Source organism: Hemicordylus capensis, chromosome 2, assembly GCF_027244095.1.
Source record: "Hemicordylus capensis ecotype Gifberg chromosome 2, rHemCap1.1.pri, whole genome shotgun sequence".
Classification (NCBI taxonomy): Eukaryota; Metazoa; Chordata; class Lepidosauria; order Squamata; family Cordylidae; genus Hemicordylus; species Hemicordylus capensis.
In genome coordinates this window covers 171154534-171409235 of record NC_069658.1, presented here as the reverse complement: position 1 = coordinate 171409235, position 254702 = coordinate 171154534, and the positions used below count along the sequence as shown (strand labels likewise).

Below are 254702 nucleotides of genomic sequence, written 5' to 3'. Positions count from 1 at the left end.
AGCATACATCCCAGTGATACTATATGCTGATACTGGAAGTGCCACCATCAAGTCTTCCTAATGGCACACATTGCACTACTATTTCCTGTTGTCTGTAGGAAGAGTTCTGCAAAGTCTCATGTTTCCATAAATGAGAATTTGTCAGGTTTTTAGGGTTTGCATTTAGAGCCTAGGAGTGTGGTTTTGCTTAATATAATAGGGATGTGCACAAACATAGGTTGTGCGCAAGTTTGGCTCTGAACCAGTTCAGCGGTAGCGGTTCCACTACCCTCCACATTCAAACCAGTTTGGCACCGAACCTGTGCACAAATCTCTGTTTATGCACATCCCTATAATAGAACTCTATATGCACTTGTCCTGATTCTTTAAGAGTTCTCAAGCTCTGTCATAACTTCTCAAGTCAAGAAAGCAATGGTTTGTACCCAGCTGTAATATATTCTATATATTATCTCCTATCTGCCTACCTTTTTGTGATCCCCCCCATTGTGAAATGTAGCACTGGTAACCACATGACTCCTTGTTGCATGGAGAGATATTCCAAGGCTCTCAGGAGAACTCTACAGGCAATAGAAAAGAGTCATGACAACTGATACTAAATTTAAGTATTCAGGGAATAGATAACATTGCCTTTGCTAACTGGGCAAAGAGGCACTTTTTGAAGTTATGGCTCTCTCGTATTCACCAGGTTGGGTGGGGGCATGGGAGAACAACTGTCCCTATCCAACCCCAACACAATGCTCCTCCAGTGGCTGTTGCTGGTAGAGGGTGTGTGTGTGTGAGAGAGAGAGAGAGAGAGTGTGAACCCTTTTGGGACAGGGAACCATCTTATTCCCTTCCCTTTGTAAGCCACTTTGAGAACTCTTTTGTTGAAAGGTAGTATATAAATATTCTCATCACTTGTTGAATGTTTCTAAGACATAACAGATGTGAAGAAGATGAGAAGGCACAGTCTTATCCTAAAATATCAAGCAGTTTGATGGAAGGATCCTTGGCATTTTAAGCTTCCCAAAGGGTCTTAAAACTTAGGTCTTAAAACTTAAGAGAATTAGTACCAATGTAAACTATAGTGATTTGAAAATGGGAAGTGCTTTGCATTTCTTCCCCTTTGCTGCACAAATCTTTAAAAGTATTTTGCCATGGATTCTTGTAATGTGGAGAAAGCATTGTGCCCATGGGAACCCTTTCCAGTGGATTTCAGTGCTTGTGACCACCATTAAGATTACCCCATTTCCAAGAGGCTATTTGATATTATAAAGTTCAATTTTCTAGAGAACTTCTTTTGTCCATCACGTTTTAGTTGTATGCCAACTATATTTTGTGTCTATTTACAAACATATGTGAATTCAAGAAACTTGTATCTATTATCATAGAAGGGCATGTGTCCAGAACCTAAGATAAACTGGCTTGGTGTGGATGCATGTTTGCCTGCACAGTGTGTTAATTGACCTCTACAGTGAGGCAAAAGCTGATCCATAATTTTTTATTCTGTACAGAGATGCTGATAAAGCCTGAATAGGATCTGTTTTTTAGCAGCTCTGTAGCACAGTGTAAGCTTACCCCCCACCCCACCCCTTAGTATTGTGTCTTGCTTTGCAGGGAAGGGATGGAATCCTCATTGTTTAGTACCATGGCAGGCATTTGCTTTGGTGAAACTGGTCCTTGCAAAAGTCTGCCATCTCTTCCTAATAGAAACTCAAGCAAACGTGTTGCAGCATGGCCAGCGTCGGTGGAATTCTGCCTTCTGGGTATGTTTGCCTTTAATTCCCTTCGTTGTACATGATCATGCCCATATTTTTCTGAACTGCTAGTGGGAGGTAGAAATGCGATTAAAGTTATCATTTGTATGCAATATATTCCCACCTAATTCTGAAACGACAGCTCTTTGTAGAAGTATGCTTTCCAACACAAAGAGCTGAAGTGTGGCATTAAAACTATTGGCTTTACCTGGAAGTTGTTTCGACACATACGATACCCAGATTGTGGGAGGCTGACATGAAGGAGTGGGGCAAGTACAGACTGCAGCTTCAAAGTACATTAACTAAGGAAGACAACAAGAGCTTTGTGGCTTGTCCTTCCTAAGTTATGGTGCTTTGTTTTACGGGCTGGCTCAGTGGTGAAACATCTCAAATACCATCCTGTGATAGAAGATGGCTTTGTGACTTGTTTCCAGCCTCTTGTCTTTTTTACAGCTCTGCCTTTAGCGGAATAGTAAAAACCCTAATCCTCCCATCTCTTCTTGGTCACACTGGCGATGACATTTTTTACTTGTAACTGCTTTGAGTATGTTGCTTCCTGTATCCTCACATGGTTGGAGGTCCTGGGGCAGCTGTTACAGGAACAGATCTCTGTAGGGAGCCATGGTCCCTCACAACTGGGTCTTCTGTTCCTGCGCAGTAGGCCTGGGGAAAAACCTTTTGCTCCATTTAGGCACTCTGGCCCTTTAAGGCATAATGATATTGGAGCCTTCAAAGGGTTCCTATAGAACCGGCAGTTGAGCGCCTCCCTCTTCATTTCCTTCTCCTCTGCTGTTTGTTGTACTGCCTTGGGAAGGATCTGCTCCTGTTTTCCCTCGTTCCTGTAAAAGATTTTCAGGAATCTGAAAAGAGAGTTTCTCAACTCAGATATTCTGACCTCAGACTGTTTCTGGACTTGGCTTGTTACTCCCTTTGGCTTAGGCATTCTATCTCTGATGTTTTTGGCTGATTTGGATTGTACTTGGACTTAGCTATGTCTGCCTCAAAGAGCTTTAAACGATGTACAACCTGTAAAGGTACTGTGCCTTACTCAGATGGGCATGTTTACTGCCTAATTTGTTTGGGAGACTCCCACAACACTAGTGCCTGTAATGTCGGGCTTTTAGAAAGAAGACACGACTAAGCCAAGAATTTGGTTTAAAGGCATCTGTGTAAGAAAATATCCTTTGCCCAGGGACATGGAGCCCAAGCCCACCATCACTGCCCCAAACCGTGGCATCTAACAGGTCAGCGCCATCAACCTTGGCACCCGCACCGTCGGTGTCCATGCCCTCGGGTTTGACTGGCACTTTTAAGAAGCCCATGGAAAGAGGACGCAAATGGCATAAGCAAAAGAAGGAAAAGCATGCTTTGGGGGCATAGACCACGGCAAATTCAGTGCCAACTAAGTCGGGCTCGGCACTGAGAGTACGAACCACACCATCAACAAGAACACATTCTCCCACTTTGGCTCAACCTACGACTTTATCCCCTCAACCCTCATCTTCGATGACCACTTCATCAGCTCCAGGACACCCAAGCTCCTCTCCTTCAACATTGATGGGATACTGACCCATGGTGTCGTTGCACTTGACACCTACTCCACCGATGTAGATTCATCTATCATCGATGCTGAGACATTCGACGTCATCAACACCGATGTCACACACTGCATCGGCATCAGCTTGTGGTTTGCCTTTGGCATCATCGGCACCCTTGACCTCCGTAGAGGTGTCGATGCCAGTAACAACTTCGGATCCACATCTTCTATTTCCTGTTTGTTCGGCACAGTCTTTGCCCATAGTTATTTCTCAAACACCAGTTCAGTCACCTTCTCGTTGATCACCTGAGCATCCAGTGACACCTTCCTTGGATTCTCTAGCACTCCAAAACCGGCTGTGTCAGGAGCTGGAACGCCTCTTGGGATCTGTGAATTCAACTCCATCGGGCTCTATCTTTTTAAAGGGCTCACCCTGTCACTAGGACTTGATACTGAGGAACGTGAATCACCCATGCCAATACCTAAGACTGGTGGTGTGTCCACATCTACACCAAAATGTCCTTCGGCTTTACCCTGGAGGGAGGGTTTTCATTTCTCAGCTTTTCATGCTCCTCACGACCCTCTGGACTATTACAGCTTCCCAGGGGCCTTTGATTCACCACACCTCAGAATTAGAGAGCGCTTTTGTGCCTGTTCTCTATATAGCTCACCAGCTTTGCCTTATGATTTTGAGGAGTACAAACTCTGGAAGACCATGCGTCTCGGGAGCTTTGCCGGATCCACTGAGTGTCCCTCCCTTGGATCCCTTTAAAACGTGAAGGCCGGTGCTGCCTGCTCCAGAGTTACCTCCCATTCCTGCTTGTCCCTTAACACCTGCTCCTCCAGTGAATCCTGGGCCAGTGTGCCCTCCATCTGTGCCAGCGTCACCATCTTTCCCCTTGCAGCCTGCTCCTAGGGATCCTTCCCCGAGGACCCTGACTCTGATGGGGAGTCCTTGTATGCCTCCGATCCCAACTCTGATGTGTCAGAGGTGCACCTGGGGACCTTGCCCAGTGACAGTGTGGGCAATTGACCATCGAACTCCCTATCTGAGGAAAGAAAATCCTATTGGGCGCAAGTTCAAGAAATGGCTAGGGCCTTGATATTCCCCCACCAGAGGTTACGGTCACAGACCCTGTGTATAGTTACCTATCTGCCACATCTGTGGCACATCCCACCACTCTTCCAATGCTACCATCCCTGGTGGTGGCTTCTAAGGCCACTTGGTCGGCCCCAATAACATCTTAACATCTATTCTTCCATGTAAGAAACTGGAGAACCTATATCAGATCCAGGAGGCCTCCTGCTCTTTTATTTTTATTTTATTTTTTATTGTTAAATTTATATACTGCCTTTCATTAAAAACAATCCCAAGGCAGTTTACAAAAGACACATATAATAAAAATGACAGTTAAAAGTACTAAGTACCAAAAGTACCAAGCACTTTTCAAACACCAAGCATCAAACTCCCTAGTAGTGGACTGTGTGTTGCAATCCAAATCCACACGGAAACACTCTGCCCCAGTAGATAAAGAAGGCCATAAGCTTCACTCTGTGGCACGGAGGTTTTACACTTCAGGATGCCTTTCACTCAAGGTAGTGAACTACCTGGCCTGTAGGCCAAATACCAACAATCGCTGTGGGACAACATGAAAGATGAAGCGAATGCTCTGCCTGAGCCCTTGAATGGCAGGTTCTTTTCTACCTTTTTGATATCAGCAGATCTCACAAGACAACAACTAAGCACAGCCAAACACCTGACTGAGACAGAGTCAAAAGTACTGACAGGATCTATTGTACTTCATCATCATGCCTGGCTCTGATCTACACCTTTGGAGCCAGGAATGAAGAAAAAGATTGAGAATCTCCTGTTTGATGGTGAAGGATTATTCTCGACACTGAAGACACAATGGAAAAACTAAAGAAATCGTGCTATACTGCTAAGACCTTTGTGCAGCCCCAGTCATCTTCCTCTAACCATCAGAGTTATCATCCTACTTTCAGAGGTACCAGCCTTGGCCTTCCCAAAATAGGAGGTTACCATGGTGGATCTAAGCAATATTCCAGGTGCCCCTTCTATCAGCGTTAGAAGAGCCAACAAAAACTCAAATCTCAGGAACAACAAAGCAGTCGTTTTGATGCTTCAGACGTGGAAGTATATCTCCCTGTTTCTTCAGCTGCCATCTCACCCCTTTCCCACCTTCTTGGCGTCAAGCAACAAGACACCTGAGTGTTAAGCATAGTGACCAACAGCTATGCTGTTGAATTTTACTCTCTACCCACCCATGTGGGCATAAAATACACCCACACAACTCCTATCCTTGAAGAGGAGGTGTCTTCGCTGGCCCAAAAGAATGCCATAGAACCAGTTCCACCTTCCTCCATGTGCACTGGGTTCTATTCTAGATACTTCCAGATCCCTATACATGATGGTGGGCTCCACCCTATCCTGGACTTGAGAGAGCTGAACAAATTTGTCCGTATCTCCAGATTTCACATGGTTTCTCTACAGTCAATATTGCCACTGCTGTGGAACAAGTGATTTGCATCTTTAGACTTAAAAGATACTTACGTTCACATATCTATACATCCTTGGCACCGCCAGTTCTTGCTCTTTTGTCTGGGCACTCAGATCTACCAGTACAAAGTGCTCCCATTTGACCTCTGTTCCGCCCCAAGAGTTCACTAAGTGCATGGCGGCTATCATTGCCTGTCGCCGGGTTCAAGGTGTATCTGTCTTTCCATATCTAGATGACTGGCTTTTTATGGCAAGGAAGAAATCAACTCTACTATTCAACCTACAGCTTACTCTCTCTCTCTTCTGGCAGATCTGGGGCTCAGTGTCAATCTAAAAAAATCTGTCCTGACCCCCGCCCCCAGTGTGCCCTCCAGTACATTGGTTTGATCCTGGATGCAGTTGTGAAATGTGCATACTTACCTGCAGAACTCATCCAGCCCATCTCCTCCATGGTGGTTACCTTCCAGTCTGCCCCCAGGCAACGGGCTCCTTCCATCCAGTGCTTGTTGGGCCTGGTGGCTTCTTGTACGACAGTGGTGAATACATCCATCCCATCCCATCCCATCCCCCCCCCACAGCTCTCTCTCGCTCACTCCCCCCTCACATACAACTCTCTCTCGCTCACTCCCCCCTCACATACAACTCTCTCACTCCCCCCTCACACACAACTCTCTCACTCCCCCCTCACACACAACTCTCTCACTCCCCCCTCACACACAACTCTCTCACTCCCCCCTCACACACAACTCTCTCACTCCCCCCGCACACACAACTCTCTCACTCCCCCCGCACACACAACTCTCCTGGCATCCTCCACTCCATTGCATCGCCCTGCTGAGTCTCCTCGCCAGAACAGCCAAGCTGGGGCTTCCCTGTTGGCCTGCATGGGCAGCCCTCGGTTGACTCTTCCGCCCTGGCTGTCGTCCTCATGAGGCAACTTTCAGAGCGATGAAGGCTGCTGCTCAATGTCTCTTCTTCTTTCCTCCTTGTTGCCGCAGTGCCTTCTCCTCAGCAGCTGGTCTGCCGCTCAGCCCTACTCCGTGCCTTCTCTCTCCTCTGGACAACTCTCATGAGATGCGCCATGTACCATGGGGTGTGCAACATATATCCTAAGGCTTTTAAATATAAAGATACTAAAACTAATCTTAATGAAAGCAGTTTTTAACTATTTGTCGATCCTTTCTCCCTCTTGTGACCCAAAATTTTAACCAAGTGGCCAGAAAATAGGCCCTGTACCCGATCAGTCAGGCACCTGGAATGCATGCCAGCCCCTAACAAACGCCAAGTCTTATTCTCTCCCTAAATAACTGTTGCTTTCAGGCTACAATACTAGTCATGTTTACTTGGGACAGGAGTAAGCCTTATTGGGTACACTGTGGGGCAATAGTGACCAGTTTCCACTGCTCTGGGGAGGCGGGCAGTGAGGGCAGGGAAATATCACTTTAACCAGTGATAAACGTACCTGTCGCCCAGAACGCTATGTGGGGCGGAATTGCCCGACCCGGCATTTTATGGAGAGAACACCCTTGCTGCTCCCTTGGCCTCTGTACATGTGCCCCCCACAGCATTTCAGATTCCATAAACAGGTACATTTGCTGCTGGTTATGTATTTTCTGCACTCATCCCCCACACCCCCAGGAGTGGCACTCACTCACTACTTCCATGGGATATATTTCTAAGTAAATATGCATAGGATGGTGTGGCTAGGCAGCTTCTGGAAAGAACAGAGGTTGGGCCCCATCAGAGAAGCAGGAACCAACCAAAAGAGGGACTGCCTGCCTTTCTGAGGTGTGCTATTCCTGTTCCCACCTGATGATGCTGTCCCATCTATTGCACTCCATCTATTGCACGGCTGCTGCTCAAGCAGCAACAGCTGGCTCACTTCCTCATTGGTCCAGTACTGCCACATGCACCTCATCTGGTCTCTCAAGCGCCCAGCTGCATTGAGTCGTTGCTGCTTATCTGTGGGACAAGGCAATAGCTCTCCATGACTCTTGCTTATGCTCCAGGATATTCCTACCTGGGGGACAGCAAAAAAGTCCCTGCAGGCTGGATCCTGGCCCCTGGGCCTTATGATGTGCAAGCCTGAAATATAAATAAACATACTGTGCCACTTGCATACTTCAGGAGGGGGGATACCACTTTTTAATGTTCTACTACCCTGAAAACCAAAAAATTCTCACAAGAAATAAACCACCATGACAGGAAGAAAGCTCGGCAAGTTCTGCCTGTCAACCCGCCCCCCTTCATTTTAACTTCCATTGTGGGTGTGTGCCCTAACAACCACTGTATACAGGAAAGAAAGAAATGTATCTGTGCACACTCACTCACTGAACTGTCCACCTTATTCTAGTCTGGCCATGGAAGGCCCATAGCGGACTATCATTCAACTAAACTATCCTAGAAAAGATGGTCTTTCTGAAATGGCTTCCTTGCTTGTTAGAGCTCCGCAGCAGCACTGGGCATAAGATCCAGCTGTCAGTTCCCTTGAGAATGTGAGCGGTGTGCAGAGTCATGGCTTCCTTGTTATTCCTGTAGAAGATGCAGACTTAACATTTCAGGTTCAGCAGCTGGGAGCTGCTTTCTTATGCACATCCTTACTGAAGAATTGACCTCAATTATCTCCTGCTAATTAACATGGGTCCCTGAGGGCACTTATCAAACTGTCCTGGGTTGTCCCCTCCCTTGGAGGTAGGGTTCAGGGTTGTCAACTTTTTTAATATAAAAAAATTATGGGCCAGACCAGGGCATGGAGCCAAATCCAAAAGTGATGGGTCAAGGGTGGAGTAATTGTGCATGACAATTGCACCTGTCTCAGTGTTGGCACCTGAATCAAAGCCTGCTCAGATAATCTTGTCAAACAGGCAGAAACCTTTGGGAGCATATGGTCCTTCAAGTAACCAGGGCCCAAACCATTAAGGACTTTAAAGGTAAGAACCAGTACCTTGAATTGGATCCAGAAACAAATTGGCAGCCCGTGCAGTTCTTCCTAAATGGATGTAATATGCTCCCAATGGGCAGCTCCAGATAAAGTCCTTATTATCACATTTTACACTAGCTGCAGTTTCTGAGTATTCTTCAAGGGCAGCTACATGTAGAGGACATTGCATAAATCCAACTGTAAGGTGAGTGATTAAGGCAGGCCTGCTCAATTCCCCCACTGTTTTTGGACTAAAACTGCCATAATCCTCAGCCACAGTGGCCAATACCAGGGATTGTGAGAGTTGTAGGCCAATATCTGTAGGAGGGCTGGATTTGAGCAGCCCTGGACTAAGGTGTGGGTTACTGTGGTCACATCTGTCTTCTCAAAAAAGGGTCACAGCTGGTTCACTGGCCAAAGCTGTGCAAAGGTATCCCTGGGCACTGCCTCCAACTATGCATCCAAAAGTAGAGTCAAGCCCAGCACTACCCCCAAGCTGTGTTCCTGCTCTTTTAAGGGGAGTGCAACCGCACCCAGACGCAGTTGGATTCCTTCATCTACTGTCTGCTTCGTAGGATCCTTTCTGCTGTGCATCCACCTTGTGCTTGTCATCTGAAAGCAAAAAGGTGCATCAGCCAAGGTGGGGTATATAAAAGAGAGAGCACATTTAAATTTGTTTTAACTAGACATGTAGGGCTGGTCCAAGGGGCCTTAGGATAGTGCCCGATCCCAGGCTTGTAGCAGAAGCTGAGTTTATTGATGGGGTTTGACGATCTTGCTCAGTTTGCAGTGTGCGCAGACAATATCTTGAGACATTTCTCACTCAGTGCTTGGACACCACACTGCATGAGAAGGTAATGTCTGATACTTCTCATCTAGCTTGGCCAACACGAGGTAGGAAGCAAGTGGGTGGATCTAGGATGGGGCTTAAAAGCTGAAAGTGTTCAGAAATGGTCCAGTGGGGATAATTGTCCAGTATCCCCAATTGTGTGTGGAGATACTCACACTACCTGGTGCTGGACCTGCAGAGCTATTTCCCTATTTGAGGATCCCTCTCATGGAGCATTCCAACCATGCATAAGTGGGGAAAATAGCATATTCAGATTGTGCTCCTAAATATCAAAACCACACTCTTGGCAAATAAGAGAGGACTCCTACATCAGTGTTATTAGGAAGAACCGCCAATTCCATAGCTTTAGCGACAGCTTCCTGCTTTCCTCTGAGGAACTTTTCCCCAGTCCAGATATGATGTTCAGCTTAGACCCAGTATAACTCAAAATTACTACTACAAAAAGATTAATAATTAATTGGGAACCTCTCATATTATTTCTTTATTTATATGCTGCTTATATACACATACCTTTTATAGACCAAATATTCAGCACATTATAGCATGAAGAATTCCACAGTAGGATAAGAGCCATATAAAAAATACTTTCACCCTTGTGAATTAAACTGCTTGTGTTCAACGCGGGCAGTTGTAAGAGGCAACAGAGGGCTCCCAGGCAGCACCCTAGAGATGTTCTCTGTACACTCAGCCCTGTACTTCTTTCTCTGTACAAAGAATTATTACAGTAGAGTAGAAGAGGAGGAAGTTGGCAGCATTTTGTACTTCCATTCTAGTACTCGGAGCCTCTTGCTAACTTACATATGTGCAGTGTGAACTGTTTGAGTGCCAACTACTGCAGATCAAATGTGTTAACTCTGAGTGGTTGAAAATGGTACTGGTTGTAGAAAATTTACAAGTCACTGATCTGGAGTTTTTAAAGACCCCTTTCACACACTCACCAAGCTGCTTGGGAGCCACATCTCCATTGTTCTATCCTACGTTTCTGTGATGTATGTGTATGAATATCATAGGTATGTAACCAGGCAAATACCACCCGATTGGTACCCTCCTGCCTACATGGTGCCAACTGAGTGAGAAAGAGATGTGATTGGCCCAGAGCCCCACCTGCAGGGTTGCAGTCACACACACTGTGGTTGTGTGGTATAGAAGGAGCTCCTGTGCAGACGAGCGTGTGAGCTTTTCAAATCTGGTATATAATTTAACCATTCCCTGGATTCTTGAGTCCTGATTCCAGCAATCAATTTGGTAGGAAATTTTCAAGAAATCTAAGCGCCCAACATGCATCATGTAAATGTAACTCAAAAGCGAGCCATAAATCTGGCTTTTGGGAACACAAAACCCACTGTTTGGTTGAAAATAAAACCTTTTTAAAAAGCAAATGCATTTTTAAAATTTGGCATAATCCGCACAAAAATCAATTAGGAAGAATGGCAGAAAACATATGTAGCGATCTGGTGAGTTTAGATATTTTATTCATTTGCATTGCACTGGTTTTGAAATTTGTGGAACATACTTCGCATACCACATAAGTGGCTCCTCTCAAGGGACTGGATGTGGGAGTCACTGGGGTACACATCATGGGGGAACCCTTGCAAGTTAGCCAGTTATCCTGCCAAATTGTAAGGAGAAATTAACCACACCTCAGAAAATCTGAAACAGCAGCTGCAGAGCCAAGGGTATGGAACCTTCATCACTTGGCAGAATGATTCTGCTGACTATATCAAGGGGTTACTCACATAACATGGCAGGTTCATTGTAGTAGTCCAATAATCATTCACACCAAGGATGTCTGTGCATGTGTAGATCACATCTTGGAACCTTCCAGAGATTAGATGTGATTTTTGGCAGTAGCTCCGCCCCCTTATAGCCATACTACTGCCTAACCTACTTCACAGGGTTGTTGTGAGGAGAAACTTAAGTATGTAGTACACTGCTCTGGGCTCCTTGGAGGAAGAGCGGGATATAAAATGTAAAAAATAATAAATAATAATGATAATACTTGAAGCACTTACCCACCTAATTCCCTCAGTCTTTTTCCGACTGCTGCAACAGTGACATTGGAGAACCTTCTGTGGCACCAGTGCACGTGAAAGAGCTTTTAAAAATGTTTTTATAACTGCTACCTTGTCCTTTTATTATTTAAGATTTATTCATCTCTTTATCATTTTGTTCTACTCTTTGTTAGAATTTTGAATTTGTTTGCCCCCCTCCCAACCCTCTTTGTCATCAGATACAGCCTATGACTCCTAGAGTAACACCAAACTCTGCCAATCTTGTTCAGCAAAACTCCCCTACTTGGACATCCATGCAGCAGAGTGCCTTGCTTGCTTAGGAGAGGCACATAAGGTGGATCAGTGTAAATTCTGCCTGGCCTTTACTAGACAGGCCTGTAGAAACTGAGCCTCAAAACTCCATGCTCTCTGGGAAAGGGCGCAACATGCTAACTACATTTTGCAAGTCTAGCCCACCCATCCTGGCGTTACTAGCTTTTAAAACATGCAATGTATGGAGGAGTCTGGCTCTAATGCCTGACATATCTAAAATGGCCCCACCAGCAACTAAACTGGGCCTGATACTTCCTCCATCAAAACGGCAACCAGCTCCATTGATTCAAAGAGCCATTTCAGTGACATCAGGTCCGAGGGTAAAGCCCCCAAAGACAACAAAATCTTCAGACCTGGGGCAGGAAAAGAAGAAGAAAGGGAAGAAACCGTGTGCACCACAAAATAGCAAGGTGGCAGCAGTACCACTCTATCTGTTATTGTCGTTTATGTACGACTACACTCGCATCCTACAATTGTTTCAAAACAAATGGTTTGCATCAGTAGATCTCAAAGATGTGTACTTCTATATTTCCATTTGCCTGACACACAGGAAGTACCTATGATTCTGCTTGGGGAACAAGATCTATTAATACAAGCTCTTAACTGTTCAGCCTCTCCATGGCCCTGTAGGTATTCACCATATGTGTGGCCATGCATCTGTTTCAACAACTCTTCCTATAATTGGATTATTGGCTCATAGTGGCACAATCAGAACAAAAGCTCTGTGAATACATTGAAAAAGCCCTGCTCTTACTAAACAAACTGGTGTTGTGGGAGAAATCAAAACTTACCCCCACATAATTTATTGGGACACTGTTTGACTCTCCAGCCATGCTAGTGACATTGCCACAAGGCAGGGTTACTGACAGGGCAATGGCACACCACATTTAATCTTCAGGAACTCACACAGTTCACTCCATACAGAAGTTATTAGGGTTCATGGCTTCCATTGTGGCCATCTTACCCTGGCATGACTGTGGATGCACCCACTGCAGGAATGGTTCCTCTCCATGTTCCGTCCATAGAAGAACCACCATCGAAACATGTTTCACATACATGTTTCGCAGACACAATGCTCGGTCCGCTGGTGGACAAAATGTTCCAACCTGCAGGAGGGTTGCCCCTTCGTGTACAACCCACCAGAGCTGACATTGACAACAGATGTGTCCAAAGTCAGTATTCAATGTAATGTAATGGCTAAGGCCTACTTAAACCACCAATGGGGCACCTATTTCCAAACCCTATCCCAGCTCTCCAACAACATGCGGGAATGGTGCCTCCACCACCGAATCTTGCCTTTGGCAACTCACATAGCAGGGAAGTGGAATGTCTGGCAGATTCACTAAGCCGATAAGTGCAGCCAGATTCACGAGTGGACATTAAATCACACAATAGTGCAACACCTATTTAGTTGGTGCACCAACCATGCATAGACATATCTGCTACACTAGAGAACAAGCTGTACATGGAATTTTGCAGCAGAGTTGGCCATGGACCAGGATCCTTGGGAGATAACTTTCTGTTCCCTTGGAACACAGAATACCTATACATGTTCCCTCCATTGTCCAAATTATTGAGAGTGCTTTGAAAGATTAAAACAGAACTCAAATGGTATTCTAATTGTGCTATGGTGGCCATGCCAAGCATGGTTCTCCACATTCCTAACCTTGTCAGATGGACAGTACATGCCCCTGCCCAATCACTACAACCTGCTCACCAAAGAACAGCGATCCACCCAGATGTGGAAAACCTCAATTTCACAGTGTGGTGGATGCTTTCAAAAGAATATAGGACCAAGAAGTCCTAGATGTCATCAAAGCATCCAGGAAGCTGTCCACACCATCTTCCTACAAAGCAAAGTGGAAGAACCTTATGATTTCTGCCTGCTCAAAAGCGGTTAGCCCCAAAACGGCTTCAGCGAAGTTCATACTTTCTTACCTGTTACACTTAAAGAAGTTGGGTTTATCTGTTGCTTCACTGAAAGTTAATTTAGCCACCATTGCAGAGTTCACCACACAAGTTCACATCTTCTCAGGGAACTAGTTACAAGCTTTTTCAAAGTATTGATCTGCTTATTCTTGCTGACTCCTAGACTAGCTCCCCACCCCGCTTCCCCAAGATTTGAACCTAGTCCTCACTTCACTGATTTGTAAGTCATTTGAACCCATGGCCACATGCCCTCTCAAATACCTTACCTTCAAAACTGCATTTTTGCTGGCCATCTCATTGGCCTGTCTAGTAGCAGAACTCTGACCTTCAAGCAGACCCTCCAACCGGACAAGATACTCCTCCACCTAGATGCCACATGATTATAAGTACCTAAAATGGTCTCTCAGTACCATGTCTCCCAGGACATCTGTCTACCAGTTTTCATCCCCAGGCCATCCTCTGAGACAGAACGGGCCTGGATGGCCTTGATGTTAAGCATGCATTATCCTTTAATCTTCACTGGACACGCTCCTTCTACAGCTACAGCCCTTTTTGTGTGCTTTGCAGGGCCTAATAAAGGAAAACAAATCTCCTGTCAATGCCTCACAGTCTGGGTCATGTCTGCTATCAAGTTGGTGTGCACACTTTCAAATAAAACCACCTCACACCTTCTGGGCTCACTCAACAAGGGTCATGGAGACTTCCATGGCCTTCCTCCAAGGGGTTCCACTGGATGATATATGCTGAGCCGAGATGTGGAGAGAACCACTATCCTTTGTTCACCGCTACACTCTGGATACCACTACACTCTGGATACCTCAGAGTCATTCTCAATTTGGAGCAGTGATTCTACTATAGATGCCCACTTAACTGGTCATCCAGGTGAATAGCTCACTAATCTCCTTAGTGTGAATAACAATCGGACCACTACAAAGAAAGTTAGGTTACTTACCTGTAATTCTAGCTCTTGAGGTGGACCATTGCCCATTCACACGACACACACACCCCCACACACACACTGCAGCAGTCACCTCTAGTAGGTACTATTATAGTGGTCAGAGACTGAGGGAATTAGGCAGGTAAGTGCTTCAAGTACGCCTATAAGGGGGCGGGGTTACTGGCAGTGTTCCCTCTAATGGGGATTCCCAGATGTTGTTCAATACAACTCCCAGCATTCCCAGCTGCAATGGCCTTTGGCTGGAGATTATGGGAGTTGTAGTCAACAGCATCTGGGAATCTCTGTTAGAGAGAACACTGATTACTGCCAAAAATCATATCTAAGCTCTGGTAGTTCTGAGATGTAGTCTGCCCATGGGCAGACGTCCTCAGTGTTAATGGACAATGGACCACTACAAGAACTACAGTTACAGGTAAGTAACCTAACTTTGCTGCTTGATCAATGACTGTCTGGGTTTTCTCCCATTTGCTTGTACAGTTTTGTAAAATAGCAAATACACATGCACATACACATTGTGAACAGCCAGTTGCAAGAAGTGATGGCTTCAAAGCAGAAGCTTCTACTAGACACATGATTTCAGACTGACAACAAAGAAAGCCTGAAGCACAAGAAGCAGAGGCCACATGGAAGGGGAAACAAGAAAGGAAGTGACTGCATTTCCCCCCCTGCTGTTGGGCTTTGGAATTTAATGTATGGGTGTGTATGCTCATGACAGGAATAACCCTCCCCCGCCCAGCCATAAATTAATCTGATTGTTAAAAGGGGGTGATCCACATTGCTGTTTGTATGGGAGATGTTCTAAAGAGGGGAACGTTAAATACTTTTATACATGGATCTTTGTACACAGGGTGTGTTTCCTGAGTTGGAATTAGGGTTGCTCTCAGATTTATCAATAGCAGCATTCAGAGCAAAAGATGTGTTCTAGTGAAATGGGAATCTTGTTTTGAAGCAGCAGGGAGTCTAACTGAAATCCACAACACTTTTGTCTGATGCATGTGATGTTTATGCAGAAAGCTTTTCAGTGTTTTCAATACCACAGTAAGGCATATTCTGCATTCTTGTGATATTTTAAAGCAGTAGATTCTTGACAAGTTGCTGGACTCTGCTTTGGAGGCTCAAAGTTCTCCAGCCGGTCCCACTAAATCTTTGGGCTAAATTTGGCCTCTGTGCACACACACACACACAGAGTCTTATGCTTCATTGCTGTGTGATCATCGCACATATGCACAGAGCTATCTTTCAAACTATGCAAAGACTCACCACATATGTATGGAGCTTTCTAGCGTGGTACATAGCTTGAGGGCTGGAAGCCTTGCAGCATGTACAATACAAGGTGGCTCGGATGTGGCCTGGTGTTTGTGATGGCACTGACTACATGCAGCATAACAGAACTTTATTCCTTCATTTGGTGGAGCCTAGTGCAGCCTACAGAACAGCCAACATCTTACTAGGCTTCACAGCGTATGTACAGTTGCTGTACACATCAGGCCTTTACGTGGGCATCATGTAGTAGTGATGAGGCACAATGATTGCACACTTATTTATATCCCACTTCTAAATGATATCAAAGCAGCGGCTCACAAATGTACAAATATATAATAAAATAAAATAAATAATAAATAGCCATCTATAAAAACAGTACGAATTTTCCAATGTAAAAGACAAAAGACGAGAGGGAAAAGAGTTGTTACACAATAGAAGAAAATGAAAATGAAACTTGGTTACCACCCACCTAAAGATGGGGAGGAGAAGAGTCTACCTGATCTGTCTGGGCGCAGAGTTGTAGGACTGTGATGTCACCACCAACAAGGTTCTGTCCTGGGACCTGCCAATCAAATCTCTTTTAACAGTGGGCCAGAGAGTAGAACCTCTATAGTTGAACTATAGTGCATCCCTGCTCTGGATGTCAGCCACTGAATTCTGATAGATGTCAATTCAGTGTTGGACCCATTCTTCCTCATGTAGAACCATGCATTTCAACACAATTTCTGGCTGGGATGGAACACCATCTAGTGAATAGAGATGTGTGCAGGTCCAAACCATGATTTCACCCCAGTTCTGCCTACTCATGCATAAGAGTCCCCCTGAATCCATCTAGCCTAGCATTCGGGTTTCAACAATGGCCAGTTAAAAGCTTCAGGAAGCCTCCAGGTATGGCAACAGCCCTCCCGCTGTTGCTCCCAGCAATTGGAATTGGCATACTGCCTCTGAACATAGAGGTTCTACAGATACATTGGGGCTTGTCACATTAATAAACCTCTCCTCCTCCCTTCAGAAGACCGGAAGAGTTCAAAAGTATGACCTGCCTGAGTGATGGACCATGACTAATCACCTCACCCTTCAGAGTACCACATCACACACCTTTCTCTGTGGTGGCTCATTGTTTAAATTTTAAACTGTCCTGATACACTGATACCCTGTAAGGCAAGACAACAAGCACACTTCGCATATGGTGGCTAAATGAAATCAAACATCAGTGAGAGCCATGAACAATGGAAGTGCCCATGGAAGATTTGGATTTGGCTGGTGGATTTTCTATGGAAATTCAATGTTTGGTGCCAAGTAAATAAAACTGAATGGACTTTCTTCTGTAGGGTATATGTGTACATGGAGGAGATGCACCTCCAGAAAACTCAAGAGATATTTGAAACTTTAAGCCCCCTGTGCCTGACTCATGTACTAGCTGCTCCCTCATGTTCCTTCAATGTTTTTGCACGTATGGATCCTGAAACCCATTCTAATTGCCAGCTCCCCAGGTAGCCCTTATTCCTAAAGACCTGGGCCGTCTGGCTGAAGAACACTGCTTAGCTTCAAAGGGCCCAATCTGCTGGCAGCAGCTTTGCCAATATGCAAGTGAGAGCTAACACAGTTGAGCAGAAGCCCCATATTCATATTTACTTACTTACTACATTTATATCCTGCTCTTTGTCCAAAGAGCCCAGAGTGGAGTATGTGTTTATCCTCACAACCACCTTGTGAGGTAGGTTAGGCTGAGAGATAAGCACTAGCCTAGAGTCACCCAATGAGTTTCATGATTGAACAGGGAATTGAACTTGAACTCAGGTCTCCCTGCACATAGCCCATTACCACACTACACTGTTGTGGGACTGTATCATTGAATGGTTGAAATGTCTTCCCTTGTAAAATGCTCTTTGCACACCCAGAAAAAAATATGTTGGGGGGCTGTGGAACACTATTGTTTATGTCTGATTTTTATTCAATATATATATTTTCTTTATATTTTATAACACTGGATATAGACATCTCTATATACTGCCTTTCCACTAAGTTCTTGTAGGGGCTTTTAAAACCATCTAATCAACATACAAAATAATCACCACACTCAAAAATTAAACCACTAACTAACACAAACAAACCTTTAAAAGCCCAGGAATATAACATCTTTTTCTGGTGCCAAAAAGATAGCAGTGTCTGTGCCAGAAGAGCCTTCCTGGGGAAGGAATCCTACAGACACACTGCCGCCCCTGAGAAGCCCTTCCCTCTGGTTGCCACCCACCTCACTTCAAAGGGCAAGGGCCTCTGATCTTAATATATAAGTGAGGTAGAAGTGGGAACAGGCATTCCTTATGCCTTTGAATTGTGCTCAAAAACAGACAAGGAGCCGGTGAAGTTCTTGCCATCCAGTTCTAGTCACGGGTGGCCTTTCCATGAGGTGAGGTGTGGCAGTCACCTCAGATGGCATTTCTGGGATGCCAAGAGTGGAAAGATATCCCCCCCCCCTCCATTGGAACAGCTTTGCAGGGCCATTCTGACTCTTGCAAACTCTGCAAGGAGTGCCTCTCCGCTAGAAGAAGAGGAGACTGCTGGCAGCCTTACTTCCTTCCCTATTGGCAAGGGCCCAATCTGAAAGGGTGGTAGCCCTCACCACGACCATGGGGCAGGCAGCATTTGATGCATCTCCTCAAACACCACAATATCTTGCACTGCCCCTGCCCAATTAGCAGCCAAAGTTTGAATCAACAGCGATTTCTGGACAGTCTTCAAAGGCAGCCCTATGTACAACACACTTGAGTCAATCTGGAAGCAGAGATCACTATGGCCAAGCTGTCTTACACTAGCCTAGGCTTCCCTGGCATATGTATGGGGTAGTTTATATGAGGAAGCATTTCAATCTGAGATCTGAAACCATATAGGGAGCTCATGCTGGTGCTTCTGCTGTCTGGGGTCATGAGGAGTGTTTGGCTGTTGTGTCTAGTCTCATTGGGGTCCATTTTTACATTCCCCACATTTCCTTTTTCCTCTGTGACCAAAGTCTCCTATCTCTGTAGCTGAACCAACCCTATAGCATTCATGTCAGTTCTGGGCTTCCTTTGCTATGGACAGATAAAACAGTGAGAGAGAGAGCATGAACAGGCTGGGTGGCAGGCGGGGAGAATGGATTGCACTCGGCTGAGGCAATAGTCTGTTGATTCCGCAACCACAGTCCTTGTGGCTCAGCAGACCACCGGCTCTTAGGGCTAGAGCCTTGGAAATGTTGCAAGAGAGAGATGGAGGGAGAAAGAAAGCTGGGGATGGTGGGGGGAAAGCTGCAAATAGACCAAATTGCATCAGCCCAACCATCTCCTTTTAATTATGTTTCCATCCCTTCCCTTTTGGCAAAGCTCTGTCTATAATCTCCATGCTTACTAGGTTCCTTCAGGCAATGAATGTCGTCATGGCCTTGTTGCTCCATTCCTATAGAACTGGCAAAAGGCCCTTGTTTTGCTTTTCTCAAGTCCATGGATGTGTTTTGCAATTGCTGCCTGGATTCCAGTTTTGGTTCAATGCAAAAGACTGTGTAAATTCCCCTGGAATAGGGAACAAAATTTGGGAGCTAAAGTTTCCAAAGCGGCAGCAGCTCTGAGAAAACAGGCTAAATGTATGAACCAGAGAGGTTGGTCAGGAAGGGGGCAAGGAGGAGAGAACCCCTTTCCCAGCAAATCCTGCTACTATCCCCTCTGCCTCTCCTTCCTGTTTGTCGGATTCTTTTCAGATGGTTCCCTGAACGTGTGCGTTGCAGCCAGCCAGTCTGTGTTGCTGAACATCCTGGTACTGGAAACCTCTCAAAGCATTGCACTTTCTTTCCTTTTGCAATCTTATGAAGTGTCCTTTGCTCCCTTTCCTCTCACTAGAAACTGGTTAGAGGTAGTGTACACAGTATGCATGTGTGTGATAGGTGGGAGAATAGAAGTTGACCTTTTCCCTTCCATTTCCACAAGCATCCAGATGCACATCTTTCCAAACCCTATGCATATTTTGCTTTCTAGCATAGCCAGTGTTGGGGGTGATTTCACAATCTTTGAAGGTCACTTGAATTTGCATTGCTTTAGTAAAGAGCTGAACTTGTTCAGGCAGCCTTACTATGCATCAGGATGAAGTGCCAGCATGAATCATTAATTGACTGGCTTTACTCAGTTAGTGGACCAGAAATTTACCTTTTTTTAGTTTAAAAAACATCCATATAGGGAATCCAATCTGGCTCGGGAGTGTAGTGAAGAGGAAGGAATTTAACACTTTATCCCTGTGCCAGTTTACCACCAAACATCTTCCTCCAAAGTGGCTGTTTGCAGGAAATATCTAATTTAAGAACAAAATTCCCACTGATATGGCAGAGGGGGGAAGGGTTAGCTCCCCTCCCTGTGTATTGTACTTCCTGGTCAGAAGGGGGCCCTGCAGCTATTTTTTAATTTACTTACAAAAAAAGGGAACACTTCAGGTCCGTATCCTGGATTAAACCCACTTAACATGTAGTTTGACCATCATGCAGCAGATTTGGGGCACCATTAGAAGTGGAAGATGGGCAGATCTGGCCCAGGGAACACAACCCCTGTGCAAGTCCCATTAACATTAAGAGTAATGTTTGGCAAGAGCACAGTGATGTACCCTTATGCAACTCTCACCCATGTCAAAGAGCTTATGCAGAAAAAATAATTTTCAGTTAATTAATTGGTAGGCGGAGGAATGCCAAATGGATTCTCCCTCTCAGGCACCAAAATATCTTGTTCCAATCCTGCTGACCTGTGGGTTATTTTATAGTCAAGACTATGGTTGACTATATGGCTTTTCCAGATATTGGTTTATTGTGGATTTTTTAAAGCTCCTGGAGTACTTAAAAGAAGTAATGAAAAGAGATGGGAGTGTAAGTGCTGATCAGCAGGTGGCACTGTACTCAGCATCTGGTAGGAGCACTGAAGCTCATAAGGAGAGAGAATGAGATTCTGTGAAAGCCAAGTCTGGACCTTGTGCAATAGCTCATCAGGATCCTGTGAAATAGCTTGTCAAGAAGTACACAGTGGGAGCTTAAAAAGAAACACAATGCCTAGAAACTCCCACAGTCCCATCTGGAGTCCCCAGAGGAGCCTTCCAGGTTTTTAATCCAATGGCATAATTCTCATAGCTCCTTTTCTCTTCACGTCTGTAGAAGTACTGAGAAATAGAGCATTGTGGGATATAAGCAAAACACAGGCTCAACTGCCACATCTGCACTTATGCTAAATATAGCCTTGGCATGGTGCCACCAGTTTCCATGCACTCTCACCAGAGATGATTTGGAGCAAAGATTTTCAGCAAAAATCTCATCCTGGTTGTTTTCTGAGGCTCTCTCGTCCCCTGGTGGTGCATTGCTAAAACTGTTCTCCCTTTCTCATAATACTTTCCAGACATTTCTTCCCATGTTGTGGTGTAGGAGGAGCCGCTGGTTCTTTTGAATGTAAAAGGCACTTTGATCAGAAAATTAATATTTAACCAAGTCACACCATGTATACAGATATTTTTAGGAACTCAAAACAAAGTCACTACACTAACTAGAGCAAGCAGCCATTGCAGCACCAAGATGCTGCAAGTTGGGCTCTTTATTGGCAAAGACACGAGTGAAGTCATTGATTTCACTGCTCAGGAAATAAAAGTTCCATTCAGTTCAAGGATGAAAATTTGGTTCACTGCAGTGGAAGCTATTTGCACTCTTACAGTACAATGGAACCTAGAAAAACTTTTAAAAAAGCAGAACCTGAGATCCAACCAAAATGCATAATAAGGACCTGAAAAGGCTCCACATTTGGTATGGAAAACAAATGCTATGCCAAAAAAGGTAAATAAAATCAGTTTATCAGTGACGGCTGTCAGTTTTCTCAGTGCTATTCTGGAAATGTAGAACTCAAAAGATACAGCCACAACTACTAGGAGGAGAGCAGGGGGTAACTCATTGGTCATAAGGCTGAATAAAAAAGGCAGTCTTCAGTCTCTTCCAAAAGAATGGGAGAGAGGAAGCCAGGTAAATCTCAACCAAGAATGAGTTCAATAGTCTGGGGGCAATCACCAAAAAGGCCCTGTCCCACATGCTCAGAAGCTGTTGGCACATGAAGCATAATCCTTCCAGCTGACAGAGTCAGGTGTGTAGATTCAGCTGGAAGCAGGCTAAGGTACCCAGGCCCCAAGTCATTTAGAGCTTTAAAACTAATAACCGCCATCTTAAATTGTACCTGAATACAGATTGGAAGCCAGAGTAGTGTCTTCAAGTGTAATATGTGCACTGTGGGTGGCTCCAGAAATCAAGCTGGCAGCTGCATTCTGCTAGCACATATTCCAAATACTTTTTATAGGTAGCACCACATAGAGTGCATTGCAGTAATACAAATGCAATGTGACTAAGGCATGGGTGACAGAGGCCAGGTCAGTCTTCTCAAGGAAGGGCACACCTGGCACATTAGCTAAAGTAAATCACTTCAGAAATCACTCAGAATAAAATCACTTCCTTACTGCACATAAGGGCCTTCAAATGGGCTCCATGCTGTGTCTTATCAAATTCAAGATGAGTCCTCCTCCATTTGCATTCCAGTTATCTACTTTGCTGGTTCAGCACCCCTAAATACTAGGGGTATGCAAACAGATTCACCCTCAAATTGACTTGGGTCAAATTAGGGGTGATTTGCAGATTCAACCCTAAATTGAATTGCCCTCAAAATAAAGGGCCCAATTTCAGGTCAAGGAGAATAACCCCTGATTCAATCCAAATGATTTTGGGGTTTTGCCATTTTGAGGCCCATTTTGCTGGGAAAATAAGCTTCAAAATGGCGTTTTCTGGGGAGAGCTAGTCTACCAATTGGGACCAGGAGGTAGACCCGCCCTCTGCTCTGGACTTGGTGCATCAGCCCGCCTCGGACCAGTCCTCTGAGGCGGGCAGAAGTACTAAGTCTGGAGCAGAGGACTGGTCCCCAATTGGTAGACCAGCTCTCCCTGGAAAAACAGGTTGAATATTTTCAGGTGTCGTTTTTGGATTGGAGGGGTGTGCACAACCTGTTTGATTCAAACTGGCTTGGTTCGATCTAACCCCCTTTAGAGATAGGAATCCCCTTTGCTTGTAAAGCGGAATCCTTACAGTACCAGATTTCCCTTTACAAGCAGAACCCCTTGAACTAGACCAAACCGGCTCAGCCCGGTTCTTTAACGTGGTCTCTGTGGTATACAGGATTGGGCTTTGTACCTGCTCAGCAACCTCAGGTTTTTTCCAAGCTAAATTCCTTCTATAGCTTTTAGGCGGTAGCCCTGTCTCCTCTGGTGATATGTGGCTGCGCGACTTCCTCCTTAGTCTTTCTTCGTCCACGGACAGTTTGACTTCTCTTTGAGTGGCTCTGAGCTAAATTGCATTATTCAAGTAATTCTCCTTCTAATTTCGTTCTTAATATTTTCCTCCTTTCTCTTTTGATTTTGTCATCTCGTCTCTCTGTTTGTTAGCATTTTTCTTTCCATCACGTTCCCCTCCCCCGCCCCTTCAGGGCTCAGCGTTTTTTCTTTTCTTTGCATTTTATGGCCAGCAAGGTCGTATTTAAATTGTGTCCGGTGCAGGGCAAAGATCCCCTCCACTGATGGACACAATCGCTACCTCTTTTGCCTTGGCGAGGCACATAAAGTAGACGCCTGCACATGTGCGAAGTTCACCAAACAGGCCAAAAAGAACCGAGCCTCCGGTTTAAGATCTTGGTTCTGGGAGCAGCACTGAAATCTGAGGCAGCCTCTCAGCCTTCTACTATGCAGGCAGTGGCCAGCGCTTCCCCGCCAGGCTCGAGCTTACAGCCCCCCTTGCCTACTACCTTGTCTGATGCTTTGGCGCTTGGACCCAAACTGCCTTCAGAACCTACAGCTCCTACCTTGTCCTCAGGATCGACCGTTCCCTCTGTACAATCCACTTCGGTCCTGACAACATCGCACCTGAAGGACTCCACAGCATCTCTAGCCCTAAAAAAGAAAAAGAAGAAGAAGCCATGACAGGCTTCAGACACTGAACAAGCTCTTAAGCAGAAGCTTCCCCCACTGCCCGAACCTCCCACCAAAAAGAAAAAGCACAAGTTAGCCTCTAACAAGCCACTCAAACCCGAGGAACAGCACCTCGAACCCATGCCAGTGGATGCCCAGACATCCTCAAATCCTAGGACTGCCTCGATACCAAAGACCCTCTTGCTGCTCCATCCAAAATCAAAGATCCAGTCTACGAACCCAAATGCCTTTTGAAACCGGACACTGAAGAAAAGGAACCAGCCTATGAACCCGAAGCCAACCTCATGGAAGAGGACTTCGATTCTGAATTCGAGAGGCTACACCCTGAACACACATATAGAGACCGTAGCCAACCTCGACATGCATATTACCAGGACCGTTACTATTCCACTTATGATAACCACCGATGCTATCACTTCTTTCTACCATCAGAGCCGCTCTACCATTCCAGACAATGGGATTCCTATGAGCCCCTACGGCGTCCTACTTACCTATCTTCTTGACAATTCACATCCCAACTGGACCAGTGGGATTACAGGGGAGCCCCTAGGGACCGCTCTCGATCTCCACAACACACTATTGTTAGACTACCAACCACAACTCTGCCTCCTAGGACTACCACACCTCATCCACAGTCCACTGCCACACAAAAACCTCCACCTCCTCCACCTAGATCAACCTCCTTGTTGACACCTAAGATTCCACCTTGAAATAATCAGGCCCACCCTCCAACCTCTACCCAATTTGACACTAGACATCAGAACCTCCCTGAGAACCCAGAGGACCCTGACCATCCCACCCCCATTGAGGGTGATTCATCTGATCAACAATCTGACTATGAAGATCCTGACATCGGATGATCTCACTTGGATATGGCTTCTCTTGGATCACCTCCACAGGAACTCTTGTCTGACCTAAAACCCAGTTCTCCCTCGGAGGACTATAATATTTATGCAGTCTACATCTCTTGCATGGCTAACTCCTTAGGGGTACAACTCTTGCAACAGACCAAGGTGGATCTTGACCCTCTTTTCAGTCTCTTTTCAGACTTATTGAGGCAGACACACGTGCTCCTGTCTCTCTCCCTATGAATTCCGCCCTCATGGACTACACAAAATCTTGCTGGCAAAACTAATCATCACTGCCCCATCCTACTAAGAAATTTGAAAGTTTTTACAGAGTCCATACCCAGGACGAACAAGCAGGTAACTTCCTCCTTAAACACCCGGCTCCTAACTCTCTCGTTGTTGAGTCCTCCTTCTCGAAGAATAGAAGCCACCCATCCTCCGCCTCACCAAATAAAGAGGGAAGGAAGCTGGGTACCTTTGACAGATGACCACCCTGCATCTTAGAATCACCAACTACCAGGCTTACAATGCTCATTATAACCACGTTCTCTGGGAACATCTAGCCCCTTTCCTAGACCATCTCCCTCCTGACAAGAAAGACTCAGCTAAGGTCTTCCTCCGGGAAGCAGCCCAGTTAGCAAAGCAAGAACTTCACGCAGTCAGACACTCCACTGAATGTGCCTCTAAAGTGGTAGCCACCTCCATAGCTATTCATAGACATGCCTGGCTACACAAATCTGGTTTAACCCATGAAGCGCGAGCATTGAAGATTTACCCTTTGAGGGTGAAGCCCTTACAGAAAGTCCTTACATGAAACCTTACAGAAAGTCCAATGCCTTTGTAATACCGTGTGCTCTATGAGCATCCAGTCTCCTGCCTTTCATCCTTACAGGCCTTCATGATGGCAGTAGCACCAATCCCAATGCCCACTGTATCAGACACAACAACCTGATCGCTCCTTTCGTACGCCTAGATACCAACCCTATAGAATGTGTGCCTCCTTTCCTTCTCACCGCCAACTGGCACCCAGATCCAGACCCTCACCTGCCCTCCCAAAGAGACAATGTCTCACCTCAGGTGGGGGACCCATCTATCCCCCTTTCTCTCAACCTGGGAACACATTACAACAAATTTGTAGGTCCTCACTATCATAAGGATTGTATACGCAATAGAATTCTTAACTCCCCCTCCATTCAATTCCCTGATTGTCACTATACCCATGACTGCCCTCCTCTCAGAAATCAAGTCCTTACTTGACAAGGTTGCAAAAGAACCAGTGCTAACCCCATCTTTTCAAGGTTTCCACTCCACTTACTTTACCATCCCGAAGCCAGACGGTACCCTTCAACCTATTCTAGACCTCCATGAACTCAACAGATGAGTTACTTACAAATGTTTCAGAATGGTCACCATCCTAGCCCACAGAGAGGCTTGGTTCACCTCCTTTAGACCTGAAGGACGCCTACTACCATGTAACCATCCAATCCCAACACCAGCGATACCTTCACTTCACAGTAGCAGGAAACACCTATCAATTCCAGGCTCTATCCTTTGGTCTAGCCTCTCTCACAAAATGCATGGCTCCGATAGTTGCCTACTTGCAGCAACAAGGGATACAGGTCTTCCTATACTTAGACGACTGGCTCCTCATAGCAAACAATCCCCAAAATCTGCGCCAGGCCTTAACTAGGTTTGTGCATTTTGTATTTTTTCTTTTTCGATTTGTACCAAATCCGAATCGAACCCATTTTGTATTTTGTCCAAAGTTTTGTTTTGTATCCGAATTAATCCGAATCTGAATCCAAATGAATTCAGATTTAAAAATGAGTCATGTGGTCAAAAGAGTGGGTGGAGGTTATAGTGCCCAATGAGTGGAAGCTACCACAAAAATTTCAAAGGAATTGGGCAAACTGCTGATTTTTTGTTTGGTTTTTTTTTTTTGTTTATTTTTTTATTTGATTTTTGGTTAATTTTTGAAGTTTGTGCGTCTTTCAGATTTTCTCCATAGGGTATGATGGAGGTTTCAGGAAAAGTATAGCTTCATGTGGGGTGGGGGGAAAGGCTGGCCCAGAGTGGAGTGTGGTTGGTGGTAGTGCCCAGTTGGTGCAAGGAAGCTACCACAATTTTTTCAGAGGAATTTGGCAAAGGGCTGAGAGTATCCTACTGTTCAGAATTGTTGAGATTTATCATCACTGCATTTAAGAAAGTGCAAAACCATGGGTCATGGTTACAAGAAAGAGAGAAGCAACTAAGATTCCTGGGGATGTCAACAGATTGACAGGTGTGTTCCCCACCCACCTCTCCTTTTGTCTCCTGTAGTCCCATGTGGGTGACCTGTCCCTGCAATGGCAAAAGTTGTGAACCCCTGGCTTAGACATCATGTCCCACCAAATTACATTGTGGCCTAAATTACATTAGACTGCTCAACTTGGGCATCAAAACTTAGACACCACTATAACTCATAAAAATCAGAAGAAAAACCAAATAGCTCTTCAGAAGAGCCCTGAACAAGTCAAGAGATTCTTTCTAAACCTTTGGAAAGAAAAACCTGTTTAATTCCAGAACTTTCCTAACCAGCTTCTTGAAAAGCTTCTCCACACAATTTATACCATGGCTTTTTGCAAGAGATTTGGAATTGCATTGAGCTCCCAAAGATATTTGGGTATTTCTGTCTCAAAGTGCTGTCTTCCAAATCCCTTTGCAAGGTCAGTTTGCATTTCAATCACACTGAATACAACACTTAACTAAACTATTCATGCTCAACAGTTTTTGCATATTTTATCTTCTGCTAATCACTCAGTGCCTCAGCTGGAGTGGAGAGAGTCAGAGAAGTCAATTTGATTTGCAATGCTTTTTCCAAAGAACAAAGCATTCTGTCCGAAATACAGTCATTTCGATTTGGAAACAAAAATCTCTGTTTTTTAATTCTTGATTTTGTTTTGGTTACAAAACCTCCGAAATTACCATTTTCGGGCACAAAACGTTTTGTACCCAAATTGAAATGCACAAGCCTAGCCTTAACAATTACAGTCACTCTCCTGAATGTGTTGGTCCTCCAAATAAACTATGCCAAATTCAAACTCACTCCAGCCAGGTCCATAGAGTTTTTGGGCCTCCTTTTTGACTCCGTCCAGGCGAAACTCTACCTCCCAGACCAGAGGATTCAAGCAATCCTCTCCCTATCAACAGAGGTGCTCTCTCACCCCTGCCACACAGCACGAGTTATCCAGCAGCTGCTAGGTTACATGGTTTCTACAACTCACGTTCTTCCTCATGCATGCCTCAGATCCAGGGTCCTGCAACAATGGTTCCTCCACAGCTTTAGTCCTCAGCCAGACTCCCCAGCTCGCCATCTACGTATCCCCTTGCAGATACGTCACTCCCTTCTTTGGCGGAACGACCCCAACAACCTCATTGTCGGCTCCCCATCCCACCCTCAACAACCCCAATTCATCCTCATCACAGATGCATCGGAAAGGGGCTGGGGCGCCCATATCCTCAACCTCCATCTCCACGGCCTATGGACCAGAACCATCACAGCAACCTTTTAGAACTCTTAGCAATCTTCAAAGCCCTGAAAGGGTTTCTTCCTCTCATTGCTTGCTCTACAATAACGATTCAAACTGACAATACCACAGCAAAGGCCTATTTGAACAGACAGGGAGGTACGTCCACTCCTATGCTGCTGTGCCTCTCCATCAGACTTTGGCTCTGGTGCATCCGACACGCCATCATTCCCATAGCTGTCCACATACAGGGCAAGACCAACTTACAGGCAGATGCCCTCAGCAGGATCGGCACTACCTCCCACGAGTGGCAACTAGACCAACCGATGTTAAACTCTCTCTTTGACCTCTGGTTCCGACCAACAATAGACCTCTTTGCATCACCACTCAATGCGCAATGCCATTTCTACTACTCACAGAATGGCCTAGGCCACAACTTGCTGGGCGATGCCTTCACCATCCCTTGGACAGGTCTCTCACCTACTTCTTCCCGCCCGTACCCTTGATCCCCAGAATCCTACAAAATATCATACAAGACCAACCAGAATGCATCCTCATTGCCCCTTGATGGCCCAGGAGGCCTTGGTTCCCTCGCCTCCTCCAGCTTTCCAACAATCTCTACAAGCACCTCCCAGAGATTCCCCATCTTCTCACCCAGCAGTCTGGATGTGTTCTCCATCCCAACTTGCTACAACTTTGTCTCACTGCAAGCCTCCATCCCATTAGAACTCCGAGTCCTTTCAGCGGCTCACAAACCTGCAACATTTAAATCATACGGTCACAAATGGAAGTGTCTTCTTAAATTTCTAGAATCCAAAGATGACTCCCCTAGAAAGGAGTATGCTCAACACATCTGTGTCTATCTCCTAGCCCTTAAGGAATCTGGCTTGAAATTATCTTCACTGAGAGTCCATTTGGCCGCCATTGTTGCCCATTCCCTTTTACATTCTCGCTCCTGGTTCCGCAACCCTATTATAAAAAGATTCCTGAAGGGACTATCTCACTTATATCCAGATTCTCCCATTATGGCTCCAACCTGGGACCTCACCTTAGTACTTACATGCCTCATGGGACCTCCCTTTGAACCTCTGGCCTCTGCCTCAGTTGACTTACTCTCATGTAGGGTCACCTTTCTCGTTGCTATCACCTCTGCTAGATGTGTTAGTGAACTTTGGACTCTCAGAGTAGATTTGCCTTATCTGACTTTCCACAAAGATAAAGTCGTTCTCCATACAGACATTTCCTTCTTACCCAAGGTTGTCTCTGCCTTCCACTGCTCCCAACCACTTACCTTGCCAGTGTTCCCCCCCCAATCCAAAGGACAATGCTCAACGCCACCTTCACACTCTGGATGAATACGAGCATACTATGTTCATTGGACTGCTGACTGGCGTACCTCCCAGTTCCTTTTCCTCACACACTCTGGACCTAATAGAGGTACACAAGCCTCTCTTCAGACTATATCTCGTTGGGTCGTACGTACAATTACCTTGTGCTATCAGATCGCGAAACAACCCCTTCCGCCCTCGATCAGAGCACATTCTACAGAACCTCAGGGGGAATACTCGTGAGTCAAATGGGCCGTAACCCAAAATTTGGCTTTTAAAAAGCCAAATCTGGCAACAGAGCTTTTGACAGATCCGTTCCTCTTGACGTCATCTGCCAGGCTGCCACTTGGGCATCACATCACAACTTTATGCAACACTATGCTCCAGATGTACGTGCCTGCAAAGATGCCTCCTTTGGCATGGCAGTCTTGCAGTCACTCTTTGCCTGATTCCCACCTCCAAGTAAGATTGGCACAAGGTGCAGCTTGTGTAGAGCACAGAGACCACGTCGAAGAATGACAGGTTGCTTACCTGTAACTTGGGTTCTTCTAGTGGTCATCTGTGCTTTTACATGTCCATCCAGCCTCCCCTCTTTAGTCTTTTTCAGATAGCGGACTCAGAGACTGAGGAGGGAGTCATGCATAGCTGCATAACACCAGAGGGGCTGGGGCTACCACCTAAACGCTATAGAAGGAATTTAGCTTGGAAAAACTCTGATGAGGTCTCTGCACAGGTGCAAAGCCCAATCGTGCAAGAGCACAGATGACCTCTAGAAGAACCCAAGTTACAGGTAAGCAACCTGTCATTCTATCACACAAACCAAAGTGGTTCATGGACTGACGGTTTGGTTAAAACTTGGTTCGAATTTGAACTGAACCATCAAGAACGGTTCTGTGAACACCCCTTGTGGATTGCATCTTTCTGGTGTCAGGCATTCCATCCTCCACATCTAAATCTGGGCCTCAAAGACCAAGGAAAAGTGTGTGTATGTGGACAGCAAGATTTATTTCCCCAAAGGGTGTGTGTGCAAAGGAAGCTGTATGAATCAGACTATCAGTCCATGTAGCTCGATACTGTATGCACTGATTGGCAGTGGTTCTCCAAGATTTCAAGCAGGAGAAAGATCTCAGCCCTACCTGGAGATGCCAGGGACACGGACCTTTCTCTTTGCAAAGCCCTGCTAAATCATATGTTGTGGGTCAATTAACTCTGTTAATTTGAAAGGCAGAACTCCTCACTCTGGATGTATGTGGTTTAGAAGAAGAGCTGCCTGTGGTGTTTCTGGTTAATCCATTCCTTGATGAAGGCCAGCTTTTGAATGGCGCTTTACTGTTTTACTGAAGGTAGAGCAGACAAACAACAAGCAGGAAGAACACAGAAAGCAGTCTGCACTTGCCTTTCTGCAAAGAACTTCATTACATTATTAATATAATAATTTATATTATATTGTATTAATTAATATAATCTTATATTAATTAATATAATCTTATATTAATTAATATAAGAAGCCCAGCAGAGGAGTGAGAAGATCATCATCTGCTTCCCCTTCAGTGCTGCTCGAGGTGAGAGACCGAGTGTGTGCTGTTGGCCCCTTCTGCTACCACCTGCCTGCTTCTGCTCCCCGCTGTGAGACTGCAGCCTGCTGCCTCTGGGTAACATCCGGGGAGTGTGTGCAGGACTGGGGTGGGTGACTCGCAAGTTCCTGGGGTCAGCTGCCTAGCTCTGGTCTTTATAGGAAGGCTGCCTGTCACCCCTTTCGGGGAGCCACTTTGGGGGGATAATGAGGGTGAGGGCCAGGCTGTTTGGCTCAGGAGCCCTCGTGGTGTGTGAAGGTGGCTGGGCATTTTAATTCGGCTTCTGTCTAAAATCCTGGGTGAGTTGAATTTTAATGTGTCTGGGTCTGTCTGGAGATGTGGAGACAGGATGTATCCGCTGACTATGGGGCAGCTATTTCAGTGGTGGTGGGGAATAGAAGAAGTAACTTTGACAGTTGTAGGGGAAGGGAAATCAGAAACTTAATTGTTGTTTCCCCTTCTGACTGTTCTGCCAGCTCTTTGACCTTGGAGAGCAACGCCAACCACCCACAGAGCCTCGTCTTGCTCCTTTGTAATGCCAAGTCAACCCAGAATAAATCTGAAACAATCCATGATCTGATTCTGGATGAAGTGGCCGATCTGGTATGTATTACAGAGACTTGTTTGGGGGAGGCTGGTGGCCTGGTCTGGTCCCAGCTTCTCCCTCCAGGGTACTCTGCTGAGGAGCAGGGGAGGGAACGTGGGTGGGGTAGCTTTCGTCTATAAGAACAATATCACCCTTGCCAGGATCCCTGTCAAAGTGTCTGCCCACGTTGAATGTGTGTACCTAAGTTTGTGGTGACCCTGGATCAGTTTTAGTTCATGACCCCTGAGGATGTGGACAAGTTGCTTGAAATGGTGCGGCCTACCACCTGCCCTCTTGATCCTTACCTGACATGACTTATGAAATCTAGCAAGGGTGCTGTTGTAGAGGGCCTGGTGGAGGTCATAAATGCTTCTCTAAGGGAGGGGCAGGATGCCTCCTTGTCTTAAGGAGGTGATCATTAGACTGCTTCTAAAGAAGCCTGCCCTGGATCCCTCAGAGTTAAGCAATTACAGGCCTGTCTCCAATCTTCCATGGTTGGGCAAGATGAATGAGAAGGTGGTGGCCTCCCAGCTCCAGGCGGTCTTGGAGGAAGCTGATCATCGAGACCCATTTCAAACTGGCTTTTGGGTGGGCTATCGGGTGGAGACTGCCTTGGTCAGCCTGATGGATGATTTTCAATTGGGAATTGACAGAGGAAGTGTGACTCTGTTGGTCCTTTTGGATCTCTAGGTGGCTTTCAATACTATTGACCATAGTATCCTTCTGGAACGTCTGAGGGGATTGGGGGTGGGAGGCACTGCTTTGCAGTGGTTCCGCTCCTACCTCTTGGGCAGATTCCAGATGGTGTCTCTTGGAGACTGTTGTTCTTCAAAATCTGAACTTCCGTATGGTATCCCTCAGGGCTCCATATTGTCTCCCATGTTGTTTAACATCTAAATGAAACTGCTGGGAGAGATCCTCAGGAGATTTGGTGCAGGGTGTTATCAGTATGCTGATGACACCCAAATCTATTTCTCCATGTCAACATCATCAGGAGAAGGCATAACCTCCCTAAATGCCTGCCTGGAGGCAGTAATGGGCTGGATGAGGGATAACAAACTGAGGCTGAATCCAGATAAGATGGAGGTACTTATTGTGCGGGGTTGAAACACAGGAGACAATTTTGATCTGCCAGTTCTGGATGGGGTCACGCTCCCCCGGAAGGAACAGATGCGCAGTCTGGGGGTGCTTCTGGATCCGAACCTCTCCCTGGTTGAGGCGGTGGCCAGAGGTGCTTTTTATCAGCTTCGGCTGATACGCCGGCTGCGTCCATTTCTTGAGACGAATGACCTCAAAATGGTAGTACATATGCTGGTAACCTCTAGGCTGGATTACTGTAATGCACTCTATGTGAGGCTGCCTTTGTATGTAGTCCAGAAACTGCAGTTGGCTTAGCATGCGGCAGCCAGGTTGGTCTCTGGGTCATCTAGGAGAGACCATATTACTCCTGTGTTGAAAGAACTACACTGGCTGCTGCTATGTTTCCAGGCAAAATACAAGGTACTGGTTATTAACTATAAAGCCCTAAACATCTTAGGCCCTGGGTATTTAAGAGAACGTCTTCTTCACCATGAGCCCCACCACCTGCTAAGATCATCGGGAAAGGTTTGTCTTCAGGTGCTGCCAACTTGTCTGGTGGCTACTCGGGAATGGGCATTCTCCATTGCAGCCCCTGGACTTTGGAATGCACTCCCTGTTGAGATAAGGGCCTCCCCATCTCTGGCAACTTTTAAAAAGGCACCCTGGCTTTTAGTTAGATCTAAGGTTCTAAAAAAAGATTTAAAAAAAATACTGGATTTTAAATGTTTTAATCTTTTAAAATGTTTTTAATGTTTTTAATTGTTAAGTGATTTGATGTTTTAAATTATTTTAATTGTAAATCGCCCAGAGACACAAGTTTTGGGTAGTATGGAAATATAATAAAATGAATGAATAAATAAATAATATTCTACTCCACTGTCTGGTCCTTGCATGCCACAACTCTTTCTTCTGGATTCTACACTGCCCTTAAGCCCCTCTAAGGAGCACACCCACCTTAGGGCCATGTGATGTTCAACCTGTCATGAACAGCTGGGCTTAAACCAGGAATTTGACTGGATATTGTCTTCTTCTGTCCAAATAGATGCATGAAAGCCCTGATTCAACTCCACATAGTAAGACCCACAGCAAGAAGGGGCTAACATTTTTGCCCCAGCACTATTTTTACATTGAAAAGTCACTCCCCCACCCCACCCCTGAATTGGCTTTTGGCCTCCCGAAGTGGCCATTTCCTGCAAACAGAAATGCAAAAACCTTCCAATGTGGCCAGAGAGTATATGGGAAGATCACTTACTCTCAGAGACGTATTGAAACCACTGATAGCTCTTTTCTCCAAGAGTTTATCTGTTTTTTTTTTTTTTAAATCAAACAGTCACAGTATTGGCTAACTTCTCTTCATTTCTTCCATTTCTGTCGATACAAATTCTGGAATCTTCAAAGCAGAGGCAGCCCCAGAAAGTGGACTCAGTTAAATAAGTAAAATAGCCAACAGAGAGGCTCCTATGAAAACAGTGCTTAAAGAGTTCGGTATTTAAAGGTAAGTTGGTCTGTTGCAGCAGGTGGTCTGTTAAATCCCTCAGAGTTGCCAATTCTGACCCATTTCTTCCCTCGTATTATTCTGCTGTATTTAAGTTTCTAAACTAGAAACCATAGCTTCTAGTTTATGGAGAGCAAAAGCCTGTGGGATCTACGCAAGGTTCTCAACTAGCCTCTGTGGTCCTTTCCGTGGCTATCTGTGGCTTTCATTGGCTGCAACAGATTTCCTTGTTGCAACCGTCCTTTGGGATGCCTTATGCCAAAGTGAAAGGGCTACTTTGTGAGGATGACAAAAATACTGTTGTGGCATGTCAGACAAGAAGGTCCATAGTTCCTCCTAGTAGACCTAAAGCAGGGATTCCCAACCTTGGGTCCCCAAGTGTTAGTGGGCTTCAGCTCCCATAATCCCCAGCCTCAATGATGTTTGGTTGGGTATTATGGGAGTTGAAGTCCAACAACATCTGGTGACCCAAGGTTGAGAACCCATGACCTAGAGGTGCTGAATGCCTCTTGGGAACATTTGTTTTTTCCATTGGGTTTTAATTGCCTACAGTAGGAGCTTATCTCTCTTTTATCTGAAGGAAATGTCCTTGGATCAAATTGAGATCCAGCCTGAGGACTGTTAACTGCAGATGCACAGAAGTTAGAATTAATACAGCTCTAGATATTTGAGCATGTGGCATTGGACTGAAAGCCCAGGACCACTCTACCTCTAACCTTCCTTGTAGGGTTTGTCTCCACAATTTCCACTCAGGGTTAGTTCCACTCATATGCTCTATTTAGTGCCTTCTTCCCAATAAAGGATCCTTTGTTATCTCTTATTATCCAGTTAGGAAGGAGTAGTATGGAACGTTCCTTAGATTTAGGCCACGGGAATTACTTGTGGGAGTGGGTAAAGACAATTGACTCATCTGCTCCTTACAGTTTAGGTGCATGAGTGGGTTAAATTTTTTATAAGCTAATGCAGCACATCCTGAGTCTAAATCCTTAGGATATTTATCAGGGAGGTTATTGAGATCCACTTCAGAACTATCCAAGTATTAATCAGTCATTATTAATGAGATAGCATTATAGTCATAGGAACATAGGAAGCTGCCATATACTGAGTCAGACCATTGGTCTATCCAGGTCAGTATTGTCTTCACAGACTGGCAGTGGCTTCTCCAATGTTGCAGGCAGGAATCTCTCTCAGCCCTATCTTGGCCAGGGAGGGAACTTGGAACCTTCTGCTCTTCCCAGAGCGGCTCCATCCCCAGAGGGGAATATCTTACAGTGTTCACATGTGGTCTCCCATTCAAATGCAACCAGCTTGGCTAGGGGGACAAGTCACGCTTGCTACCACAAGACCAGCTCTCCTCTCTAAAAGTCAAAGCAATAACTAACCTCAGCTCAAGAAGGTTCCTCCTGTAGGAATCCAGATCTTGCCTCAGCAAATATACTATGGATTTGTGAAATATAGCAGGTTCTGTCCCTACTAATTTCTAGTAATAGTGTTTCCAGCACTTCATCCTGCAGTGGGCTGTTTCCTAGGTCATTTGAACATACAACTCCTGAAGTCAAGTCTCTTTCACATTAGCAGCACAGGCCAAGGGGGCAGTTCTCAGGATTTTATAAGTGGGGAGATTACTGATAAAACCTTCTTTAACTGAGAGACACTAACAAAATCCTTACAATTAGTTGGCCTGACCAAATGCAGTGTTCCACATAATATAAAGCTGAGTGGGAGCTACCCCCTTATTATCCTGGGGAAAATTCTGCTCAGAAGGAATCCAGCAATTCATTCATTCATTCGATTTCTATACCACCCTTCCAAAAATGGCTCAAGGCAGTATACACAGAGAAATAATAAACAAATAGGATGGATTCCTGTCCCCAAAGGGCTCACAGTCTAAAAGGAAACATAAGATAGACACCAGCAACAGTCACTGGAGGTCTTTAAAAAGATGAAGTGTCCTGGTGGGCAATAATCACTGCAGCAAGCACCACAAAAATCACATTGGAGAAATATATGAGCAGTTACAGAAAGAAGCTAATTTCACCTACTGATTGGTTATGCCAGAAGCCAGATGATTTGTTTGAGGCTAGTTTAACAATAAAAAATAATTTGAACAGCCATCTACATATATGACCTCTGGCTGGGTGCAAGAAATGAAGCAATAAACTGCCAGCAAATGAACAGTCTCACAGCCTAGAAACACAAGTGGCTTCCTGCCTTCTACAGGTGAAAGCCTCCATCTTCATAGTTCCTTGTGAGCCTAGCTGGGCTTATCTCTTATCTGGGTGCTCAGTTGTTCCTGAGCCTTTTATCCCCCCTCCCCACCCCTAAGATTAGCTCATATAATATTTGTGTGTTACACCTTCCACATATTCATCACCAACTTCCCAGCCTTAACACACACACACACCCCAATCGTTATCCCTATAATGCAGTCCTTGTTTAAATCTTTTGGTTTAAATCTGGTTATTTTTTCCCTCCGTGCTTTCTTTGGTTTCCTCTTTTAGGAAAAGAAATAACCAGATTTGAACTGTATTACAAGACAATATTATCCTATACATACTTATGTGAGAGTAAATCCCATTAGACACAATTCTGAGTATTCACGCAAGGCAGATACTGCTTGTGTGAAGGGGCAAATAAATCAAAGACTGGATGATTGGGGGGGTGGAATTGTTGGAAAGTTAAAGGACTTTGCGCTGTCTCTTGCCTCAGACAGTGGAGGACAGACTAATAAGTCAGAGGGCTAGAGGGTCAAGATATTTGTCATCACTTCTCCACTGCTCTGATGCTATCCCTTTGAAATGTAGATTGCTAATCTCAGGGGATTCAACTTCCTTCTTCTTCTCTCTTGCTACCTGGCTGCCTACCTTGCAACATGGAAAGTTTCTCTCCCTGCACCATATGTGCAGAGAGGATGCAGAATCCATCTGCATCCAGATAGATAGATAGATTAGAGATCCTAAATCCTCACTTTCCTATCTAGAATGGAGTTCCTTAATAAATGCCTTTTATATTGATTTGAAACTAGCAATTGGCTCCAAGTTACTTTACTCTCAGCACACACGCATGCCTAACTAATCTACCGCTGTGTTGTGCCTCTGTGCACTCTGCTATATTGAGAAAGGGATTCTCTCACCACAGAGAATTTCCAACAGGAATAAGGCTGGGAAGGTGGTGATGAGGATTTGGGCTGGTGTGTGTTTTTCAGTTCAAACTTCCTCCCCCTCCTCCCTCTCCCCTGCCACTTTCCCTCTTGCCTCTGGAGCAGCAAAGCAGAAGCAAACCAAAGAGTAGAGCACTGACAGAAGATATTCTCCTCTCCCATCCCCACCCCCCCACCCGAAGAATTGAACTGAAAAAGAAGAGCAGTTGCAGAACACTTAGTCTGTTGTTGAACACAGCACAAAAGCAGAGTGGAAGTGGCAGCTGGCAGGCAGGCAGACGAATCCAGGCACTGCGTTCTCTGCCTCACTCAGACTGGCAACTGGGAGGGAGGGTGGGAGAGCTTGATTGGGGCTGGGCCATGAGCACCTTGCTGTTGTCGGAGGGAGGAGGGAGAGAGCATTTGGCCACCAGGGATCACAAATGGCCCAGAGCACTGGGCAAATGTTTCATTTGCACTGCCAATCAATTGATAGCGGTGCCAAAGCACCCTAGCACCCCCTACTGGATACACCCCTGCTCAGGACTACCCAGGTCCCCCACTAGGGTTGCCAACATTTCATTGCCAGAATGAGGGACACAGGTTTGTGGGGGCTGGCTGGGGGGAGGGGGGAGGGGCAGGGAGGTGTATGCAGTGGTAATCAAGAGCCTGAGTATCCTTGATGTATATGTAATTGAATTATATGCTATTGAACAAATGAGGGACAAATGCTGTCCCTATAGGGACCAACATTTCATCACTGAAATGAGGGACATCCTGCACAGTGAGGAACAGTTGACAACCCTATCCCCCACCCACACCACATCTGGCTCTATCATGCTGTTTTGAGTAGCAGAAACAAAATATGCATCTATTGTTTTTTACATTGTAGTAGCAGATGATAAAAGGACAGAGTCCCGCAATTGCCTATATTGTTTCCTAGTCATCACCTACTAAATGAACTAACGCTCCCCAGAAAGTGTCCCACCAGCCATGCAAGAGATTCTCACCGCCTTACTTTTGCCTGCCACCTCCGTGCAGCTGGCATGGACCTCCAAACAATGCCAGAAAGAAATAGCAAAGTTTTTCTATGTCTTGTACACTAATGATCTACACACTGTTGAAGAGTGTCCCACTGTCTTGATGAGGAAGTAGCTTATAGTGACCTTATAGTGGGCTAAACAGCTTTTCCGCCTCTTGGGCTGTTAGCTGGATCCTCCTCGGGCAGAGAGCAAGAGGCAGAGAGCCCTTTTGCACTCTTGCCTCCAGGCAGAGGGTGCCTAATATAGGGTTGGACCTGAGAGGCAGAGAAGCAGCAAAAGCCATCTGGCAGCTGTAGCACATTCCCAATTTCCTTCCCTTCCCACACCACTTTCAAAATGTGTGCATCAAGATGGGCTGAGGGTGCTGTTCTGCTAATAGACCTAAAATAAGATGACCAGGCATTCAGAAAAAGCACAGCACTACATGCCTGTGGGGAGTGTTCCATACAGGCAGGGCCCACAGGAGTGTGGGTGAACTAGTTGCAAAGCAATTGCAATTGCAGTGAATAGCTTAACCTTGAATGTTCTGTTTTTAGTCATCTGTGCCTCCCTGGGCCCTCTTTCCCCTGCCCACTATATATCTGTAAACATCCCACAACTGTGCAAGTCTTTCTGTTTTTTCTGCATATACTACTTTGATCGTATCTCTGGAGAAATATGATCAGAAAGATAAGAAGGAAGGGAAAATCATGGACTGGGTATGGACATGTGGAGCTTTTCAACTAGGAAAGAGACACCCTAACCTCTCCTCTTCCCCCAATGAGTTGCACCACTGCTTTAGGAGGCCATTGGTGCCTTCATATGGTATAAACTGCAATTAACAGCAATCTCTGCCATAATCTCAGACCTATTTGCATGTCTGAAGGAATGGAGGATACACGGGCCAGAGAACAAAAACATATACAGGATAGGATATATACCATGTATTAGAGTCTATTTACACACACCACTTACATAAATGAAACACACAAATTGCTAACGAAATATATGTGTTCTAAACCCCAAATAAATATAACTGAAGGTCAATATTGTCCATAGTCCTTTTACAAATAGACATATAGTCCTTCCAGATCTTTTCTTTTTTCTCTTGTTGGTTCTATGTAGAAGTTGTTGCTCCAAATATTGCTCACAATTCTTCCAGATCTTTTATCTTTGCAAGTTCTTATTTTAAAGGTAGCTCCATCTACAAATGTTGCTCCTTCTAATAGATGTTCCTTGTCCAAAAAAATATACCCAACAGGTATCCTAGGTAATTTTAACCTGTTTCTTCCTGCTTGAACAGGACTGCATCAGGAGAAGTGAGCTGAATACATAATAACACATGTATCATATTAAAATACATGGATTATTATTATTATTATTCTTTGGGGTTTAGAACACATATATTTCATTAGCAATTTGTGTGTTTCATTTATGTAAGTGGTGTGTGTAAATAGACTCTAATACACGGTATATATACTATCCTGTATATGTTTTTGTTCTCTATTTGCATGTCTGGCAATAAAGGGACAAAGAATGCTATACTTCTGGAAGCAAAGTGGCAAGAGAACTTTGACCAACATCTAGCACTTCCCCAGAACAACAACTACTACTGCTGCAGCTGCTGCAGCAAAGTATATAGAGACCCTGAATATATGAGCTACCCATACAGGGTTGAATTTGTTGCTAATCTGACCAGCTAGCTCCCCCCCCCCTTTTTTGGCCTTCTTCTTGTCCCATCCTTCCTGAGAGCCAAGAGGAAGCATTTCACCTCTTGACGGCCCTAACAGAGATTAATTCATAGACAAAATTTAGGTGACCCCTGGACTGGATTGCACTCTTTAGAAAGACAGCAAGGAGACACTTTCACCCCCTAGCAATTCCTGGGAAAGATGTATGAAGCTCAAAGCAGTTTTGCTTGCATCACTTTGTAAATCCTCACAAGATGGAAAAACCAGTTCAGCAATTAAGATGTTCTTGTAACCCTTTCCTTGTAATTCTTTCTAAAACCAGTATAAACCGTTTAGGATGCCAGCTCTTCAAGTCTGATGAAACTCCACAAGGTTAATTATCTCCTGAGGACATTCATTGCAAAATCTACAGGGGAAGGCAGAGGTGCAGCTAGGTAATTTTGGAGCCTGGACCGAATGACGTTTACCACCCCCCCCCCGCAAGATAAAGATAAGCATCGTCTATCTACACACACACATGCACCACTTGGAAACAGACATTATGAAAACACCTGCAGAATAAACAAAATGTAGCAAGCAGGTCTCAGAGGAGGAATAGGATTCTCATAGATTTACAGAGAAGACAGAGGCACTCACTTTGTTTAAACAGCAGTGACAAACAGATGCAATTCCCCTGTGATGAAAACTAAGCAATGGGCACCTTCTCCTTGATTAAGCAGAATTAGTTCAAGCAAATACAAACTGTTCCAAGTCATTTTTTAAAACTACTGATCCCAAGTACATAACTCTAACTCCACTTTACAGATACCAAATTTTGTATGCACAATCCTGCCACTGGCATCACTGCCGTTTTCACAAAACAAATTTCTTTTGGCTCAGTAATGGGAAATGGAGTGCATTAGAAAACCTCAGAGATATAGAATTGAACAAGAGATACCAAGAGAGACACCATTCTGAACCAAGTGTAGAAAATCCCTTCCTCCGCAACCTTACTTATTTGCCATGTAAGACACTTGCTTTTGTGGCAGGTCTTCTCTGCCTTTAGCAACTGCTAAAGAAATTCAATTAGTGAAGCATTTCCCATAATTTCACCTCTGCAGCAGGGAAAGGTTAATCAATTTCTAGTTATGAAAGGCACAGGAACCCTGCAAGTAACAATACTGCCAAACCAGGAGGTGGCACATGTGTTAAAAACTGTTAAGAACTCATTGCATTGATATCACAAATGCTGCAGCATCATGCTCTATATAGAGCTTTTGCAGCACACCTGAGAGACTATGGTGATACAGTACTGAGAAACCTAATTTTCAAAATACACCCAGCAGCACAATCCAACACAGGGCATACCCAGCAGCGTTTATTCTAAGTGTTTCAACTGCACAAGAAGCCAGTGCAGGGAGCTATCTTCTTTATTTATTGTGTTGTATGGTGTAAACCACTTTGAAAGCTTAGTATATAAGTATTAGTAGTACTAGAACCAGGGCTCATCCTATGAAAATGATTGCCAGGAAATTTAGGACTGACAAAAGGAAGTGCTTTTCCACAGAGCACATAATTAATCTATGGAATAATCTGCCACGGGATGTGGTGATGGCCATCAGCTTCAATGACTTTAAGTGGGGGACGAATTCATGGAGGACAAGTCTGTCAGTGGCTAGGGATGTGCACGGAACTTGCAGTGGCCGGTTCAGTAGCGAGGGGGTTACCTTTAAGGATCAGGGAGGGTGCTCTTACTCCACCCGACCCCATTTCCCCCACCAGTGCTGTGCTTAAAAACATGTCGGACCGGAAGTGCCTGGTGTGCGAGTGCATGTGATGTGTGCCACGTACTTCCAGTCCGACGCACACCAGGGTGGCAAGGGGGAAATGCGGTGGGGGTATTAAGAGCACCCTCCCTGATCCTTAAAGGTAACCTACCCCCCGCTGCCAGTTTTCAGAGGGCTGGCAGTTAGAAAGGTTTTTTCTAACTGCCAGCCCTCTGAACCGGTCAGCGGTCCATAAGCAGGGATCCTCAACATTGGGCCCCCAGATGTTCTTGGACTTCAACTCCCATAATCCCCAGGCCCAGTGGCCTTTGGCTGGGGATTATGGGAGATGAAGTCCAAGAACATCTGGGGGCCCAACGTTGAGGGTCCCTGCATAAAAGGACCATCAAACCAGTTTGTACACATCTCTATCAGTGGCTACTAATCCTGATGACTACAGGCTACCTCTGTATTCAGAGACAAGATGTCTCTGAACTTCTTGCAGGGGGGCAACAGCAGAAGAGGAGGCATCTCTTTCATAAGGGCTAAAACATGACTACATGAAAGACAAGGTACTTGGAATTCTGCTCCCAATACCATATTCAGTGTTTGGTTTTTTCCCCTTTGCTCATGTGGCATTGCAGTGCAACATGTTGCATTGGCTGTATCCCTAATGTTGAGAGGTCTAACATCTCTTCCACTAAATAATTAGATCAGTACAATGGCAAGGCAGACTGTCTCTCTTTTTGGTTAAATACAGGGTCTATTCACATGACTACATTCGGGTGGGTGGGCAGGGGGGAAGGCAGAGTTAGCAAAAGAGCTGTTCTGGGGCCCAGCAGCCACTCCAGGGGAGTATGGGAGCTACCTGCTTTCCCTCACCTCTCCAGACTTCAGCCTGGAGGATCCTACTCTGGGCATGCCAGATTTGCAGGTGGGTGGCATGCAGAAAGCTCAAAAACTGCTATGAGACATGGCAGATCCTCAGTTCTGGAAGGGGGAGAGTAAACAAGGCCTGCTGTTTCATGGTCTGACCCGACTGGTGGCTGCAAAGAGGGCAAGATGAAGGTTTGGACTGTTTCATGTGCTGGGCTTGAAATCTCCCACTAATGCCTCATGCAGGGTGTGGGTGGGTGTCAAAGGGCTACCAGTTGTGGCAATACTTCTACTGCTGGGCATACTGGTCCACTAGGATTTGCATCTGTTCCAGAGCCCTGCTGCTCACAGAGGACCCTGAAAAGGCATCTGACATGGAGCTGCTCTCTTGGGGCTCCACAAAACTGGAAAGGTCTGGGAAGTGATGGCAGAGGGCTGGGGGTGATCTCTCTTCATTGGGGAGAAGGGGTATGGAGGTGGAGACCAGGGTGGCAGGCGGGGGAGAGTAGGGGTGCCAGCAGTCCCACATTACATGGAATGTCCTGCATTTTGGGGGGGAACTGCTTGTCCCGTCCCAGATGCAATTTCTCCCGCTTTTTCACCTTAATTCTTTTTAAAAAAAACTTTGCAAGCTGCCCAACGGTAGACCGTGACTGGCGGCGGCCCGTGTGCGGCCATGGTGGTGACCCCGCTCACCCCCCTGCGTTTAACATCAGACACGGGGCTAGCCATGCCTCCGCACCTGACATCAGACGCGGGGGCCTGGTCTGGCTCCCGAATGGAGCCGGAAGTCTCCATTCAGCAGCAGATGGAGTCTAGCTCTTGAAGGGGCCGTGTGACCCCTTCGGGAGCTAAATGAAGGCTGGTGCTAAGTTTGCAGCGCAGCCAGGAGTGGCTCTTCACTGGGAAGAGCTGCTTCTGGCCACCTTTGTTTAGCTCTCCAAGGGGCCGCGCAGCCACCTAGACTGGCGCTGCATTCTCAGGGAAGGCAGAGAAGAGCCGCTCCTGGCCGCGCCGTGAATGCAGCAGCCATTTAACTCTTGGATGGGGGCTGCGCAGCCCCCGCTTGGGAGCTAAACCAGCACCCCTGCATCTGACATCAGACACGGGGGGGGCATGTCGGGGCCACGAGGCGCAGCCACTGATTGGGCATGGCCCGGGTTCTTTGAACCCGTTGGCCCAATGGTGGCTCTGCCCCTGAAGCTGCCGCTAAGCAGCATCCACCATTCCTTTAATAGTTTGGCTGTCCTGCTCCGCCACCGCTCAGCGGCGGCTTGAAAAGTTTTCTTTTTAAGCCCCACCCGTAGGTGGCCATTCCCCCTTCCCCTTAGACCCTGTCCTGATTTGTGCCAATGCAGTGTTGGCAACCCTAGGGGAGAGTAAGGGGGAATTGGGGTGGGGAGGTAGGGACTGGGGTTGGGAGAACAAGGGGAAACAGGGCTGGAATTTCAGGAACACCTACAAGAGAGGAAAGGAAGCAAGGATCAGCAGACGGAGGATGCCTCAGGGCCCTTGTGGCCATGGCTTTTGCTTTCTCCTTAGCTTGCTAGGCTGGGATGCAGCTATGAGTTCTTTGGGTGGGCCAATTACAGAAACAAACAGAGAATGAGGAGGAAAAGATCTCGCAAAGCACATCATCAGAGATAGGGATGTGCACAAAGTGATTTTTAAAAATTTGATTTGTGCCCAAAACAAATCACCCCAATTTGTTTTGTGTCCAAAACTACCCACCTCCACCCCCATTCACCCCAGATTTGATTTGTATTTGCTTTGATTCAATTCAGATTTGGACCGATTTGGACCACTTAACAAGTTCCTAGGGGCACCAAATTTGGGTGGTGGGTAGGTCCCCATGGGTGCCACCTACCAACCAAATGTCAAGGCAGTTGGACACTTGGTTGATTTTAATGTTTTTTACTGATTTTGAACATTTCTGCCATAGGAAACAATGGGGATTCGAATATCCTAACCCTAACACAGACCCCCAGCTTTCATTTTTTTTAAAAAAGCTCTAGCCCTTGTAGAAGTGGAGTTATGGAGCAAAATGTGCAGTCATTTTTCAAGTGTTTGGATTCTTTGGTGTCTAATAACCTTTCCTCATAATGAATCCCTATGAGGATTAATTGCACACCTTCATTTCTTCTGTTCATTTTGACTGACACTGGGCAGTGCCAACTGTCAACTGCCATGTGCCAACTACACCCACCCCACCTGCAAGACAGTGGGGTACTGATTTACATTTTTAGGAATATTGAAATGTTTAGATTCTTTGGTGTCTAATAACTTTCCCTCATACACCTTCATTTCTTCTGTTCATTTTGACTGTCATTGGACAGTGCCAACTGTCAACTGCCATGTGTCAACTACTTCCCCCACTCCACCCACACACACACTGGGGTACTCAGTTTATTGTAGTAGTGAGTGACACACAGGGACACCTGAATAGTGTAGTTCAGGCCTGCTCAACTTAGGCCTCTTCCCAGCTGTTTTTGGACTACAACTCCCATAATCCCCAGGGACAGTGGTCAATAGCCAGGGATGATGGGTGTTGCTGGCCAACATCTGCAGGTGGGCCAAAGTTGAGCAGCCCTGGTGTAGTTTGTAATTATGTAATCCACCCCGATCCAAGATGGTAGACGCATGAACATTTGAGGTGCAAGAGATCTAACTTGTGGACCTCTATCTGAACCAAATTTAGTCCAGTTGTAGAGACAGCGAAAGGAAAGTAGGCTAATTAGTTCTTACTAGAACAACTTGCTCTGTAAAGTGTTTATCATCATTGAAAGCAGGATAGGCCCACTGTGCATGCTCTGGCAAGGGACTTCTTATTTTATCATGGGTTTGTCCCTAGTTTGCTACTCAAAATCCATTAGCCCCTCACATCTGGATCCCCAGATGTTGTTGGACTATAACTTTCATCACCCACAGCTGTGATCTCTGAAATATCTTGTGGCTGGGGATGATGGGAGTCATCATGGTAGTCCAACAACATCTGGGGACCCAGGTGTGAGAACCCTGGAGGTAAACCTTTAAATAGGATTTTCCTTTTCTTGAGTTGGAAGGATGAAGTAGAGATGCTAAGGAGGAGGACCGAGTCAAGGAAGCTGCCTTATACCGAGTCAGACCATTGGTTGATCTAATTCATTACTGTCTGCCCAGACTGGCAGCGGCTTCTCCAAGATTGCAGGTGGGAGTCTCTCCCAGCCCTATCTGGACATGCCAGTGAAGGAACTTGGAACCTTCTCATGCAAACATGTAGATGCTTTTCCTAGAGTGGCCCCATTCCCTAAGGGGAACATCTTACATCACTCACATCTGGTCTCCCATTCAAATGCAAACTAGGGTGGACCCTGCTTAGCAAAGAGGATGATACATACTTGCTGCCAGAAGACCTGCTCTCCTCCGATTGGTATGCTTAATGCTAAGTTTCAGAACAATAGTTTCTGTCACTTGTCGCTGCTAACACCACACTCTGTAGCAACCTACTCAGAGTACCAAAGTGACCATCTGGAACGGCTTCTCTGCCCCTATGCCAGCACCCAGCACCATGCCCAGCGCCTACTGACTATGGACCTGGCCAGTCCAAGTTAGCTAGTGGATGAGTGAGTCTACGAATGTGAGAAAGACTGAGTTTATGCACTATTATTTCTAACATTGTATTTTTATTATTAATCTTTGTATCTGAGCTGCTTGCATTGTTGTTATCCTTGACACTTAACTGAAAGTTACACGAAGAGTGTTTTAACAGAAATCCAGGTCTCCAATTTCTTGCTGCATAAGATCCTTAAGAATGGACTAGCTCCCTGGAGCACTAGGGTTGCCTTCAGGTTACCTGTGGCCCAGATTCCAAACTGGAATCTCCTCATGTTGGAGGGGGTGACGGGAGTCATTGCCATGCTGCCATTTGCCTGCCCTCCTTCTGCTGGCCGTGACAACTTGAATCTTCTCCATGCGGTGGCACTGGCAATTTAGAGGGCTGCACGCCACACAGGGAGCCTTCCTCCCACCACCAGGCCATGAGCTGTTCGGTGAGTGGGAGGGGTGTGTGTGCACATTGTTGCTGTCTCTGCCAGTCTTCCTGGCAGAGGTGCTCCTGCATGTGGGCAGGCAGGGAAGCTGCAACTTTCCATTGTCTTCTTCTGATGCCCAGAGCTGGGTGGAGTGCCTTCTCATTCCCATGCACTGATTCCTGTGGGAAATAGGGAGCATCTTGAGTAGCACTAGTTGCCTCATGATTTCCTGAGTTGGAGATAACGTGGATTCTTCCTGCTTGGAATTGGGGTGGGGGTGGGCTGGGGTGGGCTGAGCATTAGTTTCCTTGAGGGGCTGTAGCCCACATTGAGGTTTTGCCACCCTCAACATGTTAAATCATGAACTTGCTTTCTGGAGGTACAAAAGTGGTTGGTGCAACCTTTTGGGGCTCTCCAGAGCTTTTCTGGGGTTCAGTCATTTTCTGTGGCTTTATAATCTGCTTGGCAGGAATGGTTGGAATACATGCAGATCTTCCCATCACGCTTCTGCAATAACAAGAGAAACCTCACATGCCAAGACTCTCCCCCACTAGCAACCCCCAAAGACACTGGAATTTCTCTCACAGCCTGCAGGCTTGTCAGCCAGTGAGGCAAATCTGAAAACTATTCCCTTTAATCCTGATCCCAGCCTTGACCCAGATAGGCTAACTGCTCACTGACCCAGAATGCACTCCTTCTGTATTTACTTGTCCTTCTCAGCAAGTATAAAGTTCACCTTAGATCCAGCATGTATCATTCTGAGACACGTACACACCGTATCACAATAAATCTGGCAGCATGTCTGGTGAGGGTGCTCACTGTGGTGAGAGGGACTCCTGAAATAATTATTCAGTGTTCCCAATCCTTGCAATTCACACATGCCATACTATGAGCTTTACCAGTTCTCTGCCTGGGTGGATGGGAAGATAGTGGGGCTTATGACCAAGTCAGACATACCATGTAGAGTAGGTGGAGCAGTCTGTGTGTATGTTATATGTGTGCTGGATATACTAGCAACCCTAGCCCTAGTATTCAAATATTATGTTCAACACATGCACAATCTACATGCATGCATGCACAGATCTGTATGCATGTACATTGACACATCTGTACTCTGCATTTGTGGGGTCTGTACCCAGGTTCACTTTTAAAGTGAACACAGTGACAATCATTCACACACAAAGATGCACATGGGTGCAGGCATCTGTATACACATACAACATAATGTCTGAATATAGTTCCTGTGAACCTTTTCCCCAATATCTTTAATACTAAAACCAGTTAAGTATGTTTTCCATAAAATTTATTGTCTTTCACTGTATCTCACTGTCAGCTATCCCAAGCGGCAGTGTGCTGGAGGGGCAGGATAGAAACATTTCAAATAATTAAAAACAGTTATGAACTGGACATTTTTCTGATGCCCAAAATAGAACGGCTAACATAATGTGCATCACAGATACAGTGTGCACTGTGGCAAGGCTACTGTGGCCTTGAAGGCAGAAAGGTCACTTCTGCTTGCACAAGCCATGTCCCTACAGTTTCTCCCATTCAGTACAAGTAACCTGGCTACCGCCTGCCCAAACAGGAACTACTGACAAAACCCTGAAAACTGAGCTTTCACTCATGCAGGGTGCTTTCCCAGGCACATATTCCCAAACAAAATTTAAAAGAAATGGCATCGTTCATATCTCAGGGTGATCCCTGGGTACCATGCATATGCACAATGAGGGTGAGTGGGAATGAAGGGGTGATATGTAGGGAATAATGGCTGGGGGGTTTCAGAGAGAATGGGTAGCAGTGGACGTAGGAGATGAAACTTGCACTTTTTCAATACAAAAGCTTCCTGTGTGAACAAAGGCCGGAGGCAGGGGTGTATCTAGGGTGGGGCAGGCAGGTCACGTGCCCTGGGCACCACTTGAAGGGGGGGTGCCATTTTTAAAAATAAAAACATTTTAAAAATGGCCACCAAAAACAAATGGCCACCATGCATGCTCAAATGGCCTCTGTGAGGCCCTAGGCCATGCCAGGCCTCATAGAGGCCATTTGAGCATGCATGGCGGCCTCTAAAATGGCCACAACACTGAACTTTGCAGGCCCGAACAGGCCCAAATATCAGCCCGGAAAGGGCTGTGGTGGTGAATTAAGAGGCCAGCGGGGGGGTGGGGGGGCCTTTGCAGACCCCCCACCACCACAGCCTTTAGGAAGCCTCCTGAAGGGGCTACAGGTATTTTTTTTTTAAATTAATATAAGTCACTGTACACATATTCAGTTTGGCACTATGTACAGAGAATCAGGGCTTGTGAATACTGAGCTGAAGCTTATGAGCTAGGATTGTATTCATTTGCTCTTACTTTGCTTCTTGTGATGTGAGTTAAATGTGATGTCTTAATAACATGGCTATTAATGATGAGTTTGTCTTTGAATCAGTGTGAAATCCTTAGTATTAAGGCCCACTGGGAGTTTCTTGCTCTCTTTCTCTCATTTTAACTGTCTTTCTGAAATACTAGAATATATTCCAAGCAATGACACAGTTTACTCTGCATATCCTTTAATTATTTTCAGAGTATCTGGGAAAAGTCAAATTCTCCATTTATTTTTAAAACGTATGTAATAGTGATGCTGCAATGCATAGTAGAGAATTAGACAGGCATTTCTGTTTAGTTTTCCAAGTACACCTCCACATAGTATTTGGGTATTTCATGAGCCCCAGCATGCTGAAATGTGTAGTTTTCCAGCATTTTTTGGTCTGGCTACATCCACTGCTAAATAGTTTTTGAAATATTAAAAGATTAACGAGTTTGACTTGTATTTTTGAGCTGATATTATGGTAAAGTTATCTAAAAGATGGGTGTCAGATGTTTGGACAGGGGGCGCAATTTCAGTGCTTGCCCTAGGTGCTATTTTCCCTAGATACGCCTCTGGGGGGGGTGGGGCAGTCCATGTGGACAGCCTATAGTGACTCCTGTTTGTATTTATATAAGAGGAAAAATGCATACTTCATAATGTAGCAAAATTCCCTGCCTGGAAAACCTTGGAGACATTTAGCTGTTCTTGACAGTCATGCATCACACAATTCCTGTGTTTGTTTCAAAGGCAGGAAACTGATTCTGATGTGGAAAGTCACAGCTATCTTCCTGGATGGGGTTGGGGTGAGGACAGTCAGGGACAGTGGTGTTTGCTCAGCACAGGAGAAAATGATAGTAAATACGAGAGTCATTGACCCAAATGAGATTTACCTATGAGCTTATGTACCTCATAGATATAATCTGTCTTTTGCAACAGGAGGGCTCTCTGGGAGGGTATTTAGGTCTCTGCACTCAGTCTCCCATGCTGGCTCCTTGGATCTAACCTCTGCTGCTCAGCTATGGGGGCAACCATGCTGCTCCGGGCCCTGGGTCTGCTATCAGTCACAACTTCTGCCGTTTCGGACCCGTAAGATTTTTACTTTCCATTTCTCTTTGCTAGGCAGGTTGCGAGAGGGGCATTAGTGTGGTCGAAAATGAACTCATGGAGCTTCTGAAGTCCATAGGTAGTTTTGGCTTATGCTTGTCCTCAACAAGGAATGGGGGAAGTGTAGAAAGATACTGCAAGTCATCGAAGGCAATCACAGGAATTAAATAAGGCCACAACAGGCACTCTAAGATGGCAGTGCTCTGTTTTGGCATGCCTTTAGAACCATTTTTTGAACACAAAATCTGCCCCAAAGTATGGATTCTGTACAAAACAAAACATGCAATGAATGCGGACACCCAGCTTGAGTAATATTCTGGTCCTGAATAAGGACAGCTGCCTGCTCTTAGGACAGGAGTATAATCCTTACTTGTTTGGGGGCCATAAGATCTCTTTGGTTCGTAGTGGAGACCAGAAAGGAATGCCTGCCCCAGCTCCCAGCATTTGACAGCATCCCCTCAAATTTGGTGATGCTGTAAATTACTCACTTGGTTGTACCAAAGGGTAGGTTGCATGCCACAGAAGTTAGTGGCACTCATTGTGAGTGGTACTTCTTTAACCATTTCAGGTCTGCCCTGATTTGGTTACAGCTATTCAAAATGTTATGTACCAATTTCCTGGCCAGTGCCAACATGATTCAAGAACTATCTACCCTCCAGGCTCCTGGCTTACAGGCTAGCAGAAGGGTCTACCATGGCAACTGCATGACATAGAGCAGCTCTTAACCAGCTATCTTCCTCAGAGTTTCATGGTGCTCCTTCACAGCAACTGACTTGCAACACATAAGGAGGATGTCTTGGAGTTCCAAAGGTTCCTGCCTTTGAATGGCTCAGTTATAATGGCTTTGAATGGCTCAGTCACAAATCAGTTATGACCAACTGCAGTCTGCTGTGTTAGGACAAGAACAGAAAATGTCTTGCTTTTCTATTCAGGGGCAGCTCTCCCATGAGGTGAAGTGAGGCAATGGTTTCAGGCAGCGAGTGGGCCACAGGTGTGCCACAAGTGCAGGCTCCCTGCTCTGCTATCCCAGGCACCACCTACCAGTCTCTTGTTGCTCCCACCCCCTGTCCCTTCCTGTTCTTATAGCTGTTGTTGTCCTCCCTCCCATTCTAGCCCCAGGAGAGGGAACCTGGTGCCTGGAAGATAGCGGGGGAGATGGGTGGTGTCAGCACTGGTCTCTGAAGCGGGGAGACAGTACTGTCAGAAGTTGGCTCTGAGGCCACCCAGCTTCCCCCTCACCGAACAGGCACCCCACACAGTCTCCTCTGGGGCTGGTGCGGAAAGCTGCTGCTTGCTGTATTAAGCAGTCAGTGTGAGTTTATCCTTTTCACTCACCATGCACTGGAAGCAGGAAGGTTTCAGCGCTGGAAGCCAGAACGGAGAGATGAGCTGGCAAATCTGGATGCTGCGCGCTGCCTATCTTATAAAGGAAACAGCAATATCCTAGAGTAGGGATGGGAAGAAGATAGATGGAAGATTTTCTATTAGAAGATCTCTGGGTGATTTGCAGTTGATAGGCATGGATTTCTGACTCGCAACAGTTGACAATAGCAACAGCAAAGAGATTTCCCTGCCTCCTAAATGAAGAAAGCTTGGGGGGGAAATCCAAGTGGCTTTTCATGTGAAAAGACAATTTACTCAATTCAGGTACTAAAAACTAGGGGTGTGCAAACAGGTATAACCCTGAACCTGTTTGAGGTCGAACTGACACCCCCCCCCGATTTGGTCCGACCCTGGACCGAACACACCCTTTAGTTCGGGGGGGGTTGCGAGCTTTTTATATATATATATATATATATATATATAAACACTCCCCTCAGGGGAGCTCCTGTAGGTGGTGGGGGCTCTGCGGAGGCTCCCCCTCCCCTGCTGGCCTTCGAAATGATCCCCTCACCCGGTTTGGGCACTATTTGGCCGGTTTTCGGTCTTCACCCAGCGGCCATTATGCAGGCCACGTGCCTGTGCACATGGCCTCTGCGTGGCCTGGGCCACACAGAGGCCATGTGTGCAGGCGCACAGCCTGCATAATGGCCGCTGGGCCGCTGGGTGAAGGCCGAAAACTGGCCGAAGAGCACCCAAACCGGGTGAGGGGGTCATTTCGAAGGCTGGTGGGGGAGGGGGGACCTTGCAGAGCCCCCACTACGTCCAGGAACTCCCCCGAGGGGGAGTAAAAGGTTAAACAAATCTGGTTTTAATTTTTATTATTTATTTACCTATTTAGCATATTTTTATACCGCCCAAAACTTACGTCTCTAGGCTTTATATTAAGAATTTAAAGCTCGCAAAGCCCCCCCCCCAACTGAACCGGGGGGGGGGGTTCCGAGGGGGTGCCAGACCAAACTGGCCCGGTTGGGTTCGAGGCCAGCCCTAGGTTGTCAACTACTCTAGCTGAGAGGAAGAGAGTGCCCTCCCACAGGCCAAACTGTTCAGAGATCAGTGACGTCCAGGGAAGTAGAAGGTTGTGTATTACCTGTCAGGTGGCCTTCCCTTCAGATTAAGGGAGTTTCCCCCAGAACCCCATAGTGGAGGCCTCCATCTCATTTCCCATTGGGTGGGGTACCTGCAATGTAATAAGTATTGCTGTGTCCTTCCATTGTAGAAACTGGAGGTGAGCCAGATTTAAAAACGAAAACAAACCAACAAACAAAACCCTTAATGGTGTGTGGATGTGGTATGTGGGTTGCCAGTTGCCTATTCTTGTCCTAGAAAGCAACTGGTGTGTTACTGTTTCACTTCTCCAGAGACCATGTGTTAAATCTTCATTTTGTCTTCTTTCTCTTCCAGTCATTATCTGGTAGCCTTCCCAGCAGTCATTAAGCATCCCAGTACAGAAACGTTCTGTGTGCTTCTACACTCCCTCCCCAATACTGTCCACCTGGCAGTAACGTTGGAAATGACAGCCCAGAATCACACCCTATTGGAAAAGGATGTGTTGAATCCAGGGTACTTCAAGTGCACCAGCTTCCAGGTCAGTCTGCCAACTGCATGCAACTCAGTGGGAGGTGCTTTGTCACCAGAGCCCCTGGTGGTGCAGTGGTAAAACTGCCGCCCTGTAACCAGAAGGTTATAAGTTCGATCCTGACCAGGGGCTCAAGGTTGACTCAGCCTTCCATCCTTCCGAGGTCGGTAAAATGAGTACCCAGAATGTTGGGGGCAATATGCTAAAATCATTGAAAACCGCTTAGAGAGCTCCGGCTATAGAGCGGTATATAAATGTAAGTGCTATTGCTATTGCTATTGATATGAGCTTGCCTACACATTATATTTACCATGTGATGCTCAGATTTGCTGAACAGAAGCATTATTCTTTTACTCACTGATGCCAATCTACTGTCCTGACTTATGAAACAACAGTGCGATGGGAGAAGCAGTGTTGACTCTGAAAGGTTTGACTAATTTGATTCCTCTGCTGGGTGGTGGGAGCAAATTTCAATGACCCAGGAAGGGCTTCATACCACCTGAAATCTGTCTCTTTTTTGTATGTTCAGGGGACATAATTTGGGTGACAGAGGGCTTCTGTGAAAAGGTTGTTGAAAGTCCAGGTGCAGGTCCCCCATGAGGCAAGTTGATGCAACTGCCTCAAGCACACTTTTTTGGCCAGGGGGGTGGCGGCGGCAGAAATCATCCCAATGAACAACAGAAGGTGATTTTGCTTCTGTGTTGGTGGCAAGATGTTGCTCAAGGGTGGAAAGCACTCACCCCTCCAAGGAATTGGGTTGTTTCCCCAAAGTCCAGCCTGACCTGAGGGGCAGAACCGGGCAGGGCCAAAGGCAGCATGGAAGTAGGTGCCTGGTGGAGGCAGGGGTGCTGGACTCCTCTAATCTAGCTAGAGGAGGTGATCATTATTGGAAAGAGGTCCCCACATTGTAAGGTGTTGCTTTTGTCTAAGATGAAGAAGCAGAATGAAGCTTGGTGTCTTGCAGACTGCGATGCAGCAGAAAACAAACATGCCCCAAAATATTTTTGGATATTTTATAAAATATTCAGGGAGAGAACACGAGCCAGGAAATTCTGAGAAAATTCTGCTGTAAAATATGCTTCCAACATTCACCAAATAGTTCTCATGCTATTGTTTCCACAAATGGTGTTTTCTGGAATTAGAAATAAGGCCCAAGCAGTCTTATTTTCAAGTTCCTTAGAAAAAAGGAAAATAGATAACAGACTTAGCCCTGGACTAAACCGAACTTTATATTTGAACCAATTAAGGATTAGCCTCTATAATTTATAAGTCTTTCTCTGTAGACTACTATGAGAGTTTGGCCTAATCTGGCCCTCAGTCTAAATACCTGCTGCCACTAATTTAGGATTTCTAGCTTTTTTGACTAGTTGTCCTCCCAGTCACTTATACCTTTGTCTCTCAAAAATAACAAAAACTTAGCAGTGTGGTGAATCAATAGGACAAGCATGAATGAGGCATGGGAACAAAAAACCCCAGATCCACTAGTAAATAGTGAAAAACAAGAATAGGTTTACTAGAATAAAATATTCAAAAATCAAAAAACAAAACAAAACAACAAGAACAGTACTAGAACAAACAGGGGGAAATTCAGTTAGGCAAGAGTACAATCTAAAACTATAGAGCAAACAAACACTCAAGCCTTCTAATCGAAGGCCTAGCAGGTTCCAGTAGGCCCAGCTCCCTTCCTGCCAATTCCATAGCACCTCCATTCCTACTTAGCTAGTCTTCCAGCCTCTCGGCTCACACAGTAATCCACTACTATCCTATCTTCACCCTTCCTTTTTATTAATCCCCACCTCCCCAAAAAGGGTGAGTCAATCAGGGTGAGTCTTCTCTCTGGCAACCAGAACCTTCTGTCTCTGCCTGGAGACAACCAAGCAGAGCACATCTTAGATACATTCCCTCCAAAACCCAGCAGCAACACATTTTTTTAGTTGTCAATTTTTAGCTGTAACCTTTTAACTCCTACAGAGATTTACAGAACAACCCAATGTAAAGGAAATAATTTTACCAAACAAATGGAAGGAGTCATTCCTTCACAACTACCAAAGCATATCCCTCAAATAAATTCAGAGATCTGGTTGCTCTAATAATATCTCTGTCTCCACAGCACCAAAACACAAACTCCTACGGAGCCTATATGTGCTTATAACTTGAAATGCCAAATTAACAAAATCCAGACCTAGCTTTATAGTGCGATCCATTCTATGCATGCCATCTTAGAAGTACGTACCATGGGTTTCAATCAGATTTTCTCCCAAGTAAGTGTGTATAAGATTGCAGCCTTAACTAAAAAGCTCAGTGTATTTTTTTGTTTTATTGCTGCTATTAATATTTCCAACTAATAATAATAATAATAATAATAATAATAATAATAATAATAATAAGAAATAGAATATTATAATAATAAGAAATAGAAAAAATCACCAAATACAAAGATCTACAAATTGAAATTGAAAGGCTGTGGCAGAAAAAGACCCAAATAATCCCAGTGGTCATTGGCGCCCTGGGTGCAGTTCTAAAAGACCTTGAAGAGCACCTCAACACCATAGGGGCCACAGAAATCACCATCAGTCAATTACAAAAAGCAGTTTTACTGGGAACAGCCTATATTCTGTGACAATATCTATAACCATTGACAATAAAATTCAGCCATCCCAGGTCCTTGGGAAGGACTCGATGTCTGGATAAAACAAACCAGTCAATAACACCTGTCTGACTGTGTAAACAAGAAATAATAATAATAATAATAATAATAATAATAATAATAATAATAATTATTATTATTATTCAATTTCTATACCACCCTTCCAAAAATGGCTTACAAAGAGAAATAACAAACAAATAAGATGGCTCCCTGTCCCCAAAGGGCTCACATTCTAAAAAGAAACTTAAGACACACACCAGCAACAGTCACTGGAAGTACTGTTGATGTGTTTTAGAAAACCAAAGTAACTACATTTTACTTAGAATACCAAAGCATCTCCAAGTTTGCTTAGAAAACCTAATTCTAACTTAGGGCCGGTTACTCTCCCCCTGCTAAATAAAGAGAATCACCACGGTAAAAGGTGCCTCTTTGCCCAGTTAGCAGGGGTAGTGTAGTCTTCATTTATTTTCTATAGATAATATTTTGTTTTTGTGTTTTTAAATTTTGCTTTAAGCAAATGAATGGATTCTCCCTGCCCCCTGCTCTTTTCCAGCCTATACTAGTATTACTTCTCCTCCAAAAGGAGTCATTTTGGAGTTACATTTTATGTTATCTTGGGATGAAAATGGTGACCGTGACAAGGCTCAAGCATGAAAGCTTTAATCCCTAGCACCAGTTTTGTAGGGTCAGTTGTAGCATTTAGTGGTGATGAAAATGCACTCCTCAGCATGAGCTTTGATTTGGTATCTTCACCAATCTTACTTGGGTGCTTTCCAGATTACCTGCTGTTCAGCGGTAGTTTACTCTGGCTTGGCAAAATTGTTTGAAAATTGTTATGAAAATGTAAAGAGAGGTCATTGCACAAAGCCACAAGCAGGGGGAGCAGTCTTTTCTAGCTGGCTGAACCTCCCTGCCACTGGAAAATACAGCTTTTTTTTTTTTTAACAATGTTGTAGCGCTCTATCGCAAAGATAAAACCTGAAAGAAGTCATCAGAAAGTGAACAGCACCTTGCTGACAGCGCAGGGACTACGATGTAGAAACACAGGCGGTATGGAAGGACACTTAATGGACATATAGTGACACTGTTGTAGTGTCCAATCTAGAAAGCACCCAGGTATCTTTACCTTCACCAATACATAGCATATTTAAATTAGAATGTTTAAACCAATAAATAACATATTTATTCACCAATAAATAGCATTCAGGTGTTGGAAAATGGAGTGGGGTGGTAGTCTGCAGTTGGTGAGGAATCCATGAAAGCGCTACACACAACTTATTAGACAAGGATAAAAACTGAACTTGTATATTAGAAAGTGTTGGGATATAAGGTCTGGGTGTTTAATGTTCAGGTAAATGGTCAGGTAAAGAGATCCTCCCCAACTATTGGAGGGCAATACTGTCTACAGAACAAATACAAGTTGTCTGGACAGTGCACCAGCTAATTCTGCATAATATGCAAATTGACATGCAAATTTACAGACTAATTTGCATACCATGCTAATTGGGGTGCCCAGATTTGGGGAGCTTGAATACGGCAACCCTAGGCCAGGCTCAAAGGTCCCATCCTTATTGCCAGAATTTTATGGAGGACATAAAGCAGCACACATACAGCCTCCAAAGTAGAGAGAGACTTGTGGTCCTTACATTGATGAAGCATTGCATCAATGCAAGTCCACCACTTGGTGGGACAATTGCCCCATCAAGAATCTAAGGAGTAGTGGGCTCCATGTGTGCAAAATGCACTGACTGACCTTCTTTCTTGCACATAGTTGTACAGAATGGTTATGAGAGACAGAAAGCTGGCAAAACGACAAAAAATTGCTGATGCTGGATACCTACTGCCTGCTAGAGTGTGCTTTCACTGTGCTCGCAGGCTGGCTTACTGGCTCTCTCTCACATGCACAACTGAGAGCCAGCCAGCCAGCCAGCCAGTGCAGTGCAAGAAACTGCTGATGCTGGATGTCTCCTATCTGCTAGAGGAGGAAGTGGGTGTTTGGCATTGGTGCTTTCTCTTGCACCCAGTTTGGTGAGTCGGAAGGCTGAGGGTGGAGCCAATTACATGGGGGTATTGGCAGAGGTGAGAAAGTTTGCATCACAGAGCAGCAGCCAGGCTCAAGCTGCCACTGCCACACATATACACTGTCAGTTTTAGTCTGAAACCCTTCAGAAGCACTGATACTTCTTCCACTGCAGGAGAGGATGTCAGCCCACTGCAATAGTCAGGATATCAGACACTATCTATCTACATGTTTTGGGGTCCTGCCTCTTTCAGAGTTACTAATTGTATGTACCAGATCTATATCAAGGTCCCATTGCTCCTGGCATAGATGATCTTCCACCTTAGTGGACTAGATTTTGATTGCTACTTGACATAATCCACATTGTGGAGAGGGAAGGGGGCATGGGTAAGAAGAGAAACAAACTGTAGTAAGCAGCCCTCCAACTCTAATAGAGTTCAGGAAGTGAACCCCTGTCCTTGATTGACAGGCTGGTGACTCTAGTTCTTGACCATTCAGTCAACCAGTTGGGTGGGACATGTCCTGGGGCTGCTGGGAGGAAGGAGAAGGAGAAGTTGGCAAGGGGAGAGGATATGAAGGATGACCATGCTCTCTCTCTAGGTGAATCTACAGATTCTTGAGAGATAGGATTGCAGGAGCTTGATCTCGCCAGGGCTTTGGGGAAATTAAGGGGCAGGAAGCCAGGCTGTGGCTTTCGGAAGTTAGCTCGAGAAAGTATGTTTAGTCAGATGTTGCATTAGTAGTTATTTTATTTTCTGTGTGGTGCTTTGCAATTCCTAAATATCTGTTTCTTGTAACTGATTAACTAAGATTAATTATGTTCTGCCTAAAAGAGGATCTGGGTATTTTGAATCTTCTTGTATCCAGCCAGGGGCGTAACTATAATAGGGCAAGGGGAGACAGTTGTCTGGGGGCGCACTGCCTTGGGGGGGCCCCAGAGGCAAGTCACATGACAGACTCCCCCAGTTGCACACCCGCCCCGGCTTCTTTCAGTTGTATTTATCCTCCGAAATGGATGTGAGTGTTAAGACCTGGAGCTACCAGAACAGCATATCTTTCTCTAGTACCATTAAATGACTTGCATCGTCCACAATTTACAAAACCTTTAAAAAAATAATTTAGGATGATGTTCTATAATTTAGGATGATGTTAGGATGATGGCACATTGTGTGTGTGTGTGTGTGTGTGTGTATGTGTGTATATATATATATATATATATATATATATATATATATATATATATATATATATATATATAATTTTACTATGCTTTTTGTTACCACTATTCAGCCTCATTTAAGATTTCTTTACTTCATGAGCTGAGCTTCAGGGGGGGCATTTTAAAATCTTGTCTCTGGGCCCACTCCAACCTTGCTACACCCCTGAACAGCATGTCTTTTTCTAGTACCATTAAATAACTTGCATTGTCCACAATTATGCTTTTTGTTACCACTATTCAGCCTCATTTAAGATTTCTTTACTTCATGAGCTGAGCTTCGGGGGGGGGAGGATTTTAAAATCTTGTCTCTGGGCCCACTCCAACCTTGCTACACCCCTGAACAGCATGTCTTTTTCTAGTACCATTAAATAACTTGCATTGTCCACAATTATGCTTTTTGTTACCACTATTCGGCCTCATTTAAGATTTCTTTACTTCATGAGCTGAGCTTCGGGGGGGGGGGAGCATTTTAAAAGCTTGTCTCTGGGCCCACTCCAACCTTGCTACGCCCCTGATCCAAGCTAAGCATTTCTAATAGAAACCAATAAGCGCAAATCTAATCCCCACTAATTTATAGCAATTTAATAAAAGGGGTTTCCTCTATTTTTACAAACCTCCCAGAGCTGTTTATTAACTCTCCGTAAAGGGGGAGAGAGTGGGGACTGGAAGCCTCTAGTGCAAAACGTTGTCAACAGGGCTCCTCAGCCCAGCTATCGTTCCCTCTCTCCACATGCAGGCATACACGGGGAAGCAGTTTTTATATTTTTGCCTGTTAGAAAGGGGAAGCAAAATTTTGGAATGGGGATTTTTACTCACTCCAATTCCTGTTAAGAAAAGCATTTTAAGAATGAGTTGGTTTAAACAGCAGTTTAAACTACCAGAGTTTTCCTTTTCCTTTCTTTAACTGCATGCCTTAAAAGTTAAAGATTAAAACCCCAGTCAGCTTCGTAGCTCAGTGAGAGGGGTGACTCAGCAAAAACTTCCCTCGTGAGTTAACTGGTTGGCACAGGTTCTTACACAAACTTTTATTCTTGACAGGGTTAAATTCTTGGGCATGTTTTTTTTAAAAATAATAATAATAATGAAACAAGTTATGCATTACAAAATACATGCATATGTACAAAATACATACAAAATTGTTCCGACAAGAAATAACTCTTTAAAACTGAGAGTCAGATTCCATAAATGCATGACTGAAACATAGAGTGTAGTTAAACAGTTATAATTCTTCTTCCAATACTGAACAAATGGTTAAACTGGGGTCTAGTGTAAAGCTGGTTAGTAATAGTGTAACTGGTACATAATAGCACAGTGATTTGCCTTGCTAACTGTTGTCTTTCCAACTCATAACCAGCAGCAGCAGGGGCGTAGCTAGCCCGCCGGCGGCCTGTGTGTGGCCGCGGCGGGCGCCCCGATAGCCCTGCCCCCTGCGTCTGACATCAGACGCAGGGGATAGCCACGCCCCCACGTCTGACGTCAGACGTGGGGGGCGTGGTCTGGCTCTCGAACGGAGCCTTGAGGCTCCGTTCGGGAGAAGCAGCATAACTGCCGAAGGGGCCATGCAGCTTAAACAAAGGCTGGTTAAACAAAGGCTGGTGCTGCGTTCGCAGTGCAGCCCAGGAGCGGCTCTTCCCTGCTGCTTCTGGGCTGCATTGCGAATGCAGCACCAGTCTTAGCTCCTGAAGGGGCCGGGCAGTCCCTTCAGGAGCTAGTTAGGCTGGCGCTGTGTTCGCAGCACCAGCCAGGAGCGACTCTTCCCTGTCTTTGGAGGGAAGAGCCGCTCTTGGCTGGCGCTGCAAACGCAGCACCAGCCTTTGTTTAGCTCTCGAAGGGGCTGTGCAGCCCCCGCTCGGGAGCTAAACTCCCGCCCCCGCGTCTGATGTCAGACCCGGGGTGTGTGTCAGGGCCGCTAATGGCGGCTCCTGATTGGGCACGGCTCAGGTTCTTTGAACCCATTCGCCCAATTATAGCTACGCCCCTGAGCAGCAGAGTTAGGTGTTATTTCCTTCTCCCTATAGGAGTGGGAAAGTCTGGAATTTCAAAGAATATACTAAATGAAACTAATTAATACTTTGTGTGTAGTAATTAGGTCAAATACTTAAAGAGTTACTGTGGGAACAAGTATAGTATTTTTCTCTCTTTCTCTAGATTTTACACACACACACACACACACACACACACACACACACACACACGATTGTCTTAATGATTAGAAGTCTCTGTATTTAATATTTCAGCTAGATCCACAAGGGGGGAAAGGCAGTTGTGAGTTGGATTTATCAGTAATGGAAGAATGTGCACAACTTGTTAAATCACAGTTTAATACTCTCAGGCAAATATTCTCCAAGGTTGCAGGCGGAAGTCTCTCTCAGCCCTATCTTGGAGATGCCAAGGTGGGAACTTGGAACCTTTGCTCTTCGCAAAGTGGCTGCATCCTCTAAGGGGGATATCTTATAGTGCTTGCACATGTAGTCTCCCATTCAAACATAAACCAGGGCAGACCCTGCATAGCAAAGGGGCACTACATGCTTGCTACCACAAGACCAACTCTCCTCTTCTCTATAACCAACAGCTTATGATACACCATTACCAAATAGTTTCTTTTTAAGGTGTATTTTTAAAAATAATTCCAATTAGAGGATATTTGGCATTACTTTAACTAACAAAAAGGAAAGATTATACCTTTTCTCTAATCTGCATCAAAGTTACTCCCATACAGATTTAATTTTGGTATATTTTTGCAATCTAAGTTAAGGAGATTGTAGAAACTGATATAGGTCCAAAAATTGTATCAGATCATGTTCTTGGGGAAACCTTTGTTCTTGGGGAAACTTCAATACCTAAAATACAATAACTTCAATCTGAAAGATCAGGAGATGAGACAAATAATAAAAACAAGCACAAGAGATTAATTTTTCATTTATATTACAAAATAAATTAAATGGGGTATAATTTGGGATTCCTTTAAAGCATATATTTGAGGCATCTGTTTCCAAATTTCAGCTAGGAAGATGAACTAAGTAAAAAGATGCAATTATTAAAAAGATTAAGAATTAGAGTTAAAGCTTCAATATGTCATCATATCCAATCCAATTTTTATTATGGCCAAAGGCCAGCAAGTTCAATATGTTATCACTGTGAAAATGAACTTATGGTTCTTAGGAAACAATTAGACCTGATAGATGTGGCAGATGTTAGTAAAGCTTTGAATTGTAGTAAACGAAAGGGTTTTTAAAAAAGAAATAACAGCAAAGCAGATAAATTATTAGCTCATTATATTGCTAAAGAACAAAAGATGAGATCTATTTTTCCAGCAAAAGATACAAAAACCAGAAAATTAACCACATCTAATGCAGAAATGGTAAGAGAATATAAAGAATATTATGACCATCTTTGTAAAGACCAAGAAATAAACACTACTTGGGCATGTTTATACAACCCAGCATCTTGGAATCTGATGCATATTGCTTGCATTTATGTTTTATGTTTTGTTGTTTAGAAATTTGTCCCAATGGGGATCTTGTAAGGGGGGTGGAGTCAGAAGGGAAAAGGGAGGGAAAGGAGGAGAAAATTGATTTTTTTCCTGAATAAACTCTTAGTTAAATCTATTTAAGATTGCTTTGTGTTTGCGAGAGAAGCAGCTATAAAACAATCTCCAATACACAGAAGTCTGGTGCTAACCCAGTTTGCTCACCAGGGTGCTTTCCAGATTACCCGCTCAGCAGCGGCAAAATGCTTCAGTTCAGGCAAATTGCATTGAAAACATAAAAGCAGGCTATTTCACAAAGCTACCAGCATGGGGAGTAGTCTCATGAAAACTCACAACCAGAAAATACAGCAACCTCTTAATGCCGGACATACGACGTTATAGCAATAAATTGCAGTGATTAAATCCAAAACAAGGCATCAGAAATGTGAACAGCACCCTGCTGACAGCATATGGACTGCGGTGTCACAACACAGGAAGTGCAGAAGCACACTTCGCAGATACGTCGTGACCCCGTTACAGGGTCTAATCTGGAAAGCACCCTGGAAGACCAACTGAGCCCTCATATGATCTGTGTTTGTACAAAAATAACTCTTACTGATACCTGCCCCAAAATGTGCAATAGAATCTAATTCTGGGTAATGTGATTTGAGTGTAAGTCTATGACATAGTTTATGACCTTTGTACTACTGTAGTTTTCTCAGACTTTTCCTCTCATCCATCCCTCATTGTCTCTTCAGGTTCCAGCCTTTGTTTCCAAGAGCTTCCACATGGTAAGTTTTGCATCTCCCTACATGTTTCCTTTGTTCTAACCTATTCTGGGCACTGGAAGAATAAACATGATAGGGGAGGGCGGAAGGGAGAGATCACAGAGGAGAAAATTGGATAGGGAAGGCAAGGATGAAGTTTGGGGGTGGAAGAAGGTTGACAGGCCTGGAAAGAGAAAAATATTTGTCTTGGGTGGTGATAAATGGAGGGGGTTTGGAGGGATGGGGTGGTCTTGATTCAGTTCACCCCGTTTTTAAGGAAGTTCCAGATATCTTCCACATCTACCAAATGCCATTATGTTCTTGGCCTTACTGTTGTTGAAATGGCTTCTCATCTATGTGTAGGAAGAAGAAGAAGAAGTGGCCCGTGTACATGTCCTAATCCGAGAGGACGAAAATGTTTGCTTTGAGGGCCGGAAGAAAGTATTGGTCAAGAACCCTTACATAAGGCATCTCATAGAGCCAGATAAGCCCTTTTACAAGCCTGGAGAGACAGGTAGGCATGAGCAGTCAAAGGAACTGGCAGATGTCTGTGACTGTTTTAAGGTGTGGTGATATACAGTAACACAATGTTGGCAATTAGGAGAAGCAAAGGAGAAGCCTTGCAAGCACTGTTCCCTCTAAGGTGCGCACATGCACGCACCTTCCCCCAGGTCCCCACACAGCAGTTTCGCCCTGCTGCCCAACTCCTCTCACTGCCGGGAAGCACTGCCCCATTGCCTCCTCTCCCCAGCTGCTTTGCCGCTGCAGTGCGCCACTTCCTCCTTCTCCCTCCCTCAGCGGCCGGGCCTTCTTCTTATCCAGTTCCGACTGGGGGACTGGGAAGGAGGGAGGGAGGTGGTGCACAGCGGCCAGAGGAACTTGAAGTGTTTGCTGCTCCCTGAATAGGGGAGGGATAGCAAAATTTGGGGATGAACCCAAAGCAGTCAGAGGAGGACGGGAGGTAGTGGCAGCAGGAAGAGGCGGGCAGGGCCGGGGGAGGGACTTCTGCCGGGAGCATCAGAGGGAGTGTGTGTGTATGCCCCATCCCAATGTTCTCCAGGCAGGGACCTGATCCCCTGAGGTCAGCTCCACACCTTTAACAAACCCTTGGGTTCCTTCTGCTCTCTGTAAGCTGCTTCCCATGCAGTGGTAGGTGGTCATGTACTGAAGCCCCTTCTACTAAATCTAGCTGCCCACGATGAGATAGCAGGTTTATTTGTTCTGCACGGAGCAGCCTCCCATGGATGATGAACCTCTCGCCCCTCCTGCCGCCTCTGGATTTCTCCAACTGCCTTGTAATTGTTTGGGAAACTGTACCATCTTCAGAGCAAGCGAATTACCAGTTTGAATCCAACACAGCCCTGATTGGTGACGTGTGTAAAAGCCCCCACGAGGGGGTGAATCACCAGTTGGCAGATGGTGGAAATGGCTTTCCTTCTAGCAAGAGTCATTGGCTTCCATTTCTTGGTGATGATGGGGAACAAGTTGAAGATAGGCATGCATCAGAGAGTGAGTGTGTAGAGGGATGTGTGGGGTGGGAAGGAAAGGAGTGCATCAGAGGGAGAGAGACTGTGTTTGTATAGAGGGAGGTGTGGGGTTGTGTGGGAAGGAAAAGAGTGTGGTGGGAAGAGAAGGAGTGTATCAGAGGAAGTTTGGTAAATTTACCTAGGTGCATCTCTGCTGTGTTATACTGTAAATGTTTATGTCTTGGTTTTACATAAAATCATAAATACAAGCGAAACCCGCACAGAGCATCTGTGCGACAGTTCACTCCTGCCCCAGTCCCCGCTGCCCTACATCCGGGCCCCGCTGCTGCGCCTCCTCTTTACTGGATGATGGGTCATTTTCTCTCCCTCTGTGTGGCAATGGGCCATTTTCAGCCTCTGCGCCTCTTCCTCACCGGGTGGCAGGCCGCTATTTTCGGCTGGGCCCTGCTGCCAGCGTGCCCACCGGTGGCCTCCTGAGCCCACCAGCGGCCTCCTCCAGGCAGCCTGCCTCCCTGCCAGCCATTTTTGGGCTGTCGCATTGCCTCCTAAGCCTGTTGTCTGTCCCGGCGCTGAGCAGCAGCTCCACCCCTGCCTTTTCATTGGTTGTGGCTGCAGAGGGGGCGGGGCTTGCCAAACATCCACATGCACCCCCCCCCCGCAATGCTGATTCGCCTCCAGCCCGGCACCCCTCCAGGGACAGCCCTGATGGAGGGGGAGGAGGATGGGAGATGACAGCGGCTCCCCCCGGCGCAGAATGTTGAGGGGGGCATAAAAAACTTTTCGCAGCGTGCCATGCGCACTGCATTCTTTAAATGTATATATCTGTGTGAGTTGGTGTGATGTGCGCACAATGAACTGATAATGCCACCCAGAGCAGAAGTCTTTCCACGCACTGATAGTGTAAATTAGAGGGAACACTGCTTGCAAGATCTAAACCAGAACAGGGATTTTTTAAAAGAGCCCAGACACTTTGAAGATTAGCATAAAATAATAATGCAAGCTAAACTAGTTGTAGAGCTGTTTTGCAAAATGGGGGTGGGGGGAGGTATCAATCAACTTCTTAGTGTTTAGTTATAGCAATATGAAATATTGGAAAGAGGAAAATGCTGAGCAAGTTGAAAAATCTGAAAGAGCTACAAATAATATATCTTCTTTTCCAGCAAAGTTTCGAATTCTGAGGCTTGATGAAGAATTTAAGGCCATTGAAGATGAGGTGAGTATTGCTGTCATATTCTAAAGTATCAATTAACCAAAAACTTCCGGTCCTCACAGAAATGTCAACAATCAGGAAGGTCTATTGCGACTTTTTAAAAGTACAGAACTAGGCCAGGGATACACATTTTGCCATTTCAATGGGTGGGGGGAGACTTCCTGTGAGTTTCTCATGCTGTCATTCCCTTATGAACTGGATATAGGGGTTCTGGAGGACATTAAGAGGTCATCCACACAATCAGCTGCAGCAGGGTAGGAGTGGGGAAACCTGGTGTCCCAAGGCTCATATGGAACCGCTCCCTCCCTACTGCTGAAGAGCAGGTCTACTCTATTAAGTAAGTAACCCATCCCTTAACACAAAGGGGCAAAGCCCCATCTTACTTTTGCATTGTGTGTGCAGTTGGGGCTCTTTGGTGCAGCTCCCGGCAGTCCAGCTTCCCTATAACTGCGGAGTGCCACTTAAAGAGCGACCAGGAAATCAAAAGCTGCAGCATTGCCATGGGCAGCCTCTCGGATTCCTGCACAATACATGTGGGATACTGAAGGACTTCCTCCTCTAGATCCCAATCCCGTAAGCTCCGCCATGCTGATCATGTGGGTGTGTGGCACGCCAGAGAACTGCAGGCCATGTGCTCGTGTGGGAGATGGCAGGGTTAGGGTTGCCTTTCCCCCAGCCTTCCCACCAACCCTCCTGCATTCCCCCCAGGCCGCCCTAGCCACCAGAGAGTTTGGCTGTGTACATGGCCTCTAAGATTGATATTATAATGCACAAATAAGTGTTGTGACAATCATGGTGGCAACGATGCCAGGAAATGTTGTGGCATCAATTTGTTGTTCATTGAGTTAGGCTGATGCTTGCTGGGGGAAACTATGCTGAGGGAAACTGTAAGTCTTTGAATCTTTGGGATTTATTTCCTCTGAACCACAAAACAAACAAACAAATGAATAACAGCATTATGTCCTCCCCAAACCTCTACCTGGCAGCAAACCTCCCAAAGTACCCCTCCCCTTAGCCGAGATTCGTTCTGTTAACCTTGTCTTTTTGACCGTGTGTCACCGCGTGGTGTGGCGACACACGAGTAGACCCCTGACTGGGAGGCTGCAAGCCTCCCAGGCTTGGGGGTCTCTGCAGGATGCCCCGTGCACTTTTGCGAGGCATCCTGGAACTTCCAGGGGCTGCGCAGCCCCTGATCCCCACAGCCCCCACTGGTTCCATGATGGAGCCAGCAGTCGAGTGGGTGGATGATCCGGCCACCCAAGGCTCCATTGGTGATCGTCTGCGGGGAGAGCAGGCTAAGCCCGCTCTCCCCGCAGACCTCATTTTGGCGAGTCTCACTGCCTCAATATGTTGATCTTCCCACTTAACCACATAGAGATTTTTGTGCCACAAACCTCTAGTTTTGGGTTTCCTCATTTGGTGGTGTAATGGACACTTCAAGTGGTCTCAGGAAATGCTGAAAAAATGAATAATCACATCCTTATAATATACCACTCAAACCATTACCAGAGTCTTGTTCCACAAATCCTAAGATTTTGGCTGTCTGCTGAGGTAATTTTAATGCAAAGAGACACAAGTTACCAAACTAATTCAGTACTAATCCCAAGACTTTGCTGCTACCACCAGCCTATGCCTGTAGGGAACTGTGTTTCCATGTTATGATTTCATAGGCCTATTCAATATCTCAGACTGGACAAGGTTTTGTTTTTTATTTTTAGTGGTTCAGCAGAAATAGGGCTCAAAAATTCCATGACTGTCAGTTTCCCTCAGCAGATGGAATGCTTTTAAACATTCCAGTAAGCATTAGATCAACTCAACCAAAAAGAGCCATGACTGATAATTTTTTTTGCACTTCAATGGAAATAGAGCTGAAACTTTGCATTATTCCAGCTTGGGAAGTTAAAGGTGAAGCTGCCGCCTCAGAGAACTTTGGGGACCAGCCAAGGAGACTAGGGCAGGTTCACATACAACAGTGAGATTCGTGCAAGCTCCCCCATCACTATGTGAGCCTCTGCTTCCTTTCCAGGTTCTGATATGTCGAGATTGGTTGTGATGCCCAAATACAGCAATCTCAGTATATACTTCAGTCAGGGCACCTGACATCTATAACTTAATTCAAATCTCATATAGGCTTCAGGTTTCTTCCTTGACAAAAGATATGCAAACTATTTGGAGTTTGGAGGGTTTGGACATCATGATTAATCTTGGCATATCCAAACCTGGAAACGAAGTAGAAGCTTGAAGAGGAATTGCAGGGAGCATGCACTCCTTGGCTGCGAGTGCTCATGTGAAACTTACGGGCTGCTGTTATGTGTGATTCACCCCTAAGAAATTCAGTTGGCATTTCAGTTGGAATTTGGAGATCCCAGGAGCTAGGAAAGCTGAGCCCAATAGCAATGTAGCTAAAAGAAGAGGACATAGCATGCAATGGGCTGAAAAACTATGAATAGTAGTAGTTATTACTACTACTAAAACAGGGATCTGGGGGAGGGGAGAGGGGAGAGACAGAAGAAAATGAAGAGCTAGGCAAGTTAGAAAAGAGAAGGTTTAAAAGGGTGGCTGTGTGTATGTAGCTGACAGGCGGACAGTGGAGTGGTGAGGTAAGAGTGCCATATAAGCAGGGATACTGGTTGAGAATAGGGTTGCCAAACACACACTGAGCTGGGTCTCACGATCAGTGAGACCAGGTTTGGAAAGCTAAGTCTGCAGACGAGCAGGGTGGGAGCCCTGGGCAGCCAGATTGGCTGCCCACACAACTGCCAGCTCCATGACGGAGCTGGCGGGGGCTGGGGAGTTCGGGGGCCGCGTGGCCCCCGGAAGCTCGGGGCCCCCGGAAGCTCTAGTATGCCCTATGCGAGCGCGCAGGGCATACTGGGGAGACCCCCCGAGCTGGGAGGCTGCTTTTCAGCCTCCCGCCGGGGGTCTACATGTAAGTAGCCGCACTGCGGAGCCACACCGCAGCTACTCACGATCCCAAAACACGGGTTTGTGGAGCGCTCGCTCCGCAAACCCAGTTTAAGGGGAGGGCTACTTGAGCGGGTTAATCGCTCAAGAAGCACAGGGCTCGCAGCCGAGCCCGGTGGTTCTCACAATTGTAGAAAATCGGGCTAGCGGAGGCTAGCCCAATTTTCTACAATCGTGTGAATAGCCTCACTATCTTGTTAAGGCCTTTTAAAAAAGTATGATATGCAGAAATCAGCAGGTGAAACTTTTCATGATTTGGAGCTAAAGATGATTGCCTACTAATTGCTGCATGTTGGAGATGGAACTCCCAGAGCATAGACCCTTAGTACCTTTTATCCAAGTGACCACTAGGGGCATTAGGAATAGTGGCAGTGATGAAATGTGCCATCTTGTTGTCTCTTTGAGTGATCTGGCTTTCTGTGATCGGTAGACTGATATTCCCACGGCCTTCTTGAGACCAGTCTGCTTTTTGCTCCCCTCTCTGCTGCAGACTCTGCAGTTTCTCTCCTTCTCTCCCTCTCCCTGTCTCTCCCTCCCTCCCTCCCTCTCCCTCTTCTCTATACTATGAAGACAGAAAGCTCAAGCATACAGACTTTCTATCCAAGAATGTAACTTCCACAATAAAGTTTATTTTCTTTGGATCTTAAACAACTGTCTCAAGCTACTCTTTAATGGGTTCAACTTTTACTGCTCATGCTGGCTCTGTTATAACTGGGTTTAGTCAAACCCTTCCCCTCCAACACTGCAGACCACACAGCTGTCCTGCATGGGGGGAACAGGAGGTTGTTCAAATCTTGCAAGTCTAGTTGAGAGTCAGGGTGGCAAAAGAAAGTACTCCACATTAGGCAGAGGTGACACACACTGAGAAACTTGGAAAGGCAGTGGGTAGTGAAGGCTTGGAGTCCAAGTAAGGAGAGACCACAGAAGAACTGGGCAGAAAGAAAGAAGATTGCTGAGGTAAGCTGGATTATTGTTGACTAATAAAATAGTTTTGCCCGATTCACCAGCTTAGAGATTCCTGTAGCTTGCATAGAAAGAGTTGCTTAAAAAGGAAAATTCTCTCAGGTGTAGATTTTCATATTATTGCAGCGTTATGGACTGTTTTGGTGATACCATTTAATTGGCCTCCCATCATGTGAGGACGAACATGTGTATACATGTCCCTACCTCCACACCAGCATGCTGTCCCTATCCATGCATAGTCACATGGGGGTTGGAATGTATGACCTGCCCCAACTGGGTGATTAAAACAAGACTCTGAAGTATTATTTTAACTGCACAATTATGGTCAGTTTAGACATTCTGCCCCCATGTGACTGTGTGGGGACAGAACAGCATGCTGGTGAGGAATTCATACTCCTCCTCAAGCAGTTGGATGACTGGTTGAACTGGATCTTTTGGACAGACCTATTATGGGGAAACCAATGCATGTTGCATTTTGTGCAGCAGTTGTACAGAGGCCAGCTCAGGGTTGGGCCTGGAAATTCTAAGGGAGCACAGAACTCAAGAGGTGTGTGTGGCTGGGAAACACATTGATTTAAAATAACCAGTCATTGTAGGGAGACAGCCTTGGTCCAGATTGCTCCAGGGAAGCAGTACTCCATGAAATAGGTATAGCGGGCAGCAGTAGTGGCATCACTGGCATTGTTTCTTCTTGCCATCACCATGGCAGAGGTGGCTGCTTTTGGAAAGACACACTTGAAGTTGGTGACTGAGGCAAATAGCCAGTCAAGCCTGACCCAGACCTTCTGTTCTTCTGAGGGATGGGCTGCAATTGCCTCCATAAGCCACTAAAGCCAATTTAAAGGTACAGGCAAGGCACAGCCTACCCGTTCATGACTGGTTCCGTAGAGTGTTCTGGGAACTGATGTCTGTTCTGTTTATTATATTAATTTGCCTCTCTCTCTCTTTCCTTTGCAGATCCCTTTGGTAGAGCTGATAGTAAGTAACTAGGAATCACCATATTGACATTGTCTTCTGTGCCACATCTTGCCATTTGACATTAGAGTATAACTGCATTACTAGTTTAAAGCACTATAAATTCCCTTGAAACTAGGGATGGCCAAATCGATCCAACTCAAATCTGGTTGATTCAAGTGATTCAACCTTGAATCAAATCACCCTTCTTGAGGATATTGACTAGATTCGAAGTAGAAATGAATCACCCTGGATTCAGCTTGAATCGTTTTGATGATTCAAGCCTCCATCCCCCCACTCCGCAATGCCAGCCCTTCTAGCTTCTCTGCCATGATGGGTTTTTAAAAAATGTATATTTCTGCCATAAGGAATAATGGGGATTTGAACTGGGCCATAATTCCCCATAGATAGTGCCTAGGAACACCAAAACAGGTTGGGTGGTATGGCCCCATGGGTGTCAGCTACCACCCAGCCCTAAAAGCAATTGGGCAATGGGGTGAATTTTAAGGAGGTTTTATGTATTTTTACATAATCTATATATTTGTTTCTTGTAGGCGTACCCATTGCTTATCCCATGCGTGGCAGCTCTTGCGAGAGCAGCTGCCTGGGAGATAGCAATGGGGACAGGGAGACAATGGCAGCAGCGGCAGGTCGGGCCAGCCGCCGGGAACAGGAGGAGGCCCGGCCGCCGGGAGCAGGAGACGGCGGCAGGCCAGCCTGGCCTGGTTGCTGGGAGGAGGTAGCAGGCTGGCTTTCCGACCAGCTTGCAATCCAGAAAGCAAGGGGTGTGTGTGTGGCAGAAGCGTGCGGGGGGAGAAGTGGCCAGGCGGCCAGAAAGCCGGGCATGCGGTGAGGTGGGGGACAGTGGCGGTGGGTAGGCTGGCTGGAGGCACAGATGCTCTTTGCCTGGCCCAGATAGTAATTTTTATGTGTTGTGGATTCTCAGTTTGTAATGAGAATATAAATACATAAAAATTCCTTAAGATTCACCCCTTTGACTGATTGCTTTGGGGGTTGGGTGGTAGTTGACATCCATGGGGCCATACCACCAACCATTCTGGTACCCCTAGGGGAATTATGCGCTGGTTTGATTCCCCATTATCACCGATTGCAATAATAATACTTTTTAATTGTAAAAACCAGGAAATTAGGTTGACTTAATTCAATTCTCAAATCGAATCAGGCTGATTTGAACTCAAATCGAATCGCAACATTAGATTCATGTACATCCTGACTTGAAACTATAGTTTTGTGATTTTTTTTAAAATCATGAGCCCCTGCACAGTATTACAATTCCAAAGGTCCCTTCTGTGAATCATTACTGTTAAACAGGTTTGAAAACAGTTTGAATTTATAGTGTAAACATATCATCCTAGAACTCTGGGTGTGAAAGAATTTGAGTTGTGCTGAAATTGTGCTATTTTCACAAATGCTTTCAACAGATATGAAAACCCTTTGATAGTGCCCTCCATTTCAGAGATTTTTTTGGAGTGCACTGCCAAAAGGAAAGAAATATTTACTTGGAGGGAGGGAAGGCAAATCTACAGTGCAAATATCATGCTGCAAGTAGTGCTTTGGAAGCAACACCCTGCTCACTGGCTTTCTCAATGCCCTTCTCTGTGTGGAGAATCAGGCTGAAAGGTGGTAAGCAGGGAGAGGACTGTTTGCACAGAGAGAAAAGTTGAGGGAGGGAAGAAAGAGTGCCAGCAGAGCACCCCTAGAAAACAATGACTGCAAACAGCACTAAAAAGCAAACAAGGGAATTTGAGGGTGTTTGGAGTACATTTCAGTTCCCTAGAAAGCACAGTATTTGCTTCTCTCTTTGAGGCAGAAATTCGTACAGCCTGAAAAATAATATAGTGGCAGAGCTGTTGACTGTTGCAATCTTACAGTAAATATTTTAATTTAATTTTTCTATATAGATTTTTTTTTCTATATAGATTTTAAAAATAGAATTCCAATGCATTATCCAAACAGTGGAAGATTACATCCTTTCTCAGTACAAAATACCATACCAATATTCATTTCAACAGTGTACAGTCTCAAGATGCTGGCTAGTAAAACATGTGGAGCAAAGAGCATATTACTATTCAGATTGCAATGTTTCCTTGGTCCAAGGGCTCCTTCCGTACTCTTGGCAATGCACCAAGGAACCCCTCTGTGAACCAGCAGGTGGAACACTGAGGCAGAACCACTGGCTCCCTTAGTCCTGCCAGGGACACCACGCTGCAGGACTGGGAGGCGGTGATGCTGCTGCTGCTAGGGTTGGACTGTGCACTAGCAGTAGGCGCTCCGGCACCCTCCTCCTGGTTGCACTCCAGCCTCCTCTCCTTGGCTCACCTAACCTCTTCAACCAGGAGGTCCCTCCACCTGGGCAGCTGGGCAGGGGTGACAGCTTTGCCTTTGGTGCTTGGGATTGTACTGCCAATGTACAAAAAGGTGTGTACTGCCAATGTACAAAAGGGTGTGTTGAGCTGATCCACCACTCCAGTCCTCAGCTGACCTTCCAAGACAATTGCTTCCTCAATGTTCAGCATGGACTGGAGCTCATCCATTGTCTTCTCAAGGAGAAGAGCCCTGCAGCAGGCAAAGCATTGCACAGCATTGCTGTCTCGGCACACAAGCTGTCTGTGGCAGCTAAGAATGGCTCAAGTGCCAAGATAACCTCAGAAATGAGTGTCCAGTCCTGAGTGGATAGGCCACACACTTCTAAACCATGCCTCCTTGCCAGGCCATGGAATGCCACCTCTTGCTCCTGCAGGCACTGGAGCAAGAGAAAGGTGGAGTTCCACCAGGTCGGAACATCCTGAAGGATCAGGTGTTCAGGTAGGCTGAGCTCAAGCTGCCTCTCCGTGAGCATCCGCCTATCCTTTTCGCTCCAGTGGAAGAAAGTTGCTATCTTGCAGCACCTCTTCACAAGAGCAACTGTGGCAACAGCAGACTGGCACCTAGTGCCAGCAGCAGGGATGTCTTGCCTGGCCACAGCCTTAGAAGGGCCAACCACATCCCGCACAACCAGGTTCAGAGTGCGCTCCACACAATGGATGGTCACAAATTGAATCTGCTCAGCTGCCCTCACTATGTTTGCAGCATTCTCGGTCACCATGAACCATCGGTGAAGGGTTGGCTTCCCAGAGAGCCATTTATACTGTGCTACAGTACTATTTATGCTGTGTGCCACACACAGTACTATCTATAGGACTGTAGAGCACACACAAAAGCTAGAAAATTAAATCCCACACAAATAAAGAAGCAGGCTTTATTGGGGGGGGGGTTCGCGGGAGCAAGCAACAATGGAATAAGTCAAAGGGAAGGGAAGGGGATTTCTGTGGCATCAGAAGGCTTCTGCTACAGTCCTAGCACCTACCTAATCCCTTCCCCAAACTAGCCCCTATTTAAAGAACTCTTAAGTTCTCTAAACCTCACCAAGGAATGGAATTGGTGGGGCTTATTTACCTTCCAGTTTCTTCTGCTGGAGTCTGGCCAGATGCTACTTTCAGAGCAACTTGGACCGAGCAGACACTGGGACTCAACAGCTGAGGGGAGGGCAGGTGGATGCCAGCAGGTGGGCCCCCACCCACCCAAAAAATCAAAAAAGAAAAACACCATGGGGGAAAAACAGGGAGAGCCTGGCAGGCTGGGCACCAGACATAAGTCACTCAACACACACCAGGCTACAAAAACAATTAAATGAAGTGCAGTCCAGGCACACAGCAGCAGTGCAAAGGTGCAACTTGGGGCTGCAAGAGAAAAGAATAACAGTCAGCTCAGCATCCCAGTTATTAAAGCTACTAGGGGCTGGCTACAAGCAAGAAGAAGAAGAAATCCACAGAAGAAGAAAAAATTCAAAGCAGCACCCAGTTCAAGCCACTGGGGCTGCTGGTACAATTAAATAATAATAATTGGAAAAATAGAAAAGGAAAGGAAAATAGTTGTTGGCAGTGCAAAAGAAATCAAAAAGAGAGACAGAAAAGCCAACAGGCACTCTCTGTCTGTCTCTATACTGGGCCAGGCAGATGGACAGACCACCACCACCAGTCTGCTCTCAGTGCTGCTGCAGTCTCTAAATCCAATCCTCTGATGTACTATCCTCAAGAGACAGTCACACTAAGATCTCTCTGCTTCCCAGAGTCCCCTTAAATACATTTTGAAACTCCCTCCTTTTTTTGTTTGTTTGGCCTCCCCCTTCCCTCCTGCTCCCCCACCCCCAGTCAATTGGGGCATAGTTGCCCATGACAACACTTGATTTGTATGATAACAAGCCAACCAAGAAGCAAGGAGTTTACAAGCTTGTTGTAAGTTGTTGTGGATGTAAGTTGTTGTGAACCAACTTATTGTTCACCCTGCCTGGCTCCAACTGAGAACAAAGAAACCCTTCTCTTCCTACTGCAAGGCCCTCAAGGTCCCGCCCACTGTGTGCTGAGTGGCTGATCTCTAGAGGTCAGGACAGGACCGTCAGGACAGGGTTCACTTCTGGTTCACTCTTTAGGGGAAGGAGGGGCCGTTCACTACAGAAGCCAGTGCCAGAAAACCAATCAGCAAGGGAAAAACAGGCCTCCAATATGGCACTTGAAACACTCGAAACGTTTCAACTCAAAATGGGGCCTTTTACTAACAAGCAAGCAGCCCACCATCTTCTCTCTTGTTCTGAGACTTTAAGAAAAGCCTGTTAAAAGCTCCCTTATCTTTCTCTTAGTCTTTCACTTCTCTTGAGGGTGAAGGAGAGGGAGCGGGTTATAACTTCCAAATAAAACCAGGCATTTTGACTGAAATTACTAACTGAATAGTTTCAGACTTATCCTGTTTGAAATGTGTGTGTCTTTAATGCAGACATTTTTGCTTATTTTTTAAGAATTCTGAGATTATTGCCTTCTCTTCATGGGCAACCTAAGGATTCTCTCAAGCTACTTGCAGTTTATTCCAAGTAAAGCCTTAATGAACTCCTTGGAGCTTACTTCCAAGTAACTGCTGTGTGCATAGGATTAGAGCCCAAGGACATATCTCAGAAATGTTTATATTGTGAGAAAGGGAGAAATAAGGCTTGCTTTTTAAAAATTGAAGTATGCACTGTGTGTGCATATTTGTGAGAACAAAGGAAATTAATGGGCTCTGTGTGTGGCCAAACACACTGTGGAATTTTCAAGCAGTGTAAAATGTGTGTATGCAGATGCTACCTGAAAATAGGTGATGAAGACTCCCAATTCCACCCCCTTCAGTTGATCTTAACCTAGTCCTGCATGGGGTGAGGAGGAGAGGGCTGAGATTGCAAGAAGGAAGAGAATTGGAGGCCATGCTGATAGAAGACGAGATAGATCTGCTGAAGAGAAGAAGAAGAAGAAGCATGGGGACTTGAGAGAGAGAGGGCATTGCTACTTTCCATACGGACACCTACAATTAACCATTCTAAGGGCAGGATTTATTTACTCACAGCCAACCAAGGGGCACATTTAGCACCAAATTAGCACTAAATAGCCAACTGCCAAGTGCTGGTGTGAATGATGGAGATTTTGTTTGAGACAAATAAATAACTTTACAGTTGGAGAAAACCACGGGCTGATCCTTTCTAACTTACTATTTGGACCTGTCTACTATTAGCTCCATCTATGGTTACCCCTGGCTCCCTCCCCTCCCCTCCACCCACACCCCCAGCCTCTAGAGGCAGCAGTTGCCACTGATGTAATCTGAATTAGCATTATACTAACCTAATGTACTAATTTATTTAATTATACAACCACATAACTAATATATTTTAAAAGGACAACCTTGTTCACAGATAAGTATTCATAGGAAGGCAACCAAGATTGTCAGGATTCTGGTAAAAAAAAGTCAAGTAAAGATTGAAGGAACTGGGCATGTTTAGCCTCTAGAAGAAACGACAGAAAGGACATGACAGCACTCTTCCAATACTTGAAGGGCTATCACATTTCTTGTTTGCTATCCAAGAAGGCAGGACTAGAACTATTGGGCTTAGTTACAGGACAGTAGATTTTGACTAAACATTAGAAAAAACCTCTTTATTTGAGAAGACTGACAGTGGAGCCAATTACTGAGAGGGGTAGTGACTTCTCCTTCATCAGAGGTCTAAGTAGCTGGACAACTCTCTTGTTGGAATCCTCTAGCTCTGGATATCCTGCATCAAACAAGTGGCTGGACTAGATTGCTTACAAGGCTCGCTCCAACTTTATTATTCAGTTTATAAGTGTGTGTGTGTGTGTGTATGAATATGAATTGTTACGACAATATAATCTGGTATATCTGGCATGCATACTCTAGTATATCTTTGGCAAACTGAGCAAACCTGCTTGAATTGGATACATACAGGGATTACACTTCCCTTCAACCTGACTTAAAGGAACATACACAAACTAATTCAATATACACATTCACATATCTTACACTGCCAAGTTGTGAGGAGAATTATGCTATAAATCTGCACTTGAGCAGAAATCCTTAGAAACAGAGGAGGGGCAGAATTGTCTTCTGTCCTTGCCAGAATCCTACAGATCATAGGTGATTACATACACATTAGAACCTAAGGTCAGCAATGAAACTTGGGTCAGCACAAAGGAAGTGTTTCTTCACACAGTGCACAATTAGTCAATGGAATTTGTTGCCACATGATGTGGTGATGGACTCCGGCTTGGATGGCATTAAAAGAGAGTTGAACAAATTCAAGAAGGGCAAGTTTCTCAATGGCAACTAGTCTTGATGTGCTACCTTGGTTCAGAGGCTGTACACCTCTGAATACCAGTTCCGGGGACCAACATGCTTCACCACTTGCTTGTGGGGCTTCCCAGAAGCACTGTGGAGGGCCACTACGAGAAACAGAGCACAGGACTTGGCCTGATCCTTTTTTATGTTTCTTTTTTTATGTTTCCATTGTGGTAAATGCCCACAATGTTTACATTGTGTTATATTATGTTTTTGTGTTTATAACACAATATAAAAACACAATGTAACACAATGGACCGGGTCTCACAATCAGTGAGACCCGGTTTGGGGCGGGGAGGGAGCCCTGGGAGGCCAGATCGGCCTCCCACATGATTGCCGGCTCCGTGACGGAGCCAGCGGGGGCTGGGGGAAGCGGGGGCCAATTGGCCCCTGAAAGCTCCAGCATGCCCTGTGCAAGCATGCTGGCGAGACCCTCGGAGCCGGGCGGCTTTTCACCTCCCCTCTGGGGGTCTTCTCGTGAGTAGACGCGGTGTGAAGCCGCGCCGCGGCTACTCATGATCTTCAAAACCTCATGATCTTCTTGTGCTCGCTCCACAAACCTGGTTTTAGGGCAGGGGTTCTTGAGCGGGTTATCCGCTCTAGAACCACCGGGCTCGTAGCTGAGCCCAGTGGTTCTCACGATCGCAGAAAATTGGGCTAGTGGAGGCTAGCCCGATTTTCTTTGATTGTGAGAATAGCCCCAATACCTAATAGCTAAAGCACATTTAACATATTTAATTCTCCATCACACCCATACATATATGCTCCTTTCATCAGTATTTTGTACATCCTGTTCTGTGCATCTCAATGTTGCTGACAACTGCAGCTGACTCTGCATCACAGTTCTTTTGGTCTTATTCTCATGCACAGGATCCCAATGAGAACCGGATTGGCCAGTGGGTGAATGTGAAGTCCCAACAAGGCATTGTGGATTTGTCCTTCCCTTTAGCCTCTGAAGCAGCCCTGGGAAGTTATACCATCAAAGTGGGAGACAGTTATCTAAAACAACGAGAATTCAAAGTGGAGGAATATGGTAAGATTCAAGGGAAGACCATATTTCTTGCAAGATTAAAGATTAAGGTTAAATGGATTTGCTTACCTACTTACATCTCAGTCAAGAGTGTGCATTCATTTTAGGATGAACAGTAAAACATAATGATTAGGACCCATTTCATTCTGTTTGCCATCTGTCTCAATCAAGTACAATGGACTACAAAACCGGTCTTGAGGGAGCAATGATCCATTCAGGTTTAATAGGTCTGCTTTTTTCATTCAACCTTGCTTTCAGTTCTTACACATGCCACAGCTACAGAATGAGGAAGGAAGAGAGGGAGCACATAGGGGTAAAGTAACGGCATTATATCTCCAGTCTTGAACTCAGACGTATTAATCACCAAATGTCACAAGAAATTGAAAGGGAAACTATGTGTAATAGGAAGGCACAGTGGAATGTTTTTTGTATATTTCCTTTCCTGTGGGGGAGGGAGTTCAAACCTGAACATGCATACTGGCTGAGAGTTCAAGAGATTTGGTGTCTTAATGACAAATGAAAAGCCCAAATAGTTGGGGCAAACGGAAACCATCACTTTGCTTACAACCAGTCATGAATGTTGACAAGAAAGTGCTTTTGGGTTCTTTCCATTTTCCAAGCACATTTGAAGTAGAACTGGCTCCAGTGGAGAGCACCGATGATATCAGATGATATTATGTCAGGTGATATAAAAGCGCTTCAGTATTCGTGGCCATAGAGCTTCAATGGTTGTCTCACACATGCAGATCATCAGTAGATGGTGTGATCAACATAGTCTTGTATTATGCTGTGACAATATGCTATAGGGACCCAAAACAGCTTTGGGAAGGATTTTTGGTGGGAAACAGCATGGGAGTAAAGGGTCAAGGTAAGGGGTACATGCCCCCTAATTTAGGCCTTGCATGGCTGTCACAAGGCCAAACACATTTAATATTACATCTAGTTTGGCCCTTAACTACTGGGCTACACCAGCTCTCATGATTACTCAGTTCATGTTGATCTAGTGAAAGAGGTTGATAAGATATACTGTACTACTACTATTACTGTGAACATTTAAATGCCACTTATCAACAACAAATATCAGTTTTTATATAGAAAAATGATAATAAATAAGATGGCACTGCTGGCTTTCCACCCAGATTAAGACCAGAACCATCAGCTGCTACGGCCTAATAGCCATATGGTGAAGTAAACTGTGCATTATTCTATATTAATGAAATACAAAAACCTGTTTGAGAATGCCCAAGAGTCAGCACTGAGAGCATTCTCCTGCATTGCATCTTTGTCTGAAGTGTGAAAATGTGATGATGGAATTATAATATAATTATATGCATAATTAACCTATCTCAGAATTGAGGCAAATTCAGAGCATTGTAAAGGAAAGGACTTTGCACGAAGCTTGTATGGTTCCTTTCTGTGACTGGTGAGTATAAAGTAGTCCTGAATGTGCCTTTAGAGGCGGCCATGGCTTTTGAGACTGAACGCAAGGTTTTCAAAACTTACATGAGCATCAGCCTTCTTCAGCTGGTCATTTCAGATATTGCAGAATGAAACATGATGCGCTTCACCCTGTGTGAATAATTCTGTCAACCTGCCCTCCTTTACTTTCTCCATGATAGTGTTGCCTAAATATGAAGTGTTACTTCAGCTCCCGCCATTAGTCACCACCTTAGATGAAGAAATTCAGTTCAGTGTGTGTGGCAAGTAAGTAAAATCTTAAGCTATTCTTAGAGATAGTGGTGCCACTTGATGGTGAAGTACAGTATTTGATTCTCATAATGACCACAGCATGTGGACTTTCAATTAACTATGGTATTTAAAGCAAACCTATTCGCGCTAACTCTGATTCTTTCATCCACAAAATCCATTTATCCTTTCCTAACATTGTAGTATATTCTCCCCTCCCCTCCTCTCCCCATCTATCATTGGTCTAGCATTGTTGGTTGGCTCACCACCAGTCACCACAAAGTTGTTGTTTCCCTTTGCTGGACTGTTTTATAAAGGGTCTGTTTTGCATTGTGTTGTGTATGTGTACATTTGTACACTGTATGTGTGTTGTGTTTATTGTGTCTGAGTTGTTTGTATTGAACATTTCTCCTTTGTGTTTGTGTTGTGTTTGTCTGTTGCATCTGTGTTGTATTTAATAATAATAATAATAATAATAATAATAATAATAATAATAATATTGCACAGATTGCACAGACTGACTACAAACAAAGGCATGACAAAGTAGCCCAGTTTGCCACTGCTAACTGGGCAAAGAGGCAACTTTTACCATGGTGATTCTCTTTATTTAGCAGGGGGAGAGTAACTGGCCCTATCCACCCCCAGCACAGTACTTCCAGTGACTGTTGCTGGTGTGTGTCTTATGTTTCTTTTTAGAATGTGAGCCCTTTGGGGACAGGGAGCCATCTTATTTGTTATTTCTCTTTGTAAACCGCCCTGAGCCATTTTTGGAAGGGCGGTATAGAAATTGAATTATTATTATTATTATTATTATTATTATTATTATTATACACTGGGACATCTGCAAAAAATACAAGCTACCTGTAGCCAAACATTGGTGGGACCATAAAATTGAAAAAGTTGAAGAAAATGAAGATGTAAAAATATTATGGGACTTCCAACTACAAACACACAAACATCTGCCACACAATACACCAGATATAACTGTAGTCGAGAAGAAAGAAAAACAAGTCAAAATAATCGACATAGCAATACCAGAATAGAAGAAAAAGAAATAGAAAAAATCACCAAATACAAAGATCTACAAATTGAAATTGAAAGACTGTGGCATAAAAAGACCAAAATAATCCCAGTGGTAATTGGCGCCCTGGGTGCAGTTCCAAAAGACCTTGAAGAGCACCTCAACACCATAGGGGCCACAGAAATCACCATCAGCCAATTACAAAAAGCAGCTTTACTGGGAACAGCCTATATTCTGTGACGATATCTATAACCATTGACAATAAAATTCTGGCATCCCAGGTCCTTGGGAAGGACTTGATGTCTGGATAAAGCAAACCAGTCAATAACACCTGTCTGACTGTGTAAAATGATAATAATTCGATTTCTATACCGCCCTTCCAAAAACGGCTCAGGGCAGTTTACAAAGAGAAATAACAAACAAATAAGATGGCTCCCTGTCCCCAAAGGGCTCACATTCTAAAAAGAAACTTAAGACACACACCAGCAACAGTCACTGGAAGTACTGTGCTGGGGGTGGATAGGGCCAGTTACTTTCCCCCTGCTAAATAAAGAGAATCACCACAGTAAAAGGTGCCTCTTTGCCCAGTTTTGAATTTCAATTCCCAGTTGAATTCCCAGTAATTCCCAGTAATTTTGATATTACCTTGGTTTTGTACATTTCAAAGTTGAGGGGATATGCAGCTTGTGCTGACACACAATCCCGGAGCCAAGGTTAAGGCCCTTGGCAATGAGCTGGCCTGTGATGCTGGGTTTAGTGCTGTAGCACTGCTGGGATCTGCATGGATCCCAGCAGTTCTGAAGGGGAAGCCAAGCCTAAGCTTAGCTGCTTAAGCTTGGGCTTGGCTGCTTATGAGAATAGCCTCGCTATTTTGCTTTCTATTTCCACCTGGTGGTATATATACATTTATTATCAACAATTTTATATGACATGTCTCAAACAGGAAGGATCGCTATTGCTCATGACCCCCGAGGTGGAAAATGTATAATTTTAGCATTCAGAGAGATGCTATCAGACATACCAATCCTGCCCTTGTCCTTGCTTTCCTAACAATATAAAGAGTTGTAAAGTCTCCACAGAATGGCTCTGAAAGCCTGGTAGTTCCACTTTCTTCTATACCCATATTTCCTGAAGCAGCAGAATATCATCTTGCCTAATAAAGTCCCTAAATTTGCCATCTAGAGTTTATTCTCCCAACCAGCAATATTCCAGCTGAGTTGTCCCAAGGGTTGGTTGTTCAAGACTGTGGTTTTATTACTCTGTCATAGTTTGTCAATCCATCTCCCTAATCATATTTAGTTCTTCTCCCTCATCAATATATACAGCTCCATTACTCTTTGGAGGTACCCTTATCATTACCTCCGTTTGTCTTTCTAGGTAGATGTAACATCACACAACTCCGTTTGTTTCTAAGAATGTTCTTTGTAACCACTCCTCACTCAATGTTGGGTTGGCTGCAAGTGAAGTAAAATCAATCTAGCTGGCCTGGCGCAGAGCTGGCCTGGGTCAGTTCTCGCTGTCTCTCCCCCTGTCTCCCTTCAGCCCCTATCCATTCTCCCCCCCTTTCTTCAGCCCCAGTTCGTTCTCCCCCCTCCTTCCTTCAGCCCCAGTTGGTTCCCACCTGCGGCCAGGCCAGACGGTGCTTCCTCTTCCCTCCCGGCGACCAGAGTGGCTGCTGCTTCCACTTGTCGCCTGGCGGTCAGGCCAGCCACCGCTTCCTCTTGCTGCCACTTCCTCTCGCTGCCACTTCATCTCGCTGCCCGGCAGCCAGGCTGGCTGCTGCTTCCTCTCACTGCCCAGCGGCCAGGCTGGTTGCCGCTTTCTCTTGTTGCCCGGCGGCCAGGCGGGCCACTGCTTCCTCTCGCTGCCCAGCGGTTAGGCTGGCCGCCGCTTCCTCCTGCTGCCCGGTGGCCAGGCTAGACACCGCTTCCTCTCACTGGCCGCTCACCTTCCTCTCCCCCTCCCCTCACTCGTGAACTCTCACGAGAGCTGCCACACATGGGATTAGTCACAGGTAGGTCTTAATGAATTAAATATATAGATTCTCGGGGGGAGAGGATTTTATCTCCAGAAGACAACTTACTCTGGGAAACAGTGAGGCTCTGTGGGAAGAGTGGGCTTAGCCCACTTCTCCTGCAGATGAGCAGGGAGCCGTGACTGAGAGGCCGGATTGGCTGCCCACACGACTACTGGCTCTGCCACGGAGCCAGTAGGGGTGGCGGAGATTGGGGGCTGCCTGGCCCCCGGAAGTCCCAGGATGCCCCGTGCGAGTGTGCGGGGCATCCTGGGGAGACCCCCGAGACCGGGAGGCTTGTGTTAGCTGCCCAGTTGTGGGTTTCACCGTGAGTTGCCACAGTGCAGAGCTGCACTGCGGCGTCTCAGGATCAGACGAATGGGGTTAGCGGAGCACTTGCGAAACCTCATTTTGCAATCACAAGCACTTGCTCCGCTAACCTTGTTTAAGGGGAGGGGTACTTATTGGGGCTGCACAGCTCCTATTGCAGCACACAAACACAGGAAAGCAGGCTAGGCTCCCTTAGCCCTCAGTATGTCAGTTATTGGTGCCCCCCATTGTCTTACATCATAAAGCAGAAAAGCAACCTATATCCTTATATATAATTCATATATAATTTAACAATATAAAATGAAACAAGTCTGCTGTAGTCTTATTTTGTTACTTAAGGGGTCTGGATATTCAGTTTCAGCATATCAACTTACCAAGTAATCTTTGCATCTACATTTGAGGGTAACCACAGAAGGGCGTTCACCTTGGCTCGCTGCAATGGCCTCCCCTCAGTAGTGCTAGAAGGCCGCTATAGAAGGATCCCATTTGCAGACTGTCTATGCCCTGTGGCTCAGGGCAGATTGAAACTACTCGGCATGTCCTCCTATTCTGCTCGTTCTATAGAAGCATTCGTGCCTCTCTCATTCTTCCGCTGTTAAGCAAGTTTCTGGGACATCCAAGACAGTTCTACAGTTCCCTGCTACTTTCTGACTTTAAGCCTAACATATCTTATAGCGTTGCCAGATACTGTGTGGCAGTGATTGGCATCCGCCGGCAGATGACGGGCTCTGAGCCTTTTTAGCCCTGATTTGATTCTGTAATTGTTCACACACCCCTTTTTACTCCTTTTATTGCTCTTAACGTTCAATATAATTTTTACTCTGATCTTTTTAGCTCTATTATATTATTTTTTAACTCTACTATTTTATGTCCCCTATTAATGTCTTTTATGCATTTTTATTACTTTTAAACATATTATTATTTTATTATTATTATTATTATATGCATTTACATTTTTAGTATTTTAGCACTTTTAGCTCTTTTACCATTCACATTTTTAACACCCTCATATATTCTAAGTATTATTAGTTCTTTTAATGTTAATATGCATCATCACATATGTAACTACCTTCCATTTCCATTTTTATTTACTCGTATTCTCTAATTTGTATTTTTATGCTGGTCTATGACTGTAATAAAGGATGATGATGATGATGATGATGATGATGATGATGATGATCATTTGGAGTGGGGAACCTGAAGACAAAAGGCTAGCCTTAAGGTCTAACGAGGCTGAATAAATTCAGAGGTTGGATAAACTCAAACCCCATTTTCTGATGTAAAGTGGCTGCTTTGGCATGAATCTTTTCCAACTTATTTGTGCAAAATGAAAATCATATAAAGCCCAAAATATCTTTCCTTGCAGGACATAGAATATGATACTCTATTTCTTCAAAGAGAATTATTTGGAGAACCTCTCTCTAAAAGATTCTCTTATATTAGGCTTTTATTATCTTCCTTCTGCAAGAATAAATTTCGTACATCATTTTTCTTGTCGTTTCCATTGTTCTAGTGGACTCCCCCTCCCTTTTTGCACTCCCACCCCCTATAGGATTATCATGAATGTTGACTGCTTTGGCTAATGCTTTTTTCTGTTCCTTCCCACCTTCTGCTTTCTGATCCAGGTACACATATGGAAAGCCTGTTCTTGGGAATGTACATGTGACATTGAATCGGGAAATATCATATTATTTTTTAATAGAGAGAACTAATGAATCACTTCCTATCATTGAAAAGGAGTTTATAGGGCAGGTGAGTGAACTGGGAAAGAAACTGAACAATTAGAATTAGAACAATTCTAACTGAACAATTAGAATTAGCTGCCTATTCCAGCCTACCCTTTGATTCACAGTCAAAGAGGCTATTCACACAATTGCCTCCGCGAGCCCGATTTTCTGCAATCATGAGAACCACTGGGCTCAGCTGTGAACCTGGTGGTTCTTGAGCGGGTAACACGCTCAATTAGCCTGCCCCTAAAACTGGGTTTGCGGAGCGAGCGCTCTGCAAGCCCTTTTTTAAAAATCGTGAGTAGCCACACCGTGGGTCCGCACCATGGCTACTCACAAGGACACCCCCGAAGGGGAGGCGAAAAGCCACCTCCCGGCTCTGGGGGTCTCGCCAGCATGCCCTGCGTGCTCGCACAGGGCATGCTGGAGCTTCCGGGGGCCTATCGGCCCCCACTCCCCCCAGCCCCTGCCGGCTCCATCACGGAGCCAGCAATCGTGTGGGCTGCCGATCCGGCCGCCCAGGGCTCCTGCCCTGCTCGTGTGTGGGGAGAGCGGGCTTAGCCCGCTCTCCCCGCTCACTCTCACAAACCAGGTCTCACTGATCACGAGACCCAGCTCAGAGATTCCTTGAGCAGCTGCCCTTGCTCTCTGCTTTTCACAAAAATTGAGCAAGGTGAGTGGGGAGGAGGCAAAAAGTATTCTATTATGCCAGATTGGTCTATAGAGAAGATTTTCCAGTAGCCTAATTTATTATTCCAGAAGCCTAATTTGTTAAGATGCACAACCATGACTTTTCCAAGAAAAATGGCAAGTAGTCACCTAGTTTAGCAGTCTGTTTTCTTAAAATGTGCCATGGTAGATGGAGGTATTGCTTATGATTTTAAGGGGTAGTATGCATTGGGTAGAGTTCAAAATTGGCTTTCTATTCAGATAATAGATTTTTAGAGCTTGAAGAGACCTTGGAGATCTAATTTAAACACCATATCCTCAGTGCATAAATCTGTTAATACAACATCCCTGAAAGGGGAGGAGAATTGGTCTTGTGGTTGCAGGCATGAATTGTCCCCTTTGCTAAGCAGGGTCCACCCTGGTTTGCATTTGACTCAGATACTACTTATGAGCACAATAAGATATTCCCCTTAGGCCTAGGGGGTGTGGCCACTCTGCGAAGAACACCCGCATGCTTGCATGCAGAAGGTTCCCGGTTCCCGCCCTGACATCTTCAGATAGGGTTGAGGGAGACTCCTGCCTGCAACCTTGGAAAAGCCTCTGCCAGTCTTTCTAGGCTTTACTGAGCTGGATGGACCAATAATAATAACAACTCAGTATAAGTCAGTTTCCTGTGTCTTTCCTATGTCCCTAGATGGCCAACCAGACTCTGAAAACCTCTAAAAAAAGGAGAGTCCATCAATGTGTGAAGTAAACCATTCCTTGTCAAGCAACCTTTACAGTTAGGAAATGTCTTCTGATGGCAACCTTTGGCATATCAGCTGTTGCTGAACTACCACTCCCAATTTATTGTGGCTGGGGATGATGGGAGTTGTAGTTCAACAAGAGCTGGAGAGCCAAGTTTCCCTACCCCGTCTAAATCAGCTTCCTGTCTGAATCTGCTTCACAATGATTCTAGTCCTGCCCTCAGGAACAGCAAATAACAAATGTGCACCTTCTTCCATGTGACAGTCCAGATATTTGAGGGCGGCTATCATAGTACCCCTGAATCTTCTCTTGATACCCAGCTCCCATCAGCAGCATCTCAATACAGTTGGCCACCTGATGTGAGGTGCAACATGTCACCTTGTCCTCTGCCTCTCTGTTCCCATCTCTGGGCTGGAGCCTGCTGCCACTACCCCACCTCCGATCTGTCATCGTCCTTGCTTCAACAGCAGTGGTCAGATAACTTGTTCACTCATCCAGTCTTGATAGCTCACTGCCTCTGTTTCCCAAGCACTGCACTTGTCTGGCTTGGTCTCCTCCATTCAAGCATCCCACAGAAGAGTCCACAGAAGGAAAAACGGAGCTCCAAGAAAAGGAGTCTTCCGTGGGATGCTTGAACGGAGGAGACTAAGAAAGTCCTGTGCTGGGAAATCAACAACAGCAAGCAATGGTGAAACTGTGTAATGATTTAAGTGTTACTGTATCTTTAAATAAAACGGGATCTTACTGTGGGCTACAGTTTAGTTATTTTAGTTCAGTTGATAGTTGTCAGTTGTAGTTGATCTCTTAAGGTATGACTGCATAGCTTTTGTTTTACCTTTAATTAAATGTTATTAGCTTATATACTTGTGATATTACAATGACAATCACAACAGACTGGACAGGCAAGTGAGTAAGTTGGTTGCTGCTGCTGGAGCAGTGATGATGACCAGATGGACCCTGAGTGGGGAAAGAGAGGGGAAAGGAGAGAAGGTGGGTGGCATCAGCAGGCTCCATCCCAGAGGTTGAGGGGGAGGCAGGAATGGCAAGACAAAAGAGCAGTTACGGAGAAGAGAAGTGGCAGGGACTAATTGGGCTGAGAAACCTTTCAGCATGCTGAGTCTTTTTATATTTGATAGGGGGAGAATTCATTCACAGCACAGCATCCCTCCAGTGTCTGTTGCTGGTGTTTACTTTGTATTTTTTTTAAAAACTGTGAGTCTTTTTGAGACAGGGCTTCCTCTTCTTACTTATTTATTACATTTCTATTCCGCCCTATCCATCCAAAGGCTCTGGGTGGTGTACAACCCTCTTCTTAATCTACATCTATGACTATGAGAACTTTTCTCTTGAAATGTGGTAAATAAATAAACAAATAATCTTCTTAATCTATATAAATAATTTTCTTAATCTATATAAATAATCTTCTTAATCTATATAAATGTCTATGAGAACTTTTCTCTTGAAATGTGGTAAGTAAATAAATAAATAATGCATGGTTGAAGGAAGACCTTGACTGGAGGTAGTGGAGCAGTTTTCTGTCTCTGTCTGTATGGATTCTGGCAAGAATGGAAGGGCGGTATAAATTTTTTAATAATAAATAAATAATAAATAAATAAGAAACCATAAGTATCCATCAATGAGCTAGCTAGGCATTCACTACTGTTACACCATTTTGCCAGTGAGCAATATCCTCCATTTGAAGGTAACCATGAAAATTCTTGTAAAGAGAGGAAGTGAGTTTCCAATAAAGGAGCATGATGTGTGCATTCAGAGTCAGAATATACACATCTACTCCCTCTGTTTTTAATGTGCCCATTCTATAGGAGGTGTGAGCTGTTGCTAGGTGGAGACACAATATCTTCCTTTGCAATGCAGTCCAGTACGCTATTTCTGCGCCTCATGATTGGTCAAGGACTAAGGAGGCAGAATGCTGCTGCCCTGCTAATCACTGCAATAACCTTTTCACTCCTTCCCCAAGTGTTGTTTGGATAGATAGTACTAAAAGTCAACAAAATCACTTTATGCTTTTTTCCAGTCTCTATGGGACATTAAAATGTATGACTCTCCTTTGTCCTTTCATCTGCCTGCTTCTGAAGCCAAGATGAGAATAGCAGCCTCATTCTGTGCTGCTATGGCATAAGGCTATTCACATGACTCACAGGGGTGGGGGGCGGGGAGGCAGGGCTGCACCTACTTCCCTCCAGAAGATGGGTGATTCTCCTTTGGGCACGCTATCGTGCACCCACATGATCTGCATTGCTCCCAGAAGTGCAGATCTCTGGAGACTGAGACAACGAGTCCCGGACAATGAGCCTCCAGGAATCCCAAGATGAACCTTGCAGTGAGTGCAGTGCATTGGGGAATTCCCCCCGGAGCTGAGCGCTCTAGGCATCTGACTCTGTGTTTGCTTGGGCAGTGTGCAGGCTGAACATACACGCAACCCTGGCACTGGGGTTAAGGGCACACGCAACCCTTAACCCTTGGTAAAGGCCAGGGTTAAAGGTCAGGCTCCCCACAAGGGCAGCGCTGGGACTGGGATCCCCAACAGTCCAGCCTAACAAGCTTTTGAGGCTGGGCTGCCCTAGCCTGGTTTTGGTTGCTCGTGTGCATAGCCTCCAAGTCGCATTATGTAACAATTGCAAAATCAATTTCACATTTTATTATAGTGGAAATAATTGCTTTTAAAAGGCTCACACTAACTTCAAACAGCCAAGATGTGGTAAAACAGAAGAGGGTCTTGCAGTGGGCAGCTTTGCTAATGCAGTTTTTCTTTTTGTATTCTCAGACTGACAAGACAGGTTGTGCTCATTTTACTGTTAGTGCAAAAGATCTGAACCTCTCTCAAGAAAGCTATTCCAATTATATTCAGGTTGATGCAGAATTGGAAGAGAAAGGAACAGGTATCAGGGGCGGTGGGGGAATGGGGAAATACAGATTGGAATGTTGGATCGCTTTCATTTTGCCTGGATCTTGGATTGCTTCTCCCTTTCTAATTTTACAGCATCAGAAGTTTTTAAACTTGAGATTTTGGTATAGAGGTATTTTCAGGCTTTAGGTGCATTCTATCAAGCTTTCTAGTCCAACAGTGAGCCTCTTCTCATGACCAGCGAGAAGGGCACCAGAGCGGGCTGCGGGGAAAGCGGATTAGACTCCCTTTCCCTGCAGGCGAGTGCTCCTCCTGTGCTGGGTGTGCTCCCCGTGTGCCCACATGATTCCCCGTGTGCCCAGGCAGCAGGGAAGGTCAGAGGCTGGGATGTGTCATCCTGGCCCCCAGAAATACCGTAATGCAGCACTTGAGTGTGCAGTGCATCATGGAGATCCCCCCTCCCCAGACTCCCTGCAGTCTGGCAGCCGCACCAGACGACTTTAAAAAACGGAGTTAAGAGAGCACTCACTCTCCTAACCCTGTTTTGAGGGGAGGCTACTTAGGTGGGTTTGCCACCGTGTGCTGCCGTGATCAGCCTGTTCCCGGCGTTTCACATGTGCATGCAAAGCCGGGCTGGGCTCCCTTAGCCTGGTTCTGCACACATGTGTGAATAGCCTCTTTATTTACACAGTCTGAGAGTATTCCCTGTACCACACAATGGAAATGTGCAAAAACCATGTTGCAGCCTCTTATATAAGCAGTACTTCCTCCAACTTTCTGTTCAGCACTAAAGTTACCTGATGGCTAGATAGCTCTCAAATACTACGACTGCAGCTTCAAAGGCAATGTGCCTCTAAAAACCATGGCTGGGGACCAAACGTGGGAGGGGCATGCCTTTGTTTCCTGCTTATGGGCTTTGACTTTGCTATGATATGTAAAAAGGGCTGATGTGTCATTTGAAAGTTCATAGTGTAAATACAGTATGCACATGGTACAATTTGGTAAGAACATGAGAACAGCCCTGCTGGATCAGGCCCAAGGCCCATCAAGTCCAGCATCCTGTTTTGCACAGTGGCTCACCAGATTCCTCTGAGAAGCCCACAAGCAAGAAGTGCATGCCCTCTCTCTTTTTATTGCTCCCCTGCAACTGATATTGAGAGGCATCTTGCCTCTGAAGCTTGAAGTGGCCTGTAGCCTCCAGACTAGTAGCCAGTGATAGGCCTGTCCACGAATTTGTCTAAGCCCCCTTTAAAGATATCCAAGCTAGTTGCCATCACTACATCCCTGCATAGAAGTCCATAGATTAATGTGCTGTGTGAAAAAGTACTTCATCTTGTAGATCCTAAATTTCCTGATCTTCAGTATCATGAGATGACCCCTGGTTCTAGTATTGTGAAAGAGGGAGAAAAAATTCTCCCTGTCTATTCTCTGCACTCCATGCATGATTTTATACACCTCAATTATGTCTCCCCTTAGTCTCCTCTTTTCCAAAGTAAAGCGACACAAATGCTGTAGCCTAGCCACATAAGGAAGGTGCTCCAGGCCCCAGTTGCCCTCTTCTGCACCTTTTCCAGTTCTACGATATCCTTCTTAAGATACGGTGACCAAAACTGTATGTAGATGTGGCCGTGCCATAGATTTATACAAGGGCATTATAATATAAGAATTTTTATTTTCAATCCCTTTCCTAATGATCACTAGCATGGAATTGGCCTTTTCCACTGCTGAGTTGACATTCTCAACAGGCTGTCCTCCACAACCCCAAGATCTCTCTCCTGGTCAGTCACTGACAGCTCAGACCCCATCAGTGTATATATGAAGTTGGGGTTCTTTTTTGCCCCGATATGCTTCCCTTTAGACGTGCTTACACTGAACTGCATTTGCCATTTTGTTGCCCACTCACCCAGTTTGAGAGAACCTTTTGGAGCTCCTCACAATCTGTTTTGTTTTTGGAGCTTCTCACAATCTGTTCACTACCCTAAATAGTTTAGTACCATGTGCAAGTCTGTCCACTTCACCACTTACCCCAGCGTCTTACTTCCTTCCATTGTAAAAGTTGCTCATGTACCACTGATTTCAGATTCCCTCTAAAGAGACTCCCTTGGTTGGAATGCCCCTCTGTGACATCACAGTACCTGAGTCAATGGCTGTCAGGCAGTCTATTGATACCTTGAACCAATGATATATCTTGCTGTCTTTAATTCATTTATTTATTGCATTTATATCCCACTCTTCCTCTGAGGAGCTCAGAGTGGTGTACATGCTTATTTTTATCCTCACAACAAACCTGTGAGGTAGGTTAGGCTGAGAGGTACACGACTGGCCCAGAGTCACCCAGTGAGTTTCATGGTTGAATGGGGATTCGAACTTGGGTCTTCCCAGTCCTAGTCCAATACTCTAACCACTACGCTATGCCTCTAGCCTTAATGTACTTTATCCTTTACTCTGTATAATGCAGTTCTCCCACCTACCCCAGAACACATTTGCTGCATTTATAAAGGTAATCTTGTTTTCTCAGTAAAGTTCCTGAAATAATTTACTTTCTATGTCATATTCTTATAGAATTCTTTTTGCACACCCAAGCCCCAATAAAGACAGGACACGTGTCATTGAAGAAAACTAGGGCCACTTTATTAGCAATAGCAATAGCAATAGCACTTACATTTATATACCGCTTTATAGCCGGAGCTCTCTAAGCGGTTTACAATGATTTAGCATATTGCCCCCAACATTCTGGGTACTCATTTTACCGACCTCGGAAGGATGGAAGGCTGAGTCAACCTTGAGCCCCTGGTCAGGATCAAACTTGTAACCTTCTGGTTACAGGGCGGCAGTTTTACCACTGCGCCACCAGGGGCTCTTAATTACAATTATTAATTACAATTTTCCTGCAACGGGGACAAACTAACAGAGTGTGGGCACCACCCATGAGGGTCAGCCTCCTAAGGAGGACTGCCCACCGCAGGGTGAAGGACTGCCCACCGCAGTGATTCAGCCAGTCACTGAGTCCTGACATGGTCACACCACAAGGTTTTATCCCTGCTAAGGGGAGGCTAGCCTGACCCACCCCAACTCAGGCCACAGAACTCTGAGTGGTGCGTCAAGCCACCCTCTGAGTAGGGGCAGATCTCGGCCCAAGGGCTGCAAAACCCGAAAGAGCTGTTCCTCGACTCCCTCTTGCCTTAAATGATCCTCCAGCCCAACACCAAACAGCCTACCCCAGCCCACACTCACCTGCAAAGTGACCAAAATATCCCAAATGGTGAAACCTTATCAGAAAAAGTCAGTGAGAAGTAGGTGAAAATAGGCCACACATAGAGCCAATCAGGTATGACCCTCACCCCAAATCCTACTTTGCCCCAAAAGACGACCGGATAACCCTCACTGGCCATGGGATGGGTGGGTGCCTTGCCCGAGAGCAACTGAGCAGAGGAGAATGGAACCCACTGCTTATGCATTGCTCCCATTGGCTGGCCCCCATCACGTGCCGGGGGAGCCAAGATGGCGGGGTGCCTGTCTATGGGGCCAGGCGCACAACTCCACCCCCCACCAAACCATAAAATGCAGCTGTGCTGAGCCAAGATTTCACTTCTCTCTGCAGGCATGACACACTCAGGAAGTGACACCATCTTTATCACCACCAAATCAGTTGATGTTGAATTCATCAATCTCAATCCATACTACAAGCATGGGTTTCCATATACTGGAAAGGTGAGTTCCTAAATACACACCCACCTACCCTCTTCATCGCCCAGGGAGCTGATGTGGCACTGCTTTCTTTGCACTCTTGCTTAATGTGCAGGGACAGAAAGATGTTTTTGAAGATGTCACTTGGAGGTGCCATTTCAAGCTTTGGTTGGAGCAAGCAGATGTCTTCCCATTAACTCCTGATTTGTTCTGCAGATGAAATTTACTGTTAATGAAGTACCTATCAAGAACCAGACTGTCTATCTTACAGTTGATTTCAATGAGGTGGAGACACACTTTCAATTCATCACAGATGAGAATGGTGAAGCTCACTTCTCTTTAGACACAACAGCATGGCAAGATGCTCTGGTTTCTATACGGGTGAGTCATCAACATATTGCCAAAAGAGATTTGGAGGAAAAGGATGAGATGCAAAGACTAAAGCCCTGATCATATTAGGGATGTGCAAAAAATTTCAGGCACAGATCGATCTGTGCCCAAAACGAGCAATTTTGGGTGATTCGGGTCCGAACCGAATCACCCCCGATGTCACCCAATATTTTTCGGGCCCGAGCCGAATCACCCCTGATTCGGGCCCGAAAAATCCGGGTGATTCGGGCTGACGTCTCTTTGAATTTCCCGCCTTTTTGCCTCCATTGATTTGAATGCAAAAAGGTCTAATGTGACGTCAGCTTGAATTTTGGGTCCCAGGGGCAAAATAGTGGGGTGGGGTGGTAGTGCCTAATGGATGGAGGCTACCACCCAAATTTCAGGGGAATTGGGCAAAGGGCTGATTTTTGGGGAATTTTTGAAGTTTTAGTGTCTTTGGGGCATATCAGGGGCATAGCTTGGGATCTGGGCAAAAAGAGTCGGGTGGGGTCGTAGTGCCTAATGGGTGGAGGCTACCACCCCAATCTCAGAGTGATTGGGCAGAGGGCTGATTTTTGGGGAATTGTTGAAGTTTATGCATCTTTAAGGTTTTTCCCCATAGAGAAGCATTGAGGTGTCAGCAAATGTATAGCTTCACGTGGTGGGCAAAGGGGTGGCCTAGAGCAGTGTGGGGTTGGTGGTAGTGCCAGGTAGGGTCAAGGAAGCTACCTGAATTTTTTCAAAGGATTTGGGCAAAGGGCTGATTTTTGGGGAATTGTTAAAATCTACGCATCTTTAAGGTTTTTCCCCATAGAGAAGCATTGAGGTGTCAGCAAATGTATAGCTTCACGCGGGGGGCAAAGGGGTGGCCTAGAGCAGTGTGGGGTTGGTGGTAGTGCCAGGTAGGGTCAAGGAAGCTACCTGAATTTTTTCAAAGGATTTGGGCAGAGGGCTGATTTGGGGGGAATTGTTAAAGTTTATGCGTCTTTAAGGTTTTTCCTCATAGGGTATGCATGGAGCTTTCAGCAGCCCCATAAGTGCACTTGCGGGGTGCTGGGGTGGCCCAGAGCGAGTGGTAGTGTAGTGCACATAGGGTGCCAACCACCCCCATGGGTTTCTAACATGGTGCTGTTGTTTCAGAGGTGCTGTTGTTTCAGAGGTATTCTGAGTGTGGATTCTATGATAGCAAATTAGAGTGGATTCATAGTGTTTCACTGAAAATCTCATTAGCTATCATAGAATCCACACTCAGAATACCTCTGAAACAACAGCACCCTGTACCCCATGGGTTAGAAACCCTTGGGGGTGGTTGGAACCCTATGTGCCACTACCACTCGCTCTGGGCCACCCCAGCACCCCCCAAGTGCACTTATGGGGCTGCTGAAAGCTCCATGCATACCCTATGAGGAAAAACCTTAAAGACGCGTAAACTTTAACAATTCCCCCCAAATCAGCCCTCTGCCCAAATCCTTTGAAAAAATTCAGGTAGCTTCCTTGACCCTACCTGGCACTACCACCAACCCCACACTGCTCTAGGCCACCCCTTTGCCCACCACGTGAAGCTATACATTTGCTGACACCTCAATGCTTCTCTATGGGGAAAAACCTTAAATTGTAAACTTCAACAATTCCCCAAAAATCAGCCCTCTGCCCAATCACTCTGAAATTGGGGTGGTAGCCTCCACCCATTAGGCACTACGACCCCACCCCACTCTTTTTGCCCAGATCCCAAGCTATGCCCCTGATATGCCCCAAAGACACTAAAACTTCAAAAATTCCCCAAAAATCAGCCCTTTGCCCAATCCCCCTGAAATTTGGGTAGTAGCCTCCAACCATTGGGCACTACCACCCCACCCCACTATTTCCCCCCTGGGATCCATTTTTCATACCCGAATCCGAACCGAATCAGGTGTGATTTGGGTAGCCCAGATTCGGGCACAGAACAGAACGGGGGTGATTTGGTTTGGGTCCCGAACCGAATCACCGAAAACCCGAATTGCACACCCCTAGATCATATGCATTTAAATTGGCAGGTCACATAGCAATGCTAGTGTACTGGGATAGCAGTTATTTTGTACAATATTGATGTGCAGGTGGAGGAAAGTTCAGGCACAAGCAGCATAAAACAGAGAGGCTGACATGAATATTTATGAAGTATATGTATGAATCTGAGTTTATTATATCCTACCCATGAACTCCCTTATTCCAGAGATGTTTCAATTCAAGCATCACTTTTTACAGTGAATCCATTGTTGTTGCCAACCTGTTGCATTCCAGTGTTTTCTGTTTTTGCAGACCTGCTATGTGATGATTTAAAAAATTTAAAGTACAATTGCAATACCAGCCTCTCTTATGCAAAGCACTATTCAGGCTTTTCAGAGCTTCTATAAATACTACTTTAAAGCAGTGTTTGGAGCTCATGCAGAGGGGTAGTCTGGATGACCCATACCCCATGAAAGTCAGAAATGGCTTTCTGGAGAGAGTCATACTCACTCACGGTATGCTCACATTTTTATCATGTGGGATGTGCAGACTGGTTAAGTTGATGCTCCCCTCTCTCTCTTTCTCTCATTCCCCTCTTGCTTCTCATTCCCTGCCTCTAGCTCCCAGACTTAATTTGCTCTTTGTAGTTGTTGCGTATTTCTGTTTATTTCTAGTATATTGGCCATACTAACCCAATATGTATTTTAAAATATGCTTTAACAAGTATAACTGTCCTTTTACTTTCCTTAAGGTGAAAATCTGTGTGTGTATGTGCGCGCACATGCGTATATACGCTCGTGCACCTATTAACTTTGGATTAATAGGCGCACACCTAAATGCCTGGACCAATTTGTACCAAATCTAGTACAGTTGTAGTTCCAGGTACATTTTAATCGGTGGGGTGTAGGGGGAGGCCAAGGCTTCATAAATTAGTTTTTAGGAGTTATTTTGCTTCTATTCCATGCAATTTTATTGCTACTGTATTAATCATTGCTTCAAAGCTTTATTTAAAGGAAAACTTAGAATTGCACCTGCACATGTGGCTGAAACCTTCATTTCCACTATAACACAAACATGGAAACCAGATCTACCAGTGAGTAGCTGGAACCTTAATTACCTTATTTAGTATGTATGCACAGACTAAGAACATGCACAGGTGTACATCTGTGAGTTTTCCTGGTCTGTGCACATATACTTTGTTGCCTAGAGTCCTACAAATTTCCCAGAACTGGAAATTTCACGGCTCCCTTGCAGAAGTGTGTTATATTCAAGCTTCATATAGGAAGCATCATGAACTTTAGCAAAACATTTTTGGGGGGGGGGCGGGGTGGAAAAGCAAAGAACAAAATAAACAGATGCACCTGCAATACAGGTCTTATATGAAAGTACCCAAAGGACTGCATCAGATTGTGGGACAACCAAGAAATCAACCCTTAAAGAAAGAGTTTTGCTCACTGCTGATTTGACTTATTTTTTCCTGCTTAAAATCTGGTTTGCAGGAAATGTCTTTGGCAGGGGAAGGAGAAATGGGTATGGTTTTAGAGGAGCATGGACTACCCATTTTATTTTTCTCAGTCACTTTTACATAATCTATAACATAACACAACTTTTCCATTACTTGAATTTTTAAGCTGCACAATTAAAAAAAAACATTTTAATTGTTTGTTTGTTTTTTGTTTGTTTTTTGTGGAACCACAGATTTTGTGTCAGGTTGCACATTTTAAAAAGCCCTGCATAGCCTTTACATTATATCTTGGTTATCTTCTGAGCCTTGCTTTGGGACATCACCAGGTTTCATCCTGTCGGGCAGGGCCGGCTCTAGGGGATCTAGCCCCCAGATGCAACACTCTGTTGAGCGCCCTTCGTTATCGTGAAAAATAAAAATTTGGAATACAATTAGTGTGTATTCAAAATTTAACACACAAAGATTTTATGTAATTATGTACATAATATTGTATATAATATAATTATGTATTATTATTTTTATTTTATTATTATTTTGCATTTATATCCCGCTCTTCGTCCAAGGAGCCCAGAGTGGTGTACTACATACTTAGGTTTCTCCTCACAGCAACCCTGTGAAGTAGGTTAGGCTGAGAGAGAAGTGACTGGCCCTGAGTCACCCAGCAAGTCTCATGGCTGAATGGGGATTTGAACTCGGGTCTCCCCGGTCCTAGTGGGTTTCAGGCAGATTGGGTGGAAGATACTGTATGGGACGGAAGTCTTATCAAGAGCCCCTGGTGGCGCAGTGGTAAAACTGCCGCCCTGTAACCAGAAGGTTACAAGTTCGATCCTGACCAGGGGCTCAAGGTTGACTCAGCCTTCCATCCTTCCGAGGTCGGTAAAATGAGTACCCAGAATGTTGGGGGCAATATGCTAAATCATTGTAAACCGCTTAGAGAGCTCCGGCTATAGAGCGGTATATAAATGTAAGTGCTATTGCTAAGTGCTATTAGGAAGAAGGCTGAAGATGGAGTCAGAGCTGAAGGAGGAAGGGCAGGCAAAGAGTAGGGGTGTGTCCGAACCGGTCTGGAGGCCATTCTAAAGGCCTCTGAACTTCCAGACCGGTTCGGACTTGGCCGGTCCGGGTCCGGGTGGGGGGGTCTTCCTTTAAGGGCGGGAGGGCTTGCTTACCCCTCCCGCCTCTTTGCCCCCTCCAGCGCCCGTATTTTACAGAGTAATTGGGGTGCTGGAAACCAACCGCCCCCCCGCCCCCCCGCGAGCGGATTAGGGGCAAAAAAACCCTACTGCTGCCCTCCCGCCTCCCTCCCTCCCACCCGCCCCCCCGAGTGCTCACCACATCGTTTGCAAAAAATAGAGAGGAGCTCGCGAACAGAGCTCCTCTCTCGCCAGAGTCTCAGGCCCAACTGGGGCCTTGGGCGCGCGCACACACGTGATAGGACTCCTCAGCTAATGGAACTTCGGCCGGAGGCCTGGTCTACCCGCCGGGAAGAAGCCGGGTAGACCGGGCCTCCAGCGATCGGAGGTCCGGTCTACCCGGCCTCTTCCCGGTGGGTAGACCGGGCCTCCGATCTCCAGAGGCCCGGTCTACCCAGCTTCTTCCCGGCGGGTAGACCGGGCCTCCGGCCGAAGTTCCATTAGCTGAGGAGTCCTATCGCGCGTGCGCACGCGCCCAAGGCCCCAGTTGGGCCTGAGACTTTGGCAAGAGAGGAGCTCTGTTCGCGAGCTCCTCTCTATTTTTTGCAAACGATGTGGTGAGCACTCGTGGGGGGGCGGCGGGTGGGAGGGCAGGAGGGCGGCAGTAGGTTTTTTTTGCCCCTAATCCGCTCGCGGGGGGTCGGCGGGGGCGGCTGGTTTCCAGCGCCCCAATTACTCTGTAAAATACGGGCGCTGGAGGGGGCAAAGAGGTGGGAGGGGTAAGCAAGCCCTCTCCACCCTAAAAGGAAGGCCCCCCTTCGGTGCCGGTCCAGACTGCTCCGGACCATGCACATCCCTAGCAAAGAGCTAAGGTGCCTGTTTCTTTTCAGGAAGTCAGTTTACCAGGGAAGAGAGTCATTGCTGGCTAGATACTGATGACCTGGGGAATGGCTACCCAGTTTTAATAGTTAATTTGTTTAATTGTTTATCATGTTGTGAACCGCCCTGAGCCATTTTGGAAGGGCGGTATATAAATCTAATAAATAAATAAAATAAAATAAAATAAAGAGAGACCAGATTGAGGACTGCAAGAATTCAAGCAAGCCATCAGGGAACAGCAGCCAAGCCTGTTTGAAAAATTCAAGGCTGAAGAATCCATCCCAACTGTCAGAAGGCAGGCCTGGCTCAGAACTGTCCAAGGCCTGTGGCATTTAAAGGGATAGCACACCTTTGTCATCAGCTTCGGTGATTGCCACTTGAAAGGACAATTAGGGGGAACTGGTGGAAATGTCAGTTACAGATTCAAACTGATATTATAGGAGGAGAGATGGTCTTGTGCGGGCAAGCATGACTTGTCCCCTTAGCTAGCTCCGCTCTGGTTGCATATGAATGGGACACTTGATGTGTGAGCACTGGAAGAGATTCCCCTCAGGGCATGAAGCTGCTCTGGGAAAAGCAGAAGGTTTCAAGTTTCCTCCCTGGCTTCTCCAAAGATAGGGCTGAGAGAGATTCCTGCCTGCAACCTTGGAGAAGCTGCTGCCAGTCTGTGAAGACAATTCTGAGCTAGATAGACCAATGGTCTGACTCAATATATGGCAGCTTCCTATCTTCCTATGTTCCTACACACAAATAATGTGCCATGCACAGTGTGGCACACAAAAACATTATATCTCACCTCCAGCCCCTCACCTCTGGCTCTGACTTTACAAGAAGTAAGGTCTCCAGGATAGCTGAGAAGAGATAAGTATCTGCCTCTCAAGCTATATTATTTATGGCATATAGAAGAACAGGTTCATTTCTCATGGGGTTATGAAATCTCATGGCTCCTCTGTCCCTTACAGATTATTATGACATTTATATCCTGCTCTTCCTCCAAGGAGCCCAGAGCGCTGTACTACATACTTAAGTTTTTCTTTCACAACAACCCTGTGAAGTAGGTTAGGCTGAGAGAGAAGTGACTGGCCCAGAGTCACCCAGCTAGTTTTATGACAGAATGGGGATTTGAACTCGGGTCTCCCCAGTCCTAGTCCAGCACTCTAACCACTACACCACGCTGGCTCAAATAGTCCCTACCTATGCCTGTAAATTCTACTCAATTAACTCAAAATAATCATACTGAAAATTAAATTGAACATTATACTGCATTAAGCAACTAAAACATACTGCATTTTTTGCATTATTGCCCTGGATTTTACAGGCACTGCATGTTTTGCATTCAATACTCTGCCATCCCCAGAATCACAGACACAGAGTGATTCCATTCCTGGTATCTCCTCATTTCATAAAACATACATCCCCCATAAGCACCCCCTCCATTTCTGCTTACTGTTTTTGAAATAGGAATGATAAAGGATGCTTCTTCTTTGAAATGAGACTGTGCCTGTGGTCTTGCTCGCTCCCCGTGTCTCCTTTCTCCTAGCGCAGAGCAAGCAAGGGGAGGAGGAGAGCCTCTGGTCAAGTTTGAGAGTCCCTTTGCAAAACAAAGAGAGTCCCTTTGTTTTGACTTGATGACTTGTTGACTCAGACTGAGCCAGAGCCCAGAGGGGGCAGCTGGGAGAACAAAGGGAAGCCACCCCACCCACCCCCACCTCTGTGAGTCTGCCTGTCTTTGCATTGCAATCCACTTCGGAATCCATTTAGCTGCCTGCAGAGGATTCCCTGTCCTGAAAGAGACAGAAAAGCCTGTTGCTTTTCTTCAAGTTCCATTGGCACCTTCCCAGACTCCAGTGGGTGGCTCTCTGATGCTACACATCTCTTGCTTCATAGAAAAAGCCGGCCCTGCTTTCGGGCTTTGGGATGCTGCCAATTTGGCAACATTAAGTCCACAACATAAATCCAGTTTTTGAAACGCAGCCAGTATAAACCTGCTCCTAGATCAGGCCTGCACAACTTGTGACCCACCAACACTTGCAGTAAACCCCATCAGCACAATAAAGATCTTGAAGGTTGTTCTCACAACCAGCTCTACCCAGGCTAGGACAGCCCTACCTGGGTAGAGCCGGTCATGAAAAGCACTGGGATCAGTTTCAATCCCAGTGTTCTGCAAATGGGTAGCCTGGGCTTTTTAGAAGGGTAGTCTCTGAAGAAGCAAGATAGAAAAAGTAGTGACATTTTTGAACTTTGGTGCTGGAGAAGACTTTTGAGGATACATGGACAGCCAGGAAAACAAACAAATGGATCATAGAACAAATCAATCCAGAATTTTCACTCAAGGCGCAAATGACCAGGCTCAAACTATCATACTTCAGACACATTATGTGCAAACCCAGCTCCCTTGAGAAGTCCATAATGCTGGGAAAAGTTGAAGGAAAGAGAAGAAGAGGATCCTGGAGAGAATAGATCTATGTGGTCGATAAGAGTCGGCACCGACTTGATGACACTTAGTGACTCAATCCATCAGAAGGGTGTGGGGTATTAATGGAACTGACCCAGGGATGTTTGGTCAGCACCCCAATTTTCGGGTTTTGTAGGGAAATTAAGGGGGTCAGTTCCACCAGCTTTAATTTATGCAAATGTTTGGACTCAAGAAATGACTGGATTGAGGCAGGATATAATTTTAAAATTAAAAAGAAGAATTTATTTGAGGGAGGAGGGGATACAGGAAGAGAATTGTGTGGTTAAAGCAATAAAAATACGTTACTAAGCAGATTAACTTCAGTGGGGCGTTTCTAACTTCTTAAAGAGCAATACAATGAGGCATTTCTCACGATTGCCAAAAAGCGGGCTAAGGGAAAATCTAGCCCACTTTCTGCTGACCGTGAGAACCACCGGGCTTGCAGGCAAGCCCAGTTACTCTCAAGCGGGTCACCCACTTAAAGAACCCTCCCCTAAGGCCATGTTAGCGTAACAAGCGCTCCGCTAACCTGGGCTCTACAATCTTGTGTTGCTGTGGCGCAGCTCCGCGCTGCGGCAACTCACGATTATACCCCCGACCAGGAGGCTAAAAAGCAGCCTCCCGGCTAGGGGTCTCTACAGCTCGCCCTGCGTGCTCGCACAGGGCATGCTGACACTTCCAGGGGCCTTGCGGCCCTCAATCCCCCCCTGCCCCCACTGGCTCCATAACAGAGCTGGCAGTCATGTGGGCGGCTGGTTCGGCTGCCTGGAGCAGACTGACTGCTCATCTATGGGGAGACTGGGCTAAGCCCGCTCTCCCCGCAAACCCCATTTCAGTGGTTCCCACTGATTGTGGGAACCGCCTCAATATGTTTCTAAATAAATAAACTCCAATGAGGCATTTTAGCTTTAAGTCTAATTGTGTAAGTTCCCAGGTGGGCAAGAGAAAGAGGTTTGATGGGGAGAGGTGGGGTTGGATTTAAGGAAGAGATAGATGGGGGCCCAAGAGCAAGGCAAGCATTCACCTCCACCTGATCTGGATGTCAGGATTCTGGACTGCAGAATCTCGCTCGTCAGCATGGCGAGGAAGCAAGAGAGTTGTGGAGATTAGTAGGGGGAGAGATTCCCTCAAGGAGGGCATCTTTGTGGGGCCAGCTTCCTAGGACTGGTAGGCAAACTGGATGGATCAGTAGAAGGACCAGTGGGAGGTGGCATGATGAACTGAACACAGCCTGCTGTGGCCTGTGGACAGTAGATATCCCAAGCGGCTTTTCAGGGTGCAAGATTGCACAGGATGGAGTCCCAAGAATAGCATATGAGAGGGCATGAAGATCGCTTGTTGTAGTCCCAGGTGGCAAGACCAATGGAGCACACTGGGTCAGGGAAGTGGGGAAATTTATATCCCAAAATATGCCTTGGGGGGGAATTCCTCTTGTTCTTTCCTCCTGATTAGGAGGGTCAGATTAGGGACAGGCTTTCCAGTAATCCTATCAATAATTTCAGTAAGATACACCTTTAGGTCTACATCACTGACTCATATCCTTTGTGATGGGGAGAACATTACTTCACTGCCTTATCTACTTTTTCTTCCTGCTTGGCATAATCGGCTCGTTAGCATGTTGTTATCTCCTGTGAAAGGAGAGGGGAGTGAGGTGGTTCACTCTTAAGTACAGAGTAGTCTTGGCTGAGAATTAACCCAAATTAGTTAAGTCCTGGGGTCTACTTAGCTGGGGGGCTCCCACATAGGGATAGCGCATGCATCTGATCCCTGTTCCAATTTGCTTTGTTTACAGCCAAATCTAGGGGCAACTAGCCCCTTGCCAACTAAGTGACCTGTTCTCATGTGTGCCATAAACTGAGAACTCATGTTACTGTGAAGCTCCTGAGCATTTCCAAAGTGCAGTCTCCAAGCCTGAAAATGCAACTGCAAACAGGGAGGCACCTGGGAGCCTGGTAGCATAAGCATAGCTGGTAACAGAGGGCACCTTCTACCACACTTCCCAGTCTTGTGAACACTCAGGCTGCCTACAGTTCACAAAGCCAGACAGCAAGCGCGCTTGGCAGCAGGGAAAAGCCTACTCCGGCTTTTGGCTCTGTTGCTCGCCCAAGTGCTCTTCATGTGCTGTATGAGCAGCAGAACTTTAGCACCAGCGGTAATCATATGTGCAGAGGCAGAAACGAGCCTGCCTCTCTGCCCTCCTTCTCCACTGCCAGGTACAGCGGTCATGTGAACAACTTTTTGGTGTTTCCCCCCTGCCAGCCTAGGCCTATAGAAACAGGGCAGAGTTATCAAGCACCTCGTAGGCAATTATGTAGGCTCGTAGGCTTGAATAATCAAGCTGAATTTGGCTTGATGATTCACACATTTGGAAAATCTAGTTTTTGTAGGCCTGAGATAGCAGGCCTGTGCGCATTCAGAAAATTTGGATTTGGATATGACCCAATATGACTTTGGCAATATTGGATTCAGATTTTCTGGGCTCTGGTGATGTCTGATATCAGATCAGAATCAGAATCAGAATTCTGACCTAAATTTGGATTTCCTCCCATAGTGGTCAATGGGGAAATGGCGGGTGGGGGGGGGGGTCACCAAAACTCATGTGTGCCAAAATGTGTGCCATATTTCATAACTGTATGCTCATCTATTCTGGGATTATAAAAGGGGAGGCAAAAGGGGCATGCTGATACCCCTTTTCATGAAGGCAAAGGGCAGATTCCTCCACATGCTGGTATAATGACAGCCCAAGGAGGGTCTTCAGTTTCAGACATTTTTGTAAAGTTCTGGCCTGAAACAAGCCAGATTACACAATTTTTACTCATTTTTACCCAAAATTCAAAAAATCACCACAAATTGAGAAATTGACCAATTCTCCCCAGATTCACTACAGGGGTCCCTGACCACCTTCCACATATGTGTGGCAAACCTCAGGGCTCTAGGACCAACTGGTAATTTTTACTGATTTTTTTCAATTTCCCTCTATGGGGGGAAACCTATTTTTGGCAGATTTTAAAATGGCACCATTTTCCAAATTTGAAAAATTCTGACAAATTTCGGATATTAGTTTTAACATTTCAGAATTAATTCTGACTTTATTGATCCAATTTTCAGGGGGAAATCATATTCAGATTACCTATTTTTACCAATTTTTCTCAATTTTGGATAAAATCCAAATTTTCAAATCCAAATTTTCACAGGCCTATGAGATAGCAAACTGCTTTTATTTATTTATTTGTATTTATTTAGCAAATTTATTGACTGCCTGACTTCCTTAGACTCAAGGTGGTTTACATAAATGAAAACAACAAGGAAGACTAGAGAATTTCACTAGTCCTTGATCAACAGCATCTGCAGGTTCATCATAATGCTCTGCAACTAACAGGTTCAGATAGAGAAAAAAAGCCATTGCATCCCCCCCCCCCAGCGACTAATGGCGCAGTGGGGAACTGACTTGATTAGCAAGCCAGAGGTTGCTGGTTCGAATCCCCGCTGGTATGTTTCCCAGACTATGGGAAACACCTATATCAGGCAGCTGTGATATAGGAAAGCTGCTGAAAGGCATCATCTCAGACTGCACATGAGATGGCAATGGTAAACCCCTCCTGTATTCTACCAAAGGAAATCATAGGGCTCTGTGGTCGCCAGGAGTCGACACCAACTTGACAGCACACTTTACCTTTACTTGATTACAATGACTGAAGCTTTTTATTTGTCACACCATGTTTATTATAGCAGAAAACATGCTGTAGGAACCCATTTAAGTGTTGCCAACCAGCCACTGAAAATGGTGTGGTTTGCCTGTTTTTGAAGAGCATCTAAAAACCTTTGAGGAGCATATTTGTCTCCCCCTGCCATTTCCCAATGATCTGTGAGACAGGAGTGCAGTGCACCTTCCAATTGCTTCAATGTTGGACCTTGTGGAAAGCATCTGGTCCTCCCTATCATGAATCGGTTTTACATGTCCCTCCCAAACACCTTTGATATTTTTAATTGTATTTTTATTTTATTCATGTACTCTCTTTGCTAATCTATTGACCATAATAAAGTTTGATTTATTTAATGATTTTTGACCCACTGGTTGTTTCTGACCTCTGCTGTACCGTTTTGCTTCACAGGGCAGATACTCTATTTTTAATGTGACCCAAGGTGATGCCACTGCCCTTGGTATAATGCTTAATGAAGCTTTCAGATGGCTGAAGCCCTTCTACTCAGAGAGCAATAGCTTCATTGAGATCCAGAATTTGGAGAATGAGCTGCCATGTGAAAAGGATCAGGAAGTACTGGTGGATTATATCCTTGACAGGAAAGAACTGGACCCTGCAGCTGACCATGTGGATTTCTATTACTTGGTTAGTATTTAACAGTTTGTAGAAACCTCTGAAGTAGCATGAGAAAAAGAATGAATGACTCCAAAAGACAGATAGGATAAAAAGGAAAGAAAGAACATAACATAACAGCCCAGGGCCCTCTCCCAGATGAAGCCTATTCTCTCTTCCATCCCCAGCTACAGCATGTCACCTCTACCCATTGTATGTCACTGTCACTGTCTTATTTCTTCACGGAATATTTCACATTCATTTCATGAACCTTGAAGGAAACACATTTTGTTTTTCAGCTGTATCACTAAGGGCACAATTAGACATGTGGGAGCTCTGAGCTCTTCCTTTCCCACATTTTCCTCTTTTCACCTGTCTAGTTTTCTGCAGTGTCAGGGACTGGGCTGTTACTTCATGCCTAATGTATAATGTCCTTGCAGGTTGTATCAAGAGGGAAAATTGTTACCAGTGGACAGAAGCAGGTACCAATTGGCAAGGATGAGAGTAAGTATCAAACAAATCACCTTTTTTACGGTCATAGACCAGCATAAAGAGACGAATTGCAAGCTGTAAAAGGCTTAAAAGACATAAAAGGCATAAGGGATAAAACTGCAAGACTATACTATTCTGTAAGTTATGAAGTTATGGGACCATAAGATTGTAAAAGTGCAAGGCTTCCATGTGGCACACTGTGGAAGAGAGTGATGAGCGTGCTGGAACTATGCTATAAGGTTGGGTGCTGTGCTCAATCTAGCAGGACCTGCTACCTGTCAACATCTGACAGATTTTAGATGCTGCCATGCAGAACCTGGCAACGTTATATGTGATAGCTGGCAGCTATTGGATATGTGTCAGAGAGCAGCAGAGAGGTGTAAAATTGGCTTTTACGTCCTGGATACTTGTGTAGTAGCGGTAGGATGGGGGTGGAGCGAATGTCTCTGTAGTATGAACAATGAAGGAGGACAATGGAGAAGGTTGCCCGAGTCGCAGGGGCACTGTTGCTCCAAGAGTGGGATCTTTCTGTAATGGCCTTCAAGCTCAGCTGAGGAAAAGGCATGGCATCGTGCCAGGGTGAAGGCCCTTCTGTGATTTCAAACTCCTAATTGTGTTAGGTATGCTACAGGGGTGGCAGAATATCTGAGTCCTTCACTGATGAGGACGTTTGGAGCTCTGCTGTGATCATTTTGGTGCTCTATGTCTGTTATTTTGTTTGATCTAAGATCGTAAACAAACAACTAACTAACTATGGGGCTATTCTCATGATTAACAAAAATCAGGCTCGCCGCAAGCGAGCCCAGTGGTTCTTGAGCGGCTAACTCGCTCAAATAGCATGCCCCTTAGCTCAGCTTTGCGGAGTGAGTGCTCCGCAAACCCGGGCTATCTGCTCGTGAGTAGCCACGGTGTGGCTCCGCACCACAGCTACTCGTGAGTAGTCCCCCGACCGGGAGGTGAAAAGCTGCCTCCCGGCTCCAGGGGTCTCCCCAGTATGCCCTGCACGCTCGCACAGGGCATACTGGGGCTTCTGGGGGCCACACAACCTTCGCTCCCCACAGCCCCCGCCAGCTCTGTCATGGACCCGGCAACCATGTGGGTGGCCAATCCAGCCAGCCAGGGCTCCCTGCTCGGTCGTCTGCGCAGAGAGTGGGCTTAGCCTGCTCTCCCCGCAGTTTTGCAGAAAGCGGGTCTCATGGATCATGAGACCTGCCTCTATGTCTGTTATGTTCTGTTTGATGAGTGCTTTGGCCTGATCATAGCCCATGTCAAGTAGGGAATGGGGGGAGAGGCTCAGGGAATATTTTTTTTGTCTTGATTGTCCATTTCCAATTGGATTGAGAGTTATCCCATAAGGTTAGCGGGGGACAAGACCTAGGAGGCAGATGGCTAGTCTGAGCCAAAAGTTGAGTATGGCCATCCACACTTTGGCCTCCGCTTTCATCAGGCCTGTCTCCAGGCACGAGGTGGTGTTGTAGACACATCTTGGGACTTGAAGAGCTGCTCTTAGAAATTTGTACTTTATGAGCTCCAATGGGGCAAAGTTGGAAAAGGGGCCCAACTGGGCGCTATAGAGGAGTTGTGCCAGCTGCTTGATTTTGAACAGTTTGAGGGCTGCAGGTATGTAATGGCCTCCTCTTGTCTGAAGGAATTGTGGGTGGCGGATGACTTCCTGAAAGGTGACCTGGTGGGTTGCACTTTACTTTGAGTGACATGTCTGCAAGTAGGATGTGTATTAAGTATAACAGGCACCAGTCAATCAAGTAGGCTTCCAGCTTCTCCCAGTTTGACTCAGGAGGTGGAGTTGAATGCTGCTTTGAGTTCTATAATGGAACGGGAGTGTGATGGAACAGGAGTGTGATGGTCTATCTCCCCGGAATTCCCCCCCACCCGGAATTCCTTTGACTTTGCTGGCGTTTGGGGGCAAGGCTTTACAGCTTCTGCAAATGGTTTTGATTATTGTGGAGAATGATTTTAACCAGGGGTCTTGGTCTGATAAGAACTCAATTATCACCTCTTTGTCCCATCTTTTGTGCTGGACACTGTTTGACATTGAACTTATTGGGTTTACCTTTTTGCCTAGTGCCTCTGGGTTTAAGAAACTGCTGTTCGTGTTTCACTCCTCTTATGTACCATTATGTTGCTTCAAACTTCGTTATTTTCTTAAACTTTGGGATAGCTGTTATATCAGGGTTTTCTCGGACTCTATGGCCCAATCTCAGCCACCACAACTTAATGTTTCTGTATCTCATGACTCTTTTTTCTTCAACTTCTCTGATAAGCCTTCTGTGACTCCCTGTGATAATCCTTGTGGTCTTTCAGCCAGTAGTTCTGGGCTGTCAGCCAATGCAGCTTCTGCTTTGCAACCTGCCACTGCTGAGTCACAAAATTCCTCTGGTGCTGATTCTCTACCTCCCTTCTGTTTTGCCCCGTTATGTATTGAAGTTTTCCGTCACCTGGTCCTGGTCTGCAATAGGTCAGGTGACTTCCATCCTTTCCCCCCTGTCTCTTCTGCACCTTCTTATCTCTCTCTTGTGGCTTCTGGCCTGCCTCCTCCCACTCTCTCTTAATATCTCTTCTGCTAGTTGAGTCGAGACTGCACTTTACTTTATTCTTTACTATGTTTGCTTACTGTTTTAATTTCTTTTAATTTTTCTTATGTTCTTTTTCGTTTTCAGTTTTTTAATTTCTTTTTTGCCTTTTAGGGCTCCCCAGCATGTGACTATTTCTGGAGCTGGCTCTTCCGATGATGGGGGGACTGGGTGGCCTATTCTCACAGTGACGGGCCTTGGGAGGTATGGCGGGAGGAGAGGGGCTTGTCATCAGAGGGGAAGGAGTCCCTGGTATCTTAGGCAGGTCCTCTCTTCCCCCTCCCTCCTTCCTGGGTCCAGGTGTTCAGATTGCTGGTGATCATGGCCTTAGGATGCTGATGTTTAATGCCAGGTCAGTCTGCAATAAGACCTCCTCCATCTTTGATCTTTTATTGGAGGAACAGGCCTACCTGGCTTGCATTACTGAGACCTGGTTGGACCCAGATGGGGATGTTGCCCTATCCGAGATGTGCCCACCAGGTTTCTGTGTGCTTCATCAGCCCTGAGGCCATGGCCGGGGTGGCGGGATGGTGGTGCTTTTCAAAGAAGATCTTGCATTGGTCAGGGGCCCTGCCCTGCAGATGACTGACTGTGAATGACTTCTTGTGATGTTGGACCTACGTGACAAGATTGGGCTTCTGCTGATGTACTGGCCGCCTCGCTGCTCAGCCGCTGTCCACTCTGAGCTCCTTGACCTCGGGGTGGGGCTGGTGGTTGAGATCCCTAGACTTATGGTCTTGGGGGACTTCAACCTTCTGGTCCTTGGCGGGGCCTCAGTGTGTGCTCAGGAGTTCATGGCCTCCATGGCAACCATGGGCTTGTCACAGGTAGTCTCAGGCCTAACTCGTGGGTGGACACACTTTAGAGCTGGTCTTTCTCTTGAAGCAGTGGCAACGTGATTTGAATATGGAGGATATAGCCATCTCTCCCTTGTCATGGTCCGATCACTCTCTGATCTGTATGCAGATTACTGCTGCTCCTTGCCTCCGCAGGGGCAGTGGACCTACTTTGATGGTCCGCCCCAGGCGCCTTATGGATCCTGATGGTTTTCAGAGGGCTCTTGGGGATATTGCCAGCAATCTGGTGGGCACCTCGCCAACACAGCTCGTTGAGGCCTGGAACTGAGGCCATGAGGGCTCTGGATGAGATTGCCCCTAAGTGGCCTCTCAAGATTCGTGGATCCCGGCTTCCTTGGTTTACTCAGGAGCTTAGGGAGATGAAGCACCTTAAGAGACGCCTGGAGTGCTGCTGGAGGAAAACTAATGCTGAAGCCAACCAAGCACAGTTACTCTCTTATCTTTAGGAATATTCTGTGGTGATAAGGGCAGCAAAGTCTGCTCACTTCTCTGCTCTTATTGCATCAGCTGACTCTCGTCCAGCGGCCTTATTCCAGATTGCCCGTTCCATGCTTGGGAATGCGGATCCAATGGAGGTTCCATCTGGCTGCTGTGACATGTTTGCTAGATTCTTTGCTGATGAAGTCGCTCATCTTCAGTGGGAGTTGATCCGATGAGATGATGGAGACGTCATCTTGTGATGTCACTGGGGATACTTTTGAGCCTGCTGAGGCTGTGGACAGTATTCTTTCTGGTATGGGTGCTGCGACCTGTAGCCTGGATCCTTGCCCTTCCTGGCTTATTAGAGTAGCTGGCTGTAATGTAAGATCCTGGCTTCAGGAGTTGGTGAATTCTTCTCTTTGTGAGGGGTCTTTGCTGACAGCATTAAAAGAAGCTGTGGTGAGCCCTCTTTTGAAGAAGACTTCTCTCGATCAGGGGTCCTTGATAATTATAAACCAATCTCCAATCTTCCTTTCCTTGTGAAGGTTTTGGAGAAGGTTGTAGGTGCCCAGTTTGAGAGAGCTCTGGATGAAGCTGATTTTCTAGATCCTTGTCAGTCCGATTTCAGGCCACAACATAGCACAGAAACAGCATTGGTCGCTCTAGTTGATGATTTGTATTGTGACCTTGATGAGGATAGTGCCCCTCTCTTGGTCCTTTTAGATCTCTCAATGGCTTTCGATACCATCGACCATGGTATCCTTCTGGAGCGCCTGTGCAGATTAGGTATTGGGAGCACTGTTTTGCAGTGGTTCCATTCCTTCCTTAGTGGGCGCTTTCAGTCAGTGTGTATTGGTGAGAATGCTCTGCCCTGTGCCCACCCCTTTGTGCGGTGCCTCAAGGCTTGGTTCTCACACCCATTCTCTTTAACATCTGCGTGAAACTGCTGGGGCAGGTCAACTGTTGGTTTGGGGTGAGATTCCATCAATACGCCAATGATACTCAATTGTATATTGCCACCGCAGACCACTCCAGATATGCCATTTCTGTGCTTGCCCAGTGTCTGGAGGCTGTCAGGGCCAAAACAGGAGGGACTTAATCCCTCCAAGACTGAGTTGATTTTGTTTACTCCTCTATCTGGCTAATTGCCGAGTCTGAGTCTCTTCCTGGATGGCTTTGTGCTGCCCCTGAAGGAGGTGGTCCATGACTTGGAGGTCATCTTGGACTCATGGCTCCTGCTCAAGCAGCAGGTGGAGGCCGTGGCCAGAGGTACCTTTGCCCAGTTTCGGCTGGTCCACCAGTTGCGGCGCTATCTCAACTGGCAGGCCCTGGCAACGGTAACTCATGCCCTCATCATCTCTTGTCTGGATTACTGTAATGCGCTCTACCTGGGGTTGCCTTTGAAGATGACCCAGAAGCTGCAGTTGGTCCAGAATGTGGAGGCCCACCTACTTATGGGCGCTAGGAGATATGATAGTGTGACACCTCTCTTGCAGTCACTGCATTGGTTACCTATTTGCTTCTGGGTCCAATTCAAAGTGCTGGTTCTCACCTTTAAAACCTTTCAGGGCTTAGCACCTGCAGGACTGCCTCTCCCAGCCAGTTCTGTCCCGTCTTGTGAGATCTTCTCGGGATGCCCTTTTTTTGATCCCTGGTCTGGTCTCAGAGAGGTCCATAGTACTAGGGCCTGTGGAAGGGCTTTGTATGTTTGCTGCCTCTTCACTTTGGAATTCTCTTCCTCCCCAGATTCAGTCTGCCTCCTCCCTTTCAGTCTTTAAGATCTTATTGAAGACATTTCTTTTCCGCCTGGCGTTTGTCCTTTAAATCTCTCTCTCTCTCTCTCTCTCTCTCTCAAATCTTGGATGCTGTTCTTGTCTTGTATACCACACTGAGTCTGAGGATTGGGTGGTATATTAAATCTTTTATTAAATAAATAAATATAAATGCTGCGTAGAGGAAGGTTGTGTTGCAGGGAGAATATTTTTCAATGAGATGCTGAAGAATTAAGCACTGGTTGATTGTAGATTGACCTTCCCTGAAGCCAGTCTGGAGATTTTCCTGGTCCAGCCAGTCCTTGAGTTTCCACTGTAGATGTCTTACTGGAATCATCTTACAGATAGTGTTGAGCAAGCTAATGGGTCTCTATGTAGTTGGTGGTGGGGTTGTCCTTTCTGCCCTTTTTGAATATGGGAATGATGATCACTAGCCCCCAGTCCATGGCAATTCGACCGTGTGTGTCAATGAAGGTGAAGAGTGAAGCCAGAATAGGGGCCCATTATTCTAAATTGTGTTTTATGATCTCTAGCAGAATTAGCGCCCCCAAGTCCTGCTATGCTGCCTCATCATGGCGGTGGGGTATTCCTGGGAGGGATGAGCGAAGTACGCCAGGAGGTATACTCTCAGTAGGGTCACCCAAAGCACGAAGGTCATCCCAGCTGCCCAGCTAAAGCAAGCAGGCACCTATATTGGGCAGCAGCGATATAGGAAGGTGCTAGAGGCAGACGATCACTTCAGTGACAACGACAAAGGCGTCATTTCATACTGCTCAGGAGAAGGCAATGGTAAACTACTCCTGTATCTTACCAAGAAAACCACATGGATAGACAAAACAGAATGATAGTTGATGTAGTGCTGGATGATGGGCCCCTCAGTTTGAATGGTACTCGACATGCTACTGAGGAAGAGCTGAGGATGGTGTTTATGATGTGGTTAGACTAAAGCCTTTTGGTCATCTAGCAGCTGACATTGCCATGCGGGAAAAGAAAATCCAAAGCTGCAAAGACAGAATTACAATGGGAACGTGTAACACAGTTGACCTATATGGTCTAGGAAACAGAAATGAAGCAGGAGAACGACTTATTAGTTTCTGGCAAGCCATTGATCTCTTTATTGCTAACACATTCTTCAGACAAGGCACCTATACACATGGACATCACCAGATGGAGTTCACAGAAACCAAATTGATTACATCATTGGTGCAATGAGGTGGAAGAGCTCAGTTATAACAGCAAAGACATGGCCAGGGGCCGATTGTGGAACAGATCACGAACTGCTCATGTGCAAGTTCCAAGTCAAACTAAAGCAGAAAAACAAAGCCATCCAGCTTCAACAATATGATCTTGAGAATGTATCCACCCTTTTCATGGAAAACATCAGGAACCGCTTTGAAGTTCTGAACCTCATTGATAGGGAACCTGAGGAACTGTGGAATGAAATCAAAGAATTTGTTAAGGACGAATGTGAAAAGAGACTGCCAAAGACCAGGAAACAGAAGAAGGCAAGATAGATGACAGAACAGATGGTGGGAATTTCCAAGAAGAGGAGGGAAGCCAAAGTCAAGAAAGTCAAGGGAATTTCAGAAAGCTGTTAGAAGAGACAAGGAGCAGTACTACAATGACATCTGTGAAGACTTTGAGGATGGAAATAGACACGGAAAAACAAGGGAAATTTTTCAAAGGATCTCTGAACTAGAGGGAGGTTCCAACCTTGAATTAGTGTATTAAAGGGGACAGATAGTATGCCAAAGGACAGATAGTAACTGATTCAGAGAAGATCAAACAGAGGTGGAAAGAGTATACTGAAAATCTGTACAGCAGGGACGTCAACATCCAAGATACTCTAGAATATATTCCCTACTTGCAAGAACCTCTAGTATGGGAAGATGAAGTTAGATAGCACTCTGGTCATTACCAAGTCGGAAGGCTACAGGAATTGATGGAATAGGTACAGAAATATGGCAGGCAACAGAAGAAGAATCAGTCAAGGCTCTAACCAAACTATACCAACAAATTTGGAGAATGACACAGTGGCCAACAGATTGGAAGAGGTCAGTCTACATACCCATACCAAAGAAAGGAGACTTAACAGATTGCGCAAACCATCACACAATATCCTTAATTTCCCATGCTAGCAAAATAATGCTCAGGATCATCCAGCGCACCTTAGAGCCTGCGTAGAAATGGAAATGCCGGATATTCAAGCTGGTTTCAGAAAAGGCCAAGGAACAAGAGACATAATTGCTGATGCACGCTGGATAACTGAGAAAGCCAAAGAATGCCAGAAAGAAATCAATATGTGCTTTATTGACTACAGAAAAGCCTTCGATTGCATTGACTATGTCAAGTTGCCAAATATCCTTAGGAAAATGGGCATCCCAGAATACCTCATTTTTCTCATGAGAAACCTATGCTCAGGACAGGAAGCCACAGTCCAGATGGAACATGGTGGAACACACTGGTTCCAGATCGGCAAAGGAGTAAGAGAAGGATGTATACTTTCTCCTTTATTCAGTTTATATGCTGAACACATACTGAGAGAAGCTGTCTAGCACCAGACCCAGTCTAGTTAAATGGCTGGTGCTGTGAACGCAGCGCCGGCTGGACTCCAACTCCCGAATGTAGTCGTGTGGCTCCATTAGGGAGCCAGACCACACACCCTGCATCTGGCGTCAGACGCTGGGAGTGGGGTGAGCGGGGCCTCTGCTGCGGCCAAACATGGGCCGCTGGTGGACAGGCTCCACACCTGTGTGCATATGTGGTGAATAGGACTGAGCGCTTCTCTCAGAACCTTTGTTGTTGCACTAGCTATTCCCTTCTTCAAGAAGGCAGATCTCTTCTCCACCACCTATGCCAATCACATCCCAACTTGAGTATTGCAACATGCTCTGTGTCGGACTGCCCTTGAAAAGCATTTGAAGTTGCAACTGGTTCATGTGGTCAGGGTTAGGGTTAGGGTGTCAGAGGCCAATGCAGATAATATATTTCTCTCATTTTGTTCACTTTATACTGGCTTCCTATTTGCTTCCAGGTGTAAGTCAGTGCTGTTTGTTGTCTTTAAAGTCCTAAACTGGTTGAGCCCTGGTACTTGAGGAGCCATCTGCTACTATTTGAAACTACCTGTAAAAAGATCTAATGGAGAGGCTTTGCTTCATGTGCAGATGCTAAATTCTTATTTAGAATTCTTGTTAGATTTATTGCATTTGCCCGTTAGGGTTAGCAAGTGTGTGGGCAGGATCTTCTCTGTAGAAGTTCCAGACTTTGGAACTCCCTCCCCCAGCAGAGGATGGGAAAAGGGCAGAGGGTTAGCCTGCAGTTCTTAGACTGTAGCTGATATTCAGAGCAATGCACTGTGGATGCACATGGAAGACATGCCCACGCTGTGGAAAGCTTTCCCATTACGTCTGTGCCTGCATGCATGTTTCCTCTGAAAGTGCTTGTATCACCTGAAAATATCTCCCCAAGAGGTGTAAGACCCTCAAGGATATATTTTTGGTTGAACCAGGACACAAAAGGAGGCAGTGCCATCTGTCAAAATGTGCTCCCCCATACTGCATGCCCAATAGGGATGTGCACGAACCAGTTCAGCGCTCCTATCATGGAGCGCTGAACTGGTTCGGAGGTCCAGCGTCTGGGCTGGTTCAGAGGTGGGGGGGGCTCCTTTAAGGGGCAGGGAGTGTGCCCTTACCTGTCCCCATGCTTTTCACCTGCCAACGCTCTCCCCAAAAGCACTTGTGCGGGGCTACAGTGTACCTCCTTGCAGTCCTGGTCAGCGTCGTACTAGAAGTGGCTGGCGTGCGCATGTGTGCCATGTGCATGTGCATCAGCCACTTCTGGTACGACACTGACTGGGGCTGCAAGGAGATGTGCTGCAGCCCTGCACCAGCGCTTTTGGGGAGAGCGCTGGTGGGGAGAAGCGGCAGGCCAGGTAAGGGCATCCTCCATGTCCTTTAAAGGAGCCCCCCCCAGCCTCCCAGGAGTGCATGAACAAGTTTGTGCACATTCGTAATGCCCAATGCTGCACCACCAGGAAATTTCCCTGCAACTTGGATGAGTCTTCCTGTTGCTTTCTTGGTGCATTGCTTTGGATGTCATCCAGTGGTTCTGTGGACGTCATCCAGCATTTAACTATGCTTTTATTGCATATTTATTTTCCTTTTGTTATTTTATTGTTTGCTTTTGTTTTACATTAAAATATAATACATTATAAGCCAATTTGAGACTGAAGCAGCAAGTGAGATATACGTTCAAAACCCCCCACATATCTATGGGGTCTACTTTACTCCCATCTAGCAGAAGTTTATTTTTTCCGTGGTATAGACTTAAATCTGCTCTCTCCCTCCTTACCGTCTTTCCTTTTCACTACCCAGACCTGAAAGGCACCTTCTCTCTCACTCTGTCCGTGAGTGCTGACCTGGCACCCATTGCCAGGCTTCTGCTGTATGCTGTGTTTGTTGATGGCGAGGTGGCAGCTGATGTGGAGCAGTTCACAATAAACAAGTGCTTCAAACATAAGGTTGGTATATTATTCCAAGGACAAGTGGCTTATGGGGCAGGGAGAGACCGTGCACTATGGCTGGAGACAGCTCTGCTGAAAATGGTATGAAAGAACCATTGCTATTCGTTGTTCACTTATAGTTCTGCTCCACTGTCAGCTCTGATCAAACAGTTTTTGCAGGTTTCTACAGTGTTTACAAAACCTTCAGGGCCTCTTTAACCAGAGATTAACCAAGAGATTAACCAACATTATTTAACCAAGCCTCAAAAAGGGTTGTAATTTAGTGACAAGTATAAAAAAGCATATTGTACCAGGTATGCAGAATTTTATTTTTAGATTCAGAGTGACTTTTAATTTTGATGAATGGTCAGCCGTTTTCAGGTTCTAGATAGGTTTTGATTCAGTATTGGGTTTATAAATTGGTTGAGGTCTATATATGACCAGCCTTCTGCTAGAATATTGATAAATTGAATTATTTATCAAACACTTCTATTACATGAAAATAGACAAGGTTGTCTCTTCTTTCATTTTTGTTGGCAGACAGCCTGACTAATGAAGTGAACTTTTGAGACTCTGTGGGCACACAGCAGGAGCCCTCATGCAGCTCCCTCAGCCCTCTAACATGCACAGAGGACTCCAGAAGTGCTCTGTAAGATCAGAGGCGCACTAACTCCTGGACCTTGGGGACTCAGTCTGGTCCTCCAAGGTCTGGGGGGGCCCTCCAAACGGCTGGGGCCGGGGGCCTCTGGAAGCCAACCCCATGCCCACTCTTCTACCCTCCCCATCGCCCACTTGCAATGATTGCAACTGCACAGGCATGTCTCCCAGTTTGTTAAAGACACTGGCCTGAACGGACGGGACCAGCATCACTCTGGTCTCTCTGCCACCAGGGGAATAAACAAAATAGTGGAAATTGGGCAGAGTGGGCCCCACAAAGGTGGTTTTGTGGGGGCCTCTCACACGGTGGGGCGGGGGGCTTGTGGCAGAGCAGTCCAGGTGCCCAAATTACCTTGGTGTGCCCCTGTGTAAGATTGGAAAATTGTCACTGTGTGTCAGTCAATCTTACAGAGCACATGGGCATACTCTGTCTTTCAGGAACAAAAGTGTCTGTCAACACTAGGAACAATCAAGTCTGGGTTGCCAAGCCTAGAGTCAGTAGTCTGTGGTCAGTCCATAGGAGCAAATGAGGTCAAAGTCACACAAGCAAGGGTCCTGCACCAGAAAACAATCCACAGGAATAGGCATGATCAACAAGCAGAGGGACAGAGGCCAAGGACAATACATGGGAGCAGACAAAAGCAAAGTCAGGCAGTGCAAGGATCATAACCAGGAATCCCGAGAACAGGGCATAGGGATCAGGCTGAGAGCTTCCATAATGATGTTGCTTCAGCAACTGTTAGCCCAAATGGAGATCTTATGTAGTTCTGCCTCAGGATCCTCCCCCTGCTTCCTAAGAGTGTAACCATTTAAAAGGGCTGTGACATTTCTAGACAGAAACCCTTGCAGCAAGGGGGTCATTCCTTTATCACAGGTTGAGGGGCCAGAGAGTCCTCTGAGTCAGAGGGTGAGGTCAGAGATATGGCCTCAGGGTGTAGTGGCCTCAGGGACTGGTGTCTCTTCAGGTGCCCCCTCCTTTGAGCCTCCTTCATTCTGGCTTGGCACAGATGGCTCCAAGTGTGAGTCCATGAGCAGCCCCTCAGGACAAGGGTGTGATGGACCTTCAAGGGGGTCTGGAGTCCTCAGAGCACTCATTGTCCAATCTGGATAGTTGTGATGGAAGAGTCGGGACCATGACAAGTATTTGAGCTCTTGCACAATAGTGAATTTAATAATCTGTAAATGTTTTCATAACTCCACCTTATGTAACAACTTGTATTGTTATTAACCAGGGATGTATAGCTCCTCACAAATCTTTGTTCACTAATTTGTCATTATAATAAATTGTCATTATTTGTTCTGTCATGACCGTGGTCTCTCCACAGCCATTCTCTTGTTTTACTTCTCCCTCTCACCTCCCCCAGGCAGGGCCTCAGAGTTTTTTAAAGGGAGGGGGTTTGATTCGCCCAATTCATCTTCCTCCAGGCTCCTTGGGATCACTGTGGCAGTCTCTTTCCAGAGGCCTCCACCACTCATCCTCCAACTGCCCCTCATCACTGGCTGCGCCTGCCTTAAATCCCTCTTGAAAACTGATGCATCCCATGTCCCCACTGATTGGACCTCCACCCTGTTCTTACCCTTATCCCCCTCAGCTGCGCCTCTGTCTGCTGCTGCTTCCTCCCTCACTTGCCCTCACCCTTCCCCTGGCCTCTCTAGCCTGGCTCCTTGGTCTTGCAGAGTCTTGGCTGGCCACTCGTCGGGCTGCGCTACCTGGCCGCCTGCCCCTTGGCTGACGAAGGAACGTCGGAGCCGGTAAGGCCGGCAGGGGCCCCCACTAGACAAATGTTGGTAAAATATATTCTGTAATTTGAGCCACTTTTTTCCCCTTCAGATTTTGGTACATGGATTAGATTTCATGGCCTAGTAGTAGTAACTAGGTAGGGATGTGCGAAACATTTTGGATACAAAACATTTTGTACCCAAAACAGCCTGTTTCGGGTATTTTGTAGACAAAACAAAACACCCATTTTCCAGATCCAAAAGTTTTGTATACAAAACAAAAAGTCCCTGTTTCGGCTACAAAACGTTTTGTTGTTTCGGACCTCCATTTTGTAGTGATCTCTGAGTCAGTCTCCATTTTGTGTTTGACATCTCTTTGAATTTCCCACCCTTCCAGCCTTCTGATCGGTGACCTAAATCATGGGCTGACCTGCTGACAATTCCCTCCTTGTTCCCCATTGGCTCTTTTGCTTCTTGCCACTCTTTACTGACCCCACATTGGCCAGGGGAAGGGTTGCTAACCCATGGGGTGCTGGGTTCTGTTGTTTCTGTGGTGTTCTGAGTGTAGATTCTCTGGTAGCATATGAGAGTGGATTCTTGTTTTTCACTGAAAATCTCATATGCTACCAGAGAATCTACAATGAACACCTCAGAAACACAAAACCCAGTACCCCAAGGGCTTGTGGGTATGGAGGTGGTTGGCACCCTATGTGCACTACACAATCCCTCGCTCTGGGAAACCCCAGTGCCCCCCAATTGGAATTATGGGGCTGCTGAAACTTCCATTATTCCCTATGGGGGAAATCTTAAAAGACACATAAACTTCAACAATTCACAAAAGATCAGCCCTTTGCCCAATGGAGAGGAGAACTGGTCTTGTGGCTGAGCATGACTTGTCTCCATAGCTAAACAGGATCTGCCCTGGTTGCATATGAATGGGAGACTTGATGTGTGAACACTGCAAGATATTCCCCTCAGGGGATGAAGCCACTCTGGGAAGAGCAGAAGGTTTCAAGTTCCCTCCCTGGCTTCTTCAAGATAGGGCTGAGAGAGATTCCTGCCTGCAACCTTGGAGAAGCTGCCAGTCTGTGAAGACAATACTGAGCTAGATAGACCAATGGTCTGAATCAGTATATGGCAGTTTCCTATGTTTCTAATTCTTTTGAGATAATTCTGGAAGTTTCCTTGCCCCCATTGGACACTACCACCCAACACACTCCACTCTGGGTCATCCCTTTCCCCTTGATTTGAAGCGATACATTTGCTGGAATCCCCATTATTCCCTATGGGAAAATTCTCAAAGATGTGTAAACTTAAAAAATTCACAAAAAATCAGCCCTTTGCCTAATTCCTTTGAAATTTGGGTGGTAGCTTCCACCCATTGGACACTACTACCACCACTCACTCTTTTTGCCCTGGGACCCTTTTTAAAAATCCAAATCGATTTGGAAAATTTGGCTACAAAACAAAACAGGGCTGATTCGGATTCAGAAAATGTGGGTACAAAACAAAACGGGGGTGTTTCGATTCGGATACAAATCGAAACAAGAAAATTCCAAAATGCACACCCCTAGTAGTAACTTTGATTTGGTACATAACCAGGAAGAAGATGAAGGGGAAAAACAACCAACAACATACATGTCTAATATAACTTATTTATTCGGTATAAAAATTGAACAACCAACAACATAAAATTAACATTAAAATTAAAAAAGAAAATGTCCACTAGCCAATGGTCCACTAAGTCATAGTATCCAACTATAACTTTGGCCCTATCCACCCCCAGCACAATACCTCCAGTGACTGTTGCTGGTGTCTATCTATCCTATGTTTCTTTTTAGATTGTGAGCCCTTTGGAGACAGGGAGCCATCTTAGTTATTTATTATTTCTCTGTGTAAACCCTGAGCCATTTTTGGAAGGACAGCATAGAAATCGAACAAACAACTATTCAGTAATATCCATCTAAAGCCTATGCTGTATGATCTTACAAACTGCAGCACAGAATTTTGCAATCTTAGAATAAATTTCCAAATTTAGACCAGAAAGTAACAAGATCATATGAGAAGCTTCTGTACATCCAAGATATAAAGCTATAGATGGCGTGACATGCAAGCCTCATAATCCTCTGTAAAAGGGACAATTCAAAAGAATACGCTTGATAGTTTCAATAGCACTAGAACCACCAGAGCAGATTCTCTCATGAAAAGGAATTTCCCCATATCTCCCAAGCAATACCACCGTGGGCAAAGCAAACACCTCACAAAGGCTAAATTAAAATATCTGGGAACCAAATCAATGATTCTGATGGTCAACATCACTTGTGCTTAATTGGATGGATCCCTTGGCTCTCTTAAAGCCAATTGTCAAAAGTGATCCCATTGAAAGGCCATAAAATACAAGTTTCAACCGGAGATGACAGCACCATGAAGAATGGAAAGAATAAAATGATTTCCATATGGAAATTGTTAAGTTTTAGCCAGTAGTTGACTGCAGTAAAAAGTTAGAATCCCCGCTGGTATGTTTCCCAGACTTTGGGAAACTCCTATATTAGGCAGCAGCAGTAAAGAAAAATTCTGAAAGGCTCATACTGTGCACGAGGAGGCAATGGTAAACCCCTCCTGTATTCTACCACGAAAACCACATGGCTCTGTGGTCACCAGGAGTCGACACTGACTCGATGGCACAATCTTTCCTTTTCCTTTTGAATGTAGTAATCCAGATTCTACCTTGAATATGCCTACCTCCAGCCTAAGAACTGCATTTGGGGCACACTTTGGGACCTGAAGAATTTCCTCTAAAACTTGGATTGAACTACTTCCAGTAAGGAGGGATAGAATATAATCCAAGTTGAGCTCTGTGTAATAACTGAGAAAGAGCTTTTACTTCAAAGAGTTTCAGAGCTGCAGGACTATAATAAGCTCCTTTAGCTTCAAAAAGCCCCCTCTTAATTAATTAATTAATTAATTCCACATATTTCTATACCACCTCAAACCTATGTCTCTGTTGTGCTTTGCTGTGCATTCTGAATAACATATTTAACATGTGCCGTCCAACTCTCAGATGAGTGGAAAACAACTCTTGGATATCGGCTGCAAAAGTATTAACCTGTTTGTGCACTATGCATGATTTCATCTGGTTTCTCTGGACTGCTGCAGAAAGAGGGAACATCTTTGTCAGTTTCAACGATGATGATGATGATGATGATGATGATGATGATGATGATGATGATAAATAATAAATAATAGGGACTGCTGTGGACAAGGTGGATTTCACTGGAGACAGAGACCAGTCCTCCATATCAAGTAAAACAATAGTGTTACAGTCCATTCACACTTTAATGAATAATTGTGGTAAAAGTAAAAGCAATTATAATAAACCCAGACTTTGAGAAATATAGGAAAACAACCAGGAACAACCAGGAATGCAATACCTGGATTATCTGTTAAAAAGAGCCGAATGGTTTTGGCAATGGAGAAAATGGCTAGCGTGAATGGCACCCCTTACCCCCCACAACTCTCTTAGGTATTATATACTATTCACTGTCTATGCAGGTTTCTTTCTTTCTTTTTTGGTAAATGTTCATCTTATCACACTCCATAGGTGACACTGGGCTTCTCAGAAGAAGAGCAGGTTCCAGGATCAAATGTCAATCTGCAAGTAGAAGCTGCTCCTGGTGCATTGTGTGCTCTCAAAACTGTGGACAAGAGTGTCATCCTGAAGGAGAATGAAACTTTGACACCAGAAAAAGTGAGGAAGACCATTCTTCCTAGCTAAGTTCAATTAATTTCTTCTGCTGTTGCTCCCCTATACCTCCCTGACCTATATTCAAGTGAGGGAGAATAGTTGTTGAATATAAGCCCCTCAAGTAGGCAAAAGGGGTACCAAAATTAATGTAAGAATAGCACATATCATACCTTCACTACAGGTATGAATTAAGTGATCTTATAAACTTAATTTATGTAAATGTAAAAGAAATTGAATTAAATTCAGTGTTTCAAGATCACGGATTTTGAGACAAATAATTAGTTTTATCAACTATGGAACGCCTTGACTGGAAAAGAGCAAAGAGGAAAAGAGATTGAAAGAAGATACTACTTTGAGCACAAAATGATTGAGCACTGCCTGGTAACACAATGTATATAAACAGAGATCCGTGAAACAACCTTAAGCAAGATCAAAATATATTAAACACACATAAAGAATGTGGCTGGGGGCAGGGTAAATGTATTTTGATAATGATGATGATGATGATTCCTGTGTTTATAGCTGAAAGAGGCAAGTTGTCTACAAAACACTGCTAAAGCCACATCCAGGTTTCAGAAAGACAACATAATGCAAAATGCAACATAAAAACTAACACAAAGAATTCATTTCATGTATAAGATGTAAGAGAGTGTTGCCTATTTAGGATTAAAAGAAACAAAACGAAAGGTGACAGGAGATATGATTGCATCCTACAACTATATCTGAGGAGGGGAAAGTGAGTTAAGGAAAGCTGTGAATACATCTATGGCTATGCACTGGTCACTAACACAAACCTAGGCTTAAAATCAGCAGGCTTTTAACTATTACTGAAATAAATATCTTCAGTATAAATCTGGGAACATAAAACTGAAATAATTGGTCAAGAAATATTGGCCAACATCCTCATGAAATGCCAGCGCTCCATGCAATGTGCCAGTGCTGTGGATGATGCTAACTCAGCATGAGTGGTGTGCAGGGTGTGTGTGCAAATTTCAATGACCTCTCCTTCCCCAGGAAGTGACCCAACCATATTTCCCTGAGACTCTCAGAGCCATGAAGGACATATGTTTGGGTGTGGCAGAGGGCTTCTGGGAGAAGGGGATGTAGTTGAAATCCCCCTTCTCTACCATGAGTGCCAGTGCTACATTAGTCTGGGAGGTTATCCACAGCACCTGCGCATCTCATGGAGCACTGGCACTTTGTTAGTTACTATGCCAGCCGGTGTGATTTTCATTTTCTATTGGCTTCTAAAATTTATTTTTGGCTATTTAAGTTAAAGGTCTGGATGGGTTTTGCAGAGGCTTTTATGCAGGATTGCCACCCTTTTTACTGCTTACTGCGTAAGAACTTCTTGTTTCCATGAAATAAGTTTACAAGGAAACATGTTTACAAGGAGTTTGTTGTTTACATGAAACAGGTTTACAATGAGCTAAATAACCCTTGAGGTTTGGCTGAGAGGTTGGCCATGTACCAATCACTGAACATTGTAGCGGCATGACACAAAAGTGTCATAGTCAGACTTTTAATTTCTACGCTACCCCAACTCTCATTCCAATCCATATTATGCTGAATTATGCAACATTTATAAATTATGGAAATTGATGGGATTTTCATGATTGATAAATTATTAAATTACATCACATAATGTACACTGTAGGGATGTGCCTGAACCAACTCAGGCAGCCACAAGCAAGGCAGGGACTGATTCCTTTAAAAACCAGGTAAGCAAGTCCCTGCCTGCTCCTTTGCCACCCCACTGCTTTTCCGGGCATGCCACTCACTTTGCAAAAGGCCATGTGTGGCTGCAATGCTGCTCCCAGCAGCCTGCATGCAGTGTCAGCATGCACGTGGCTGTATGCAAAGCAAGCACCACTCCCGCAAAAGCTTTTGGCCGATTATATATTATATAGGTTTCATGAAAACTCAACTCTCTGTGTTCGCCTCAGCCCTGCGGGTCATCTCTCAGATAAGATTCCAACAAATAAGGGAGTCAGACAGGGCTGCATTTTAGCGCCGTTTTTATTTAACTTTTGTGTGAACAAATCCAGCGTCTACAACAAACAGATATTCATGCGCACAAATTATCAGATAGACGCATACCAATCCTAATGTACGCAGACAACGCAGTGATTCTGTCTCAGAGTAGAATAGACTTGAAGAAAGCCTTGGGTGTGTTGGCTGGTTTTTGTAAAGAAGAACAGGTAGTAATAAATTGTACTAAAACGAAAATAGTTCATTTTGGTAAGGGTAATCAAAGTTATAATTGGTCAATCGATGGCCACAAAATAGACCAGGTCAAACAATTTAAATATTTAGGGATGACCTTCCAGTCTAATGGCTTCAAGAATGCACACATCAGCTCAATGGCTGAAGTGGCTAAGCGCAATATTGCAGCAATAATGAGATTTTTCTGGTCTAAGGGGGGGAATTATATCCCGGCAGCAATCAAACTTTACAAAATCAAGGTGGTTCCCCAAATACTTTATGGAGCCTAATTGGGGATGCATGCAAAATTTGGTGAACTAGAAAAAATCCCAACAGGTTTCTTGAGGAAGCTATTTGGTGCCCCCAACTGTGTGTCCAATGCGGTGATCTGCCCAGAGGCGGGCATTCTCAAATTGGAGTCCAAGGCCTGGATGTTATCGATCAACTATTGGATAAAACTGCATCTTTCCCCAACAGGATTAATCCCCAAATTATTGGCAGCAAGCCACAAGCATCCTGGTGCAAGGAAATAATGCACAAGCTTTCCTGCTGCAGATTATCTCCCGCTTTATTGCTGGAGGCTAGTGTGACTACAGCTCGCAGATTGGTGCAGCAAAGACTGGTCGATATAGAAACACAAAATGAGAGGGCTATTTTACCACAATTTTACAAATCTGTACAGCTAAAGATAGACTTAAGCCCAGCTACCTACTTGTTTACGATTACTCAATGCAGTCATAGATGGGCTTTCTCTAGGGCGAGGTTTAACGCCTTCCCTTCAGCGTTTTTATATGGGAAGTATAACAAATTGCCCTATGAAAAGTGCATATGTCCTTGAGGCCAGGAGATCGAGTCAATGGTCCATATTTTATTAAAGTGCCCACTCTACCAGGATGTAAGGCAGCAATTAATCCATCCCTTGCTAAATAATTTGAAGGGGAAAACCGGGGATCTTCTTTTAAAGTACTTATTAACCGATGAAGATTCAATAATCTCCAGAACAGTTGCTAAGTACTGTTATGTGGTTTTTAAAATAAGACTCTCAAACTCATGAGGGTATTCTTTTAAAAAATTGCCAATTTTAGGTACATACACATACTTTTATTTTAAGGATTTTATGTACCTTTATGTCATTTATGACTGTACATCTCTCTTTTGGTCACTGACCATAAATAAAGTGAAGTGAAGTATCATATTATGTGTTATTGGACAAGTTGGTAGCTCAGAGGTGTAACCTTTTTCTTACCTTTCTATATAATAAAAAGCATTAAAAATGTGTGGAACACTTTAAACCTCTCAAAAAGTATAGAATCGGTATTAGAGGGTCCTTCTAGGGCACCCCTTACTCAGTGCTAGAGTATCTCCAGCCGATGACTGTCCAACCTGCTTGAAAACCTCAAGCAAAGGAGGTCTCGCCTGCTCCAAATTGCTTCCATTGTCTTACTACTTAGTAGTTTCTCCTAATGTTCAACTGGTAATGTTAGTTTATCCTTATTCATGTTTATATTAAGAGAATTACATTTATAACTGGTATTACATGCATATTACATTGGATTAATTCTCTTTGCTTGAGGTTGGAGGCATCAGGGATTTTCAAATTACAAGCAGGATGTTGAGTGGCTTGGGATGGCCCAACCAACCAACCAACTTCATGGAAGTCTGAGGATGCACGTATGTGTGTATATAGATATAGATACAGATATACATATACGTGCTCAGAGTCTAATAACCATATTTGAGATCAGAAGTCATTTTCCTTCAAAATCAAACTGGCTGCTGATCCTGTCTCAAATGTGTATGGTGGTGGTTGTTCTTAGATTATTAGAAGGTGACTTTATAAAAATTCTTTTGCAGGGTGTAACTTTGTTTCCTTGTATGTGTTTGTTCTGCAGGCATCTTTCTGCAGCACCCCTGCCTCATCTACCCCCAGGTCTGTAGGCAGATGATGCATGGGCTTGGGTTTGACTGGGATGTTTTATTCCCTTCTATCTTATGACTCCCCTAAGAGTCATACCTCTCTGTGTCACTTATGGAGTACTGTATATCATTGTTGCAGTACCTCTGCAGTCCTGCATTATCAGCTTTGATAACGTACGTGTGTGTGTGTGTGGTCATCATACCAGTGATCTCTGATTTCAGATATATAATGAACGATTCTATTATTATGATACAATTGGAGCGAGAGGATTTGACTATCATTTGGAAGATTTTGAGCCATATCCTTGTCTGCCTCCTGTGGATCCTCTGACCAGTAATAGGCAAAAACGGTCTTTCATTCCAGGCCCCTGGTATCAAAGCCAGGGTGACGTCTATAGTCTGTTTAAGGTGAGTAGTGGCATCTGTTCCTGGGCCAGCGTTCTTCCAACCCTTGACTGAGTTTCTATTAGTTTCATGGAAGTGACACTGAGACCACCAACAGTCCCTACTATGCTTTTAGTGATTCCCAAGGTCAGGGAGGGGGTATCTTTGAAGAAAAAGCATTCTCATTTTCAATTTAAAATTTAAACTGAAAAGTTGTATGGCTGTTCAGTAGTGTCAACCCTGCAATAAAAACTTCCAAAAAATCCCTCATTGTACATAAAGTTTTTCACCATATGCATGTATAGTTTAGTTGGATTACAACCACACAGAACAAATGCAGTGGTGACTTGGAAGTCTTTCAGACATCCTCTCATGTGGTGACCTTAAGATGAGAATATGTGTCTGACAAAGAACAAACAACAGTTGCATGGGTATCTACAAATGCAGCCACATAAGATCTCATGTAGGAATCATGAGCATATGAAGCTGCTTCACACTGAGCTGGACCATTGGTCTGTCTATCCCAATGTTGTCTATTCTACTCTGACTGGCTGCAGCTTTCCAGATGCTCAGGTACGGAGAGGCATTTCCCAGCCCTGTGAGCCTATTAACTGGAGATGCCAGAGATTGAACCTGGGACCTTCTGTATGCTGTTCCACTGAGCCATGACCCCTCCAGTCTTGTTTTAATTTTGTGGTTTACATGCAGTCTTGGCATTTGTGAACATAATGGAGACTTGAAAGCTGACTAACACAGGCCTCCTTGAGATGAAGATTTTGTGCTTTTCTAAAGAACCGAAAGTGAAAAGGGCTACACCCTATTCAAACAGAGATGGCATTCAAGACTTGCTGAAAAATATGGGAACCCAAAGGAAGCTTTGCTTCAGACAGGGTATATCTCCTCCATTCTCCTTGATTGACATATGAACAAGAATGAGCATCTCTCACTCTATTTGCTATGGGGTCCTATTTCTTTCCAGAGAAAGCATTCCAGTTCAGAATCTGGCCTAAATGTTGGGAGGGCCTCTTTTTCTGCCTGCTTGTAGATGTGGATGTGTCACTTGTCATGGCTGGATGTGCCAGGGTAGGCCATTGTGTTGCTCGATTGCCATGCAAGCCTTTAGCAGAAGAGTGAGTGACAAGTTTAACTTATCTTAAGCCGTGGCTCCCTCTATAATAGTAAACATTTGGCAAGTGACAACAATTTTCCTTCCTCAATAAGAAAAAAAGAGACTTGTCCCCAGTGAAACCTGTCCTCAGTGAAATAGGTAACAGCACCTATTATGGGATAGTTTCTTTGGATTTATTTGTCAAACCATGTAACACAAAACAGGGCTGCATGGAAAACATTGGCTTTCCCTACATTAACTTCAAATCTCTGTAGAGATTTTCTTCCATTGTATTTTTTTCTCTTGCCATCCCTTGCTTACTTTTGCTTTCCTTGGTATCTACAGCAACTGAGGATGAAACTTTTAACCAACACCAAAGTTAAAAAGCCAGTGCTTTGCGATTTACCACATCCTGAGAGAAGGCTTTACAAAACACATGGTAAGAATCACTCTCATCATGTGAATGTTCCTTTGCTAGAAAGTTCCTTAACAGTTATGAGTTGTGGGAGATACATCCAGTCTCAGCCAGGAGAGCAAGAACTAGCTAGTGCAGCAGCTTTGCACTAATTAAAAACCCTTCGACAAGCACACTAGACATTGGCCATCTTTACTGACAGATGTATTTTATTGCTTCTTAGCATATTCGTTTGGTGCTGGAATACCTATTGCGCTTGGAATGGCTGGTCCTCAGTCTGAAGCAGGGCCTGGGATTCAAGATTCTGCAAACACCAAAGTGCAAGAGAAACCAAGGACACACTTTCCAGAGACCTGGATCTGGGATCTGGTCCCTATAAAGTATGTGAAAATGCTGCTGGGGTGGGAACCAAATACCACTTTTGAGCGTACAAGCTTCTGCCTTGGCCATCACCTGTTGCAATGTAAGAATTCAAACACTCCATAAAGTGGACAGAGTTATTTTAGGTAAATCTGTGCCTAGACAGGGATGTATATGTGAATTTTTATTTTTACTGAATGGACCCTTTGTTATATACAGTACACCATAGTCTGGCATTTGACATTTTATTAGAAATCTTAGGATAGCTGCGCTGCTTTTTATTGCTCCTTACTTTAAAAAAATAGTTTATACCATATTTTATATATATTAAATTATTTATTTCATATTTAATAGAGTAAAAATATTAGTTCCAAAGCAGTGTACTCCAAAGGCTGCATTCTCACTATGATAGTTAAGTGCAGTTAAACATGATTGCCAAGTCCTGTACACTCCCACAGAGCATCACATGAGAATGTGGGAGTTCCATTCAAGTCATCAAAGATAGCCCTACATACAACATGTTGCAATAATAAAAAAAGACATTACCTCAGCTGATGGAACCTCTTCTCAGGAAGTGCACTAACCTCAGCTGATGGAAAGTACTGCATGCCATGGATGCCACTTTAGCCTCCAGCAACAGTGCTGGATCTGTCAGCAATCCATATTGGCGAATCTGCTCCTGTGCCCCCATCCATAACAATGAGGTATTACTCCATCCTCCATAAAGTATGCCCCTATCCAGAACAGATTGAATTCCACCTCTCTTTTCAGACTAACCATCTACCAACAGAATCTCTGTTTTGCGACCGAGCCCTCATTCAAGTCAATTACTGATTCTAGATGCTGATTCAGCACCTGGAAGAAATAGAGAAATAGAACTTGATGTCATGTCATGATGGCATATCACTCCGGGTCTCCAAATGACTCACTCAACATGTTTATGTTAAAGAGCATGAGAGACATGATGGAACTCTGTGAGATACCATGGTGTAAATGCCATGTTAAGCTGTAGTTTCCTAGCACCGTCTTCTAGAATTGGCCCTCAAACTATCAGTGCCTTCAGTTCCCAACCCACATAGCATTTTGGTAAAGCTTCCAAGAGGTCCAAGAGAATGTTCAGTTGCACTTTTCATGTCCTTCTCTCCACACAGCAAGTCCTTCTTGGATAAGGATATCCCATGTTACCATAGGACATCCCATAGCCTTCCTCTGATATCAGGGTGAACAAGGCAGGTTTTTGTGCCAAACTAAATGGATCCAGATTAGGGATGTGTGAGCTGGTCCAGTTCATATCTTGGTTCAAATGGGGGTGTGTGTTGGTGTTGAGTGGTCTGGGTTTGAACCGGAATGGCCCCCCAAAAGCAGCAGCTGGTCTGAGTTCAGACATGTTCGTGGGTCTACTGGTAAAGGGGAATCCAGTGAGGATTCCCCCTTACCAGGCAAGGGTCAGGGGGACTTCCCTTGATCTAGAGGGGACGGGAGTAGAGTCAGGGGTATTTATTAGAAGTATCAGCAACAAACTGTGGTCACGCAAATGCACAGAGGCCCAAACTGGGCCATCACTTCCAGGCTGCTCTGGGGGAGGCCAGTCTAGGTGGCGGGGAGCTGCTAGTGCCCCAGCAGCCACCCACCTGTGTGGCCACCACTGATACTTCATGAAAGTATCCCTGACTCCCCTCCTGCCCCCTCTAGACTTAGGGAAGCCCCCCTTTTGAAACGAATTTTCAAAATTGGTTGAAAAAAGCCCCCCCTGCCCTTTTACTGGTAAAGAGGAATTCTCACTAGGTTCCCCTTTACCAGTAGACCCACATATTGTCCCCGGACCAGGTTCAGTTCGACCAGAACCAGATTGGGCCAGTTGGTTCGAATCCAGTTCGGATTTGAACCAAACCGGCAAATCCGGTTCCGTGTGCACCCCTAATATAGATCACAATTTCATCCAAGAATGGAATTGGAATTGCATGGCACTCATCCACTCAAGCATTTTTCTCAAGAAGGAAATATTAGTTAGAATTAGAACCTGAAGGTCCACCTATCCTTAAAAGAAGATAAAATAAAATCCAAGAAAAGACTAGCTTAAGCAATAAATGAGAAACATAAAAACTGAGCGTAAGGTTGGTTTGGGATTTATGTGTCATTGTTCCATTTCAGCCACAATGCATGTTCAACCGAATGTGGTCCAAATCCATTCATCTTAGTCCTAGTGTATTCATAAACCTGTAGTGTAGAGAAGCCATTTAAAAAGGGGGGGGGACTCCTCCTCCTTGACTAATAGTCTTTTGATTGCTTGTTATCTTACGCCTCCTTATACTACAGTTTCCCAATCTGCCCATTTTGTCCCAGGCATACACCACTGAAGAGCAGGCCAGCTTTAGAGCAGGAAGATCCACCATGGATCAAGCGTTGGTTTTGCAACATCTAGTTGAAAAATATGCCTGCAAGTCAAGTACATTTTTACATGCTGCATTTGTAGATTTTAAAATTAATAATAATAATAATAATTCAATTTCTATACCGCCCTTCCAAAAATGGCTCAGGGCAGTTTACAAAGAGAAATAACAAATAAGATGGCTTCCTGTCCCCAAAGGGCTCACATTCTAAAAAGAAACATAAGACACACACCAGCAACAGTCACTGGAAGTACTGTGTTGGGGGTGGATTGGGCCGGTTACTCTCCCCCTGCTAAATAAAGAGAATCACCACGGTAAAAGGTGCCTCTTTGCCCAGTGAGCAGGGGTTTGCATTCGTCTCTTTCTCTAGAGAGAAACTTGCAGCTTCCTCAGTTGATCATCATCTTTTGCTTCTTATCTATAAATTGTATGAAAATACTAGCTTTAGGATTAGGTGTAACCTAGATGGTCTGCTGACTAATGAAATTCCATCTCAGAAAGGGAATAAGCAGGGCTATATTTTGGCCCCTCTTCTTTTAAGAACATAAGAACAGCCCTGCTGGATCAGGCCCAAGGCCTATCTAGTCCAGCATTCACAGTGGCCCACCAGATGCCGCTGGAAGCCTACAGCAGGAGTTGAGGGCATGCCCTCTCTCCTGCTGTTACTCCTCTGCAACTGGTACTCAGAGGCATCTATACACATCTATATTAAATATCTATATTAATTATCTTGTTGAACAGCCTGCTGTGAGAGACATATCTTCCAAGCTAGCGGGTAAGCATATAATGGTGCTCCTATATGCAGACAATGTGGTCATACTTTCACAGACCCCAGCTGGAATTAGGAGAGCCCTGGGATCCCTTGCAAGCTACTGCGAAGAAAATTGCCTGAAAATAAACTACCAGAAAACAAAGTTGATGACTTTCGCACACAAAACCAGTACTGAGAAATTAGTTGGTTGAAGGGAACAAGATTGAACAAGTAAAGTCCTTCAAGTACTTAGGGATTTCAGGCCACAGATAAGCAGACAGCCCAGACAATGTATCTCAATCTGCTTACTGCAGCTATTCTGAGATTTCCCTCCCTCCCTGCTCAAGAAGGGGTTTCTTTAAACTAGCAGCTATCAAACTTTATGAATCTAAATCATTGTCCTAGTTCTTATACAGAATGGAAAGTAAGGATGACACACGGGTCATGCAGAAAGAAACCATATACATACAATTATGTATATAAACCGTGTATAGTAATTCATTGAAAAATTACACACCATAAAGCAATATCGTATTACCAAAAACCCAAAAGGTGCCATACAAACAAATTCTTTACACATCTGTGATAATTCACAAGATGGACAATTGTATGAATGTATTAACAATAAAGAAACACACAATGGCAATGAAAGAATCCCAAGGTTGTAGCTGAAGGGTCAAAAGATGATCAAAAGTTCCTTTTCAGGTTACAATAAATCAAGAGCGTCCTGTAGCAATAGCAATAGCACTTACATTTATATACCGCTCTATAGCCGGAGCTCTCTAAGCGGTTTACAATGATTTAGCATATTGCCCCCCAACATTCTGGGTACTCATTTTACAGACCTCGGAAGGATGGAAGGCTGAGTCAACCTTGAGCCCCTGGTCAGGATCGAACTTGTAGCCTTCTGGTTACAGGGTGGCAGTTTTACCACTGCGCCACCAGGGGCTCTTAGTAGTGTGTCACAGGATCAGTTCTTACATTTGCTCAATCTTGCTACTGCTCCAAAAGATCAGTTCTTGCTGTAATAGTAATAATTTTAGTAATAATTTTATTTACAGTCATTGACCAAACAGAAAATGGAAACTAGCAAGCATTAAAATGTGTGTGTATATATCAACTCAGAGACTGGATCAACTCAGAGACTGGTGAAGTGGCTAGGAGGAATCTACTTGATCAGGATAGAGACCATTGTGTCATTGAGAACTATGAGATCTTCATTTGCTCAATTAAAGCTTTAATAACCAAATCGGATTATGCCAGTTCAGACCTAAAATCTTACCGCCCTAAAAAATGGTTCGATTATGAGTGTATTAGGGCTAAAAAACATCTCGTTACTCTTTCAAAGTACGCTAGTTCTAATCCCTCTGCAGACCTGGTTATAGAAATATCGAAAAAGAAAAAGGAATATAAAGCCCTTCTTAGATAAAAAAAAAGGGCTAATACACAAAAGAAGTGGTCACTTCTAATAAGTGCAGTGAAGAACAACGATTCGTTGAGCTTTTGGAAACTAATTTCAATATCAAATAATAAGACACATTCCTTTCAGGTCTGCCCAATAATCCCAGAATTATGGGAAACTCATTTTCGGGCACTTTACAATGATATCTCTCCCCAAGGCACCCTTCAAATAGGTTCATTACCACATTGGTCTCCGGTCTCCACATATGAGATAGAGCAGTTAATTATGCAATTGAAATGCGGGAAAGCACCTGGAAACGATCATATCCCGCCAGAACTCCTGAAGCTCTACAAAGATTGGTGGGCTCCTGTGCTGGCTGCTCTCTTCACATATATTGATCAAACCGCACAATTCCCACAGGATTGGGGAATGGCGATCGTGGTCCCCATCCATAAGAAAGGCAGAAGGGATGATCCCTTTAATTATAGACCAATAAGCCTCTCAAACATTATAAGTAAACTTTATGCCAAGCACTTATGTGTCAAACTATGTGCTTGGATGGAGCAGGAGTGCATTATTGAGGATGAGCAGGCAGGATTTAGAGCTAACAGATCTGGATTAGACCACTGTCTAATATTACAACATCTTGTGGACAAACAGGTCAAAAGGAATAAGCGACCTCTGTTCGCCGCTTTTATAGACCTTAAGATGGCTTTTGACACAGTTCCTAGAGGCCGTCTTTGGTCTAAATTGGCGGCTACTTCTATGGACCGAAGGCTTCTACTCTTGCTCATCAAAATGCATAGGAATTCTTTTTTAAGAGTGCGTTTGGACCATGCTGGTAATCTTACAAATCCAGTACCCATTAGGAAGGGGGTGCGACAAGGGTGTGTGTTGGCCCCTTACTTGTTCAATCTTTATATTAACGACTTGATAAAGTGTTTGCAGACATCTGACACTCATCCACCAAAACTAGCTAACAAGAAAGTCCCAATCCTGATGTATGCCGATGATGCGGTGATTCTATCTCAAACCAGGGTTGGGCTCAAAAGAGCGTTAGATGCCTTAGCACTTTACTGCAGAGACGAGCATCTACAGATTAATTACGATAAATCTAAAATTATGTGTTTCACCAACAAAGTAAAAAAAATTGTATGGATGCTAGATGGACACCAATTAGAACAGGTAAATCAAATAAAATATTTGGGGGTAATTTTTCAACATAATGCTGGGAAATCAGCACATATAAGCATGGTCACAGAATCGGCAAAATGCAGCACAGCAGCAATTTTAAGATTTTTTAGAACTCAGGGTGCAGGCTTCATACCAGCTGCCTTAAAGCTCTTTACTGCAAATGTCATTCCGCAATTATTGTATGGCATACAACTAGGTCCATACTCAAGGTTTGACACTTTGGAAAGAACCCAATCAGGGTTCTTGAGGAATTTATTTGGCACGCCAAAATGTACAGCAAATGTGACTTTAAGGACAGAGGCTGGCTTTATAAAAATTGAATCTCGGGCCTGGCTTCTGATTATTTATTTCTGGTTGAAAATACATCTGCGACCAGTTGGTTTAATTCCTGAGTTTCTCTCAGTTAGCCCCCAGTCACTATGGTGTGTCACAGTAAGTACGAAACTCACCTCTCTAGGCTTAGACCCAACTCAACTGCTGGAACTGGGTCTAGTGAATGAGAAAAGAGTGGTGAGACAACGCTTTGTTGATATTGAGATCCAAGAAAACTGGGCTGCGCTTCCAGAGTTTTATAAAACTATAAGAACTAATATGGATCTTTTCCCCGCAAGATATCTGTCGACAATTACTTTTTCTAAGTTTCGATGGATATTCACGAGAGTAAGGGTTAATTCCTTTCCATCTGCACTTCTAGCTGGGAGGTTTCATGGTGTGCCTTTACAAGAATGACATTGCAGTTGTGGGTTAGGAGATGCAGAAACTGTCGCGCATATTCTTCTCCACTGTAATCTCCATTTATATCCCAGGGAACGCCTTATTGCTCCTTTAATATGTAAACTGGCAGATCAATCCTATGCCAACCTTGTAAAACATCTGCTTTCAGATAAAGATGCTTTAGTTTCTATTTCTGTAGCTAAGTTTAGTTATATTGCTTCAGTTCTTGCTGTTACTCTCAACAGGTATCCTAGGTATCTAGGTAGTTTGTAGCCTATTTCCTCCTGCTCTAAGCAGGGCTTCATCAGGGGAAGTTTTTAGCAATTTTCATTAGTGGCTTATTCTACAAACAGTCAAAAAACCACAGTTAAAAATCACTATTAAAATACTTTCAACAGAATTATTATATAAACTCAAAAAGAGAGAAGGCTTACTTACTTGGTTGCTCCTTACTTAAGGCAATTTTCATTAATAGCTCTTTTTCAGTAGTTTCACATTGGAACTCTCATGGTCATTAAAAAAAACCCCAAAAAAACACCTGCAATGCTGCTTAATATACCCTTCAACCTCTCTCAGCCTTATATACTCCCGTTAATTAACAACAGTGTGATCATTATTCAATCAATTATATAAATACCTAAGATTACAGGCACTAACACACATGTGCAGAAAATGCCAACATCAAAGCATCACAAAGAAAGAGGAAAGCCTTTTAAAGATAAAGGTTCAAGTTTACAGAGCACAGCTTGGTCCATACCCCTCTTTATCAGCACTTTAAGTTATACAATCAAAATTTTGAGGGCCATGTTTCAAGTCCCTCTCTGTGTTTCTAATGCACATTTTCAGCTAGAAGCAAGGCTTCCAGCAGTTGAAACCAAGGTGTGGATAGCTGTTTTTAAATTCTGGCTGAAGTTGATCTTTCATCTATTGGGTTTGGCCCTGCTTACACTTGTAGATGACTTCCAGTCCACATGGAAGCAAGTCTTGCAGCAAAAGCTTCAAGCATATAGGTTTTCTACAGAATCTCAGATCCATTTGGGGTATGAGAAAGCTGGGTTGTCCTGGGTTGGCACATTATAGATGTAGAGGCTGTTCACATGCACAGGGCTAAGGAAGCCAAGCCTGGGCTTGCCTGCTGGTAAGAACCACTGGGATCGTGCCTGTTATCGGCAGCAAACCCACCCAAGAGGCCTGCCTCCTAAACAAAGTTAAGGGAGCAAGCGCTCCCTTTGCCCCGTTTCCCTGCTCATGTGTTCTGTAACACTGATGGATGACCGCCCATCACAATGTACCGCACGCACTTGCGCGGAGCACTGTGGGTGTTCCTTCTCACTCATTGTGAGAAAGGGCTCGTAGGATGGCAAAATGATGTTGGTTCCATTCCTGACCACACCATCTATAAAATTTGTTATAGCAGGTCACTTAATTCTCTCATAGTATGAAAACACAGGAGGATGTTCTCCCTGGAACACTTTGATTCACGTCCCTCTGCAGTACTAGATGGGAGGTTTTTAAAAATTCCCTACCTGGAGTGTTTGTGTCCCTGTGGCTCGGGAGAAGTTGAGACAGCAAATCATGTTTTATTATACTGCTTATGAAATAAGCAGTATAAAAATATATAAACACAGTATAAAAACTTCTCCCTGCAGCTCGGGAGAAGTTGAGACAGCAAATCATGTTTTATTATACTGCTTATGAAATGCATGAAAATTTTAACTCTCCTTTTGGCCGCATTCACATTTAACATGAAACTAGATGTCGCTGGACCCAAGGTTAAATTTTTCTTGCATTGCAGATGTTTGTCCAGCCGTGGTCCGGCAACCTCTGTTATCAGGGCAGGGAAGCCCCTCCCTCTTCCTGGTCCGCTAAGGCTGCATCCCAGTAAGCTCCATAGTGCTCGTGTTGCCAGACTGTGGGAATGTCACAAGAGCAGCAGCTACGATCTTGATTGCTGAGCACAATCGTGCCTTTTCAGAATGGTCCTCCCACCTTCAGCAGGGAAGGCCATTTAAATCCCTTTAAATGCCATGCCATGCAAGCCCTTCATCTGACAGCAACTGCACCACTGCCCTCGTAAGAGCCCCCAAACAAAACTGTCCCACACAAGGACAATTTCGGGGGGGGGGGCACTATTTTCCTGTTACTCAGGGAAGGGAACATAATGACTTCCTAGAAGGGGATATGTATATGAGGGAGGGCAAAGGATCCTGGTGTCTGGCCCTCTGTGACCAAGAATGCTCTTGCAAAGGCTCACCCCAGCAAAGCAGTCCATGGAGATCAAACCACACTCCTGAGCCAATGGAGGCTTGCCACCAGGGAACTAGCACTTTCGTGAGAGGACCAGTCTACTGGGGAGGACCTTAGGCTCATCAAAACCTTTTGTCTTCCATCGGACTGCACACTCATGAGTTGAGCTTACCCAACAAGGCCCCCCTCTTGTTTGGGGCCCCCACTCTCTCTGGTTAATGATAGAACTCTTGCACAATGACCCCCTCCTCTCCAGGGAAGCCTTTCACACACCTAAATGATATTTTGATGCTCCAGGCATAGCTGGGTATGCAGACTGGGGAAACAGCCGGAGCAGAAACGGATCTTTACTCTCATTCAGAATTCCTGGGTTTGGACTACTGTTGCACCATATGCAGATCTGCCACCATGAGGAATTGCAAGAGAGGGGAGCACCAATTTCCAGAGACCTCAGGAGATGGGGGTCACCTTTCCAGGCAAAACCAAAGGTGGACATGTTCACATGGACAGACGGGCTGGTAGAGGGCACGCTTTGACTGCTTCTTGGTGGCAATTGCCAAGACACAGGGAGCTGTTGCCGGTGTACCCAGCAACAGTCATGTAAGGCCCTATAGCCTTACATGAGTGAGCGGTCTGCTGAGGAACAGCATCCGTTATAATTGCATGTCGAATTGCTCCTTTTACTGGGATAATGCTGATCCTGCTGCCCAGCCCTTCTCATGAGTGAGCCTAGGGACTCCACAGGTACCCTCGAAGGGAAAGGGCTGCCCCCCCTCCAACATCATTGTACAAAAAAATAGACCTTCACCATTCAAGAATTCCTGCTTGGGCTGCCTTTGAAACCTGACCCTGGACATCACCACTCTGCCATATGTTGCCATCCCAGTGCTCTAATGGGGTTGCCCTGCCTGTGTTGCCATCTCAAAGGCATGTGCCTGTGAACATAAAATATTGCCACTTCATTTTTTAAGAGCAAAGCTCTTAGTGCCCCTCTTGCCATCTCATCCCCTTTTCTGATTGCCAGGAGGGGGAAACAAGCAACAGAGTGGGAAGAGGGCATGCCCCTGTGTGATTTTGCGATTTGACAGGCTGACAAGCTTGGGATGGGATGTGGTGGGCAACTTCTGTTGCTAGGCAACTGCTTTGTTGGATAAGAGATAGGGGGGTGGCCAGCAAGAAGTGCTGCAGGCATGGAGCAGGTGTAATTGTAGGCAGGTCTGCACTGCTGTCTCTATGATTGCAGCTCCAGAAAGTTAATGAAACCACAGTTATGGTGCTGTCTGTGTTTGGACGTAATGCTGCCACTGAAAAACATCAGGTTATGGTGGTGAAACCCGCTACAAACCAAAGGTTTAAATTGGAGTGTGGTGAGGCAAACCATAGGTCGCTTTTGCCATGAAACCACGGTTACATACATTCAGACGTAACAAAGTTCCAGCCTCTGCCCTGTTTACCTCTGGTTTGCATTACATGTGAATTTGACCTTTATATCAAAATTCCCTGTCCGTTCTGAACATTATCATGTTTGTTCTCCCAGAACCAAATAACAACTTATAATGTTGCCAGAATTTGTGTGGTGGCAAACATAATCTTTTGTGGGATGATTCAAAATTCTTGCTGAATTTAAATGTAGTAGTATATTTGAGCTATGGAATATTTTTTTAAAATGTTTGTTTAATTTCTGAGGAAGATATTGTCCTGTTCTATTTTGAACAGTTGTCACAACTCTGTAAATAGGTACTGATGTATTTTCTTTTTGCCGGTTCATGACCAAAATAAAGTTTGATCAGGCCTGCATCAGAATTAAATACTAGGGAACACCCATATTCCGTTGTGCATCATTAGCTGAAACCTATTTTCGGCTTAGATGTGAAGGACCCTCTGTTATTTGTTGTGTTGTCACTAAAGTGTCCACTCTACCTGTTTTTCAGTGAAGAGGGGAAAATATCTCAATCAGTTACTATTCCAGACACTATTACAGAGTGGAAAGCTGATGCATTCTGTATGGCGGATGTTGGCTTTGGACTCTCTAAACAAGCCACACTTAGGGTTTTCAAGCCATTCTTTGTGGATCTTCTGCTGCCATATTCTGTGATTCGTGGAGAAACTTTCCAGCTAAAAACCATTGTCTTCAGTTACCTAAAGGACTGTATCCAGGTGAGTGCCTATTTTGGAAAAGCAAACCACCTCTCTTTATGTATGTATCCAAAAGGAAAACGTGATCAGCAGTTTAGAACATGATGGTGATAGAGGCAAGGAAGTGAAAGCATGCTTCTTACACTTTTGTCATTTGTCATATTCTTACACTTTTGTCATTTCAAAGATGGAGCTTCCACATTTCCCCAACGCTGCTAAAGCTCCCTGGGTGGAAATAGTTGCATAACTTGCCATAACTAGAAATTCCTCTGTTTCCTGTTCCCTCCTCCATTTGTCGTGTCCATCAGTCCTCGAACTGAGAGGGATATGATGCAGCCAGAAAGCCTCCTAGTACAACGCCTTCCTCATCCAGCTACTGAGCCCTACCAGATGTAATGCACAAACTACATTGCAAATTACAGATGAGAAGAAGTAGACTGGAGAGATTTCTCCTTCACATAAGTCTCATAGACACTTGAACAATTTTTCCTTTATACTATGGATTAAAGCAGTTAATTTTGTTTGTTTCTTTGTTTGTTTGTTTGTTTAACATATTTATATACCACCCAAAACTCACATCTCTTGGCGGTTTACACTAAAACACAATTTAAAACAAAATTAAAACCATTTAAAAATGTAAAACAATGTTAAATTATATGAGTCTAATTAAAAGCCTAAGCCACCTAATGGCACAGCAGGGAAGTAACTTGCCTAAGGAGCAAGACGTCGCTGGTTTGAATCCCTGCTGGTATGTTTCCCAGACTATGAGAAACATCTATATCAGGCAGTAGCAATATAGGAAGATGCTGACAGGCATCATCTCATAATCTACGGGAGATGGCAATGATAAACCTATATTCTACCAAAGTAAACCACATGGCTCTGTGGTCGCCAGGAGTCAACACTGACTCTACGGCACACTTTACCTTGAAAAGCATTATCTCATACTGCGTGGGAGGAGGCAATAGTAAACCCCTCCTGTATTCTACCAAAGAAAACCACATGGCTCTGTGGTCACCAGGAGTAGACACCAACTCGACAGCACAACTTTAATTAAAAGCCCGGGTGAACAAATAACCAACTTTTTATTTAGTAGGGTTCTTTTGTTGTTTGTCTATTATTGGTAGCATTAATTGGTTAATGCTACCAATTAATTAGCAATTATAACAATGAATAAACAAAAATGAACTTAGTCCCAAACTACTGTTGGTTAATTGAACATGGTGCCTGTTATCCACTACTAGTTGATCAGTGGACTTTGTCACAGAAGGTTCCTTTCAGTCTCGCAATTCTGTTACTCCATTGCCACTCTTCCTCTTCTTTCCATTGCCTTCTCTGTCTGCTTTCTTTCTTTTCCCCTCTTCTCTCTCTCTCTGCTCTTTCTTCCTCTCCTCTCTCCCCGAAAGTCATGAACCAACTTTTCCTCCCATCCACTTTCAAGGCAGAGAGAGATGCTAGCCAATCTAACCTGGGGAGAAATGTGTCCCTGACCCAAATATGGTTGTCAATGAAGATGAGGAAATATACCACTGAAATATGATTGGCATAACTGCACCACCCAATTTCCCACCTCTGCTAGCTGTGGCAGGGCATCTGGTTCCCACTGACACATGTCCACATCAGGCGTAGCTTCCCCTGAATACTTGCCACTTGCCCTGGACTAACCACATTGCCCAAATCATGTGTGGATGGTTTGCATCCAGGTGAGAGTAAGCCTGGGAGAGTCTCAACAACTGGAGGCAAAGCCGTGTCCAACCTGCCACTTCACCACTTGCCTCTGTGAAGACGAGGCCAAGACTTTCTCCTGGAATGTGACAGCTACCGAACTGGGTGAGGCTGAACTTAATGCCTGGAAGGGGAGGGGCAGGGAGGATGGCGTGGCTTTCAGATGCATCTGCCTTTCCCAAATACCTCATCCATGAGCACTCCATAGGATTGTTGGCAGGGTGGGAGGGGAGTGTCAGGCTAAGGTTGTGACATGTGGCTCTGCACAGTGCACTGCCAATGGAAGAGCAGGGTGTGCACACTGACTTTGTGTGATTCTAAACTATGTCCTCACTGCTATTGAGCTCTCAGAGCTCCGTGGCTCCTAAGACTGGTCTCAGCACTATAGCAATGCTGCTTCATTGAGAATAATTGGAGCATGAGGGTCGCTTGCATGCCCCACTGCTCCATCAGGCATTGAGCAATATGTAAGCCATGTTTGCATTGAGGCAGACTTGGGTGATGGTGGTAGTAGTCATCCATCCACCGAAGAAGCACCAGCCTGACCTGCATCCATCCCATCTCTTCTGCAGCAGGCTACAAAGGTCGTGTTGGCACACAGAGGGCAGTGCCATGCATGGTGCATGGTAGCAGAAGTGAGGCTGGGGTGGAGTCTTATCCCTCCAGACTCAAGCAACCCCTGGCACCCACACTGAACTCCTGGCTGAGAGCTTGGTATGGTGTGAACCTTACTACTTTTACATTCTTTTAGGACATGTCAACCTCTCAGTAACCACAGAGGCTGAGGAGACCCATGAGCTGTGTGGCAACAAGATTTCTGTGACGCCTCCTCGAGGTCGGTCAGACACGGTGGTAAAATCCCTGCTCGTCAAGGTCAGTGTGGTCGCACGCATGTGATTCCATGTCTGGCCTGCAGCTGTTGAGCATAAAGTGGATGTGTGGGGATTGTTTCCTCTCAGTACCTGCAGGCTGGCTGGGAAGGAGAGTGAATGTTTGCTGAAGCTCCATGTTTCCAGGGATAAGGCCTGGTCATCCAGATAGGCCTAGCTCTTTTTGGGGACCCAAATGAATCCATGCCAAGGGATGCGCTCAGTCAGGCATTGAGAAAACATGTGCTTTGAAGGACAGAGTGTTGAGGGAGATTCCTATGAGAGAACATCTCCAGGATCCATCTCTTTCTTTTACTTTCACAGTCAGAAGGCTTCCTTGAAGAAAAGACCCAGAATGCACTCCTCTGTTCTCCAGGTATGGACGGGGCTTCATCTCATGCTCAGGATAGCTTGGCTTGTAACAGGAATGCAGAGAACATCAGAGAGAATTTGAAGTGTTTTCGTGATTATCTCTGATCTGAGAATGTCTGTAGTAGCAGAAGGCAAAAAATAAGCCTTCCTTAGGCTGAGAAGATAGGAGGGAGTAAGGGCAGGCAAAAGAGCGGAGTTATTAAAGGCAGTGTCTGCTAGCAAGTTAGTGCTTCAATCCTCACACTGCATAGTTTTAGAGAAGCTACTGCCTCCGCTCCCAACCTGCAATGTGGGATAATACTGGATTACCCAATTGGGTAACTGTAAGACTTAGAAGCTGTTCTCATGTGCAGCCTAACCTAGGCTAGGGACAGCCAGCCTGGTTTAGGTTGCACATGAAAACCACTGGGATTGGGCCCAATCCCGGCAGGCCAGCACCATCTAGCCTGGTTTTTTAGCCCAGCTGCTCCCTAGCCAAGGTTAAGGGAGTGAGCACTAGGGGTGTGCAATTCGGGATTTCGGGTGATTCGGCTCGGACCCGAACCGAATCACCCCTGTTCTGTTTTGTGCCCGAATCTGGGTCACCCGAATCACCCTTGATTCGGTTCGGATTCGGATGTAATCCGAATCTGAATCTGAATCAATTCGGGGGGGTACAAGGGGGCCCAGGGGCAAAATTTTGGGGTGGGGTGGTAGTGCCCAATGGGTAGAGTCTACCACCCCAATTTCAGGGGGATTGGGCAAAATCCTGATTTTTGGTGAATTTTTAAAGTTTTAGTGACTTTGGGGCAGTTCGGGGGCATAGCATGGGATCTGGGCAAAAGGAGTGGGGTGGGGTGGTAGTGCCTAATGGGTGCAGGCTACCACCCCAATTTCAGGGGGATTGGGCAAAGGGCTGATTTTTGGTAAATTTCTGAAAATTTCATGTCTTTGGGGCAGATTGGGGCATATTGGGGCAGAAAGTGGGGCCTGGGGCAGAATAGTGGGGTGGGATGGTAGTGCCTAATGGGTGGAGGCTACCACCCCAATTTCAGGGGGTTTGGACAAAGGGCTGATTTTTTGAGAATTTTTGAAGTTTTAGTGACTTTGGGGCAGTTTGGGGGCAGAAAGTGGATCTGCCCCAAAATAGTGGGGTGGGGTGGTAGTGCCTAATGGGTGGAGGCTACCACTCCAATTTCAGGGGGATTGGGCATAGGGCTGATTTTTTGAGAATTTTTGAAGTTTGGGTGTCTTTGGGGCAGATTGGGGGCAGAAAGTGGATCTGCCCCAAAGGAGTGGGGTGGGCTGGTAGATAGTGCCTAATGGGTGGAGGCTACCACCCAGCCCCAATTTAAGAGTGATTGGGCAGAGGGGTGAATTATGGTGAATTTATTTGTATGAGGTTTGTCTTCATAAGGTGAAGTGTGCTAAAGTGATTACTTCCTCATATTATTCATAGTAAAGGAAAGTGTGAAAAAGTGAAAGTGGGGTCATGAGAGTTGTTTAATTGAAAAATATCTCATTTGCTATGATAGAATGAGAATTCACACCTCAAAATTCACCAAAAATCAACCGTGAACCGAATCACCCGAATTTTTCGTGCCCGAAATTCGGGTGATTCGGCTCGTGCCCGAAAAATATCGGGGGACATCGGGGGTGATTCGGTTCAGCCCCGAATCACCCGAAATTGTTCGTTTTGGGCAAGGATCGTTCTGTGCCCGAAATTTTTTGCACATCCCTAGTGAGCACTCCCTTAACCCGGGCTTGCTGCTTCCAGCCTGGCCGCACACAGAGAGGGGCGCCTATTCCCCCCCCATCTCTTCCCCCCGCCCCGTCTCTTGGGGGAATCCCCCAATACATTGCGCATGTCACGCAGTGCATTGTATGATTCCTGGAGACTGGGACAGCGAGCCTCTGTTTACTAGAACCTGGCCTCTGTTTACTAGAACTGCCAGGAACAGCGTGGAGAATCATCCATGCTGCTCCTGGCAGCACTGGCTGTTTGAGCACGCACCTTGAGTGCCACCCGAGCTGTGAGCAGTCACCTGGGGGAAGGTAGCTTGAACCCTGCTTCCCTCCCCACACCTGGCCCAGTCATGTGAACACCCCCATTGTGTGCTGATGTATGTGAATTGCCCTGATAACTTGGAAGAAAACTCTGATTAGTTTAATAAATTGTATCAATTCCTGAGTTTATATCTTTTTCAGGGGGCCCAGTGCTGGAAGATGTTTCCCTCAAATTGCCTGAAGCTGTTGTGAAAGATTCTAGCCGAGCCACCATCTCTGTCATTGGTAATGGAATGTGTCTTGGTTTCCAAATAATGGTTAGGCCAACAGTCTCATTCCCGGACACATAATAGCAATAGCAATAGCAATAGCAATAGCAATAGCAATAGCACTTACATTTATATACCGCTCTATAGCTGGAAGCTCTCTAAGCGGTTTACAATGATTTAGCATATTGCCCCCCAACATTCTGGGTACTCATTTTACCAACCTTGGAAGGATGGAAGGCTGAGCCAACCTTGAGCCCTTGGTCAGGATCGAACTTGCAACCTTCTGGTTACAGGGCGGCAGTTTTACCACTGCGCCACCAGGGGCTCTTATAAGAGAGGAGAGACCCTTACAGTTCCTTACAGACCCTTACATAAGAGAGGAGAACCCTTACAGTTAGTGCATCTGGGGCATTGCGGCAGATGATTTTACCCCTGACCCATGCACTTTTGCCTAAATGTCTAAAAAAATATCCTACTTGTATCTATAATCAGGAACCTCTTTGACCTGGGGTCTCTATGCACCTATAAGTGTATGTATCGAGGCTCCTCTCCAGACATTTAAACAAAAGTGTAGATTGGGACGGAGCCATCTGCTGCAATGCTATTCCATGTATGCTCATTGTATTCAGAATGTTTGCCAGGCAATGAGGAGGCTTCACTTCGGACCTGGAACACTGCCAGTTCCCCTGCTGGCGCAGTTTGGGCTCTCTCCTTACAGGGCAATAGCCTGCTCACTCAAAGCAGCTCCCTTTAGCAGCTCACTCTTCAACTTTCTTTTTTCTTCCGTGTGGAGTGCCTCCAAGATAACTGCCTGGCTATGACTATACACCACTTTTTATATTGATGGCCTCTGTATAACTGTTAGTAATAATACTAATGCTCTTCCTTTCCCAAAATTGGATAAAAAGTTGATTTACCTGTTTGCATATATCACAGTTTGTACTGGGGGGGGGGGAACAAAAGAGAGCCTATAGATAAGCTAACTCAGTCAACCTTCAGCATAATGGCTGAGAGCAGGATTGACACAACGAGCTCATACACACAAGTGTTTTTGGGCGGGGATGGTGGGCAGGGGGGCAAGGCAGGGTTTCCACCTAACTTCCCCCCAGGATGGAAGGTAGGTGAATCCTAACCATCTGGCCCATCTTGGGTGCACCGCCGCATGCCCACATGACCCACGCTGCTCCATGCAGTGCAGATTGCTGGAGGCTGGGGTCTCATTTTCCTGGCCTCCAGGAATCCCTCAGTGCACTGCATGAGGAATGTGGTGCATGGGGGCATTCTTCCAGGAGTTGGGCGCTCTAGGCCCCCAACCCTGTGTGTGCTCGAGCTGCATGCAGCCTGAGCATGCACACCACCCCGGCATTCTTAACCCTGGGTTAACCCTTAACCCTGGCTAAAGGCTAGGGCAGAAAGTAGGGCTAAGTGGAGCAGTAGTGCCGGGATCAGTAGCGATCTCAGCACTCCACATAAACAGCCTAACTCAGGCTAGGGTTAGGCTGCTCATGTGGATGGCCTTAATAATTCTGTCTGCACACACAGTTATATTGCATTAAAATATAGTGAGACACTTTCTTTTACCACAAAGCAGAATAATTTTGACGGCTTCAGTGATGTCTCCACCAGTGTTCAGATATTTTCTGAACTCCAGAGTCTGTGAATACCAAATATTTTCACTGAATGCTATGCAGCTGTCAAAAAGCATTTCTCCTCAGACACAATCATATTCTTGCTTTGTACATTTTGACAAATGATGGCACCTTGGTTGTTGTGAAGACTTGACATTAAAACAATTAATTTCTCACTGGATTATCTTACTGGATCTAGTTCCATAAGAAACTAGACGTTCACATGACATTACTGACTTTACTCCTCCTCAGGAGTTTGGAAACAGATACTATCATCCAGTGTTCTGACTTCATTTTTTCTTCTTCTATTTTGACAACACCCAGGGGACATAATGGGTACTGCACTCCAGAATATTGACCAATTGCTTCAGATGCCCTTTGGTTGCGGTGAGCAAAACATGGTCAAGTTTGTTCCCAATATCTTTATCCTCCGGTATTTGGAAAAGACCAACCAGTCAACTCCAGAGAATAAGCAGAAGGCGATTGAATACATGAAGAATGGTGAGCAGGACCTCCCTTCTTCTTGGAATGCTCTTTAAGTCAGGGGTTCCTTTCTCAAACATTTATTTGAGATGAAACTCCATGCTGCTGAGTTAGTCAAGTTATTGGAGATAATTGTTTGAACAAACAGATGGAATAGTCTGGTTCCCTCTGAGTGACTTTTTTGTTTTCATTTTAAAATATATTCACCACTTTTCTGTTTGGTAGGAAGCAATCAAAGTGACTCGCAACAAAAAGAAAGCAAACACACACAAACAAACCATACAATGAAATCATCCTAAACATCCCATCCTTGAAATGCTAAATTCAAGGCCTAAGTGTTAAAATTTGAAATGTGGGCAAATCTCAAATATTTGGTCTTCTTCTTCCTCCTCTTCCTCTTATTTATAAATGAAGCATTATAATGAAGCATTATTTTCAAACATCCAATTTTCTTTACAAATAAAAGTTTGCTAGTTCTGGAAGAAAATAGCAAAAACAAAACAAGGTAAAATTTGATAACACAATGACGCTCTTCTCACAATTAGTGAGAAGAGCTTAAGTCGGGTCTGTGGGGAGAGTGGGCTAAGCCCGCTCTCCCTGAAGATGATCAAGCCTGCAGCTCTGGGTGGCTGGATCCAGGGGGTGCTGGGGCCCCTGGAAGTTCCAGGATGCCCTGTGTGAGTGCATGGGGCATTCTGGAGAGACTCCCGAGCCCGGGAGGCTGCTTGCAGCCTCCTGGTCAGGGGTCTGCTTGTGTGTCACTGCACACCGCGGCAACACACGAGCAAAAACAGGAGGTTAACGGAGCTCTCGCCCTGTTAACTTCGTCTTAGGGGAAGGGTATTTAGGGCAGTTAGCTGCCAGGAGCCACACAGTTCCCATTGCAGCACATGATCGCCCCAAAATGGGCTAGGCTCCCTTAGCCCGCTTTTGGGCGATCATGAGAATCGACACAATGTATTATTTTATTCCTTGGTTTTACAGTTTTCAGGTTGTTTTGCTTTAGAGTACACCCACCATAAATCAATTCAAGTAAAGCAAAGATAGTTATGGCAGCTCCAACTTGCATTTTGGGTGGTATAAAAATATGTTAAATAAATAAATAAATAAAATAAACTTCAAAAAACAGGAAAATTCAATAGCCCATATTCCTGCGCTTGGGGTATGAGACCTGATGCTCAGTTTGATATATCGAACCAGCCTATAAAATCATAACTGGGTATTGGTGTTATCACAACGTTTAAGAAGAATTTTGTATGTGCCTCTGAGTGTATGGTGTGTTAACGCAACAGGCAACAACTACCCTCAGCACAATTATTTTATTTTATTTTATTTTATTTATACATTTATATCCTGCTCTTCCTCCAAGGAGCCCAGAGTCTACAGAGCCTACATACTTACGTTTCTCCTCACAACAACCCTGTGAAGTAGGTTAGGCTGAGAGAGAAGTGACTGGCCCAGAGTCACCCAGCTAGTATCATGGCTGAATGGAGATTTGAACTCAGGGTTCCCTGGTCCTAGTTCAGCACTACACCATGACATCACATCACCAAATGTATTTTGCTAAATTAAGTTTACTAAATGTTTTTTGCTTTAGTTGAAATGGAGGATCCATTTGTTCCATACTTAATATACATGTGTTCAGCACAAGGAAAGTAAAAATACTGTTTTAGCATTGCCAGGTGTAATAAGAAGGCAGACATGACTGCTTGGGTTTAAAACAAACAGCAACTTTATTTGCCAAACATCCCCCCCCCAAAAAAAGAGTGGCTTGTTTTAGATAGGGTTCAAGAGTACTTTAACTACTGTTTTGTGTTTCATCACATAACAAGGACGACCTATGTTCTTATTCTATGGAAAACATTCACTTACTGTATTATACTGACTGATAGCTGTGCTCTGGTTACCTTTTATGTGTCTTTTTAGTGTTTAATAAATATATATTAGCATGGTAACACTACAAGGAACTTGGAAAATATTGGGTTTCACCCCTGCAAATGTTTGCATCATTTGCATGCACTTGGATTTTTTTTTTTAACTTTCCCAAACTACAGCATGGTAGTGTAGTAGAGCTATGTATGCAATTCGATTAGACCTCAGATCAATTTGGGTTGAATTGGGGGCGATTCAGCCTCAGATGAAATTGCCCTCAAAATAAAGGGCCTGATTTGGGGTTGAAGAGAATCACCCCGATTTGAACCAAATAGATTCTTCGAGAACCATTTTGAGGCCTGTTTTTCCAGGAAGAGCTGGTTTACCAATTGAAGTTGGTGGGTAGACCAGCCTTCTGCTCCGTATGTAGCACATCTGTCTGCCTCGGAGGACTGGTAGACCCCAGGTAGACCAGTCCTCTGAGGCAGGCAGAAGCACCTAGTCCAGAGTGGAGGTTTAGTCTACCTGCCAACCCCAACTGGTAGACCAGCTCTCCCTGGGAAATTGTGCCATTTTGAGGCCTGCTTTTCCAGCTCTCCCTAGAAAAACTGGCCTCAAAATGGCTCCCTTCACTCCAGTCAGCTAAGCTGTGGGGTTTCCCTTCCCTTTCTCTCTGCTCAGAAACATTCTATAGCATACTCATGGCTGACTGTAACTGAGTGCATGCAACTCGCTGCATACTATAGAATCTAATGAGAGTGGTTCTGAATTTGTAGAAATTCAGAACATTTCAGCCATTCAGTTTCAGCATATATTTTCTGATAACAACATCCTTAGCTGTTGAATGTATTCACTCACATTAAAAGGATAGATGCTGTTGATTACTGTTTATTGATTCCAAGATCCCTGTCTAAAATATTTTTGTTTTCATTTAATTTATACCCGAGAGAGACTGTTGATTATCTTTACTGTTTCCTTTTAAAAACATAGAGAAGAGACTACATTAACGTAATATCATCTGAATATAAATTCAGAGTTCTCATTTTTAACCAAAATGCTATAATAAACCTTTTGATACGGTGAACCCCTAAAATAATATATAAATGTACATGTCTCCACCCCTGCATGCATGGAGGCCAACTGGGCGGGAGGTGGGAGTCTCCCTACAGGATGCTGGAGCATACTGGGAACTGTATGTAGAGCATACTGGGAACTGGCTGTGGGTGTTTGCTGCCTTTTAACATTGCATTTTCCCACTCTCACCGACTCCACTGGAGTGGTGCATGCTGGCCACTACTGATCCCATGATTAAAGCTAAAGTTTTGATTATACAGAGATAAATTTGATGTTCAGAAAACCTGTGGTTTAAGACTCTCTCCTTCCTAGATAAGCCTGACAGAGTACTAGGGATGTGCACAGAACTGGCGAAGGCAAGTTTGATAGCAGCGGGATGGCTTAAAGGGAGGGGGTGGGTGCGCTTACTCCTTCACAACGTTTCCCCCACCGCCAAACGAGTCCTTAAGAGCCCATCTGGGAGGCAGCATACCTCCCTGCCACCCCATGCCACTGTTTACCAGATGTACCTGGAAGTAGGAACGTCAACTGTGTGCGTCACTCACACATGCACGTGACATACGCACATGTGAGCAATGTGTGCATACAAGCAATGCACACAGTCGCTGTTCCTACTTCCGTAAAAGGGCCTCCGAACCAGTTTGTGCACATCCCTACAGAGTATGTCAGCAGGGGCATAGCAAGGTTGTAGTGGGCCCAGAGACAAGATTTTAAAATGCACCCCACTCCACCTAAGCTCAGCTCATAAAGTAAAGAAATCTTATATGAGGCTGAATAGTGGTAACAAAAAGCAACAGAACATCATCCTAAATGATTTTTTAAAAGGTTTTGTAAATTGTGGACAATGCAAGTCAGTGAATGGTACTAGAGAAAGACATGCTGTTCTGGTAGCTCCAGCTCTTAACACTCACATTAATTTTGGAGGATGAATACAACTGAAGGAAGCCTGGGCAGGTGCGTGGCTGGGGGAGTCAGTCATGTGACTTGCCTCTGGGGGGCACCCCAAGGCAGTGGGCCCCCAGACAACTGTCTCCCCTTGCCCTATTATAGTTACGCCCCTGTATGTCAGTAATTTTCACTAAAATATGAGATAGATATATGATAAGCAGATAAAAGTTGGACAAAAGGGGGTCAATTTTCAGCACTTTTTAATATGCTTTAGCTGTGGCAATGTTCAGCAGATTGCTTTGAAATTAGGCACATTTGTAATTCTCATCAAGTAGATCACACATGCCAAGTTTCAGGTCATAAGCTCAACAGTTGCCATAAGCAATAGAATTTTGAAACCTATCATGGCAGAATTTGTTTTTTGGCTGCTGCATGCCTTGCTCTTTATAGTAGCAACTGCTAAAAGGTCTGATTCATAGGATGTCATGAAGGGAATCAGTATTTTCATATCTTTTTCAGTCCTTTGTATTCCGCTTGCTCAGTTGTAAACTGCCTAGTGATGCATGATTTGGGCGGCATAGAAATATTTTAAATAAATTAAATAAATTTAATTTAATTAATTAATCCAAAATCCAGACCTGCTGGCCTCTGGACTACTCTTTCCCAGTTATCCAATATGTTCAGTTACTGGAATATGTTCAGAGGTGAACATTGGAACCTCTGGGGTAAAACTCATTCACTTCTCAGATTCAGCTCATTAAAATGGCACAGTGCCAGCTCAGAACTGATAGCACTTTTTTTTCCAGGTTACCAGCGCCAGCTCCTCTATAAACATGATGATGGCTCCTACAGTGCCTTTGGGAAGCGTGATGATGAAGGGAATACTTGGTGAGGGACCAAATAATCCTGGAAGGGATACTAGTTACACCACTTCCAACTTATACCAACTGAATATTAACCTAACAAAGTTGGGATCCTACTATGTTACACAACTATGCACAGCTAGGAGGAGAAGAGAAGGTCTGGGGGTGGGGGAAGAGAGGTGCAACCCTGCCAGCCACTCCCCTGTCATGCTTGTCAACCCCAGCAGCATGTACCAAACGTGGGGTGGTTTGCCAGTGATGCCCCCACATAGGTTGGCAACCTCACAAAAATCAGCTCCCACTGGAAATTGTTGCTGGTCATGCTGCAGGCTTCCACTGGGGTCTGCATGGCCATGGATGTACGATCAGGTCCTCTGCATCAGCTGGAGGGTTGCCTGTAGGAGACACAGAGAGTAAAGGGAGACACAGAGAGTAACTTGCTTGATCAGTGGTAGCAGCACATGATATTTGGACCTGATACCATGGTCCTACCAGAGTGCCCTTCTTGGTCCAATCCTTAACCCCCCTGCCCACTGTTGTGGGAGAGAGTACAGTGACTAAAGCAATACCTTTCCCTTCCCTGTGGGGAATTGCATTTTGTGGGCATGCAGTTACTATTTTTCTCCTTGAGACCAGGCTACAATCCTGATAAACAAATGGTTCTTGAATGTAGAACCAGGAGTAGCTGGAGTGGAGTTCACCATTTGCCATGAGAGAGCATACTTACCTTAGGTCTCTTATGTGGAAGACACTATGACTGTTGAGGAAGAGAGGAATGGTTAGCCAGCATTGTTTAGTCAAGGCACAGCAGAAAGGTGGGAAAACATGATAGACATTTGAAGCATTCATACAGGGATGCGTAGTACCACCCTCCCCCTTGTTTGTCCAGGATGCATTGTTGGAGTAATGGAGTGGAAGTGCCAGCTGTGTGTTCATGTGTAGGGCTGCTTGTCCTTCACCATTTCCTCTTTCTTCCGTTCCCTTGACAGGCTGACAGCTTTTGTGGTTAAGGCTTTTGGCCAGGCAAAGTCCCATATCTTTGTTGATGAAAAACCCATTCAGGATGCTGTACACTGGTTGGGGCAGCACCAGGGTCCCTCTGGCTGCTTCCAAAGTGTGGGAAGGCTCTTCAACAATGCCCTGAAGGTATGGATGCTATGAATTAGATAGCACATAGATACTGCTACATATTCTGCTGCTACTACCACCACTACCTGAACTACTATTACTAATTATAATGAACTACCTTACAGGGCTCTTGTAAGGATTAATGTAATAATGTGTTTGATGCACTTCGAACATAACACACTATAGTATTATAAAATCCAATCGTAGTAAATAGTAGAGATGTTCTAAATACTCCTTGTGAAAATGTCCCTGGGTGAGAGAGGTACCTTGAGTTAACATTTGCCACCTTTTAAAGTGTGGGTTAAACCCAGGGATATATCTGCCTGACAAGATCTTTGTCACGATCTCTAGTTCATACACAGTGAACTAGTGCTGTAGCCTCCTGGTGGAATTTTCAAACTCCTTGAGGTGCTTCCCCTCTGCCACCGCACACAGTGCGATTAATTTGGCCAGACGCATAGCTAGCAGAGAGTCGAATCCTGTTTGCCCCTCTCCCTGACAGCCCCTTGTGCACACCAGCCACATCTCTGCATGTGTTATCACACGCAGGGGGCATGGCCAACACCTGGAAGGGCCAGTGCAGCCCTCCAGAGCTCATTTCCCAGCCAGCTTTGTTGCTGGCTGGGTGTCATCTTTGTTGCTCAGAATGAGGGAGAAAACTAAGACGATACCCAACCAACAAAGCTAGCAAAGAAATGAGGTCATGTGCACTTCTGGGAATGTGTGTGCACACCTTGGAACGCGTGTGCTTACCTGGGAACTCGTATTTGGAGTACTGCATACAGTTCTGGTCACCATATCTTAAGAAGGACATTGTAGAAATGGAAAAGGTGCAGAAGAGGGCAACCAAAATGATCAGGGGCCTAGAGCACCTTCCTTATGAGGCACGGCTACAACACCAAGGACGTCTTAGTTTAGAAAAATGACAACTAAGTGGAGACATGATTGATTGATTGATTGATTGATTGATTAAGTGCCATCAAGTCGGTGTCGACTCCTAGCGACGACATAGGTAGATTCTCTCCAGGATGATCTGTCTTCAACTTGGCCTTTAAGGTCTCTCAGTGGTGCATTCATTGCTGTCGTAGCTGAGTCCATCCATGATAGAGGTCTATAAAATCATGCATTGTGTGGAGAAGGTTAATAGAGAATTTTTTTCCTCCCTTGCGCATAATACTGGAACCAGAGGTCATCCCATGAAACTGATTGCCAAGAAATTTAGGACCGACAAAAGGAAGTACTTTTTCAAACAATGCATAATCAACCTATGGAATTCACTTATGGAATGGAATGTCACCTATGCAGCAACCTGGATGGTTTTAAGAGGGGTTTAGATAAATTCATGGAGGACAGGTCTATCAATGGCTACTAGACTGAGGGCTTTAGGCCACCTTCAGCCTCAGAGGCAAGATGCCTCTAAATACCAGTTGCAGGGGAGTAACAGCAGGAGAGAGGGCAGGCACATACCACTTGTCTGTGGGCTTCCCAGAGGCATCTGGTGGGCCACTGTGTGAAACAGGATGCTGGACTACATAGGCCTTGGGCCTGATACAGCAGGGCTTTTCTTACGTTCTTAAGGAGAAAGTTAAGAGACAACCAATATCAAGACAAAGATTCTCTCATTGACTAGTTAAATTGGCAACTTTGATGTATAATATCCAAATGATAAAGCCCTACACATTAAGCACAGTAGAACATGTGAATCTCAACATCCACAGCACATCTGTCTGGAATTCAAATAGCAGTCATTTGTAAGGCAGCAAGATTGTCATTGGACTTGCTTTCATTAAGCACTATGCAATGGTCAGCAGTAGAGGCTGCTTTTGAGAGAGCCGTCCTCCCAAAAAGTGCTACAGTGATATCACTGCTCCCTCCACCAGTTGAGTGAGCTTGCTGATCACCCACTATTGTGAATGAACTATGGATCACAAGAAAGCTAAACAGGTTGCTGCTTACTAGGGATTTGTGAGCCGGCTCGAGGTTGAACTGGCTCACACTCAAGCCAGACCGGGCCAGGTTCAGGGCCAATTCAGGGTTGGCCACCAGGCCAGTCTGGGGCTGGTTGAGGGTTGATTTTTTAAAGAAAAAAATGGCAGACACTGCCATTGTGGGACCTTAGGGGGGTGCTGCCATGACCATGGCAGGGTCTTCTGCACAGTGGCACTCTAACCCCCAGACCTTGGGGCCCTGGTCCGTGGCCTCCAAGGCCTAGGGAGGCCTCCAAATGGCCAGGAAGGCATCCTTCTGCCACCCCACGCTCGCACCCACGCTGTACCTCTGTGAGTTTTTTTTGCTTAATTTAATTTAATTTAATTTAATTTAATTTAATTTAATTTAATTTAATTTAATTTAATTTAATTTAATTTAAACCACCATGTTCACAGTCGAGAGGTGGGCTGGGGGAGTTAGCCGAGCAGGCCTCGCCCCCCCCTCCCCTCCCCCTGCCAGCCAGAGCAACTGCTGGCCCTGTCTGTTCGGCCCAGTTGCTCTTGATAACTGCGAGGCACTCCAGCGCGTCTGCACAATTGAAATAGATCACCGCAAGCCGACGACGTCATGGGCTTGCAACTATCTATTTCAACTGCGCAGGTGCTCTGAAGTGTCTCGCAGTTATCAAGAGCTGCTGGGCCGAAAAGACAGGCTCAGTGGTCGCTCCGGCCACTGGCGCTGGTGGGGGGAGGCGAGGCCTGCTTGGCTCACCCCCTGGCCCACCCCCTCGACTGTGCACATGGCAGCTTAAATTAAGCAAAAAACCCCACAGAGGTACATCTTGGTGGGGCAGCAGCAAGGCGGGTGCGGGATGGCTGAAGAAGGCCCCACAAAATCAGATTTGGGGGGCCTTGCAGAGGGGTGGGCCTTGTGGCGGGAGCAGTTCGGGCGTCCCAATTACCTAGGTGTGCCCCTGTTTCTACAGTTCCCCCTCCCCCGTCAGCATCCACCAGTCTCAAATGGCCTGTTTGGGGCTGTGTTCAGTTTGTTTGCGGGCCATTTTCGGCCTGTTTCAGGCCCCTCTGCGCTGGCGACAGCCATTTTGGAGGCCACCACGCATGCATAGTGGCCATCTGTGTGGCCGTGTCATGACCCAGCCACACAGATGTCCAGTGTATGCATTTTGTGTATGTTTATGTATTTGTATGTTTACAAAAATTATGCATTTTTGTGCATTGTTTACGTTACATTATGCATTTTGTGTATGTTACATTACAGTGTATGTATTTTGGAGGCACAATGGCCTCCAAAATGGCCACTGCCAGTGTAGAGAGGCCCCAAGCTGGCTGAAAATGGCCGAAAATTGGCCATTTGAGACGGGGGAGGTCGGTGGTGCGAGGGGGAACTGCAGGAGATCTCTCCTGCAGCCACAACAGCAACTCCCCAACAGCAACCCCCCCCCATGGCAGAAAGTCGGCCATTAAAAAACAATGTTTTTGTTCCCCCTGCCCCCAAGCTGGGCCCAAACCAGTGCGGACTCCAGCTGGACTGGTCCCAGCTCTAGTGTGCACAAAACCGGACTGGACCCGGTTTGGTTCGAGTCTGGTCTGACTCAAACCGAACTGGGTTTTCTGGTTTTGTGTACACCCCTACTGCTTACCTGTAACTATTGAGCTTTCATTCGCATGACCTGCCCAGCCTCCCCACTGCAGTACTGTGACCTTACCAGTCTCACACACCTTACACAATTGCATAAGAGATTATTGTCACTTAGAAGAGTTTATTCAGGAAATGTTAGAACTGCCATGTGCACGAGGGGCAGAGTGGCAGCACCTCAAGGAGCTTGAGTACAACCCCACTATTGTGAATCAGCATGGGTCACTCAGATCACTCAGATCAATAGTTACAGGTAAGCAACCTGTTTTATTTATACTTTAAAATAGCCACGTACTTCAAGCTAGATAATTATCTTCTGAACTACAATGAAATTAGATCTCACATCTTTCTGGCTTGGCTTCTCTCCTGTGTCTTTCCTGTCATCCATAGGGTGGTGTGGACAATGAGCTTTCTCTGACGGCTTATGTTACTGCCTCACTCCTAGAGCTCCATCAGAATAATGTAAGTTGACTGTTCCCCAAAGTTACGGGGCTTCCCCAATCCTTTATTAATCCAGGTTCTAAAGAATGTCCTTTTCAAATAAGCCTAGTTAGCAGAAGCTGTATGCTTTCCGAGCAGACAATTGACTCATGATACCCCTTATATGGACGGAATACCTACATAGTGGATGCCCATTGTCGTCATTGATATAGGAAAGACTCTGGGAGATGGATTTCTGACTGCTAATATGTTTATTTGGATTTCTTGACTACCCTATCGCAGGTGTTCTGTGAAATGAACAGTAATTTTAGTTTCCTCTGTGGATCCATGTACCTTTTGAAGGGATATCTTCAACAACAATAACAAGCACATAAATTGAATCAGGAAGAGAAGATAGGGCAGGAGCAGGAAGCAGGGAAAATAACTTTTAAATAATTCTGGGAAAATGTACATAAATTATAGGAATTAAGTTTATTTATTGTATTATATTTGTATTCTACTCATCAGCCAAGTGGCCTGAAAAGCCACTTTTGGCTTTCAAAGTGGCCTAAAATTAAAATGCACATTTAAATTTATGATCGAAATACCTGGAGAGGGGGTTACATTGCAGAATCCTCTAATCCTTGTCAACTGATGATACGATCTAAGTTCTAGGCTCTTTCCTCCAAAAGTTTCACATGTATTTCTTCATGGTGGAAAAAAACACCACACTGGAATTGGCCCTTATGGCAAATCCGTAGTAGTTAGGTTGTGGCTGATAATGCCTTATATAGATGCTATTCCTAACATAAACAATTAGCAGGCAAAATATTTTAGATTATCTAGACAAATTGTACTGGAATGCCCATTCATATCCAGGCAGACTTTAGTGTCCTAAATATCAGCCATTTTTTTCATGTAAATACCTTACATTCACAGTACTCATCGTGGATCATCAAAAATCTTACATTCACTCTGAACTCGTCATTCAGAGTACTCGCCCTTTTATTCATTTGTCTGACTGCATGCAATCTGAAGGGAATTGGGATCACCTCCTATTTTGCATTCTAACAGAGTCATTTTTGTTGTTATTGTGTTAAAGGATACCATGGTGCATGATGCCTTACATTGCCTTAAAGCAAACTTAAGTTCTGTTCACGACGCCTACCCCAGGGCCTTGTTGGCTTACGTCTTCACTTTGGCTGGGGACACAGAGATGCGGCAACAGCTCTTGAGACTCTTAGATGAACAGGCTGACAAAACAGGTAGGAGAGACTATTTCATTCAGTGAAAACTTTGTTCTCGAGGCGTTGTTTTTCCAACTTGGTTTTGCCCTGTTCTGAGTATCAGCCCTTTGCACTGAGGATGATTGGCTGAATTCTAAATAAGATAGATAGATAGATAGATAGATAGATAGATAGATAGAGATGGCATACCACAGTTGAGAGGACAGTTCTCTGCTGCCTGGAGCCGAGGACATCTCTTATTGAGTTATCCTTCCCATGTGATCTCCGACAGGACTAATTTAAAATTATTACAAGCCTTAAGACCTGGGACAGATAACTCCACCCAGTTCTTTTAGTCCTGCTGCGCTCCTAGGCAGATCTCCATATTAACTCCTTAGATTTTGAACTTCCTCTGTTTACTTGTCTCCAACTAAGACTTCCTACTTCTTTTTTTTCCTTGTTTATCTTACCGCTCTTACTCCCTTTTTTAAAAAAAACCAACCTTTTGTATTTTCCTTCTCCTCTCTCCTTCTCCCCTCCATATGCCTATGGAGCGTCGCCAGGCTATTAGGCATATCCTTGTTCTGAGAGGAGGGAGCAGAATGGGCTTCTCATTTTCAACTAGAGCCCCAGGCTCTCCGCTTCCCGTGCCACTGCCATTAACGGTCACATTGCACAATCTATCTGAAATGGAGGATGCTGGACCGGGTCTCTCCCGAGCTACAAGGAAGGATGCCAGACCAGGTCCTTCCCAAACAGCCCGCAAAACTCGGAGCTCCACCAGAGCTCAAGGGGGCATGGAGCCGGTCAGTGTGGACCAGGCATCTGCCTCACCCCTGCCGAGCTCAGAGCAGCAGACACGCACCATTCCTGCTCTGCACACCAAGGCTCTGCTGCTTTGGCGAGAACGTCGGGAGCCGCCACTGCTCAAACCCACGCCTCTCCATCTTCAACTTTGTTGGCCATGGACTGCCAGGGAGCCAGAACAGGGCAATCAATTCCTCAGAGGGCTCTGGAGGGGAATCTCCCAATCCTACTCCTAATATGCCAATACCTGTTAACGGAGAATGCAGGAGAAATAAGTGCTAATACTATAATTCAACGTACTATTCCTGTGGATATCCCAAATGACTTGAATGTTTCCATTATACCTGTGGAGACTCTGCCTGGAGACCCAGGGCTGGATCCACTGGAAAAAGAGGAGGGGGAATGGTCTGATGACCAGGAAAACCCAGCATCTACCTTGTCACAACACTTATTCTCCCAGAAGGATTTTGCACCTCTTGTGAGCAGGACCATTAATGCTTTGGGACTTCAACTCACGGTACCTACAGAGTAGCCCCTCCTACAAAAGGAACCCCTGTATTTCCCAAGCAGAAAAACAGAGATTTGACATTGCCTTTACCTGAACTGTTCACTGAAACAGTTAGGGAGGAATGGCTACTGGCTACATCTAACCGAAAATCGACCTGTGCATGCAAAGGAACAGGAGTGGCACAAATTGGACATACGAAGATGTCTCAAGATGTACTTAAACTGTACAGAGGGCTTTAGGTATGATAGATAGATTGATTAAGTGCCATCAAGTTGATGTTGACTCTTAGCGACCACATAGATAGATTCTCTCCAGGATGATCTGTTTTTGACTTTAAGGTCTTTCAGTGGTACATTCATTGCTGTCATAATTGAGTCCATCCACCTTGATGCTGGTCATCCTCTTCTTCTCTTTCCTGCATCTTTCCCCAGTATTATGGACTTCTCAAGGGAGCTGGGTTTTCACATAATGTGTCCAAAGTACGATAGTTTGAGCCTTGTCATTTGCGCCTTGAGTGAAAATACTGGCTTGATTTGTTCTATGATCCATTTGTTTGTTTTCCTGGCTGTCCATGGTATCCTCAAAAGTCTTCTCCAGCACCAAAGTTCAAAAGCATCAATACTTCTTCTATCTTGCTGCTTCAAAGTCCAGCTTTTGCGTCACAGGAAAAACCATTGTCAAAACGATTCGAATCCTTGTAGGTATAGACAAATCACGGCATCTAAATATCCTTTCCAAGGCCTTCATTGCAACCCTACCAAGTGCAAGTCTATTACAATTTTATTACTTTTATTGTAGCTGTGTCTATCTTATTGATGTGAGCTGCCCTGAGCAGTAGTGCACTGGAGGGGCGGGGTATAAATATTTTAAATAAATAAAATAAATAAATAGTCTGCTACGTATTTCTTGACTGCTGGATCCTTTACTGTTGATGGTCGATCCTAAAAGGCTTTAGGCATATGGAAGCTTTATTTGTGCATTTTCTTCCGGCTTCCATGGGCAATCAGACTTCAGCACCTACTATCAGCAGTTGGATGAATATCTTTGGTGTATGAGTCTTTACATCTACGTTCACCAGAGCTTATACTGGCGCATTCTACCAAAGCAGCAGCCACATCTGCTGCCTTTTAAACAAATGCTCTTGTGCAGGAGGGCTTCTTGGAAGGTGCCAGCAACTTTTACAAAGCACTGCAAGATCAATGTGTATGCTTCCTCCCAGGTTGCAATCGGTCACAGAGTGCTACAGCAGGTTCTTCCCCCAGAGTAGGCAAGGACACTCCCTCCCAGAGAGCGTTATGGCCAGAGGTATAGTATGTCCCAGTAAGATATGTCCTTGGCTCCAGGCAGCAGAGAACGGAGCATTGGTTCACTTACTGTGAAGGCTTCTTCTTGCTGCTGGAGCCGAGGACATCTCAACCCTTCCAGGCAGTGTCCTGACCTACTCCATGGAAAACCTAAACATACTATAATGTAAAAATCTCCTCATCAAATCGTTGTGGTGCCTATTGTTATTTCTGTGTTGGCCTGTTAACTGTTTCTATCGTTATTACATTCTGTGTTACTTACACATTTGGCCTAAAAGAATTGTGTGTGTGTGGGGTGGGGGCGGGGGTGGGGGGGTGGGTTATCCGTCCTGGGCTCTTAAGGCTCTTCTTTTCTATTAGTATAAAATTAGTATTAAATGGTTAGTATTATACTATTACATACTGTATATTATAGTTAGTATTGGCATAAAATGTGCCAGTCACGTGCATGTGTGCAACGTGCACAGTGAGTGCATGCGCATGTGACGGGAGCATGCACAGGCGATACTTCCAGACACTTGCGGCCAAGAACGGGGGAAGGGGCGGCAGGGAAGTATGCTGCCGCGCCATGGGTTTCACTAAAAACGGAGCGCTGGCAGGGAGAAAGTGGGGGAGGGGTAAGTGCACCCTCCCCTGCCCTTAAAGAGGCACCCACACCAGCTTCGAACCGCACCTCCACAGTTCCATGCACATCACTAATGTGAACTGTCAATTTAATCCCCTCAATTAAACATCTTGCAAATCTGCTGTGAAGCAGATTCACACTTCAGATACCCCAAGGCATGAAACCATGTGTGAATAACTCTTTGATAACCTACACAAACTTACCTTGAATAAGCCCCACTGAATTTACATGCATAAGATTGGGCAATTAGATTATGCACCTGTTTGGTTTCAAAAGGTGAAGCAGGCTTTAAATGGATCAAATATTACTTTTAAATTAAATGGAATGAGGGTTCCTCAGCTGTGCTGGAAAGGTACCATTTATGAATATTCTAGAATAAGCATGAACTAGATGACTTCCAAGGGCCCTTCCAATCCTTCCAACCCTGATATTTTTAACATTTATATTCCTATTAATTCCTATTAATTCCTATTATGTAATGTATGCAATATCACAGAGCAGTGCTGTTCTATACATTGCGCTATACAGAGATGTAAGTCACTTTGAGTTCAACGGGGCTTATTCCCAGCCAGGTAAATTGGTATAGGATTGCAGCTGGAAAAAGTGTTTATCTAGTGTCTCTAGTTCTTCTTGCTGAGTTATGCATGAGATACACAATAAGTATTATTTTATTTTGACAACACAACATGAAGGAACAAAACTCTCTACACATTATAGAGGGAACATTGGTCCACAGTGGTGGCCTGCACCTCTTTAAACAATGAAGTTGCATTCCACTCTTTCTTCCCCACTTGTAGAAGGATCCATAGCCTTTTCGGACACCGAGACAGCAGCCTATTATCTCTTGGCTGTGCTCTCCATACCAGAGGTGTCCCCTGATGAGATCAGATATGCCTCTCGGATTGTGCGTGCCCTCACCAGGCAGCAGAATGCATATGGCGGCTTTTCCTCCACACAGGTAACAAGCCAGACAGCAATTTTAGCAGTGGGGAGATATTTTTACAGAGCATATTTTGGTGTGTGGATGTTTTGTGAACCAAGCAACACAAATTTCCTCATGTGCAGGCTAAAAAGGAGGATAATATCTGCAGCAGATTATAGGGGAAAATGCGTACTCCAGCTTTGAGGAGGCCATGGCAAAGTGCCCTCCAATGTGGGTGTACCCTGGCAAGCAGCAGCACTCCTCTTTTTCTGCCACAGATGTTGAATTTTACCTAGGAGACAGTTGATACTAGGTTCCCCCCACCCCAGAGAGTTGAAAATGATAGAGGCATTGTTACTCATGGTATGCACTGCACACTCGTATTAGAGACAATAATAAGACAAATGAAAAGAGGGTGTACTTCATAGCAAACACCTCTATCATGCTATCTTCAGTGCTCTTGAAAATTATTTCTACCGCTTGCTGTTGCAGAGATGAAATATTTCAATATTTTGGAGCTGGTACAAAATTTGGAGCTGGTACAGTCAAGGCTATGTATTTCATAATAATCTCACAGATTTTAGGCAGCCTGCAATGTGGGCTAAGGGTTTCATGGCCAAATGTGGGCACGCATGTTGTGAAACAGTCATGTGAATATTTGAATATGGTTGCTGCCATACTAACCCTTTTCTCTGGAAAATATGATATTTACTCACTTTTTATGAGGAATCCATCAGTTTGCTGTGCTCTCTTTTTTCAGATTCTGGTTATTTTCTCCCTAAAAACTGCAGTTGCAATGCTTACTTGCCCAATGTAGATAGACACTGCTGGTGAGGTTTAAGATAAATGGCCGCTATGATGAAGGAAATTACTCAAACTAGTCCCATTAAAATCAAAAGGACGAGTTAGGCATTGCCTTATTTCCCTCATCACTGTTTTTTATTTATCTATCTATCATATTTTTATACCGCCTGATATGTACATCTCTAGGTTTTTTCATTGAAAACCTCCTGCCTGCAGGTGTTAATTAATGTGAGGGTTATTGCTAAATATTAACAAATCTTCCTATTTGGATGATTTCTCTCATAGCTGTGAAAATATACACACTACCACACACATCTGTTTGTTTCCTCTTTCCCAGGACACAGTGGTTGCTCTGCAGGGTCTATCCAAGTATGCAGCCTTGACATTTCAAGAGATAGAAAGCTTAAAGGTGCTGGTGAAATCCAGCCAGGATTTCCAGCATGAATTCCATGTGGACAGGCAGAATCGGCTTCTACTGCAGCTGGCTTCTCTCCCCGACATCCCTGGACAGTACAAGGTGGAGGTATCAGGGAGAGGCTGCGCGTATGTTCAGGTGAGCCATGATTATTCTCAGGAGCCATTGTGAAGCACATAATACATGAAAGGACTAACCCCAGCATCAGTATATAAAATGTGCCTTCTATCTCAAGAGGGCTGTTATGGTCAAAGCTTAGCGATTGATAAGCATTTATTACTCTTGATTTATAAATTACATAGTAATAATTCCCTCTGTGGTGGGATCACCTAATCCTATCTTTCAGATTAAATCTCTACTAGTATTGATTTTAAACAGGGATGTGTCCTAGTTCTCCTGTTATTCAATGTTTATATTAATTCACTTGTCAAGTATTTGAATAGGGCAGATATACACCTTTCCAAGCTAATAAGAAGACTAGTGTCTGTACTCCTTTATGTAGATGACACAGTTATTTTATCTTTATCAACTATTGGTCTTAGAGCATTGAAAGTGCTTTCCCAGTTTTGCTTAGAAGGTGGTTTATTAATAAATTATCAGAAAACCAAAGTAACGGTGTTTGCTAAGAGACCCAAGCTACACAACTGGAAAATTGATGGTAATATGATTGAACAGATTAAGAGCTTTATGTACTTGTGGGTGGGGTTTCAGGCTCTAGGGGGAGGAACACACTTTTAAATTATGCATACAGCACAGCCAAATACTGCTGTGATTCTGAGATTTTACCAGTTGGTGTGGATGGGCACTTTGTGCTGGCAGCTATTAAGCTGTTTTAGGCTAAATCAGTGGCTCAGCTGCTTTTCGGAGCTCAGTTGGGAACTTTGCTCCATTAGACGTTATCCAAACTATTTTTTTAAGAGCAGTTTTTCAGGTGTCAAAAGGTGTATTAAATTCATTTTCAGGTATCAAAAGGTGTATCTAATTCTGCCCTTAGGTGGAGTCTGGGGTGAATAAGGCGGGGTTCAGTGTATGGATGGCAGTATTTAAACACTGGATAAGACTCACATTTTGTCCAAGTGGGTTGCCCCCCACCTAGTTTTGGAGGAACAGTCCCACTCAAAGAAGTCATTAAAGCAGAAGAGGAAACTTCTTACGTTTGGACTCTCCTTCAAACTCTTAATCACTAAGGGGTACAAACAGGCAATTAGAATACTGAAGCAGCGTATTTTAGATGTTGAAATGCAGGAGGAGAGAAGTAAACTTCCCAAATGCATTAAGAACTGGTGGGTTATCCCTCTTCAATCCGCAGCAAGTTATCTTTATAGTTTGACATGTCCTACACATCAGAGAGCTTTTACCTTGGCTTGTTTTAATGTTTTTCCATTGGCATGGTTGGAGGGCAGATATAAAAAGCAGGTGCTCCTGTGATTCAGGGGAAGTAGAAAATGTTGCACATATTTTATTTCACTTTCTATAGCAATCCATGCAGTAAACTGGTTTTACCCCTGTTAACAGGTTTACCAGAAAAATCTATGGAATTTTATGAAACATATCTTTTTGCAGATAAGAGTGTATTTGTTACTTCCTGTGTTGCCAAATTTTGTGCTATTGCGTATAAAATTCACCAACTAAGGATTAAGGCTCCCTCAACCTTATTAGATGAACTTTTCTTACCTAAATGTGGTTTAACTTGATTGATTGTGCTGACTGTGTGTTTCTATGTATTGTAATTGCCGTTAATCTGGTCAAATACCCTAATAAAGACCTATCTATCTATCCATGAAAGGTCTGCAACAAGCTCTGTCGACATTGTACTCTACATGTACAATGGATCCATTCCAAAATGGATCTCTTGAATAAGTTTGGTGCATCTGCACAGAAGCATGTTCCCCATGCAAGAATATATTGATCTCAGTTGCCATTAGAGTTCCCAACTGTCCCACCCTGTGCAGGATGTCCTGACTTCCTGCAGGGAAATGGCCGTCCCGATAGGGACTCAATTTCTCCCTCTTTTTAACTGTTCTTTTACTTTTAACCTCCTTTTAAAACTTTTTAAAAAAAAATTTAAAAGCTGCCACTGTGTGGCGGAGGCAAGAGCTCTCCCGCCTCCCAAACTATGTGAAGTTGGGGGCTCAGGCCTTGCATGATGGCGACAGGTGCACTGGAGTCATGCAAGACTAGGAGAGAAGGCGACAAAAGACTCCTCTACCAGACCTGCCTTCCTCCCAAATGAAGCCGATGCAGCCGATCTCAGGCCTCTGCACATGCACATGTGTCTTCCTCCCTCTGTGTGCTCAGAGGCCTGAAACTGGCCTCACGGGCTTCATTTGGGAGGAAAGCAGGTCTGGTAGAGGAGTCTTTTGCCACCTTCTCTCCAAGTCTTGCATCTCCAGCACACCTATCGCCAGCATATGAGCCCCGAGCCCCCGACTTCACATAATTTGGGAGGTGGGGAGCTCTTTGACTACCTGAATGTCCCCCCAGAAGTATTTAAAGAAAACATTAAGTGGTGATCACTGATATTGGCGTCCCTATTTACATATATTGACAAAGCAGCTCAGATTCTCAAATATTGGAGTTTACCTATCGTTGTCCCCATTTTTAAGAAAGGGAACAAAGGAGATCCAGCAAATTAAAGACCTATAAATTTCTTGAACATAATAAGCAAGTTGTACACAGGACATTTATATACTAAATTTCAAGCCTGGTGTGAGCAGGAGGGAACTATAGCCAAAGAGTAAGCAGATTATAGGGAAGGGCACTCTACTCTACATCAGGTACTAAGTGTTGGAAATTCTCTGTGGTAAGAGAATCCCTTTTTCATTATAGCAGAGTGCACAGAGGCACAACACAGCAGAAATTTAGTTAGGCATGCGTGTGTGCTGAGAGTAAAGTAACTTGGAGCCAATTCATAATTACAAATCAATATATAAGGCATTTATTAAGGAACTCCATTCTAGATAGGAAAGTGAGGAGTTAGCAGCTCTAATCTATCTATCTAGCTGGATGCAGATGGATTCTGCATCTTCTCTGCACACATGGTGCAGGGAGAGGAGCTTGCCATGTTGCAAAGTAGAAGGACAGGTAGGGGAGAGAGAGAGGAAGGAGGAAGTGGCTGGAAGGAAGTTAGTCCCTGAGATTAGCAATCTACATATCCAAAGGGATAGTGTCAGAGCAGTAGAGAAGGGATGACCAATGTCTTGACCCTCTAGCCCTCTGACTCACTAGTCTGTCCCCCACTGTCTGAGACAAGAGACAGCTCAAAGTCCTTTAACTTCCAACACTAAGTACTCTAGATACAGTATGAGAGAAATACTCATCTAAACCAAAATCTGTGTTATATGTGGCCTATATAGATTATGACTCTATTTGTAGGGGCAGACTCTGGAGGAAATTAGTTGTGACCTCAAATGACAGAGGACTGCTTCTACTGATTCATCAGTTACAACAGGATACCAGCTGAAGGGTTAGATGAAACCCACAAGGCCATCTCTCAGCCCCTGTACCAACTGAAAGAGGGGTTAAACAAGGATGCATCTTTGCTCCTCTCCTATTTTTATTCATACATATAAATTTTTTGTTTAAGGTAAAAGGGCGGCAAAAGCCTTTTTTCTTATGGGCGGCAAAAAGCTTAATCCACCCCTGAGTCAGCTGGATGGATAATCCAGATCTGCATCCCTCAAAATTAGCACATAGGCCTATCTGTCTGTCTACCTATCTATCATATTTTTATACCGCCTGTTATGCACATCTCTTATTATAAGCGGACGATGCAGCTATCTTGTCACAGGTGCCCATAGGGCTCAAAAGAATCTTGCAGACATTTACTAAGTATAGTGTTGAGGAGGGTTTGCAGATAAGTTATCCAAAATAGTGGGGTTTTTTTTTTAAAGAAACCATTAAAGAGAAGATGGTGCTTAAATGTTAAATAAATCGAGTAGGTTCAAGTATCTGGGAATCAAGAATCTGTTAAAGTATCTGGGAATAGAATTGCAAGCTTCGGGTAGTTGGTGTGCACACAAGGAATTGTCTGAAACAATCTGCATCTAGGAATGCATTGGTAATTCAGAAATATTATCATGCTAATATTAATATAGAAATATTATCATGCTAACAATGGGTGGTTTGTTCCAGCAGCCCTTAAATCTTTTGAGGTTTGTTCTTCTCACAAATATTATAACTTTTGGCTTTAATGGAAGCTTCACTTGTGCACAACTTGGTTTTAATGGAAGCTTCAGCAGAATTGAAGCGGTACAAACAAAATGGATAAGGGTAGTTCTGCAGGTGGCCAGGGGTACCTCAAGCTCCCTTCTACAGTTAGAGACAGGCTTATGTAAAACTGAGACCCAAATGATGATCAGTGTTTGTAATTATTGGCTCAAATTGAGATTGCACCTGATAGCTCGATTTTTAAAAGATGGATTTAATTCAATGTGTGGAAGAACATTGCGGTTAAGGAATGTAATGCTATTGAGGCAGGCCAAAGAAGATCTGGAGAAGTTAAAGATCACAGTGAGGTAGTGGCTGGTGGACACAGACAGGCAAAATGACATTGCTAGGATTTCAGAGCATAGTAAGAGATGGTATCGGGATCAGCAAAGTAAACTGGCAAATTATTTTATAAGGCTGTCCACATGAGCAGGGGGTTTGCGGGGAGAGAGGGCTTGACCTGCACTGACTGCACACAAGCACATAGTTTGCCCTGGCTGGACGAATCGGCTGCCGAAATAATTACCGGCTCTGTTACGGAGCCGGTGGGGCGGTGGGGATCAGGGGCCTTCCAGCCCCTGTGTGAGTGCACGGGGCATTCTGGGGAGCACCCCTAACTCTGGGAGGCTTGTTGTAGCCTCCCGATTGGGGGCCTCCAAGTGAGTCATCATGGTGCCCCCTCGTGACTCACAATCACAGAAACAGGGTCAGCGGTGTGCTCGCTCCACTAACCTTGTTGGGGGGGCATTTTAGAGGGCTAGCCCACCAGCAGCCACGGAACTCCCATGGCACCAAAACAGGGCTGGGCTCCTTTAGCCTGGTTTTGGCTGGTCATGGGAATAGCCTCTATGATAATTCCATCTCATAGGAGAGCATTTGTGATTGCAATATTTAATGTACTTCAACAGTTCTGGAGGAAAGATATGCCAGAATGAAGAGCGCAAGTGCCCATGTGGTGCTGAAGTCGGTGAATCAATTGATCATATCCTCCTATACTGTCAAATGTATCAGGATTCTCTGAGATAATTAATAACCCCATTAATTGAAAAACTACCTTGTTGGTCTGATGATTTTTATATTTCCTGGCTTTTGTCTGATCAGAACATTGAAATAATGTATAAGATTGCTCAGTTATGTGCTGTTATTTGTAGAATTCATCATCAAATCAAGCAAGAACTGCTTCCCTTTTTTCTTTTACTAGTTATTCTAATTTTGTGTTAAGTTTTATGAATCAAAGACTGGTATAATATATTTAATTGACTACCCGAAGTCAGAATCAGAATCACTTTATTTCGGTCATCGACCAGAACAAAAGATCATCATAAAAAACCGGTATGCGCTTTATAGAAAATATAGCAGAACTTGGCCACCGAATTAGTACTCATAGCATTAAAATTGGACAGCAATAGGTCAAGATAAAATTCATCTGAGTGGCCAGGAAAAGACTTCAGAAAAGGTGTAATAAGATTTAATCAAATATCCCTGTAAAGGTCACAATGTAAAATAACATGGGCGGTGGACTCAATAGCGTCTGAGCCACAAGGGCATAGGCACAAGGAATATGGAATCCCCTTAAACTTCCCCTCAAGTACAGCAGTGGGGAGTGTGTTAAGACGCCCAAGAGATAATGCACGTCTAAATTTAGGGAATGTTCTATTGCTTAAGTAATCAGCATGCTTCAAATTAAAAAGCTGATCACCTATACACAGGCCTCTTGGTATTTTGGTAGCTTCAACTTGTAGTTCAGTATCAAGGATACGCTGTTTAATGACCTTCATAGCTTGCTCGAGTCCCAACCTGATAAGTTCTTCCAGTGGGAGCCCGTAAAGTTGTAATTTTATTTTAACCATCCACTTCCATTTCAAATTGAATGAATCGACCAGTGTGAGAGTGGCCAAGCCCACTTGGGAGAACTTCAGTTTTAACCAAAATAAAAGAATACATCGCCAGTAACCCAATTCCAAAGAAAAGACTCCCGCCTCCCGCCTAATGGCGGTATTTGAGACACAGCTAGGCACCTGAAGTATGTATCTGAGGAATTTCGTTTGTATAGCCTCCACAGGTGAAAAGTTGCCAAAGGGGCCCAATTGGGTACCATACATGAGCTGTGGATAAACCTTAGCCACAAAAAGTTTAATAGTAGCAGGAATATAAGAAGTGTCCCTCGTGAAATGAAAGGATCTAATTGAATTGGTCGATTGTTGGGCATTCTGTGATATAAATTTTAAATGGGCTTGGCGACCGCCAGAGAAATGAAAAACCACGCCAAGGTATTTGAAGGTTTTGAATGTGTGGCCGTTCATTTGCCACATATAAAGCTTAGGTCATTTGGCAAAACCCAGTACTTTTGTTTTCAGGTAATTTACCTCAATAGCCTCTTCTACACAATAGGAACTGAGTAAGGTGAGTGCCCGCTTAAGCCCATTGGGGGTCTGTGACAGAAGAACCATGTCATCAGAATACAGTAGGATTGAAATATGTCTGTGTGCCAATTTAGGAGGGTGAATGGAAAGGACGTTCATGTGTGCCACTATTGAATTAATATAGATATTGAACAAGACTGGGGCCAAGATGCAACCTTGTCTCACAGCTCTATCAGTTGGTATTTCAGCATATAAATGGCCCCGCGCGTTACAGCGAACCCTCAGGCGAGTATTTTTGTGTACCATGTAAATCAATAATAAGAGGTGCTTATCAACAGATAAGGCCTTAAATTTTAGCCATAATTGGTCCCTAGAGATAGAATCAAAAGCTGATTTCAAATCTATGAATGCAGCATATAGGGCAGAACCAGGGTTATATTTCTCAGCTAAATGCTGAAGTATAAATGCTTTCTCTATTGTTGAACGCCCCTCACAAAAACCTGCCTGTTCGGGAGCCAAGATGTTATGAACATCTATCCAGTCAGCCAATTTCGACAGAAGGTGTTTCACATATAATTTACTGATAATGCTCAAAAGACTAATGGGGCGGTAATTGGCTAGATGACCTGAAGTCATTTTCTTGGGTGAGAGAAATCCATAGGATCCCCATTGACTCTTGGATTGTACTGCTTCTACAGAATGACCCATTTTACTTTGAGGCTGGCAGGAACAGAAAAGTTTGGCCACACCCTGTTACAACCTGCTCAGTATTACTGCCCTTGAGGCAGTCAGAACTGGGATTAAAGCCATGTTTTTCTTCCATCTAGACTACCCTTCGATTTAACCACTTACCTCAGAGGACCAATGTTTTTGCTTTGGAAGTGGAGACCTCCCCAAAAGAATGCAATGAGACTTCCCGGAAACATTTTGACATCAATCTACAACTGAGGTATGGGATTGTACACTGATCCTGCTCCCTTAGAGCCCTGAAGCTTTCTTACCACTGAGTCCCATCTTTCCCAGAACAACCACCTGCTTTACTTTCTCTCACTTCTTCCCGTAGCTACACAGGGCACCGACAAACAAGCAACATGGCCCTCATGGAAGTGAACTTGTTATCAGGATTCATCCCTGTGAAGAAGTCTTTGAAATGGGTGAGAAAGTCTTGGTCTCAGACTTCTGCACTTCTTCAATTATGTGCAGGATACATTTCCAGCATATAGCAGTAGCAAGTGGTCACAGATATTGCATACTGGTTGCCACAAAATAATCTTCTTCTTCTTATTATTAATTTTTTTATTTACACAGTCAGACAGGTGTTATTGACTGGTTTGTTTTATCCAGACATCGAGTCCTTCCCAAGGACCTGGCATGGCTGTACACAGTAAAGCTGCTTTTTGTAATTGGCTGATGGTGATTTCTGTGGCCCCTATGGTGTTGAGGTGCTCTTCAAGGTCTTTTGGAACAGCACCCAGGGTGCCAATTACCACTGGGATTATTTTGGTCTTTTTCTGCCACAGCCTTTCAATTTCAATTTGTAGATCTTTATATTTTGTGATTTTTTCCATTTCTTTTTCTTCTATGCTGCTATCCCCTGGTATTGCTATGTCGATTATTTTGACTTGTTTTTCTTTCTTCTCGACTACAGTTATATCCGGTGTATTGTGTGGCAGATGCTTGTCTGTTTGTAGTCGGAAGTCCCATAATATTTTTACATCTTCATTTTCTTCAACTTTTCAAATTTGATGGTCCCACCAATTTTTGGCTACAGGTAGCTTGTATTTTTTGCAGATGTTCCAGTGTATCATCCCTGCTACCTTGTCATGCCTTTGTTTGTAGTCAGTCTGTGCGATCTTTTTACAACAGCTGATTAGGTGGTCCACAGTTTCATCTGCTTCTTTACAAAGGCAAAATAAATATAAGGGGAGAGTGGTGCTACTCAAAATACAAAGAAAAAAGTACCACCCAATACAAGAAATATACAAATGAATGAAACTTCTTAAATCACTTCATTAATATAAGTCACTTATTATACATGAATCACTAAAGTCACTTATTATGGTAAAACACTGAATATACATGAATCACTTGACAAGGTTTTGCGATAAGTCCTTGTTTCCCAAAGAGCTTCCTCAGAAGTGAAATTGTTATGTCCCAAATGTGATAAACTTTGCACCCTGCCTGGTGTATGGAGTTCTTCAAAGTATCCTTCAAAAATGTTTCTTCAACTCCTCCAAAGGGAGTGTAGGTTGTAGCAACATTCATACATTTCTCCAAGGGAGTTAGACAAAGTCCTTCTAAATACAAAACATAAACCAAACATAAAATAAAACATTTGCAAAACATGAGAGAAAACATATACAACATAATAAAATTAATATGTTAACATCAAAGATAATTACCCAAAAGGTCAGTCAGTCATGTTTATTTACGGTCATAGACCAAAATTTACCCAAAAGGTGCAATGGTTCACAAACTGCAGCCCAAGCTGACACTCAGTCTTATCAAGCCTGCTTGGATGAACTGACCAAGCTACCTTACTACAGCTTTATAACACTCTCAATCATTCTCAGCTGCTGAAACTCCTAATCAGCTACTATCTGGAACTCTTCACGCTTAATTAGGGCACCACAATTACAAAAAACAAGATAAGTCTAAATTCGTGTTTAAACCATAAGGTGACAGGGAATTTAATCTGTGTATATAAAATAATTCTTGTCTGTTTAACCATCTTACTGCATCAACGTTACAGTATCTAAATATTTCTTTTCTAAAGGTGGAAATCACCACAAATTTAAAGTCATTAGGCTGATGACCAGCTAGCAAAAAATGTTCTGTGAGTGGTGCCTCTAATAATCCATTTTTTAATTCTGTAGTAACGTTCTAAAATACGTTTTTTAATCGGACGTATGGTGCAGCCAACATATAACTTTAAACATGGGCACATAATAACATATATGGCATAATTCTTCCAAAGGCTTAACATAATTGCCAGTAGGATATTGAAAGACTTTAGTGGGCAATGAAAACTTGCACACAGCACACATCCCACATTTGAAATGGCCCTTAACCCTTGACATAACTAACCTCTCCTGTGGCATATTAGAGTGTATCAAATAGTAAAACAAACTTTTATTTTTCCTGAAGCCAGTCAGCGGTGGTTCCTCACAACCTGGAATGGTATTAACCAATGGCCAATATTTGAGAACCACTTCTTTTATTTTATTACTTGGTAAAGAATAATTCAGTCCCCATTCAGTCCCCCACTCTGATTATAAGAAATCTGCCAGGACACTTGAGGTACAATTGCTGAATAGGGATTATCCTTGGTATATTATTAAGAGAGCGAGACTACGTGCTGATAGCATTCAGAGGAGATGTTTATTTCAGACCAAAGATAAGTCCATATCACGCAGGATTACATGGGAACTGAATTATTCTTTAATAGGCCTCCCCTCCCCCTGGAAGTCTTCTGTGTCCCCTGAAAATATGCCCGAGGGCCATATTATTGGATGTCACAGAGAGCTTCTAGGGGAAAGGCAAGTGCTCCATGAAACGTTCTAGTGCTGCAGATGAGTTCTAGACTAATGCAGTGATAGGTCTAAATGCAATGGTCAGTCTAAAAACCTGCTGGTTCAGGACCAGAGTTATGGCTATCTCAATCTGGCTGAAGCTCCACAAAGTTGGGAAATTGGATCCTAAGGCATGTGATCAGTAATGGACATACCACGTGAACAGTAATGATCTTGTGCAAGGTCACAAATACCCCCCATGCACCCACACTTTCCCTTTTCATCAAGATGGGAAGGATTGAGTGCCTGGTATGCCCCACATTGTCTTGCTTCTGTACTGCCTCATGAAGTATCTGAGCCATCCATCTTTTCAACAGAAAAGAGGTTTTATGGCAGGGGGGATCCAGGATGAAATGACAGGGGATGCAACAGGAATCCACCCCCCTCCATATAAAAATATTAAGACTTGGATTTTCTCTCCCTTGCAAATGCAATACGTCAGGGATGTCAAACTCACCTTGCGCCCACCTCACACCACTTTCTGTCTTCCTCTTCCCCCATTTCTCTCATTACCTTTCTCCCATGCCCCTGCCCCTTGCCCTGCCATTTAAATTAGCTGAATGCACTACTTTTTACACCAAAACACACACAGAAGAATATTGAAATTAAATATATATATATATATATATTAGAATAAATTCTGAACAACATACCTGCCGATACCAGATTTTGCATGCATAATCCTGCCATTCTCGGTTGCTGCTATCAAGGCATCTCATTGGGTTATCCTCGTCACATGCTCCTGGGCAGGACTATGTAAATTTCTAGAATAGAACAGTCCTATATAGCCGGACGGGGATAACCCCGCCCCAGTTCTTATAGTCCTGCGTTGCTCCTAGGCAGACTGTCCTTGTCGTTGTCCAGGCCTGTACTTCTTTTGTGTCCTCAATCGTGTCGTTGTTTCTTCTGGTGTTCACCCGTTTCCCCCCGCCTTCCTCGCTTTTTCCTCTTGTGCCTATATATTTTTTTTTAAAAAAGATCATCGTGTGTTCGTGTGACCTTCCCTCCCCCTCCCACTCCTAACCCCTGTATTCTCCCCCTGTGTATGGAGCAAGCAGGAAGGTTACTCTCGAGTAGACTTAGGGGGGAAACGGTTAACGTTTTAGTGCCAGCCGACCGCATCTCCGCGGACTTTCCAAGGCACTCTAGGCTGCCCGGCGACCCTCCCGCAGCTGTCGTTTGGAACGCCTCTCGGAACTCCCCGATCCTCCCTGCTTCTGTCTCAGCGGACTGGTCTCCGTCCGAGTGGGCAGTGGGAGAGGCCCTACATTCGTTCGCGCCACTGAGCGTAGAGAATGAGGGCAAGACGGAGGGGAGCGAGAATTTGAGCCGCCCGAAGCGCCTAACGCGCAGTTCGGAAGCGGAGCGCCTCACAGCTGATCGAGAATTCCAAGCGGCACAAGAACAGGCAGCGTTTGATCTCCTGACCTCAAGGCTTAGGTTGGGAACTCTGCGTCCAGCTTCGAATCCCCCATCATCTCAGGCGGAGATTCGTCGCCTCACAGACCCGCACAAAATGGCGACTAGCTCTGCAGTTACCCAGTCGATCCAAGAGGGCGGCCGCCTGGAAGGAGCGGGAGACCAGCCCGCCAAAACTTCAGATCACTCCCTGCAGATGCCGGTGAGACCCGATCAGGCTGCGGGAGGTGAGGGGACTTCTAAGGGGGATGCCCCGTCAATCCCTAAGCAGGTTCCCCCGGAATGGCAAGCATGGCTTAAAAACGCCATAGTGGATACAGTTTTTCAACTTAAACCCACTAAAAAAGCAAAAAAGTCTAAAAAACGTAAACGCCCTCCCTCATCCTCCTCTGATGAGTCCTCTGACACTAGCTCCTCTCCACACCTTCCTAAAAAAGCAAGGTCAAAGAGGAAGCACGCTAAAAAATCCAAAAAGCCTGACAAAAGACCCATCTCCATACATTCCTCTGAAATCTCAGGGGAGGAGTCGGGGGAACCCTCTGCTAGGACTGTGCGACCTGTTAAACAGAAAAAAGCTCCTATAAAATTGCCCCTAGAGGAGGAGGATACAGGTGACTCACCTGCAGGTCGGGAAGGGGGCGGACGGGACCCGGAACGGGATCCCTGCCCGGATAGAGAGGAGGGGGAGTGGTCGGGGACTGAGGATTTTGAACATTCCCAAGTGTCCCAAAGGTTATTCTGTTCAGAGGACTTTAACCCCCTCATGACCAAGGTGCTGAACACTATTGGCTTGCAATCAAAACCTGTAGTAGAGCCTAGTCAGAACCCAAAAGGTGACCTTATCTTCCCTAAGGCAAAACCGAGGGACCTGCTGCTACCTATGCCAGATTGCTTCACAGAAGTTATCAGGGCAGAGTGGGCAACCCCAGGTGTTACTAAGAAACCCCTGCCATCTGCCACACGGTTCTATTCTTTCCAGCAAGAACCTGCAGATATGCTTAAAACCCCCAACACCGATGCCCCGATTTCACAACTGAGCAGTGGCTCCTTAATTCCCAGAGACGTTGAAGGGTCCCTAAAGGACATTACAGACAAAAAAGCAGAACTGTCTTTCAGGCGGGTGCATGATAATTCTTCCCTTGCCACACGCTCTTCTGCAGCGGCATCAGTGGCGGCGAGGGCTAGCTTGCTCTGGATCAATGATCTTATAGATGACATGCCAGCCGATCCGTCCCGCCTCAAACAATAACTGGTGAAACTGCAAAGAGCACAAGCTTTCGTGGCTGACACCACCCTGGACTCTATCCGCTATTCCTCTAGGGCCTCAGCTGCTGCCATAGTGGGAAAGCGCCACCTGTGGTTAAAGGCTTGGCAAGCTGATAACACCTCAAAAACAAACCTATCCCTACTGCCATATGACGGCGCCAAGTTGTTTGGAGACTCGGCACTGAAGGATGTATTAGTAGAGTCAAAAGACAAAAAGAGATCCATGCCAACCGCCACTAAGAAAGCAGACAGACCACCATTTAGGAGAAACTCCCAGTCCTTTCGTGCCTTCCGCCCCTCCTTCAGGGGGCGGGACAGAGACTTCCGAAGTACCAGAGGAGCATGGTCCCGCCAGTGGTTTAACCCCAAGAGTTACAACAGCAGGGCAACCAGCAGCCAAGGAAAGCAGCAGGGGAAGCAACAATTATGACTTGGAGGGTCCCAGCCTGGGGGGCCGCTTATCCAAGTTCTTCCCCATGTGGTCCCAAACAGTATCGGACGAATGGGTCCTAAATCTGATCAAATTCGGGTACAGAATAGAATTGGACTCCCTTCCTCGACAGCGTTTTCTCCCCACACCACGCTCTCGTTGTTCTATCAAAGATGCAGAAGTTACAACCGCCATCAAGCATCTTCTGGATATAGGAGCCATAGAGAGAGTTCCAAACGGCCAGGAAGGGAAGGGAGTCTACTCCATTCTGTTCACCGTTCCCAAAAAGGACGGCTCCCGAAGAGCGGTCCTCGACCTGAAACATCTCAACAGGTACGTGAGAGCAAGAAGATTCCGAATGGAGTCCCTCCGTTCAATTCTGGAGTCTCTACAACTAAACGACCTGCTCTCTTCTATAGACTTGAAAGAAGTGTATTTACACATACCCATTCACCCAGAGAGCAGGCGCTTCCTCCACTTCAAATATGGGGGAAACGAATTTCAATACAAGGCTCTTCCATTCGGACTGTCATCAGCCCCAAGAGTCTTTACCAAGGTCCTAGCACCCATCCTAGCCCATATACGTCTTCGGGGGGTGCATGTCTTCGGGTACCTGGACGATCTTCTTTTAAAATCCAGCTCCACAGTCTCCCCAAAGACCAACCTGGAGACGACACTTTACACCCTGGAACATCACGGGTTCATGATCAACAGACCCAAGAGTCAGCTGATACCAGCCCACAGGATTCAACACCTGGGGTTCGTCATAGACACCATAAAAGGTCGAATCTACCTTCCAGAGGACAGTATTCACACCCTAATGGCAGAATCCCGTCTGGCCTTCCTGTCATGGAAGTCTCCTCTGCTGTCACTAGCTCGACTGTTAGGCCTGATGGTCTCGACCCTGGAGGCAGTCCAGTGGGCGAGGTTCCACCTCAGAAGCCTGCAGTGGTTCATCCTCTCCTTCCAGAGTTACATCTCCAGGAAGCGAAACATCATGGTGCATCTCCCCTCCAAGGTCAGGATGTCTCTGCACTGGTGGTGCTGCACCCAGAACTTAGCCCACGGGAAGCGCTTCACAGAGTTTCCGAAACTGATAGTAACGACAGATGCCAGCAACAGGGGCTGGGGGGGGCCACTGCCTCCAGTATTCTGTCCAGGGGAAATGGAACAAGGAGGAAAAACTGCATTCCATAAATTGGCTGGAACTCAGAGCCATAAGGCTTGCCTTACTTCAGATGTCTTTCCTGGTCAAAGGGAAGGACATTCTGATCAAGACGGACAACACCACTGCGAAAGCACACATCAACCGGGAAGGAGGAACCCGATCCAGATCCCTGTACTAAGAGTCGGTCATCCTACTTTCATGGGCAGAGCGTCACCTGAATTCTCGGCACATCACGTGAAAGGAGATCTGAATTCCATTGCGGACTGGCTCAGCAGGGAGGACCTCCTACCGGGAGAATGGTCACTGAACCACGAAACTTTCAGTCAGCTGGTACTCAGGTGGGGCCCCCGGAGGTGGACCTCATCGCGACCCCCCTCAACGCAAAAAGAGAAAAATTCTTCACCAGATTTTATTGCCCAACAGCAGCTGGGACAGATGCCCTATCCTGCCAGTGGCCCAGGGGCGTGTTATATGCGTTCCCTCCAATTCCACTCATAACAAGGGTGCTAAGACGCATCAAGACTCAAAAAGCAGAGGTCATATTGGTGGCTCCCTTCTGGCCAAGAAGACCGTGGTTCGCGGATCTGATATCTCTAGCAACCGACAGGCCATGGCATCTTCCAGTAACACCAGACCTCCTCCTGCAGGGCCCGGTCCAGCACCCCAACCCAGCTTGGTTCCAGCTAGCCGCCTGGAGGCTGAGCGGCAACTGCTAACCGCACAGGGAATTTCTCAGAAGGTTGCTGGCACCATCCTGGCCTCCTGGCGCCCTTCTACTAATAGGATCTACCAGTATACCTGGAGGATGTTTCTGAGATGGTCACGCAGACACAGAATTTCCAGAGGTCAGGCAACATTGTCCCACCTCCTCCAATTTTTGCAGGACGGGCTGGATAAGGGTTTAAAACCGAATACTCTGAGGAGGCAGGCGGCTTCCTTACTCCCTATGATCTCAAAGGTAGAGACGGCGATCTCTTCATTTTAACCCTTACTAAAGAGGTTTCTGAGAGGAGCAACATTACTATCACCTCCAGTAGCCCACCGATTCTCTTCATGGGACCTGCACCTTGTCCTGAGGGCATTGCAACAGGCACCTTTCGAACCTGTCAAGTCGATTGCACTCCGGCTTCTCTCTATGAAGATCGCCTTCCTGGTGGCGATCACTTCAGCCAGACGCGTGTCTGAATTGAGGGCCTTATCAGTGCATAAGTCATACTGCATCTTTACACAGGACTCAGTACGCCTCATCCCGGACCCGTTCAGGCTCCCGAAAGTGCTCTCTAATTTTCATGTAGCACAAGATGTTTTTCTTCCATCATTTTGTCCCCATCCAGTGCACCCTCATGAAAAGCTATGGCATAAGCTGGACGTGAGACGATGCTTAAAGCAATACATCAAATGGACTGCCGGGTTTCGTAAAACTGACTCCCTGTTCATATCCTACCTGCCAACCTCTATGGGAGAGGCGGTGTCTCCCAGGACTATAGCCAGGTGGATCAGGGTGTGTATATCACTGGCTTACGAGGCTCAAAAAGCACGTCCGCCAGAAAACATCTGGGCCCACTCTACCAGATCTGCAGCAACTTCAGCGGCATTCACCACTAACGCTCCCATTCATGAAATCTGTAAGGCAGCAGTGTGGAAGAATCCTTCCACTTTTGTTAAACATTATAAACTCGACCTGTATGCCTCCGCCCAAGCGACGTTTGGGAGATGGGTCCTGCAGAGGGTGCTTCCCCAGGAGTAGAGCAGCCGGTGGGTTCCCTCCCGGAGACGTGCTGCTTTGGTATGTCCCAATGAGATGCCTTGATAGCAGCAACCGAGAACGGAGCATTGGTTACTCACCGTGAAGGCTTCTTCTGGTTACTGCTGTCAAGGCATCTCAGCCCACCCATTGGTCTTCCTTTTTACCTTCATTAGTTCCGCTGCTCTTCTCCATGGGAACAACTATATTTTTCACTGGGTAATTAGGAAATAGTCAGTACCGTCAGGGATTATGCCACGACAGTTTTCTACTGTGGGTTATCTAAATTCTCTGGTGTTGTGCAGTTTAATCTGTGTTATGAGTCTTCTCTGTCATCTCTCGGCCTATAAGAACTGGGGCGGGGTTATCCCCGTCTGGCTATATAGGACTGTTCTATTTTAGAAATTTACATGGTCCTGCCCAGGAGCATGTGACGAGGATAACCCAATGAGATGCCTTGACAGCAGCAACCAGAAGAAGCCTTCACGGTGAGTAACCAATGCTCCGCTCTCCCCTCTTACAGAGGTGTTGCTAGGTACTTAAAAGATCCAGGGCTTGGGCCGACAGGGCCTGCCTGGGGCCCGCAGCCTCACCACATTTTGATAATTAAACCCTTTCATGCTCTCTAAAGGTATCCAATATTCTTCTCCCCACTAGCTAAAAATTAATCACCTGTTTCTCCTGCAATCAATATGCACACACTGTTTAGAACCAGTGTGGTATAATGATTAGAGTGTTAAGACTAGGCCTGTGGGATTTGGTATTCCCCAGTCATGAGACCTGCTTCAGGACTTTAGGTGAGACACTCTGGGGCTATTCTGACGATCACAAAAATCGGGCTAGGAAAGCCTAGCCCGATTTTTGTCAATCGTCAGAACCACCGGGCTCGGCTGTAAGCCCGGTGGTTCTAGAGAGGGTAACCTGCTCAAGAACCCATGCCCTTAGCCCGGGTTTGCGGAGTGAGCGCTCTGCAAACCCAGGCTATCTGCTCGTGAGTAGCCGTGCTGCGGCTCCGCGCTGTGGCTACTAGCGAGTAGACCCCAGACTGGGAGGCGAAGAGCCGGCTCCCGGCTCCGGGGGTCTCCCCAGTATGCCCTGCGCACTTGCACAGGGCATACTGGGGCTTCTGGGGGCTGCATGGCCCCCGAGATCCCCAGACCCCGCCGGCTCCATCAAGGAGCCGGCAACCGTGTGGCAACCGATCTGGCCACCCAGGGCTGCCTGCCCGGTCGTCTGTGAGCCCGGTGGTTTGGCAGAAAGTGGATCTCATGGATCGTGAGACCCGCCCCCCTCTCTCCTCCAAACCTGCCTCACAGGATTGTTGTGAGGATAAAAGTGGGGCGTAAGAACATGTACACTACCCTGAATTCTTTGGAGGAAGAACAGGATATGTGTCATAATAAAATATACCTGTCTACAACCTATACATATTTATATTGACTTTTAGCCACATGCACTCCAATCCTAAACATGTAGACACAGAAGCAAACTCAAACAGTTTTTTTACACCTATCACAGCAGCAAGCAGTCCAGTTTGCATTTTGTTTAAGCAAAAAGTGTAAACTATAGTGTATGTCTATACACCCCAGTGTGTATAGTGTATGTCTATACACTACAGAAGGAAAAGCCACCAATTTGGTTTCAAACAGGACAGCAGAATGGCATAAATGTTTACCTCAATTTCTTAGGATTTAAAGACCACCAAGCATTCCACTGGCAAGAGAGTTTTTTAAAAAAAGTTTTTTAAAAGTATTTGCAAAGCCCCCGGAGGTTCCTGGAGAGACCCCCGAGCCTGGGAGGCTGCTTGCTTCCTGGCTGTAGCAAACAAAACTTGAGTTCTGTTAATAAAATGGCATAGAGAGGGGCAGGAGCTGTGGTGAACTGAAGTGGGGCTAAATGCAGTCCTCAAGTCATCAGTGTTAACATAAAACCTTGGAGCCACAAATTGCCCTTGTTGCTCACCCCACCTCAGGGCCAGCCTTAGGGCTTTTGGGACCCTAGGTGAAATTTGACTTTCGCGCATCTCAGCCCCAAGCGAGAAGTGCGGAGCCCCAGCTTTAACTTGAGCCAGGCAGGCAGCTTACTCACTGGTAGAGGAGAGAGAGAGAGAACGGAAGGCAAGGCAAGGCTGGCTTTTCTTGCTTGCTAATTCTCTGCCCCGCCCCACACACCCATTAGGATGGATATCACATGGGCACTTCCAGCAAGTCAAGCATGTCAGTGGTTGCTTGGAGAAGGAAAAGGAGGCAGGTAGCACCTCCCCTCAATAACCGGTGCCTTATGTGGCTGCCTAGGTTACCTGCCCCACTTGTCTGGATGTACGTGTTGTAATGTGTACATGAAACCATAATTAAAGTGTTTCTTTTCTTTTTAACAGCTGGATAGTCAACCACGCGTAAAGAAGGTGGAATTTGACCCTGGCAAAATCAGCATCTACCTGGATTGGGTGAGAGCTAAGCAGATCTCTGTCAGCTTGAGACAGGGGCAAATCTGAGGAGGGTATTCATTCTATCTGGTTGTGAGGATAGAGGGCATGAATAAAGGGTTGTTGTCTGGTGTCAATATGAGACATTTCCCATCTTTCTCTCTCTCTAGCTGGATAGCAATGTTCAAAGCTACAGTTTCTCTGTGGAGCAGGAAGTTGAAGTGACTGATCTGAAGCCAGCAATAGTGAAACTCTATGATTACTACCATCCAGGTATGCATCTTACTAGTGGAATCAGTGTCTATCATTTTACATTCAATCATCCAAAAACCTGCTAGTTTATTTAAAGCCAGAGTTAAGGCTATCTGAGTCTGACTCAAGCTTCACAACCTGGAACCTAAGGCTCATGCCTTAATAGATGTGTCACATGGTCAATAATGACGTTGTGCAATGTCACAAATTGTGCTTGCTTACAACTTGCACCCACATGCTTCTTTGGTCTCTGAGGCCCAACTCAAGCTGTGGAGGGGAGAGTGCCTGGTGCCAGCAAAGATGCTCCACATTGTCCTGGTCCTGTATGTTTCATTCAGTGCTGTCCTCTTGCACCATACCTCAAACTCAAAGAAATAACTGAAGATAAAATACACTCTTTCTCTTTATTTATATAATGCTTCTGCAGCTAATACAGGTACTTCATGCCCTGTCTCTAAATCTTCTGAACTATTCATTCTGCCCCTTCACTTCCTGTTCCTCCTCTAAACACCACTTCCCTGTTGCTGCTTCTAATGCAGCATATTGAGGTGATTCTCACGATCAGCAAAAAGTGGGCTAAGGGAGCTGCTGCCTCCCATCTGCTGCCATGGGAGCTGTGTGGCTCCTGGCAGCAAACCCTCCTAATTCTTCTTCCCCTTAGCCAAGCTTAGCGGAGCGAGCGCTCCACTAACCCCATCTTTTTGATCATGCATTGCCACGGCATGGCTCCGTGTCACAGCAACACATGAGGAGACCCCCCGCTGGAAGGCTGGAACAAGTCTCCCGACACTGGGGGTCTCTCCAGGATGCCCCGCGCACTTGTGCGGGGTATTCTGGAACTTCCGGGGACCACATGGCCCGCAATCCTCACAGCCCCCGCTGGCTCTGTGATGCAGCCAGCAGTCGTGTGGGCGGCCAATTCGGCCGCCCAGGACTGCCTGAATAATTGTCTGCGGGGAGAGTGGGCTAAGCTTGCTCTCCCTGCAAACCCGCTCTCGGCAAGTCTCACTGATTGTGAGACTTGCCTCATTGTTACACTGTACTGTCTTATGAACCATCTGAGCCATTGCAGGTTTTCAAACTTGGGTTGGCAGATGTTGTTGGACTACAGTGACTTAAGTTATTTTGGCTGGGGATGATGGGAATTGTAGCCCAGCAGTATCTGGCAACCCAAGTTTGAAAACCCCTCCTTATTTTATTGATACATAAAAAACCCATTGAGGCTCTCCACACCAGTACTAAGGCTCTCCACACCAGGCTCTGTGTGGAGACCGGGCTTAGCTGCAGATGAGCTTCCCTGCAGACGAGCAGGGAGCCGTCCCTGGGTGGCCAGATTGGCTGCCCTCACGACTACCGGCTCCATCACAGAATCGGTACGGCAAGGATCGGGGGCCGCTTGGCCCCTGGAAGTCCCAGGATGCCCCACCAGTACTGCGCAGGGCATTTCACAGAGCCAATAGGAGCAGCCGGGATCAGGGGCCACCCAGCCCCCCGGAAGTCCCAGGATGCCCCGCTGGTAGTCCGTGGGGCAAGTGCGCAGGGCATTCTGGGGAGACCCCCGAGGCCAGGAGACTGCTTGTAGCCTCCTGTTTGGGGATCTACTCATGTGTCACCACAACTCAGAGCTGCACACCAGCGGCACACGATCAGTAAAACAGGGTTAGCGGAGGATTCACTCCTCTAACCTCATTTAAGGTTGGGAACTTAAGTGGGATAACTGCCAGGAGCCACGCAGCTCCTGGCGGTTCCGCAGGAAAGTGGGCTGGGTTCCTGCTGTCCTGAGAATAGCCTCATTATGTTGCAGTCCCAGATCCAGAGTAAGAAAATTGCATATTCACATCATTCAACAGGGGAGCTTTACTGGAGTGCACAATGAAACCTCCTTTCTGTTGAGTCACAGTAAGGATGGTGAAGAGGGCCTCCCCCCAATTGTTACCCACCCACCCGTCCTATCCTCCAAGCTAAGGATGTAAACAATAGTCATGGCTCAACTCACAGGAAAATTCCTCTAACAATACAGATTCCCACTTTGTGGAGCTTAAGCCACTTTGAGGTAGCCTAAACTCTGCTCTTCAACCAGCAGGTTTTTTGAACATTGAATTTCCATGGTTTGTGAAAAGGAAATTTATGTTTGAGCATGTATCTTTAAATTTGTTGCACCTGAGCTTGTATGTTTTTGTTTGTGTGTGTGTATATATTTCTACATGTTTCCGTTACATGTCCATGTGTTTGTGTTGTATGTGTGTGTGTATCTATTTGAGTGGCTCTGTGTGTGTGTGTGTGCCATGTGACTGTGTGTACAGCATGCATCTGTGTAGCGTGCATCTGTGAGGAATCTTTTGCATGCATGTGTATGTGTGGTGCGCTTGTGTGTGTGCATTTGTGTATTTTGTTGCATGGGTGTATTTGTGCATTTGTGTGTTATGCAGTTGTTTGTATTTGTGTGTTGTACGTTTATGCTTGACATGTATTTGTTCATGCTGTGTTTTCATGTGTATTGCATGCATCTGTGTAGTGTTGCATGCCCGTTTGTGCACCGTGCATTTGTAAATGGGTTTATGTGTTGGATGTTTGTGTCTGTGCTGCATCTATGTGTTTGTTTATTTGTGTTGTGTGCATACATGTGTCTGTGTGTTTCATAGAAGTGCTTTTGTGACTTTGCACATGTTGCAAATTTGTATGTGTTGCAGTCTGTGCATTTGTGTTGCGTGTGCTTGTATGTTTCTGTTATGTGTATGTGTTGCACACAACATTGTATTGCATGTGTTTATGTTGTGTGTGTATTCTGTGTTGCATACATGTGTTTTTGTTTCTGTGTTGGGTATTTATGTGTGTCCTGTACATGTGTATGCTTGTGTTAGGTGCATAGGATTATATTTCTGTGCTCTGTTTATTTGTGTATGTGTGTTTTGCTCATGTATGATCCCTGCTGACTGTATTGCTGATGTGCTGACCCCTGCTAACTGAGCAAAGATGCACCTTATAAAAAGTGGTGATTCTCTTTATTGAGCAGGGGGAGAGCAACTGGCCCTCAGCACAGCCTACAGTGGCTGTTGCTGGTGTCTGTCTTATGTTTCTTTTTTAAACTGTGAACCCTTTGGGGACAGGCCATTTTAATTAATGGTCATGTATTGCCATGGTGCAGCGCCATGCCAACACATGAGGAGACCCCCGCCAGGAGGCTGAAACAAGCCTCCCAGCCTGGGGGTCTCTCCAGGATCCTGGAACTTCTGGGGGTCACGCAGCCCCTGATCCCCGCAGCCCCCGCCGGCTCCATGACGGAGCCAGCAGTCGTGTGGGTGGATGATCCGGCCAACCAGGGCTGCATGAACAATCACCTGCGTTCGAAGCCTGCTCTCCCTGCAAACCCGCTCTCGGCAAGTCTCACTGATAATGAGACTCGCCTCTTTGTGTATTTGTGTTATGCCTCTGTTTTGCATTGTTTGTGTGTTTGTGTTGTACCTGTGTTGTATGCATTGTATGCATATGTGCTTTGCATGTGAGCATGTTGCATGCATTTGCATATCACGTTTGTGCTGCATATCACGTTTGTGTGTTGCATGTGTATGCTTTGTGTGCTGTGTTGTGTGTTTCTGCGTTTGTGTGTGTTTTCATGTGATGATGCATGCACATATTGTGGTTGCATTGCATGTATGTGTTTCTATGGACTGATTCAGATGAAACTCAGTCCACTGCCCCATTTACACACAGGGCTGGAGCCTCATCAGGCCCCTCATCACTCAAGGGCATGTTGACGTGTTCTTGGCATGTCCCCTACTCATGTGTGATCATTTGAATGACCCTTACATGCACTGCAAAACCTTGTGAAAGTAAGTTTAAGAGAGGCAGTTAAATCTTTATAATACAGAAGATTCTTCTATCCAAACAGATGACTATGTGGTTGCTAATTACAACGCTCCCTGCAGTTCAGGTAAGGATGTGATGCGGCTAATCCCTCAGTGGATGGCGAGAGAGACTGAAAGAGTGGTTGGGTTTTGTGTGCTACGTGATGGTAGATGGATTCCATCTCCTTTCTGACCACTGGTGTGCTAAAGCGCTCTTTCTTGTGATAGATAGATAGTGTGCAGTAAGGAGGTAAACTGAATACTGCTCCATTATTCAAGCAGCTGCTATATTGAAAACTAACATTTTTTAGAGGTGCATTGCTTGCATGCTTTTTTCTTCAATTCATGTGTAATGACCTTCCATGGGAGAAAAACCTTAATGGTGAGGATAGATAAGCCCTCGGATCACGGATATTTTAAGCAAAACCTTCAGTGCAGTGGATTGGATTCACCGTTTAAACTGCTGCTTTCAACTTGAGATTTCCTTAATCCATCTTCTGTGTTCAGATTTCCTTATAGACACTCCCCATGATCATAGGAAGGCTGCTTTAGATAATTGTTTGAGATGGTTGCCTCCATGCAGTGAGCTGGCTGCATAAAATGAATCTTGCAAACGTGCAGTGGCCTGATGCCACAAACAATTTTTAGTTTTAATGTATTATATTACATTATAGTTTCTAACGTGCATTTCTTTCCACAGAAAGCACAAAAGAAGATATGGCCTAAAATCCTCTACCTTTTGTATACTATATTAATTATCCTAGAGTGAATATTGAAATTGCTGGAGAAGATTGTCCTGTCATTCTTTGGGGACTGTTTATTTAATCACAATCTCAATACCATAGGACTGGAAGAACCAAAAGGTTATTTAGACCAGCCCCACTCTGTAATGGTAAGATTCTTCTGGCTAGATAATTGAACAAACGATGAAATCTAAAGCTAACCAGCAGTGCCATTCGTCACAAAAGACAGGCCACAAAGGAACAGAGAAGCTCTTCTAGAACCTTCCGTTTCCATGTCAAAATAGGTTTGTTGGTTGGAGATCTTTCCATTCGGGTTCTGCCTAATTTCTAGAATGGTTCTTGCTGCCATTTTGGATTGCAGTTGTCTTGGTTCTGGGGATGAATTGATCAGCATCTGGCACTTTGAGAGTCGTAATTGCCAGCGCAAGTGGCAATTACAATTATAGAAATCGAAATTGAATAAATAAATAAATAAGTTTCACTGTGCATATGCAGAAGCTTCTGACAAAAGTCAGGTCTTGTGAGAACATTCTGGGCACATTCCCCAATTGATTCCAGAGCAGTCCCAAAGGTGGAGCTCAGCAGCACCTCTAGACAACTCAGTAAACTGAAGTGTGGGAGGCTTCCTTTTCAAGCACTCAATCAGTCAGACCTCAAGACTTAAACAAATACAATTAAAAGTTTGTGTCGTGATATGAACACGCATTCATATCAAACACATCTACTACTACTACAATATTTATATACTGCTTGTCAACCAAAGTTCTCAAAGCGGTTTACATAGAAAAATAAATAATACATCAAGAAGATGGTCTCCAGGCTGTCCCCAAAGGGCTCACAATCTAAAAATAAACATAAGGCAGACACCAGCAACAGCCACTGGAGGGATACTGTGTTGGGGTTGGATAGGGCCAGTTCTCCACTCATATAAAACATACTCTTGTATATTGAAAAGATTATATAATGATTTAAATATCACTAATTAGCTACAGTGAAATCTTGCTAATTTATATCAAGTTTTGCAGTTTGACTGAAAAGGAAGCGTGTGCAGAAGCCTGCAATCAATCAATCAATTGATTTTGGTCTTGGACTGTAATCAATTTGATTGATTGATTGATGGAGAAGCCTGCAATCGGCCTGTCTGCCTCATCTGGCTGAAGGCTGGGATGAGGAAGGGAGTCTTTCACCCATCCGCCCTCCCTCCCTCCCTCCTCCTGCAGTCACAGTTAATGAGTGGCCGGCAACCGTGGTGGTGAGTGCTGCAGCAGCGCACCTGTCACCACTTGCCAGCACACCACCCACCCCAGCCAGCCCCTTCCCCAGAGGGCAGCCATTCATTTCATAGTTTGGGAGGCAGGAGAGCTCTCGTCACTGTCCTGCTCCGCCACTACTCAACGGCGGCTTTAAGAGTTTTCTAAAGAAAACCCAAGCCCCACCCCTAGGCCATGCCACCTAGGTGGGACCCCCCTTGGAGTCCCTGTCCCAATTTCTGCCAACACCGTGCTGGCAACCCTAATTTAAATCCACCTCACGTTCCTTCACATAATTTCACTTTTCCCATCACTGCTGCCTCCAGACTCCATGTTGCTTTTCTGCTAATCAATCAGCAGAGCCATGATTGTTACAGGGAGCAGGGATGGCCAATCAATCTGTAGTGGCAGAGGGAGGGCACCATGCAAACAAATGCTTCTGTCAAGAAGGGGAAATTACAGCCTAATCAGGAGAACCAGAGTCAGCTGATTCCCTCAGAGAAGAAGGGAGCTTGCTTCAGCCCCACCTCCCACTACTGTAGTTTCTTGTCTTGTGTGAGTGGCCAGAAGAGCTAGCAGCTTGGGAGTATATGAAGGTGGGGGCAAGGAAAAAATACACACACTGTGCCAACCAAACTCTGCAAAGCCAAAATTTTGCAAAAGATATTATACAGAGCAAGCCCACGAAATATATGGGCTTACTATGGTGTAACACCATTTGCACATTTTTTGTATTTGCACAATTTCTGCAAACTTCTTGCATGCAAGATTACTGGGCTGATGTCAGCCATCGAACAGAGAAAGAAACTCCTTAGACTGCCCAAGAACCAGTCACAAAGGATTTGAAACAGCAGAGTCTGTTCTGACTGGTTCTTGGACAAAGTGAGAGCCTTTATTTTAGCTCTTACACAGATGTTTGCTGACAAGTAGAACACAGGTACACAATCAGCTTTCAGGGAGAGTTTCCCCAATCTTGAATGAGTGGGATCTGGGACAAGATTTGAAGATGTCCCCACCATCTTCCTCTCCTTTCCTTGTGCCCTATGTTTTTGCTGCAGAAGAACTCTAAGGACATGCTGGAAAACAAAACAAAAATATCAATAAAACAAGCAGTTCAGGTAAGGATTAATCTGCCTACTCTCAGTGCGCCATCTTCGATTGGGGTGCATAACATGTTCACATACCATGCTGGTCAGGTGTGGCACAACCTCTGTACCAGATTTGATGCAAATCAGCATTGCAAAGTGGTTGGGGAACACACACGGATGGACACAAAAACATGGACAGCAAGGCAGACTCATAAGGGTACATTCCATGCAAAGAGTAAGCTAATAAAACTTTAAAAATGGCACCTACCCCAACTATGATGCCACACTTCCCATGCTCTAAAGCAACAGCCTCTTCCATCCTCTACTGAGTACAGACCATCGCAAATGCAGATATAAATAGGAGTTCATGTGATGTACTCCTGTACATGTGATGCATTCTACATATGTGAATAACCACATGCATACAGACCACACAGATTATATGTTCACATTGAATGCTTGCATGCATACAGGTCTTCATTACGGCCAGAGTCCAGCAGGGGGTGAAATTAACACAATTCACAATAACTAGTAAATCAAGCTGAAATCAAACCATTGACTGTCACAATCTAGATGCTAAGAAACAGATCTTGGCAACATTATAAGTAACCTGAAACTTGTCATCTGATAAAAGAAATGATGCATTAAAATCATTAGAATTACCTGGTAATTCCAATTAAAAAGAAGAAATCAGACTTCAACATAAGTCGGAATAAAATCTACAATAAAAAAGCACATTTCTTCCACACCAGAAGAACACAAACTATGTAGAATGGGGATTTTATAGTATCTGCCCTCCAGAAGCTCTGAAGGGAGAGCATTAAATCATAAAAGCCCCACAATAATTAGAATATGGGAGTGTAAAAAGGTAAGCAGCCATGGCTCTCCCATTGGTCTCACTTGGTGTCCTGCAAAAGGTGGGTATCTGGCTCAAATTAAACTGGAGCTCTAAATCAAAGAGTCATTGCACAAATAATTATCTGGCCTTCTCCCTACACAGCATACACAATGTATCTGGAGATAGGCCACAAGTAAGCATTTTGTGGATGATACATTTCTGCCAACTAGAGTGAAAATTATCACTCAGGGTAAGAGGGACGAGCCCCATAGAAGTACAGTTGTCTGTACCAATAATTGGACTCTGCTCTGGCAAGGCCTGCTTCCAGCCTCAATGCCGTATTAGCAATACACTTAGGAGGAGAGGTGTACCTAGGTAATTTTGGAGCCTGGACCTACAGACCTTTGGTTCCTCCCCCTCCCCTGAAAATAAAGCATCATCATACTCGGCCGGGCAACCACACAACCCGGGACAAACTAAAGAGGATTGGGGGAGGGGCAGGGGCTGTGTTGTCCCTGGACTTCAGCCTGCGAACCCTAACCCTTTGGAGTAGTAAAGAGGGATCCAAGAAACCTAGATTGTACAATCTCAAGTGGCCCAAGCTGGTCTGTGGGCCCAATGGCTTCCCATATAGAAGGTGTGCCAATGACTTTGTCTGAAATCGTTTAATAGCAGCAGTCAGGAAGTGATTTCCTTGCATATAATGATACTTTATAATTGCTGTCACACTCCTTTGGTGTTGTGAATTACACCTGGTTTTGCACTCTGTATATGCTCAGAGGGGAAAAGTCACATCATACATAAACTGAATTGGTTCTTGGAGTTGGTGACCATGTAGGATCTGGGCATGCAAACAGAGACAGAGGAAAACACACTCAGAAAGTTCAATGGGCTTTATTATAGAAAGTTGCTCATCAAGATAAAATTCAAACACATCATCCAAATTAAACATGTTTCCGATTCAAAGTGTAGTGCAATGTGCCTCACTATCCAATGTGTTGGCATGCATGTGCGGTCAGTAACTACAGCTGTCTAGCAAATCCTAATAAAAAAATATTCCAGAGAGAAACAGAGAGAAGAAAGAAGGGAGGGCTTAGGAAAGGGGATGGCAGTGATTAGTAGGGAGGAGGGGAGGAGGGAGCAGGCTGAGCTGTTGAATAGGCATCTCACCAGTTTCATGGAGAAGGCTTCAAAGGACTTGTTCTTTGCTAGGCTTGAGAATGATGCAGGCTTCAAGCAGTCAAGCAGGCTTGTGGAAGATATGCAGAGCAAGGCAGAGAGAGAGCAAGCACCTTGACTTCTCACTATGCAGCAGAAGTCACATACAGTCCCTTGTCCATGTCCAATTCCTGCTTTAGTCCCGCAGCTTGAGCAGCTAACTCTGGGGTTCTTGAGCAAAGATCTGCTGGTTAGGCAAAGCTTGCTGCTTTGTCATGTCCAGAGACCCCTTTTTATAGCAGCTGGATCCTATAGATCTGCACTAGGAGTTCTTTTAAGATAGCAATTTCTGTCATGGATCTCAAAAGTATCAGTCACTCTTATCATAAAACTTCCCTCTCATGACAAAACTGTTTCTTTCCCTCTCATGACAAAACTTGTTTCAGTTCAGAGTGGCATCCTCTGCATACTGTCTTTTTTTTTTTTTTGTCAGGAAGCAATTTATTCCTCTGTTTGTTTTCCAAACATCTGCATTTCTTAAGTTGTTGGTCTGTCTTTGCCTAAGATGCAGGCTCCTAATGCCTCTTGCTCCAAAGATTGTTAAAAAGTCAAAAGGGGTTGTTTAAGCAGGAAGAGGCTAAGCTATATGTGTGAGACAGCAATTAAATTACTTCTTGTGTACATCTACCTAGTGTGTAATTATATATTTTTTAAAAAGAATGTTCAAAGTAACAGCAAAAGGGTACATGTTTGAGGCTAGTTAATCGATGCATTTGACTAAGGCAAAATAATATAGGTGAGATCAACATGGTAAGCATTCTGTCAGAGGAAGTAAAGGACTACCTTCCAGTTTGTCTCCTAGGAGTTAATCATTTCACTCAGAGTTGAGTGAGGCCTTGCATCAGTGTTTATCTGAGCTGAACATTGTTATTGGATATAGGCCTGAGTTCTGAACCAAATTCTAGGTCCAGTCCACTAACTTTGGCCACGCTGGCCATAACATTGGCCAGCGTCAGGAACATAGTTGGCATGGGTGACCCACTTCCCATTGGCCTGGAATACAACACCAAGATATTTAAAGGTGTTGACCTGCTCAGTTTCATGGTTGTCAGTGGTCCACTTATAAACCTTAGGTCTGTTGGAAAAGACCATTATCTTGGTTTTTTATAATTGATGACCAGGCACCAGGCATTCCCCTTCACAGAGTTGAACCAAAGGGGCAATGGGGTCGCTTCAAACCCACCCATGTTTGAGATAGAATGACCATATCATTCACATATAGAAGTAATGGAAGTCATCTATTTGCCAGTTTAGGAGCATGTAGATCTAAACTTTGTATTCAAAGAATAAGTGAATCAATATAAATTATACATTCATATTGCATACATGTGAACAACCACATGCATACAGTACACAAAGATTATGCATGTGTGATAATGTTTGAATGAGGCTTTTATGTGCACTTGTAGAGATCAGAACATGCATACAGATTGTACCTTTTTTTCACAATATGTAAATTTACCCTATGTACTTGAATAGAAGATGATTCTGAATTTAAGTAGAGGTAAATAGGAACAGGACTATGAATTAAAGATGCCTTCTGATTTCCAATATTTAAAAACATGGGGAAACTCTAGCCTTGGATTCAGGTAAATACAGTAAATAGGTCTAGCTCATAGGCTCCCTTTGCACATAACAGGTCCAGTGGGCATAACGGCCAACAGTGGGTCCATTCCCACCCCCTACCCAGCACTCCCAGTCTGGGAGCTGGCAATGGGGGCGGGACTGGCTGCGTGGGCTTCCTCTGATCCTGGAATAACAGCCCTCACCAGCTAATGAGAAGGAAGCTTCCTCCACTAATTCTGGTTTGGGGTAAAATCCCAATCCGGATGACACGGAGGAGGGAAAGGACCCACGGTTGGGTGAATGAAACTTGCTACAGACCAAGGGTTGATTCCAAGGTTTGGCGGCAAAATTGGAACAGTTGGGTTTAGGAACCGTGGTTTCAATCATTCAGATGACGTGGTTCATCGTTATGTCCAAATATGGCCAATGTATTGAACATAATAGTTGCATCTGCCTTTAGCATCTCTATTTTTTAAAAAGTACACATTTGTCTGAAAAGGCATTAATAGAGGAGCTCTGTGTATCTTTCAGTCATATCTGGAGACACAGCAGGTGCCCTATTCGGATATTATGTTGTACGTGCAATTCAGGTGTTTGTACACAACGTCATGCTTTTGTGTGAAAAAAAGCAAATGATTGCATGACCGGCATTCATTTAAAGGAGGCGTACCTTTCTAGGTTTTTTATTCGCCTTGTTTTCTCCTCAGACTTCAGTGATGTCCCCCCACCTGTAAGTGCTTATTCTCCAAATCATTTTTAAGAAAAATTAATTTCAGTTCACATTTGCAAATTATTTTTCAAAGTGTTCCATATGCTTTGCTAAAATTCCCACTGTGTTCTGTTCTCTCTACACATTGACATTGTCAGAAACATTACAATTATTTTTGGTACCAAAGTAGTTAAAATTGTGTGGTAACAACTGGTTCAAGATTCCCTTGCTCTACATCCTCTCTATTACTTTCCAGCACAGAATCATTCAGCTATTACTGAATTGTACTACTGAAACTCTCCAGCTCATAACCAAAAATTGATTTTCTGCTCTCCATTTAAAAATGCACCAGTTTTACTTTTAGAACTTAGCACTTCATTACAGTAGCTGGAGCTTCCTGTTGATATAGCCTGCTGTAAAGAACACCAGCTGAGGGGAGGGGGGGAGTATTTTAAAAAGAAAATTGCATTGCGAGGGAATCTGCAGGCACCATCATCATCATCATCATCATCATCATCATCATCATCATCATTAATTTGATTTCTATACCACCCTTCCAAAAATGGCTCAGGGCAGTTTACACAGAGAAATAACAAACAAATAAGATGGAACCCTGTCCCCAAAGGGCTCACAATCTAAAAAGAAACATAAGATAGACACCAGCAAAAGTCACTGGAGGTACTGTGCTGGGCGTGGATAGGGCCAGTTACTCTCCCCCTGTGTGCACACATATTCAGAAAGTGAAGAGAAAGGGGGCGGCATTCTCTTCATTTTCTGGGCACAGGTGAATGCACGGCAGGGACCTGCTGCCTCTACTCCCCTGTTGGCCAGAAATGGATACTGTGTAAACAAACTGAAGGAAGAAAAATATGCAATGAACCATAATAAAAGACAGAAATATATACGGCCCATACGGACTCCAATTTATGCTTCTACACACTTTATATACTTCCATTCTAAGTTACAGTTCCTACTGCAGGAAAGCCCCCAATCTGGAAAAAATCCTGGACAAAACAGGATTGTTCTGCAGAAATCTGATTTCCTTTTCTCCAATTTTTTAACTTTTCTAATTTAAAGAAAACCAAACCCATGGCCAAAGATAAAGCCTTCTGCCTAGACTTCTACACTTCTGAAGGAATAATCCATACTTCAGTCCTCCAGCACGAACCCGCAACCACGCTCCATAAATCCAGCACTAGATCCTCATTGGACAATCCCAACAAAACTCTGCATTTTACTTCTTGTACCCTTTTCTTTACTTTTATTGTTTTGCTTCCTTTCTTTTTGCTTGGTCAATGACCAGTAGTTAAAATAATCCAACAATACAGTTCAATACAACACAATATGGTTATGCACATTATCTGGTGGGGGGAGGCAGAGATGAACTGACCTTCCCCCAGATGATTGCTCGACCGCACCCACACAATCCACACTGCTCCTGGCAATGTGAATCCCCAGAGGCCAGTGCAACCCGTTCTCTGGATATCCCACAATGCACTGAGATGAGAGAAGTGCATTGGGGGATACCCTGTGAGTCAGGCGCTCTAGGTGCACACAACCCCATCACTGGGGTTAAGGGTGCGCTCATACCCTTGACCCTGGCTAAAGGCCAAGGTAAGAAGTAGGGTTAGGTGGGCTTGCAGTGCTGGGATCCACATAGCTGGGCTGCCCTAGCCTGGGTTAGGCTGCACATGTGAGTAGCCTTCATATAACATCAGCTTCTGTTGTTTTATACTCCCCTTTCCATATACTGATTTATCATAAAAACATAATGGTTTAAAAAAAGATTGAATGTACTATTCACATCAGCTGCGGAGAGACCCATGCGGCGGCCCAGGGTGCTGCCTCTGCCGCACACAAGCACACCCCCCCCCCGCAGCCCTGCCCCATGTCTGACATCAGACGCAGAGAGCATTAAGCCACCCAGCCACACATACATCTGATGTGGGGGCGTGGTTTCACTCTCAAATGGGACTGTGCAGCATTCTTTGTGAGCTCAGTCAGCCAGTGCTGCATTCGCAGCACAGTCGGAGCGACTCTCCCTGCCTTTTAAAGGCAGGGAAAGCCACTCCGGCCATGTTGTGAACACAGTGCTGGCCGATCTACTGTAACTCCCAAACAGGGCCACATGGCCCTGTTTGGGAGTGAAATCATGCCCCCCCCCGTGTCTGATGTCAGATGCAGGGTGTGTGTCTGGGGTGCAGGGTGCGGCCCCTGATTTGTGGTGGCCCAGGTTCTTTGAACCCATTTGCCCAATGGTGGCGCCTCCCCTGATTCACATACAAATTTAACTGTTAACTGATTTTAGTTTTTATTTTAATGATGTAAACCACCCTGAGCCATTTTTGGAAGGCTGGTATAGAAATCAAATAAATAAATACATGGTGTGATTATTATATGCAACACATTCTAGAACAACTATTACTTTGCCTGTTGCCTTAGTGTGAATTCTCATCAGTATTAACCAAGGGACTCTAACGTGTAAATACATTTGGCTGAAATTTAATATGCATGGCCACGCCTGCCTGCCCTGCAGATGCTATGCTGGAGCTCCTGGACAATGATGCAGCAGGCATACGAGAGAAGGACAGCAGGGGCAGGAGAGGAGGCTCCCTCATGGTACTGGAAGGAAGCCTGGGAAGGGGAGAGGCTAGAGTGGAGCCACACACTGGGGCCACTGCGTGCATGCTGAAACAATAGAGATAAATCCGCTAAAGGGAAGATCTTGAATGAAAGAAGCTCTTTCTGTCATTTAGAATGCTCTCCCTGAAGTCAGCAGCTGTCCTCTGCAGACAAATGCTACGGGGGGGTGGGGGGTGGATGTCCAGGGGTGTAGGCAGAATGTCAGAACAGGGTGCTCCCATTTGCTTGCTCCAAACAACAATAAATATTTATATACCACTTTTCAACAAAACTTTCCATAGCGATTTACATAGAGAAATAACACACACACACACACACACACAAGGAAGATGGCTCCCTGCCCCCAAAGGGCTCACAATCTAAAAATAAAAATGATAGACACCAGTAACAGTCACTGCCAGATTTGGCTTAAAATAAGCCAAATTCTGGGTTACGGCGCATTTGACCCACAAGTATACCCCTTAGGTACTGCCAACTCTGAAGTACTGTGCTGGGGGTGGATTGGGCCAGTTACTCTCCACCTGGTAAACAAAGAGAATCACCATATGATCAACAAAAATATATGTTTCTAATCAAGTCTCCTTTGTGCAAGAAAGCCACACACATGTGTAAGTGAAATTTAATATATGCTAATTTAGATATATTTCCAATTATTTGATTATGCTGCAAAGCAGCATTTTTGCAAGAGCAAGGTGGCCATTACTAATCTCAGTTGGTGAAGCAAAATGTCGAGGGTGTTGCAACCTGTTGAATAGCTTAGGAGAAAAGGAGGAACGGTTAAGTGGGCTGCATTCTGCTTCCTGCATACAGCAGCTGATAGAGCGGAAGGACATCCAGGGTGGATACCATTGGGAAGAAAGGAAGAATTATCTAGCCAAGGCATTGAATACTTTGGAGACAGAAGTTTGTGATCCACATAGTGCCCTGCTGATTCAGACACTCTCTTTCCATACCTCTCCAAACCATATCCATGCTGCTAATAAGTGCACAGACACACTGTGGCAAGAGTTGCGTTGGTAACACTAATAGGAATGATGGAGAGAATTCTTAGTGGCTAAATGAGTAGCGTGGACACAGTTTCAAGAGGTATAGAATGAGCATCTATGTCCTAATCTTGGATGAGAGCCCTGCCCACTTGAGGATTGAGCAGATGCCTTTTTTTTTTTAGCTCTGTTTATTTTTAGCGTTTTTCTGGATTTAAGCACTTTATTTTATTGTTTTTATCACCTGCTGGGCATATATAGCTCTTAAATCATTCCTGCTTTGAACTAGTTTCTTAGCAAGGTTCTATTTTGACTTCCACGATGGGTAAAAAGAAGAGGGGGAGAGCCCCTCCTTCACCTTTATCACCATCAATGGAAACAGAGCGTTGTTTTAAACAAAAGAGAATGGATACATTTTTAATCTCTCCTAAGATGCAAGCTTCTGTCTCTCTTCAGAATAGATTTACGAGAAGCTGGGGATTCAGCCCCCCTGGACGGGCAGGACGTGGGGGGACAAAATTTGAATGAACTAAATGGAGAAGACCCCCTGTGCTCCAATACTTTCAACTGTAAGAGTCACTATGTTGACAAACAGAGGGTTGTCACAGTTCTGTACGCTGATGGCTAGCACCCTAAGATTTATGATTCAAGCAATTAAAAGGTTAGAAAATAAGATTGATGATCTATCTAAGGAGCTGATACTTCAAAGGCGGCTAGAGGTTTGCAACCCTCCTACAAGTCAATTTGAAGAGGATATAAACCCCCAAAGCAGGGAAAGAGTGAGTAACTGCGAGGTACCTCCGTTGTGTAGTAACAAAGTCAATTATAGGCTTTTGCCTAATCATACTTGTTTAACTATTGCTCAGCTGCCTTGTAACTTACATAAATGGACAAACAATCGAGAATATTACACTCCTAATCTGGGATTGGCAGGGCACTGTGCGAAACGAAAGCCATTGACTCTTAGATGTATTTTGTGTCTCTTTTCAGTGTCTCACTCTATAGGAACTGCTGGTAGCAAGCTTGGAGGAGAGAGAAGTAGGGAAGAAGTAGCCCTGCCTTATTAGCCAGTATGAGTCTGTCAAGAACAAGTCATAGAAGGATATGTTCACACCAGTTCATTCCGGGTAATGAATGCTGGCATGTTCGGAACCAACAGAAGTTTCCAAACAGTCTGCAAAAGCAGCTCCAGGTTCAATGCACCACAGTAATCTAACTTTGATGTTATTAAAGCAAGGATTGCTGTGGCCAAACCATCTCTATCTAGGAAAGTTTCCAGTTAGCATCAAACCTGGTGAAAGGCACCACATGCCATGGATGTGTCCGATGTTAGGGATCCCATGTTAGGGATCCACCTCCTAGCTGCAAACCTACTCTTTGAGAAGGAATGGAACCTCATCTACAATAGGTTGACCATCATGAGCATCAGCTCGCAGACCTATTATCCATCCTACCTTATCCAGCTTGCCTTAATTTATTTGCCCATATCCAGTCCATGACCTATGAGTCTTAATTTATTTGCCCACATCCAGTCCATGACCTATTCCAAGCACCTTTTCTGCACATCCATTGCCACTCTTGAATGCAATAAGGAGAAACAGCTGGATCCCATCAGTATACTGACAGCCCTTCATTCCAGATCTCAGTCAGGACTATTTCATTCAGTGGTTTAATGCAGGTGTTAAACAGCTCAGGTGGCACAAGAGAACACTATGTAACACTAGCACAAGTGTTATGGTGTCAAGCCATAGTCTCCCTTCATCTCATACTGAAACCTATCCTCCAGGTAGGAGCAGAACAACTGAAACATAGTCCCACATCCCAAACATACATTTCAGAAGGCTACAATATGCAGACATCCTGACGGAATTAACTAGAGGAAGTCCCTGTTGACATCTAGTGATCCTTCAGAATATTCCCCAAGTAGTAGCCTCTCATGACTAGACAAGTAGACCATCGTCAGCATACCCATGAGTAGACCCGTTGGCTTACTCATGAGTAGACCCCATGTGCGCTACTCACGAGTTGACCCCGGCCCCCGTCTGCTACTGACGAGCGTTGAATCATCCCCTCCATGCTATCTGAGCAAAGGCTTCCAATGCTACAGACTGCTTCAGTCTTAGACTCCCTCAGCTTTTAGTTACAAGTAAAAATACTCAGTGGTTGCAAGAACATGTCAAAAAGCACCCCAGATGATATTGGGGTGGCAGACATTAAAAACTGTGGTTACCCACTTGCAAAAAACATGGTTGTAAAAACAAATACAAAAAGACCTTTAAAAGGGTAGAACCGGCTTTCTCATGAGGTTTTTTTTTCTTTTTAAATTTTTATTGGTTTTTACAATAACTTAACGATCCCATTACATCTAATTAAGTAAATATTGACTTCCCGCTCACCAATCAGCATGATTCATTAACTATACAAATCAACCATTGCTATAGTAATTCAAAACATATATCCTACACATTGAAAACTCAATTTTACTCTGCCCAACCTGCTATTATTACTAAATTTCAAACCCTGCTGAAAAGTCGATATTAGAAAAATAGTTCTTTAAGTATAGTAATAATGGTTTCCAATCTTCTTTAAAACATTCCAAGTTTTCATCCCTTATCAATACTGTAAGTTTTGCCATCTCAGAATATTCGAAAATTTGTATCAACCAATCTTCTTTTGAGGGCATTTCATTGTCCTTCCATTTCTGCGCATATACTATTCTGGCCGCTATGGTTGCGTACATAAAAAATGTTAAGTTTCTTCTGGAAAACTCTCCTTGCGTTATTCCCAGCAGGAAGGATTCTGGCCTCTTAGGAAATGTCATTTTAAAATTTTTCTTCAACTCATTATATATCATATCCCAAAAGGCCTTTGCCGTCCTGCAAGACCACCACATATGAAAAAAAAAGTTCCTTCACAATGTCCACATTTCCAACATTTGTTTGGAACATTTTTATACATTAATGCTAATTATTTGGGTGTCAAATACCACCTGTACATCATCTTGTAATAATTTTCTTTTAAAGTATAACATCCAGTGAACTTTAAATCCATTTTCCATATTTTTTTCCAAGCTTCCATATCTATATTATGACCCACATCTTGAGCCCATTTTATCATAGTAGTTTTAACCACTTCATCTCTTGTCTCCTCCAAAAGCAACAGCTTATACATCTTAGAAACTAATTTTTCGTCATTTTTACACCGCTCCTTCTCAAATCTCGACATCTGATCCTCAAATTCAACTTTAAGATCCTTCTTATAGATTTCATTTAACTGATGGTACTGAAACCAGTTACTAACCAAATTTTGTACTTCAATTAGGTTTTTAAATTTACAGCCCTGTTCTTGGAAACATAACAAATCCCTGTAGGTACCCCATTCAGGTTGCATATTTACCTCTTTACGTGCTAAAGCTTCAATCGGGGACAGCCATAATGGAGTTTTAGATTCCAATCATTTTTAATATTTTACCCACACTCTCATTAGACTCCTTCTTACATAGTGATTAAGAAAATCTTTATGCACTTTACTTTTATCATACCACAAATATGAATGCCATCCAAACCTTCTATCGAATCCTTCCAGATCAAGTATTCTGGGATTTCTTAATGTTATCCATTCTTTTAACCACGTCAAACAAACAGCATCAAAATACAATCTTAAATCTGGCAGGGTAAGACCACCTCTTTCTTTAGCATCTGTTAAATTTTTAAATTTAATTCTTGGTCTTTTCCCTTGCCAAACAAATTTGGTTATGTCCTTTTGCCATTGTTTGAAACAAGTTAAAGTGTTAATTATAGGAATAGTCTGAAAAAGAAACAGCATTTTAGGTAAAACATTCATCTTCACAGTTGAAATTCTTCCTATTAAAGATAAGTTCATTCTAGTCCATCTTTGCAAGTCAGTTTTTACTATATTCCATATTTTGATATAATTATTTGAAAACAACAGAGTTTTTGTTTGTCAACCAGATGCCCAAATATTTAATTTTCTTCTCCACTTTCAGTTCACTTATTTCAAAAAATCTATCATTAGATTTCTAGTCCATATTTTTTGTCAACACCTTGGTTTTAGTCTTATTTATATAAAACCCGGCCAATTGGCCAAATTGTTGTATTTTTTGCAAAAGTCTTCCGATCTTCTCTAATGGATTTTCTAGAAAAAACGCCACATCATCTGCAAAGGCTCTAAGTTTATACTCTTGTTTCCCAACTTTCGGGCCTTGTAATTGATCATCTTCTCTAATATTTCTGCAAAGCACTTCCAGTACTAATATAAAAAGTAATGGGGAAAGTGGACAGCCTTGTCTAGTTCCTCTTTGTATTTTACAATTATCTGATAATACCCCATTTATAATAATTTTAGCATATTGCTCCAAATACATTGTCTTGATAGCCCTAATAAAATTATTACCAGCTCCCATTACATCCAATATCCTCCACATAAACTGCCAGGAGACATTGTCAAATGCTTTCTCTGCATCCAGAAAAACCATCGCTATCTGTTTATCATTGTGTTTTTCATAATATTCCAATACATTCAGAACTTTTCTCACATTATCTCTTAATTGCCGTTTTGGCAAAAAACCTGCTTGATCTTTGTAAATAAAAAGTCTTAATACAAGCTTCATTCTCCTTGCCAAAATGGCAGCAAAAAGTTTATAATCATTATTTAAGAGTGAGATTGGCTCTTGACTTGCGTTATTATTCTTGACTTGCATTAAATCTTGATCCGGTTTTGGAATTACTGCAGTATTAGCACACTTCCAAGACTCTGGCATAATTCCTCTTTGCAAAATATCATTCATCATCCATTGCAAAGGCTGTAATATTTGATCTTTAAAAGATTTGTAGTACGAAGCTGGTAGCCCATCGGGCCCTGGCGCCTTATTAGCTTTGCTTTGCGTTATTACTTCTGTTATTTCCATTATTGATATATGGTCCTTAGAAAGTTTTGGAATATTTTATGTCTTGAGAAATTTGTCAATTTTTATATCTTCTACTTTATTTCCTTTATAGAATTCAGAATAATATCTAAAAAATTCCCTTTTTATTTCCCTTTCGTCATAGGAAAGCCCATTTTTTGTTTATATCTTGGATATGTACTTATTCTTTTTCTCACTTCTAATTTTCCAAGTCAGCAACTTGCCTGGTTTGTTTGCAAATTCAAATGACTTTTGCTTCGCATATTTTAAGTTCCGTTCAACTTCATTTAATAGTAACAGAGAGAGCTGCTGCTGAAGCACTTTAATGACTTGAGTATTCTTCTTTTTGTCCTTAGCCCATAGAAGTTCTCTTTCTTTTTTAGAAAACTCCATCAATAATCCCTCTTTTTTCAATCTCCATTGTTTTTTAAAATATGCATTTTGTTGTATAAAAAAACCTCTCATAACCGCTTTTCCTGCATCCCAAACTATCTTATTGTCCATTCCTTGGTTTTAAATTCAGTTCAAAATAGTCCTTTAACTTCCTTTTGGCTTTCTCCACAACTTCCGCTTTTTTCAGCAAGTATTCACTCAGTCTCCAGCGAAAGGAAACCGTTCCCTTCTTCTTCCACATAAAGCAAATTGCATTATGATCTGAAAAGGTTCTGGGCAAGGTATCCATTCGTTTCATACATGGTGTAATAGATTTAGATGTCCAGATCATATCTATCCTTGAGTGAGATTTGTATCTTTCAGAGAAATAAGTATACTCCTTTGCATTTGAGTTTTTGATTCTCCACAAGTCGTAGAGATCCATATGTTCTACTAAATCAAAAAAAGCTTTAGGTAGCCTGCCTTGCAGATTCCTTTCAGACGTATCAGATTTTCTATCCAAGAATGTAGAAACAGCCTCATTAAAATCTCCTAGTAAAACTAAATTAGCATTCGATAGCTTAGCCATCTTCTGTTCTAAATATTTATAAAATTCTACTTTTTTTTCATTGGGTGCATAAATTCCAATTATCACAGTTTTGATTCCGAAAACTAAGATTTCCAAAGCTAGCACCCTACCTTCTTCATCTTTAAAAATCAACTTGTGTTCAAATTGTTGTTTCACATAAAACACTACCCCTCTTTTTTTTCTTTTCTTGTCAGAGGAAACCAATTCTTGTCCCAAGGCCTTATTAACCAAACATTTTCTATCTTGTTTTCTAATATGTGTCTCTTGTCCAAGAGACACATACAATGTCCAAGCTTTGTTGAAAATGAAAAACTTTTAGCCTTTTGGTTTTGCTATTTAACCCATTCACGTTCCATGAAGCTATTTTATAATCCATCTTGGCTAGTTAAAATTATGTGTTGAGGGCACTGGGTGCTCAGAAATTAAAGTTTTTTTGTATTTCCGCCAAAATTATTGCGCTTTGAGGAGCTCTGTGAATCTATTCCTCTTCCCCTTGTAAAAAAAGGAGACCTCTTCAGGTATTTCCCATCTAAAATGTATTCCATTGGCGTTTATTATTATTATTCTTTCATGTTTACACAGTCAGACAGGTGTTATTGACTGGTTTGTTTTATCCAAACATCGAGTCCTTCCCAAGGATCTGGGATGGCTGAATTTTATTGTCAGTTGTTATAGATATCGTTGCAGAATATAGGCTGTTCCCAGTAAAGCTGCTTTTTGTAATTGGCTGATGGTGATTTCTGTGGCCCCTATGGTGTTGAGGTGCTATTCAAGGTCTTTTGGAACTGCACCCAGGGCGCCAATTACCACTGGGATTATTTTGGTCTTTTTCTGCCACAGCCTTTCAATTTCAATTTGTAGATCTTTGTATTTGGTGATTTTTTCTATTTCTTTTTCTTCTATTCTGCTATCCCCTGGTATTGCTATGTCGATTATTTTGACTTGTTTTTCTTTCTTCTCGACTACAGTTACATCTGGTGTATTGTGTGGCAGATGTTTGTCTGTTTGTAGTCGGAAGTCCCATAATATTGTTACATCTTCATTTTCTTCAACTTTTTCAGTTTTATGGTCCCACCAATGTTTGGCTACAGGTAGCTAGTATTTTTTGCAGATGTTCCAGTGTATCATCCCTGCTACCTTGTCATGCCTTTGTTTGTAGTCAGTCTGTGCCATCTTTTTACAACAACTGATTAGGTGGTCCACTGTTTCATCTGCTTCTTTACAAAGGTGGCACTTGCTGTTTGTTGTTGACTTTTCTACTTTTGCTCTTATTGCATTTGTTCTTAGTGCCTGTTCTTGCGCAGCCAGTATTAAACCCTCTGTTTCTTTCTTCAAGTTGCCATTCTTAAGCCATTGCCAGGTCTTGGTGATGTCTGATTTTCCACTTATATTGTGCAAATATTGACCATGCAGGGGCTTATTTCTCCATTTTTCTGCTCGGTTCTTGACTTGTTCTTTCTTGTAGGCCTGCTTTGTTTCATTGGTGTTGAATAGTTTCGCGTTATTGGCCATTTTAAGTGCATCTTCTTCACTGTCCTTTATATATTCTTCAAGGCCTCTTTTCTCCTCCTCTACTGTTTGATGGACTTGCAAGATTCCTCTTCCACCTGAGCTGTGCGGGAGGTATAGCCTATCTACATCACTGCAGGGGTGCAGAGCATGATTGATAGTCATGTTCTTCCTGGTCTTACGATCCAGCGTCTCTAGCTCAGCCTGGGTCCAGTCTATTATTCCTGCAGTGTATCTTATAACAGGTATAGCCCAGGTGTTTATGGCTTGTATGGTGTTCCCGCCATTGAGTTTGGACTTGAGGATTTTTCTAACTCTCCTGATGTATTCACTTCCAATTTTTCTTTTAACTTCAGTGTGTGCGATGTTATCAGCCTGGAGAATGCCCAAGTATTTGTAATGTTCTTTCTCTTCTAGGTTCTTGATCTTGCTTCCATTGGGCAGTTCTATTCCTTCTGTTTTTCTTATTTTCTCTCTGTTCATTATTAATGCAGCACACTTGTCTAGTCCAAACTCCATTGCTATATCGCTACTGAATATACGGACAGTGCTTAGCAGTGATTCAATTTCTGACTGGGACTTTCCATACAACTTCAGATCGTCCATGTACAGCAGATGGTTGATTTTACTTGATGTTTTAGATGTTTGGTATCCGAGGCCTCTTTTGTTTAGTATTTGTGAAAGTAGAGTCATGGCGATTACAAACAACAGAGGGGATTGTGAGTCCCCTTGGAAAATGCCTCTTCTAATGCTAACCTGTCCAAGTGTCTCACCATTGATTGTTAACTCCACATGCTCATTGCTTTTTAAATAAATGTCTGAATGTTTTTGCTGACATCAGTTGTTTCTAAACATTTTAGTATCCATGTGTGAGGCAATGAATCGAAGGCGTTCTTGTAGTCAATCCATGCAACACTTAGATTGGTTTTTCTTCTCTTGCAATTTTCTAAAATCATTTTGTCAATCAGCAGCTGGTCTTTTGTGCCTCTGGTGTTCGGGCAATTTCCTTTCTGTTCAACGGGAAGCTGTTTGTTAGTTAATAAGTGTTGCATCACTTCATCTGCTATTATTCCAGTTAATAATTTGAACATGGTTGGCAGACAGGTGATCGGTCTATAATTACTTGGAACTGCACCTTTTGCTGGGTCTTTCATGATGGGATGAGTTTTCCCAGTTGTTAGCCATTGTTCAATATCACCTCCTTGCAAAATGTGATTGAACTGTTTTGATAGTTGTTTATGAAGGCTTGTTAGGTGTTTAAGCCAAAAGCTATGCATTTCATCGTCGCCTGGAGCAGTCCAATTTTTAATTTTCTTTGTTCTTTCTCTTATTAATTCTGGTGTTATTATTAGATCTTGCATTTGTTGGTTACATTTTTTGACCTCTTTCATCCAGCCTGCTTTTTTTATTATAATCTATTGGATTGTCCCATAATTTCCCCTAGAATTGCACTGTTTCTTCTTTATTTGGTGTTTCTAGGTTTCTTGCAGTTTCTCCTTCTATGCTTTGGTAGAAACGTCTCTGATTCGACTGGAATTGGAGATTCTGCCTGTGTTGTGTAATTCTGGCTTCATACCTGCTAATCTTCTTTGACACTGCTGTTATTTGCTGCTTTATTATTTCCAGGACTTCTCTAATTTTCCTTGAATCTAGGTGGTATTTTTGGATCAGATACTGTTTGGTGTTTTCATTCTTCAGCTTCTTGTCTTTCATATCTTTCAATTTACTAGCATCTGATCTAAGCCTGGAGATTTTATTTTCTAATCTAATCTTCCATTTAGGTGATGTACTCTTTTCTTTTTTTACAGGTCCACTGATCTTATATCCGAGCTCTTGTGTTGTTGTTGTTGCTGCACTGTACATTAGTTGGTTTGTTTCTTGCAAATTCTTGGTTGTTATCTCTGCAAGTGCAGCATTGACATCTTTTAATGCCTGAGCAAGTTGTTTTTTGGCAACTGTTTTTAGAGCTGGAAGTTGAACCCTGGTGGTTGTTTGGTTCATGTGCTCAGTTATTTTTTGCTTTAGTTCTTGTTGCTTTTCTGTTAAACGGCATTTGGGTTTTTGAGGTGAAGGCAAAGGGGAGGTTGCCTGGTTTTGATTTTGAAACAGTTCAGTAACAGTGGCATCCTTGATTTCCAACACCTCCTCCACCTGCGCCTGAGCAACTTCTTCAATTGGTGGTAATTCTTCTTCCATATCTTGAGCCTGTGTTTCTCTTTCCAGTTCTTCCAGCTCAACTCCTGTGAATACTTTATTTCTTATTATGTATCTTCTCTGGTCTGCTAGCCTTTGTTCTGTTATTTCTGTATCTGGATGCTTCTCTTTCCAAATTTGGTACATTCTTTTTAAATAACCTCTTCTACTTGGACTAGACTTGTAATAGCAGATCATTATTTCCTTGTTGGCAGTTTTCGTATATATTTTTTGGTTAAGCGACGTTTCTTCCAGTAACTTTGCTGTCTCCAGCCCTGGTTGCTCAACTGAAGATCCTGAGTCCTGTTGCCCACTTGCCACCAGATGTCCAGGGACTATAGCACCTGGTGCGTTCCTTGTTGACCTGGGCGATGACCGATCCAGTATAGAGTTATTAAAGTTACGTCTCACCATATTGTTGATGGGAGAGGCACTCTTTGTCTGGCTCCTCTGGTGAGACCTGTCCAGTATGGTTGGACCTCTGGCATAGCTCTCACCTTCCTCAGAGCACAGAAGCCCCACAACCATGCCAAGGTAGTGCCTCACTGGGGGTATTATTATTATTATTATTATTATTATTATTATTATTATTTCAAAAATGGCTCAGGGCAGTTTAAAGCATCTGTTAAAAATTTGTAATCCTTATGTTTCCTTAAAATCCTGGATGGTATTTCTTTCAGAACTTTTATCTGTTGAGCTTCAATGGTAAGGGCTTTGACAAAATGTGCTTGCAGTATCTGCTCTGTAATTGATTTGGAGTTGAATTGTACCATGCAATCCCTAAATAATTTGTTTCTTGTGGCATATTCAGAATTCACATGGAAAACTGAATCTATCTGTTGTTCCATGTCTTCACTTGAAATTCCCAAAAGTAGTGCGAGTTCCTCCCTAAGCACTTTTTTGATATCTTGGCCAGTTTTTTCTGGGATTCCTCTAAACCTCAGGAACCACTCTTTTTGCTTCAGTTCCAACAAAGCCATCTGATCTAATAATTTTTCCCTATCAGTAATCCCACATGTTGCTCCAGGCTTTCCACCCTTATTTTAAATTCTTTGTTGTCTTCTGCCAATTTTTTCACTGTCTCCTCAATATTTGATATTCTCTTATTAAGTGTTTGTATATCCTGGCTTACTTGTTGGAGGGTACCAGTATTAGCTTCTAGTAACTGTTTCATAGCAACTAGTGTCTCATTTAACTATGAAGACATTTTCCCTTCACCCAGGCCTGGGTTTGGAACAGAAAGTCTCCTAGTTTGTGTTTGGGTCTGTGTTTGGTTCTGCTGCTATGCCTTTTGCATGATTTACAACTCCTCCAGCAACACAGCTGGAGTTTTAAAAGTTCTAAGAGTTTTAGAACTTTTAGCCATCAGTTCAATTTTTAAATTCCAGCATTTAGTACACAGATTGAATAGCCATCCTTAATTTATAGCTGGCAGACTTACGACAACATCACAGCATCAGCTTGTGATCTGTCCAATCTTTGCAGCAAAAGCAGGTAGAATTCCAGCAATTTATCACTAATCATGCTGAGAGGTGAGCTTCTTGAACTTTAACCATTAACCAATGGTTTAACCAAACCAAAAGAAATTGGATACCAGACCGGCTTCTGTCCATTGGATTTCCGACGGAGTGTAGCTTGATGAATCCCAGCCCCCACCGCTTGACTTAAATCAAAGCTGTACTTTCCAGCGCAGCCTTGAGATAAGGAGCAGGCTCTGGGGGGATGCAGTGGCCAATCTTGATCCAAACCTTTTAATCCAGGGTGGTGAGGGGGGGTTATGAAGGCTCAACCCCCCCCCAAATAGACCAAGGAGGGGTCCTTGGTCTCCCCTGTCGGGAAGCGTGCAGCCTCGTTAGCAGTCCAACCGGGAGTCCGGCTTTCTCATGAGTAGACCCCATTGGCTTACTCGTGAGTAGACCCCATGTCTGCTGCTCATGAGTTCACCCCCCCCGTCTGCTACTGACGAGTGTTGAATCATCCCCTCCATGCTATCTGAGCCAAGGCTTCCAATGCTACAGACTGCTTCAGTCTTAGGCTCCCTCAGCTTTTAGTTACAAGTAAAAATAGTCAGTGGTTTCAAGAACAAGTCAAAAAGCACCCCAGATGATATAGGGGTGGCACACATTAAAAATTGTGGTTACCCACTTGCAAAAAACATGGATGTAAGAAAATACAAAAAGACTATACAATTACCACAAATTAGCCTACTTGCACTTCAGATGTACATGTGGCCACCATCTTGAACTGGAGTGGATTACATCATTGCACACCCTATGTGTCCCTACAGCTGTAGCCAATTTGATTCAAATCAGTTTGGAAGTTCACAAGTTAGCCCACTTGCACCTCAATGGTTTACGCATCAGCCATCTTGAATTGGGGTGGGATGAGATGGAGGGGGTAGATATTGATACAAAACAAATCAGGGGCGATTTATTTTGGGCACAATTCAAATCAAAAAAATCGATTTGTGCACATCCCTAGTTATGACACCCTCTGCAGGTCAACACGGATAGACAGGAGCCACCTGGCAGGCTCTGCCAAATAATGTAGGAAAATTATTATTACTTTGGCACACCTAGATTTTTTCAATGGTCACACCCCATTTATGGAATGGCCTCCACAGTTAGGTTTGCCTGGCACCATCACTTTCTTGTTTTAGATGCCAGGTGAATTCCAGACACAATTATTCAGTTAATGATCTAGAACCACTTTATTAGGCTTGCCACCAGTCACAACGAATACAATCATTTTCAGCTTGCAGAGGTGACCAGTCCTTAGAGAGTCATTGCAGAGCTGTCTCTGCAGAACTGGGGACAACCCCCAATCTTCTTCTCAGGTATTCCTCTTATGCGGGCTTTGCTGTTTCTTTCATTCACATAATATGGGCTTCACCTAGACTTCCAAGGGTTCAATACCATTGCCAACATGTTTATTTCTTCACAGAATCTTCTCTTGTCTGGTCTCCCAAAGGTAACCTGCCCACCTTGGAATGATGGCATTCGACTGAGTCCCACATGGCTGTACCAGAGTCCCACATTGCTCTGATGAGACACAGACTCCGCCTGGGGCTAGACTAAACGAAGGGCACCACTACAGGTGCAAAAGAAAAGGCAAGACGGTGAGCTTGCAAGATCTCAGCCACACCAAGATCTCAGCCACACCAAGCCACAACTCCTTGCAAGAGCCTCAACCTCTTTTGGCCATCACAAGGCTCTCCTACTTCTGGTTCTTTTCATAGCATCACTATGAGGCTATTCACACGATTAGCAAAAATTGGACTAGGAGAACCTAGTCCAATTTTTGCTAATCATGAGAACCACCAGGCTCGGCTGCAAGCCCGGTGGTTCTCTAGTGGGTAACCCACTCCTGTAGCCCTCCCCATAGCTCGGGTTTGTGGAGCGAGCACTCCGCAAACATGAGCTATCTGGTCGTGAGTAGCTGCGGAGCAGCTCCGCACTGGAGCTACTTGTGAGTAGACCCCCAGAGGGGAGGCGAAAAGCTGCCTCCCAGCTCCGGGGGTCTCCCCAGTCTCCTCGGGGGTCTCCCTCCGGGGGTCTTCTCAAGCACAGCCCGTCACGGAGCTGGCAATCGTGTGGGCGGCCGATCCGGCTGCCCAGCGCTCCCTGCCCACTCGTGTGTGGGGAGAGCGGGCTTAGCCCGCTCTCCCCGCGCACAGGAAGAAACCGGGTCTCACTGATCGTTAGACCCGGTCCTATGTCTAAACCATAACTGTAGAGAAGGGTTTTTTCCATCTGCACAGAGAGAAAGAGATTACTATCTGTATTCATAAAGAGGGTACTTTTAGACAATATTACAGTGGGTGCTGAATGAAAACACACAGGGCACTTAAACTCAATAAGGCTGCTCCTCACCTGGAAGATGAAATTGCAGAATACTGATGACAAAGTGTTATTTTTTAACTTCTCAGATGGGTTACAATCAACCCCATTATCTATTGAGGGTTAAACTGGTGAATGGGAGAGTTGAGACTTTAGCTGGAGAGACTCAACCATGCTGCATCCCAGGCGACTGGTTGCAAGAGCTGTTCTCTGAGATTCTGCCATCTGTAGGGGTGTCTGTCTTCTACCCCATGCCCTCTGTTTGGACAGTTGAAAATACAGGGTTTTGCAACTATATCTTGAGTCTTTTATCCTTCAAATAAAGCAAACAATCTGATAACCTTATCTCTAGAACCAATCACTAGGAAAATGGTGAGAGCATAATGCTTTGCAAAAGGTCTGTTTCAAACAAGTGAGAATAAAGGATCAAGATGAAAAGATACTGAAGCTATACTCATGACCAGCAAAAACAGGGCTTGAGGTCTGAAGATGGATTAGCACTTCTGTGTGAAACCTTGGCAAGCCCTGAAACAGGGCTCTGTCAAAACAGGGTCACCCAGTTCCCAGCACCATCTCTAAAACTAGGTTTAGCAAGCAGCAAAGGTTATCTGCCTCTCTCTACAGAGCTACTTACTATAGAGCCTGGGTACCAGAGTGCCCTGCAAAGCAAGCAGAACACTTGGAAAATGCCTGCCCAAGAACAGCACTGGGAACTTGCTCAAACTTTCTTAAAGTGGCAGGCATCTTGCAAATGAGCTCATGGGAAAATAGGAACATAGGAAGCTGCCTTCCACTGAGGTCCAACCAGCTCAATACTGTCTACACAGATTGGCAGTGGCTTCCTGAGGCTTGCAGGCAGGATTCTCGCTCAGCCCAACCTGGAGATGCCAGGCAAGGAACTCAGACCCTTCTGCAGGCAAGCATGCAGGTGCCCTTCCTAGAGCAGCCCCATCCCCTAAGGCCAACAGTTGCTCCCAAGCGTCCCCTCTGACCCGCTCCAAAATTGCCCCCTGTATACGGAAGATCTATGGGGGCTGAAGCGGCAAGGTAGGCAAATGGAGCGCAAGTGGAGAAAGACTCGACTCGAATCTGACAGATTGCGACATAGAGCACATCTAAAGATCTATGCTCAGGCAAAACGTGTGGCAAAGAGGCGGTTCTTTTCTGCCCATATTGCCTCTGCGAGTTCACGTCCAGCAGAGTTGTTCAGGGTTGTGAGGGAACTAGTATCTGCTCCCCCTCCCTTGAACCATAATTTGGAGTCATCAGTTACTTGCTACAATGTGTTTAAAGAATTTTCCGCAGATAAAATCTCTCGGATTCGGGCCAACCTAGATGGAGACTCCACAATTAATTTGATGTCTGAACTGGAGGTGCCCAGTGACTCCTCTTATGTGATTCAACTGGATCGGTTTCAGTTTGTAACTCCTGAGGATGTGGACAAGCTGCTTGGAGCGGTGAGGCCTGCCACTTGTTCTCTTGACCCTTGTCCGACATGGCTTGTTCTGTCTAGCAGGGAGGCTATTGTAGACAGCCTGGTGGAAATCATAAATGCTTCTCTGAGGAAGGGCAGGATGCCTCCTTGTCTTAAGGAGGCAATCATTAGACCTCTTTTAAAGAAGCCTACATTAGAACCCTCAGAGTTGAGCAACTAGGCGTCCTTCGTGCCCAAAGTGCCAGTTCAGGAAGAGGCTTTGCAGAGACAGGAGCTCTGTTTGTGAGCTCCTCTCTCACTCCAATTATGGACTTTTCTCGCCCAACTGACACGGACCGGGGTAAGGTGGTTTTGGAAGTTGGGAGGGAGGGTTGGAGTTTGGCGGCAACGGCGGCGGCTGTTTTTCTTTTTCTTTTTTAAAAATGCTTTATACGGTCTCCGCTCGGCCCCCGGTCCCGGCCTCCGTCTCCACAGATTGGCGCGGAGGAGAGGGGAGGTGTTAAAACAATGGAGCCGGGCTTGCGAGCGCTGCTGCATGCTAATCAGCCCGGCCTCCTTCCTTCCTTCCCTCTGTTTGCCGCGATCCCGCCTTCCCTTCCCCGGCACCGCATGGCGAACTCCTCACAATCGCTTCCCCCACACCACCCGCGCGCGCTTCTGTTCCTATAGCTGTGACCACACCTGTGTCTCTTTGCCCTGGAATGCTTACACAGCCAAGTGGAGTGTGTAGCCCCTCACCAGATGAGCCTGCTGTGTGGCTGGCAAGCCAGGCAAGCCCCCCACTTCGGAAGTCAACAAAAGGAGGTAAAAATGAGAGACACAGGGAGGGGGGGGAAACTCGGAGGACAACAAAGACAAAGAGCAAGTGAGAAACAAACAGAGAGAGAGAGACAGAGAGATTTAAAAAAAACCCACACAAACAAACACACACACAAACACACACAAAGGGGGGGGGATGCTAGCGCCCGTTATTATAACGGGCTTAAAAATACTAGTAACTTATAAAGCCTTAAATGGCTTAGGCCCTGGATATTTAAGAAAGCGTCTTCTTCATTACAAGCCCCACCATCCATTGAGGTCATCTGAGGAGGTCCATCTCCAGTTACCACCAACTCTTTGGGTGGCTACACAGAGACGTGCCTTCTCGGTCGCTGCCCTGAGATTGTGGAATGCGCTCCCTGCTGAGATATGATCCTCCCCATCTCTGGCAATTTTCAAAAAACACCTGAAAACCCATCTTTTCGCCCAAGCTTTCTCAGCTTCCTAATTTTTTAGGTTTTAATCTCTGGTTTATTTTTAAATTGTTAAATTGTTTTAAGTTTTTTGTATGTGTTTTTAATTTGTTTTATGCTATTGTTAACCACCCAGAGATGAAAGTTTGGGGCGGTGTACAAATTTGATAAATAAATAAGTAGTCACCAAATGCAAACCAAGATGGCCCCTGCTTTGCAAAGGGGACAATCCATGCTTACCAACAGCTCTCCCCCATGGAGCCCCTGGTGGCGCAGTGGTAAAACTGCCGCCCTGTAACCAGAAGGTTACAAGTTCGATCCTGACCAGGGGCTCAAGATTGACTCAGCCTTTCATCCTTCCGAGGTCGGTAAAACGAGTACCCAGAATGTTGGGGGGCAATATGCTAAATCATTGTAAACCGCTTAGAGAGCTTCCAGCTATAGAGCGGTATATAAATGTAAGTGCTATTGCTATTGCTATTAGGGACCACTGGCCCCCTAAAAAGCAGGGGGCCCAAGCCCCAACCAATTGCTTGGCAAACCCGGCAATTGTAGAAGCAGCTGCTGCCAATCTGACATGCACACTTTCCCAACTGTCTGAAGCACGTATCTTTGGGTGGGTCGCAACAACCTATTGATTTTTATTTATTTATTTTTACATTTATATCCTGCTCTTCCTCCAAGGAGCCCAGAGTGGTGTACCACATACTTGAGTTTCTCTTTCACAACAACCCTGTGAAGTAGGTTAAGCTGAGAGAGAAGTGACTGGCCCAGAGTCACCCAGCTAGTTTTATGGCTGAATGGGGATTTGAACTCGTGTCTCCCCGGTCCTAGTCCAGCACTCTAACCACTACACCATGCTGGCTCTCATTTCTTCATTTATACCCACATTTAGTCCCTCATTGATTGAACATAGTTTTATACTGTCCCATACACAAGCCCCTGGGCAGTGCACAATTCAGAAACAGTTGCAGGTAATAGATGGACAAACACACACACACCCGCCTTTGCAGAGACAGCCATAAGGATGGCACTGGGAGCGGGGCTGTCCCTTGCCTAGGGTGGGTGGGGAAACAGACTCCTTCCCGTCACTGGACAAGAGCAGGAGCAGGAGTGTCCCTCTCCTTGCTTGCAGCTACCCACTGCTGCCTCAGAGATGATGCCTCCCCAGCCCCCAAGGCAACAGCCCCCTGGCCCTTTCCAGGTGGAAACTGCACAGGTGATGGGGCTGCTGCTCTCCCCTTCCTGGCGCCAGTGGGGGTGGGGTGGGGAGGAGGGAGTGCATCCTTGTCCACTATATGGTAAGAAGAAGAAGAAGCCTGCAGCAGGCGGCAGCATCAAGGGAGAGAACAGCTGCCATGGGGAGAATGGCTTCCATTTGGCGGGGACCCACCAGTGCTCCCTTCCCAGAGGCAGCAGGGCCAGTGCACACAGCAAAGAGTGTTCCTTGCCCGTGGGTGACATTTGGGAAGTCATAAGGCACAGGAGCTCAAGGCAGCAGCCTTGCAGATGTTCCTCTCCGCACACGCTCTGAAGCATGTGAGCTCCATGTGAGCAGCTTCCCCTTTGAGGAAAGGTGCTGGGTCCAACCAACATCTTGGAACAACCCCCCTTGTTTGTGCTAGCCTGCCCCATGAGCACCCTTGCCTGAGAGGAGAGAGGAGGTGGGGTGTCCTGACAGTGAAGCCTGCCCTGGGGGCCTTCAGTTGGGGGATAGGCATGACTGCAGGGTGCTTCAGGGTGGAATGGCAAGGTGGGCTTTGTGGGAAGAAGGCTGCTGCTTCTCAAGGGAGGACCGCAGTCCCAGTGTGAGGTCCTTGGGAAGAAAGAGGATTCCTCCAATAGATGGGTGGTGTGCAGAAGGATGGAGGAGAGAGAGAGAGAACCACTGGCAATGGAGTCGGGTGGCAAGGGGCACTGGGGATAGGATGGTATGAGTGTGGAACTGCTAGCTCACTTGCCCGTCTGCTCGCTTGCCCCCTCCCTTGCACTTGCCTGCTCAACCCCTCCCCACATGCTTGCTCGCCCCCTCGCCACCCACCTGCTCACTCACTTGCCCCCCCCAGCCCCAGCCCCTCACCCAGGCCCACCCCCCAGCCCCAAACATGTGCCCCCCATTTTGGAAATGAAATGTTGGCAACCCTATTATGTGTGTGTGCATGCATGTGTCTAGGGGGCTCATGTGTCTGCTCTGGTGGGACCTGCACTCCAAGAGGGATGGCCCTGGACGGGTGTGTGAGTGTGTGTGGCCCCACTTCCATCCACTGCTAGGCTGCTCAAGGGTTGCTGAGGTGGAGGGTCAGCCCAGTGGCCACCCCACTCTGCCTGTCACTGTCACTGGGACCACCGGAAAACTTGTGAAGATCGGTGGTTCGGCCTCATGGCAGCGATGGCAGCAGTGGGGGGCTCACAGCAGTGGCGGGGGGGGGGCCCTCAGGGCGAGGTGTCCAAATTTCCAGGTATCCAAATTGCCTGGGTGTGACACTGCACCCTACCACCCTCCATCAAAATGCAGAGTATAGCAGTGGCAATGAGGGTGGGCAGGTGGCAGGAGACACTTTGCCTCTCACCCACCCACTGCAAGAGCTGCAGGTGGCAGCATCAGGGCAGGTGGGTGATGGGGGACACCGTCTTCCACATGCCCACCCTCCTACACCCACCTGCCTGGCAACACGAATGGCCTCTGCATATGCACAGAGGCCCAAAATGGGTTGTTTGGGAGGCTGGGAGGGGGTGGCAGTGGCGGATTAATGGGGAGACAGATTCACCACTTGGCTGCGGAGGCAGTGGGGACGACGACAAGGGGGGAGTTCCCCCTTTTACCTTCCACGCACACTGTGCGGTGGGATGGGAGGGGTGCTGTTGCAGAGGCCACAGCCACAGCTGTGGGGAGGGTGAGGGGAAGTTTCCCCTTCTGCCTTCCCAAACCACGCTGCTGTACGGTGGGATGGGGCAATGGGGGCGGCCATGGTAAGAGTGATCTCCTTCCACCTCCCTGTCCCACCCCACAGCAGCGTGGTTTGAGAAGGTAGAAGGGGGACCTGTCCCCTCACCCCCCCCAACCTTCCCGCAGCAGCTGCTGCTAGCTTGTTTGTAAGAGTAAGGGGTACCTTACCCCTACCCCCCGCTGCTTACTATGGAGGAGCTTTTTACTTGTAGGAGCACTCCTTGCCAGGCGTACCCTTCACAGGTATGCCCCCTTAAACCCCCTCAGGCCAGCTCGTAAGTTGGGGATTCAAGCACGAGCCTTCAAGCTGAGCCAGCTCCTACTCAAGGCTGCTGCAGCAAGAGAAGGGAGTGGGGGGCAGCAATGGCAAGGCGGGCAGGAGCACACTCCCCATTGCCTGCTTGCCCTCCCATCCACTGTGGCCAGGAGGGCAACCGGACGGGGTGGTAGGGGACACATGTCATCGGCCTTGCCACCAGCTTAGTGCCCTGGGTGGCCATTTGCCCAGTGTTACTGGGTGGCCCAGCCCTGCATGCCTACCAAGCGAGCAGACGGGGAGATGAGGGGAGAGTGCCTTGTGCCTGGGCTACTTGTGGGGGCATCCAGCAATTGCCTTCACCTGCCATTGACTCGGCTTCCCCAGGCAGCAGATGTGGAAGTGTGATTGGGAACCAGGGGGCATCTGCCGTGTCCCTCCTGGTCCTGGGGTGTGAGTGTGTGTGTGTGTGTTCATGTTGGCTCTTCCTTTGGGACTGGCTGGCAGCTCCAGCTGCTCTCTTTTCTCCTTCCATCCCTGCCTTGTGAGCAGGTGTGTTGGGGCATCGGGACAAAGTTCAGTGCCTTTGCCAGTGCTGCGGTTGCCAGGAAAGGGTTAACTGAGGCTACCAATCAGGGAGTTGCTTGGGGCCCTTCTTGGGTCATGGGATCACCCCTGGCCACTCAGGGGCTGCTGCTGCTGCCTGGGGCGGGGCTGGAGGACCAACATTGCAAGCTGTGGCTGCCTGCCCTGAGGGGAAACCCTGTAAGGTTGGTCGTCCAGGCTTCACCATGTGCTTGTGTGTTTGCTATGAGGTTTGAAATAGGGTTCCAGCTACTTTCAGGAGTTCACCCTGTTTCCTGCTCGTGTGGATAGCTTCACTATCTTTTCTGGACAAATTTGTTTGAGAGACACATTTTCATTCCCTGCCCCCCACTTCAATATTCTGTACTATTGAGGTCTGTTTTCAGAGCAGTCCTGAACACAGAACCAGACCACAGAAGCATCTGAGGACAATCGGTCAAAGCCACCAAGTGAGTGGTGGGTTTTTTTGGGAGGACTGGGTGTGGTGGAGAAAGCCTGTTGGAGGCCTACTCTTCACGATATGTATTGTGACCACAGAAAGGGTAGCCTCTGCTTAGAGGGAGATGGTTGGAGGGGCCAAAGAAAAGGTTGGAGTTGGGGCACAAAGGTCCTAGCCAATGGGGAGCTGACTAGGCAGAGCTCTGGATGGCAGGGGATTAAGCAATCTTGAACATTGTCCCTTTTAGGGAAAATTGCATCTCTGCTTCGCTGAGAGGAGCACATAAAGGATTGAGAGGAGAAAGCCTGAAACATAGATACATAAACTTTACTGCAGTCTTTGACCAGTACAGAAACATGAAGGAAAGAACATAATGTCACACCAATTATAATAGCATCGGTATGGTTTTACAGATATACGACGGCACAGTCAATTATTCCACTATATTAGTCATCAGGTGATGCCATATATTCATTGCTATTGAACCAAACTTAGCCACATGGTAAGTAATGTTGGCTTGATGATCTGACAAAAGAAATGAGACCACCTTCTCTGCCTGGTATATTCTTAATCAGGGGTAAAATTACTGACTCTCATGAGTCCCTATAAAAATTGCAGTATAATAAAACATGAATGTTCTGTATGGCCTGTGTATCATATGGGAAGTAGCATTCAGAATAGGAGACCTTACCATATTTACCATACAGAACCACCAAGGGCAATACATCAAAGCGGGCCAGTACAAATGCTCTGCGATACTTAAGATTAATCAGAACATGACAGTAGTCAGCTGGCTTGGTAAAAATGCAAATCTCCATATATTGAGTCATTTCAGGGCCCTACTCGTCTCCTGAGGCTGAAACAGAATTTATTACTACAAGGGATGGTGATGTCCACTAGATCAGATGGTTTTAAAAGGAGGGCTGAGACCTACTGTTTGAGTCTGTGAGCCACATGTACTCCCTGCTGCTCCCTAGGAACAAAGAAGGTTGGAGGTGATCATCTTGGTGTTTTGGTCCAGAGAGGCACCCTGAAAATGAGAGCTGACATATGTTTAGTCAGACAACACTTTATTGTGTTTATGATTTTGTTTTGTGTCTAGACTGTGGAGTGCCTTGGCTAAGGATTTGGCTTGTGCAGTTTGTGTACATCTCACTAGTATACCCTCTTTCCAGTTCTATATCTGCCCTTACATTCTCGGCCTACTCTATCTCTACTTGCCTCTGCTTGCCCTTTCACATTCCCTCCTCCCCAGTGAGGCAGAGGAGATGTTACTGAACATCCGGGTTATGTAGCCTGGTGCGCTTACTGTGCTAGACAATCGCATTCACCAACCGGAGACCGTTTTCAAAGCTTTATTTGACTCTGCAGAGTGAAAAGCAGACCCTGGGAACTACTTCACAGAGCAGGGCAGCCCCAAGTAGAGTCTACCGGGGCTTTTATACAGATTGATACAGTCTGTAGCATAATCAACAACAACAACAAGCTTAACAGGTAGTACCTTTGTTAGTGTCATCAATACTTTGTCTTCAAGTGCGCGCTCTCCTTATCAGTCACTTTCCTGCCTGTGATCAGTGTATCCTGCAAGAAGGCACAGCCCTTCGCATCTTTTTGCTAAATTCAAGGCTATTCCACTGCAGGGTGAGAAAGAGAGCAGCAAATGGGACCTATGTGAGAACTAGCAGCACACCCCAAATGGAATAGACTTTGGCTCAGTTCATTCTGCCTCCCTAAAGTTTTTACAAATAAATAATTTTAAGCTGCTATACTGAAATGTAATTGAGAGCAAAGAACTAAGGCAGCAAAACCCAAGGTTTCCCCCTGCCCTTGGCTATGGAGCTGGCACTTAATAAGAATGGAGTTCCAAGAGGGTATGGGATTACCAATGTAGCCTCTATCCTTTGACAGATTGCTATAACTTTTAGTTTGCAGAGGAGAGAAGCTCTGAGAGATGAGGTTGCTACTGATAGTTGCGGCCTCCTTTAATTCCTGGAGGATCTATGAGCATTAAGGTGAACTAGTCTAATCCCTGCTCTTTAAGGGTGAAAATATTAGGTGATATAGGTTTGTCCATTAGGGGGCGGCAAGTTGAATAGGGACTACCATATGTGTGTTGCTGTTTTTTTAAGTGCAATCCTCGGAGGATCCAGAGGCCTGCAGAAGAGGGCCCTTGCCTGGGCTGGTTGTTTGCTAAGCCTATATTTACTGCTTTCAGACTTCAAGAAGAGGGGGCAGCAACAACAGACTGTATCTCACAGCCACAGCCAAGAAAGAAAGAACTCTCCAACAAACAAGCCAGCAACTGCAACCAAAAACCTCCATTTGGGACACATGTGTGTGAGCAAGTCTCTGTGACTCTTTTTATTTTGCAAATTCTGTTTGTGTTAAGCAAGATAAACATCAAAGTGCAAATGTGTCATTTAATTGTTGTTGTAGTTGTGTTCATTTCTATGGAAAATTTGAGGAAAAGAAATCTCACAAGGCAAGATTACTCTGCCAATTGTAAAATAACCCATACATAGTGTAAAGAAAGTGTTCTACTAGGAGACAGGAAAAGAAAGAGTCAAGAAGCATGGAACTAGGTCAGTGGAGAGAAGAGGAAGGAGAAGGAATATGGAAGAGATGGAGGAGAGGGGTTGAAATTATAGAGTTCACACAAATAAGATGTGGTAACGTTCACTAGCTTACAGATGATTCTGAAACAATTAGACAAATTTGTGGAGGCTGGAAAGTGAGACAAGGAGGGCCTGGGGAAGGGGCGAAGGGGCTAGGTAGATCAGTCTACCATCGAGGTGGTGACTTTCAGATATGAAAGCTGATGTGATCACTTACATCCCTCAAACATACACATGAAGTGCCGTTTGAAGGTCTTGGAGCAGAGACTGGATCGTCAGCTGTGCTGGGGATTCTCTAGCTCCGGATTCCCTGCGCCATGCAGGAGATTGGCCTAGGTGGCCCAGGCCGACAAGGCCCCCTCAAACTCCCCCATTCTACACTCACTCCAGACAGAATCGACGCTTCTCCTTTGGTTACGAATATCTGAAGGCAGGCCTCCTGGTCTTCTTCTGTGTGCATGATTGGTCTCTGAATTATGATACCTCTTCCTTTAGTAGGATGCTTTTTGAATTTTCGGTTCCAAGTCAACCTCAGTGCTAAACTGCTGTTTTTTCAAAATGTACCTTCTCATTTATCCTCTCTACAGAGGAATTTAGTTGTTTCTCTCAGGGAACCAGTCAAGGCACAGAGCAGAAATCCTGTTTTTTTCTCTGTTACTTCAGTTTGCCAGAAACAGACCCATATTTTAAAAACAAATTCTCTTGCTATCTTGCAAGAATCATTGTTGGTGAGGCAATCTCTTTCATTGAATCTGAGTTTCCTTTTGATTTCAGTAAGACTGAAGGGCAACTAACTTTCTTTGGAAAGGAACAGTAGTGCATTTAAAAGTGTGAAACCCTGTCAAGTGCCCATTGCTCCATGCTGGCTGATGAACATTTCAGACTCACGTAAGGACAATGATACACACTGGCCGCATGCACACATAACACAAAACCAGAGGTTGCCGAACCGTGATTAATTTTTCTGACCATACCTCTGGTTTCAGGGTGGGATGCCCCCTCTCTCCTCCTCGGCTACCGAGGCCGCCTTCCAGTCAGCTACGTGCCACTCATGTCGCCAGATTGCGGGCTGGTTGTCAGCACATCATCAAGGTGGCTGCCACTGGCCAAGATCCCTGAGGGATCGTGTCCAGCACGGTCAGGCCTTTCCGACTTTGCCAGCCAGCTTCGTAAGGGCCTCGGCAGTTTAACCCCTTCCCCACTCTACTCACAGCTATGGTGGAGATGCCCACTTGCCATTCTCCTGGCCATGGTTGCCAAATATCCTGTAAAAGGATTGTGGCTGTTGTACGGAGAGGAGGATCCATGCCTCCCCTGGTGAGGGTCCTCTTTTGGCTGCCCCTGGGGGATGGTGGACTGCCTTCACAAGTCCACAAGGATGGGGCTTTTGGCCCCCTTCTTCCAACCCCCCTGCAAGAACAGGGTGTTCCTCTCTCTCCCGGCCTCGAGGGTAGAGTTGGAGACTGGATTCACGTTGCTTAAGAAGCAATGTCTGCCAGGCACCTCTCCCCCCCCGCCCCCCGCGCGCGCAACGCACTCCACGTTTTCTGGGCCGCGAGGATCTTTTATTTATTATTTATTTATTTGATTTGTATCAATGCCCTTCCAAAATGGCTCAGGGTGGTTTTGTCCCTCATGGGGCTGCCAAGGAGAGAGGCTGCATGCTTACACCACGGGGCTAAGCCTGCAGCTGTCTGAAGATGGGCAGCTGGGTCCCTTGCGGAATGCACTCTCATCTGCTCCCTGGAATGTTTTCTGTGCTTCCATGACTGCCATCCCAGTACTTGATCAGGGACAGCAGAAAAGGGGCACTAGACCGGTTCCTATGGCGACAGAGTTTCCCACGTAACCCTTCGGTTTCTGACCCATTGATACACCTCCCAGTTCATTTAGAGTAAATTCTCTGTGACCCATGGGCCAGCAGCACCATCCATTCAAAACAGTGCGAGTGGAGGGTGGGCAAAATAGATCCTCCCCAGGTGCATCAACCCCCCTAAACGGTTTATTGGGGGGGCCCCATTGGCCTGTTCGTTTGGGTACAAATAGCATTTGCATTTTGAAAGAGGCACACAGGTTTAATGTGGGCAGCAAAAACTTCATTTAAGATTGATAAACTTGCAGCCTCTCAGTTGGTGCTGCAGAGACAGGTGTTCCCTATCTCTGATTCCGCTGATACCGCAGCTGTGAGCAATGACCCTGTGCTACCATCCCTGGCTTGAAGAGCGGCTGCCCTTCCAGAACCATGCACCTGCCCACCTTAGTGATAGGCTGGTGGGAGATGCTCCCAGGTATGTTTTGCGAAGGCTGTCCTTCCTGCCCGTGTCTCCCTGCTGCCACCAACCATCATCTGGAGGGGGGCTGTGGGGGCCACCGGCACACCATCTCTGTCTTTCACGGAGGATTCCCCTTTTACAAGTATGTATTTATTATACCATTCTTTATATTAATAATTGATAAACAATATGATTTATTTATTATTTATATTCCACTCTTCCTCCAAGGAGCCCAGAGGCTAGGTTTCATACATACCTACCTAAGTTTCTCCTCACAACAAACCTGTTAGGCTGAGAGAGAAGTGACTGGCCCAGAGTCACCCAGCAAGAACCAAGGCTGAATGGGGATTTGAACTCGGGTCTCCCCGTCTCTAGTCCAGCATTCTAACCACTACTCCACCTGGCTCCCCCTCGGTGGGGATCCAGTAAATGTTCAGGGGTGGCTGGGCAGGGGTGGTGAGAGAGGAGCCTCTGCTTCTGCCCCCTGCCCATTGCTGTGCAAAGTGTGAGTGCAGCTCCATTTAGGAGCCGTCCCCTCTCAGCTGCCCCTTTGCTGCCCAACTGGTTCACGTGAACTGGGCTTGGTCCAGTTTGATTGTGGACTGAACCACCCCTGCTTCAGTTCAACTTCATGATCAAACCTTCGAAACTTCCTGGTTTCAGGTAAACCGGTTCGGTGGCGAATGGTTCATGCAGACCCCTACCCTCCACTCCTGGAGGTGAATCTGTGCCTCCCCCCCCCGCCCCATCACTAGCTTCATCCAGTCTTCCTAAAGAAGGGGTGAAACTGAGAGGGCTGCTGCATTTCTCTGCAGAGTCACCACGGCAGTCCTTGAGCCTCAGTCCTGGATGCATCAGGCCGTTGCATCTCCTGGAGACCGCAAGGAACTTTGCTGACTCCTTGTGGGCAGCTGCTACCCCCGTGGGCCCAGCCCCTCCCAGCCCCTACAACTGCTGGGCTCTGGGTCTGGCTTCCTCCTCCATGGTACTCCAGACCGTCTCCATAGCGCTGTGCCCAGCATTCCTCCAGTGGCTGTTGCTGGTGTCTATCTTATGGTTCTTTTATCAGATTGTGAGCCGTTTGGGGGCAGGGAGCCATTTTATTTATTCACTTATTCATATCTACGTAAACCACTTTAGTGAGCTTTAAAAATCAACAACAGGGTATAAATATTAGGTTGTCATCATCCCTGATGGAGCATGGTTGGGACAGCCTCAGCACAGGGAGCAATAGGCTGAGGCCATGAAGCGGTGATGGGTTTTTCTCGGGTCACTCATGGTGTGAGCTTGATGAAACACTGAAGCTAGGATTGGAGGGGGGCATCTGTTACTGGCAATGCTTTCCTGCCAGCTCCCAGGAGCCCCGCCCGCCTGCCCGCCCCTTGTATTTGAGTCTCCAGGCTTGGAGATCTCACTCTTGATATGTTCAGGAGAATCACAGCATCATGAGCTCTCCATTTGTGGCACATGGGGACAGGTCACTTAGTTGACAGTGGGCCAGTCACGCCTAGATTTTGTTGGAGATGGAGTTCCAGTGCAACCACCTTTGGCACCAACTATCCTAATGACATTGGGAGTAGAGACAGTGAGTAAGCATCTCCCTAGCTGTTCTACCTGTCTCTGCTCTATGACCCCTGATATGACTCTTCAGGTATTTCCTGTTGAGAGTCAGGAATCCCTTCCTTTCCTCTTAGAGAGAAGATGGAAACATCTCTCTCTCCCCCTACCTATTCATTATGTAGTTCTTTAGATTAAGGATTAGGTCTTTCCTATCCAAAGGTGTACTTCTCCAATAGATCTACTTAGTATTTTATTCTAAAAGAATCTCCATGTGTCTTCTCTAAATAGCTGCAGCAACTAAACTCTGCAAACTGTTCTGTAGCTAGAATGGGTAGCTTCTTTAGTGCTCTGCTAATTAAACTGGGGGATAAAAATTACAACCCCCAACATATTTGGCTGCTAAGAAGCAAATTGGAAAGGGGAGCAGATGCATGCCCTCCCTATGTTGGGATACCCTAAGTAGACCCCAGAAGTTAACTAAAGCAGGTGAACTTCCAGCCAAGCCCACTCTGCACTCCAAGCCAATGTGCCAATTAACTCAGCAGGAAGAATGCAGATAAGGCTCGCAGAGGTAAATCCTGCCCCCCTCACAAAAGAGGTGGAGTCAGCAATAAAGACCTCGAGGTGCACCCATACAAAGTACAGATTGGACCCACCGTCCATGCAGATTTCCCCTTCTCATGTCTATGCAGTAGCTGCTGCCAGTCAGTGTACTGAGCTAGGTAGCCAGTCAGTGCTGCTGCCAGTCAGTGTACTGAGCTAGGTAGAACAATGGTCTGGCTTGGTCTAAGGCAGCGTCTTCTGTTCCTATCCAACCCTGAGCAGGAGCCTGTTCTTTGGGTGAAGGCATGGGCATCACAAGAGGGCAACAACACATGTTGGATTTCTTTTTTCTTTTTTAATGAATTTTTGAAGTGTTTAGATTCTTTGGTGTCTTCTTGACACACCTTCATTTCTTCTGTTCATTTTGACCCCATTGCTTTGCAGGTGGGGGTGGGGAATTAGCCACTGGGTACTGCGTTTATATTTTTGGAATTTTTGAGGTGTTTATACTCTTTGGTGTGTAATGAATCCTCATAGGGATTCATTATGAGGAAAGGTTATTAGACACAAAAGAGCCTAAACACTTGCGGGGGGGGGGGATCCTAGAACATAAACTGAGTAGTATCCCACTGCCTTGCGGGTAGGAGTGGGGTGTAGTTGGCACATGGCAGTTGACAGTTGGCACTGTCAAAAAGACAGTCAAAATGAATAGAAGAAATGAAGGTGTGTAACGAATCCTCATAGGGATTCATTGAGGGGAAGTTATTCTACACCAAGGAATCCAAACACTTGAAAAATAGTGACTACACATTTTGCTCCATATCTCCACTTCGCCAAGGGCTAGAGCTTAGCTTTTTTTTTAAAAAAAAATGAAAGCTGAGAATCTGGGGAAATTAATAGGAGGGATCTAAATCTCAATTCAATTCGAATCAGACCAGGCGCAATTCGATTTGTCCTCGAATCTAGCCAATGGACCACAGGGGTGATTTGTTTTGTCTCCAAATCACCCCAAATCAGCTAGATTCAGGTACAAATAGATTTCTACCCAAATCAGTTTGCACATACCTATTACACTGACCCCAAAACCTGAGGAAAAGAGTGTTCCTGTGAAGACAATTCTTTTCTCTGGCATGGCTTTGCTCACTTGGCTTTTCCCCACCCCACTTGCATGTAGCTGAAAGGTCAGCTGTGCACCTGGAGGCTACCTTTAGCCACCCTGACTAATAGCCATTGAGGACTCTGTCCTCCATGAATGTGTCTAAACCCCTTTCAAAAGTCACTGACACCATCTTGTGGCAGTGAGTTCTACAGGTTGATTGCATATTGTGTGAAGGAGACTTTATGTGTATCCTGACTAGAGGTAGGGCTCCAGTGCCAAGTGGCAGAGGAATTTCCCCAACTAGGGAATTTCCCCAACTAGGGAACTTCAGCATGAGATGTGGGGGTGCAGGGAAGAAAGCAGGAAGGGGAGGACAAGTGATAGGGGTGACTCCACCTAGGTAGTTTGGAACTTTGATCTGCATCCCTGAGACAGAGATTGGATTCAAACCAAAACACAGCCAGTCCTTTACTACTGGCCACAGGATTCTGAGATCTTGGTTGCCCTTGGAGACCCGCGAAGGTTCTGTGGGATGGTCATTCGCCACCATCTTCAAGAGCGCTAAGTTGGCTTGTTCAACTATTCTTAAAGATGGGTGGCTGTTTTGGCTGTTTTCAACCAAGGTAATGACTGGGATGGTGGGATGGCTCCCCTGTGATTGGTGTTGATAGATGTCCTTCCCTTGCCTGGGCTGTGAGATCCAGAGTCCAGCTGGGTGTGTTCACCCATCGCTTTGCTCTCCCCTCTTAACACAATTTCATCTCCAGTATTCATACCATGCAGCTTCTCCTCAGAAAGAAGGGGGCCCTCAGAGGTTGCCTGCTCGGGTAATTGCCATTTGATTTAGGCAATTAAGGTTCTAGGCTGTGAGAAGCAGCAGCACCCAAGAACCACCTGAGGATTTGTGGGGAAATGAGCCCTCCAGCTGAAGCTGGCTTCAAAAGCTGCCCCTAAGCATCCCCCCTCCATGTGGTTTCCATGACCCTTGCCTAAGCTTGTCTTCCTTTCTCTTCCTCTAGATCCTATGCAGAAGATAGGTGAGTTGTACTTTTTTCCAAATCTTGTCTGTGGGGGTTGGCAATAGCTTTATTTCTGGATCCCAAACTGCCTCTGCCCCGGGACCCTTTCCTTGGGCATCCCAGGTCCACTATTATATAGGGGGATGCTGTGGCCATGCAGGGAATTCTGATAGTCTGCATAAGAAGACATAAGGAGTAGGCTTGTGCATTTCGATTTGGGTACAAAACGTTTTGTGCCCAAAATTGGCAATTTCGGAGGTTCTGTAACCAAAACAAAACCAAGAATTAAAAAACAGAGATTTTTGTTTCCAAATCGAAATGACTGTGTTTCGGACAGAATGCTTTGTTCTTCGGAAAAGCATTGCAATTCTAATTGACTTCTCTGACTCTCTCCACTCCAGCTGAGGCACTGAGTGATTAGCAGAAGATAAGATATGCAAAAACTGTTGAGCATGAATAGTTTAGTTAAGTGTTGTATTCAGTGTGATTGAAATGCAAACTGACCTTGCAAAGGGATTTGGAAGACAGCACTTTGAGACAGAAATACCCAAATATCTTTGGGAGCTCAGTGCAATTCCAAAGCTCTTGCAAAAAGCCATGGTATAAATTGTGTGGAGAAGCTTTTTGAGAAGCTGGTTAGGAAAGTTCTGGAATTAAACAGGTTTTTCTTTCCAAAGCTTTAGAAAGAATCTCTTGACTTGTTCAGGGCTCTTTTGAAGAGCTATTTTGTTTTTCTTCTGATTTTTATGAGTTATAGTGGTGTCTAAGTTTTGTTGCCCAAGTTGAGCAGTCTAATGTGATTTTGGCCACAATGTAATTTGGTGGGACATGATGTCTAAGCCAGGGGTTCACAACTTTTGCCATTGCAGGGACAGGTCATCCACATGGGACTACAGGAGACAAAAGGAGGGGGGTGGGGAATACACCTGTCAATCTATTGACATCCCCAGGAATCTTAGTTGCTTCTCTCTTTCTTGTAACCATGATCCATGGTTTTGCACTTTCTTAAATGCAGTGATGATAAATCTCAACAATTCTGAACAGTAGGCTGATTTGTTTGGGCTACGGCTCACTCCAGTTCAGTTAAATGAACATTTGAAGCTGTTCCATAGTACCAAGGCAGTTTTATTTTATTTTTTTTACATTTTATATCCCGCTCTTCCTCCAAGGAGCCCAGAGCAATGTACTACATACTTAGTTTCTCCTCACAACAACCCTGTGAAGTAGGTTAGGCTGAGAGAAGTGAGTGGCCCAGAGTCACCCAGCGAGTATCATGGCTGAATGGGGATTTGAACTCGGGTCTCCCCAGTCCTAGTCCAGCACTCTAACTACTACACCACGCTGGCTCATTCACTCTTCACTCTTTCAACTAGTTTATGTGGGGCTTCAGGGGCAAAACAGTGGGTTGGGTGGCAGTGCCCCAAGGGTGGTGCACCCAGATTACAAATAGGGCAAAGGGCTGATTTCTTAGGAATTCTTGAGGTTTACGCATCTTTTTCCCCATAGGGAATAATGGAGGTTTCAGCAGCCCCATAACTCCACCTGGGGGGCACTGGGATGACCCGAAGTGAGTGGTGGTGTAGTGCATAGAGGGTGCCAACCAACCCCCTGGATTGCTAACCCATTGGGGTACTGGGCTTTGTTGTTTCTAAGGTGTTGAGTTTTGATTCTCTGGTAGCCAAAGAGATTTTTAATGAAAAACCATGAATCCACTCTCATATGCTACCAGAGAATCTACTCTCAGAAACCTCTAGAACAGAACCCTGTACTTCATGGGTTGGCAACCCATGTGGGTGGTTGGCACCCTATGTGCACTACACGGCCACTTGCTTTGGGCCACCCCAGTGCCCCTCAAGTGGAGTTATGGGACAGCAGAAACCTCCATTATACCCTACAAGGAAAATCTGAAAGATACATAACTTCATTAATTCTTTAAAAATTAGCCCTTTGCCGAATTCATCTGAAAAAATTGTGGTAGCTTCCTTGCACCAACTGGGCACTACCACCAACCACACTCCTTTCCCCCCACCCCGCGTAAAGCTATACTTTTCCTGAAACCTCCATCATACCCTATGGGGGAAATCTGAAAGACGCGCAAACTTCAAAAATGAACCAAAAATCAGCAGTTTGCCCAATTCCTTTGAAATTTTTTTGGTAGCTTCCATTCATTGGGCACTATAATCCCCACCCACTCTTTTGACCACATGACCCATTTTTAAATCTGAATTAATTCAGATTCAGATTCGGATTAATTCGGATACAAAACAAAACTGGGGTGATTCAGAAGGCTTAATTTCGGACAAAATACAAAATGGGGTTGATTCGGATTTGGTACAAATCAAAACAGAAAAAATACAAAACACACAACCCTAATAAGGAGCCTTCAGCCAACCAGGATGTAACCCTGACCACATGAGGGCATCATTCATTAGGAAATTCCTAGAGGTTACTAAACTCCCAGCACAGTCTGCAAATAGAGTTATTTGCGCCAAAACGTAAGTTCCGTAATGTGCCCCACCGTGAAATGTCTCGGGCCAGACATGGTCAATCTCCAGGCCATCCTCCCTGACCCCACATAATATTACAGGCAGAAGACCACAGGAGATCTGTAAGACCTTTGTATGAACAGAATCCAGTTTCTGCAGAACAGATCATTTGGATGCTGAGGCATAGACATCGCAGCCATAATCCACAACCAATCTGATAAACCAATCTGATTAACCATCAAGTTTGTTTATCTATGGTGCTACCTGAAATTCTCCTTTCCAATCTCACTTTACACCTGTTTATTGCATATAAAACATGTGAGGCCCATTTTAGCCTAGTATCAAAAATAACTCCCAGGAACTCAAACTCCAAAGCCCTTTGGTACCATACAGTACTATACAGAAGTACCATACAGAAGCCAAGAAACGTTGCCCATTGATCACTTTCTTACCATACCCAAAGAGAACCAAAAGCCCCAAGAGGTACCCCATGTCCCCAGCTTGCATAATGTCTCATTTAATTTGTTCTCTGCCCAGTCAAGATTCCTACCATGCACCCCCTCAACCCAGAATTTGTGCCACAGATTTCCAGGAAACACCAGGAAAATGTTTCCCTGGAGGGTTTACACACAAGACCTTTACTGCGAATCTCATCCAGATTGGAGTGTGCCAGTCCAAATATTAGCTGCATTTATCCCGACATCTCTGCGGGCTATCAGGGCCCAGTACAGACATGACTCTGATTCCCCCTGAATCAAGGCTGTGCATTCTGGCTTAGCCCAAAGTATATCCAGTTTTCAAAAATCCTCTAGTTTCAGCAGCTTTTGGGGGAAAAACAAAACTCCAAGTCTTCTGTTGTGCCCCACTGCTTTTCCTTTGATGTGTGTAGTGGCCATTGCCAGTAATTAGGAGTTTTTCAAAACTCAGTGAAGGGGAGTTTGACAGTTGTGTTGGGTATGGTCTGCTCTGAGTGATTTGCAATTGTGGTGGTGTTGGGGTGTGTGTGTGTGGCGGGGGCATTGTAGCAGATTGGTGAAATTCTGTGGAGGGAGTCCAGAAGGGGAGGGAGAAATTCCTGAGTTAAATGCAAGCACAAGCTGCGAAATGTGGGTCTTAATGTAGGCTTTAGATATGTGGAGTGGAGGCTACAGCTTGATGTAACCTGAGACCTTTTTGAAACCTCCCTGACTCTTAGATGGTCTGGGGTGTGTGTGTTGGGGGGGCGGGGTATGAGGTGATGAAGGCATTCACTCACAAAGACAAGTTCATTATAAAAATCAGCAAAGATTTGGGTCAGATTCAGCAGGCTTGGGTTAAGTGTTTTGCTGTTTGATCCACCTGCTTGGCAACACTCATCATCCAGATCTTCCATTCTTAGCTGTCAAACTAACTAACTAACTAACAACAACAACAACAAAAGCTCTCTTGCTCTCCTCCTCTCTGATGTGATTTGTGATTGGTTGGAGGAAAAACTCGGAGTAAGCCAGTGGGAACGCACTGGAGAAAGATCTACCAGGGATTGCGGAGAAGAGCCAACCCTATGTGAACTGTCCCTTTAATCCCCTGAATTAAATGTCTTGCGAATCTGCTGCGAAGCAGATTCGCTCTTCAGATATGCGACATGAAGGCATGTGTGAATAACTCCCTGCTGTGGCAAAGGGGTGCCTTCCTGTGGCCATTTATTGCAGTGCAGATAGCTGAGGCTTTGGTGTACCTACTGTACTAATGACAAAGGGGTCTATATTTTCCTGGGGTGGCAAAAGAGTGCCCTCCTGTGGCCACATTTCGCTTTGCAGGAAGATGTATCATTGCAGGAAGCATCAGAAAGCCACCGCAAAGGATGATGGAGGTGGGCATGTTAGAAGAGGGGGCCGGGGGCACACAGCACTCCCTAGCATCCCTGAAAGATCCCTCAGTTTCCTGTGATTTACTAACAGGAATGTTTCTGTTCCTCTCTACAGCATTCCAGCTGAGGAACAAGGTACTGATACCAGTGGAGGCCCCGAGATCCTGGGTAGCAAGGAAAAGACCTTCTTTGCCCGATACCTTTGGGCTGTGTGTGGGCGAGTGGAGGTCCCCCTCTGAAGGGTTCTGGGTCTCTCATGACCAGGGTGGGCTTGGCTTCAGTTCGTCAGAATTGGCTCCATTCTGACATTCCACGTTTGTACTACTTTTCAGCTGAACATTGGGCGCCTTGTTCACCAGGGGAAGGTAAGACTACCTTGTGGGTCTCTTCTCCACCCCACCCCACCCGCCGCCATTGCCCGCTGTTGACTTCCAAGTTTTGCATCAGTGCACTGAGCACTTCATTCGAATATTCTGCTTTGGTTTTTCCCCCACCAGTGCACATCTGCCTCTCACCAGGCGAAGGTAAAGAATCCCTGCCCCCCTCCACCCGATCGGTGTTCACCCAGGGAAGCTGGCGATGCCCTTTCCCAGTCGGAAGTGTGCTGGATAGCTCCCCGAAATAGCCCTGGGTGGAAACATTCTCCTCTTCCCCCCGCAAGAGGTTGTCCTGGGCCCTCTAGTCCCCAGGGTTGGCCTGGCCGCTAACATCTGGAACCCCCTCCCTTTGAACCCTCTCATTTCACATTGCTTGTTCATCACTTGTACGTGGTGCAGGGCACGTTTAATTTTGACATGCTGTTTTTCTTTTCTTTTTTCAACAGTTCGCTTCCCCTTCTGTCTTGGAGGTAAAAAAGATCCTGTTGCTTCCTGCCCCTCCCCACACACCCCACTATTTAAGATCTGGAGGGGGCCCTTTTGCAAAAGGAGGCATTTGTCTACATGACTGAAGGGACATGCAAGGCAAACGTCTCTCTCTTTTGAGTCCAGTGTATGTTGAGGCCCACAGAGTCCAGAATGCCCAATTCTGCCCATTTTGCCCTGGAGGACTTCAGCCCCTCCTCTTCCTTGGAAACCTGATGGGGTCCCTCTGCCATAAAACACACAGGCAAACAGTCCCTCCGTGTGGGGCCAAGCCCTCAGAGCACCTTCTGGTCGCTGCCTTCTTGGCTGCGTATTAATAGGCTCCTGTGGCTTCAGACTTTTGATCATGGTTCCTCTCTCCCCCCACTCCTGGTCTCCAATGCAGCTGAGATGATGGGGAGCATGACCAGCCTCAGTGGGTCTTATGCAGACTCTTTAGGTAATGTAAAAATAATAGACATTTTTGTTTCATTCTCTCTCTTTTTTGACATTAGTATTTTTAAAGAAGATATTATTAATTTATTGAAACGGCCATTCCATAGGTGTCTCTCCTTCCCTCTCCACAGTTACCCCCCCCCCACACACATACACAAAGCTTGCCATGATGTCAACAGCCCCCTCCCCCACCTGTGCCCCCTGTGGGTGCTCAGCTCCACAGGTGGTGAGGGTCTCTTGTGGGAAGTTGAGTGAGCTTGCTTAATAATGGCTAGTGTGAGCTATTTGGGGTGCTCCAGGCCTGGACGGTCTTTTGGGAGTTGATCCCGGCTTTTGATGTCCACTCCAGTGGATGGGTGGGTGGTGGATGCTGCCCTCTGGCCCTCCCGCTGGGGAGAGCGGCCCGGATGGTGAGCCCCCCCCTGCCCTTTGTAAGCCCTCTCACCCAGCACATGGAGGATGGCCAATGCTGTCCACATCGCTCTATCAGGGAAATGAGGAAGCGCGCGCACACACACACGCACACACACACACACACACACACACACAGCAACTTACTGCCTTTGTCTTTCCCCCCATCGAGAATCCCAGATCTGCCAAGATCTCCCTTGCTTTTCGGAGGAGGAGCAGGAGGAGGAGCAGGAGCAGCAGCTGCATCACCAAAGCCATACTGGTATGACTTGAATGAAAGGGGTCCGCTCTGGGTGCAAAGTGAAGAATCAGGCTGCCCACTCCCTTGCACCTTGGCAGGCCTCAGAGTCAAAGGGAAAGTGGCTTACAGCACCCCAGTCTGAGCTGACCCTCCCTTCTCCCCCTCCCGGCCCACATGCAGGTGACTCTCCCCCCCCCGCTCGCAACCCCCCCCCAACCTTCTCTATTCAAATACTAATCTGATCTCTTCTTCCAGCAGACAGCAATGGGGAGGTTCAACCTATCGGCCAGGCATGGGACGTCCTGGACACCAAATGCCGGAGTATAGAGGTGAGGCACTCCTTGGGCAAGCCAGGGAGTGACCCCTTCTTGCTGGTGGGGGTGGGAAGCCCTCGCCTTCCATCTTGGGGTCAAGGGGAGAACTGCCTTGACGGGGCCTGCCAGTCCTCGGTGAGGGTCTCCCTCCAAGCAAGCCAGTGTGAGGTTCAGGACGGGCAGGACATGAGAGCGATGGGTGCATCCTGCTGGGGTCAGACTCCAAGGCAGGGATTGGGGAAGAGGAGGAGGAGGAGGAGGAGCTCAGCCAGGCAGGGTGCTCACACTGGAGGGGAGCTGCTTGGATTGAGAAGCAAGGTGTGGGGCCGGGCCTTTTTCTGCCTGCCTTCAGCTTCCATGCGATACAGGGCAGTGAGAGAATGGGGTGGGTGTGTAGGGAGAGAGATGCAACCCTGCCCCCCCAGATGGGAACAGCAGAGAATAGGTTTGTACCTGTCAGAGTGAACGAGTGGGTCATATTGAAAAGGAGGGGTGCCTAGAGGGAGCAAGGGATCTGCGACTAAAAGAAAACTCCTCTTCAGCGAGCCAGCGTGGTGTAGTGGTTAGAGTGCTGGACTAGGACCGGGGAGACCCGAGTTCAAATCCCCATTCAGCCATGAGACTTGCTGGGTGACTCTGGGCCAGTCACTTCTTTCTCAGCCTAACCTACTTCACAGGGTTGTTGTGAGGAGAACATTAAGTATGTAGTACACCACTCTGGGCTCCTTGGAGGAAGAGCAAGATATAAATGTAAAAAATAAAATAATAAATAAATAAATAAAAGAGTGAGTCTGCCTTTTACCGCCTGCTTTGCATGCCCAAAGGCCCTGGTTCACCCTGTGGCATCGGAGAACTGCTGCCAGTCGGGGGGTGAGGGTGAGGGAATCTGCTAGCTGGGTCGCTCAGGGTCTGGCTTGGCAGAAGGCAGCTCCAGGTTCATCTCCCTCCTTGGCTTTCTTTTTGTAGGAGCTCAGGATGGAGCTGAGAAGGGCGACGGAAGCCATCCTGACTGCTGAGCCAGGTAAGGAGCAGGGCTCTGTCTCTAGAGCGCCCTCCACTGCCCTCTGGTGCGGGTGCCACTCCCACCACCACCACCCCATCTGCCTGTAGGGCGTTTGGAGCCCTGCCTTCGCATTCCCCCACCCTAGAGAAGCTGGAACTGCAGCTCCAATGCAGGGTTTGAATGGTGGCTGGAATGTGCAGCAAGTCCGGGGCAGAGAGATGCTGTGGAGGGTCTCGTTCTGTTAATGCTTAGACGTCTCTCCTTCCTTCTCCACAGTTGCACGTCCCCCCCCCCCGCACACAAGCTTGCCATTACGTTAGCAGACCCCTGTGCTCTCTGCTGCCCCAGGATCTGTGCATTAGTGCTCAGCTCCACAGATGGGCCTGTCCAGATGGAGGGCTCTTTTGTGGGAGGGGGAGTGAGCTTGCTCAGGACTTGCCTGCGTGAGCTATTTGCCAGGCTTCAAGAGGCACTTTGCACACACCCCACGGCAGCGTAAGGAGTGGTAGGCTTCTGCTTCCTTGAGAGTTAGAGCTGCCATCGTCTTTCCCCCCATCCAGTATCCCAGCCCCGCCAGCTGGAGGATAGACACTGCCATGGGGAGGAAGAGGAGGTGGAGGAGAAAGTAAAAGAAGATGCAGAGTGGCAGGACGGGGACCATCAGAACCACTATGGTATGATTTGAAAGGGGTCTGATCTAGGTGGAAGAGCAGGGGGGATTTGAATCGGAAGGCCAGTCTGATGAGAACAGAGCCCACAGATGAGATTGGAAAGGCTTATTCCGAAAAGTTCCACACTTGGACAGAATGCCTGTGCCCTGTACTAGCTCCGTGGCGGTGGGAGGAGGGAGGGGGAGAGAGCACTGTGAAGGGAGAGTCCTAAGAGGATCAGTCCACCAATCACAGAAGAGTTCGAGCAGGAATGCAAGAATGGGAGGAAACCAGGGGGCATGCCTGTATGCTCTACTTTGTGGCCAGCAGAGGCATAGTGGCGATGCCGATGGAGTCACATCTTCCTTGCACCTTGGCTGGCCTTGAGTCAAAGGGCGTTCATTCTAATATTCTGCTTTGGTTTTTCCCCCACCAGTGCACATCTGCCTCTCACCAGGCGAAGGTAAAGAATCCCTGCCCCCCTCCACCCGATCGGTGTTCACCCAGGGAAGCTGGCGATGCCCTTTCCCAGTCGGAAGTGTGCTGGATAGCTCCCCGAAACAGCCCTGGGTGGAAACATTCTCCTCTTCCCCCCGCAAGAGGTTGTCCTGGGCCCTCTAGTCCCCAGGGTTGGCCTGGCCGCTAACATCTGGAACCCCCTCCCTTTGAACCCTCTCATTTCACATTGCTTGTTCATCACTTGTACGTGGTGCAGGGCACGTTTAATTTTGACATGCTGTTTTTCTTTTCTTTTTTCAACAGTTCGCTTCCCCTTCTGTCTTGGAGGTAAAAAAGATCCTGTTGCTTCCTGCCCCTCCCCACACACCCCACTATTTAAGATCTGGAGGGGGCCCTTTTGCAAAAGGAGGCATTTGTCTACATGACTGAAGGGACATGCAAGGCAAACGTCTCTCTCTTTTGAGTCCAGTGTATGTTGAGGCCCACAGAGTCCAGAATGCCCAATTCTGCCCATTTTGCCCTGGAGGACTTCAGCCCCTCCTCTTCCTTGGAAACCTGATGGGGTCCCTCTGCCATAAAACACACAGGCAAACAGTCCCTCCGTGTGGGGCCAAGCCCTCAGAGTGCCTTCTGGTCGCTGCCTTCTTGGCTGCGTATTAATAGGCTCCTGTGGCTTCAGACTTTTGATCATGGTTCCTCTCTCCCCCCACTCCTGGTCTCCAATGCAGCTGAGATGATGGGGAGCATGACCAGCCTCAGTGGGTCTTATGCAGACTCTTTAGGTAATGTAAAAATAATAGACATTTTTGTTTCATTCTCTCTCTTTTTTGACATTAGTATTTTTTAAAGAAGATATTATTAATTTATTGAAACGGCCATTCCATAGGTGTCTCTCCTTCCCTCTCCACAGTTACCCCCCCACACACATACACAAAGCTTGCCATGATGTCAACAGCCCCCTCCCCCACCTGTGCCCCCTGTGGGTGCTCAGCTCCACAGGTGGTGAGGGTCTCTTGTGGGAAGTTGAGTGAGCTTGCTTAATAATGGCTAGTGTGAGCTATTTGGGGTGCTCCAGGCCTGGACGGTCTTTTGGGAGTTGATCCCGGCTTTTGATGTCCACTCCAGTGGATGGGTGGGTGGTGGATGCTGCCCTCTGGCCCTCCCGCTGGGGAGAGCGGCCCGGATGGTGAGCCCCCCCCCTGCCCTTTGTAAGCCCTCTCACCCAGCACATGGAGGATGGCCAATGCTGTCCACATCGCTCTATCAGGGAAATGAGGAAGCGCGCACACACACACACACACACACACACACACACACACACACACACAGAGACACACACACACACACAGCAACTTACTGCCTTTGTCTTTCCCCCCATCGAGAATCCCAGATCTGCCAAGATCTCCCTTGCTTTTCGGAGGAGGAGCAGGAGGAGGAGCAGGAGCAGCAGCTGCATCACCAAAGCCATACTGGTATGACTTGAATGAAAGGGGTCCGCTCTGGGTGCAAAGTGAAGAATCAGGCTGCCCACTCCCTTGCACCTTGGCTGGCCTCAAAGTCAAAGGGAAGGTGGCTTACAGCACCCCAGTCTGAGCTGACCCTCCCTTCTCCCCCTCCCGGCCCACATGCAGGTGAGTCTCCCCCCCCGTTCGCAACCCCCCCCCAACCTTCTCTATTCAAATACTAATCTGATCTCTTCTTCCAGCAGACAGCAATGGGGAGGTTCAACCTATCGGCCAGGCATGGGACGTCCTGGACACCAAATGCCGGAGTATAGAGGTGAGGCACTCCTTGGGCAAGCCAGGGAGTGACCCCTTCTTGCTGGTGGGGGTGGGAAGCCCTCGCCTTCCATCTTGGGGTCAAGGGGAGAACTGCCTTGACGGGGCCTGCCAGTCCTCGGTGAGGGTCTCCCTCCAAGCAAGCCAGTGTGAGGTTCAGGACGGGCAGGACATGAGAGCGATGGGTGCATCCTGCTGGGGTCAGACTCCAAGGCAGGGATTGGGGAAGAGGAGGAGGAGGAGGAGCTCAGCCAGGCAGGATGCTCACACTGGAGGGGAGCTGCTTGGATTGAGAAGCAAGGTGTGGGGCCGGGCCTTTTTCTGCCTGCCTTCAGCTTCCATGCGATACAGGGCAGTGAGAGAATGGGGTGGGTGTGTAGGGAGAGAGATGCAACCCTGCCCCCCCAGATGGGAACAGCAGAGAATAGGTTTGTACCTGTCAGAGTGAACGAGTGGGTCATATTGAAAAGGAGGGGTGCCTAGAGGGAGCAAGGGATCTGCGACTAAAAGAAAACTCCTCTTCAGCGAGCCAGCGTGGTGTAGTGGTTAGAGTGCTGGACTAGGACTGGGGAGACCCGAGTTCAAATCCCCATTCAGCCATGAGACTTGCTGGGTGACTCTGGGCCAGTCACTTCTTTCTCAGCCTAACCTACTTCACAGGGTTGTTGTGAGGAGAACATTAAGTATGTAGTACACCACTCTGGGCTCCTTGGAGGAAGAGCAAGATATAAATGTAAAAAATAAAATAATAAATAAATAAATAAAAGAGTGAGTCTGCCTTTTACCGCCTGCTTTGCATGCCCAAAGGCCCTGGTTCACCCTGTGGCATCGGAGAACTGCTGCCAGTCGGGGGGTGAGGGAATCTGCTAGCTGGGTCGCTCAGGGTCTGGCTTGGCAGAAGGCAGCTCCAGGTTCATCTCCCTCCTTGGCTTTCTTTTTGTAGGAGCTCAGGATGGAGCTGAGAAGGGCGACGGAAGCCATCCTGACTGCTGAGCCAGGTAAGGAGCAGGGCTCTGTCTCTAGAGCGCCCTCCACTGCCCTCTGGTGCGGGTGCCACTCCCACCACCACCACCCCATCTGCCTGTAGGGCGTTTGGAGCCCTGCCTTCGCCTTCCCCCACCCTAGAGAAGCTGGAACTGCAGCTCCAATGCAGGGTTTGAATGGTGGCTGGAATGTGCAGCAAGTCCGGGGCAGAGAGATGCTGTGGAGGGTCTCGTTCTGTTAATGCTTAGACGTCTCTCCTTCCTTCTCCACAGTTGCACGTCCCCCCCCCACACACAAGCTTGCCATTACGTTAGCAGACCCCTGTGCTCTCTGCTGCCCCAGGATCTGTGCATTAGTGCTCAGCTCCACAGATGGGCCTGTCCAGATGGAGGGCTCTTTTGTGGGAGGGGGAGTGAGCTTGCTCAGGACTTGCCTGCGTGAGCTATTTGCCAGGCTTCAAGAGGCACTTTGCACACACCCCACGGCAGCGTAAGGAGTGGTAGGCTTCTGCTTCCTTGAGAGTTAGAGCTGCCATCGTCTTTCCCCCCATCCAGTATCCCAGCCCCGCCAGCTGGAGGATAGACACTGCCATGGGGAGGAAGAGGAGGTGGAGGAGAAAGTAAAAGAAGATGCAGAGTGGCAGGACGGGGACCATCAGAACCACTATGGTATGATTTGAAAGGGGTCTGATCTAGGTGGAAGAGCAGGGGGGATTTGAATCGGAAGGCCAGTCTGATGAGAACAGAGCCCACAGATGAGATTGGAAAGCCTTATTCCGAAAAGTTCCACACTTGGACAGAATGCCTGTGCCCTGTACTAGCTCCGTGGCGGTGGGAGGAGGGAGGGGGAGAGAGCACTGTGAAGGGAGAGTCCTAAGAGGATCAGTCCACCAATCACAGAAGAGTTCAAGCAGGAATGCAAGAATGGGAGGAAACCAGGGGGCATGCCTGTATGCTCTACTTTGTGGCCAGCAGAGGCATAGTGGCGATGCCGATGGAGTCACATCTTCCTTGCACCTTGGCTGGCCTTGAGTCAAAGGGCGTTCATTCTAATATTCTGCTTTGGTTTTTCCCCCACCAGTGCACATCTGCCTCTCACCAGGCGAAGGTAAAGAATCCCTGCCCCCCTCCACCCGATCGGTGTTCACCCAGGGAAGCTGGCGATGCCCTTTCCCAGTCGGAAGTGTGCTGGATAGCTCCCTGAAACAGCCCTGGGTGGAAACATTCTCCTCTTCCCCCCGCAAGAGGTTGTCCTGGGCCCTCTAGTCCCCAGGGTTGGCCTGGCCGCTAACATCTGGAACCCCCTCCCTTTGAACCCTCTCATTTCACATTGCTTGTTCATCACTTGTACGTGGTGCAGGGCACGTTTAATTTTGACATGCTGTTTTTCTTTTCTTTTTTCAACAGTTCGCTTCCCCTTCTGTCTTGGAGGTAAAAAAGATCCTGTTGCTTCCTGCCCCTCCCCACACACCCCACTATTTAAGATCTGGAGGGGGCCCTTTTGCAAAAGGAGGCATTTGTCTACATGACTGAAGGGACATGCAAGGCAAACGTCTCTCTCTTTTGAGTCCAGTGTATGTTGAGGCCCACAGAGTCCAGAATGCCCAATTCTGCCCATTTTGCCCTGGAGGACTTCAGCCCCTCCTCTTCCTTGGAAACCTGATGGGGTCCCTCTGCCATAAAACACACAGGCAAACAGTCCCTCCGTGTGGGGCCAAGCCCTCAGAGTGCCTTCTGGTCGCTGCCTTCTTGGCTGCGTATTAATAGGCTCCTGTGGCTTCAGACTTTTGATCATGGTTCCTCTCTCCCCCCACTCCTGGTCTCCAATGCAGCTGAGATGATGGGGAGCATGACCAGCCTCAGTGGGTCTTATGCAGACTCTTTAGGTAATGTAAAAATAATAGACATTTTTGTTTCATTCTCTCTCTTTTTTGACATTAGTATTTTTTAAAGAAGATATTATTAATTTATTGAAACGGCCATTCCATAGGTGTCTCTCCTTCCCTCTCCACAGTTACCCCCCCACACACATACACAAAGCTTGCCATGATGTCAACAGCCCCCTCCCCCACCTGTGCCCCCTGTGGGTGCTCAGCTCCACAGGTGGTGAGGGTCTCTTGTGGGAAGTTGAGTGAGCTTGCTTAATAATGGCTAGTGTGAGCTATTTGGGGTGCTCCAGGCCTGGACGGTCTTTTGGGAGTTGATCCCGGCTTTTGATGTCCACTCCAGTGGATGGGTGGGTGGTGGATGCTGCCCTCTGGCCCTCCCGCTGGGGAGAGCGGCCCGGATGGTGAGCCCCCCCCCTGCCCTTTGTAAGCCCTCTCACCCAGCACATGGAGGATGGCCAATGCTGTCCACATCGCTCTATCAGGGAAATGAGGAAGCGCGCACACACACACAAACACACACACACACACACACACACACACACACACAGCAACTTACTGCCTTTGTCTTTCCCCCCATCGAGAATCCCAGATCTGCCAAGATCTCCCTTGCTTTTCGGAGGAGGAGCAGGAGGAGGAGCAGGAGCAGCAGCTGCATCACCAAAGCCATACTGGTATGACTTGAATGAAAGGGGTCCGCTCTGGGTGCAAAGTGAAGAATCAGGCTGCCCACTCCCTTGCACCTTGGCTGGCCTCAAAGTCAAAGGGAAGGTGGCTTACAGCACCCCAGTCTGAGCTGACCCTCCCTTCTCCCCCTCCCGGCCCACATGCAGGTGAGTCTCCCCCCCCGTTCGCAACCCCCCCCCAACCTTCTCTATTCAAATACTAATCTGATCTCTTCTTCCAGCAGACAGCAATGGGGAGGTTCAACCTATCGGCCAGGCATGGGACGTCCTGGACACCAAATGCCGGAGTATAGAGGTGAGGCACTCCTTGGGCAAGCCAGGGAGTGACCCCTTCTTGCTGGTGGGGGTGGGAAGCCCTCGCCTTCCATCTTGGGGTCAAGGGGAGAACTGCCTTGACGGGGCCTGCCAGTCCTCGGTGAGGGTCTCCCTCCAAGCAAGCCAGTGTGAGGTTCAGGACGGGCAGGACATGAGAGCGATGGGTGCATCCTGCTGGGGTCAGACTCCAAGGCAGGGATTGGGGAAGAGGAGGAGGAGGAGGAGCTCAGCCAGGCAGGATGCTCACACTGGAGGGGAGCTGCTTGGATTGAGAAGCAAGGTGTGGGGCCGGGCCTTTTTCTGCCTGCCTTCAGCTTCCATGCGATACAGGGCAGTGAGAGAATGGGGTGGGTGTGTAGGGAGAGAGATGCAACCCTGCCCCCCCAGATGGGAACAGCAGAGAATAGGTTTGTACCTGTCAGAGTGAACGAGTGGGTCATATTGAAAAGGAGGGGTGCCTAGAGGGAGCAAGGGATCTGCGACTAAAAGAAAACTCCTCTTCAGCGAGCCAGCGTGGTGTAGTGGTTAGAGTGCTGGACTAGGACCGGGGAGACCCGAGTTCAAATCCCCATTCAGCCATGAGACTTGCTGGGTGACTCTGGGCCAGTCACTTCTTTCTCAGCCTAACCTACTTCACAGGGTTGTTGTGAGGAGAACATTAAGTATGTAGTACACCACTCTGGGCTCCTTGGAGGAAGAGCAAGATATAAATGTAAAAAATAAAATAATAAATAAATAAATAAAAGAGTGAGTCTGCCTTTTACCGCCTGCTTTGCATGCCCAAAGGCCCTGGTTCACCCTGTGGCATCGGAGAACTGCTGCCAGTCGGGGGGTGAGGGAATCTGCTAGCTGGGTCGCTCAGGGTCTGGCTTGGCAGAAGGCAGCTCCAGGTTCATCTCCCTCCTTGGCTTTCTTTTTGTAGGAGCTCAGGATGGAGCTGAGAAGGGCGACGGAAGCCATCCTGACTGCTGAGCCAGGTAAGGAGCAGGGCTCTGTCTCTAGAGCGCCCTCCACTGCCCTCTGGTGCGGGTGCCACTCCCACCACCACCACCCCATCTGCCTGTAGGGCGTTTGGAGCCCTGCCTTCGCCTTCCCCCACCCTAGAGAAGCTGGAACTGCAGCTCCAATGCAGGGTTTGAATGGTGGCTGGAATGTGCAGCAAGTCCGGGGCAGAGAGATGCTGTGGAGGGTCTCGTTCTGTTAATGCTTAGACGTCTCTCCTTCCTTCTCCACAGTTGCACGTCCCTCCCCCCCACACACAAGCTTGCCATTACGTTAGCAGACCCCTGTGCTCTCTGCTGCCCCAGGATCTGTGCATTAGTGCTCAGCTCCACAGATGGGCCTGTCCAGATGGAGGGCTCTTTTGTGGGAGGGGGAGTGAGCTTGCTCAGGACTTGCCTGCGTGAGCTATTTGCCAGGCTTCAAGAGGCACTTTGCACACACCCCACGGCAGCGTAAGGAGTGGTAGGCTTCTGCTTCCTTGAGAGTTAGAGCTGCCATCGTCTTTCCCCCCATCCAGTATCCCAGCCCCGCCAGCTGGAGGATAGACACTGCCATGGGGAGGAAGAGGAGGTGGAGGAGAAAGTAAAAGAAGATGCAGAGTGGCAGGACGGGGACCATCAGAACCACTATGGTATGATTTGAAAGGGGTCTGATCTAGGTGGAAGAGCAGGGGGGATTTGAATCGGAAGGCCAGTCTGATGAGAACAGAGCCCACAGATGAGATTGGAAAGCCTTATTCCGAAAAGTTCCACACTTGGACAGAATGCCTGTGCCCTGTACTAGCTCCGTGGCGGTGGGAGGAGGGAGGGGGAGAGAGCACTGTGAAGGGAGAGTCCTAAGAGGATCAGTCCACCAATCACAGAAGAGTTCGAGCAGGAATGCAAGAATGGGAGGAAACCAGGGGGCATGCCTGTATGCTCTACTTTGTGGCCAGCAGAGGCATAGTGGCGATGCCGATGGAGTCACATCTCCCTTGCACCTTGGCTGGCCTTGAGTCAAAGGGAAGGTGCCTCACAGCATTTAAGTCTTCGGGCTCCCACCTCTCCACCTTGCAGCTCTGCTCCAGGCAGGGTGGGGAGTGCGGGGGGAGGGGGTCCGCTCCATCCTACCCTCCTCATCAGCCCCAGTGTGTTTATTTCTCAACACTCAGACCCTGCCCTTTCTCCCTGCCTCTGACCCCTCTTTCTTTCTTTCCGTCCGCCCGTCCCTCCCTCCCTCCCTCCAGCTGCTGCCAAGGCCTTCGGAAGCCCAAAGGCCCTTATGCCACTCCAGGATGTGGACAAGCTCTTCTGGTCCGCTGGACCACTGCCTCTTGGAGGCGCCATATTGTCCATGGCACTGGGCCCGGCCATGTTCCATACACTCTGGGTGGCAGACCCTGGAGTCAGTAAGTCAGTGGTCTTCCCACTTTCCCAAGCGGGCGCCCCTTGGGCAAAAAGACCTTCAGTGTGAGGGCCATTTCCTATTACTGGGTGGACCTCCACACAGGGCTGCACTTTTCTCAGTAGTGGGAGGGCCCTTCAGGAGAGATGGAGGAGCCCTCTCTTAAGAGCTCCTGGAGGGATGCCCGGGGACCCCGTTGGAATGTTATAGGCTTCCTCCAAACATGGCGGTCTGGGCAAATGGTCCCTCCTGGTCATGCCCCAGCCTACCCTGCTGGTAGCAGCCCTCTTTGCTCCCAGCTGGGCTCGTCCAGAGGATGGGTGCGTCACTTGTCCCTCGTGTTCAGCCGGACAGTTGGCTTTTTCTGTTGAAGGTGTGCTGGATACATCCCTGTAACAGGCCTGAGCAAAGGCTCTATTTCTGAGGAAGGGCGGGGGCAGGGCTGCACAACTTAGGCCCTTTGGCTGGTTTTGGACTACAGCTCCCATCATCCCTAGCCACAGCTGCCAATATGGACGGTGGGAGTTGTAGTCCAGCATCTGCACGAGGGTCGAAGTTGTGCAGCCCTGGGTTAGGGCGATTGGATGCCAAGTGGGATAAGCAAGGAGCCTGGAGCCTTAACAGTTGGGCCCAAGGGAGGGATTTTGGTCGATCCTGCTTTTCTCACCCCTCACCTGGGATCCCTCCAGGGTGCTTTTCAGATTGCAAGCTTTACACTGGTAAAAAGTGGTGTAACCTGTGTCGTCTTGCTGGATCGGGTTGAAACCATGCATAAAGGGTGGTTTCAATGGTCCGTGGTAGGGCTGTGGTAGGCCACAGCCGTATGGCTGTCCATTGCAATGCGTTTTCCAGGCAGGGGCTATTCAAATTCCCCTTAAAATGTATTCTCCGCTCTTTCCTCCTGTTCTATTTTAGGCCAATGGGGTCTCAGAGGGAGCGAGGGGCCCCCCCTTGCCAATGACATGACGAGGTGTTTTTTTTAAAACAATTCTTGGTGGCTTTGCAATAAACTGCCAGCAGAGGGAGCAACATTCCACTTTTCTAGCTTGCGCAAACTTGGGCAGAGCCCAGAGCCCAGCACACATCAAAGCATGGGGCGGGGGAGGGCACCAAGGGTGCTTCTAGGAGCAGAGTGTGTGCATTTCACCAAGAACCCCCCTGCCAAGAGATCCATGTGTGCAGAACTCACAACTTACTGGGGCCAGTTTCAGTCCCTCAGCTCTCCACACAGCAGGCAGCATCTCCAAGATAGGCCTGAGAGAGACTCTTGCCGGCAACCTTGGAGAAGCCAATCTGGGTAGATGCTAATACTGAGCAAGATGGACCAATGGCCTGACTCTGTATAAGGCAGCTTCCTATGCTCCTAGCGAAGTCCCTGTGTTCCCACACAATCCACAGCCTACAGCCAGGCCCTAAGAGTTTGTCATCTTGGTGCTCCCACCGTTGATTCCTGAGTAATCTCAGTGGTCCTGCTGTTCCATTGTGCTTGTGCAGAGCGAGCTTCACGGACATTTTTGAGGCGGGAAACATAAACAGAGAGTTCCTGCCCTGCACAATTCACTTGGCAGAGGCAAAATATGTGGGATTGGAACTAATTTATTGGGTGCATTTGTTACAGGGCTAATTCTTTAGTACTGTGTGTAAAACAGCAACAGCAGCAGCAACAAATATTTATATACCGCTTTTCAATAAAAGTTTCCAAAGTGGTTTACACAGAGAAATAATAAACAAGAAGGGAGCGCTACCGCTTTGAAACAAAAAAATAGTTCCGACTGCTGTAGTCCACCCTTGCGCAGGGGCACAGTTTCTGGAAGCACACGGTTTCCTGGGTTCTCTTTGCGCAAGTCCCTCGCTTCCTTGAGAAAATGGCGGCCAGGAAAGGCCAGGCCTGGCTCCTTGAGGAAGTGGAGTGCATGCTCTCCCTGTTCCTCAGGAAGAAGAACAGATGCCGGTCAGTTCATGGGCAGCTCCTGCCTCCCCTCTGAGGCCATATCCTTCAGGGTTCTGGACCAATCACAGATACGGTCCAAATTTAAGAGGCTGAAGGCCTCCTTCTGTGATGCCCTGCAGGGCTTCCAAGGTCCATCTGCCCCCCCCACCCCCGCACTACTGCACCATGAGGCAATTGTGGGATCTGGCAGGGAAGCCAACTGGGAGTATAGGTGCCCAGAAAGTACGTGCGATTCACTCTTTGCTTTTGAATGTTGGTCTGGGCCCTTGGCCCACCCCACTTAACAAGAAACCCATCAGAACATTTAGAGATCAACATTCAACCAGGAAATGGAATGCAGAACTGCCTGGCATGTTGCCACCTATCCCCCTTTCCCTGCCCTCTCATATATTTTTCTGAAAAAGAGTGCTGTCAACATGCATCCACTGTGCATCCTGCACAATTTCCCACCATCTTTGGTCTTGATTCCCATATGGTGGTGGTCTTTGTGCTCAGCCACTCCTCCCTGGGTCCCACCAAATTTATGCCAGATTTGGGGCTTTTGGAGCGACACGAGAGGCTGATAAAGGGGTGGGGGGTTGAGAGGGGGAGAAGGGGGGTTGAGAGGGGGAGAAGGGAGGCTGGCACTCAGGCGGATAATTTAAATATTTGGAGAGTGCACAGCCTCTTGGCGCACGCCTTGTTGCATGTGGACACATGCGTTCATGTGCTTCTGTGCAAGGGTGGACCGATGGCATGATGTGCCTTCTCTGTCCACCACAGATGTGCAGCAGCAAAGGCAATGCCTGACATCAGTGGAGGAGGGTGAGGGGCCAGCTCCAAGTCAGGAGGAGGAGCAGCAGGCCGGTAGGTCGACCGGTGTTTTGCAGTTTCTCACAGTCACAGTCCATACTCTGCTTCATCCAAGCGAGGACACACACAGCTATGTCTGTGCATAATCCATAATCTATCTACATCCTAATCCAACAGCCATGTCAAGGGTGGGGGCTCCTCTTTGGGAAGAGCAAGGTGTTCATCCACCCATGGCTTAGACGCAGAAAGTTTCCTTGGGAGGGGTGTCCACAGGGTGAACATCCTTCCCCACCACAGCCCCTAATGCACACCCTCAAATGTATTCCATGGCTCCCACAGAGGCCATGAGTTGGATCCTGCAGCTACAGATCCAGCTGTGCCCTGACAAAGTTGCTCAGAAGGGAGTGGGTGGGCTGGGATGCTGCATTGCAGGAAGTGCCTTCCACAAGGCCTACATTCATGTTTGCTCTTTGTTGCAGCAGTGAGCGTGCAGCAGGAGGAGGCCACAGGGGGCACTGCAGAAGGTGAGCAACGGCCGTTCAGGGGCCCATGAGGTAGATCCTGCTAGGAGAGTGGGGCCACATTAAGCAAACACTTGCAATCTTTCCCATGCAGGTCAGGAGGAATGGAGGCTGCACATCCAGGCTTTGGAGGCGCGAGTGGAAGCCCTTGAGAATGGTAAGCAGCAGCTAGGCCTCCCCTCCAGATGTGTGCATAGGCTGGGATGCTACATTGCAGAACGTGCCTTCGACAATGTCTTCTTTTCTGCTCTTTATTGCAGCTGGGCATGCAGAGGGGACTGCCACCATACAGGGCACAGTGGGGGCAGGCGGGGCAGCAGGTGAGCAATGGCCGTTCAATGGCCCATGGGATGATCTTGCTGGCTGTGTGGCCAGGAAAGTGGAACCACGTACAGGAAAAACACCTGCAATCTTTCCCTTGCAGGTCAAGAGGAATGGAGGATGTGCTTCCAGGCGCTGGAGGCACGGATGGCTGCCATGGAAGATGGTATGCAGCAGCAAGGCTCCCCATTCCCTCGTGTGCACCTCCATTGCTACACAATGTCACAATTGTAGGGGTATACACTAAACTGGTTTGCCCGGATGTCTAAACTGGACCCAAACCAAACTGGGCACGTTTGCTCTTGTGACCCTGATCCAATCGCCTGGCTCGGCTCAAATTCGAGCCAGTTCAGGGGTTCTAGAGTCATATTCGCCAGGTCTGCCTGGTCTGGCGGTGGCCTTAGGGGTGTCTCCAGCAATTTCCCCGGTCTCCAAATTTTCCCGGTCTCTAAAATGGACCATTACGGCCCATTTTAGAGCAGTTTTGGCCCTTTCCGTGGTGGCGGCAGCCATTTGGAGGCCGCTGCGCGTGCACCCTGGCCATTTGTGGACCCGGTGAGTTTGTTTCTTTCTATCTATCTATCTATCTATCTATCTATCTATCTATCTATCTATCTATCACTCTAAAGCCCCGAAACAGCCCCCAAGCCAGCCTGGGGGTGGGGTCCAGTTCAACCTCAAGCTGACCCAGGCCTGGTGCAGTGCGAGGGCGAGCCTTTGAGCCGTATCAGTTTGATGTCGAACCGGTTCGAGGTCGGGCCGGTTCATACTCCCCTACATAATTGTTCTAATTTTTATTCTCAGATGTCGCAAGAAGGGTGAAGGAGGCCATGGACCACCACTTTGAGGAGCCGGAGAAGAGTTTCTGTTATGCCAAGGAAGGTCAGCAAAGTAACCCCTATCTGTAGCACCAGTAGACCCCCCCCCAAACCCCCACAACCTCTCCCTGGTCCAGCACTCTGTGGGCACTTCCCAGGGGTTGAGTTGTGAAAGGGGAGGGAACGATGTACCCAGTGCACAGCTGGATTTGCGGACGCAAAGGAGTGCATACCTGAATCATGCCTCTGACCTGTGCATTCATTTCTTGCTGCACTCTCAGAGGAGCCTCCAGAGACTGCAGGTCCCAGCCTTCCTGAGTGCGTGGAGGAGTTGTTGCAGCCGTACATCAACAAAATTGAGAGGCTGCAGAGGGAGAACACTGCCCTCAAAGAAAGGATGTGCTGCTTTGAGGCGGCCCATGGCCAAGTCGGGGAATGAGTGAGTAGTGTGTACTTCATTAATCCTCTTCCTTTCTCTGCCAGTGACAAGTTCCTGGAACGTTTTCTCCTATTGCCTTGCAGAGTCGCTGCAAATCTCCAGGCAGCCATAAGTCCATGGGTTTGAGGTTTTTTGTTTTTTCAGGCACGTATTTTTTTGTTGCCAGAAAGGACAGTCATAAGTCCCTGTCCCCATTTGTAGGGCAGCCACAAGACTCGGTGTTTTCTTCCCCCCCACTCTTTTTTCATCGATTTTTTCCTTTTGTGAAACACGTTTATTTTCAATTCGCCATAAGTCCTTGCCAAGGGGGTGTGCATTTCTGCAGACTGCAGACTGCAAGAGGTGTAGCAAGGGTTCTGTCACCGGAAGTGTGACCTTTTCCAACCCAGGCCAAAGAGGTGAGGGCATTCATCTGGGCGTGCAAATGGGATTCCAAACCACACACTGCATCGTGCTCATTGGGCACAACCCCACCAACTCTGTCTCTAATGTCCTCCCCCTGCTCAACAGTGAGGGCTGACCCTGTGTGGGTTTGTCTTGAAGCCTTGGAGGCAACTGCAGTGTGGGTGCCAGGGGAAAGTAGGGAGGTTTCTGTAAGGGGTCAGTAAGCGCACATTCTGTGTCCCCACAGACACTCTCTGTTAGGGCTCAGTAAGGGACATGAATCATTCTCAGAATCATTCCCATGGAGGACTGCGTGCAGGAAACAGCTCCTGTTGACAGGGTCCTAGGCAGATACCTGCAGAGGTGTAACTAGGGAAAACGGCGCCCGGGGCAAGCACTGAAATTGCACACACACACCCCCGCCGCACGCCCCCCGCCACCCCCGGAAATATGGAAATGTGTCACAGCCATAGTCAAATGTGGGTTGTGGGCTGCATCCGTGCAAGTATACTGGGACAGGAAAAAGGAAACATGAGGCTACAAGGCTCTTTAGAAATATATATTTTAAAGAAATGTCTTGCACACCAAAAGCCTAAGTTTGCAGTCCTCATGGCCAGAAAATAAATGCTTTTAAACATAGTAATAGGTTTTGTGTCCCAAAATGGAAAAGACAAGACGGGTATTCAGAGGCGTAACTAGGGAAAATGGCGCCTAGGGCAAGCACTGAAATTGCGCCACTGTCCAAGCAGGAATGATGGGACTTGTAGTCAGCAATATCTGGAAATCCCTGTTAAAAGGAACACTGTACCATCTAGACTAGAATACTGTACCATCTAGACATGGTTGTTGATCAAAACCTGAAAACATGAGCCATCTCTGTAAAAGACTTAGAACAACAGTCAGGAGTTATGCGAGGATTCCAAGTGTCATTTTCTCTGTCTCCTCTCATTCTTTAAAAAACATGACTTTGTCCTAGAGGATCACCTGCCCAAATAGCCACTAGCAAAATAGGGGAAGAAGAAGGTGGTGGGGTGTGTGTGTGTCTATAAACCAGTGAATGATTCCTGCCAGCCTTTGTCTTATGATGACTGTTGGCTCATGATGGGGTATATGTGCATTCACCACACCAGTGCTTACTTTGACACCAAGAGGGAGGAGGATACATTAGTTTGCCACACTAGACAGAGGAATTTGCAACAGGAGCAGATAGCCAAGTTCTGCCAGGGCCAAAACCAGCCCCTGCCAAACTAAGAAATCTTTGTAATTTGCCCCTTCCCTTCACAAGCAGTGTGCTGTTCTTTTATTATTGACTCTAACTCTCAGATATCCCAGTGATGAATGGAAAATTCAGGGTCAATTTACAAGAGACACATTTTCTATATGGAAGTTTCTTCTGTGCAGGTGCTGTGCAGAAACCCATGTGTAGTGATCAATACATATGTAACTATTCCGCCAGGGGCATAGCAAGGTTGGAATGGGTCCAGAGACAGGATTTCAAAATGGGCCCCCAGACCCTCAAAGTCCAGGGCCTCCACACACCCCAGGCCCCCAAGGATTCAAGTCTGATATTTCAAAATAAGTATGCTACCTGGGAATACATTTCACTGAATACACGCATGCACACTTCACAGTATATAGTGATATACATTGAGTACTATATATTTGTGCTACTTTTAATGCCTAGAACACACTAGCAATGCTAATTATTAAAATGGACCCCTTGCTGCAGATTAGCAAATGATACTTTCAACCATGCAGGGTGAGCCTATGTGTGTTTTCTCAGAATTCTGAACAAATTCAGGAAAGTTTGATTCCAGGAGTCTTTTCACACCAGGCTTTTAAAGCCCTTTAACACACATCTCCTCTGGAATAGAGGTGCTGCATTCACATGTTGGCCAGATTTACCCTGAAGTCCCTGCAAGTTATTGGGGAGCAGTTCACACACAAGAAAAATAAAATAAAATAAAATAAAATCACAACACATGCTTCACAGTTCTCACTCACACCTTCTGGATTGCAAAACAACTTGAACATAAGAGCATTTATGAATGAATGAATGAAAATAAATAAAATATACTTGTTCCAGAAGTGTTTGTAATTTTCTGACATGAAACAAGCCACCTATAGGCCTTTTTTGATAGTTTTTGTTTTTAAAGCCAGCACATTTTCCAGTCTGTTTTAAATTAAATATTCAGAGACTTCTCAGTCTCGCCCCACCCCCCCATATCAAAGCCCTATGGCAAGCAGATCCCTATATATGGGGGTAACCACAAAAAGGAATTCACAGCCTACCTAGCAATAGCTGTTCTGGATGGTCTGGTCTGGGCAGAGGGTCTGCTGCCTGCTTCCTCCTTCCTTCCTTCCTTGCTTGGGGCCTACTCGAGTTCAGGCTTCAGGGAGGCCTACTCGGAGGCCTCTCTGGAAGCCCCGCCCACCCGCCGATCAGCTGAGAGGCGGGGAGAGAAGAGCTCTGCAGTTTGCCTTGCCGATCCTAAGCCTCTTTGCTGATCAGCCGGAGCTGGAGGCAAGTGGCTGAGGGGCCCTGGGGCTGGGCAGGTGGGCAATGGGGTGGGGGTGGCAGGGACTGGTATGGCGCCCCCACCTCAATGGCGCCTGGGGCACGTGCCCCCCCTGCCCCCCCAGTTATGCCTATGGATACCTGCTGTCTCTTGCTTCCAGATCTCTCCTGAAAAAGGCAGGGAGTGTGGTGGTGATCAGTGTATCCCATGAAACTACATGTTTAGTTGCAAGTTACTGTCCACTTCTGGCCCAACCACCCATTGGTTCATTGAGCTAAGTACTGCCTACACTGACTGGCAGCGGCTCTCAGAGGTTGCAGACTGGCGTTTCCCCCAGCCCTGGAGATGCTGCCAGGGACTGAACCTGGGACCTTCTGCATGGAGGGACAGGTGCCTCAGCCACTGAGCATGGCCCATCAGAGAGGGAACCCAGACTGACACTCCTAAGTGCCAGATGCCATGAGCAGCATCCCCTGCCAATGTAACCCTTTCTCTTTTCTTTCTGCAGGAAAGTCCAGTGCACATTGGACTTGTGCAATGGTCCACTGCACACTCTTCCCATGGTCTGGACTGACAGCACAGCCCAACAGCCTCAGGAGTGGACAGTAACTCGCAACTAAGCCCCCTTTGCCCTTGCCTCCCCTTGCCTCCCCTCTCATTGTCTTATACTGCTTTTTATTGTTGTTTTTTTCATTTTTAATCTGGATTTTATTGTTTTATACTCCCCTTTTAATCTTTTCTGTGCATTGTTATAATAGAAATAAAAATATTTTAGTAGTTTTAGTTCTTTAGTATTAATGTGCATATATGTAATTCTTATCTATTTTAGCTTGTCTCTTTTAAAACTGCCATTATCTTTAATTTTAGCCTTGTCACGATATCTGTCATTGTATGATCACCTTTATCATACAATGGAACATTTTTATACATTAATGCTAATTATTTGGGTGTCAAATACCACCTGTACATCATCTTGTAATAATTTTCTTTTAAAGTATAACATCCAGTGAACTTTAAATCCGTTTTCCATAATTTTTCCCAAGCTTCCATATCTATATTATGACCCACATCTTGAGCCCATTTTATCATAGTAGTTTTAACCACTTCATCTCTTGTCTCCTCCAAAAGCAACAGCTTATACATCTTAGAAACTAATTTTTCGTCATTTTTACACCGCTCCTTCTCAAATCTCGACATCTGATCCTCAAATTCAACTTTAAGATCCTTCTTATAGATTTCATTTAACTGATGGTACTGAAACCAGTTACTAACCAAATTTTGTACTTCAATTAGGTTTTTAAATTTACAGCCCTGTTCTTGGAAACATAACAAATCCCTGTAGGTACCCCATTCAGGTTGCATATTTACCTCTTTACGTGCTAAAGCTTCAATCGGGGACAGCCATAATGGAGTTTTAGATTCCAACCATTTTTAATATTTTACCCACACTCTCATTAGACTCCTTCTTACATAGTGATTAAGAAAATCTTTATGCACTTTACTTTTATCATACCACAAATATGAATGCCATCCAAACCTTCTATCGAATCCTTCCAGATCAAGTATTCTGGGATTTCTTAATGTTATCCATTCTTTTAACCACGTCAAACAAACAGCATCAAAATACAATCTTAAATCTGGCAGGGTAAGACCACCTCTTTCTTTAGCATCTGTTAAATTTTTAAATTTAATTCTTGGTCTTTTCCCTTGCCAAACAAATTTGGTTATGTCCTTTTGCCATTGTTTGAAACAAGTTAAAGTGTTAATTATAGGAATAGTCTGAAAAAGAAACAGCATTTTAGGTAAAACATTCATCTTCACAGTTGAAATTCTTCCTATTAAAGATAAGTTCATTCTAGTCCATCTTTGCAAGTCAGTTTTTACTGTATTCCATATTTTGATATAATTATTTGAAAACAACAGAGTTTTTGTTTGTCAACCAGATGCCCAAATATTTAATTTTCTTCTCCACTTTCAGTTCACTTATTTCAAAAAATCTATCATTAGATTTCTAGTCCATATTTTTTGTCAACACCTTGGTTTTAGTCTTATTTATATAAAACCCGGCCAATTGGCCAAATTGTTGTATTTTTTGCAAAAGTCTTCCGATCTTCTCTAATGGATTTTCTAGAAAAAACGCCACATCATCTGCAAAGGCTCTAAGTTTATACTCTTGTTTCCCAACTTTCGGGCCTTGTAATTGATCATCTTCTCTAATATTTCTGCAAAGCACTTCCAGTACTAATATAAAAAGTAATGGGGAAAGTGGACAGCCTTGTCTAGTTCCTCTTTGTATTTTACAATTATCTGATAATACCCCATTTATAATAATTTTAGCATATTGCTCCAAATACATTGTCTTGATAGCCCTAATAAAATTATTACCAGCTCCCATTACATCCAATATCCTCCACATAAACTGCCAGGAGACATTGTCAAATGCTTTCTCTGCATCCAGAAAAACCATCGCTATCTGTTTATCATTGTGTTTTTCATAATATTCCAATACATTCAGAACTTTTCTCACATTATCTCTTAATTGCCGTTTTGGCAAAAAACCTGCTTGATCTTTGTAAATAAAAAGTCTTAATACAACCTTCATTCTCCTTGCCAAAATGGCAGCAAAAAGTTTATAATCATTATTTAAGAGTGAGATTGGCTCTTGACTTGCGTTATTATTCTTGACTTGCATTAAATCTTGATCTGGTTTTGGAATTACTGCAGTATTAGCACACTTCCAAGACTCCGGCATAATTCCTCTTTGCAAAATATCATTCATCATCCATTGCAAAGGCTGTAATATTTGATCTTTAAAAGATTTGTAGTACGAAGCTGGTAGCCCATCGGGCCCTGGCGCCTTATTAGCTTTGCTTTGCGTTATTACTTCTGTTATTTCCATTATTGATATATGGTCCTTAGAAAGTTTTGGAATATTTTATGTCTTGAGAAATTTGTCAATTTTTATATCTTCTACTTTATTTCCTTTATATAATTCAGAATAATATCTAAAAAAATTCCCTTTTTATTTCCCTTTCGTCATAGGAAAGCCCATTTTTTGTTTATATCTTGGATATGTACTTATTCTTTTTCTCACTTCTAATTTTCCAAGCCAGCAACTTGCCTGGTTTGTTTGCAAATTCAAATGACTTTTGCTTCGCATATTTTAAGTT

General features: G+C 45.6%; 2 protein-coding genes and 1 long non-coding RNA gene across 10 annotated transcripts; all 3 read left to right on the top strand.

The window, feature by feature from the left end:
- Nucleotides 1-50235: 50235 nt before the first annotated feature.
- On the top strand, nucleotides 50236-187808 carry LOC128345901 (alpha-2-macroglobulin-like protein 1). 8 transcript variants are annotated; one of them, XM_053298535.1, is made up of 37 exons: nucleotides 50236-50374; nucleotides 53177-53360; nucleotides 63465-63497; nucleotides 63837-63987; nucleotides 66121-66173; nucleotides 71055-71075; nucleotides 78633-78795; nucleotides 80412-80496; nucleotides 85469-85595; nucleotides 89772-89886; nucleotides 93454-93563; nucleotides 93756-93920; nucleotides 105936-106169; nucleotides 106577-106640; nucleotides 116642-116787; nucleotides 122747-122893; nucleotides 127235-127420; nucleotides 128850-128943; nucleotides 129143-129299; nucleotides 139909-140134; nucleotides 141817-141943; nucleotides 142590-142711; nucleotides 143032-143083; nucleotides 145267-145350; nucleotides 147287-147463; nucleotides 152086-152167; nucleotides 153132-153288; nucleotides 157246-157317; nucleotides 158378-158540; nucleotides 162543-162703; nucleotides 163809-164024; nucleotides 171286-171407; nucleotides 171522-171612; nucleotides 182435-182503; nucleotides 182653-182755; nucleotides 186624-186665; nucleotides 187280-187808. In XM_053298535.1, the coding sequence occupies exons 1-37, from the start codon at nucleotides 50307-50309 to the stop codon at nucleotides 187303-187305; spliced, it is 4395 nt and encodes a 1464-aa protein (XP_053154510.1). In that variant the 5' UTR covers nucleotides 50236-50306; the 3' UTR covers nucleotides 187306-187808. The 8 variants fall into 8 exon arrangements, with proteins under 8 accessions (XP_053154510.1, XP_053154513.1, XP_053154511.1 ...); XM_053298536.1 differs by lacking the exon at nucleotides 50236-50374 and adding an exon at nucleotides 52493-52566; XM_053298542.1 differs by lacking the exon at nucleotides 50236-50374 and adding an exon at nucleotides 52710-52850.
- Nucleotides 66181-69782, top strand: LOC128345905 (uncharacterized). Its single transcript, XR_008316693.1, has 2 exons — nucleotides 66181-66507; nucleotides 69625-69782. It is a non-coding gene; the product is annotated as an uncharacterized LOC128345905 (long non-coding RNA).
- A 30124-nt stretch (nucleotides 187809-217932) lies between the features above and the next one.
- LOC128345902 (probable serine/threonine-protein kinase kinX) lies at nucleotides 217933-252315 on the top strand. The gene is made up of 34 exons (XM_053298543.1): nucleotides 217933-217947; nucleotides 220153-220270; nucleotides 227047-227064; nucleotides 231494-231513; nucleotides 231711-231743; nucleotides 231876-231902; nucleotides 232202-232225; nucleotides 232627-232680; nucleotides 233260-233349; nucleotides 233584-233657; nucleotides 234609-234663; nucleotides 235206-235319; nucleotides 235732-235758; nucleotides 236058-236081; nucleotides 236483-236536; nucleotides 237137-237226; nucleotides 237460-237533; nucleotides 238476-238530; nucleotides 239071-239184; nucleotides 239597-239623; nucleotides 239923-239946; nucleotides 240348-240401; nucleotides 240986-241075; nucleotides 241309-241382; nucleotides 242325-242379; nucleotides 242922-243035; nucleotides 246501-246584; nucleotides 247010-247054; nucleotides 247146-247208; nucleotides 247312-247371; nucleotides 247476-247538; nucleotides 248177-248254; nucleotides 248472-248629; nucleotides 252041-252315. Exons 8-33 carry the CDS (start codon nucleotides 232632-232634, stop codon nucleotides 248627-248629), a joined length of 1809 nt encoding a protein of 602 aa, XP_053154518.1. The 5' UTR covers nucleotides 217933-217947; nucleotides 220153-220270; nucleotides 227047-227064; nucleotides 231494-231513; nucleotides 231711-231743; nucleotides 231876-231902; nucleotides 232202-232225; nucleotides 232627-232631; the 3' UTR covers nucleotides 252041-252315.
- Nucleotides 252316-254702: the final 2387 nt, after the last annotated feature.

What these genes read in the sequence shown, in the direction of transcription:
- LOC128345901 (XM_053298535.1), top strand. Translation starts at nt 50,307, where the DNA reads ATGGGGGCAACCATGCTGCTCCGGGCCCTGGGTCTGCTATCAGTCACA. An exon ending in ACAAGTGCTTCAAACATAAG is followed by an intron (nt 116,788 to 122,746) that starts GTTGGTATATTA and finishes CACACTCCATAG; the next exon opens with GTGACACTGGGCTTCTCAGA. An exon ending in GACATCAATCTACAACTGAG is followed by an intron (nt 171,408 to 171,521) that starts GTATGGGATTGT and finishes TTCTTCCCGTAG; the next exon opens with CTACACAGGGCACCGACAAA.
- LOC128345902 (XM_053298543.1), top strand. Translation starts at nt 232,632, where the DNA reads ATGATGGGGAGCATGACCAGCCTCAGTGGGTCTTATGCAGACTCTTTA. An exon ending in GGACCATCAGAACCACTATG is followed by an intron (nt 239,185 to 239,596) that starts GTATGATTTGAA and finishes TTCCCCCACCAG; the next exon opens with TGCACATCTGCCTCTCACCA. An exon ending in GGACCATCAGAACCACTATG is followed by an intron (nt 243,036 to 246,500) that starts GTATGATTTGAA and finishes TGTCCACCACAG; the next exon opens with ATGTGCAGCAGCAAAGGCAA.